The sequence below is a fragment of the Apteryx mantelli genome, chromosome 5 (assembly GCF_036417845.1).
Source record: "Apteryx mantelli isolate bAptMan1 chromosome 5, bAptMan1.hap1, whole genome shotgun sequence".
Lineage (NCBI taxonomy): Eukaryota > Metazoa > Chordata > Aves > Apterygiformes > Apterygidae > Apteryx > Apteryx mantelli.
The window spans coordinates 53,605,830-53,893,386 of record NC_089982.1 but is presented as its reverse complement, the minus strand read 5'-3'; the positions used below and the strand labels follow the sequence as shown (position 1 = coordinate 53,893,386).

At 38.5% G+C, this 287,557-nt stretch overlaps 4 protein-coding genes across 11 annotated transcripts; 2 read left to right on the top strand and 2 right to left on the bottom strand.

Moving 5' to 3' along the window:
• The first annotated feature begins 59,535 nt into the window (after positions 1-59,535).
• On the top strand, positions 59,536-81,711 carry SLC7A2 (solute carrier family 7 member 2). The gene is made up of 12 exons (XM_067297143.1): positions 59,536-59,586; positions 65,221-65,611; positions 66,508-66,663; positions 69,032-69,197; positions 69,756-69,892; positions 70,588-70,810; positions 73,909-74,045; positions 77,249-77,351; positions 78,638-78,843; positions 79,149-79,315; positions 80,348-80,456; positions 81,063-81,711. Exons 2-12 carry the CDS (start codon positions 65,236-65,238, stop codon positions 81,248-81,250), a joined length of 1,968 nt encoding a protein of 655 aa, XP_067153244.1. The 5' UTR covers positions 59,536-59,586; positions 65,221-65,235; the 3' UTR covers positions 81,251-81,711.
• A 6,162-nt stretch (positions 81,712-87,873) lies between these two features.
• PDGFRL (platelet derived growth factor receptor like) lies at positions 87,874-111,216 on the top strand. The gene is made up of 6 exons (XM_067297142.1): positions 87,874-87,981; positions 94,317-94,611; positions 104,185-104,336; positions 105,790-106,083; positions 106,407-106,546; positions 110,516-111,216. Exons 1-6 carry the CDS (start codon positions 87,927-87,929, stop codon positions 110,702-110,704), a joined length of 1,125 nt encoding a protein of 374 aa, XP_067153243.1. The 5' UTR covers positions 87,874-87,926; the 3' UTR covers positions 110,705-111,216.
• A 103-nt stretch (positions 111,217-111,319) lies between these two features.
• On the bottom strand, positions 111,320-200,399 carry MTUS1 (microtubule associated scaffold protein 1). Of its 6 annotated transcripts, XR_010884425.1 has the most exons (16): positions 198,267-200,399; positions 195,856-196,045; positions 183,946-184,128; positions 179,443-179,574; positions 178,097-178,201; positions 176,758-176,805; positions 146,812-147,029; positions 132,793-132,859; positions 123,925-124,139; positions 123,273-123,378; positions 122,162-122,235; positions 121,968-122,063; positions 119,446-119,562; positions 117,945-118,042; positions 116,309-117,090; positions 111,320-115,256 (listed from the first exon to the last, which is right to left on the bottom strand). XR_010884425.1 is itself a non-coding variant. In XM_013949529.2 (15 exons), the coding sequence occupies exons 1-15, from the start codon at positions 200,340-200,342 to the stop codon at positions 116,874-116,876; spliced, it is 3,942 nt and encodes a 1,313-aa protein (XP_013804983.1). In that variant the 5' UTR covers positions 200,343-200,399; the 3' UTR covers positions 111,320-116,873. The 6 variants fall into 6 exon arrangements, 4 of the variants coding, with proteins under 4 accessions (XP_013804983.1, XP_013804984.1, XP_013804985.1 ...); XM_013949529.2 differs by having other exon boundaries at positions 111,320-117,090; XR_001293558.2 differs by lacking the exons at positions 111,320-115,256; positions 116,309-117,090; positions 117,945-118,042 and adding an exon at positions 119,662-119,779 and having other exon boundaries at positions 119,480-119,562.
• Positions 200,400-254,619: 54,220 nt separating this feature from the next.
• Positions 254,620-279,498, bottom strand: FGL1 (fibrinogen like 1). Of its 3 annotated transcripts, none has more exons than XM_013949462.2 (8): positions 279,348-279,498; positions 273,450-273,525; positions 268,165-268,345; positions 263,454-263,613; positions 261,070-261,167; positions 259,676-259,764; positions 258,924-259,111; positions 254,620-255,063 (listed from the first exon to the last, which is right to left on the bottom strand). In XM_013949462.2, exons 2-8 carry the CDS (start codon positions 273,513-273,515, stop codon positions 254,904-254,906), a joined length of 942 nt encoding a protein of 313 aa, XP_013804916.1. In that variant the 5' UTR covers positions 273,516-273,525; positions 279,348-279,498; the 3' UTR covers positions 254,620-254,903. The 3 variants fall into 3 exon arrangements, with proteins under 3 accessions (XP_013804916.1, XP_013804917.1, XP_067154110.1); XM_013949463.2 differs by having other exon boundaries at positions 263,454-263,508; XM_067298009.1 differs by having other exon boundaries at positions 279,361-279,498.
• Positions 279,499-287,557: the final 8,059 nt, after the last annotated feature.

The following is a 287,557-nucleotide window of genomic DNA, read 5'->3' as shown; positions in this document are numbered from 1 at the left end:
TCGGCTTCCAGCTCTGCAATTCCCTCTTCCTGTGCTCTGACTTGCTGCTTATCTTGTTTTGGTGTTTGTAAAACAAGTGAGCTTGTTACACTGTTTGCTCTGTGTTGGTTATCTAGTTTTCAGTCTTTTTAGTATGATGAACTGGCTTCTCACGTGATATGGTGGCAGGGGAGCCAGCTCAAAGAGAGCAGTGACAGTGAAGCAGGTGAGTCAAAGACTAAAAAGGGGAAGTGAAATGTCCCCCTTTTGGCAGAGGCATTAATTCAGCTCAAGTAATCATGTGAAAACAAACCTAGAAGGATCGGGCTGGGGGAAAGTGGGATATTTTAACTCATTGTGCAGACTTAGTAGGCTAAAGGCCTCATACACTGCAGTATCAAAACTCCTCTTGGCCTGTTACCTATTGCCTACTGCCACTAACAAAAACAGCCAAACAGCCCATGGTGCAAATGCACACTAAGAATTTGTAGGTGTGTTTATAGTATTTACACCCTGGATAATCAGTACCCCGGATTCAGAAACAGTGTGTCTGTTTTTATTTGTTACGTAACTTTTGAACTTTTTCAGGGAACAGGCACGACCCAAGTTTCTTGCTGAAAATGCACGTGGACACAAACTTCTCCTCCAGTTAATCTGGCAGAAGCTGCATGTGACAAGGTAAAGGATCCAGGGAGCAGCTTGCACTTTATTGTTTAACTCAGCTGTTACTAGGGTTGACCTTTTAACATTTCCTTCAAGAGTTATTCAAAGAAATCCTTCATTTTGCCTTGTTACAAAACAGGGTTGCATTGTTATAAAAACAAATTTACACAAAAATGCCAGCAGACGTCAGGAAACTGGATATGCTACTGGCTTGAAATGGGTAGGAAAGAAATAAAATAGATAAAATTTAAGAATGACTCAGGATACAAGTCCAGTTACTAATGTGAGGATTCTCCCACTTGAGGAAACAGTTAAGGTTTTGGCAAAGTAATAACTGGCTGTTAAATTAGAGAGTTTCAACAAGATAAGAATAGTTAACCCAGCTACTCTAAACGCAGTGGGCAAACTGCTTTTTGAAAAGATTCTGCCCTTTTCAACGATGTCTGTTATATGCAATATAATAAATATGAAATGCTACATTTTCCATAACACAGCATGTTAGGACAAGCCACTGCAGAGTGTTGGCAGGTCAGCAATGATATACTTGGGCTGGTACGTCATGCCACTAAGGGTACAGCCGTTATTACAACAAAGGGCATGGAGGGGGCAGAAATGGAGAAGACTGCTTCCCAATGCAGCCAGCAGAGAAAAAGACACTTCCACAGGAGGATTCAGAGCTCTTAAATTCTGGAAGTTTTGTAAATATTGCTTAGAGATTTACTTCATTCAGCAGATTCATATATGGAGATGCATCTACCTACATTATCTTGCCAGTTTGGTGAAAAGCAATTGCTTTTTCCTGCTCTTTACTGCTTCTACAGCAGGACACTGCTATAACTGGATGGCTAGAACGTGTAAGAGAGGACCCTCAGTATTTCAGCTATGCTAGGCCATATCTGAGCAGGCCTGCTTCTAAGTTCAGTCTCCAGCTATGTACAGACACTTAGAAGAAAAGCTCATGTATTTATTTTCTTAAATAACACATTTTTCATTAAAATATTCATGAAGAGTATGTTGCTTCTCCATTTAGTAATAGGAATAGGATCTTTTGCAACTGGCTATACTACAGAATCAGATATAAACCATGAGTGACAATGATAACTGATTCTCTTCAAGAAAAAGTGCTAGGAAGCTATCCCAACTCCTGGAGAGCCACATAAGAAGTGGCTTAAGGATTCTCCAAGCTGTAATACACTGATTACCTTTATAATATCCCTTCCAGATGCCTAGTCACAGAATATTCCGTTAACTGATATGAGAAAGTTATTAAAAAATAGAAGAAATACATTTTCATCTTCTCAGGTGTTTTCCCCTGAAACACTCAGTTGTAGGCTCAGCAAACACTTAGCAGAAGAAAATAAAACTCCTAAGGTCAAAGTAGATCACAACAGTCTGTTTTATGAGGCAGTATTGTTGAATGAAAAATAAAACTATGATATTATGGCAGCTTCGAACATTTCACAAAGAAAATGGACAGTCTGCATAAGCCATTTTTCCCAACGTGAGGAAAAAGAAAGGGACATGGTATATTTGGGATTAGGGGGGAAAAAAAGAACAGAGGAAACAGAAAAAGTGAGTAACCGAGGAACTGTATCCCATGGTCTTTGTGTAAGAATTAGCTAAAGCTATGTTTAAAATACTTACAGTTAGTTTATCTTGAAACTTACCATTGACCTATGGTCATTTGTCAGTGAAGCAAATGCAGTCTTTCAAGTTATGAGATTTATATAAGAGCCTGTGATGACAGTAGTTATTTTGTATTAGCCTCCAAACTTTGAAGCTCCAATGATATAGGTAGAGAAACCGAAAAGGGCATTTCCCCCCAAAATACATAGTAAAAACTTCACTGAAATGGTACTTCATATTCAGAATTCACACTGTATGGAAGCATATTTCTCAGATAAATAATTTGTTTCCCTCTGCACATTAAAAGGAAGTTTTAAGACTGGGATGTTTGCTCTTTTTTTTGCCTTTTTTATAAGGTGGTAAAGCAAAATGGAATTCTTTGAACATTTATGCAGAGCAGCCAAAACTGGTATGATTCTTACCATTTTACTGACAAGCAGCAATCGCAGTAAGTGGCCGGAATCAGTTCTGGCTGACTTGTTCCTCTTGACATCCTTTTGATTTAGGAACTGACTGCCTTGGCACTTTATCTACTGTAGTGTTAAGGAGATAAGCTGATATTGTGAAAGTACAGTCAGTAAAGTCTTACTAACGTTCTGGGAAAAGGAGATTCAGATTAAGTGATAATCTTTCAGTTACTTGACAAGCAATTTAGTTTTCTGAGAAATAGGTGATTAAGCAAGGGTCATAGGAACCTCAGTGTTCAGCCTGAAAGGGTGCTATGATTGAATTCACATGTGCTCTTCCAAAGGGCTCAGAAAATGTCTTTTCTCTAACTCCTGAAAGTTTCTTACCCTGTGTAGTATTAGATCCATGTTCTTGATCACTGTCAATTATTTTCATAGGTTATGCATGGAAAGACATTGTTTGACGCAATCTGTTCCCAGAGTGGAGTGTCCAGGGTATTGTTCCAACATACTTCTGCTATGAAGTGATATACCAGCTATGATGGTTGAAAGGTCCACATTTGAGCGGAAAGGATGTAACCTTTAGGGAAAAAAAAAGAGTGAGATGAGATGTTTCATTACCTACAGATAGTTACAGATATGTTTATATATAACTGACTGCTCTAAGGTTAATGTTTAACTAACTTAATGATTATAGTCAACATAGGATATTCAATAAAGTGTATGTCCACACTGTATTTTTGCTGCATGCCACAGCATGAACCACTGAACTGATCGAGTTGTTACTTGCCAGCTTACACCTGTAACACTGATCTATGTCTATACCATTCTCTGGAGAACCATTCACATCACACTGGCTACTCCATGGGCTTAGTGCCCGTATAGGGCAGACCTCTTTGTGGCTATGTTTGCCAGTCATCTGCCTCATGCACATTATATGTCCCTATGTTATCTAAGAAGCCGTTCTCCAGGGTCTCATCCTTTCTACTCCTTCCCCCTAAACAGAGATCATGCTGCTTGCTACTGCTGTTTTGCAGGTCAAGCTATGGCAACTAGCCTGGCCGTGCTGTAGAGGACTCCAACACGTGTTCAGATAGGGTCATCATGCAGAAACTGTTGCTAGGCACAGCTGAAAGAATCTGCTGGGGAACTACTCCAGAAAGACCAAAAGGCTGGGTTCTGGCCTGGGTTTTGGCTGGAGTCTGGTCCAGTCTCTCCAGGGTCAAAAGAGTTTTGGGGTCTATAAAGCCAGTACCAAGTAATGGGACTGCATTCTAGCATCTGAGTTGACTAGCAGGGGGGACTGAACTTGTAGATATGAAAGTTCATCTCTGAAGACCTCTATTGCTATCTATTGCCTGTCCTTCAGCACCAATATACTCCCTCCTCAGCATCTTGCTCTGTGGAAAAGAGGGTGAGCATCAGTTTGCAGTGTCACTGCTGCCCAATCTTGCCTGTTGCTGGCCAGCCAGTTTCTACCTTAGATGATTCTCTGTGGTCATTATGGACAGTTCCTACCACCATTTGGCCAACATTGACAGTTTCCCCAAGGATGTGCTGACTTTCATCCATTGTCAAATTGACAATACAATGTTCACATTCTCACCTGTGTTCTCCCCACCTCATTCATCCGTTTATAGGCTGCCTCTCCTCAGTGATCACAATATGATGCCATGAATAAAATGGTTTCCACCAGTAGCTGGGCTTGTGATAACATGTGTACTGAAACTTTGGATTTTTCAGTGAGAAAGAAGCTGGTGTCCTGTTCCCTTTTGAGTACATCTGCATCCAATGAGCTAGCATTTCCTTGCAGCGTAGGCCTCCCTGCTACAGCAGAGGTATTCAGGCAACAAGTGAGCTTAAGAACAACTTCCTGTAGAGCTGAAAGGGAGCATTTATTCCACCGCTTTACTTCCTGCTGGAGGACTCTGAAGGATAGACTAGGTGCTGGTATTCCACTGTCAGCAAAATTACAGCTGCCTGCTGTACCTTATCTACTGCTGCTTATTGCCATCGGACATCCCTTCCCAAGAGGCTGCCCACAGCTGAATCTTAGTGCAGAAAGAGGTTTAAGCAAAGTATATCTCCTTATACCCTCTATAGTATAAGGAGGACTGCAGAACTTAGTAACAAAATTAAACTTTATTATGCTTGTTCATTGCTTAGCAATACCCTGGCCAATATGGTCAGCAAGCAGTGTCAGGAATGTAATACTGTATTAAATATTAGTGTACCCAGCAGAACTAAAAAGGGGGAGAAACGAAACCAAACTAGCCAAGTAAATTAAACAAAGGCCTCTGTGTCCAATGAACAGCAAAAGGAAAACAGGAACTCTCTTCTCCAAAGGATTTAACTAAGTGTCACATCCCATGTGGCTTCCAAACAGCTGTTCTTCACTCCTTTTGGGCTGTGGAGTGCATGCTCAGGCCTTGCCTGCTCCCCAGCTGGCGAGGGATTAGCAGCATGCAGTGAGGATGTCTCCAGACTCTGAAGGCCTGGAAGAGCTGGTGGCTGCCCCAAGAGGAAGGCTAACACAAGGCCTGCAGGGTAGGAAACTGAAGCTGATGTGCCTTTTCACCTGTAGGGTCAGGAAGCTCTTGTGTTCCCTCTGCAACAGCCTTGATCTGTTGCCTTAATTCCTTCTCTTTGGCTTCTTTGTGGATTTACATCATGAATTTACTCTACACTTCTTTCAAATTTTCATCGCACCAGTGTACACACTGGTACAAATGGACCATTTATTTAAGGAAAAAGATCTACTTCCACACAGCCTGCTCCTCCTTCCATTCTAGGTCCTTCCTTCTGTAAATCTAGCCAGGATGCTCTCTGGGATATGCCCACTCTCTCATGCCAACCAGCAGCCGAACAGCAGTCATGTAGCAGCTAGAAGCTGCATAAAGTGCTCAACCTCTCTTCTTCTGCTGGACTGCTAATTGTACAAGGACTCTAGCAATATTTGAGTGACCCAGCTGTGGACTGGGGAGGTTGCCAGTGTGATTGAATGACTGGCAGATGTTTCCCTTGCTTGTAGGAGTGTGGGGAAATATACCGCTTCCTCAAGCCCCCAGTGTGATCAGAAAATTAATGAAATTAATGAAAACTCTCAGAACTGAAAAGAAGGACAGGTTTTGCAAATACTGCTTCACTGTACTATTACTCAAAAAGTGGAACAGATGGCATTCCTTCCAGTTGTAATTGTTGGGGTTTTTTTTGTTAATACAAAGATGTTTTTTGTAATCTTATGGTGCAGCATCATTTTGATATTTGTATCATGTGACCTACTCTCTGTTGGGATGGTTACAGAGGGAAGAACATGAGCAAGGGGCATATACATGCCCATAAGAACCATCTTTTCTTAGGAACTGCACATGCAGTAGAAATTATCAATGTGACTATGCACTTCATTAATGACTGGCACAGAGCAAAGCTTTAACATGGTTTGCTATTACATGGAAATGCTCTGTGAGGCATGGGAAACTGCTGTGAAAGACTCCTGTTCTCCTGTGTCAACAAGACATATATAGAAGAGGTAGTTCTGGAAGCTGCTTGACATATTCAGGCCTTGCACAGCAAAGGGGGCCTATCTCTTTCCCTTTCTGCTTTTCCTGATGCTGCAAGGACAGTGGCTGGGAAATAGGTTAATGACTCAGCTGCTGTGACAGCCTCTGAAGGTTGAAGACGTTCTGGATGGGCCACAGTTGTCACCACAGAGCTCCCATAAAGACCAGGTCCCATACCTTCTGATGTGGTGTCTTCCTTGCCACAGATATGGTATCACAGCTTGTTGTGCTATGAACATATTTGACATGCTGCCCCAGGATACATGCTAGGGTTCCTGACCTGCCTTTGTCTTCTTAAACGTGAGTCAGCATCCCTTGATGAGCTTGTCATACACAAAAAGTAGAAAGCTGTTTGGCTCTCTCCTGTCCACAAAATGTTCAGCTTTTTCCTAACACAACTGAATGACTATGTTTTTTTCCTAGTTCCCAGGTCACTCTTCTGTGTCCCATAGGCATTTTCCTTCTTACTAAGAATGAACAGCCAAATGATAAGGGCCAAATACTGAACTGGCTGCTTTCTGGCAAGCAGGACTCAGGCTTTTATAGCATACTCCCCGATGGCTCTCATGAGGAATGAGGGCATCTCAGGGGTTTCCTGAGAACCGAATGCTCTGGGAAAATGTTGGGATTGTTTTAGGCAGGGAGAGAATAGCACTTGGCAACATATATTTCCACACTGTCAAGGAGTGCTCCACCACAGAAATTTCCTCCCAGGAGTCCCACAGCAAGTCTAGAGTGGATCTAGTATCCCCCCAGATGCCCCTGACTGAGGCATCTACACTCGACAGGTGGGTCAGGAAGAGAGAGCAAAACAGATACCTTGCCAAATTGATGGGGTAGAAGTACCTTTGGTGGGCTGGTGCTCAGGGAATGGGATGCCTGTATTTTTGTTTCACATAGGCTAAACTTCAGAAATGTCTGTCTGTAGTGTTTATTGCATATTGTTGCAAGGAAAATAAATGTCAGGACAATTTCTCTAAAATTCTCTAAATGTACAAGTATAGCTCCTATATTATAATCTCTATATTATATGAGCTTAGACTCTCTATATTTAAATGAAATATTTGAATTTATAATATTTTTGTTGCATTTTACAAGTGTTCACAGAATCATGTAAGAAAATATTTCTATTCAAGATAACTTTGCCTCTCTTAGACATTCTGGCTTTTGATATTTTATTTTCTTGGTAAGGTATCTAGTTTTTGTTGGACAAGCCCTTTATTGGTATGTTTCCCAAAGGTCTTTGCAGTTCGGCTCATTTACTTCTTTCATATTTCAGTGATTTTTTGAACTATCATCCCTACTTTTGTATTTGTGGAAAAACCTAGTTGTTTTGTTTGTTTGGGTTTTGTTTTTTTTCTTAGTATGATGAAGAAAAGGACAAAAAAAAAAAAGTGAACTAGATGAGAGAAACACAATAAGAAATATTCCTGGTACATGAACTTTATAAATCCCATAAAGTTAAGAAAATATACTTTTAGAACAGAAGCTCTGCATATCCCACAGATGGTTAAATATTTATTTGAAATTAAACTTGAAAGATTCCCAAAGGTGTCTCTTAAGAAGTGAACATTTTTTATCATGTTAATAAAAAATTTGTCAAATTTGAAAAGATAAGGGAGTTCTCCATTTGTTTGCCTGGGTCTTAACTGAGCTGATTAACAGTGCAGATATGCACTTTTGGGAAAGACCTGCTATTTTTGCTAGATTGTCACTTATTAACACTTGGGCATTTTTTTACTGTGCAGGATAATATGTCATTGTGACTTTATTTTAATGTGACCATCAAAGGCTAAGTTTTGGCAAGTGATAGGATAAGTTAAGTGGAAGATATGATTAGCAGATGCATAGCTCAAACACGAAATACAGTCATGTTTTCTACTGTCTGAATCTCTTTCCAGGTTTGTTATTGGCAAATATGTTACAACAGTATGTTTCCCAGTTAAAAAAAACAATCAAACAAAACCCTTGAGGGCTTATTTAAATAGAAATATGTGATGTGGATTTAGTTCAGTAGGAATCCAAGGTCTGTGTAATTTAGAACCTTGTGTAATTTTCCAGTTGTTAAATCACATGTGGTTCTCCCTATAGAGTGACCTTGGTTAGATTTTGATATGGTAATAACCGTAGGTATAAAAGGTATAATAAACTCTATGCCCCATCATTTGTATAAAATAAAATATTAACAATTTATAGTGACTTTTATCATAATCTCATTTGTTCCCTCATTCAGTAAATTAATAATTCTTCAATGGATTATATTCAACATACAATCCAATATATTAGTATTAACATGAGAAAGTAAATTATGGAGTAGAAGGCTGGATCTTTTCAGTGCTTTGAGAAGTCCATTTGCGGGTGCTGAATCCTGCACTGTTTTATGCTCTCTGTTGATATATATTGAAGGATTTAGGAATTCTGTCTATAATCTGAACATCTTAATGGATACTCAGAGGTTGTGTGGTCAGATTCTTCTTCTGCTAGATATTTTTTGGAGCCTGGTACCCAATACAATTTTTTTCCCTGAGAATTTACAGCTGTCATATCACCCAAGAGATGGAGAAGCAGTACTCAGAGATAGCCTGTCAGTATATCAAGAAAACAATAAAAATATATTTTGTTTCCCCACTTCGTAAAATATATTAACTATTATTTGAATGTTATGAGACCTTTTTTCTTTTTCTTTTCTTTTTCTTTTTCCTTTTCCTTTTCATTTTCTTTTCCTTTTTCTTTTTCTCTGCACTTAATGAGGCTGTTTGAGGCACAGAGTTTTGGGGTGTCTGTTCTTACTGGCAGTTATAGGTGAAATAGTTACTTTTTCTGCATTTACTTTTTTGATCTGTACAACTTGAGGCATTACTAGTTTTTAAAAAGAGAAAATTGGTTTAAAAAAAATAGCTGTGCTTCAGACATCTTCTGTAGCTGCCACCCTTTTTCTCTTGAGTATAACCTCTGATATAGAACTAAACAGCAGCAAGTCTAAGACCTCCTTTTAAAAATGTTTTGCTAAAATTAATCTTATTGGGAGGGTTGAAATGAGAACAGAATGAGGGCTCCTATTCAGCAGAGGGAATCATAAAAAAAAGCATCAGAGTATTGTTAGGAGGGATTATAGCAAACTGTATTCCAAGCTGTATTTAAAAAAAGAAAAAAAAAAGATGTTAACTAGTGCTAAGAATAGAAAATATGTTTCTGTTACTGTTGCTAGATGATACATTGTATAAGGCAGCTGCAAGTCTTCATTTCTCTGAACAATCCCACATCCTTCTTCACCCTAAATTACTGCTTCCCTTTTAATGGAGGATACTGTTTCTTGTTTAAGAATCTAATTCTGCAATACACTGAAGTCACTCAGAGTCAAGTGACTTTAAATGGGAGGCTTAAAGTGGGTCAGCACTTTCCAGCAACAGTGCTGCACCTTTTGAGACTGAATCCTGAACAAAAGACACTTTTTGTCCTCTTTGAATAAGTTTGCAACTAGTACATATATTCCATGAATGAAGATTTCTGAGTGGGCTGCTTCACTATTATAAACTTTGACAACTGTATCTTTTTACTAGCAGTTTTTATTTAATACCTTTTATAGCAAATGCTCAGAGCCTGAACCTCATCCTTCAGTCTTTGTATGTTATGAGTCAGAACAATTATAAACTTCCCCTCGTCTCCTTATGACTGAGGAGTGGTTGACAGTCAAAATTCTTCTGCTTTCTGTCATCACTCTACACCAAAAAGGAAAAGAAAGAGAGAGGCATTTTTTTCCCCTTAATCTCTGACTTTCAGCAAATCAATCCATGCCACACTTCACACAACCCAGCTTGAGGCCCGGGACTTCAGTGGCCAAGTTGGGAAGTCCGGTTCCACAAGTACTAAGTGCAATGTGGAGGCATCCATTCAGGGCACCTAAAATAAGCTCTGGCTCACACGCTGGGGGAGTCAAGAGAGGAAGACTAGCCAACTAAATTAGCAGTCTGGAGTTCTGCGGTGTGAATGTCCTGTGTACTGTCCCCTGTAGCTTAGAGGAGGAATAGCATCCATCCATCTCTCCTTATAACACTGCTAAGTCATGCTTGTATTCTCACAGCAAGCTAGGCAAGGCTCGGCATCAAATTCAGTGGGAAGCTACTCTTGCGAGCTGGAGTGACAGTGACAGTCTGAGCCACTTTTGGATGACCTTCACCACTTTCAGATTTCTGAGAGAGCAGCCGGCTCCCACATTACACTGCCAGATCCACCCCCACCCCCATATGTGCGCATCAGTCCCTGCGGACAAGCAAACTGACACAGCTTGTGGAGGCTAACTATTAATGTGCTGTAACACTTCTGGCTTCTACACCAGGCATGGGAAAGTCCACCCTGAATAGGCTGATGTGTTGGAATTGTGCCTAGCAATACAGAATGTCTTAAACTTTTATTAGCTTTTTTATTCTATTCTATTTTTTATCATTCTTGGGTTTTTGGCAAATTTCTATGTACTCCAATGGTAGATTTTTCCCACAAAACTGGAGAGTTAAAAAAAAGTGTAATGGGCAGGAACTATACCTAGTCTAATTTTCAAAGGTGGTTTGTTTTCCTCATCCCACGGCAGTGAATATGACTTAATAATGATCTTTTTCAAGAAAAAGTGCTAACCTCATTCTATTTTAAATAGTCTGATTTCTTATAGTAATAGAATTTATGGGATGTGAGTGTATATACGTGTGTGTATGTGAAATAGAGAGAGAGAGAAAGACATCAGGGTAGAGGTCTAAAAGATAATTTGGTCCCCAGAAGTTCTGGGTGCTGGGGAGAGGAAATGAGAGCCTCACCGTAGCAGCAAGTTGCAAGGTGAGCTCAGCTTCTGTTGGAGACCAAAGAATCTGCACAGAAGACATGCTATAAATGTCCCCAAAGCAGGAAAAGCCACACTCTACAGTCACAGAGCAGAAATTTCTTACCGAAATACAAAGACAGTTCGTCAGCTACTGTGAACTTGAAGGCTTAGAGCAAATTTACACCCAGAGAGTTGGCTGCTACCCAGACGACAAGACAAGAAAGCCCTGATCTAGTGATTTGGGTGAACAGCTGGTGCTCAGCAAGGAAATTTTGCCAAATTCCTGGATGCAAACATTTTCCTGTTCTGACATAATGTCTCCTTTTCATCTATATGGAGTGGTCAAATTCATATTTATACATTTGGTATTAAAAGTTATAAATATTTTGGCATTGGATAGGTTTTTGAGTACCATTGTCTGTTAAAATCATAAATTAAGTGGCTACTGAGAGGAGCAGTGACAAAGTAAGTATTGGAATTTACCCATTCAGTACACTTCTGAACCTGGGATAGTTCAATATCAAGTTTGATGCTATTTGGCAAGAAATAACTTGATGAAGTTTCTCCACTTACTACGAAGCACTTGGATAACAGGGCCACAAAAATGGCCCTTCTAGGAGTGAATCTACTGAAATCCTGGCACTGTTTTCAATGACAGCAGGAATACAAAAGCATCACACTGATACGGGTAAGGTTTTCAGTGTACAGTTTGAACCAAAATTATTCTTTGTGCTTTGAGATGACCATGACAATATCCCTGCTTATGGCTTTTTTTATATGGCTCTCAATGGTACTGTCTTGCACAATAGCACCTCTTGGGGCCATTTGAATAGATTAATGTAGGTTAATAAACTTTTGGGGCATCTTGGCTTGTTTCTTAAACACTACTGAGTGTTACACAACCCTAGGGACATTTGGCTGGGCACTCACCATGCTTCTGCATTTGAGTACCATTGGCAATCACTGATCCCACTGGCTGAGTCAGACACTGTCTTCTTTTCACGTTTTTATTTGTCGTCACTCCCCACCATCACTCCTGGCCTCTTGCACATTTCCTGTGCAGGGGCTCATTTTCTTATAACCCATTTCTAAGAGCACCAATCCCCACAGGACAAGAGACTTTTCAGATTCTCCAATACCTGAGGTGCACCTTTTCCCAGAGCAGTCCTGGAGGATTCAGGAACTACAGTTCAACTCTTTAGTGGTACTTAACAGTTAAAATAGAGAAACACAAACTTAAGGGTTCCAAACCTAATCACTCTACTTCAGTAGCATTGAGAATTGCTAGATATGGAGAACATCATCATATGTATTTGCTGCCTCTCCTTCCTGCCCATGGTGGAGCATCCTTTGGACTCCAAAAACATTCCTGTGTGGGGCACCCAGGAATGCTCTTCCCAGACATGGTCACTCTTCTGAACTAAATCATATCCTTTCTCTTTGTTTGTCTCTCTACTGCAGCTAGTTTCCCTTTCCCTTGAGTGGCGCCAGAGTTAAATCTTAACGTCTCTATTAAGAAATCCTGTTTCTTTATCACTTGCTTTATCACTCAAGTTTTCTGTAATGTTTTTCTGCCAAATTTCTGAAGTTCTGTGGTACTGAAGGTTCAGCATTAACACTTTGAACTCTTCCTTCCTCTATTTTACAATAGACTAATAGTTTCTCCTGCTAAACAATCTTGTCCAAGTCTAATTTCTGTAGAAGTCAATAATCCCCTTGTCTTAAGGTCCTTCTGCTTGAATAAAAGAAATAAAATTTTAATCACACACATTTTTTCATATTTTCATGAGGTGGCAGTTTATAATATGTGAGAAATTTTATGTAAGCCTGAAATTACATGTACAATTATTAAATCAACTTCTGTAAAACTGTAGTTCAGACATAGAAAAAAAAACCCAAACAAAAAAACAGTGCAATCCTGGTTTGATTGTTTGAATTCCCTGTAAAAATAGGTAAGTATTCATTCCTGTAAAATGTCCTGGTGACCTCTCATATGAAATGGTCTACAAATTTCTTCACCCATATTCAAGAAGAATGAACTAACCTTGAAATGGGTGCAAGAAAAAGCAGCTAGCATCATCAGGGATATGAGGAACTTACCACTTTGGAAAAGACTGAAAGCTCTTGGCTTACTGAGTCTGGCAAATGAAAATGGAGAAGGGGCATGATTATTCCCTGCAAACATACTTGAGGAGAAAAGGAAGGGAGAAAGTTATTCATACTACAGGATAGTATTGGCATTCAAAGAAAAGGTATAAACTGGTTGTGGATTTATTTAAGGCTGAAACAGGAATATCTCCAAATATCAGAGCAGTGATGTTTTGACATACACCTCCAGAGGGATAATTCAGCTTTTGTGCTCTTTTTTCCAGCAATCCAAAAGCTGTTCAGATCAATCTCCACCCCCCTGCCCCTGCCGGCTTTTTTTGGAGGGGGGCATTATGTAGCCTGAAGTATCTATATGGAACATAATTCCTCAGTTTTGCAAAAGCCGTATAAATTCAGGATTTCTTAGGAAAAGAGTAAGTCATAAGTTTACAGGGGGAGGGTTGTGCCTTCTCTTATCTGTAAACCCGGAGACATTAACTGGTAGTACTGCAATAATTGTCTGACTACAAAAGGTAACCTAGCCATTGCCATTACCTTCAGCTCTAGAAATCTGCTATTTTTAAGCAGACTGTATACCACAAAGCTTTGGACTGAAAGGCCTTCAACACCAGGATTAATAGGTCATGCTCTGCATAGTTCTGACAATGAACATTGATGAATCAAATGACTCTCCAAAGAGTTGCTTTTAGATCAGATACAGCCAGTGTCCAAGTCACTTGCAAGGGTGCTAAGTACTATGTCTTAAATAGCATTTAGCGCTGAGCTGCTAATCCAAATAGTTATTATGCAGTTAAAATTAGTTCAGTTCAGCTCTATGTTGCATGTCTTGCTTCTTGAAGTAGTACTAACACAATTCCTTTTTTCTGCACTCTTTCTATTGAGAAATGAATGCAATCCATGTGTGCCCATTCTTATGAAAAGCATACATAAAAAATAAAATACTAATTGTCTCTAAATCCTTGTGCTTAGGCCTAATGTTTCCCAGGCAATATTACAAACACAGACAGTGCTTTCCAAAACTACTGTAATAATTAAAAATATATTCAGCCTTTCAGAGAGACAAAGGACTGAAGGGGACCTTCTGGATCATCATGTTTAGTCCTTGTCTATTGTGAACAACCCCATAATATGATCTTCTTCACAAATCTAGCTACCTCCATTTTAAAAACAGTCACTTTATTCACCACCCCACACCCCCCTCCTAATAAGAATTAGAAACTGACTCATAAGTCCCAGCCAAAATATATTCACGGGCTGCTTGTGCCAACATCTCCTTTTGCCAATGTAAATAGTTCCTCTCTCACCCCAAAACTTACCCTTTGATATATATGCTGCAATCACCTCTCCCATTAGCCTTCAAACTACCAGAATAGAGACTCTCTTTTGGGGCTCTTTATACTACAGATTGCAGTACAGTGTACATACCTACACTAGCCAGCTTTTGCTGAGAGCGATTGTCCTCTGACAGCCAGCAGCTCTGGGCAGTCTCTTTGACCGAGCTTTCTCTTTGCAGTTTCCATATTTTTAGTATGCTTACTATACAAGGTACTGTGTATGAGACAGCGCATCAACATTTTAACAAATGTGAAGATCAACCAACGAATAATAAATTATAACACAAACATATATATGCACAAATGTATAATGCAAATATACATATATATTTTTATCTGTGTGTAAGTAAAATCCACTAACGCATTAGAAGGACTAAAATAGTGATTTCATTACTGTGTGAAGGAAGATCCATGTAATGTATTGCAAATTAATTTGTATCCTAAGACAAGCAAAATTAATTTGGAAGATTAAAAAAAATCAATGTTGAGAAAGTTAACAATCTGTCCTCTTTTCACAGTGATGCTATGGAAGCTTTTCCATGTTCTTCTTTAAAGCCAAGTTTCAGTGCTTTCTGCCCTCTACATTGTTTCCTCCTCCGACGTAAATGGCTGTGATCATGAATCAGCTCTAAGGGACACATTCTTCCTCTGGGTTTCTACAGAGGTCCTTATGAATGTGAAAACTCAATATTAAAGAATGTGCATCTGTTTGTACTGCAGATAGGAAATGTTCCAAATTAAGCCTTTTCCTCTGCTATTTGAATTGCTGGAATTTGAATCACCTTTAAACTAGTACAACATGAGTGATAAAACAAATCTTAACATTATCAGAATAACATCCTCTACCTTTTCAATGCTTGTGACTCTGAACTGTACAAAATGAGCTTCATTCACTGCTAATCACAGTTTACATCTACCGAATATTGTACTCAGATAAATAGGCTTATCTGGTTAAAACAAGCACTCCAAGTTCTCCCTAGAGTCTCAGGTCTTATATTTGTTTCACAGGCCAGTAGAAACTTAGGAGTTCAACAGAATAATCACACTTAAGACTAGGAGAAGACACAGTTTCTCTGGTTTCTCAGCAGCCCCTCATATTGATTGGTGAATTTAATCAGTATTGATTAAAGGCAGATGTCCCACAGTTTAAACAGTGACCTTAGGTCCTCTCAGTCTGAAGGATAATAGTTACACAGGTGGATGGTTAAAGGGGAAAAAGTACAAGTATTGCTGCCATGAGAAAAAAAAAATCCTCCATCACTTGTTAGTCAGTTTAGGTTTCCACATTTTAGGTATCAAGAGAAGAAAAGAATAACAGTGTATGAATCATACATGTTATATAAGAAAATAAATAGCAGTGTGAAAAAAGGCAGTGCATACAAATCCATCACATGAATAATACCCTAGATTTATTATCAGCTTTCCTCTGATCTGTTCAAAGGATTTTGCAGCCTGCATTTTCAATGATCATGTCATCTCTTACTGATGAATAGTAACCTCAGGAGTGGAATAATTCAGGCGTTTTGTCGGTGCCTAGTATCACACTGCTCAGAACAGGAAGCGAACAAGGTCAAATGTGAAATCCAGTGGCAACTGTAAAAAGATCTCTAGGCGATATTTTTCAAGTGAAGAAACAACTTCAAAAGAGCAAATGTTATAAAATATGAAGATAAATTATGTGCAATATCCAAACCATATTTTTCTCCCTTACCACTTAAAAATATCTTTGTCTCATCATGAAGTAGCTACAAACCTGTTATTCTTCTCATCAGCATTAGAAAGCTCCAGAGTACATATATGTATAATGTATACTTACATAAAAAGTATACACATGCAAACACAGATGAACAAAGACATACACAAAGCACCTTGTCATAGAAGCTGTGGCATCTCTGTAGCCAATTACAAGTCCCAGTTGTAAACATAATTTTCCTTGGGGAATATTTCAGTAATTAATGAGTGTTGTAGCTGTGCGGAGATGGAGCAGAGTGTGCTGACATTATGGTTTCCCCAGTGGTATAACCGGGACTGAATGATTCAAACAACTTCCTTCCCACCACACGAGGCAGAGCTGAACTTAAAATGTGTCAGTATATATTTATACTCTTTCTTTTCCAAGGGCAGAAGGGCTGTTTAAGTCTTCCACATCTGGCTGCTCTCTCCCACCCTTTTCCTGTGGGAAGCTCTTCTCTCACATCTTCGGCCACAGAGAAGGGGAAGAATAGCTGTATGGGGGACTCTGCAGCAGCCCAAAGGTCAGGGGAATCTTCCTGGGAAAACTGATTAAAAGTAGCCATCTACTCTGAAAAGTGATTTTGTAGAAATGTCAGTCAGTTGTCTGAGTGACAGAGACATGCCAAATCACAGGAACCAATTTAGAGAAGCTGGAGGTTCTGGTAGGTGGGATCTCTAGGATACAGTTCCAAACTGTGCAGAACTGCAACTAATATGTTTGCTGAAAATCAAAATAATAGACTATTAAATAATTAAGACCAAAGGCATTGGTGTGGAATTCCCTTTGATGGTAAAACTAATTAGCTGACTGAAATGTTTGGAGCAGTTCATGTTTCTCACAATGTGTCTACAGTGCACAAACGGGATGTAGTGCAAAAGAGCCTCACCAAACTTTAAATGAACAAGCTTGAATGTAATGAAAAATTTAACAGCAGTAAAACAAAGCTCTACATGAATAGTTACCCTGCATCTAGAATCAAAAACTAGTTTGTTAAAAGATAATCTGAGTATCTTTATACAGAGGCTCATTGTAAAGTGTGAATATATCATCAGACCTGTTTTTTTCAGGCTTCCTGGAAGCTCAGTAAGACAGTGAGTGTATCTAGCTATTTGAGCCTTTCTTTATAAAAACAATGGCAAGGTAACTTTCTCCTCCTCTAAAGTGAAAGTTTGGACTCCTCAAGACAATTCAGTGTCTGAGGCCGTTAAGTCATACAATTTAGGAGCTCTACTGATGCTGGGAAAGAAGAAAGGTTTATGTTTCAGAAGCTATGCAGAGCACACAGAATTGATAATTATAAAGGTGCTCCACAGTGTCACTTTTGCAGTGCCATACTTATCATTCCATTTCTGCTGGAACATGCTATTGTTCTCTTTTCTGGTGGTCCCTGTACCAGTCAAGCCTTCATGGGCAGATGCTATATATGTGCAGAACTCCACTGACTTGGATGAAATAATGCATATAATTTCCAAACTCAACAACTCCCTGCCCCTCCACACAGACCAGACTGCAAGACTTGCTGCTATTGCACATCTCAGAGACACAAAATACAAATCACAACCCCATCCTAATTTAAGAGATTACCTTCTCCACTTCTTTCAGGCAAACTGTCATTTTGATGGACAGCTCATGTGAAAAAGTGAAAGAGATAAAAAGAAGCCAAACCTCATGATCCAATATGATCCCATGATCGCATTTAATTCCTTCAAGGTGCCAAGACTCAGGTTGTCTGGTTCAGCTTCAGCAAGTCACCTAATATAGCTTACTGAGGCAATTGAGGTAATTCATTATGGCTAATCAAACCATAAGTATCTAGATTCTGACCCCCAGAAGAGAAAATGTTAAGTCAGTGAACAACGTCTGCATACACAAGACTGTACAGCAGCGGTTAATATGTAAGCAACCTGCTGATAACTATAACAAAAAGTATGTTTTCTTTGCTGATGAGGCTGGGCAAGTTCCTTGGCATGTGTGCCTTCCACTTTTAGAGCCTTCGTTGACACGGCCTCAGTTGCTCAACAGCTGAAACTTGTCACAGGTTGCTAGAGGTACTTGTTGGTTACCTCGACATTGTCCACGGGAAAACAGAAGGTGATTGCAGCTTTCCTGCCACTCCCCCATACACTCCCCTTGGTACACCCCCTGGATGTCTCAAATGGCAGGCCTGCCTTACACAGCTGAAGATCAAGTACTGCCAGAGTTTTTTCCTCTGTTATGGAAAAGCAATAATTCATTACTGACTCTACATAGCCAAGATCTCTAAAGAAAATAAACCCACAAACAGGGAAAGAACAAAAGTTGTCATCCAGTGTTCAAGTAAATATACTTTCAAATCTTCAAACCTTTTTTTTTTTTTTGCAAATGGATAATTAATTATTTACCGATGTACACTACTCCTCTGTGATTTATTTGAATGTTCCTTTGTTGTTGTTCAATCTAATAAAATATACTATGTTTTTTATTTATTAAGCGAGATTACAAATATTTCTTGGCTGTTTTTTTTCTCCTTTGCAAACTTTTTTTTCTTCTATGTTTGTACTTGAAAAGGTTAAAGGACAGCCTGTCCTGGATAATAAAATCCCTTATTTATCTAGTGGCTAAATGTATTCCAGGCAGCCAAAACGTGAAGCTTCTGTTCTGCCAAGTAATTCTGTTGTGACCAGATGGGCATTATCCTGTTTGCAAGGGGGAATACCTTCATTTTTGTGACATTTGCATTCCTCACAGAATCACTGATGGTGAATAACATTGCCCTGAACTAGCTGGAGAGGGGGGAGGAGGACACAGCCCAGCCTCCTCCCTCCAAATTATCAGCCAGTCCAGCTCACAAGGGCACTAAAAGCACCATTAAGTGCTTTCCTTCAGATAAAATCTCCCTGAAAACATTATTAATAGAATTAATGAACCAACCCTCACAGCTACCTAAGTGAACTTTATATTGTAAGGTGTGATACCTTTGGCAGCATTATTAGGTTGATTAGAGAAATGTATTCTTTACTTCTCTTTTCACTTTCCGCCACCCCTTTGCCACGTTTTGTATGACGTAAAAATAACCCAGATATTTGGGCTGACATCCTACATTCTTCTATGCAAATCACAGTATTGCACAATCAGTATTGTGAACCCCACCTAAAAGCATGTTAGACTCCAAAAATCGGGATAGTTGCTTAAAACTCATCAGGTTTTTCAATGTTAAATTTTATGTTATTTTTATTTATCTTCAGAGCCTTGTTTTCAGAGCCTGTAAGACTCACTTGGATCAAGATGTATGTTTTCCAGTTTTTTTCTTTATAACACAAGAGGAGATTTTCTCCTAATCTCAGACTCAAGTTGTTGAAGAAAGTGTCTTAAGACTTCCAATGAAATTGTAGGATCTGGCATTATTGATGCCTGTTTATATGGCACACCTCTCAAAATCTCACAAAAATCTACAGAACAGTCTGAAATTCAGAGGAAAAGAGGGGGATATTTCCATATGTGCTTTCCCTGCCATATGACCAATTTCTCCTCCAGGTTCATTCCCTACACCACTACAGAACGGGTGACAGATCTCATAGAATGGATGTTATTTTTTCATAGTTCTATCTGGTTATTTGATTTGGTGAAAGCATTTAATAGGAGTGGCCTGATCCACTAACCATGACTGAAAACTGGGAAAATAAGATTACTTTTATGAGGTGTCTAAACAGATAATTACAAGTTTAAACTTCAAGACTGTTAAGTTTTCAAGATACGTTCACTGAGAAATTGATACTTATTTTTGCACCATTTCCTCCTGTCAATAAATCCCCCAGGACAATCAGTACTCAGAACCAAAAGAATAAAAACAAAGAAAACCCATAGTGGGAAATAGAAAGGTGAAAGGAATACAGGAGAAAAAGACTATAATATACAGAACGAGAGTACAGTCCTACATTTCTGTTGCATCCCTTAAGTAAAATCTGAAGAATGAAAAAGAAGAGGATGAGCCATTATTTTTTTTTACCCTCCTTGTTCTGTACATGTGATAAAACTGTCACTGTTATTATCAGCAAAAGAATGGTTTGGAGAATGGTCATTTTGTATTTGTGCAGTAACAGCACATACAGTGCCACAGCAGTAATAAATATAGTAATTGGAAAATCCACAGAAAAGACTCATTTTGTATCAGAGTTTTGGTGAGTCTTTAACTTACTCTGTTGTGCCAAATTATTTCAGCATCTGACTTCTGATATGCAATGTAATATAATCACACAGAGGATTTAATAAAACTTCAATATTTACAAATCTGGTTACTCTACAAGTACCCTTCAATAGTATCTAAAAGATTTCCTGTATGGTTCATATCCTTTATTGACAAGGATTACAACATTTAATCAAAACTGTTGTCCTGAAGACAGGGCAAGAACAAATAACTTTTTGGTTTCAAATGTCTTGGTTGAATAGATTTCGTCCTAGTAATGTAATTTCACTGAATAGTTGGGGTGTGCATTATGAAAAAAACCTTTGCTGTACTGCTTAAGCTAATGATGTAGTTCTTTCTTAGTAGGCTCATAGCATTCCATGCTAAACCTGAAGTGCCCAGAAAAGGGAAGAAGAGAAATTCGACTGAGAATAATAGTAAAAGTAGTCAAAACGTGGAAACACAATGTGACTGTTAAAAGAACAGTTCCCTGATTTATTCTTCCTCAGAAAAACAGAAAATTGTTCATTCCTCTGAGCCATGAATTCACTTCAGTAAGTCCCTAAACAGTCATCCACTCCCCAGATATGTCTCTGTTCTTTTTTATGGTCAGATTGATCCTGTGCATGATCATACATAGTGATAGACTCACAGTGCAAATGCTGAATCACAGTTATAGGTGCTTGGCCGCTTTCAGATTTGAAGTTCTGAAGAAGCCTTCCTGTAGGAGGAGAAATGCAAAACTGAGCCAGGTTTAAGATGGAATTTGATCTGCTTATGAAAGGAGCTGTGCAGGTCCTAGTCTCAACAAGGAAGACAAAGGTACTGATGGGTATTTCCATGCTGCAGTCCAAGCAGCTATATCTAACAGTGTAATGATCGCAGCATGGATCTCATTAGCCTGGAATAACTCTTGTTTATTTACCTTGTAGTCATGGAGGTATGTAGCTCATTGGTGACTCCAAACATGCCCAAAAAACTTGGGCAAATAAACAAACATTTCTTGAGCAGGTTTGTAGTCAATATCGAACACCATGACTATACTAGTTCTGACACAGCCAGTTTAAAACTAGACTGTATGTGAGCCACAGTTGCACATTAGGCTATAGAATACACAATCCCTGTGAGGGTGTGAAATCAGAAAACTGGAAAAAATATTATTTGCTTTAATGACATGATAAATTAGTACTTGCTAAGTCTTTGAACCAGAACTGATACATTTACAAATGGTCAGTGATAAATTGAAGGCTGACAATCTGAATTTGAGCCTAAAGAAATGGGAACTGTTCCAAAAATAGGCAATTTACCTTGGCTGCACAATCAGTGGGAAAGGGCTTTCCACTGAAAAAAGGAAAGCTGTGGCTATGCAAGAGTACCAGATTTTCCAGAAACATGCATGCTGAACTCTGTGGGACTCTGATGCTTTTTATAAAAGCAGTTATGGATTTATCAATAATGCAAAAACATCACAGAGCATGGTAGCCCATGAGAGAGCCCCCTTTATACTAGACATAAATATGTAAATTCACACTTTGAAGGCAGTATTTACACAGAAACATACACACGCGCACACACACACACACACACACCCCTGCACGTGTGCACAGACAACCACTTCAGGTGGAATCTTCACAGAAGAAAAAAGTTCTTTAGACTAATGGTCTAAACATACACTATTAAGTATTAATTACTTAATTGTAACGAATATTGTTATTCATCATGAAAATAATGGTATTTAAGACAGAGAACTCTTTGCCTGAAAAGCCTATGGCATTTGGACCCAAAAATGAAACAGAAGTGAATATATTCAATCTGCAAGTCCTGTATAAAAAGGATAAATATCTAGGTGATGTTGAAACTGGTCTAGGCCTTCATGGCTTTTGCCAGCATCCTTGACAGAATACAGCATTAGTGCCTTCAGAGAATCATACGGATGTGGAGTTGGCAGAAGTATTGTAGGACTGATATAAAATCTTTATGGAAATAAGTTATCTTTATTTTTTGTAAAATGCAATCTAAGTAGCTGGTTTGAACTGAGGATAGTTGACTTGATGATGTGTGATCACTGGTCTTTTACCACTATTTTCTGAGCAAATTTTAAGACCTGATGAAGGAAATTTACAGAAGAGTTTATCCATCAGCAGGTGAAATGTTAGTCATCTGTTACACACTCATGGCACAAGATTAGATTATCATGTAAACGATACAAAAATTGTCTGAAAGTTGTGATCAAAACAAAAGAGGTAGGTCTAAAGGTGTCACATAAAAACACAAAGATAATGAAAACTCTTAAGCCTGTGGAAATGGAAAGGACATTTCTACTCTAAAATGGTAGTAGAGTGTATTCAATGTGTTCTATGTGTTTTGTTTACTATTTATATTATCATGGTCTTCTGCACTATAAGATGTATGCCTCCTTTCCATAAACATGAATATATTCTGCCTTTCATTCAACTACTAATTAATGATCATGGTACATCTTCTTGCTTTGGCTTTTCACTGCATTCTTAATACTTTCATAGTCTTTTGAGGCAACTGTACAGCTCTCACTTTTCTAAAAATCTAAGGATTTTGGACAATCTTGTTTGCATGTTCCCATATGATTGTTTTCTTTCTGGTATATTTGCAGTACTAACCACCTTCTGCATGATTGCTCATATTTTCGTTCTTGGTAACTATAAATTATCAGATTATTATTTCCTTGAAGAAATTTCAACTTTGAAGTATAAAATGCCTTCTCTTTTCAACACTCTTCTTTTTTGAGTAGTCCAAATTCAGCCGTGGTTTAAGAAAGATAAATCTCATTGACCTCCTTTGGAATTGCACCAATTTACACCACATCTCCTTTTGAAAACGTTAACTGGAACTCTTACCTCCAATAGCTTCTCTGAAGAAACAGTGACCTCTCTCATTCTGCTTTCACAACACTTTTTCCAGTTAATTCTTCTGCTGGACTAAAATGCTATTCACTTGCAGATAAATAATTTTGAAACAGCATGGACTGGAAACCCCTGACGGTTTCTATATCCATCTATGTTTGCATTTGGATGTCTTGTTTCTTCTGAGCCAATTTGAATAATTTGTTCTACTCCATTTTGTAGAATGCAATGAGGAGAATAATAGGACAACATTGTGTAATCTAAACTGAAGTGGATAAACAAAAAGGATAGCGTCCCATGCTGTTTTTTCCACTACTGCCTTAAAAAATTCGTGTGTCTATTGTAATTTCTTCACTAGCCAGTTGCATCATTAGTTCTGCTCTTCACTGAGCAACTTCTGTTTTCTTTAAGAATAAAGTAGGGATGCGTGCATACGCATGTGTACATACATATATAAATATATAATAAATATAAATATATGTATGTACATATATATGCACACACATCATATATGGTGACAGAATGTCACAATAAAAAGAGATAAGTAGATGCGCAGACCAAAATTTTTCAGGGTATTCCCAACAATTTGACATATTTTAAACTACAATAGTGAAAGGAAAGGTTTTATGTAAGAAAGACACATGCAGGGAGGAAGAGATGATGATTGTAAGATTTATTCCAGCTATTCTTAATGCTAGTTATTCTTAGTACTAGCTATTCTTAGCCTTACTAAGACTATTCTTAGTCTTGAAATGTGTTTTTTAGACATCTGGTCACGGGGAAAGATCTGAATTATGTGGGCTGAAGGAGAGGGAGGCACAAAACCTCTCCAACCTGCAGACAGGCAGAGCTTCCAAGTGCCATGCACCTCGTGTAAGAATGACGAAGCACGTGGGAAGAAGCAATATATATTATTAGGCTGATTGACAACACTGGGATGAGAAGAGCAAGTGCCGTACGTGTGACAGGCCAGCCCTATATCCTGGGCGGCACTTTTTGCTGCTGACTCTCAGACAAGTTTTGCTTATGGGGTATCTCAAAAGCAACTTCTGAAGTGTTGTCAGTGAAGGCAGCCGCAATGGCTTTCCCCTGGGTTCCCACCGCTCCTTGGATCTGAGCCACAAAATCCCATGCGGAACCGCACGTGGCGTGCTGTTCTTCCCATAAAACATGCTTGAAAGCTGTCTCGTAAAAACATAGAGAACAAGCTGTAAAAGTTCGCAGGCGAGGAAGCAGTGTGAAGGCAGGTAACTCCGGGGTGGCCGTTCCCCCTGTCTCTGAACGCAAGGGCAAGGCGGGCATCCCGTGAGGTGTTCATCGTCCTGCGTGGTGTGGGAAAGGCAGGCATCCCGCGAGGCGCTCACCTAGTCCAAACGCTGTGGAAAATTGCTATAGACGGTGGCTTGCTAACCCGCGCAGCTGCACAGCGTCTCGGCGTGCTCTTAGCACGCAGGATTTAAACGCGCTGGGGGCAAAGCCGGATCAGCGAAAGCCTGATAACCGTTAGTGCTGCCAGAACCACCGAAGGCCACGAGCCGGGGGTAACGGTCGCGCCGCGGCCGTTAGCGAGGCGGGCGGGCGGGGGGCGAACCCCCCGCGAGCCAAGGCCCGGCCCCTCCGCGGCGGAGGGACCCCGCGGCCGGGCCGCGCCGCGCCGGGGGAGGCGGGGAGGGCGGCAGGGGTCGGCGCGGCGGGGTGGGGCGCGGCGGGGCGGGGCGAGGCGAGGCGGCCGCGCACGTGTGGGCAGGCCGGGCATGGGGGCTTGCTGCGAGGAGGAGCGCCCCGACTCTCGCCGCTGAGAGCGCACCGGCGCCGCCGCGCCTCCGCGCAGCCCGCCCGCCGCCGGGAGCCGTGCCGGGCCCCGTAAGTGGCGCCCTGCCGCCGCCTTTGCCCCCTCGGGAGCGGGTGGGCGCGGGGCCGCGCCGGGGGGCGGCGGGCTCCTCGTGGCCGGGTGAAGGGGCGGGGCGGCGCGGGGGGCTGCTCGGGGGCTGCTCGGCGCGGGCGGCTGGCGTGGGCAGGGAGGCCGGAGGCTCCTCCGTGGCCTTCTGCCGCCGCCGGCTGCCGCCCCTCCCGCCGGGGCTCGGCCCTGCCACGGGCGTCTCGGGGGCCGGGGCCGGGGCTCGGGCCGGGCGCAGGGCGCGCCCGAAGGGCGGCGGTGATGGGCGCCCTGCGCCTTGTTGGCTGTTCCCGGGGCAGCGTTTACTGCTGCTGCAGCGCTGTGGAGGCGCGGGTGGGTGCGAGTGCCCTCCCGGGGCTGGCGTCCACCGAGCGCAAGCAGCGCCTGTCTGCAGGCACTGTCCGTATGGATTTTACTGAATTAAAACACGCGGCCACAATGCCGCCTCAGATCTTCAGTACGTCTTAAGAAGCTGGGAAAGTCGCACTGCCGTGGAGAGCACGCAGTGGTGCGGGTCTCTGGGTGCTGCAGAGCAAGTTTAGGGAACATAAGATTCTTGCCTTCTGCCAACTTTGCATGTTTAAATATAGAAATGTGTTTGAGGTATATGTCATCCAGTGTGTAATGCTACTGGCAGCTGGAGAAAGCTAGTCTAATAAAATAATCTTTAAAATTAAAGCTCTCTGATGCAGAAGAACAGAATTCTTTATTTTAAAATACTGGTTATCACTTGAGATTTATGATACTGTTTTTATGGTAGAGTCTTAAAGTCCTGATGCAAGTCTTGCATCAGTGTTAAACTAAGTGTTGGTGTGTGTGGGAGGAATATCGGACCACTTTATTATGACAGTGAATGTCGTTTCTGCTGATTGTTATGCAGGTGCTTAGCACATCATTTCAGCAAAAGTAATAAAACTTACTTGTGAAAGAGATAGAAGTTTCCTAAAGTTTAGTCCAAGACTGTGCAATGAACTCCTTTGAGACCAAAGAGCTTGGGCTCACTGCAACACCCTCTGATCCAAGTCTATTAATGCATAATATGTATTTATTTTAAAAGCTTTCAAACCCAGTTCCCTTTATATGTTTCCTAATTAAAAATCAAACAAATACATTGGGAGACATTCAGACGCTTCAGAGATGTGAAATGTAAGACAAAAGATCGTGGCATGTAGACCTTGTATATATTGAAACAGGCTGATGATAGTTTGTTTATCCTCGAAAGACAAAACAAATTCTATGAAAAGTTCATGTAGACACTGTGCAGATTCAGTACACAGTGGCTCTTGGATTACTTGGATTAGAATTTGGATTACGCAACGTGGAAAATGTTTTGAGCTCTGGTTTGTGTTACCTAATGGCATTAAATAACATTAAGATTGACAGCAAAAACAGGCATAAGGCCTATACAAAAAGCAAACTTGTTTTCATTGACACCTGTGATATATTATATTGTCAAACAGAAAGAGGCATGCTGCCCGCTCTACTTGTAAGCAGAAATCCATTGCTGCAGTTGATTCCATTTGACTCTACCCCCGTCCACACACAATTCTTCTGAGCCCTGCTGGGCTCTAACTTGCAGATTGGGACAGGAATAAAACAAAACAGTAGAGAATTAAGAAGCCATGATGATATGTTTTGAAAGGTGCAATGACTTCTTTAGATGAATGACATATATTTTTAGTCTTTTACTGCATGTTGTGATGAAGATTGCCTGAAGTAATCATCTGTCTAACTGATGTTGAAATACAGCCTGTGATTCTTCAGACTTGAATGGAGACTGGCAGTCTGTGAGGTTTTAATGCGATGAAGTTTTGATCCTGAAGCTCAGTATGTTGGCTAGAATGTGCATAAATGGTCTGACCAAGATTCTTGACCCCAGCAAAAATGTACTTGATAAGATGTGTAAAAATGTAGTTGCTTCTGGCCTTGTACACACTTTTGGCTTAAATCAAAATCAGTTTCAAATTTCTTAATAAATTCATGTAATTTACATATATTTTCAATCTATCTGTATATAATTTTAGCATTTTGCTAAGCCTAAGGTTCTAGTTAACAATATACTTAAGGGTAATAGTGAATGTGAAGTTGATTTTTTTTTTTTAAGTTATTTGTGCCATCTATTAGCTGTTTTATGGGGATGTTTGCTGTATGAGTATATTGGCTTAATAAGTGGTGGTGAGTAGGAGCAAGCAGGTAAGATAAAAGGAGAAGAACAAATAAAAAATCTTTTCGAAAACTTGCTTTTTGTTTCCTGAATGTTTTGGCAACAACAATATATTTTGAAAAAGGAGTCTTCTGTTTGCCATTCACTGGTTGCAGATGGCTGTTACAATGTCTAAAACCAGACAGAACTCCTGGGTAAGTATATTGGCTACAAGGATCCAGTAGCCTAGAACTCCTCTGGGAGGAGACAATTACAAAAACACATGTATCTTAAGTCAAAAGACATGAAACCTAATGATTTTAGAAGTATACTTCTTTTTAGGAGTATACTCCTAATGATTTAGGAGTATCGGAGTAGGGACGAGAAATGGGACAGAGATTAACTTTGTAACTGTGGAAAAAACTGCACATATACTTAGGTCAGTGTGGCCTTTAGCTTACTTGAAAATGCACATTACTTCTACCTTTCAGCTAACATTCACTGAAAAGTAACCAAGAAAAGTTATGGCATGCATTCATTACAAAATTAAATGTATTGAAAGGTACTATGAAAATTTAATTCCTTCTTTTGTGCCTTGGCAGATTTTTGTTCTTTTTGCAGTGAACTTTATGTTTTAGAGAGAGAGATAAGTGAAGAGGAAAGACTGCAGACAAAAAAGAGCCTAAGCCAAATCTCATTCACTCAATTGTCATAGAGACTGTAAGATCATAAAGGTCTCTCAGCTCTGTTCATATAGCTTTTGATCATCTTCACCCATATTGCTTCTGTAGGTGTAATTCCAACATCTGTCTATCATGGTAGAGGTATCATTCTGACAAAAAACAGCATGACATCCTTTCCTAGTTTGCTTGCTGTCCTATTTCTAACCAGAATTCTTCCCTACTTACAGGGTGACATACCTCAGGGTAGAATCCTTTAGAGAATCTTGCTTTTAGATAGGTAATATTAGGGCATTAACTTAAAAAACAGTGCATTGTTTTAGCTACCAGTACTGTCTTGGGTTTACTGTTCCTTTTTGATATTGGAACAATCGATTTGCTGCCATTTCTTCTTTTCCCTTCTTCCTCCATGTTTTTCATGAATGACTTGTTTTGAAAATGTTTTATCAACTTCAAACTAACACAGAGGAAGCCAATGGAAATAAGATACCAGAATGGAGTGGGAGGAGGGGAAGCAAAGTAGTAGCAATAGTAATTGTTGCTGGCATGGCAATTTTGACTTCCATAATAATTAGTAGCCCTTTCTTTTTCCCTCTTTCTGCAAGAGCAGCAGGTGTTGACCAGCAGTCCATGATCAGACTCAAGGAATGGTACATATACATAGATGAGAAAGAGCTCTGGAGCTCACATGCACAAGGGAGGGGGAAGGAGTCGTTCATTATCTCAACCCTTTGTCCTCAATTTTTTCTCCTGTCTTTCCAAATGTTGAACATTATGAGATCTCCTTAATTCTGGCACATTCCAAGCAGGGAGTGATCTATCAGCGCTATATAGCCAAATATGTAGAAGACAGTTTTCAATGCCTTTTTTACACATATTTGTGACTTTAAAGCAGAACTTCATGTATTCACATTAGCTTTTCACATAATAAGACATTAAAATCATTTTATATGGTGCTGGAATTATTAAAAAGTATGTTAAATTACTTGGAGTCATGTATCTAAAAGTTTTCATGTGTCTAAAAGTGCCTGTCTTCATGACACCTTTGCAGTTATCACGTCACCTTTGATCACATGTGTGGCTCCTTTAGTGTCACATAGAATTCTGATCCTTAGTCTTGTCGGTCCTTCAACCTTCTGTGCATCACCCAGCTGTGGTAAGAAATATCTTCATTCCACTGATTGAATTAATTAGTAGCTAAACAATTCGGTATTGGTAAATCAAAGGACAGGGCTGTTGGAAGGAAACGGTTGAAGTTTCAGAAAATGACAAAAGTATTAGTCCTCTCTGCTGGGAAAAGCATTCATGTAAGTGATCTGCCACTACAACTCCAGTGAGAGTTGTAAAGGTTACTAGTAAAAGTGACTTCTGGGATTCTGAAGTTTAGTCACTGCTGACAGTCATCCAAGATCTGCAATATTATCTTGTCTGATCCCAAAATGATAATGCATCTGAGTAGACATATGCCAAGGAGAAGATCATTTCGAAATGCACTGAATGTTCATATTTTCTTGACAAGTTCCTGCTTATGTGCAGCATGAGAGATTTTGGAATGTGTGTAGGACAGTGAAGGGAAAACATACTGTCATGTGCTTCACCACAGCATGAGCAGTTGGATCAAGACATCTTGTTCTACAGAGCTGGAGAAGAAATGCACCATTAAATAAATAAATAAAGCATTCTGCTTGCAATATGACTGTTGCAGATCTCTTAATGTGGAGACATGATCTATAGCAGTTTTGTGCACAGATACCCTGTAGTTTTATCAATATCACTTGACCATGAGCCTCAATAGTAATGAGGATGGGTAGTTTCTGAGAGTCTAAAAAGTTGATAGTCTAATGGCTGGTGATGGGTCTGTGTTTATTGAATATAACTTGAGGAGAGATGCTACTGGAGTACCATATATAAAATACTGTTGTATTTATTTTTCATTTACTGTGGGAATCTGTCCTAGACTGCAAAACTTCCCATACATGCATGTATGTATATACCCATAATAGGTTACAAAGAATTAAGCATCAAACTAGAGTAGAACATTAGTATCGTTAAACTTAATGGCAGAGGCCCTTACAGATAAGTATAACATTTAGATATCATAAAGTTAACAGAAACCTGAAGGAAGATCTAACCTCTCAAAGTGTAGCCCAGACAGCAATAAGCTCACATTTTGTATGGTATGGTATAGCGATGGAAAGGACACCGTAGCTCTGATAACAGCTGGATAGTTTGTTTTGGGTTATGGCTCCCAGAAGCAACATCATATTGTCTAGAACTAGTATACATAAGAATCCAGGGCATAGGATGTGAGATCATTATGAAAAATTCTGAAACATTTTATCTAACTTCTGCAAAACTTTTTTTGGAAAGATAAACTCTCTTGTTAGTGCATGAGCATCTGCACACATCTGACAAATAGAATTGCACAAGTCAAACAGGAAGAAAATGAAGGAAACAGTCATATATAAACCATCACATATTATTGTTCTTATTGTCCACAAACTCCAATTATTCTTCCATCTCATTTTTTCAACCACCCTTTCCTTCCACACCCAGCAGTTTATGTAGCTGACCTGGAAAGACCTCTGTGCAGTTGCTAGAAAAATGTAATGTTTGGTACCTTCAGTTCCCCATGACAACTCATCAGAAATGCAGTAGAGTGCACACATGACAACTGCTGCTTCTGATATGGAATCAAGATGGGCAGAGTCAATGTTTGTGTTTGGATGTAATGCAACAGTCTCCTATATCACTAGTAGCAAGCTGGTCTTGCCTCTTTATTTGTGATGGTAACATCAGTTTTTATAAGTCTTGCCTGGCTGTTCTCACTACATTACCTTATTTCTGAGAAAGATTTTGTCAGTTGTAATACCAGCAAGGGATGATACATAATTAGATTTGCCCTGTTGTACTGGTTACTAGAATTTTGGAGAACAGTGGATTTTCTGCTGTAGAAAGATCTTGCAGTGACGAAATCCAAGTAATTGAGCTTTCCTCCAAGATCTTCTGCAGGGAATTAACTAGGAATAATTTATCAGTTGAGATTGGATTGAGGGAAAAGACAGTAAACTATACCAAGTGATATTTGCGATATTTTACAACTACTGTCTTCTCTGTATAGTATACAACTTCTTGTCTGTACTTTTTGCTCTTGAGAATAAACTGTAAATTTCTGAGAAATGTATGGAATAAAGTTATGTTTGCTTTAAAGAACATTGGGGGTTGGATTCAATGCAATGTAGTATTTGCTTTCTTTACTGTGAAAACAATGAACTATGTGGATAACCTGTTTTATAGCTATGTGAATTCATATAGCTAATCCCTGGTCCTCCCCATTTTGTTTGAGGTTGTTAGTTATTTCTTTGTCTAAAGTGTGATTACAAGCTGTTTGACAAGATGGGAAAGCGATTGTGTTTATTTTATTTTGTTTGTGCAGTACCATGTGCATTGTGGTTATGGAATAAATAATAATTTAAGTGGAATTTGGAAGGGATTATTTATTGTCCTCTTTTCAGTTTCCTTCGATTGTGAAACATCTCCATATTAGTAAAGGAAAATGTAACATTTGGATATCATGAAGATACCTGATTACTCCCATGAGGACTTAAATTAATTCCTCTGAATTCAGTGTTTATGCATGATTTGGTATAATATGGATTTTATTCTGCCCTTGAATATTTTTGGAATATCATGCAGTAGAGAGAAAACGATGGGATATAATTTGCCCTGAAATACTTTCAGCATTGTGAGGTAGGTGAAAAAGCCTGTGGAAATATAGAATTAGCATGAATGTGTGATTCTCTTCTGAGGTATACTGTTTCAGTGTACATTTTAGAAGCAGCATTTTAGATTATTAGGTTGCATTTTTGACCCTTATAATGATAATCTAACTTGTTTTAAGATGGGGATTCAGGATACCTCTGGTGCACTTCATCCTCATTCTTAAAATTCCTCCTTTGGAGAGATGTGCCTATACTAAGCTAACAGAAAGTATTTCAGTGCAGTCAGTAGCATAATTTAATTTCTCTCTTCTGTTGTTGTAAGGATTTGAAGAGAGGGAGAACTTTTAAGGGTGGCATCATGAAATATCAGTTTTGTTGTGTGGAAATTGCAGGCCAGCAAGAATTCTTATAGGTTTTTGCAGCAATAGTTGCATGATAATTTATATGTTGGGTTATTTTTTTCTTTATTTTCCCCAGCACTATGTTCTTTGTTTTTCTGGAAACACAAGACGTTACACCTATGCATGCAGTGCTTACCAAACTGTGTCCACTGTCTTTCTTTACACAGACGCAAGGAGGCGCTCTGTGGGGAGAAGGGAGCAGAGGGGCAGTTCTGCAGGCGAAACCACGTCCCCTCGTGTGTGAAAGGGAAGTCCCTAGCGGGGGGCTTCCTCCAGGCCTCTATGGAGAAAGGCTTTTATGAGCTAAGAACGGGTCTTCTTCAGATGGTAGTCTTGTGTCAAGCATGGAAGGCTACTGTGAAAGTATATAGATAGTTCAATGTGATAAAACTGAAAATGAAGCATTCTTACAGACTTAGTTTTAGTGGTCTAATTCTACAGTAAAGTACAAATACACACTATGTACAAATGCACACTATTTTGCATAGCCTGAGCTTTTAACATTAAGACAGTTTTCTCAATGTGTTGCCTAATACTAGGGGGCAACTGTAGAAACTGATGGTTAAAGCAAATAAAAGAAAGTACTTCTTCATGTAACAGGTAGTGAACTTCTGGAACATGCATCCCCAGAGAGACTGTCTAGAGAAACAGTATTGGCAGGTTTGAAAAGGAATAAGACAAACTCGTGAACTCTGGCTACATAAATGGATACTAAAAGGATGAGTCAGGGATGTGCCCTCTAAAAACAGTTAGGGATGCTGGGAGATCCTGGGAGCATCTGAGAGGAGCAGACTGGGCTGGCTCACCTGCTCTCCCTAGATAGCATCTCCTGGTGCCACTGCTGGAGGCAAGACTACCGGTCTGACCAAGGAGGGCATCTCTTACATCTGTGAATTTATTTTCCAAAATGTCTCTTTTTTTTCGATGAGGCATGAGTAAGCGCTAGTTAAATACCTATACTGACAAATTAAGGAGAGAAGAATGGCAGTTATCTAGAATTAGGTCAATAAAAGATCCATTATGAAATTCAGTGATATAAACAACTAAGAAACATACAGTGCTTGGTTAGAAATACTAAAAAATTGTATACAATTTGCAATTATAAAATTCACTGTTGAGTGGAAAAGTTGAAAATAATACTTCTTAAAATAATATCTAAGAGGAAACTTCACTAATAAATCTAAAAAGCCTAGTTTGGGTTTTCATTGTTTTAAGGTGACCTACCTATCCCTGCGGTCCCTCAAAGCTTACTTTATCTCATCCTTTCTGTCAGTTTTATTCTGTGTTTGAATTGGCCAATATACTTACTGTGAATAAAGATTAAAATATCTTTTCAAGTTCCTTCATAAAGTCTCTACATTTACTCATAAGGAGATCATATGGGAGGAACTACTGTTCTTCATATTCTCACCATTCTCTCTTTCAAATTTTTGGTCTTATTTCCCAGTGCAGTGGAGACCACTACACTTCATGTTTGCATCAATTTGTGTGGTGTAACTTGATTGTCTGTGGAGATTTGTGCAGGTGTAAATAAACAAAATATCCCTGCAGACCTATACCATGAGCATTTGGGAGCTAAAAGCATGTTTGAAAATTGACTTAGAGAAGTAAAATATTTTTCCTAAGGTCCCTAACTGCCTTCTCCCAGTACTTGTATTTTTCTTCCTTCTTGTCCAGAGCCAAATGGATTCTGGTAATGCCCGTCTGTTATGTAGAAGCGCTACATTCTTAGCTGGTTGAAATTAAAGTCAACACCCATATTGTTTTTCACTAACCTTGACAGGATTTCCTAGCTTGAAACCACAATTAGCTGGTCTAGTCAGACTCTTCTTGGGGGATAAACAACTGAATGGAATTTGAGCACATTCATCATATTTAGTTGAGGCTACTGAGTCTATAAACAATGATGATATGCAGAGCTTCCCATACTGCCATGCTCTCTGAACCGTGTTTTCTGCTCAGGGTAATACATGGTAGGACACAATATCTAGGAAGAAACTCAGAAAGATCATTATATATGAAAAACCTGCTTGGAGAGAATTTAACTTACGAGGTCCTCCATGGTGGTTTGTTTTCTGTAACCGAAACACAACTTTGGAACAGATGCCAGTGGTGGCTGAAGAAGAGATGGTAGCATGTCATGTAGAGAGGCAATGGTCATTCACATAGTGATTGTTCCTGAGGATTCGGATAGGGAGCAAGTGAATTTCAGTACTTTGTTTAAGGCATGTGATGATAGACCCAGATTGCCCAAGAGCTTCAGGTTTTCAGTCACATGTTGCATGAGTTTTTGGGCTACACAGAACTTAAGTTATGAGCCATATCAGTTTTGCATCATTCTCTGGATTTGCATGAAAACTAAACATGTGGAATAAATAAAACATTCAGTGCTGGCCTCTTGACATATTCTCAGAACGTTAGGAAGAGGAGCACACTTTGTGGTCTTTGGTTTTACTCTTGCTAACTTGCTAGCAGAAATTTCCTTGACAATAAAACAAATAGGTTAGAAAACAATCCCACAATGGACACCAAAATTATTTAAATGAATACTTCTGCTCAAATGAGTTGTTCATAAATCTATGTTTTCCCCTTGTGAAAAGTGTTGTGACTTCATAGTTAATGTCTTTTCTGCTTCTTTCTTTGTCAAACATATTTTATTATCTTGTTAAACTAAAAACAACATAGTGTTGGAGTGAGATATCACTCGCCTGTTTAGCTATAATAATGCTACTTTCATTACACTGAAGTGCATGACAGTCACCTCAGAGCTTGGAGGACATGGATGTTTTAGGCCAAGACTACTGTGAAAACTAATCTGAAAAATAAATGCTCATATGTCGTTTGGAAAAAGTCTTCCACTCATTTGTCCCCTGAAAGTGCAGCTTTTGTCATGGTGGTAGCACCTGATATTGAAAAATGCCATGTAGCAGCAAGTTATTCTTTGCTAGGAGGTGTTCTGGCAGAGTGACTGTCTTACAGCAGTGAGAGAGTCACTCTCTGATTATTGTGTGGTGGAAATACAAGAAACTGTCTATGAGAGAAAAATTAGCCCTGTAACATACTTTCCCTAAATGAAGGAAATCTGTTCTGATTGTTTCAACATTTATCCCTTAGTGGGACGCTACTTCTGAGTATCCATTCCAGAATTGTTTGCAGTCTCCCATGCAATGTCCAACTATTAGACATATTTTATTAGGCCATGTTAATTTATTACATGCAAGTGCCTTATTCTGAGGCAACTAGTTTCAACATCAGACTTAATAAACCCATTTTGTTTTTCTAATTGTCTTGGATATAAGCTTCTATAAACCTTCCTGAAAGTTTGTAATACTCTGCAAAACCTTCTACGGTGTTCAATTGCTTATATACTCCAAATCATTAGTTACCTAAGCAGATAATTTTGGATTTGTATTAAATAAGATTTATTTTTTCTATTTGACTGTTTTTCTGTCCTGTGTGGTAACAGATGGGTTGCACTTAGTTCAATGAGCCAGATGAAAAAAGAGCAGAATTTGCAGTAAATTACTGTTGATACTGCATTTTTATCCATGCACAGTAAATTAAGTCAACTTTCTGATTATGTAAAGTGAATATTTACACTATTTCATTGTTACTGATAAAAAACTATTGACTATGTTCTGTGAAGAAGGTAGTTTTCCCAGTTCTGTATGTGCTCATGGGTATAGTTTGAGCATTTCTGCCAGCAGTGTCAGCATAAGCAGTTCTTGTGTCCTAGTCCAGGCCTCTCTCTCTTGTTCCTGCTTCAGTAATGATCCCCTCTGTGGCTGCACGTTTGTGGTACTGGGCAATGAACTAGACTAGGAAACTAATTAATTTTTTTTCTTGGGATACATTTGATCAAGGATCAGTTCCCTGCTCCAGTTTGTCACATGGCCACACACATGGCTGGCAGTCACAGCTAAGGGATGGATATAGAGAAGAGAATAAGCGGTATGAGCTGCTTAAATTGTACTGCCATTGGGAGACACTATAGAATATGCTCCAGTGCACAGCTGTAAAATATAGAGTAATTTCTCTTGCCGTCTTTGCTTTTTGTCTCTCCTTTCTTTTAGACCTTCATCTTTTTTCCTGGAGAAAGCATTACTTGCTAAACTTTGGTCATAGGGAGTGCTTGATCCCTCAAACTTATTAAGCAGGTTTGGGCATTTATAATCATATGTTTCTGTCAACACAGGAAATCCTATAGAGTTCAATTCCATAGTTAATTCCTTTGAACAGGAACTAAAAAAGTCATACATTTTTAGTCAACAAAATGTTGTTCACCAAATGCATTTTTACTCATGCTGTCTTTTAGATTTTGGATTGAGTTCTTAGACTGTTAGTTCAAACTTTGCATCTGTTACATCTTTACTATAACTAGGTATTTCCATTATTGCATATTTGACCTGATTTTGATCTCCTTTTGGCATTGTAAATAAGGAATATTTCCATAGGAGCTAACGAAATTACAGAAGTTGCAAAACAACCCTTCCCTCACCCCAAAAAACCTCTCTCAACTCTCATTTGCATTTTTAGTAGGCTGTTACAAGCTACCAGAGTCCTTTAAAATGAGCTCCTTGTGCCTGTTTATGAAAATGTAACATTATAGTGTATTTGTCCAAACAACTGCATGATAGTTACAAATTTCTCCTCCTGTAGAAGGTGGTGAGTGTGATAACTATCTTCCATTAGTCGAAATAAGGGAACGATTAAACACAGAGCTTTTTAGCTTAGCTGAAACCTAGCTAATACAAGTGTGGGTTTCAACGTTCCCTGCAGTTTCTGAGGATCTGATAACAAACACTGCTGATAGCACAAACTCAAACAGTGAGCTGATTTAATTGCAACTGTTTGCAGATGGCAGAAAGACAGCAGAAATACAGAATGATGTGAATGGCATTCATAGTGTTCCCCTGAGAGGGAGCTCAGACTTGAAAGTGCTGGTTGGAAAGAGGCCTGGAGCTGTAAGCAAAGAAACTCACTCGCTCCTTGTACTTTGACTCCCGCTATGTTCAGGGAAACAGGACTCTGGAAATGCACAGCAGGGCATCTGAGATATGGGACACTGAATTTCTTCACCTTGCTGAAGCAGATTGCGAAACCTTGGAAAGAGATCATCTAAGTCAAAAAGGAAAATCAATGTTTGGTGTAGAAGCTACTTTCTAGGGAAAGAATATATAAATGCTACACGTAGAATCCTCATTTGATGGTAAACAAACCTCTTGAAAAAGTCACCAAAAGGTTGAAAGAAAGATCTGAAACAGTAGCATAAAGCAGCTTTATTTGCAATACTATTTATGTGAAGTGGCATTCTCAAAAATAACTAGCATGACTGCTGGCTTGAAAGTGCAGAACTCTTGCATTTCTTTTAGCAAATTTGGCAACCAGGATTTGAAGAACAACAACAAAAGACCCTCCCTAAAACTCAACTTGAGAAATAAATCTGTGAATTGGATAGCCTATAGAAGTCATCTGCCTGGATGTGGAATTGGGTCAGCCAGGGAACTTGCATAAGGCTGAATATTTTACCACAGATTTCTATTCTGGAGGCCCAGGAGGGGAAAGGTTGGATTGCCCCATCAGAAATACTGCAGTCGTTTGTGACTGATGATACAATTCTGCTGCAATGTGTTTGGCTTGGTTCAATATTGAGTCCCTAGTAAATGACTGGGAAGAACAGAAAGATAACCTTCTGAGCACAGAATCTGAGCAGCTGAAATAATAGAAGAGTTAAAGCTCAAACTGAACTTCATTTCTTGTAGCCACAGAGTAATATGTCAAAAAAAGAGATGTCTTTCAAGTCTAGTTATTTGAAAGTCCTTTTAGTCCTTTTAGATCCAGCTCAGACAGTCACTGGTAAGAGCCGTTGCAAGGAACATGTTTTCTTGCCTCCAGAGGCGAAGTTTGATATGATATCAGCCTTCAGGAAATGGAGAATTGGAATATACTTGAGACCATGAAGAACAAAACTCTGTAGCTGTTAAAATCATCCAAGGTCCTTACATATCTGAAGTAGGAACCAATTTAATTTGTTTTGTTATATGCCAATTGTTAGAAACAATTCAACATATGAAAATGTTTCTGATGGTAAACAACTGCGAAGTATGAAGCAGTGTATAGCATGCACTCCAAGAGCAAAGACAACTGATGTTTCAAAACATGTTCTCACACAGGGTTGTGTAGTAGTGAGGGGTAGCCGTTCTATCTAAGATTTTTCTGGCTAGCAGTGAAGAATGGAAATCATAAAGATTTTGCTCTCCAGTCCTGTATGCGCTGTTCTGCTGGGCTTTATTATCAATTTGACCATTTAGACAGGCTCACTGTTTTTTCCATGTATGTATCATTGAAAGGGATTGTATCAGAAAGGCATATCTGAGCCTTCAGTCGCTTCTGGGTTATTGCTCACTAGTCCAGTGAAGATCATATGGCAGCATTGTATTGTGTTACAGACTATAAACATTTAAGCAACGTCATGTTAGAGAATTCTACAAAAAAAAAAAAAAGAAAAGAAAAAAAAAAGATGTCCTGGCCGATACAGAAGGGTTATTTTGGTTTTCTGTAGTGAACCTTAAGTTGGCAAGCAAATCAGAGAGAATCCAATGAACAAACATACAGCTGTTTTTGTAGCAGGATGAGTCTGTGATCGTTTCATGTGATGGCTTTGGGCTTGTACAATATACCAGTTTGCTTTTGGTTGGTAGGAAGAAGATACTGCCTGGATGCCTGCCTCGGCTTGTTTGCTGTACTGAAACAGTAAAATGGCATGTATTAAAACCTTGGAACCAGGTGGACAACTATCAATAGGAAATTTTTATCGAAAGGGAGTAGGAGAAGTCTGCTTAGTATTGATTTAGATAAATGAGCCCTAGGGTTCAGCTGTATCTCTGACACGAATTCCAAGTTTATGTATTAAGACCACCTTAGCATTTGATGGGATGAGCTTTCATAACAATCTCCTTCAGAAACTGAGAACATAGAGAACATTGAGAACATAAATAATAAAAAAACCCTCTATACAAATGCAATCTTTGTAGGTTGCTGTCTTTTTCTGCTGTCTTTCTGTGGGTTCCTTGTCTTTCTCAGCTGCTTTTTCTTACAATATTCGGAAGATATAAAGGCCACTGACATAAAACTTTGGACGTATTTTATTAGAAGTAAAGCAGAACTAATAGTTTCTATATTACTCCTGTAGAAGCCTTATTATAATTTTTGAATTTCAGAACAAGTAACTTGAAGTCAGAAGTTCATTTGATATTCCCATCAGACAATGAACACCATATCACAGTGCATGTGGTGGTGCAGTACTCAGTTCATTAGGCAGAACCTGGAATGGAGTAAGTTTTAAAGTAGCTTTTATAATCAGTGTTTTCTAAACATCTATATTTTCCTAACATATACTAGTAATGTTCCACATTGGCAACTGTGCTCTCTGAGTTTACCCAAAATGAATGTCTTGCAGTTATTCAGATTTGATTCATTATTGTAAATAATCCACCATAGACACTGCTGCTGTATTACATTTTAGACTTTAATCTTGCCATTCAGACTGCTTTGGCATTTACAGGTTTTTAGCTCATCTGACAGCTCTGCATTGCTTTTGAATAGACTTGTCCTTATTCAGAGTTGTAACTGCACCCAAAAGGAGTTATATCGAAGTCCGTCATGTCACAAATGTTGCAGCTAGCACTGCCACCAAAAGAAGCAGTACCATTTGCTGTGGCAGCTTATCCTTGTCCATATGCCACCCTGCAGTAGTGCTGGTACAATTGCTTGTGCAGCGCTGTAGTGAATTGGATCAGGAAAGTAATTGAGTTAAAGCTGTTTCTTTATACCTACAGTCACTATTATTGTGGCTCCATTCCCCAGTTTAATTCACTGTGCAGCCACAGAAATGTTTATGTTGGCCCAAGGGAAAGAAGGTAGGAGTCAGGGAACACAACTTCTTTTGGTGGAAATGCCAGTTTGAGGTGTTAGTTCAAATTGTGCCATAACTTCACAATAGTTTTACACTGCTGTACTCTGATACTAATGCTGGTGAAGCAGCAGTAACACAGAGTTTAGCTGTCCTGTAAGCTCCTTAGCCTTCTGGTGGATTGGCAGATGACCCTCCAGCCTTTGAGGTTGAGGATACACTGTTCCCTGTACCTAGTGGCAGTGTCTACTTCAGCAACTAGTGCAGCTCTATTGGAGTGGATCTGCAGAGGGAAAAGTTGGTGCTGAGGAATCACTGACCTCAAACATTTATGTTTTGATATGTGTGGGAGTACTTCAGATTAGCTTTTGTCTGGTCCTGCGGACCTTCTCATTAGTGGTTAGAGTGTATTAGGTGCTCATCTGGAGCACATATTCCAATTTTCTTTCATCCAAGAGGATGCTCCAAGATTGCTCCATGGTGTGAACCAAAGCTGAGTGAATAGTCTGAATGGCTGGGAGAATAGCCTTGAAAATATGCTTATGATCTGAACAAAAATGCCAGTGTAAACATACTGAGGGTAACTCCGATTCGTCTATACATGCTGCAGTCAGGTCACTGTACTAATTGTGATAAAGGTGTGGTTTCACTTGTTCTACACGGCTCTGTGGTTCTTTCAGATTCCATTTCAAAACTTGTTTTGGTGATGGTTTGCGATTAGTCTCAAACCAAGCTGGTCCTACTGCTGGTCTCCAAGCTGTAGACTGGTGCACTCTATGTTGGTGGCAAAGGTAGCAAGGAGGGAGGATTCTAGCTGTGTTTCATGATCCTTCTCAATCTATCTTGGCAGTAGTCCATGAAAATTTAGCTGAGTTAGTCACTGCATAAGAGCAAGTCTAAGCCAAATAGTAGCTCTTTTACCTGAATGCTCTTGGTGTGCATATATGCTCTCATTAAATTTAGTGTTCCAGAGAGGCCAATTTCTTATTCCATACTGACTGTAGATCTTCAGCTGATGGAGCTTTGCCTAAAAGAAGGAAGTGTAAAGATCAATTTCAAAAGAGTTGCATTTGCTGTGTGATGCAAGACATTGGATCTGCATAAGCTAAAAAACACCAAAGAAACAAAGTTGAATGTAAGTATTTAGGTAGGGAACAATTGTGTTGGATTCCACTTGGTAAAACAGTTGACTACTGAAAAAGTAGCTCCTGCAGGAAACAGACAGCCAAACTTGAATTGCAAGTTGAAAAAACCCAGTTCTTGGCCTGAATAAACTGAAATGTATTCGAAAGATGAACTTTCCAAACTGTTTCCATTCTTGTTTGAACATATTAGTAGAAATGGCTGCCCTGAGCTTCTCTTTGTTTTGACAGAGTCAGGAAAATTGATTGCACATCAGTAGGAAGACAGATGATCCCACCATCCCAAGTGCTTTACTTATATTTGGTTGCTTTATTTCTAGCTTTCTCATACTGTTGATTTTTCTTAGATTAAGCTCTTGGACAGGCTGTGGTTCTGAGTTGGGTGTAACTGCAGTATAAATAATTGCAGTAATATTTTTTTATCTTACAGCTGAAACGTTTTTTGTTTTACTAAATAGGATTCAAAGTGTGTTTATGGAAATAATTCCACCATGTGGCTACAATCTGTAGTAAATTCAAGTGCTTTTATAACAAAGCCCTAAATTTTGAAGGAGTTTCAGTCCTTTTGATTACACAAAGCTGTCTGGATTTCTGGATGAAGGATAAAGAATTAAATATTTTCTTTTTCTAAGAAATAAATGCTGACTCTTCCTTCCCCTCCTGTTCTGGAGCTAAAACAGCTTGGCAGCAGTGTTTAAACATGGTTCCAGTTAAACCAATTTTGGAACGTAATTTGGCAAGCCAGAGTGGAGTAAGGCCAAAGCACATTGGAGCTATGTTTCAAAACCTAATTCTAAGCTAAAATTGTAGCTGTCGTGAGGGAGATCCATGTAAAACAAATAAAATGTTTGTCTGCCTCTCCTCTCCTTTTTCTTCCTTCTCTGGTTAGTCTAACTGTGCTAGGATCCTAAAAACTGTGCTCAAACTTTTCATGAATCTTACAGTGTTTCTGCCTGAGCCTCAGTCAGTGTGGATAGGAAATTACATAGTTAACTAGTTCTTTGAGTAATAACTTTTTAATCATGTTATTTGGTAAAATTTCACTTACCTTAAAAATTAAGTGTATGGAGCCAATAACTGATCTTTTTTTTTTTGCTGTGTCACTTCTTGCAAAATAGTTGAATTAAAAGCTGTTTCCACCTCCCTTGAAACCTTCTAGTGTTGTATAAATACAGTTACTTTCAACTGCTTCAGTTTATCTGCTGTTGGCTTTAGAAATACAATTTGCAAAATAAAAGGATGACTGCAGGATATTATTTTTAAAGTTTGTGTGAAAGTGATTGTGCATCTTTTTTCCCACAGTGAAAATGTCTAGACTTCTCTGAACCTTTGTAAAGCTGTTATCCAGACAAATTAGTTCCATGAATTTGAGCCACATCAGCCTCAAGAATTATCCAAATAGATGGGGTCACCAAGTCATCTTACTTTTAGCTATAATACAAAGTTCTGCTCATAATCTGAAAAGCTGACAGACATGAAAAGAAAATTGCTCATCAGCTACAGCCCAACTATTTTTGTTGGTGGGGTTTTTTTTTACAGGAAGATTTTCAGTTCATCTGAGTGCTCCAAATATTTCCCAGTAGAATGGACGTTCTGTTGCATAATAATCTGGGCTGTCTGTGTGCATCAATTGACATATGTCATGAGGAATAATTAGTGGCTAAAGTCTAAAACCAAGCATACCAGTAACTGCCCATGTAATACTCAGTTATATTGTTAGGGAGATGCACTGTTTATTTTATTTGGGGGGCGGGGGGGTCATATTCCAAACTGTCACTGGCTTTTCTTTGAAGTTTTATACAGTTTCAGAATGCATACCAATGCCAAACTCCTCCGTATCCAGGCTTTCTCATCTGTTTCGCTTTGTGCTTTCCAAATAGCCTTTTATCCAACATGTGCTTGTTACTTGTGGTTTCTTTGTATGCCATATACTCAGTTTGATAACCTTTGAAGAAAGAAATCTTGTGAACATTATTCATATTCATTCAGAATCCGTCTGTACTCTTTTACACAAGTTTCTCAGAATGTGCTTTGTTTGAGTTCCAGGCAGTCATGACTGTGAACATTACTTTGGTTGGCCTTTTGTTCTTTGTGGGGGAAAGAGGAGAAAAAAAAAGGTAGTATGAATAAATTTGAGTTAAGTGAAGTTTTAGGAATCACCAGACTCATATTTGTAACAACTTCCCCATTGAATAATACTTTCATGTTTTATTTATGTGTTTTCTTTGAAGAAAATCTGTTAACAGAATACAACTTTCATTGCATGAAATAGTTTTCTAAGGTGTTTTTCAGAGCCTTCATTATACATATTTAGAAACAGTTAGAATGAAAGGGAATATGAAATTCCTTTAACTCTTGAAGGAGCCATGATATTGTCATCACATCACTGATCCCAATGTATATTTTCTGGTGATAGGCATGCAATGGTAGCATAGCTATCTGTGCTTTCTCAGAAACATTTTTTGCCTGTTTGGATGATTTATATCTCAGTCACAGCAAAATTTCTAATGTCACCCACTCATATAGCTATCACAGCAGAGAGCAAAGTTACATTCCAAAACAAAAAATAAATAAAGGAGTCTGTATTCTGAAGGAGTAAATTCTAGGTCTTTAAAATTTCCTTCATCTGCTTGCTCTCTGGGCAGTTTAGCTCTACTGTATTTTTCTCCTTTTCCCATGTTTTGGTTTAATAACTCATCAGTTCCAGATAGACCATTGCAGTTGAGTGCTGAGCCCACTCATGCTCCTGAAGGTAAACTAAGTTTTTATGCTCTGGACAATCCACCCTGTTCCCTGCTGTTTCTTGCTGTTCCCTGCTCTAAAACATCCTTTTAGAAGCATTATAAATATTCCTGTCTGTCCCATAGTTATCTCCTGTTTGTGGTTGATTTTGTTATTCCTATCAGAGTAACCATCTCTTTAAGGTGAGCTTTGAAGATCTAATGCTTCAGAGATTTTTTTCATTTCTCTTTATGGTTGTAAGGAATTTCAGAGTAAGTGAAACATGTTCATTGTTGCCCTGTGAAGTCTTGGCTATCTACCTAGTTAATATTCAGCCTTACTTGTCATGCAGAATAAGTTGCCTTGAAAATTTCAGAAAGAAAAACATCTATTTCTGATGTATGGCTAGAAAAACACCTCTTTTATTTTTCAGACTTCAACTCTCAGAGTTTTCAAAGATCTCTTTCAACATGTCAACAAGAGGCTGTAGTCTGTCAGCGTCTAGTTAGATCGTCCTTGAGAATTATGAGAGTGAGGATGACTAGGACTGTGTAGTGCTACTGGAGAGTTTCACATAAGGAAGGTAAAGCTGCTACCTTCACTCACAGGGAAAGTGAATACAGGCAGATACGTTTCCATTAGTATCTGCAATGCTATAGCAAAGTATCAGATTTCATTAATGTTATCTTCTACTTTAGAGTTTCATACTTACAGACTTTGGGAAAGGAGGGAAAGTTAGCCTTTAAGGAAACTGCTGCCTAAAACAGACAAAGATGCCATTAATTAAATGTGGATCATATGGCACATCTTGAAGTCTGGTTTTTTACCCTTGTGTTAGCAGGAAATTCTTCTGGGCATATAATGACAGATTATTAAAACTGTGTTTGACCAGCACCAAAAATATGTCTAATTCAGACACCACTGAAACTTTGCTAATTATGTGTAAAGTCATGCTTAAGCCAAAAAGTCCAAAGGAGCTCTTTGCCCTCCCTATCCTTTTATCAAGACACAGACTTCCTGCCTTGGATTTCCCAGCTTCCTTGCTATTTTGTTATTTAATTAGGGTTTGAGTTTTTCCAGTTTTCTAGATTGATGGCTTTTGAGAAGGATATTTTTTTCAAAGCAATTTATCTTCTCAGGCCCACTAACGTGAAAAATTCATGGTGTTACTTATGAGTGAAGCGTGGGGTGGTAATTGCTCATTTTTCTCATTTTTCTCTTTCTACTAAAATATGGATAGATAATGTTTTGAGTTAGTTCAGTGCTAGTCATTGATTTCTGGATCTTTTGTTTGAGAAGGCTATATCAAGTTTGGAAAACCGGAGGTATTTAGATTACTTTGGCCTATCATGTCTAGATTTCAGTGGAGAAACAAAGAAGTATGACAGTGTTTTTTTCCTTCTGTTATCATCAAAGTACTCCTAAATTGTTTTTCATTTTCTGTAGGTGTCTAGAATTTTTTGGAACTGAGCCAAAGGATTCCTAGCTTAAAATCGTAATCAATTAAAAAAACTGTTTTTAAGGACATTTTCATACCATGTCTCAGAAGTAGTTTCTTGTTTGATGAATTGCCCACCTTTCACTCACTCTAATACAATGCTCTAGGTTTAAAAAACACTTTTAAAAGATTCCTTTTTTCTACTTCTTCTGAGGTAAGTTTTATTCTTGAAGTGAATACTTCAAACTGATGGTTTTAATATATTGTGTTATGTGGTGGCCTTTGATATTCCAATCTATTGAGGAAAATATAGACATGTAAAAGTTGTTTTACTTGAGCAAAGTTTCAGATTTATTAAAATGCTCATGGGGTTGCTTTAACCTCTACTGAAATAGATGGAACTCTACTACTTTTTGAAGAACACTCATCACATCAGACCACCTTTGTTTTCTGGATTTATCACAAGATCAGCAGAATTCCAGTTTATTATTGATTCAACAGTAATGCGTTTCCTGGCATCTCTTAGTACCTGTCAAAAATCACTTACTGGAAGATTACAACCAAGTTTTTCCTGGATCTAATTTTACTAATAATGCATCCAGTTCACTTTTCATGTTCCAAGATGGACTTTGGCACCAACTGTTGATGTGTCTGAAACTTATTATTGGCAGGCATGTGATATTGTTTGCACATTACCTTTAAAAAGCAGACTAAATATTTAGATGGATATGCATGATATTTCAATGCTAGAAGAGCCATGTTTTCATGAGAGGCTGTAGTCAAAGGGAAGGATATTTGGATGAAAAAGATGTCTAGGCCACTCTAGTGGGTGCACAAAAGATTTTAAGCTGAAGCTTTGTATCTTTGCATATAATTTAAGAAGGCAGAAAAAAAAATGAAGCTTTGAATTTATTATGGATGTGTAATGTCAAAAAGTCCAAGATCAAAGGAGAGTAAAAGAAAGTAACTGGAAATGGGAATTAGTCTGAGCACAGGGAGAGTTTGGTTCTGCTTTAGCTAGCCTCTTCAGCTGTTGGAAATTGGAGTTCTGCATAAGAAATGTACCTGCATTGCTGACTGTGTTTTAAGGGACCAAAATAGAAGAGCAGCAGTCTGACAGTATGCTAAAGAGGAGTGTTCTGGCGGCAAGAAAAACAATACACAGGTGAGAAAGGCCAAAATAGGCTTGCTGATGAGTTGTCTATCATTTAAACTAGCTAGCAATGCTTTTTGTTTAGGCATGCAGGATTTTGCACCTTTTGTCTTAATTTTGTATAACAGAAATTACAGTGGAAAAATTGTAGTTTCTTAAGTCCATTCTGTTAGTATCCATTGCTAGAGTAGGACAATTAGAGCTTTATGTTTTAATAGGGTTTATAGGAGGAATATGTAATTACTCTTTGTGCCAAAAATTTATTGCATTATGAAAACTTTTATAATTTACAAGTGGTACTAACCTATTAATCAGATTTAGTTAGAAACAATAAGTTGGTGAAATATTCCACCTAGTACTAGTAATGGCAAGTGATGGCATTTCAGAATTAGAAGTCATTTCAGTGACATTTTGCCAAAGTTTTGCCAACATGGGATTGTGAGTATCCTAATCACTTTCTTAAACAAGCAGGTGTTAGATGTGAGGTGCTTTTTTTCAAGCAGTCAATAAAATGAGATATCTTTCCTGGCTGTAATTTCCAGTGAGGTTATCCTAGATAGTTTCATTTCAACTAGCTATTTGACCCATGGGATACTGAATCCGTCCTGGCCACCTCTTTCTTCTTGAGCAAGTAAGAAGTGGTTTGTGCCCAGATCCTGTATCGCACAGGCAGGCACTTTGAACTCAAGTTACTGCCATTGCCTGCAAAGCTTATGAGAAAGTGAGGGAGGAGCACAGATTTATTCCAAAAATATGGCCCAGCCATAGTAACAATGAAGGCCAGAAATAAGCCATCCTTTTGCTTAGTAGATACTGAAAAGCAAATCCAAGAAATACCATGGTTTGCACTCATGCGCGCACACACGCACATGCACACACACAGAATATTTGGAAGGACTGAAGAAACCTCTTTGGTGATATCTAGTCTAGTCATTTGCAGTGTCTGTACTTTTGATGGCCTGGCTTATGGGTTTGGGATTTTTTTTTTTAAGAAAATAGAATTGTCTGTATTAGGATCTAGTGTTTTGTTGAATTTCCCCCACTGATTATTCACAGCATGACTGGAGATAGGGATAATTTTTGTATACATTTTGAAACGGGTCGTTGATTTAGGAACCAATAAGGGGAGAAGCATGTTGTTTCGCTTAACGGAAAATACAAAAGAAGAAAGATGCGAACACTGAGTTAAAGAACAAATATGAGATAATTTGGTAACTAAGTGTGCTTGATGTTCTCTGCTGCTAATGTTCAATAATTATCAGTTAGAGGAGGATGTTTAAAGGGCTTCATACTTACCTGTGTGGCTTCCCTTGACCTTCCTGATCAGAAGTTGGGCATGCTGTTCAGGGTCATTGAGGTGTGGCAAGGGAAGAAAGTGGCTGAGAGGAGGGAGTGGTACAAAATGTTTAACAAGATGTTCTGTGTTCGGTGAAATGGAATTAAAAGTTATAAATTTATGGCTTTTCCATTGGCCCAATAGAGCAAAACTGGAAAATTGGATTACACCAAATCTTCATCTGGGGGAAGAGATGGGCTGTTTCATCACTTTGCAGTTGCTATCTAATCCAAACTGTCCTGAAATCACATTTGTGAGCTTTTTTAATTCCAGACAACTTATATTGGAAATAAAGTTGTAAGTAAAGAACCACCATGGTGTCTGGCTGGAAACACAGATGCAGACATGCGTGCACGCGAGTTGTGCTTTTTCTGGGGTGTTTGTCTTATTCGTGTGTCATTTAATATTTTCAGAATATTCATCCCTGTACGAACCTACATTTGTGCTTTCTTGCACACCTTTTATGCTTTATGCTGAAATGGCTCTGCTGCTATTGCTAAACTTGTTCTGGATTTATACCAAGAGAAGATCTGGTTTCTTCAGGCAGACTTGCCAGTGTTTCGAGCTGAATGCAGTCAATCAGCTCTGCATAGGTCTGGGGAGTGGCAGCCTTCACCGGCATTATGCAACTGTTGTGTGTGGCTGTGATTTGAGTAAGAGGCAAAAGAACGGAGAACCACGCCTGCATCTTTGTCGAGGGAAATTCGTGAAGGGTTTTCTATGTATCTGCAAAAGCTGTTGAACAGACCCTTGCTCTGTGCAGGGCTATACTATGTGACAAAACGGAGCAGTTCAGTCCATGGCAGGGCAGGCTGCGTGGAAGGCTGCAGCACATGGTCGGGCTGCCGCCAGGGCTCTGCCCACAGCCCTTACTCGGCCACCTGGAAATCTGTGATCAAGCCCCAGTGTGTGATTGGTCAGTGTTGGGTTTTGCTGGGTTTTAAAGTCTCAGTCATATTTAACCTGTGAGATGGTATGTGCAGTCAAGCTATTTATTGACTTGCTTCAACAATACTGAGAAATTTGAAAACCTTTTCAGAAAATTACTCAGTTGAAGGTTATAGTGCTCTTCAAGCTCTGTTCCTGATGCATTAGATGTAGTGGTGCTATTTAAAGCCAAGAATGAAAAGGGAACTCTCTGGCATTAGTTGCCTCAGTTATAAATAATGTTGGATGCTAAGATTTATATGATCTTGATGTGGATGGTGTATATTCAGAGTGTCTGGCCTGACTGTCTACATATAATGTCAAAGGGTAACACTGTGTAATGAGGTTGCTATAGAGACTTTACAGGCTTATTATTTTGAGAACTTCATATTTGAAAGAAGTTTGATTCTGCAGAGTGCAAAGCACCCCCAAGAAATATGGAGTGGTTTTAGCACCACTTAACTTCAGAAAAAATGCTACTGTTTAACACTTCCAAGATTAAACCTTGTAGAGAGCTCTTTTATTTTGTGTGAACTAACTATCCCTGCTCATGTTGTTTTGTATTGTTTTCATCTATAAGCCTAACAATGACAGCCAATGCACTTAACACACTAGTTCTGTTTGGCCTCAAAGGTATCCACCCATGGTGTTAGGGATGTCAGAGAATTACATTTTCGCATGGAATGGAAGCAAAACACTTCTCTGATTTAACTTTATGTAAGACTATCTTAAATTAATTTGTCTTTGAGTTAAGTTAAATGAAATACGCGAATTCAGTGAATCCAGTTCTCAGATTTATGTAAGCAAGAAAAAGCAAACTTGCCTTTTAAAAAGTGTTTTAATTAGTAGAACACATACTTTACTTAATGAGATGTTTCATTCTGAGCAAGTTGTGACACCTTGTTTAGCTGACCTAATTCTTATGCTAACTGACATCAGATGTATTTTTCAAATGATATTTTAATGAAAGAATATTACTTGTTCTTGAATCTCTGATTTTTTTCTGCAACAGGAAAGCTAACAAGGAGGTAGACAAGGATGTGACTGTGAAATAATGTCTGCTATGGTCTGAGTCTTTAAAAATGCTTACACTGTATTATCTTGAAAGTCATTTTTTTAAAAAAAAGCCTGATTCTAACAAAGAAAAAAAGATAAAGTTCCTACGCAAGGAGAACAATTACACATGGCAAAATCCTTTCCAAATGAGAGAAGGAGGCACTGTTACTGTTGGAAGCTCTCATTTTCATCAGGAGAATGCACTGTAATAGAAATGGAGCATGAAAGTAAGTGGCCACGGTGGATATGTGTTTCAGGCTTTGAGTGGGGGGAGATGTTCTGGTTCTAAAAATGCTTCAAAATTGTTTGCAAAGGGCTAAATCTAGTATTGAGAGTGTTTTGTAATCCCTTTAAAATGGAATCTTATCCATGTCCCATGGAAAGGCAGATAGCAACAAGTAAGATGTGTAACAGGAATTTCCTCCCTTCCCTTTCTCCGTGATATTTTCTAAGCTAGGCTATTTTCAGTTCATCCATGAATTCTTTTGGTCTTAAATTAGATACATTCATCTTTTCCCTCTCCTCCATACTTTTTTCTTCCTACTCTGGCCCCCATAGAAAAAAAAGGGGGGGGGAGCCCACTTTTATATTTTTGTATAAAATTGAGTTATTTTTAATATTTTTCAATAAATTGATACAGCAAATTAAGTTATGCAGCCTGTCTCTTTAAACAAAAAGGTTCACTGGAGCCTGTAAGTGTATGGTGCCCTGATCAAATTGGCTGCGAGGAAAATGTGCTGTGACCTAGGGATGGGACTAAGCAACCTCCCTAAGCCAGAATCCCTGAGGCTGATACAACTTTCATCAAACCAGGGGCTGAGGACAAGCAGGCAGGAGGGAAATGAGGTGACTTATCAGTTCTTTGCTTAATTTCCATTCTCACATCACTAAATTGTGCTACTTTTTGTGCTGGTGAACTGTTTCCCAAAGGAGCACACAGCTGAAGCCGTTCCAAAAATTATGGAGACTTTTTACAAATTTCAGAATCCACCTCTGGAGTTCAGGCAGCTAAAAGGGTTCTCATAATTTCTACTTTAAAATCAGTAGCTAAGTCAATCTTAGGGAATCACCAGCTTTTTGCAAATCAATACAGTTTTCAGCAGGAAAAGGCTTGAGATTTAATTTTATCCTTAAGTCATTATTCTTATCTTCCTTTTAGTATAGAAAAGAGAATCCAGCATTATATTTGTAATGGTAAATACTATTTTACTAGTTCATCGGGTTTTATTTCTTATTTTCACTGTTTTTGAAGAGGGTAAAATCAATGGAGTTGATCTGATTTAGACTTTAAGAGGCTTTTGCTAATGTCTTACACAAGAGGCTGTTATGGAAACATAGTAACCATGGGGTGAGAGGTAAAGCCCTGTTATTGATTAAAAACAACTTAAGAAACAGTAAATAAAAACAGCAACCTTCATATCATTTTTGCAGGCACTTTCCAGCATGGAAAATGATTGTTGGTAGCATACCTCAGGAATGAAGTAGAAATGGAGGTAATAGAAACTTTCTATTAGGTTGGATTGCATGGAGTTGGGCATGAAAATTGGGTTTTCATTAAAGATGCTAACTGTAAAGTTTTTCTTTTTTGATACAGGAGAAAATAACACTCTTAATCTTGTCTAACTGAAAGACTCAAAATACTGAAAGATCTTTAAAACAAACAGAACTAAAATCCTTCCCCAACAATAAAAAGCCCAAACAACCTCAGAACAGACATAATTTGGCTGGGGGAAAAAAGAGCAAGTGGAAGGATGACAGTTATGTATTATGGAAGGACTGGGAAATTAATTTTCAATCAGTTAATTCAGGTAGTGAAGAAAGTGATAACTAGATCAAGGCAATCTTAAAAACTATAAAGGGAACACATTCAAAATAACTAAAGAAAACACTCACTTTGTAATTAGTGATACAACTTATAATAATAAATAAGTCAGAGCCCCATTATGTGGTTAAAAAGCTTAGTAAGTTTTTTTAAGTTTTGAGATTTAAGTACTATTTAAAAATAGTATTTGCATTTACATAAGCTAGAAAAATTACTATGAAATGCACCTAATTACACGTTTAAGTTGCCTTTAGAAGGGAAAATATATGCTCAGTAGTATGTTACCACATATTTGGCTAAGTGTCCATCTTGGACTGTTGTCAGAAGTGGTATCACCCTGATACCACAGGCAGGCACTTCACGTAATAGTGTTTCTCTGGATAATTCCATATCCTAAAACCAGCGATGTTTTGCTCTTGCTGAAAGACTGTTTTTAGCTTCTTGCATCTGATTAAGAAGCATCCTCGTGCTTCAGCTGGTTGGCGGGCCCTCATTCCTGCTCCTTGACAAGCTGCAGCGTGGCCCCGTGCCTGGTGCTGCTGTCCCCGGGCTCCGGGATGAGAAAGTGTTCCATTTCAGTCTTGGCAAAACATGGCATCACACTTTATTTTCAATTGCACATCAAGCGTTACTTTTAACTTTGACTTTCTTGGCTCTTCATTGTATGCATTACAATCTTTTCCCTCTAAAATTGCTATTTATGTGTGCGCTATATTCAAGACATGGATTTGGGTCAGAAAAGTATGTGTGGATTTTTTTTAGAGTATGGCTTTAAATAGTTACGTTCCTTCTCCACAGCTTCTCCAAAACTCTGATTTTAGACTTGGGGACAGCTCTATGAGTCAGCACTACAAACGGTTTCTCTAGATCCCTTGGGAATATTTATAATTCAACAAATGATAGCTAGTAACTGCTTGGGACATGCTTAATATTAGGTTAAATTACTCATTCCAAGGTCAAAATAACTAGTAGGAATTTGTGCCTAATGTAACCCTTCTTACATATGAAATGAAGGTTAGCAGATTTAGTTTTCATGCTTATATTAGTCTAATAGTATACAATTATTTTTATGAGGATGTATTACATTTCTCTTAAAGAAAGTTAAGATTTGAGGTATTTTTCTTTCTTAATAGATAGTGAAAAGATTATTAAAAGTTGAGAGAATTGGTAAGTGATGACTTTATTTCTATCTGTACTAAATTCTATACGAAGTAGTCTCAGTAATCTGCTTAAACTGTGAGAAGCAGTCTGAAATAAATATTGAATTATCTGACATTTTAGTAAATAGAAAGCCCTTTTTAAGTGTGGAATTGTAATTTCATCAAAAATGATTCTGTCGTAACATTTTAGAGTTAGCTTATATTATTGTAGAGCTTTATAAAGATTCTTTATTCTTACATACTTATGCTCATCTTATTTAGATTAGCACACAAATTGCACTGATTTTTTTTTCTTTGCAAGAACCTATTTCTATTTTTGTATATAAATAACCTACAGATTCATTTTTATTAACACGATGAAGACTAACCCAAGGTACAGAACTTGTGGGAATCTATACATGTGCTCACAGATCTCTGTTAGTTGGACCCTCACCTCTCTAAATTTTATTTTCCTTTGAATCTGATACATTCTTATGGGAGTATTAGACTTCAATGAATGAATTGATATTTTCCAGTCATATAGTCAGAAATTTCCTGGCCATATCTATTTACCCTCATTGTTAGATCTCTTTAGCATGCAGAAATGAGCCCTCTTAGTATGTGGTTTTATTTGCAGTTAGAAATCAAAACCCTGTTTGTTAAAACAATATACAGCTACTCCTGTTACACTCTTCCTCTGGTATTTTAGTTTGCAAACTGTCCCTTTGATTGTATAACTTTACTAATTTTGACTTGTGGTAGTTAAACCAGCCATCTTTGAATACTAATGAATGGATGAATGCTAAGAAATGGATGAATACTAATGCATCTTCAATCCTGTGAGATTCGTACAGCCTGTACAAACCATGTCATACTTTTTTCTTGTGAATGTCAAAAGTCGCAGTTGTTACAGTCGACTGCAAAGTCCTGGCTTCCAAGGCTAGGAGGCTCACTTTATTCAGAGCACTGTCAAAGATTGTAATGGTTGACTTAGGCCCCAATGCTGCAAGCACTTTTGTTCATGTTTAACTTTTTTTTTTATGTAATATGGGTAGCCGAAAGGGCAAGCACATGGATACACTTTTGCAAAGTTAGAGAACCTTTAGTTATTTAAAACTGCAGCTTTTGACCTGTTACTGCCTGAGTTCTGGGATGCTATAGCTATGAGAAAAGTCAGAATCAACAGCAGAAAAACTTTTAATCAGACACAATTTGTCATTTGGGCTCCTACTGTATTTTGCTTGTCTATGAAAGTGTTTCTTTTCACAAATAAATTAGGATTTCAAATTTTTTTTAATTCTAACCATTCCTTAGGCATAAAGTTTTGCATAAATCAATGAAAATATGTTCAGACACTTTTGACACCATAACAGAAATGCTGAAAGGACCCTTCCATAGGGAAACAAAATAAATAAAATAGTTCTCTCTTTCAATTCATTGCTTCTAATGTGGCCAGTGGTTTCATAGCAAGAAGAGAATTTCTAATCAAAATCTTTTGGGAGAGAATGTGCTGCTAAAATCCTTTGGCAGGGTAAACAAATCTGAAGACTGTTGGATGAGCCATGTTGTATTAGTCCAAGTGTGATACAGTTGTTAAGAAGGAGAAAAGAAGTTTCTAAAGCCAGAGCCTAAGCTGTACAATACTTTTGTTGGTCAAAACAGTTGGATTTGTAAGTGAAAATAAACTGGGAGCCCAAGTGGACTAGAGAACATTTGTTTAGTATGTTCCATGCATAAGACACTTAGATATATAAACTGTCTTTAGGAAGTTAGAGAAGAGAATTGTGTCCTAGTAGTATCCATAGGGTTTGTTTACACTGACGGATAACTTAGTTTCTGGGTTGTTGCTAGCCTGGGGTCTCCCAGCGGAAGCAACGTAGAAGCCATGTGGGTGCACCACAGCTCCTTTTTGGAGAACACCAGTAATTTCCTCTGAGATGAAGACTGTGTACGCTATTGCGGATGCGTCGCTCCAGATACCAGTGTGTATGCTCGGTCTTGTCCAAAGTGCCTCAGATTTGGTGTCCTGCATTGGTATGCCACTAGTCCCTATGCCTTCACATAGCCCCATGCTGATGCTGCCACGTGACACTCTGGGGTGTGCAGACATACCTTCAGGCTGAACCTATGGAAATGCCACTCTGCTGGGTGACAACACGGTCCTCTTGTCATTTTGAGTACATGTAAATGAAAACACATGCACAAAACTATTTCTGAGTGTCCTTAGGACACCTGGACCAAACACTATGTAGTGTGGACATACTGATCTACCCCACAGTGCTCTAGAGCTGAACAGGGCAGATGCAAGCCATTTCATTTGGCCAAGGTACTCCACACCTCTTGGCTGGGAGTCAGGGACTGTTTTGGGTTTGAATGCTTTTAGCGTTGTAGATGTAGCTGTATGCTACTATCCTCTGGATTATTTTTTAGACAGTCAAATGAACCACAGCAATGCGGCTTTTACATATCTTTGTAATAATCCATAAATTTATGAGTGTTACCAGAGATGAATTGTTATCAGAGGCAGCTGGTGGTTCTGAAAAATCCAGAAAGTACACTTGAGAGTGAAGCTCTAGCCCCACTGATGTCACTAGGATCTCTGCTATTGATTTAAAGAATGTGGATGAAATTTTGAACTAATTTATACAGCCTCTGAAGCATAACTTTGAAATGACAAATCTGTGCTATAGTAAGGTCAAGAATAAAAATGAAGAGAGGCAAGAGGCAAAGAGGAATCCAGTTAATACTATACCTGACTTACCATAATCTTGTTTCTGGCATTTTCCATAAAAGGAAGATCTTCCTCTAAAGAGGCAGTCCTAGAGGATCTAGTGCCTCACAGTTAGAAATAATGCCAAAGAAAGTTTTGGAGATGCCATGATTACACAGATGAATGAATACCTGTGCCTCATCTTCCAGTTTTCAGTGAGTGAATGTATTTTTTCAAAATCTATTAACCTATTGTGCATATGCACTGGATTGTTTTATATTTTAAAGTAGATAAAATATCTAAATAAAAGCATTGCAATGTATGTTATAGCACTTGCAATTAAATTTAAATTAGAGAAATAATTTGCTTGGTTACATTTCTATTTTGCTTGGGGAGTAAATTTACCTAAGAAGTATACAATTGTGTTCTATTGTGGAATAATAAGAGAGTGGGTAATTTTTTTTCTTCTCAATTGTTCACTGAGTAAATGGAGAGAATGCCAGAGACTGCAGTGGATAGGGGAAAAAAGACACAGGGAATTAAAAAAGAACGTCCCTAAAACATTTATTATGGAAAAGTGTGAACAATCCTCATTTTGTTTTGTGGTTGCATATTGTTGGTAAAGAAAGGGTTAGTACATTCTATCGTTACCGTCTACTTCTTCCTGTTTCCTACTCAAAGTCCTTATTTTGAATCAAGTCCTGACCCCAATGATATAATTTGGAATTTTGCTATTGGCTCACCGGGTTTGTGTATTTAATACCAAGAATTGTTTGTCTTGCTCTGTGAATATGACAACATATGCTGGACGACTCTGTGTTAATTCTGCACAGTGTGAAAGGTTTTCAAATATGTGCATATATGAATGCAAACAGTGCTTGTATATAAGATGTCCATAAAGTATTTTATAGATATTTTGTAGATCCTGTAGGAAGAACTATGATCACAGGGAATTAATATGTCTACAGAAATGCACATTTGAAATTAAACCACTTTCTTAAGCTTGTTCTGTCTTCTTTGAAATACAAAATTCAAATTTCCATCTTTAAATTTGGGCCCATTCTCCTGTTGGTTGCACGTCTATATCACCTGTATATTTTGCAGGCCATATTTAAAAAGTAATTGCTAGTGGTTATAAAAAAAACCCTTCCTACATTAACATACTGGAATTGGATGCAACATTGTCTTTTATAATCTGCAGAATTCTATAATCAGAGCTATGAGAAGTGTGAACTACCCTATTAATTTTACTGAGTTAATTTAAAATTCAAGTTTAAGCATTAAATTTCACAGGTCTTCACTTCAGCAGCAACACCACTCATGCGTGTTCTTCTGTAATCTCAAATGGGTTCCCAGGTCTCTCCAGTTGCTAGAACTAATCCTGCCTGTGTATCTACCAAAACATTCATGGGTGCTTCATGACAACCTCTGTACTGATATATATTTAAATACATATATTATTATCTTTTTACCGATACAAAAATCTGTGACACACCGAAAAGCAGAAATGTGACAACGGCATAATGTTGCTCCAGTCCCAGATGCTGTCCAAGAAATCTTTCTGTGCTGCTACCTGGCCAGAAGATGAGGATATTTGATGACATGCCCTAAAAATCAGTGCACGGTTTGGATGTTGAATATTTAGTGTCATTTGCTTTAAAGGTTCTTTCTGCAAAATGTTTTAGTTTTTTGTTGCTTTTGCCTGCCAAACTGTATTAATAATTAATAAAGCCACTTGGGAATTATTCACGTGAATTATTGTTCTCATGGTGATACCACAGATGGCATTCCAGCTCCAGGTGTGACAGAAAGTACTTTGTGAATAAATTCATGGAGCAGCCCAGTACAGTTACATCATCACAAACCTTGCAGAAGTCTACTAGAAAGCCATCAAAACAAAACACTAACCACAGGCTACCCTCACATCGGGCTTTTCTGTGGGGGTAGCTTGGACTGACACTGTGGGGAAGGTATGCCTTAGGAAGGTAGCTTTTTGAAGTCAAGTAGAAGAGGGTCTGTGTATTCGACAGATTATGAAGCAACTAATTTTTTTCAAAATGGCAGGGATGTTTTTCCAATTTATAAGGTATATTAGGAAGCAAATTAAGCAATAAATTATTTAATTTTGCATTAACGACAATTTGTAAGAGATCTACATGGTTGGAAATGATTCACAATTGACCTTGATGAAGTTAACTAAAATCCACATGAATAATTATCCAGGACCTGGAAAGTTTTCAAATGATTCATGGACTTCCCAGAGGGTGATGTATTAGAGGAAAAAATGCCTAGAAATTTTCATGGGTCAGGGTGATACTCCTTAAGAACAATTTCTGCGTATTTCCACACAAGAAACATTGTCTGTTTAACAGCTTGCACTCCTAACATAATTTCTCCTTGTTGCCATCTTCTGACTGGGTATTTCTTAAGCGAAATAGCAAAGAGGAACATGAGAGGAGGAGGCTGATAATTGGCCTGTGGCAATTAGGCCTGAAATACAGAGAAAATGTCTGAAACGCAGGCGGTAACATGGGATTGCTGGAAAGTGGAGTTATGAGAACAAGGAGATTCCCTTAACTTCAAAAGTGGGAAAGGCTTATTTGGGAAGGAGATAGAGTTCATATTTAATGGACATGAGGTCAGCATGAGGGGAAGCACAAGTGCCAGTATCATTAGAGCTTTAATGAACAAGACCTTCTCTTTCTCTACACCTTTTTGCACTTTAAGAAAGGAATAGCCTTGGATAATGTAAGAAACAGCATCTGGCCTCCTAGTCCTGAAATATGACCCACGCCTGTGGAGCACTCTCTTTTTGGAGGTGTTCACTTTGAGTCTAGGACAGCTAAGGAAGGATTATCCCTGTCCTTTGTGTGTGGTCATAGGAAGTAGGATTTTTCTGGGGAAATGGAGGAGGGGCCTTTTGTGTTTCTTCAACAGTGGCAGACTTTGCACTTAGGGAAAACTGAAAGCTGAGAGCAAGCTGCAGAGGGGCCTGACACAGTCCTTAAGTTTTTCTCCATTTTATTGGCATATTTTCTTAAGAAAGATCTTTTAATGGAGAGAAGCATAAGGCTTCTCCCAGCAAGGCTCATATTTCAGTGTTCTCTGAACAAAAAGAGGAATATTGAAACACAAGTGTTTTAAGAGAAACAATATGCTATGAATAATGTTGACTGGAAATGCTACTGCATGTTTGGGGTGGGGTTATCCGCCATTGGAAGTAATAAAAATACAGCTGTATGTTATTCATTGGAGTTCAGTTTATTCTGGAAGCTAATTTTTGAGAAACTGAGGTTTATTTATTGTCGGTGTCACAGGAATATTTGGACTATTCTAATGTCAGTCTTAAGCATTTTCACTTTTCAAGCCATATAAAGAACAAGCTATATGGTGCGTCTGCCACAGTTCAACAGAACTGGGGAATGGTCTCTGACCAGGCTCTGTAAACATATTCTGTTCTGTGTTGTTTCTAACCACAGCAGTACTTTTCAAATTATTTCTATTCTTTCAAAAATTACTCAGCAAAAACATTTTACATGCTGCGCTATTGGATTCTAGTCTCAAAGATTAGTGTTGCAAGGTATCCTTCAATATACTTCAAAGTCAGATTATTTATTACAAGGGCAACAAATATGAAAGCCGGGAAAACTTTAGCTTTCACAGTGGGAGACACAGATTAACGTCCATTTTTTTTTGTTTTTAATTCGGGTTGTTTAAAAAGAGCCCCCTGTGGATGCATGGGGGGTACCTTCACAACAGTTGTGTTTTGCGTGTAAACACGTATGCTTGTGTAAATGCAGAACATGATATTCTAAGTCGATTTTATGTTGTGAAGATAGCGGACATGATTTATCTGAGCAGCAGTAAGGCTTTCTCGCTCCCTTCCTCCCTGGCTGCCGCCTTGGCCAGGCAAACAGCTAGCCAGCCTGGAGCCCTCCAATCACCTGGCGTGCCGAGCCTCCACCCCTCCGCAGCGGCCGCTCTCGCACCACCTACAGTTTGCTTTTAAAGCAAATATTTTAATAAAATCACTTGACACCATTACTCTTACTTTTAGAATACAGAAGTTCAGGACTTGGTAAGAGAAGCAGAAGTTTGCCTGGCAGAAGTTGCTCTGAATCAGGTTTGTAATAAAGTTTACTGCTAAAAGAAGTAACCTGAAAACAATGTATCTTATTGTATGAAACTTTAATATATGTGCTTTTTGAACAGCGAGACCTGTGGTATGCAATATTAACTTCAGCATACTTTACAGCAGTATTGTGTCTCTGACTAAATGCAAATTTATGTATTACCATAGAAGTTGTAATTTACGTTTTCCTTCTTATGCTAAATGGAAGATATTTGTTCTTTTGGGAGGTGAATCTTTCCTTTTCCATTTTATACATATTAGACTTCTCTAACAGGTGCTACTTTCCAGTTTGGGGGTTTTAAGTATCATTTAGATATATCATTTTAAATATGCCAGAACATTAGAAATTCTGTGAAAGTCTTGGGCACAGCATCAACTTTATGACACCAAGAAGTTGCAGTTCATCTAAAATCATGTATTGTGTGTACACATAGGTACACACATGGAATCACAGACTGTATACAATTTTGCGTAATCCTTGAGGTGAATTTTTAACTTTAATATATTATTGCACCTGCTCTAATCAATGCAATACTGAAACTTTGAATTGGGCTAAATTTATTTAAGATCAAGTACATTTTTTTCCTAAATTCTACAGTTGGAAAATATAAAATGCTGGCACAACTTTTACAGGTTTTTGCAGGAAACTGAGGCTGGAGAAAGAATCTAACTTAATCCATATATAATGTGTATATGTATATATTTCCCCATTTTGAATATGATGTAAACTTATTGGAGGCTTTAAAGTATTTTGTCCATAACTTACATGCTATTTAGAACATATACTACTGCATCTGACAGTTATAATATATTATAATATATAATATGAGATCAATAAAATAGTTTAATAGATAAGAAATAAAATATCTTTAAATTACTTATGCTTCAGGAAACTGTAAGCATATATCTTGAGAATAATTTACAACTTTCAGAAGTTTTATATTGCTTTATAACACTTGTTTTCCATGTTAGATATTTTTATCTTTTTTATTAGAACTTTTAATGGAAAATTTAGTATGAAATGTTGAATTGCAACTGTAGCACAGTGGTAGTTTAATCAAAAGCTTTGTTTTTTCCACCTGCAGCAAGGGTTTGATGAGTACTGATTTCAATCACTAATTTCATATAATTTAATTCAAATATTATTCTAGAATAAAAGAGTGCAGTACAATACAGACTAACTGTATGATAGATTTCTGCTCTGTCACAAACATCTGTTCTGTCAATATCCACCTATTGTTTGTGTTTTGTTTTGCAGTAGGAGGCTGTTAGTTTTGTTTTTTTTTAACAAGGAAAATATTTTGGAAAAATGGTGGACTTTACATGACTCTGAAGTAGTCAAAGCAATTTTAAAGATCAATAAAAACTTGGCACATGGAGGCTTTGTCCCTTGAATTGTGTATGTATTTACAGGCTTTTTGCCCTGAAATTTTTGCTATTAGAAGAGGCCATTAAATGTTCCTGATAGCCCATTCAAATGGAAGCACTGTAAGACAGACTTCGTATGAATTATGAGACTGAACTCATCTTCTTAGATTAGCATTCAGATGAGCAGTGATCAAGCAGTAAATTATCTAGTTTACGAGTGGCTGGGAAAGACTAAAAGAAAGAAGAAGGGTCTATCAGCAGCTACCTTAGAGAAAAAAACCCAAGGCAATAAAGAACAGAAGGGATAGGAGAAGAATCTGTGCTTGTTCAGGTATTCTGACAAATGTTGTAAAATGTTCATGAGAGATGAGGAATTTTTTTGTTTTTGTTTTTCTTATGTTGAATAGATCTGTCCAGTTCTTCTCTAGTCCTCCAGAGCTAAGTCCTCCTGCCCTGTCTGTCTCTATCTATTGCATGCTGCTGAAGGGGTAAGACTATCAGTTATAATATGCGCAGCGTGGGAATTCTGGGTAGGAATATGTTCAAAGAAGGCCTGGGCAGGACTGGATAAACACTGAACATTGATCCTCAAGTCTAAGGCAGCTGAACTGGGGTTTCCCTTTCTCAGAGCTATTGGAAACATAGTCCATGATATAGAGTGAACTTGTAGCTAAAGAAAGACTTAGCCCAAAAGAGACTTCAGAAGCACTGTGACCCAGCATATGCAGAGCCAAAGAGCCACCACGGCTTATTTGTGACAAATGTCTCTGTAAAGTAGAGCACATTGAAATGAAGTAGAGCATGGATTTGCACACATGTGAGAAGCAATAGGTTGGATCTGCACCTCTCCTTACTTGAAAATAACTGCACACTTGGTCAGCGCAAGCGCATTTTCCTTTTTAGTTTTGTATCACTAATTTCTTGTGCTTAAACTTTGTAGTGCACAGGATTGAATCCTTACTCTGTTTAAACTCCATAAACAGCTCACCGCAGCTTGATGGACTGCTACTTGCCTATTGTCCTTTGAGTCCAAAGACATGCAGGCATCTAATTCTGCTCTCAGGAACGTAAGAGAAATGCCTCAGAAATGCCTCAGAAGCACCGTGAGTTCTGTCAGTAGCAAAGTGTTAAGAGAGGTCACTTCCTTCTTGATTAATTGCCCACTCTATTACCAAAACCACCATTTCCCTACCTGACAAGTATGCCTTTCTAAGAGGGCTCAGAGAAGAGCCAGCACAACAAGCTCTGCTGGAGTACTTAACAGCAGTACCTGTGCTGGTAGCACGAACAGCAGCAGAGGCCACAACAGCCTGGTAGGAAAAGGCAGCTATAGACTACAGTGGTTAAAGGAGGCAGTTGTGACAGAGAAGATGTTGATAGTGTGGAGATAGCAGAAAAATACTAGGAACTGCTGGTCAAAAAGTATGAGACACCGTCTCCTGCCGATTCCTGTCCCTTTCCCTTTCTTACCCTATTTCTTGTTCCTCTCTGTGCTAAAGATCAATGGCAAGGAAAAGGTGAGGTTTTCCCTGTCGTGCAGGATTAGGAATAAGACCCTTTTTAGGAGTGTGGTTGCAGTCACTGTAAGCTTATCTAGGACAATGCTGCCACCAAAAGGCACACCCAGCTGTTACCTTGTTTGCTTCTGTAGGTTGCTATTGGAGTTTGAGGCATACTGAGTGAGCCACAGTACTACAATAAGTTATATTTCTGAGTCAGTATTGCATTGCCCCAGTTATTCTTTTGAAGTGAGTAGTATGTTGAAGAATCAGTCTTAGAGGTGACACCTTAGAAAAAGACTAAACTTGTCATAGATTTTTGAAGACACTTTGTCATCACCTAGGTCATTAGGGCCTGCATGGAGGCCAAATATCCTCATAAGCTCCTCAGTTCTTCCTGCTGCACTTTCCTATCAAGTATGAAGTGATCAATACTGGATTCTTTGTTTGTCTCAGCAAAATCTGAGATGGGGCCACATCTGAGGTAGCACACTGCATTTGGTACGCAGCACACAGCAGCAGGAGTTATGAGGCAGTGTTTATACATTGTTTATTATGCATATGTGCATAATAAATTTAGAAAACAGTCTAAAATATTTTGGGTTGCAGTGGTCTTTGCAGATGGATGTGCGTCTTTCAAGTGTGTATTAAGAAGGATATACCTAAAAGGATACGTTTCTTATGTGTATGAGAGATTTTTTTTTCCTCTACAGATACTCAGTTTGTGCCTTGTACCCTGTGTTGTGCCGTGCCCTGATTTTCAAAAGCTAAACAAGAAAGAGTGGTATGAGGGATATGAGTCAGAATGAGTATGCCATCTTACGGGCTTGTGACTATCAAGAACCAGCCTCCTGTTCTCTCCACAGGAACCAGAGAAAATGCAAGCAGGAAAAAAACCCTCCCATTTTGTCCCAAGGATTCCTTCTCTGCAGAAAAAAAAAAAAAAAAAAAACAACCAAAACACCTACCTGGCCATCACAATAGATGACTTTACAACCTTCAGGACTTCCTGTCCTAAATTGCAAAGAAGCAGGGCAATCTGAGCTTCCGTTCACATAACAAAAGTCTTGGAAATGTTTTGGTGTTTGAGAACAACAACAACTGTCAAAGTATTTTTTCCTATTAATGAAACACCACCTGAACTATTATTTGTCAGAAAAATCACCCCTTAAAAATGCCATGAGTCTGCATCATTGAAATTACTAATGGGAAGGGCATGCAGTCGCAAGAGCATTGTTACCTCTAGCCATGGGCTGCGGCCTGATGAGTATATTAATATAGCAGCCTAAGTGATAGATACAGCTACAGAAGTGTTGCTGTGAGAAGAACCCAGTGGTCTTAGGCATCCATGTCAAAGTACTACCCAGGACAGAGAAACCTTTGAAGGAATGGAATACCTGAGCCTGAGGCCAAAAGAAAGGCTGCTCTTACTAAAGAATTCAGGAACTACAGTGGGGAATTTTACCTGAAAAATTCAATGTTGATCCCCCTCAGAAGAGCGTATGGATATCTTCTGTCTTTGCCAACATTCACATCACGTTAGTTTGGAAGCTGTTGTGTGGAATCTCCTCAGTGAATGAAGTCTAGATACCACAGGTGGATACTTATGTCTCAGAGGCTGAAAGGAGTGCCTCATTGCAGCAAAGCTTTGGGAACTTCCCAGTCTTGCCTCATTCCACTGTACTGGGGCAGCTAACACCTTTCTAATGGGCATTAAGCATCACTGCCCAAAGCTATTCAGTTCCATTCATTATCCTTTATCTACTTCCCTTTCCCTGGGAGGAAATGGAGATGGCTTTTATCAAGAATCTTCTTTAAAGACAAAAGCTGCATGACTAGCTGCACTTGCAGAGCTATTTCAGGAATAGGGGGAAAATGTTTCTACTCAGAGGTCAAACGCTTTGAATCCCCAGCTACCACATTCTCCGAGCTGGGAAGCGGGGTGGCCACCGTGTTTCCTGCAGGCACCGCACACCTGCCCGCCTTTGGGACACGGCTGGTCGGGAAAGCCGAGCTCGTGTGCATCAGCTGATTGCACCCCCTGCGAGATGTGCATTCAGAGTATTGAAGAACTGCAGTGGGCGTGGGATGGGCAGTCGTTCTATCAGGTTTTGTTAGATGTTTGTAAGGGAGAGTTGTATGGTCTTCCTTTTACAGGTAATTAGTTTTGGGAAACACAGTTGGTGTGGGAGGGCTTAAGAACACTATTTTAATCTGCTCTCAAGCAGTTTTTACTCAAGTGAATCCTAAAGGCAAAAAACTTGTCATTTGAATCCAAAAGCAAATTATGTTGGCTCTGTGAGAATGCTGTATTTTAAAGTTTTTGCTATTTGTAGCCTTGAATTTTGGGTGTTAAAAATCCTTATTTTATGTTGGTGCTGATCCCTATCTTAAAACTACTTATGATATATAGGATAATAGATGTCTGTTCTCATTCTGTTTTAGAGCTGGTTAAGCAGAAGTCAACAGCAATTAAACAGGAACAATTTGTTATGTTTTTACAGTGGTATAGTAACTTAAAGATGATGGATATCTTTCCCTAGAGAAATATGTGCTAGATAGAAAATTAGGCATTGTGTTTCCCTCATATATTTCCTGGGTAAAAAGTACATGTCAACTTATTTAATGTCATGGAACAATATCAATATATCAATTACTTACTGTAATAAAAGTTCTTTATGCAAATATGCTACTTCAGTTATTTTCACCAGTGTTTATGCTAGCTTTTATATATTGAAATGATTTATTTTATTTTCAGAGTTCTACATCCACCATGTTACCCTGTGGACCAGCTCTGTCATTTGTCCGGTGTCTGGTGCGGAAGAAGAACGTCGGTGGTGAAAGTCTTGAAGACTCCAAGTTGTGCCGATGCTTGTCTACTGTGGACCTTATAGCACTGGGAGTAGGAAGTACTCTTGGTGCTGGTGTTTATGTCCTTGCTGGAGAAGTAGCCAAATCAGATTCTGGACCTAGCATTGTTGTTTCGTTCCTCATTGCTGCCCTGGCATCCGTGATGGCAGGTCTTTGCTATGCTGAGTTTGGTGCTCGTGTCCCCAAGACTGGTTCTGCGTATTTGTATACTTATGTAACTGTTGGTGAACTATGGGCTTTTATCACTGGTTGGAATCTCATTTTATCATATGTTATAGGTAAGCTTAAGAACAAAGGACTCAAGGGGTTCTGAGACAGCAGATAAAAGTGTAGCATCTCACTTCAAGAAAGTCATGATGTTTAAGTATTAACTTATTACTATAATCCCATGCTAATTAAATGGAGTCTTATTGTGTTATCACACCAAATACAAAGTTGACCAGATCTGAATAAAATCAACACTTAAATGGGAGATATTCAAATAACTACTTCAGTGCTTTGGCAGAGATGACATTTTTTGATTTAAACTTGTTTTTTTCCAGAGGTACTGTGACAAGTTGGCCCAACATCTGTTATGCTGTGTATAGGCACATCTTTCTTTATACGTATACAATAATTACAGGACTTTTGCCCAAATCACCACAAAATTAATATGCCGGAGCATTGTATTGAACTGTATTTAGTGACAGGAGAGCTGTAAAAATAAAGTCATATCTTGCTATGGCCACATACACTTTTTTCCAGGGGAGAGTATCTGTCTTAAATACCCACTCTAATAATATAAATTTTCCTAGTGATTTTTTTGCTCTACTTCCAGATGGTCAAACTTCCCTTCTTTTGTAAACTGTTTTGTTACAATACTTCAAACTGTTTATCATATGCCATGTTGTAAACATAGAAATATCAATGATATAAAAATAATTTCTGCAATATTTGGGAGTAAATGAGATATAAATTTATATTTTTTAGTTACAGAATAATATGTTATAATTTAACTAAGCAGATAATTTCTATAATATTAAAATTCATGGTCAAAAGGCTCACTGTTTTAACATAAGTTCTGCTTTTTTTAAATACAGGTAGCAGCATGTTTAAGTTTATTTGTTTTTCAGTAGAAGTAACTCTGCCCTATTGTATATGTGCAGAACCCTAAACTTGCATGTATTTTATGAAGGTACATCAAGTGTAGCAAGAGCCTGGAGTGGCACCTTTGATGAACTTCTTGGAAAACAGATTGGTCATTTCTTCAGAACCTACTTCAAAATGAATTACTCCGGCCTAGCAGAGTATCCTGACTTCTTTGCTGTATTCCTTATATTGCTTTTATCAGGTAAGAGAAAGATGTGTCTTCATTTATAATGGTTGTCATATCAGACTATAGAATGTTTCTTACAGACAAGGAATAGATTTTCTTGAATATGTTAGTGAACAGACAGCAAGAAAAAATGATAGATTATAGTTTTTATCTTACCATAAATAATGTTAGAAAAGTTTGGATGCACATTTTGTATTGATGCAGTGACTCTGGGAATAAAATTTATATAGTCAAATTTTCATGTGTACCATCCTCTTTTATTTAAGCTGAGACGTGAAATAATCACTTTGCAGTGTAGAGATTGCCAGGTTGAGTCAGATACTAGAAGCAATGCAACAAGGGTAACATGGATAAGCAGGATAATTCAAAGGAACTATTTTAGTACCTCTTCAGTGCAATGTGTGACCTTCTTGTAGTTTTTGTGAAAAACACTCATACTTCTAGAAATGTTACCCCAAGTTTTTAAGATGGTTGTCATATGGTCACTAATGTAAACCACAAGAAACTAGCAAAACTGGAATGGAAGCCTGAGGAAATTCATTGGTACCATTTTAAGAGCAGGATATTCTTTAAGTGCATGAATTTTGTAAAAATTTTTTTACAAGTTTTCCTGTGATTCAGAAGAATTTAATGCTTCCAATCAGAACATATTTTGAGAAGTATCAATATTAACAGTCAGTGCTGAGGGTCCTGTTTCAGCACTTAAGAAGATCACGGAGTTTACTTTAGACTTGGCTTAGTCCAGTATCCTGGACCAAAAGTGTCTCCCATGCTTGTGGTTCATGGTTGCCTGCAGGAGTTCAGACCCTTATGTCTTCATGAGGGGTTAGAATGAATTGGTAGGTACCTGGAATGGACCTTTCAGTTTTGTTACCTCCAAAGGAAGGGGAAAAACTTTTGTTTTTTGAAAACTGAAGCTGCACAAACTGAACTATGAAATGTGAATGTAGATGCTGCCATCTTATGTCAGTTTTCCTCATCATCACTGCTGTTTCCTAACATCAGACGTAAAGATTATTGATTGAAAAACAAATGTTTTTTCCCATGTGGTTCTCCACTGCTCTTGAGTTTTCATTTGTCACTTGTCTTTTCATCCCCAGCACCACTCTTTCTTCACTTCTTTTGCACTTCTGCCCCAAATTACCTCTCCAGGTCTATGTGGTAAACCGTCAAACCACCAGTGAACTAACTCTGTGGAATTTACTGCTGTTGAGAGGAAGGGCAGAGTCAGGACTGCTCAGGACTGTGTAGGTTGAGTGCGATACAGTAATCGGTTCTGAGGTGTGTAAAGCTGAATCTCAGCAGTAGCAGACAGTGTTTTACAGAAAATGTTATGTGCCAAGTACAAGGAATAGTCCATAGAAATCTGTCCATTTATGTTTCTGCTTTACAGAAAGGACTTTTTAAAAAATTTACACTCTGTGTTTCATACAACATTAGGCTGATTGAGACATTGCCTTCTAGAGAAAAGCTTAGCTAAAGAGCACGCACCTCTTTCCAATAAAAATACCTTTGGTGAAGAAACTTGAGCAGCTCATATGATAACTCCTGGCTTATGAAAAATAAGCAAAAGTCTCATTAGTGGGGTCAGAAATTTTTTAGACATTATCTTGAGAGGCTTAAAATTTTCAGACTTAATCTCTAAATAATGAGGGAAAGCATGTATGTGACATTAGTGGAAACGCTTAGAGTGCAGAGAACCTGCGTGAGGCTTTCCTATTGTAATTAATTTTTCCTGATCTGCTGCTGTCTGGTGTTCCAGTAAACTATAAATATGCTTACAACTGCCACAAATCTAATGATACAGTAGGATCCTGATGGAAAACCTTTCAGATTGTTTAAATGCATTAGCCTACAACCTAAAGGCATGTGTATTTCGTATGAGATTTTGTTTTAGAATCTCTATGAATGGCAGGCATGCATTTCTTTTAATAGTTTTATTAATAAAGTAGGAAATGTGACTTTTACTATGTAACTGAAACTTACAGTGAACACAGATTATTAATCTAATAATTATGATTATTTTATTACTCTAATAAGTAATTGTTCTGTATGTAGTAGATTCTGCCATTCTGTTTTCATTAAGCACAGAATTTTTGTAGCTATTTTTATTTCATGGCATAAAACAGAAATATGGATTGGAGTCACAGAGAAGTAGTAACAATTGCTCAAAATATGTTTAAATACTTTAAGAATAGGATAAAGAAGTTTTCTGTTTTGTGGTCTCTAATACACTAAATTGTGCTACTACTTCTTAAAAGCTGTAAGAGCTAGTGCTGTTTCTTTAATATTATTCACAGTACTTGCATATATATCTTCTTTAAAAAGTCATTTTATTACTTTAAGGGACTGTTCACAGCTATAAAATGCTTTTATTTTATAGGTCTTTTATCTTTTGGAGTAAAAGAATCTGCGTGGGTGAATAAAATTTTCACTGCTATTAACATCTTGGTCCTCCTCTTCGTTATGATTTCTGGTTTTGTGAAAGGAGATGCTGACAACTGGAAAATAAGTGGAGAATATCTCATCAACCTTACTGCAATAACAGAGTAAATATTTTTTTTCACACTTTTCTTGCTCATATTCCAAGCAGCTTTGTGTTATACTTGCTTCTGTGTTATTGCTTATTGCTGATTGCTCTGTTGCTGGGAATGATAAACCTTTTATAACTGTAAAAATTTTTTTTTCTTGTTTGTATTTTTCTTAAAAAATATTGTCTTATTTATTTTAATAATATTTTCCATAGTCATTTGTGAAATTACTGGCTTCTCATCCTTAAGCCATGCATTAACTGCAGTATGTGAGTATGACAACAAGGTTTTCGTGTACTGTTAGCATTTTAATATGTTTTGATATGAACAGCAAAGTGAGTAGGATGGTAGATGTATGATTCAGGTATTTTTCTATTTACTATTATTTTTGTCTTTCTTACAAGCTTTGCAATAGAAATTTCTTTAAAATTGAAATTTTTGTAAGTTTTGCAAAACAGAACTCTGTCTTGATGAGAGTACATTGCATTTTAACATATTTTTCGAAATACATATTACATTTATCATACCAACAATTAAAAATAAGTTATTTTTTCTGCTGTATTTTCTTTCTTTTAGGAATCGTTCATTCTATGAGAATGTGACAAGTATATATGGGAGTGGTGGTTTTATGCCATATGGCTTTACAGGAACATTGGCTGGTGCTGCAACCTGTTTTTATGCCTTTGTAGGATTTGACTGCATTGCAACAACTGGTAAAACATTTATATATGAGTGTGTGTGCGTGTGTGTGTGTAGCACACGTGTATGTATAATATGCATTTGGGAAGGGGGGGGGGGGGAACAATGTCACTGTATGCTGTTCTTCCTTTGCTGTGTCCTTAAACTTCTTCAGTCCATGTAGAATAAGTCTGAGTTCATTCCTGAATGTGGCGGTCATACTGGGGGAAGGAGGAGATTTTTCTCATTTTATTCCTGTTCTAAATAAAATAATTGTTGCTTTCCAAGTCTGAGTAATGCTTAGAAGATGCTCTTTTCTGCCCAAATCATGTTAATCACCTGTTCACTTTTGCTCTTCTCTGAGAAGTGATATGTCTCCTAAAGGGTGGTTTATACATGAGTGATAAGAAATGAGTATTTAGAAAGCTAAATACATTGGAAAACTAACAATTTATAAATTGTAAGCAAATAATTAGAAATGATGGGCTTTGGCTACTCTAAATATAGAATGTATTTTATGTCCTTTAGTTTACCTCTATTTTTAATGCTATTCCTAGGAACAAAATATTGAGTTATGTTCTGTGTCACTGAGCTTATTTTGTACAGATTTTAAAAAATGATATTACAAGTATGATTCCCAGGGTTTAGATTAACAAATGTACTGATTTGTATTTGATGATATCTTTTAAAAATGTATCAGTAGGAATTTTTGGTGGTTTTTTTTTTTCAGGAGAGGAGGTCAAGAATCCTCAGAAAGCCATACCCATAGGAATTGTGGTGTCCTTGCTTGTCTGCTTCATGGCCTATTTTGGGGTTTCAGCTGCACTGACTCTTATGATGCCATACTATTTACTAGATGAGAAAAGTCCTCTGCCAGTAGCATTTGAATATGTTGGATGGGGTCCTGCAAAATATGTTGTAGCGGTGGGATCCCTCTGTGCTTTGTCCACAAGGTAAAGACATTGAAATACTAATTTTATTGGGGAAAAAAAACTGATGGATAATATAAGACATTTAAATGTATGTTCACATGTTCATTTGGAAGGGTCAGTTTACACAAAGCATTAGCAATAAGTATTAGAAGTGTGTTTAGACTAAAGTAGGACTTGATCACTGTAAGCACCTTAAATTATATTCTTTTTTTAAACTGTAGTCTTATTGGACTCTATCTCTTTCACTTATTACCAAAAATTTCCCTATTAAAATATGTATTTTCAGACATCCGATCTACAAGTTATCTCTATTAACTGATAAAATAAACTTCACCCATTTTCTCCTTTCTTGCTCTCCGCTCCCCATGACACAGTAGCTTTATGGGCTCTGTGTGTTTGCAGGCAATACTGAAGAAAGATTAACCAGAGCCACCTCCTTCTTTATTGCCTGTCTCTCTTTTTCTCCAGTAGCCAGTCTGTCTTTTGACATCATCCCTTCCCCTGATTTCTGTGTGGGTACTTGAGATGCAGATTATATCTATGAAAATATGATAATTTATTCCGCCTTTGTAAACTGAATGTAACCTTAATGTAACATGTGCTTTTGATTAAAAAGGTTGGGGAGGGCATGAGTGTGTTGCATGTTCCCATGTATTATAACCCAGTTGTAATGTGGTATAAAAACTTTCATAGAATACAACATTGCTTGATACTTGAATTTAAGGTAGAAAAATACTGATGCCAATCTCCTACCTGAGCATATGTAGGTAGTAAGTCATTTAAGTGAGCTTTAGCGATAAGAATACTGACGGTCTGTTCTACAAAGGAAAAAGAGATACCTGTTTGAGCAGTAACACCAATACCCTGAGATAACCCTGTAAGCATCAGTCTGTGCAAGGTGGGCACACTGCTTGTGGAGAGTGATCTAAAGGAAGGGAATATTCTCGATGTAGGAGATGTAGGAGGTGATTTAAAAAAGGAAATAGATCCAGAAGGACATTAAAAGAATTGTAGGGCTGACTGTAAATGTCACATTTTTTATACAGTTCATTCTGGGATTATAGTTAATTTCTATCTAGTGTCATGGTCCCCTCAGTTTGGAAGGTTTTACTAAATTTTTCCTCTATATTGATGAATAATAAAAGTGATATTTAAGCAGAAACTAGATCAAAGAAATGAATACTGGAAAACAAAATGAACTGAGATGGTAAAACACACTGTTTCAGAAATCTGAAATTTTGGTCTCTCTTTCCAGTGTATTTTAAATTATTTTATTTCCTCATATGGAGAGATTAATCTTTCAGTCTGTTGACTGTTTTCAGTTTAGAACAAAACAAAGGAAATTTTATTTCAGATTCCTCAGTTTAGAGGTATAATTGACAAAAAAGTTGGAATCGTTGCTTTCGATCCATATAGTTACCTCTTACTAGGTTATGTCATGAACTTGTTTCCTCAGGATAAAAATGTTTATTAATATTTCCATTATGTGAATGCACTTAAAGAGGGGTAGGAGAGTTAAATTTTACAAAGCCACAACAGCAAAATTTTGGCAAAAGATTCAAACAATATCATTATTTGAAGAATAAATTGTAACCATGCTTCAGGAAACATTCTTTTTTGGAAAGAACTTTTATGCATCAAAAATCAGTTCATGTGCAATGAAACTTACTTCATATGTGTCTAACCTTAATGCTTGTGTCCCAAGAGCGTTACTAGAGGTACTTAGCATCTGTGGTATGTAAAAGCTGTGCCTTCTGTACAAGACGTAGTTGATTTCCCAAAGCAAGAAGGGCAACCATTCAACTGGCTAAAAACTAGTATGCTTGCTGCAAAGGTTATACTGGCTATACATTTTGGCTTTTTGTCCTTTCAATATTTTTGGTTTTCTTGATTACAATTATTTTGCTTTGAGGGAAAGAAACCACCTAAATAAAACATGTATTTTAAAAAGAGCTTTGAATCATGAAGAGTTTAAAAGCTTTCTGTGTTCTGCTAATAACAAATCTAAAATAACTAGCTTTACTTTCAATAAAAGAAACAATCTTAATGTAGCTTGGCTAGAGGTGCTTTAATTGAAAAGAATAATGTGCCCAAGTATAACTGTATGGTGCTTATTCTGAGTTATTGTTAATCGGCATTCTCAAATGGAAATGTAGAATTTATGAGATGCTGCTAATGCTTATTGATTTGCTCTTGCTGACTGACAGCCTTTCTTAAGGAATACTAAAGCTCAATTGCATAGTTAGTGTGACCTGGAACGTGTTCCCGGTCCACTAATGCCTAAGAACTACAGTGATGGCAAGAGTTATTTTGCTAATCTGAATTCTCTCAAATTAAACAATTCCATTAGCTAAATCAAGAACAAAAAAGGCAAACAACTTCACAAGAAAAAAGAATATTCTGTTTGTGTCTGATCTGTAGTATCTTAGGCTATGGGGCTTTCTGGTTTTGTCTTACAATCATAAATTTTGTTTCTGTACATGCCATTAATTCACATTGTTTATCTTTTCCATGATACAACCCTGCATGAACTGTGTTTGCCATGTTGCATGTATTTGCTTTTTACTCAGTCTTCTTGGATCCATTTTCCCAATGCCACGTGTAATCTATGCTATGGCGAAGGATGGCTTGCTTTTCAAATGTCTAGCTCAAATCAATTCCAAAACGAAGACCCCACTAGTTGCTACTCTATCGTCTGGTGCAGTAGCAGGTGAGATTAAGAGCTGATCCTTGTACAGAAAGGTGCACTTCTAAACACATTGCATATATGGAAATAAAACACTGTTGTGCAATTTTGATTTGCTTTTGGCTGAAATGATCAAATATGATTGTCGCCAGGTAAAATAGGCTTCTAGTGAAACTTTTCTCTACCACAGATTTTATATTTTTGGATTAATCTCAAGTGCTTTGAAAGCCTAGGTTCCAAATAAGCAACAAACCAAAAATAACAACACCTATCAGACAAACAAAAAACCAACAGCAGCAACACAGAGCCTAAAACCAAAACTAAACCTAAACCAATTAACTTTTCCAAGCTTTCTTTTTGTGTAGTTGGGTTTACCAGTAAAGCGTTGTGCTTTTAATAACCTGTATTTGAACTATACATTTTTCTGTTCTAGTCTTCTCGGCTCTATGTTCCCTTTGCCCCGAATTCTGTTTGCCATGGCACGCGATGGTTTACTCTTTAGTTTTCTTGCCAAAGTGAGTCAGAGGCAGACACCAGTTTCTGCCACCTTGACAGCAGGGGTCATCTCTGGTAAGCTTTAAAAGCCCATGTTTCTTAAAACTGGGATTTAAACCCTCTATGCACGTGCATGGTACTTTTTATTTTTGAAAAGGGCTGCGTGTTAACTTCCCTTGCATGTAAGATGGGAATAAAATTACTGAGTAATCAAAGGGTATACAGACTCCAAATCATACCAATCATGGTGGTGGTGATCTCCTTAGTGTCAAAGAAATCGAAATGACTTTGATTTTTTCGGTTTTTAATATTGGCCTCTCTTCTATTGCAAATAGGCATTTTACTTAATCTGGGTCCCTTGGGATAATGCCCTCCTTACAGGATTTCCTTGTCCAATGTACACCTATATATGTACCACATCTGTAAGGGGGGAAAATAACAGTCAAGTTTTTATTATGAGACATGAGAAAAAAATTCTACATTTGCAGCAGGATCAACTTTTGTGTAAAGTACATGCATAGAATTTTTTTAAATTTTCCTCCAAAGAAAGAAGATTCTGTTTTGGTACAAGCTTACCAAGTCATGGTTGGGGTGTGTGTGTGTTGGGCTGGGGGGTGGGGGGATTATGTTTGTTTGCACATACACATATATGCATGCACATATATGCCTACATATATTTTAGCAAAACAGTATTTTAGGAGCTGTTGCCAACTCCTGTGTTTCACAAAGAGAATGTTTTAATGTGTAACTATTTCACTTTTGTCAATACTTCTTGCAGAGGTATATGTAGTTGTGCCCAAATTTCACTGCGTTAATTCAGTGGGATGTCTATTTACACAGGAAAATTGGAAGTTCCAGAAGTATTTAACTCAAAGGCAAATAAATAAGTCTTAAATTAAAACTAATTCAAATATGGAAAGCATGTCTTTAACATTTAGCAACCCTGGCTAAAGTTGGTATCAAATAAGAGATTCAGAACTGAGCCTAAATCATTATTACTATAGTCACCCTCAGATGCCAGTTCCAAAACTGGAATTGCTCGTGCTGTGTACTTGACACTAATGTGGGAAGGCGCAGTCACCTTTCAAATGGTTCCTACTTGAGACGTTATCATTAGTTCCCTTTTTTTTGGTCAAGTACAAGTTGATTACATAGAATTGTTTTTGTTTTGGCTTTTAGTTTCAATTTATATTTTTGACTTCTTCCTCTGTAATAATTTGGAAATGCAGCTATATGGGATGAAATCAACATCTTTATCTGAAATCACAGTAAGGATGAGGAGAAAGAAAACTGTGTTACTTGGCTGGTAAACTGCTTGATACAGTTACACAGTCCTGACTTTAGCTAGGCAGCAGTAACCAGCTGAACTGCTTTCAGACAGTTTGGGGAATTCAGTGTGTGAACAATTTACCTGCAGACAGCTTTATCTTTTGCTGGAGAAGGGATATTTTTTTCCTCCATTTTTAAAAAGATGCGTAGTTGGTAACATGTGGTCTTAAGTACTTGTGCCAGAAGAGTTACAGAGGTATGCAACAGTTTATAATATATAATCTGACTTTCCTAGCATGGATAGTTTCATAGCTTTCGAGACTGTTAAGGAGATTAGATGTATGGCCTTTTAATTAAAGTTATCAGGTCAAAACTAGAGCTGAGGCAATTATTGTCACATGTTATTATTGTGACTTCCCTTTTTGCATATTGTAATCATGATCGTGAAACTTTGTACATAGGGAAATGCCTTGTTGTCAGTCCAAGGTTTCTTCACCATAAATTGATTTACCATTGTTTCTTACAACTGGAGTAGAATTGAGAGAGGTGAAAAAGCTACACTCTGTTTTTTGCGTACAAAACATTTTTTAATTTAATTTTAATATATATGTTCTGGGCTAGAAAGTAGCCCTTCAAAGCTAGGAGGATTAAAAATTAAATACAGAAACTGTGTATTAGGCTATAATAGCTTCTGTTCTTTTTCAGCTGTGCTTGCCCATGCTCTTCTGAGCCTACAAAGCAGTGAGGTATTCAGAAATTTGCCTCATTATTGACTTCTTGGATTTATGAACATCCGCTATTATTAAAAAAATTAGATGGTCTTCCTTCCTTCATTGGAAAAGGAGAATAGCAGATAACATAAAATTTTAGTAACAGAGCAGTTTGGTTTTCAGAAAATCACACTTTACTTTCTTCCTCAGGATCAAAAAACAGGGGAATGTGTGTCGCTGTGTGTTTGGGTACTTATACACCTGTCTACAAGTATATTAACACATATATAATCCTTCTATATAATATAAAAATATTATATAGTATTTCTGAATATAGAAAAGTTTGTGTGTGCATATATACACAGTGTATAAAGGTTACATTTGATGGTTTCTTTTGATGTTGAAATTAATGGGTGATTCAAAAAATTAAATATTTTCAGATTATTTCTGTATCTCAATAATATTAATAACATACAAATATTTTAAGAGGTTTTTGGCCACATATATTTCAAATCAATTAACATTAGCCTTTCTTTCAGTGACTGCTTGTACTGATGTCTTGATGAGCTATGCGTGTCTGTGTGCAGACAGCATAGACCAAAAGAGACATTACATTTAAGAGTCTCAAAAGAAGGTTTTATAAATAAAAGGACTTCTACAGTTACTCTCAGTATCATGGAAAATTCTGCCTCTGATTTCAGTGATCTTAAGAACATTAATTCTTGTGAGAATTTGTTGGCCTTTCCTGAAGGCCACTTGAACTTAAATCAATTAAAAAACCCACACTATTTTAGAGAGACCTCCTGAAAGTCCTCTTTACACAAAGCTCTTTCTCAGATCAGTGGAAATTTAACAGATGGATGTCTTACTGGGTCAGATCCTTGTTCCACAGTTTTGCAGTGGGAGCCATCCTCTCAATTTTGATGAGATTCTGTTGCAGGATCAGAGCCTTAAGCTATAAAAATGTGTTTTTAATGTGGCTCCAATTCAGCAAGCCATCTCTGCAAATACTTATGTCCAGATAAGTCTAGTACAAATTGCTTCGTTAAGCGGCATGACTGTACAGCTCAGCAGTGCATATGTATATGAATGAGATGCCCAGCTGTAGGAAATTAAGTTTGCGAGTGTTGGCTATGACTTAAAATGTGTTTTTATGGATTACCACAATATCATTCATATTGCTGTCAGTATTGCTGTCCATAAAGCCATGTAAAGTTACACTGCTGAAAGACTGTAAATCTTAACTCTCTAATATATCAGCCTCATACGAATTTTGCATTTTCTTTTTCTTTTTTTTAGCTGTAATGGCATTTCTTTTTGACCTGAAGGCTTTAGTGGACATGATGTCTATTGGTACACTTCTTGCTTACTCACTTGTGGCAGCCTGTGTCCTCATTCTTAGGTGAGTCAAAAACATTGTTTCTATTCTGCTAGGTTTTATTCTGTGTTGTTCAGCATACAAACAGAACTGACATTTATGATGTATTTTTTTTGCTATATAGCTAAATGTTTAAAAATTAGCTGTATGCATATAAAAGATTACTAAGAAGCAGTGACCCTTCAAGAAAACATTGAGCATTATATTGTAATACCAGTATAGCAATTAGTCAAATCCAAACTTCATGTGAAATCTAGACACCTTTTATTTTCCAAAAGAAGAATTGATCCAAGCATCAGCTCCAAAGGTACTAGTTTTAAGCTTTGTTCCAAAATACAGTTAACAATATTTTGCTTCTGAATATGATCTGTGCCGTGCATAAGGCCTGTTATATCGTGGGAGCTCTATGTGAAAGACATACATGTTCCAAGTAGTTCACAGGTTGAAGAAGTTAAAAGAATGGAATATTGAAAACAATTGTTTTGTATTACCTTAGTCAGTAAATTAGTAAGGCCAGACAAATGTTTCAAGATGTGGTAGTCTCAGAAGAGAGTAAAAACATGCGCTCTCAATGAGTGAGGTTATAAATAATTGTCAGTAAAACTGTTGTGTCTGTTGTGTTTGTAATGTGATGGAATAATATTGATATATTGATAGCCACAGGCTATTGTTATGTATTTTGTATATGTTGTTAGAGTAGCTAAGTAACAAAGATTCTGACTTTTTAAGTTATTGTAGGAGGCTAAATTGATAACTTTGAAATGTATAAGTAATTCTAAGATAGCTTAAATTCAGTTCAAATTCAAATGTTGAATTAATTTACACTTCAAAGAAGACTATCCCGTGGTGACTTATTTAAAATATGCATTTGTAAAAATACACTTAATCCTAACAAAGCAGATGTAAAATTTCAGCCTGAGCCAGTTAATAGGCCTCTTATGCTATTGGAAACAAATCGGAATGAACGTGCTTCTGCTGAAAGGAGTGGTTTGGTTTCCCTACCCTTCTCTGTTGTTGACCACCAGACTTTGTCCCCTCTTTTGTACTAGATATCTCATCCATTGGTGCATACACTTAGCTTAATAAACTGCCCCCAAAGCCCCAAACAAACACAGCAAAAAAGTGAGTTGCTATAGTCTGTTTGTTTATGACAATGACTAAGAATATGCTGTTGCAGTGCACTTATAAATTGGAAAATTTAAACCCTCTACTGCAGAGAATTTAGTGTTTAAACACATTCCCAGAGGCATATTCCTTCAAACCTCAAAGTAAACTTAATTTTTATATTTATTCTCCTGTTTTATGCATAGGTACCAACCCAGTTTAACCTATGAGCAACCAAAATATTCTACAGAAAAAGCGGCTTTGGCTGCATCAGAAAGGGAATCTATAGTAAGTGAATCACAGATAACTATGATACAAGAGAATCACTTCGGGCTTCAGACCCTGATTAATCCATCCAGCCTGCCTACGGAGCAGACTGCAACTACTGTGAGCTTTTTAGTGGGTCTATTAGGTAAGTATTCAGCTGTCCAAACTCATATAAGCTAACATAAATAATGTAATTTTATTAAAGAAAAAAATTAAAAACCTAATAATGTACCTTCTTGCAGTCATCATTAACATGTTATTCTGGAGAATATGTTTATAATTCTTGATGGATTTAATCTATAAGCTAGTATACGTCCCTTCAAATAAACATTTTCATTATGACATTTCATACTGCTGAATATCTGCTATCATTCTTTTTAAAAGTCACTTCCTTTTCAGTGAAGAGCTTAAGTGACCTCTCCTATTTCCATCATTTTGTTTTTCACACAGCTTTCTTGGTTTGTGGCTTAAGCGTTCTCGCCACATATGGGACTCATTTCATTGCTAACTTGGAGCCCTGGAGTATTGGCCTTCTTGTTGCGTTGGTGGTGCTCTTCATAGTTACCATTCTCCTCATCCAAAGACAGCCGCAGAACCAGCAGAGAGTGGCCTTTATGGTGAATAACCTAATAGCTCTAATGAGAGTCTGACTGTATTTTAGCAAGTGAGAGAGAAAGACCACCCTTTTTCAGGCAGTTTCTTATTACTGCACTGTTACTGTTGTAGTTTTTGGGGAGAGTGTAAGAGTAGGGGATGCTCACAGTTGAATTGGAGGCTTGTGTAGTCTGGTCTAGATCTGCTCAGGACAAGAGAAAGGATTTCACTGTCTGCTGATTGGATGTGTGGGGCATGCACAGGAGCATGGTTGTGCAAAAGAGGTGTTACACTGATGGTGGTGTGAACAGCTGCTAGTACAACTAGTGGATCTGACAACACAGATCTTCCAGGTATTCCATTAGACCCATCCCCAAAATACACATTCCTGAGACACATCACCAAAGTAATTTTAGTCCCCAGTTTAGACACTTAGAAACTGGAAAAAGATTCATTTTTCCAAGTCCCAGAAAACCTGTTTAGTTTACAAGCAGCTTGTTTGTCTATGTTTTGTGTGATGATTTGGACCGCACACAGTTCATGCCTCCCACAGTGCCAGCCTTTCATTCTTAGCTTTCATTTCTGTTCTAACATCAGTTATCTTGTGGACAGGCAGAAAATGGGAAAGAATGAAGTATATTGATGAAGGTCAATGAATCTGATGGAGAGACAATTTGGAAAGAAGGGATATATATAGTATGTTCTATATATATATACACATATATATTTGATTAAGCTAATATTTTTCAGCTGTAGATGCAGGAATTCAATAGTCTATGTTCAACACAAGCTGGAAAGCTTTTCTTCACTGCCTAGAGAATATAGTTTAAATATATTTTAAAAGTTTAAGATACGTAGAAATCAGTGGTTAAACCCAAGGAAAAAGAAAATTTCACTATTTATTTACTTGTTTCAATAAGAAAATTTCCCACTTCTTTTTTAGTGAGTAGATGTGTCACCTCTAGTTTGTGTTGTATAACTCAAGTGTGACAGTAGTTGAAACATGTAAGAAATAATATCTAATACTACAAATGTATTATTATATTTCCCCTTAGGTTCCACTGTTGCCATTTTTGCCATCATTCAGTATTCTGGTGAACATTTACTTGATGGTACAATTAAGTGGAGACACTTGGATCAGATTTAGCTTCTGGATGGCACTTGGTAGGTATTCGGTTCATTTCAGTCACCTCTTATGTTAAGATTGATGGTTTCTCTCTCAGATCCATCAATTCTCTTCCTTTAAATATCTGAAAATAACTCTTTGTTTTAATAAAAGCCAGCTGATGTTTCTTGTCAAAACAACAGCACGCCTCAGAAGAGGTATAAATCCAGAGCCTATATTGTAAATACAGCTGTAAGAAACTGGGAATAATCAAAGTTATAGAGACTAATTCCAATAGGCCACAATTTTTTCTAGTAAGTATAGCTAAAAGTGAGCAGAGAGCTGTTTGTGAGTTTCCTTCCCATGGCCTCAATCCTTCTCTTTTAAAACATGGAAAGCTACATTAATTTCATCTCGTTGTAAATTAGAGTAGTTTCCATGACCTATTAGAGTAATGAATTAGACAAAAATGATGCACTGGAATTTAGCACCAGCACTTCCAAAGGAACAGGGAAGACCTGAAGCATGAGTTTCAGGTTACCTGATGCAGATAGCTGAAGCAGGGACTTGTTTTGGAAAAGGAGCTCAGCCAGGGAGTAATAAATAACTACTTTTTAATCCATTATTTGCCTGAAAACTCTATTAACTTTTTTTTCTTTTGGAAGGCTTCCTCATTTATTTTGCCTATGGCATCAGGCACAGTCTTGAAGGCCATCCTAGAAATGGAGATGAAGATTCTTGTTCAGAAAATAGTGGAATGCAAGAGAAGAACCCCGTGGAAGAAGAGGATGAACATGAAAATGCAAATGAAAATGATCAATTTCTTGCACATGAGAGGACAAGTGAATGTTAATCTATGCAAACATAAAAGTCTTTTAAACAGTAAACTGACAATATACTTGCTGACTGAACTTTCAAAAGCTTCACCAACCAACACTGTGCCCCTTGAAAGTGTTTACCACAAAGCATGACTGATATTTTGTACAAGCTGCTGATCTGTTTTCATCATTTCAGAACTGGTAGCATGAAGAGTAATATTTAAATTAAAAAACAAACAAGAAAAGTACCCTTCAGCATGCAAAAATTTGAATGCATTGTCTGAACCATCATACAAAATCATTGGCAATCACAAAATATGAAGAATTGTAGAACTGCCTGTCAGAAGTTCTCAATATTCTATACTGCCCTGTGAACACAAGTGCCTTTCATATGTTTTTCTTGTCTCTTAAGTCACAGTCTGATGGTGTCTGAAATAACAAAGCAACTAGCTCACTGAGCATTGAAATACCTAGTGTTTTCTATATAACTAATTCTAATGGGAGATAAATTGCAAATAGGTCTGGAGAGTATTTTGCAAAACAAATGGTAATTGAACAGATCTGATTCTATGCAAAAAGCAGATATTTTAAATATTTTTATATAGAAATGGTAAAGAAATGGTTGCTTACTCTTACTAATCAGTGCTCATGGAGAAGTCAAATAGTGAAGCTACTTTAAAGGCTTTTAGTCTCCCTAAACAGTAATCGAGATTGCTACTTCTGTCTTATGTGAATTGCTTTCCTTGCAGTGTTGCTGTGTATATAAAATAATACTCCCAGGAGGAGTTATATTTTCTCCAAAAGCACCTGGGAAATAACCTGTTGGTCACAATGTTGACAGTGACATGCTTATGGGATTTAGCAAGTGTTCTGCTGCTGCTACAGAAGGGCCCAGATTTCATCCCTGACTACATAATTTGGTACTTACCTACAGCAGTCATCAAGTTTTCCTCTTCACTGCTATTTTACTCCACCCATGCTTTCTTCTCCTTTATCATGTGCTGAGGTTTTTACTTCTGAGACTGGCCATTACACATTGCTTCTCCTCAGAAAAATTAATGCATAAAATCCCAGCCTTCTATTCAGGTAGAAGGGGAGGTGAAACAGAGGCTTAGACTTTGGAAAGAATCTTCTTAAAACAGTATTTCAGTGCTTCACCTTGCCTTAAACATACGTTAGCACAGCAGTTGTTTGTGATCTGACTCTAAATCCACAAACCCATTCATGTGGGTAGGGTGTTCAAAAGCTAACTTATGTAAAGAACTAAATTGTTACAATAGTGTTGTGTGAACAATTATTTTAAACCTAGTGAAAACTGACAGTTCTTTTTTCAACATAAAAATCGTATTACTTATCAAAGACACATAGGTATTTTAACAAGTTTTCTCAGCAAATAGTAGGCTTGATACCCTGCAGGATTCCACAGTATAGAGTTATTTTGCAAGAATGCATTTATAAAAATAACTTCCCTAAAGTAAAAAAACTATCTTGAAATTTGTCATGGAGAGTTGCAGCCTGAAGCATAATACTGCTGGCATTAATCATTGGCATTAATCTTTGTTGTTAGCTATGAAAACTTTATATCCTGTGAGAGCTATGTTGGTCAATAGTAAAATGCACCTTATTTTTTATAATATCTGGAATTTTACCAAAAAAAAAAAAAAGTGGTTAAGCTACTCCTGTTTCTCTTGCTTTCTGTCTTTTTGATAGCAGTAGATTCAGGCAATTTTTTAATCTAAAAATGAGTTCTGTTGTTGTAAGAGAGTAACATGCATAGATTTTGAAGGGCGGCAAGGTAAGTGCTTTTTGATAGAGACCCTAGCGATGTGCTTACGGGGTCACAGAGTGGAACAGGCCTGTCCTTTTCAGCCAGCCCCATGCCTTACGGTTTGAACTGGGATGAGAACATTTTGCGCTGCTGGGAGGCCCGAGAGGGAGATTTACGCTGCTGCACTAGTGGCCTCTACTGGCTACTCAAAAGTAGCAAGCTGGAAAGAATTTCACTGCTGCTTCTCCTGTTGGGCATAATCTCGGGTTTATGGTAATTCAGGAGAATCTCCAGAAGACATTTGCAAAGAGACCAAAGCAGGGCATGTGTGGTTCCCTTGTTTCTCTAAGGAAGTGTATGATAAGCATATGATAAGAAAAATACCGCCTCTTAACGGAGGTTCCAGAATAAGCCCTTTAACTGTTGTTGTCCTAAGGACTGTTGTTCCTAAAAACCTGCAGTCCTTAAAAACAGGTGGGACCCAGAGGATGAGGAAAAACTAGAGGGTAGGTGGCAGTGTGATACTATATATTTTGACATTTCATCATCATCCATCCAGACTTGATTTTAAGTGGTAGCCTCATCTTTCTGCAATTCATCATTGTTTTACATGATGCCATTAAAGAAATACTCAAGTGTCTTAGTAGACAAACAGATGATATTCTAAGTAAAAATTTGGTTAACAGGAATTAATAGGAATTTTCAGGGCAGTTTTTAGAGCTATTGATAAGTTTCAATACCTCCATTTAGTGAACGAAAGAGCTGTCAATGTCAGCTGAAGCTGCTACTTTAATTGTACTTCTCAACAGAGACCCATTTTTATGAAATCATGACAAAAGAACCATACGTTCTTGTTTGAAATGTTAGAATTTAAGACCTTCAAAGCTATTGAAAGGAATTCAGTATAGTAACCCTCAGAGATGTCAAAGCAAAGGTTTTATTTAAAAGTAAACAAAAAATTGAGTAAATGAATCTGCACTGTTGTTTTTAATCCCACAAGTATTTGAAATAGAGAAGTTGATGCTTTTCCTGCTCAGCTACTGCTTTGTCAAGACCACAGCTTCTTCCATGGTTGCACCATTAGAGGACACTCTTACCTGCTTAGCTTACCCAGCACGCTTAAATCCTCAGCTGCAAAAATGCCATGCTGTTGGAGCAAATCAGTAGTGTCCAGTCAAAGCTTTTGCACAATGTCTATACAAGCGTCCAGTGAAATGCAGGTCTTTTTAAATTGCTTACGCATCCCTGTGTGTGGGAAGCAGAGACTTGCTCTTTTCTCCGGACGCAGAGCAGGTGGGCCAGGCTCCCAAGATGCAGACTCTGCTGCTGTTCGGTGGTGTGGGAGGAAGCCTCCATTCCCTCCCAGCACCAAACTTGATCATACAGAATGTATGTGCGTGCACCGGTTATACATTTGCACCTGTCTGTCATTAGCCTATAGTTATTTGGATGTACTGATTAAAATAACTTCTATACTGCACTGGAATTTTCCTTTGAAGGGATACTGTCAACATAATCTTCTGACTAAAGAAAGTGCTGCCTTAGTGCTAGATAAGACTTCTAGGGATGGAGAAAATTAATTTTTCCAGCTTATTTACCTAATGGATTTGTCAGCACTTTGTGTATAGACAGTTTCCCCCTTTATTTATGTGAATATTTTCCCCCTCTTTTTATGGAAATTAATTATATGAAAATGAAAGAATGTGACTGTACAAATGTTGCTAAGGGAGACTGGGAGCAGCTGCAGCAAGGAAATATCCATTTAACTAATGAGATGTAACATGAAATTAGAGGAAAGTCATTGGGTATTCTCAGTTGCTTCAACTGCGCGAAGCTTATTTATATACGTGTATAGTTAATGTCTTTATTAGTCAGTGGCTAAGAAAGATCACTATATGTCAGAAGTAAGATATTTATTGTATATGCAATCATCTTGAAATTCCAATCGCTTTAACGGGACTTTGCAGGAACAGGCCATGTGAAGGATAGCCAGGCTAGTTCTTACACAGGAGGCGTGTGTGAAACAAATCCTGATTTTGTACTCGTGTTGCTGCACAAGTATGGCTATATTTGCCAAGAAAGCAGTTAAAAACACAAGTCCAATGTAATTAGATCACTGTTGATGTTTTAACATAGTTGTTGTTATTTTAAATTGTTCTGTGCAAATAATGATATATATTAATATAAAATATCTATTACTGCAGATAGGTTATTTTATTTTTTTCTTTCATTCTGAAAGAAATCCTCCAAATGTTATATTCATGATGTGCCTTTAGATATAGCAATTCTTTTTATCTAATTGGAGTTAGTAAAGTAAGCCAAAGCATATTTAAGGGAGAACAAATCTCTTTGTTATCCCTCAGGGAGACATTAGTGTTATAAACCATTTCTGTATAATCCTTATAAAGTGTTCCTCTTGCGGTATTCCAAATTCTACCCCTAATTCTGCAATATGAAACTTCATAATGGTATCTTAGATTTTGTTGTCTGTTATCCTGTATATAACTATTTTGTTAAGAACTTTGCTTTTCCCTGTATAACAAATGCCAAGTAGATTTCTCAAATCTGTCATGTTATGCGTTAAGGCTCTTTATTTTACCTGCTATTAGGGAGTTATCAGTAATAAATGTCAATATAGTGATACAGGACTACTTAGGTAGTTATTTATGAATTTAACTATGGAATAGTTTAGCTATGCCATGCATTAACTTCAAATGATACAAAAAATTTAGAGGCAAAATTTGGAGCTTTAGAAGATATTCTGTTTTCTTAGATGATGAATGTACAAGTCTAGCCACTTTTCCCCTAAAATTTATGCAATGATACACTTTTTACCTTTTTAAAATAAATAAAATGCAGATTATTTTCATAGAGCTTTTAAGAAGTGCCAATATCAGATGCACTGTAAGCATCCTGAGATACTGAAAGCTAAGCAAAATGGGTGAAACCTGTGACAGTGCAGGAAATCTGAATGGGAATGTGCAATCATTTTAATCAGGTGTGAGGCCTCTGAAATTGAGATGCATTTTCTACAGTAGGAATTCAATACTTGGGATGGCTCGCATGTGTTATCTGGTTACACAAAAAAAGATAATAAAAAAAGCATCCTTTAATGCTTTAAGGCCCTAATTCTTCCCAGACTTGCCAGGAAGTTTGTACAGATTACCATATGCTCATGGAAAGCACTGGGACTATTCAGCATCAGGCAAATATATAACATTTTACAGAAAGAGCAAGGCGTTGTTCGCATAGTGAAGGATCTTTAGATTTGTTTTTAATTTCCTCTACCTTTAATATTTCTTTCTGGTATATGTTTTGAAAACCTCTACATTTTAAACAGTTAGACCTTTCCAAAGCTAAATATAATGACTTACCATCTCCTGATCTGTTTTTCATTTGATTTTAGGAATTAAACTTCTTAACATTAGCCAAATGGAAGGATTTCTGTGCATAGACATGCGTTAGAAAGAACTCTGTATATGTATATAAATGTTTATTTTTATTGTCAGTTGGACAAATTCTGTTGTTTTTGTATGTTTTCATCAAGTCTTGTCCCAGGCAAACTCCAGCTTCACCAACTGAAGTTTAGCTGGAGTCAGGATAAAGGACAAAAGGATTTGAATCCATAATGTTTAGGAGGGCTTTTTTCTCCTTTGTTAACAGACAGTACAGCATGAAATATATGTTCATCATTTTTTAAAATATTAGTGCTTATATCCATTTTAACCTTTCTCTGTTTATGTGTACATTGTATAATCTGCACATGTACAGATTATTTCTGCATTACATGCTGCTGTGCATTTAAAGTATAGATAGAATGATTATGCTACTTAAACTATGAATTTGTGTTTCTTCAAAGTGCTCTAGCCTGAATGAAATCTTGATTTTTTTTAATGAATGTAAAAATACATGTTTAGCTTATATGTAAGAATATAGTGCTTGTTTTTTTTTCACAATAGAATTATAATCAGCATTATATGTAGTTACCTTAGTTCCAAATTCTGATGGAAATTATATTGCTTGTTATTTACCATAAGATGTGCTTCACAGGATAACAATTGTGCATTTGTTCTGTATTTTTAAAATAAAGCCGACTATCACTTGTATGTACTTTATACAACAGCTCTAACTTTAACCACCACTGTAGTATTAGTAAATACTAGAATAATATAGTGACTTAATATCATTAGTCTGTCAGATACCTAATGCTTTGGCGTGATACAAATCATAACCCACTTACAATAAGTCACATAATAGCATATAAGCGTTTTTAGTGGGAAAATAAGCAGCTGTGTTTTACATTAAAATCTTCCATTTTTCCAGCGGTCCAGGGAGCAGGACAGTAGTGGCGTTTGTTCCATCCTTGCTTCTACGCCCTCAGGAAGCCGCTGAGGATAAAACGCAGGAGAAGACCCTTCCGTGTTGGAGTTTGCCTCACCGTGCCCCAGCGGGGGTGATTTCAGGTGCGATTTCCAGCGGGACGGAGCGCGGCCTCCCGCGCGCATCGCCGCGCCGAGCCACCCCGGAGCCGCCGCTTGTCCGATGACCCCACCGAGGCTCTGGGCCGCCGACCGCACCGGCCTGAGGCAGCAGAAGTACCTGCAGCCCGGACATAACGGGAAAACGAGTGGTCACCGGCGGGGCGCCGGGGCAGGCGCCCCGAGAGGCAGCGGGGACGCGGGGCAGCAGCAGCAGCCGCCCGGCCCGGCCCGGCCCGGCCCGGCCCGGCCCGGCCGCCGCGTTTCGCAGCTCCCCCCGCCTCAGCGAGACGCCGCTGCTGGTAGCGCCCCCGCCCTCACTCCCGCGGGGCCCAACGGGCGGCGCGGCGCGGCCCTCCCGGGGCCCCCGCCCCCGCGGCCGCTCCCCGGCTCCTCCCCGCGCCGCCGCCGCCGCCGCCTCCCGCGCCGCCCGGCCGCAGCCCGGCCGCCGCCGCCGCTCCCGCCATGCGGCTCTGGGTGCTCCTCAGCCTGCTGCTGCTGCACGAGACGCTGCCGCACGGTGAGCCGCGACCCCCTCGCCCCCGGAGGCGCCGCCGCGGGCCCGGAGCCAGGCCGCCCCCCCGCCCCGCCTCGCCAGCCCGCGGCCGCCGGGCGCCTTCCCGCCCGCAGCGCGCAACGCCGCCGCCTCCCCCCTTGGAGCCGGCGGGGCCGCGGCGGCGGCGGCGGGAGCCATTTCGGGGCTGGGGCCGCCGCCGCCCCGCTCGGGTTGCCGGGTCCTGACCAGAAACGTGGTCTTATTCTGCGGGGCAGACTGGCGGGGAGAAGAACTTGCAAAGCCACCTGCTGCCCTCCCTCTCTCTCCTTCTTTCATACTTGCCGTAAGTGGGCGATTAAAACCCCTTTTGCGTGTCCGAAGGAGGATTAGTGCTGAGCACAGCGCTTCGCTGGGGGAAAAAAATCAGTATGTCACTTGGGAGTGGAAAAAAATGAAGAAACTTGGCACTTTGAGATGTTCTTGGAAGTTGTTTGCAGGAGCTGCTCTTCCCTCGTCCCTTGGTTTAGCAACATGGGCGCAGAAAACCCGATGGAGACAAATCAGCACCTCCAGGATGAGATGGTTGTTAGTCTCCCCGCTGGATTTTGCGCTGCGCTGGTGTCCGGCGCTTGAGGCCACAGCCCTGGCAGGTGTCCGGCACCTGAGGTCCCCGGTGGCAAGGGGATCCCTGCTTGCCCGTAGGGTGGATCCTCAATCTTGGTCATGAAAGCAGAAGCGGGTCTTGTTGATGCAGTTTTTGTGCATGGTTGTGCTTTTTGTAGAAAGGAACAAACTCAATTACCCAATTTCAGGTTGTGTTGCATTCTTGAGGGAGGGGGAAAGTTGTTTTTTGTCTGGAAAAGGAAGTTCATACTCAATCCTCAACTGATTTTAGCCTTTGACTAAGAAAAGAGGGACTGTTTCCCTCTTGCAAAATGTAAACAAGCCTATTAAAACTACTTCAGGAGAAGCCAACAAACTCATTATTTTTCCCACTTGTAGTGGTAGTCAGTGGCTTATGCTTATTCTGAAGCTATCAGCTGTTGTATAATCCATGGGATGCTGAGGAAGAAGATAGTTGAAGCAAAGATTGATGCATCGTCCCCTTTTGCCACCATTTCCGATATGTTGTCAAGGAAGGGCTAGGGGCATGGGGTTTGTTCAGCCTTGGGAAGAGATGTCACCCCCAGCTTTGTGATGCTGAGGGTTTGTAGAGAAATTGGAGGCAGACTGCGAGGTGCACAGGGAAAGGAAACACGGTAATGATTGCAAGTTGCCCAGGACATAAGGAAGAAAAATTCTTGTAAGGACATAAAGAAAAAGTCTTCACCCTGAGAGCTGTTAAGCCTAGGGATGCTGTAGGGTCTCCATCCTCTGAGATGGTCAGAGCTCTCCTGAACAAGGCCCTCAGCGACCTCACCTAGCTGCGAAGTTAGCCCCACTTCGAGCATGAGCTTGAACTAGGGCTGGAAGGCACCTCCAAAAGTCCTTTCCAGCCTATTTTTTCTTACGACTGTGTGCAAAGGTATTCTGGAGAAGGAGTTAGTGTGGTGCAGAAGAGGATTTCTGCCTAAAGATCTGTTCTGTGGCTATGTGGTGCCACATCAAAAGAAGTATTTTTTACTCAAGAAGTAGGCAATAAAAACGTAGAAGGAGAAATGAGTTGCAACTTGTAGTAGTCTCAGAGTGCAATAGGTTTCCCAGGCCAACTTCTTAGTTCATCTAGTTTATACTGAGGTTACTTAGTTTATCTGGTTTTATACTGAGGTTTGACTTGATGCTTCTCACAGTGTCATCCAAAGGATTATCTATGTGTGAAAGTAACCAGGTGTATTTAATGATAATTATTCATTTAAAGCTATAGGTATAAGCCCCAATGTAGACATTGTGTTTTCAAAATAGCATTCCTAACTTGCTTTATGTTAGCAGTAAATAAGCTAATAAGCAGTAAAATGTGTCATTCCAGATTGCCTGTATGAGGGTTGATTTGGATGATTGTGATACTTCGAATCAAAAATTAAACCCAACCTGTTTTGTTACATTAGTTGTGATCGCAAAGGCTATTCTCCAGATGGAGATGTGATATTCTTTATGATAACCTAACACTTGGCTGATTATTTTTTTCAAGGAAGAACTAATGTGAGTTGAAAGGTCTTTGATACTAACAAGATGGGGCCTGTACTGAGGAATGAGCACACCTGGAGGACAGGGAACATGATACTTCATCATTCTGGGAGACCTTGTTCACTCTCTGCTCTGAAGGTCTCATAGTGGACATGTGAAGACAATCAAGGGCCTTCTCTAGTTATGACCCATGTAGGTGTAAAATCAGTGGAATGTGCATTTGGATATGGGTGGTGTCACATGACAAAACAGGAGTATCAGACATCATGCTAAAAAGCATCCAGTGGAATCTGTGTGTGTGTGTGTGTGTAACATCTTCAAGATCAAAGGGGAGAGAAACATTGAAGGATAGGATGAGACTAATGCTATGAACCAGGAGCAGAAGTGCTGTGTGATGGGTTTGTGTGACATACGGATGTATTTGCTCCTGTGCAAACATAATGAGTTAGGGATCCTGAATGTACCTTTGCAAAGGAAGTGACTGCAGTGCATCACAGAACTGATATTGGGAGCTGAGCAAAGGTGTCATAAGGAGGAGGTTTCTCAATGTTTTTTCTACTAAATCTTTTTAAAAAAATTTATTAAATACCATTACTTGATTTTGATGGCTGTGCACATAAATCCAGTCAGATGGTAAAGTACCCAGCTTGTGGTGCGTTCTTATGCAGGTGGGATGGTTGACTTTGTTTCCTTCCCTGGGAAAGTCTTGCAGCTGGAGTAAGTGAATGGAGGAATCAGTGTGGTATGTTCTTTGTTCCAGGGGGGATTTCACCATGTGTCCTCTTTATCCGAGGTGACAGGCTATAGTACCAGTTAATTATCAGGCATACAGATATTTCCTTCTGTGATAAGAGAAGGCTGAATTATGGGGTGCAAAAGTGGTGGCATCAGTAGATAACTGGGCAGACTTTTAGGGAGTGTTGAGGGGGATAGTGATCGTGGTTTGCTTGGAAGCTGGCAGCTCGGCGAGCTACTGGAGAGAGGCAAAACTTGGTTTGCTGTGCAGGAAATTTAAAACTCCTGATTTCCTGAAATGTCCCTACTATCATTTGTAGGGGAAGATGGGGTCAGAAAGACAGAGTCTTGCTGTGTAGCTGGGACTGTGGCAAAGGAGGGAAGTGTTTAGACTCGTTAGGTACTGGAGAAGCTTGTGGAACAGAGGGAGCTTGTGCAGAAAGAAAAAACTTCATCTAGAGAAAATTTAAACCAGGCTTCTGGCACATGAAGACTCCCCATATGAAAGCTTTTCAGTTTTAACCATTTCTTAAAGGCAGACTGTCAGGCATGGAAGAGTGCATGGTTTGGGATGATGCGTTCTCTTGGGGTGAAGCTCTAAGAACGGCGTCAGGTTGGCAGAATATAAGGGAAATGGCAAAGAGTAGTCCAAGTAAATAGTCCTATTTAAGTAGGGTGCAAAAAAAGTGGGTGAATGGATCAAGGATTATGTGTGTCTGCAGATCAATCTGAAAAGTACAGTGGGGAACAGGAATGGGTGCCTTGAAATGAGAATGTTGATCCAGGAGGCTTATCAGGCTGGTCAGCGAGACCTTCTGATACCTGGGTACAAATTACATAGGAAAGATCAAATAGTTCACCCCAAGGGAGAAATGGCAGTATATGTTAAAGAAAGCTTTAGTGTCAAATCAGGTGCATTGTGAACTTCTTCGGTAAATGTCATATGATCCATCTGGACTGAAATAGCTGAGCTAAAGACAAAAAATAACTTAATGACTGACCACCCAACATGACAGAGAGATGACTGATACATTAAGGAAAATCAGGGAGGCAGCAAAGATGGGAAAGAACAACAAAACACAGAGAAAGAACAACTTCACTTACCCTCATGTAGGTTGGAGCACATACATGGGGGTGTGATGCTGAATCTAATTGTTTAGGTGCCACAAATGGCTACTCCGTAGAGGAGCTGCTCGGAGAGCCCCCGAGAAAAGCAGCAGCCCTTGACTGGATCCTGAGCAGTGCTCAGGACTGGATTCAGATGTTACTTTAAGAGAACTAGACTGTAGCTTCAGTATTCTTGGAGGAATCGTAAAAGCCAAAGAAACCACTGATGTGTTTAATTTCATAAGGGGGAATTACATAAGATGAGGAGGCTCATTAACTCACATGTGAGTTAAATAAAAAAACAGAATAAAGCAGACAGAGTTTGAGAAACAGCTTGGAAAAGGGATGAAAACAGCCGTAAATCCTTTTCTTCTGATGTGCTGAGGCAGGGTGGGGAGAGATGGCCATGGACTTTGTAGGGCTGGTAGGATCAAAGGGTAAGAAGGAGCACCTACAGAAAGCAAGAGCATACACTTAAAAACCTCATTACTGGTATGTATCCATGTTCACTGCGGAGGTGCTTAGGGGGGGTTTAATGGCACATGTTGACAGAGTAAGTATATCAGGAACTTGGATGAATGTGCAGTATACCAGTCTGGGTAGGAAGAATGGCATGGTAGTGTATCAGCGGCAGAAAGTGTAGAATTGCTGCTGTTAATAGTGGATCCAGTATAACTTTTAATTCATGCAAACTCAGTATAGAATAGGGCTGTTTTTCTTCCATAGTGGGCTTGTTGATTGATCTGTAGACTAAAATACCAGAGAACTTTGATGTGAAAAAAAACTACCGTTAATCTGAATTAGCTGTCGGACACAGTTCATTGAGTTTTGAGGACAGCAGTTTTAGGGTCATCTCAAAATAGATCTGTGCTTCCTGTTGTTAGCTGATGCGTGAATACCTTGATTTTATTTTTCTTTTTTTTAAAGGCCACTATCAATCTACAGGAATGTTAAACAATTGAAATGCTTTATGAAGCAAAATGAATTAACTGTATTCACACAGGATTTGCATCTGCGGTTGGATAGATTTATCTTACTCTTTGCTATGTGACGACAAGAAGGATTTGCCTGGCATACGTAGGCAATATATAGGAGCAATAGCATTCTGTTTTTCTTTATTGTTTTGGTATGCCTGGTAGGGGTCAGACCCAGAGTAGCAAAACTCAAAGAAAGGCTCACCAAAAAAATCTTGGGAAAGTTTGCAGAGGAATTTTGAAACTCAGAAGCACTTTGGCCCTTTCTACCTGACAAGTCATCATTGCGAGTTTCATCCTATGTAGGCCTGAATTTATGAAATTATTTATGTATTTTTAGGATACAATATAGATTAGTGTCCCTTCTCTTCCTGCCCCTCCCACCCACCCCGGCTTACATGCACGTGGCAAGCTGTGAGAACAGGTAACAATCTTAGATGCACCTTTATTTAAAGTTAGGCATAAAGATCTGAAGCCACTGTCTGGCTGTGGAATAAGTAAATGTCTTAAACAACTGTATCATGCATTTTAAAAATGGGTTACATTGGGACATCTGGGATCATTTGGTGAGCTCATGCATTGCCAGAACAGTTATTAAAGTGCTTGTAATCAGAAATGACCATAACATGGAGGCTCAAAGGCTGAAAAGGGGAAAATGAGGTTATATCTGCTTAGGAAGAGTTCAGTCGGTCAAATGCTTGTGTACAGGAATAACTTTATTCTTCAGAATAGTCCTCATTCTCCACATCCCTCCCATTCTCCCCCTTTCTCCCCCCACCCCAAAACTGAGACCCCAAGGCATATAATTCTGTTCCTGCATACTTTGGTTGATTCTTTTCTCGCTTTTCTCCACAGAAGCATTTTGCAGAAGTATCTTTTAGGAGGGATATGTATGTGACAAAAGAAATAATGTATCTTTATTCACTGATAGCCTTACTGCAGCACTTTGCTGATTTCAAGGGTTCAAGGTTTCATCAGTTTGAAAAGGTTGTATTCACTGGCTATAAATCTTCAGCCAGAGATGGCTGTAATCGCCATTAGAATGAGACTTTTAAAAATAAGTGATAATTTGTGTGAGCCAGTTTGGAACACCTCACTTTTCCTTCCCATTTCCTTCGTGCCATGTATGAATATAGTTTTTCCACATGTTATTGAAAGCTTCCCCCCCACACACACTCCACCAGGAAAATAGGTTGTGCCAGAGATTTCACAAATTCATGGAAACTGAAACTCTTACTCATTTTTATGAATATTTATAGGAAGAACAGATCAAGATGAAATTCTAGAAGGGAAAATAATTTTTTTAATAGCAAAACTTTGATTGTTCTTTGTGACAATAAGGACAAATTTGTATGTAAGAAAACTATATATGAACTTTTTCTGATCAGTAACATTGCCTTCTGTTCCTCATTTTACTAGTTATTGGACATTCTGCAAAGAGTAAACGTCCAAAAGAACCAGGAGAAAACAGAATTAAGCCTGTCAGCAAAAAAGTAAAACCCAAAAGCCCCAAAATGAAGGAGAGAGAACCTGCTGGCCCCTCTTCAAAATCCCAGTCCATACTGACACAGGTGATGGATAAAGGTCGTTTCCAGAAACTAGCTGCCACTTTAAGTCTGTCTGCAGGACAAAGCATAGAACTGCGATGTAAGGGCAGTAATGTTAGTTGGAGCTATCCTTCATACTTAGACACCTTTAAAGACTCCAGACTCAGGTAAGATATTTTTCATTTTTTGGAGTGGAAAAAAAAATCCAGAACTACTTTTTTCCTACCAATTTCAACACCACTGTGTTTTACTCTATTTCTTTTTCTTTTTTTTTGAATGATCAAGATGTTCCACCTAGTAGTAACTAATGTCAATAACGAAGGATGCTTATCTTTCATGAACAAAGTGATTCAGATCCTAATCACTCTGTAATGTAACTATGTATAGTGTAAAAGAAGTTTTATATGAGCTGGGAAAGAAATACTTGGTGTCTTGCTTACAAGGAGAGTAAATTATCAGTAAGATTAAAATCTGTTTGCTACTCACTGCAGTCTGTAAGGGATTCCACAGCATGACATCTTTCTCTGTAGAGCAGAGTCTGAGTTCTGTTGCTTTTCATTGCTCCAGGAGATGGAAGCAGGAAGTATTTCGCACCTTTAGATAATGCTATAATGTCTCTGATATGAATTAAAAACTTTAACACATGCATTTTGAGCTGAATGTTTGACTCTACCCATATTAAATGCTACTTTCTGAGTATGGTAAACATATCATTTTTTAAATAATAATTTTAAAATAATAAATATTTAAAAGTTGCTTAATTTTGACTTCCTAAAAGCTTTCCTGCAATAAAAATACATAACTTCTTCATAAAGCTCCCTTCTAATGCATTCTCTCCCCACAACTTTCTTCCCACAGAATGCACAGATGCGTTCTGTGAAATTGTATTTCTGCTTCAGGACAAAAAAAAAAAATAGTGGCAAGGTAGAAGTCCAGTTCTTGGTGGTACTTCAACCCTGCTGAGGAATTAACTTAAGTTCCTGTGGAACTTTCCAATGTGGACTTCAGAAAGATGCTTAAAGGGTGATCTGGAAATCTCGTAACTGGGAGGAGAGTTGCCCCATATTAATCAATAGAAATGCTCAGTACAAGAATTTGTGAGAAACTTAGCTCTTCTTTGAGGCTTAAGCATTTTACTCAGGGTTGTGTGTGGGTGCAATCTGCAGTCTGCTTTGGGTCCAATGGCCTTGAATCGCCTTCTTTCAAATAACTGCGCAGGATCCACTCTCTTCTTTTGGAAAAAGTAATGTTTGCTCCTCTGGCAGCCTAACGTTTAGGGCATCTTGCTAAAACGCTTGTGCAGACATAGCTTTTGATTTTAGAGACAGGCATGTGTTTTTGAAGCAAATCTTCCAGACATCTCCAATACTACCCTTTGATTGCACTTTGGAACAGTCATTTAGCATGTGAACTGAACTCCCTCCAAATGACTCTAAAATAGAAGAAGTGGTCCAGGGGGACGGAAGTGTGCTCTAGCCACAGACAGGGAACCATATTAGAGCTAGTCTGAAGCAAAACTCTCAAAACGTGTAGTGTGGATGTCATGTATTTGCTACCAACTATATTGCTCTACAGAGACCTACTCTTTTGGGGCTGTGCTAGTTGGACATCAGTAGGCTAGTAGACATCACCTGACACACCAAGGTTAATTTCCTGCAGAGGTTCAAAACCATGTCTCTCAACTTGCAAGAGAATACACCAACTCCCATGCTAAGGAGCAACTGAGGGTATTTTTCACCTTTCCTATCAAAATTACCTTTATCTGCAAAGGCATTGCAAGGTTCATGGTGCAGAAGGAAGGACTATGAGAGGAGTGTGACAGAATTTAATGCTGAGGACAGTCACATTGGGTTTAGGAAGGCGTTTTTTTTCATCTAGTGACATCTTAATGGAAACTGCATAAATAGTTGTTAGATCAGGAAGAGGAACTGAGGACTCTCTCCTTCTCTGTCCCACCAGGTGAGTTGCTCTGTCTTTTCCACAAACCATAAATTTTTTTGGTCTTCCCAGTTCTTGAACACGGTATGCATAGCTAAATGTAGATTGAATATACTATTTGTTTTATTTGAAAGGGGAAAGAGATTTAAAGACTCTAAGCGTGTTTTCCACAGGCACATTTTTGCTATTAGAGCTTGTTTTCACTGGCTATTTTACAGAGATTTATGTGTCTATGAAAGAGAAATAGTCAGGAGAGTGAGGAGTTACAAAGCACTGCAAGCAATATCCTAAGAAAGAGCCATAGGGAGCTTTTCTTGGATTATTAGGTGAGAGAGGTATAGAGTTTATGAGCAAAGGTGTCAACCCGTATTGTCCTTTTGTTCCTAAATTAAGCAAAAGTTTGTATGCTGTTTGTAAGTGTAACCAAGATTATCTGCCTCTCTGTGATCCATTTCATTTCATTACAGGCATGATGCTACATTAAAGTCTCTGCCAGTTAGTTAATTTTTCAGGTATATTATTCTCCTTCCTACTTGTATTTTCAAAGAATAGGGTTGAAGATTAATAGTTATGTATGCGGTGATCTCCTTTGGGAGTGAAGCATCCTTTGGAAATGCATGAGCTGATTCTTCTCTAAGTGTATGTTTGCTTGTTCCCTGACAGCTAAAAAGTTCAAGAACTACACTGGCTGAATAAATCTCTTTGTAGCTAATGCAAGACTTCTGTCATAGTAAGTTAGAGCAACAAGTCTATTTCTATTGAGGGCTTATAGCAGCAATATCTCTCGGAAGATCCTGTGGCTGATTTAAACAATTACTCTAGGTTTTTTTGCAATAAATAAAATTTTACCTGGATTTAGTCCAGTAGGTGGCGTATATCAGCTGCAATAGGGACCTGGCCTTCCCAGCGTACCAAAGTTGACTTCAAAATTTTATCAAAAGAAAGTATGTGTAGTGTGCAGTGGGTTTTTTTTGTTTTTGAGGGTTTTTTTTAAGTAGATCTTACACTTTTTGCATTTGCAAATATGTTGCTGGCATGATTTGGTTATATATATGGTTCTGTATACCTCCAAGTAATGTTATCTAAATATTAGCAACTCACACTAAGGAAGGCAAGGCAAGTATCCTCAATTATTAGAGAAAAGCCTGAATGTTTCCTCACTATTTGTTTGACTGTCTATTCCTGTCTTGCAAAATTAAGTACTTTTCCGTTCTAGTGATGCAAATGGGATAAAATATAAGCACTTAAGATAATTTGGGGTAAAAGATGTGCATTTCCTAATTTTTGTGGCATTTTGTAGTTTGGGATTCTGTTGCCTTATCTGCTGCCTTGGGTTTCCAAGCCAGGCTTGCTGCAGTTGGGGCACTGGGGCAAACCAGAAGTGGCAGCAGCAGGGGGAAGTGGTTGTGATCCGAGGAGGTACTCAAAAGCAAAGAGGCAGCAGGGCAGGGGGTGGAAGCAGATTTCCAGGTCACAGGATACATGAGGAGGAGAGGCGGTGCGGCAAGGCTTATTTGTGCTGGGGATGAGTGACTAGCATTCTTTCTTTTATTCATTTGTGTGTTCCTACAATAGTCAATGCCAGGGCATTTAATTGCTGCTTTTCCGTAACTAATAGGAAGGATGTACCCTTTCAATTGGTCTGCTGTGAATAGGAACAGATTTTTAGGAAAATCATAAAACACTTTGCTTTTTGTTTTATTTTTACATCTCTTGAGAGCTAGCAACTTCAAGAGGAGGCTTTAAGGCCCCCAGCATCTACTAGAATTGCAATTATGGGAGGGAGGGGAAACCTTATGGTTCTGGGTGGAGGTGCTGGGTGAAAGGAGGAATTTTGGCTGTCTCTTCTGTTTAGCCAGAGGAGGACTCCTCTCTTTCCACTGTCCAGACTGGAGGAAATACCAGTGCGCACTAAAATGATATACATAGCTTTGGAGACTGTAGCATGCAATGCAACTCTGGGCAGAAAGCTAGAATCCTGTAAACTTGGCTATAGTAAGTTAAGGGCACGCACCAGCTTGCTTCAGGACTAACTCACTGTCTCTAATGCTGTCTTGCACTGTGCAGCATAAATATGCCCTCAAGATACCTTTTTGTTTCTAAATTTTTTGTGCTGGCTGAACAGAATAGCCTGAAATCTTGGTGTCCTTAACTGTCAAGGGTAGCGAGCGCACTTCCAGAGTGGAAGGGCAGGAATGGTGTTTCCTAACTCTGTACATAAACAAATTAATGACTGTAGGCTCACCCAGAAACTGGATCTACAGTGTAGAAGGATCAAAAACTGAGAGGGGTAGAAGAAAAATAAGGGCAGACACTTTTCCCCTTTCTACGCTTTATAGCAATACATGGTCTGGATAAAGACAGTCTAACTTCAGAGTCTCTGCTCTGCCTGACTTGGAACATGGGTCTCTCGTGTCCCCCAAAAGTCTGTATTTGTCACAGAACTTCAGCTGACAAATCAGCTTACATGAAGTGGACCTGTTCCAGTGGAAAAGGCTGAGGGAACGAGGTGGACATATATCATACGCACAGTGTGTGCATGTGACTGGTGTATGGGCAAAAGCAAGTTCAGATCACCACAGAACTGAGTATACTGTGGGTGTTGTATAGGGCAAAATTAGATTGCTTTAAATGGACACAGGCTCCTGTTGGCTTACTGGGATGTTGTTTGTGCTCATGTTTATACCTGAATTTTGTTTCGTTCCCATATGTTCTGAAGTTTGAAAACTAGGAGGGACATTTTTTGTGTTAAACAGTAAAATGTTATATTCCTCTTCCAGTGAGCTTTCATTTAAGCTAAGTTCTCTTCTGTCAGTATGAGTACAGGTGATTGAGGGGTTTGCCTACATACTTTTAGGTGACATTATGCATACTATCTTTTTGTCTTGTTGCATCTTTTTCTACCTTCTAAACTTGGCATGGTTCTTCTGGCAAAGATCTTTTGAACTTAAAATACAGGGTTTAGGGCCCTAGAAGGAAGGGGCGTTCAAGAGAGCTGGTTAATATTCAAACATCACTTCTTCCAGGCTCAAGAGCGGTGCATCCCTATGAGTAGGAAGTCAAGCAAAGGGGGCAGGAGACCTGCATGGATGAGCAAGGAGCTCCTGGCAAAACTCAACCAGAAGAAGGAAGTATACAGAAAGTGGAAGGGGGGACAGGCCACTTGGGAGGAATATAGGAACATTGTCAGAGTATGCAGGGATGCGACGAGGAAGGCTAAGGCCTGTTTGGAATTAAATCTGTCAAGGGATGTCAAGGACAACGAGAAGGGCTTCTTCAAATACATCAGTAGCAAGAGGAAGACTAGGGAAAATGTGGGCCCTTTGCTGAATGGGGTGGGTGCCCTGGTGACGAAGGATGCAGAGAAGGCAGAGTTACTGAATGCCTTCTTTGCTTCAGTCTTTACTGCTCAGGCCAGCCCTCAGGAACCCCAGATCCTGGAGGCAAGAGAGAAAGTCTGGAGAGAGGAAGACTTTCCCTTGGTGGAGGAGGATCAGGTTGGAGATCATTTAAGCAAACTTGACACCCACAAATCCATGGGCCCTGATGGGATGCACCCACAAGTGCTGGGGGAGCTGGCGGATGTCATTGCTAAGCCACTCTCCATCATCTTTGAAAGGTCATGGAGAACAGGAGAGGTGCCTGAAGACTGGAAGAAAGCCAGTGTCACTCCAGTCTTCAAGAAGGGCAAGAAGGAAGACCTGGGAAACTACAGGCCAGTCAGCCTCACCTCCATCCCTGGAAAGGTGATGGAGCAGCTCATCCTGGAGGCCATCTCCAAGCATGTGGAGGACAAGAAGGTGATCAGGAGTAGTCAGCATGGCTTCACCAAGGGGAAATCATGCTTAACCAATCTGATAGCGTTCTATGATGGAATGACTGGCTGGGTAGATGAGGGGAGAGCAGTGGATGTTGTCTCCCTTGACTTCAGCAAGGCTTTTGACACTGTCTCCCATAACATGCTCATAGACAGGCTCAGGAAGTGTGGGTTAGATGAGTGGACAGTGAGGTGGATTGAGAACTGGCTGAATGGCAGAGCTCAGAGGGTTGTGATCAGCGGCGCAGTCTAGTTGGAGGCCTGTAGCTAGCGGTGTCCCCCAGGGGTCAGTCCTGGGTCCAGTCTTGTTCAACTTCTTCATCAATGACCTGGATGAAGGGACAGAGAGCACCCTCAGCAAGTTTGCTGACGATACAAAACTGGGAGGAGTGGCCGATACACCAGAGGGCTGTGCTGCCATTCAGAGAGACCTGGACAGGCTGGAGAGGTGGGCGGAGAGGAACCTCGTGAAGTTCAACAAAGGCAAGTGCAGGGTCCTGCACCTAGGGAGGAATAACCCCAGGCACCAGTACAGGTTGGGGGTTGACCTGCTGGAAAGCAGCTCTGCGGAGAAGGACCTGGGAGTGCTGGTGGACACCAAGTTAACCATGAGGCAGCAATGTGCCCTTGTGGCCAAGAAGGCCAATGGTATCCTGGGGTGCATCAGGAAGAGTGTTGCCAGCAGGTCGAGGGAGGTGATTCTCCCCCTCTACTCAGCCCTGGTGAGGCCACATCTGGAGTACTGCGTCCAGTTCTGGGCTCCCCAGTACAAGAGGGATGTGGCACTACTGGAGCAAGTCCAGCAAAGGGCTACAAAGATGATTAGGGGACTGGAGCATCTCTCTTATGAGGAAAGACTGAGAGAGCTGGGCCTGTTTAGCTTGGAGAAGAGAAGGCTGAGAGGAGATCTTATCAACGTGTACAAGGATCTGAAGGGAGAGTGTCAAGAGGATGGAGCCAGACTCTTTTCAGTGGTGCCCAGCGACAGGACGCAAGGCAACGGGCACAAACTGAAACACAGACAATTCCATCTGAACATGAGGAAAAACTTTTTCACTGTGAGGGTGACAGAGCACTGGAACAGGTTGCCCAGAGAGGTTGTGGAGTCTCCTTCTCTGGAGATATTCAAAACCTGCCTGGATGCGATCCTGTGCAACGTGCTGTAGGTGACCCTTCTTGAGCAGGGGGGTTGGACTAGATGATCTCCAGAGGTCCCTTCCAACCTCAGCAATTCTGTGATTCTGTGGGTTCTTATTAACTAAAGCTTAATAAGAGGAATATATGGGATAGGATTTTGAAGTACCTTATTAGTTTCTTTAAACAATCTTGAAATGCTTTTGTATACAAAATCTTTACTTAGTGATATGTGGAACATAGCAAAGTTTTAGCTTTTGAGTCAGATTTCTCAGCATCTAAAAAACTGATGAAATAGAAGTTATAACATTTATGATTTACTTTATGTAGTCTATTTTGTCTGCTTAATATGGTCATGTTGCAAGTCTCAACATTTCCAGTCTTTCAATTGCCAGGTTTTGTTAGTGCATGTTTGTGGATGACTGCCTCACTGGGCAGTTTCCATTGATTGCTGGGTAGATTGTTCTCAGTTAAGTAGAACACACTGTACAATAATTAATTAACTTTGACCTTATTTTTTCTGTTGAGTTTGGAAGCTATACTTCAGTGTCTGCATTAACTGTTGGAGGCAAAAATGTTCTAGCATAATGGTTTCTCTGTAGTGTTGACATTTAGTACTGGCATCGTATGCCAATGTAGTCAGGTAGCCCATGAAAAGTGAACTCTGAAGCTAAATAATAGTAGTAAGACAGATGAGGACACATTTTGGATTTCTTTCCTCTTCCCTGTTTGGTGTGATACACAACAGGCTCTCTCTTGCACGATTAGGAATTTGTTGAAGTGTATTCAAAAACTGAAATGAATTTATTATGTAAGCTAGTGCATATATTAAAAATGAAAAACATTATTATTCCACGATTACCTGATTACAAGAACTGGAATCAGATGAGGTCATACATGACAAGTCGATTAGCGGATAGGAAACATGATTTGCCTATTTCCTTAGGCAGGTCTATAAACTGCTCAGTGGTGGAAGAGTGTACTTACAGTGCCTGAAGGCTTCAATGGCAGAGACCATTCTCGGGTAGCCCCGTCTGGGCTGTGCACTTGGTGTATTTTTAATTCCTAAGCTACTGGCCTTGGCTGAAGGCTGGCATTGGGTTACACAAACCTTTGCTTGTGCTTGCTGGTGGTAGTGCAAACTACTAGCAGAACACTCAGGAAAAGCCAGAAATTTCAGGATATGCATATAACTGAAAGCAATGGCCTCTCTCTTTTTAAAAAGATGCATGTGAGCAGTTAGGGAGAGACTGCCTGCAGTGGAGACATCAGCAAAACAGAAGAATATTCAGAGCATACAATACAGTCAGGCATGCCTGTCGTAACGCTGCTGAAGAGTAACAAGGTGTTTTAGAGGATTAGAATTTCTTCAAAGTGTTTTAATCCTAGAAATAAATGATTCAGTCCTCTTTGCATCAGCAAGTTAGAGTAACTGCTGCACTAATAAACAGGAGTGTATAATAAATAGAATAAGCAGCATGGTAGCTGTTTAGAATTCATGCAAGCTGCATATTTGTCAAGACCCGGTTTCAAACACGGAAGAAGAATTTCCTGTCAAGTGCTTCACACTGGAAGAATCTTTCCTGACTTGGTTACAACAGAAATGGCCTTAGAACTTGATGGCAGGGATCCTGGCAGATGCTCTTGCACAGGAAAGTAGGAAAGCTTCATGTTCTGGATGTGCTACTGTGTAAAGGCAGATGGTTGAAAATAACATTTTTAAGGGTCAGAGCAGCAGTGGAATATATCAATACCACCACACTGCTATCCTGACAGGATTTGCTGAGAACTGGTACTGCTGCACTGATGCTTTTGCAATCCATCAGAAGGTGACATAGGAGACGTTGCTAACTGTAACACCATCTGTGTACAAGAAAGAGCCAGGAAAGCAAATCCAAAAATACATAAGAAGAAGACGAGATTGTGGCTGTTGGATTTTATGGATAGGACCTTTGACCCTTAGAAACATTGTCAGCATAAACATATAAGTTGGTTTACAAATTTAAATCCACTGAGAGAATACATAGGATATTTCGGATAAGAGAAAACAACAAATCAAAAGTCCCTGAAATAACCACACACAGACTGAATTTTACAGAGTTATCTCACCATGACACAGCCACTACACCTGAAACAGTTTTCAATATCATGTTCTAAAATACCCTTGGATTGAAGGGAAAACTACTGTTATTGGTTTCCAGTGAGATAGCTTAGGGCAAGAGAGGAGCCAGTACCAAAATTGCTTACTTGCCGAACAAAGCCTGGCCTAACCTGAAATAGAAGTTCTGAATGATGGTGTTTGCAAGTGAAAAGTTGGGCCAGTGTGTTAAAGGCAGGAAAGCCGTCATGCTGAAAACAGGCATAAATCATTAAATAAGCACTTTTTAAAGTGCTGCTAATTGTCCTAAAATATCTTTGCTATATATTATTATACTATTGAAACAGTGCTACAGTTGAAGTAAACAGAATCAAAAAGAGCCTGAGATGCATGCAGGTTGACTTGGAGCATGAAAATACAGGGTATATTTGGACAAAATGTAGACAAACATATTGTCCGTGGCAGCTGCAGCCTAGTTACAGAGCAAGGGCTGGAAGGAACCCAAGAACGAAGGGTACAAAAGAAACGCACGTAAGTGCTCGCGCAGATCACTGAAGTCAATAAAACTACTCATGTATGCAAGGCTTTGCTGGATCAAAAGGGAGAGTTAAAACATACCTGTGAAGGAGAAAGATGTCAGTTGCAAAATAGGAGTAAAAAAAATACCTTGAGTAAGTAGAAGTGATCTGAGAAAAATGTATAAGGAAACACACCAATGCTTGCCTGTGCCTTTTGTTTTGTTTCCCTCCCCAGTATAAAGCAGCTTGACAGGTACGGGCAGCTGATCCTTACAAACTCCACTGCAGCAGACACAGGTGAATATAGCTGCTGGCTTCAGCTGTGCAGCGGTAACAAATGCAGAAAGGATGAGTCTAAAATGGCTTCGACATACATCTTTTTCACAGGTAATTAACTCATCTGGGGATTGTTAATGGAAATATATATGCTAGTAAGACAGGAATAAATCTACATCAGATCTTTCACTGTCAAGATGTTTTTTCACAGTTTTCATCCTTTTTTAGCAGATGGTAAGGGGGACAATGCTGGTGAAACGAGCAGATAATTACTTGCTTGGTGTGATTTATGAGTCTGTTTTCCCTATGGATTATGCTAACTGCTTACCCAAAATAATGCATAATGCAATGGAAAGCAAATGCCTTTGAAAGTACTGACACATGTTCTGAGAATCATCTACAAAATGAATCCACAGAATGTTTAATTTTTGAAAATGTGTCTTGATAAAATAAATCTATGTAGAAGATTCATTCTGCCATGGCATTCCAGTGTCCACATGGGCTTCCATGTTTTCATATCTTCCTCCCCTCTCCCCAGTTACCTGCACTGAATTCAAAATCTTGACGTCATACATTGATCTCTGCAGGGCCAAAATTCCTCCTAAGAGTCTATGTGTCATGTTAAGAGGCAAAACACTCTAAATACTTGTATAGTCCTACAGAGTTTGAGGTAAACTGTAGTCCTAACACTACCTGGATAGGTCATAATAGATAACCACACACAGCTTACTGCTACTTGGTAAAACAGAGCTGAATTCAAATAGTTAATTTTTTCTTCTAATGGAAAACATTATAAATGGTAAAACCACCTTTGCTGCCTGATAAGAGCTAAAGCATTCTTGGCTAGCAAATATTTCAGTACAAAATGCTAAGATAGGATTGTTTGCAGTAAGTTTTGGAGATAAATTAGAAGCCATTTATCAGAAGCACTTAATGTTCCAAGGATACATTCCTTCAGAAAGATTGGAATAAACATTTCAATCAAGTTATTATGTAAATGTTCATGCTAGAAAGAGAAATTTAAGCATTGTATTTATAAGCAACATGCCGAATATGAAAATACTCTTTAACAGTCAATCTAAAAGCATTATATATTTCACCTGTTTTCCAGTGCAGTAAATCAAACATTTTTACCTAAAATTATATGTATAAAAAGGCTGTACTTCCAAAGAATTTCTCTCTCTAGCAGTGCTTATTTTCTGTGTGTGTGTGTCTGTCTGTCTGCATGTTACTGTTTAAAAGCGGGTGAATGAACAGAAGTAGATCCAGATGAGTATTTGGATACATAAAAGGGAATTTCTGAGATTTTCTTAACATTAAGAGATTAGACTACAATGAAGATGACCTTGATTTTTTTTTATTTAGTGTTTTTAATCCAACCTATGTAAATATGCATTCTCAAGTCAGAAAAGCATTTTTCTTTCATTTGTGTGTATTTAAAGTAAAAAAGCTTTGTGTTCATTTTAAATGTTGCTTACAGAAAACCCTGTCATAAATATTTTCTCTTCTTTCTGTTAAACCAAGACATAAATATTATTCTAACTATATTAACTCTTTTACATAGATAAAGGGGAACTTTTTGTACCTACGCCCAGTTATTTTGAGATTGTTTACCTGAACCCAGATAAACCTGCAGTCATCCCATGCCGTGTTACTACTCCTTCAGCAAAAGTAACTCTACACAGGGAATTTCCAGCAGAAGAAATTGAAACAGATGGAGCTAATATTACTTATGATGTGAAGAAGGGTTTTGTTTACCAGCACCCTACTTCTGATCATAAAGGTATTGTCTACTGCAAAGCAGAGTCACAGGGAGCACCTCAGATTTCCATCAAGTATCATCTACTGTATGTGGAAGGTAAGATGGAGTTTTCCGTGCACTTACACTGGTTCCTGTTTCTTCTGCTGAGGTTATTTAGAAAACAAATTCTGAAAAGAAAATTTGTGAAGTAAATAATGTAATCAGAGTTTAAAAATTTTGATCAAAAGTACATGTGATAAAACTGTAGATATAAATTCCAGCAAGTTCCTAGTTTGGGGTGGGGGGAGGAGTTTCAGGCATATGTCACTTACCTGTTGCATTAAACACATTGAGGCAAAAATTGCCTCTTGATTATGTTTTATCAGTATATTTTATTTTGAAAACTAATTTCCTGCTTCCCACCACTGTCTTTCAATCAGTTCCCAAGGGCCCACCCTCAACCACAATTGCGGCATCATCCAATAGAGCAGAAGTCAGTGACAGCATTAATGTAATCTGCACAGTCCTTGGGGACCCAGATGTAGATGTGAACTTCAGTTGGCAGTACCCAGGGCAAGAGGTAAGAGATGTCTGCCCTGATTGAAGTGCTTTGCTCTTCATAAATGCAATACTTTGAATGCCATTTAATGTCTAGATTTGGAACAGAATTGCAATGTCTGCCTCCTGCTAGCTCAGGTGTGCTTGGCAGGAGGAGGCAACACATCGCTTTTGAACTTCAGCCTATCTATCCCTGAGAGCAGAGAGGTATCACAGAAATGAAACTTAAAACTGGAGAGCTCTACTCATCTTAGCAAAAACCAAGCTCTGCAGTGCTCACCCTTCCTTCAGGTTTCCATTGCAGAGACACTTGGCCTTTGGCAGCAGTTCCAAAAGGAAAGTCTTGGACAGGACCCGAGGGATCTCATTGTGTTCCTCTTGCTGGCCCTCCTGAGGCTTTGTTGTCAAAGGATGATGCAGAACTCAGCAATAAGGTAGTAAGATCTGCACTGGTGTCCCTGAGCCAGCGCAGAGTTAAAAGTAGTCTAACAGTGGAGGTAACTGTTGAGAGTGAATGAGCAGAGTTCAGTGCCTACCCATCTTGACAAACTTGAAATCTAAAGCCCTGCAAGTTTGCTGTGGCCAGTAAGGTAGAGACTGTAGCACTCTATCTCTCATGGGAAGGTGTGTGACCTTTGAGGAAAGAAAAGGGTGAGAACAAGTGAGCACAAATGGGATTTGAACTGTAGGGCACTAGGCATGTGGAACCAGCTTTCTAGTTCTTGCTGAGATGTTAATTTACTCCTTTATATAGATTCCCCCCCCAACACACACCTCAGGTTTTTTTGCTGCTCAGTGTCAAAGGTTTTCATGGTGAGACTACTGAAGTTTGAGGGTTAGTGAGCAATTACCAACTTGCCCTCCCTGCCCAGTCCTGCTCTTTAAATTAGGTCAGCCCCAACTGCATTTGGTGATGGGCCTGGTACCAACAGCATTAGATGATCTGGAGAGTAACTACAAGATAGAGCTCAGAAAGGGTTTGGCAGAAGGCTTCCTGTTTCTGGAGTCCATTTGAAGATAGGAAGGAGAGAGGCAGAAGTCTAAATAACGTGAGAAACTTGCAGCTGTCTCTGGAGTAAAAAATAAAATGGTAAGGGAAGTCAAAGTGCCTTTAGGTTTGAGGAGCTGCTAAACAGTAGTTTCTTTGACTTAAATGCCCAATGTCTTCCTCTGGATTTAGCCCATAGAATTAGTTTGTGGGGTACATAAACAAATGCCAAATTCTTTGCCCTTCAAGGAAGGGCTTAAACTCTGGCAGTCTTCATAATGAGCCACTCTGTTTGGTGGGGAGGTGGGCCCTAAGAAGAAAGACCCCCCCCTGCTGATCATGTTAGTTTTGTTGTGTTGTTGTTGTTGTTGTTGTTGTTGTTGTTTTAAAAAACATTCCCCTTGATACTTTGCAGTGTAGCAGTTCGCTATACAAACCCCAGTTTAAAGTTTCCTGTAACTCACGGTAACTGCTGAGTACAAACGACTGAAGAAATTGATTTCTAGACTCAGCCTGTCCTTCTAAAACACTTTATCTTATTAGTGTCCACACCACACTGCTTTTGCATCTTTCACTCTTGAGGAGCTTCCCCAAGTGTGGTTGCTGGCTGTTCTTGGCCCAGTTGCTTCCAGTGGTCTGGTACACTAACTACAGTTACTCCTCTCCAGCACTGACTGAATATAAGCTGCTAAACGCATGCACGTTATCTATCTATCATCTCCCTTGTTTGCTATGGATACTGCATCTAGTGCAGGGCAGGGCACGTGCACTATCAGCAGAGGACTACACCCTTACAGCAAACCCAGCTATGGGCATTGGGAGAGACTGGCCTCTGGCCTGTATCTGCCTTTCAGCCTAGGAAGGGCTGATGTGCTCATTCACCAGCATGAACAGTCTCACAGCTCCAGCTGTGCCTGGGGATAGGGAGGGAAGCAGCTTGTTTGGGTTTCTGCACCAACCAAATGCTTAAGTACATGCCAGAGTAGCAGTGCATGCTTGTTGCCAAGCTAATATTTTGTATAACAGTATTCACTTACTGCAAAATAAAAATACTTTGAGAGAATTACTCATTTATTTTCCCCTGTAGAGCCTCTGTTGAGAAACAAGTCCGTACCATAACTGGTCAGGTGGGGTGGAGGGAGGAGAGAGAGGTAAATCAGTGATGCCAATCACACTTACCTTCCTCTGTGCAAAGGGGAAAAAAAAAAAAAAATTGAACTTTTCAGATTCATTGGATACCTCTGTTCTATTGTATTGCTTTCAGGGCAGGGAGATCAAGGCTAGGGTTTTTTCCTTCTCTCCACCCAGGACCTAGACTGATACCTACCACTTAACATCTGAGCAGAAGCAGCATTTTATCTCTGCTTGCTCCTAAATACACTGTATTGGAAAGACCCTCATTTCATCTCATCTTCACCTCTCCCCTTGTTTTTTAACTTAGATTCCCCTGCCCCAACTCCCTGATAATTGCATTTGCTCACTCACCTGCTTAGAATACATACTGATCCACTCATTAATATGCTTCCCTGAAACTGTCTTCAAAATAGAAGGCAATTAGTTAGAAGAAAAACTGTACTACTAGAAACACAGCCAGGCAAATGCCTTTACATGGCATTTACCTTCCCTTTTATTAGTTTCAGGGCAGTTCCACTTGATAACATTTAAAAAACAACTGACTTAGGCTTGAATTTAAGCATGGGGTGGTACTTCATTGCAGTTGATTGTCAGCTGGGAACAGGAGGTAGTGCTCTGCTTAGTGGCCTGATTCCTTCTAAAAGGATGAAGATTTTTAGAAGGAATTACTGTTTTTTTTTTAAAAAAAAAAACTTATTGCTCACAGTAAACATCTGCCACCTACTAGATGTAGCCTGACTGCACTGTGACTCATCTGGAAGCATGAACAGGACTGGCAGCTTTTCCTGTACTGGTCCCTTTTGCAAGTGCAAGATTGTAGTCGTGGCTCTAGATAAATGTTTAACTTATCCTTTTGCAATTACTACCTTAAGCCTTGCAGCATTCATATTGGTAAACAGCTAATACATGTATTTCATGAAGCAGGACAAGGTGGTTTCCAAGCAAAAACCTCTTATCTTACCAGTTTTATCCAGGTCATTAGTGTACCAAAAGCCAGCAGGATTAAAGGTACTGAATGGCAGGATGGATTTTGGAAGGAAAGACTGCCTTAGTCTACCTTAGGACCAGTTTCATCTGGTCCTTTGCAAGCCAGGGAGTGTTACAAGAAAAATCCTGTTATCATTAACATTACAGAGGGGGAAAAAAAAAAACCCTCAAAATAGTGCTCTTAGCATCTTTGTTCATATTTTTGGCTTTGATAGTTTACATACATTTTGGAAAGCACAGTAGGAGGAGTAATTTAATAGTAAGGACTAATTTAGAAGCACATATGAATTGTTACCATTTGCTTGTAAGTAAGTTATCTAATACAGTATTTCTGAAATTAGAGAAGGAGAAATTAGTTTAAGAAATATGATTTAAAGCTACTGTCTGTGCTAAAAGAGAACTAGGTAAAGATTGCTCAGCTAACTTAGCCCACTGCACCCTTCCTTTTGTAGACGTGTTAAGTGTCTGAAAACAAGCTCACATATCTCTCCTGATACCCCCCCCCAGAATACCTTTCCTGTTTGATCAAATACACAAAAGCAAAATAACAAGTGGACTACACTGGGATCATTTGCATACTCAGGCAGAGTCTGGGCAGCCCTTAACCTACTGAGTCACCACATTAGACTAAAGATTCATAGTACCCGCACTTAGAGTGGAAGAGCCATTATATTATCCTTATTTGGCCTAAGTTATTGGTATGTCAACACTTAGTGCAGAAATATTGCTATAACTGCCAGACACCTTCGACTTCCTCACTTAAGCCTTTCAGATGTAGACTCCTACTCTCTGAGCTCTCACTTTGGGGTTTGATAGGGTAGTGTTGCTAAATACTGTTTGCAAAATCATGCACTTTCTTATGTGGGTGTCTTTTTTAAACAGTTGGAGAGGCCTGTGATTATCCAAAACTTCTGGAGACTGATCAACAGAGGAACTGGCCATACCACAAGAATCTCCAAGAGTGTTATTGTTATTGAAGATTTTGAAGCAAAAGATGCTGGGAACTACATTTGTATAGCTCAGAACCTACAAGGAGAAACAACAGTAGCTACCAAAGTTGAACTAAACTGATAGGAAAGACTTCTGGACATAGAATGAACTGTTGTTATTTCACACTTCAGCCATTTAGTTCTTTAGTAATGTTTAAATGAAGTTTTCTATCACTGTTTCTTTTCATACATCAGTGCATTCCATTTTTACTAGCTGGATGGGCCAAAGTGGAGTTGCTTATACTTGGCAGTAGTCAGCTGTGAGATAAAACTGTAAGTATTAAAGTTTAAGCCTGAAGGTGCATATGGCTTATTATATTTAGGAATAGGTGCTCTTGAGCTTTCCTTTGCATAGATGTAGTCTTTTTCCTCAGTCTTTCACAAGGTTAACCTGCTGGGGGATTTGTGCCTTTTTGTGTGTGTTTGTGAAAACTGAGAAGATATTTAATATCTTCAGAAATCCAGGAGTGCAGGTTCTCTCTTCTGGTGCTGTGCAATTTTAAACTTTAAAGTACTGTACATGTTAAAAGTTACTCTATTGGCCAATAGCAATGTTTATTTTGCAAGAATAATTAAATTTCTGAATTCTAAAAATGTGTGTGTGCATATATGTGTGTATATACTTTATATAAGACATATACACAAAGAAAATTCTCAGTCTTAGAGAAGATCAGTAATAAATATATATTAAGGTCCTAGAAAGTATATCTCAAGGGACTTGTAAGGGGTAGGTATGCTGGATTTTTCCTTATATTGGCGCATTCTTACAATTTTCTAATACATCATTTACTCCTCATATATCACAATTCTTGTTTGCTAAAGATAAAACTTGTATTTATTTATATGGTACCATTTACAGAAGAAAAACATAACATGACTAGAATACTGAATGCTTATACAGCAGAAGTTTTCTCAGGTTAATAACAAGTTCAACTTGATTGTATTACTTTTCTTAGGAGAAAAGGAAAGATGTTTCATTTACACAAAACTAGATCTGGATTTAAAAAAAGCAGTTGCTTCCCTCACTATGGATTTAGTTACCAATACAAGGAAAAAGACTTCCTAGAGAATAGGTAAGAACTTGATGACCCCAGCACTGTCTGACATTTCAGTGATGGCTTTCTTTCCTAGGGCTCAAGCACAGAATACGCCATTCCAATACAAAACTACTCAGCAGTGTAAGTCTAAGTGACAAAAATTGTAATGCAAGCCACTTTATTTACAAGGGATATAAAACCCCAGCTTATTCTGAGTGCATGAAGAACCAAACCAGAGACCAATCCCTTGCTTACACCCTTGCGTCTCAGCCCATCTTTGACTGGAACTTAGAAAGCTTTCTTTCAAGCTGGCTTGAATAATCCCTTTGCTCAAGATAAATCAAACTTCTGAGCAGATGCATACAGGACTGATTTGTGGAATGATAACTAGTAAGGTATTGCTAATGTAAAAAAAAAAAAAGGCAGCTCATCATAATATCATTAACCTAATTATCAGTGTAGCCAACAATAGGATTAAACAAGCTTGCTGAAAATTGTTTTAGGTTCCTGCACTCTGAAGTAATGTAATGGATATGATCCATGTCAGTAATAAAGACTGAAATAGCTATGCATATCTCATTAAGTAGGCTTCACAAAGAAAACACCCTAGATGCCAGAAATATTTTTGGCCTCTGGAAATACGGTAGCTTTAACAACAAAAAAAAAACCAAAACAAACAAACAAGACACCTTATGTATAGCAATAGGACCAACTTAGAACACAAACAAGGCAGGCCCTTGATCCCTTGATAAACTTTAATAGTAATCAGAAGGTTAACAAGCAGGCTGTATTGTAATCCAAATGACTGAACAGGTGAAACATCATTTCATGTAATAGCTAAATAAGGACTTCCTACCATTTTTCTCTGGGCAAGACTTTAATCTGACAGAAGTAACTTTTACAATCCCTGGGCTTCTGGATGAGGCTGTACCATGTGTTTATTACTTTTTGGCATTTTCATTTATCAGCACAGTGGTTTTCCCTTTGAAGTGCAGGAGCTGTGCCAACTTCTTAAATTTCAAAGTGTTTTTGAGCCTTTAATTGGACAATTAATTTCCTTTAAAATAGCTAGCAACTGGAAGCTAGCGTCACCTGTTCCAACTTGTTCAGCACCACAGCAATTCATGTGGTAACATCACTTCCTTGATGACAGTTTTGCAGAAGAGGAAAAGATGATGTAAATCCATTGGTGCATCACTCCTCTAGTAGTCTCCCTCAAGTTTAATAGTTACATATAGTGATCACATGCAGTTCTTAAGACTAAATACAACTACATTCTCAAGGGAGAAATTTTGCATGTTTTTTCTGCAAACAGCAAAATAATCCTTATCTTTGCGAACAAAAAGCATGGTTCTTTCTTTAACTATCAAGAGCCTTATGGGCTCAAGAGCCTGATTCCTCTTGCCTCAATGCAAATACATGCAGATACCACAGAAATTGATGGTGACATAGGGTAAGAGAGTGAAGCTTGAGGCAAGAAATCTAAATGCTCTGTCAAAGTCACATGCCTAAATTTACCAGTATTGTTACTTCTACTTCTGTATTTGTCACCTCTCTGCTAAGGCAAGAAACAAATACCTTCAGTGCGTTGCTGCTGCCTTAATCATAAGGGTTTGATCATTATTCCAAATTTCTGATTTCTAATTTTTAACTCCAGCCTAGCCCTAAAGGATTTCCTGGTTGTCAGGCCACTGTAGTTTTAAAATCAGTGGTAACCTATTGTCTAAAAGGAATTTCCTGTTGAATTGCATGATATCTATTTACATGCAAGTGTCTTTGGTATTTATCATATGAAACTTTAAAAAGTCTTCAATTAGCACATGGAAATGATTCATCTCAAATTTTACTGCAAGCATAGTGTAACTGAAAAACAAAGACCTTCAGAGCAAAATATTGAAGTTACACTAACCTTGCAATACCATGTTATGAATTAGTTTGAATGACAACAAACTATTCAATGCAGATGCAAATGTCACTGTAAACTTCCTTTTAAACTTATCATTAGAGATGGGAACTACTAGTTAGAGTATCCAAAGAGAGTATAATTGCTAGGCTAACACTAGACCTTTGGAATACATTTACAGTGGAGCAGGTTTCTAGCTTTTCCTGAAGGAAGCTTCATGCTGAAGGAATTATCAAAAATCTGTGAAATTTACTGGACCAGATAAAGCCTTTGTTAATAATATGGTATCTGTATTAAAGCACCAGCTGAATATAGAAAAACATTGAAACAATGTTAATAGAGTATTCAAGTCTTTCTGACCAAGAGGACAAACACTAAACAGATATTTCTATAGTTTAATTTCTATATACAAGAATTCCCCATTTCGTTTTAAGATCATTACAGATTCTATTTGCAAGAAGTTTAGAAGTGAAAAGTCTCCTGTATTGTTAACTCATATCTAATTTCCCCTCTACAGTCTTTGTATGACTACCACCATATGCACTTTTCTATAGTGGTAGGCTGGAAAAGCTATTCCACTTCCTCATTACTTGAAGGGGCATACTGTACTTGATTTTTGGACATTTGTATGCACTCTTACTGTGCTTTGTTTGAGGCACTAATATCACAGCTAAGCTAATACTGTTCTTAATAGTGTTAGACAACAGTTCATACTACTTAACTTGTTAGGTGGTTAAACTTTGTGGCTTTTCTTACACAAAAAAATCCTGAATAAAGTGAGAATTTTGATTCGATTAAACGTCAGTTTTCAACACTATTTGCAACAGGATGCAGTTTATTATTTGCAGAAAGATTAGAAATAGAATTATCACACATATTCACATTGAGTCCCTATATTAATCCCACTGTAGTCAAGTATTTTATTACTGCATGATTTTGTGATGTTATCTCCATTCTCCATTTTTTGGAACAACCATCTCAAAATGAATAACCAGTACTCATCATAAGCAAGCCCTGTGTAACTTCTGTCTACATTAGACTAGTAAGGCTAAAATTTGCAATGGTTTAGCTGAACATTAATTATTTGTGCATTGAAGCTTTACTGTTGCTGCTCTCCTGTGCTGAATAGGTATTAGTTTTTAGCATTTGGAAAAACGTCCCTCTTCAGATTAAAGATCATTTGACTAATACAAGCAGGAAAAAAAAAAAAAAAAAAACCCTTCAAGCAGTACAAAAAGTTTATTTCTTAAGCATTCAGCTCGAATACATGTGATCAAATCTCTTTGACCATAGAATAAAAAGAATGTTCCAAGATATGCTTTAAGCCAAGTTTCAGCCCACAGAGAATTTTCATAGTTGAATCTGAAACCGCTGGAAAACAGATCAAGTCCTGACACCACTAACAGTGGCATGTACAGTGCCTTAAAGGGGATAGAGAGTAAAATGTTCCATAGAAATGACACCCTTAACTTGTACATTATGTAAAATTAAGTAAATTTAATGATTAAATAGTTGCATTTTTAAGTATTATTACAAGTTTACTTACAGAATGAGTACTGTTAGAGTCTTGTCGGTATGTCTGTGTTCCTCAATGAAGAGCCAAGATTTTTCAAGTTTTGGATAAAATGGTTTGAAGTGCTTCTCCAGTTTAATTCCCTAAACTTTTTCCATCCCCTTGATTCAAGACTCCCAAGCTACTGGAAAACACAGGGAAGCTTAGAAGATACAATGTTCCAAAGTAGTTAACTTTATAGCTAGATAACAGCATTAGCTAAACAGTAGTAGAGCAGTGATCATGAAAATGGTATTTCATGGTACTTTAAAAAATGAGCTAATGTAAGCATTGATAGTGTTTTGTAATACTAATCGGAAGTTGAACCTGTGCTTAGTAGATATGACGTAGAGATCTTAAACAGGTCTGACCAAGGGAGTATCAAGGCTTTGCAGTTACCTTATTTAAGCTTCAAGCACAGCATAAGACATGCCATGAAATGCTGACACCCTTATCCTCCAGCTTAAGCAGTAGGGACAGGGGTTTTTTCTTTTCATACTTTAAAAGATCCTGTACAGGAGATCCTGTGACAGATGAACTGGCAAAACACTGATATTCTGCAGTCTATGGGGGAAGGTATGGCAAAATTGGCAAGTTATCTACATCCAGTTACCACCTTCCCACTCAGAGGGATTTAGCCAACCCTGATGAATGTTAATAAAAATACTAATACTTAAAGTAAAGGGTTGTCACCAAGTAATAAATTGGTATTCACAAATTACTTAAGATCTTTGTTGAGAATTGCATTAAGAATGCACCTAAAGACAATTACTACCTTTTTTTTTTTCCTTTGGCTTTCCAACTTGCATCTTGTTTCCTCAGCAGATGGCCTCTGCAATGGACATGCTGTTCTTGGGAAGTAAGTGATTCTTTTCAGCAGATAAAAGGATAGGCCTGCAACTAGACTAATAATTTCCAAGGTCTGACCTTGAGGGTGACCCTAGGTCTAATTCTGACTATGATTGCTGACTTAAAAGCCAAGATCAACTGTCCTGCAAAAAAAAAGTCTCATCATAACTGACAGTTGTGTATGGATATTAAACAAATAATTCATGCACAATATGGCTGTGATTCAACTTGTTTTTAAAATTCATTCAAAACTGCATACTAAAGTAGGACACTAGTAAGTCAGTTGAAAAGCTTTTCATGCCATTCTTGTACTGAACTGAAACCAGAAGGATGAAGGAAACTAACCTGTAGTACTAATGGCAGTTTCTCCTCCATTCTCGGTAAGGGTACTCTTTGCTAAAAGCATGCATACTGATAACATTATTAAGGAAGTACATGTCAATGTATAGTCTTCAGCTTTTATCCTTTATTACATACACAGCAAAGAAGGCAGCATTAGACACACACACAGTGTGTTACATCCATTCCATTCACAGCACACACACGCGCACACACACAGCCTTAAAAAAGTGTTTGTGATAAGGAACATGTTATAAATGTTGTGATCTTTATCTTTAAGCCCCTGAGTTTTTTCTTATAGTTAGGTGAAAAGGCAATGAACAAGACTTTCCTTGCTCCGTAAGTGCTTTGTGCAATGTCCATAGAGGTCATAATCAAGTCTTTTTGGGAGGAGCAACATGAGCGTCTTACTCCCATAGTCTGTCTCTTATCGCTGTTTTTGCACCAAATAGTTTCCAGTTATGTTTAGTCATCATACTCGGCTAATATAGCTCTCGGTCCTGTGATTAAAGTTAGGATCAGTTCTGCAGATCATAAATGAAATACAATTGCCTCTTTGTCTCAAGAGATGTCATCTTGGTGATACTGTAGGACTAGAGAAGTTACCAGAATTTCGTGGGGACTGGAGAGGCATGGATGGAGAACTGGGTGACAGTTTTCTTGGGCTGCATAGATCACCATTGTGCAACTTCCACAGGAGTTCTTCATTTTCCATTGACAGACGTTTGTTTACTTTTGATTCCTTTTCTAGTGACTCCTGTAAAACAGCCTGCTCAGTAGAAAGTTGCCTGCAAAAATAAGATTTACATCAGTGCACATAATTCAGGTTGGAGGCTACATTATTGAACATAATTTTGAAACAGAACTTTTTGAAATTATATAAAACCCTGCTTTGATTGCAACTAAATTAGTTGCAATGAGGATCTGGTATGTTCTCATGCTTGTTGGATTTAAACTTGCAGCTTGCAGAGAGCAGGAGGAAGAGTCCTAGTAAGAAGCATTCCTAAAGACCAGTGAAGATGGCCAGAAAAAACATCTGAAAAGTGTTCCTTGTCCTACTTAAAATAACAGATGCCATGCTGGAGACTCTGGGCCTTGTTGCAGGCCCAGCTCTACATAGAGGCTGCAATTCTGTAGTTTCCTTCAAACTACAAGAGTTTGCCCATTTAAGCAATAGATGAAGTTGCAAAAACCTCAGACCCATTTAGATATTGCTGTTACTGCTAACCAAAACACACTTGTCTTTTCATCAATCTAAAGCTGGAGACAAATCACTAAATTGAAATGGTTAAAAGTAAAGCCAAGCCTATCTCACAAACCAACAATATTTAAAGACACTGTAACAATCTATTGTAAGACAATATTCCTGAGTTGCTCTCTCTTCATTGAAATACTATTTCAGAGCACTGAAGAACATGATGAGCCTTTAACTCCTTGCAATCTGTTCCCGTTTCTTGTTTCTGTATCAGAATGCAGATTTGTATAGATATGTGTGGGAAAGAAAGGAGTGTATTCTTTCTAAGCACTCAAACAAAAAACTGGTCACTGTAATATTTGCACTGATTTTTTTTTTCTCCCCTAGTCACAGGAACACCTTCTCCTGATTAATAAGAATATCTAGAAGTCCTCAGATATTTTTCACCTCGAAAGTTCCATGTGTTTGTCCATTCGAGCTTTCAATTCTTCATTTTCTTGCTGAAACTTCTTCAATTTATCCATTAAGATTGTATTGTTTTCCACCTTTCAAAAAAATGTCACAGATTAAAATAAAACCCATACGCTAATACGTACGCTCATCAGGCTATTGACTGAATTATAACAGACATTCATAATCTGGAGTTTGCAGACCGTATTACAATAAATGCAAAAAACATACAGAATGACCTTGGAGTAATGTAAGACTGACCTGCTGTAATGGTTTAATATTCTCTAATAGTCAAAAGAGCGTACTGATTTTATTCTTGCATAACACTGGCATTTTGCCACTTGTGCTGATTAAATACCAGCAAAAAACTGGGTAAGGTATCTACTAATTGACTATCTAGTTACTTACAGCATTTTCGTAGTAGCTGTGGACAACAGACTTTCTTGAAATAACATGATAAAGTGACAAATTTGAGAGCTCCCCTATGTAATCAGCTCTCCCTGCTGCTCTCATTTCACTTTGTAACTGCAGGATGTTATCAAAAGTTAGGGAAAAACAGTGATTAAATGGCTGAATATTCCAAGGCCTTTTAAACTGACAATCTTTAGTCAGAATACAGGAAGTTTTTCTAGGATTTTTGCACAGTAATTGTAGACCAGTGGTACAGGACAACACACGATGCTGTGCAATGCTGAACAGCTGACATGAAAGTATTGCTTGGTATCCAAACCCCTTCCTATACATCCTCATTAAAATCTTGCGCAAGTATTACAAGAGCATTCAAAGGCCCCACCCAGGACACAGACCCAGTTCTGCCATTCAAATAAGAATACACAATTACAAATTGTGCCCCCAAAATTGTCTTCTCATGTGGAATTACAGACAGATGAGGAACAAAGCCACACAACTAAACAAGCAGCTGAAAAATAATAGCTAAAATGTTTGATCTAAGCTAATCAACTCTAGATGAAAAGATTAAAATATTTATTCAATATCATATTTGATATTAATTAGTTGCATTTTATCTACCTCAGGTGGGTTTCTCTTTTTGTTTAATTAAGATCAGTTCTGTGTTAACATTTCCCTGACAGTGCAGGCCAGAATTCTGGGTACAAGCTCAAAAGGTTCTTCTGTAATACTTGAGCAAATGGTAGCAGGTAAGGATTTTTCTTTGGGGTAGGAGAGGAGAGAGGACAGGAGATGTGGAAGGGCCCCAAGATGATCCTGTGCTGTCCGCTACAGTCTATGCGAACAAACCAGTAGTTGTCTTAGAGGTTAAAAGGTTATTTGCAGCATCTGGTAATTCCTTTCCCCCTCTGCATTACAACCCAATATTGATATAATTGTACCTGCAATGTGAGCGTATCACATTATAATTTAATGTTTCCTTTTAAGCAAAAGGTTAATCCTTGCACATAAGTCTCACCAGCCTGAATTCATTATCAGAAGATAACTTGGAGACATGGTCCTAAATTGCCAGACCCCAAGGGAAGCTCACCAATTTTTCCATCTTCATTAGCTTTATATCCTGCTGATGTAGTTTCTCATTCTTGATCTCCAGAACTGCTTTCAAACTTTCCAGTTCCTGTTCCAGATACATAATCTGCGGGTTTTTCTGAAAGATTTCCATAGAATTTGCTTATTACCCTGTATTTCAGGAACAAGTTAAGTATGTTTCTGCTATTTAGGAAGAGAAAGAAAATAAATGTGGTACCGAGAGTTACTTGTTCCAAGAAGTGAAATTGAGCTGGACAGTTTTGAATAAAAACGATCTGGTATCACTTTCCCCTCTGATTTTGTTTGTTCTTCAGTTTAGGACAGTTGCAGTTTTTCTTAGAAGAAAGCATTTAGAAAATTTTTTTGTACAAATGTGGAAAAACGCTTGCGAATCAAAAGCAAGGCACTAGTGCTGTCACAGCAAAACTCATTTTGTGGGCATGCCCAAAGGCTCTCTCTAAGGCTACAAGTTCCACAACTTATTTCATTTTACTCATAACTCATCCCCAAAAGTTATTTGAGTAAATATTTTAAAAGTTTTCAGGTGCTGGAGTAGCACCCAAAGTTTAAACCTATAAACTTGACTGTAGCTAATTTTCACTGTTTCGAGTCTGAAGGTAGCTCTTACAAAGTAATCAAAAGTTGTCATTTTTACACTCTTCCTAATGGCTTAGCAATGCAACAGCAAATACCAGTCTTGCGCTGTTGTAGAGTGACTCATCTACTATACAGCAAGTCGGGACTTGAATCTGAATTTTTTTCTTTGGTCAGATACATTTCCATCAAGGATCTCTTCTCCAGAGTAAGGAACCATTTGAACTTTGCAGAGTAAAACATATTCTTAAGATTTCAAAGATGAAGTCACAAGCAAAGTAAGGAGAAATAATTAAGTTTCGATCCATTTACAGGTAGCATGAGTGGAACAGAAACAGAAGACAATCAATGATTAAGCATATTGTGTAATTAAGTTTATCTTTAAAAACAAACAAAACTTGTTTTAGCGTATTTTGGTAAGACTACTGGTGTACTGAGTTGAGTAACAGCTTCATTGCCACATCAGAAAAGTAACAACTTGCAGGGAGATGACCTGCAGTTTTGTGGGATGCAGCCCACAGACAGTGTCAGAGTGCTACGCTGGAGAGTAAGGACACAACCAGTACCGTTCACAGTTAATGCAGAGGCCAAATCAGCAATGCATTTCATTCTCCTGGCACTTTAAGGGTTGTGGCATTTGTGATTCTTATCGAATTTCTACTTTTGAACAGAAGTCTGTATGTGGAAATGCTGCTGTGTCTCAGAGAAAGAGGCAAAAAATTTGCAAATTTGCACTTAATTCTTTCTTTTTATGGCTTTACACAGAATTTAGGAGCTATGGACAAAAATGTCAAATTTTTTTTTTTTAATTTCCTCCTCTGCCCCTGAGTTAAAATTTTCTTTTTTAAAAGTTGCATCTGAGCTACCGTGTTAGTTATTCACACTACAGCACAAAGTCAGATAAAAAGATTGAAATGTCTAGATAAGATTTTTACAAAAAAACAACAACAACAACAACACCTACACAAAATCCTACAGGAATATCAAGTGACACTATTTAGATAAAACTGGAGAATTAAAAATACACCTCTGTCTTCAAAAGGCTAATGGAAATTTCTTACTGTGCAGAATTTGTATTTAGCACAGAAGAGTCTACTGGGTCAGATTAATCTTTTTCCATAGAGAAGCCTCAAGCTTATGAAGCTGTCTTATACTAACTGTCATTCCCCCACTCTCAGGATGGGAAAGGTATTTGCAGTTGTGTAAAAGGCACTGACTATTGCTCCTTTAAATTACATAACATCTGAACATATTTCTGGAATGCAGTTCAAACTCCCAAGTGCAGCCTCCCCGTGATGTCTGCTTTGGGATCATCCCTCCCAACCACAGCAGTGTATTGCAGTTGCAGATTCCCCCTGCTGCAGCTCTGCCCCGCCACTAGAGTAAGCGGTGAGAGAGAAAAATTAAATTCCAGTGTAAACTAGAATAACTTCTATTAGTAAGTCTGCACTTGATGCACACAAAGTAGATGCTTTCTCTGGCTTTCTCTGTACAGCTCACAAGCAAGGTAGTTGCTAGAGTAAGAGACAAGACAGTTGGCTGCAAGAACATTTTAGTAACAAATAATTTATCTGGATGTTCTAATCACATTAACTTAAAACTCCTTCAATACATTCCCAAAGACCAACTACTTGTCATTCTTGGAAAGAATTAGAATGCTACATAGCTGCCAGTTATATTAGGAAGTTAATTCTGATGCAGATAGAGTAGGTGCTACTTTGTGTACCAACTTAGTTCAGGTGTATGCCTTTCAACAATGGCTATTAATGTACTAGTTTGTCCATATCATCTACTGCACGTATTTTCACTACTGGAGCAAACCTTTTACATTATGCAACAACCACCCCTCCCCCCCCAAAAAAAAAACAAAAAAACCCCCAGGCCTACAAGATTTGTTCATCTGCTTTACTTTTGAGGATCAGGACTTACAAGATTGGCTTTTTCTTTGGCTATTTGTTTTTGCTCTTCTAATTTCAGCTTCTCACTTAGAGAGTCGTTTTCACATTTTAATTCATCAATCTTTTTCTGAAACGAGAAGATATGGTATAGTTAGGCCAGTTCAGTGTATATCTCAAGACCTTGCAAGTTTTACTCTGTTGCCATGTCTCAAACCCTTAACAAACCTCTAGCAATTCCTGCTTCTCTTTAAAGGAATCCTGAAGTGACTTCCTTTCAGATTCATGGGCACTCTTGAGCTCTGAAACAAATTTTTTTTTGCAGATTTATAATATTGTATAAGACATGAAAAAAAAAAAGTGAGAAGCAAACATACACAATCAATTACAAAAAACATGGAAAAAACATCTAGAACATCTATCATTACCATTTCAAACAATATGGATATACAAAGTATCAGATTTATTGCTGCTTCAGATTTGTTGATCATCCCCTCACACATAAACTTCATTCTATTTAATTAGCTGACAGCATGTCAACTTTGAAAGCATTCATCTACAGGCAACAAATGGAGGAATTGAGCACGGGAAACCAAGAAATGCATCTGAAAAAAGCTGAACTTCTGAAAGGAAAGATGACGAATTGAAATTATGTTTTCCAGGAGCTTCTATAAAAAGATTTCATCTCTATACTCATTCATACTTTGGAGATGTCAAGCAGAAGACATTGCTCCTTGATTGCAGTGGAAGTGTCACCAGTTTTAATGAGGCAAAAGTCTCATTAGAAACTGGGCTGTCAAGTGGAGTTGGACGGAGGGAGGAAATCCTCTCTTCAGTCAATTAAGATGCAACGCCACTTAGAACTGAGCACACTCACCCCCTGCCCTGAAAAACAACCTTCACCCCAGTACGGTGTAAATAATGTGTAATATTTCTCAACTAGAGAAACATTTCTATCTTTATCTGGGAAGTACACAACCCCACTTTTCCTGGATTTCAATTCTGAGGTGCTCCTTATAAAAACATGGCGGGGGAAGCAATTTATTTGTTACCTTGAAATTTTGAGGGTAGTCTGCAATTTAGACACATCTTTTACTGAAAGAAGAAATGAACTCCAATCTTAAACTGTTTTGAAGGTTTCATTCAACTATAATGGGATTACAATTATTTCTGTAAGTAAAATAAGCCTTGTTCTCTTCCAAAGGAAGGAATTTTGACAATGTTATTAAACACAGCTGATTATCAAGAACAATTAAATGGAAATGTTGATGAAAAGTCAAATATTTATGTTTAGAACTAGCAGAACTATAGAGCATTTACTTGAATACAAAATACTTGCCTGAAAAAGAAGATTCATATTCCTTTTTTAGCTCCTCCACTTTTTCTGAGTGGCTGCTTTCGAGTTCCAGCTTAAAGTTTTCATGTGTGATGTTTAAGTTGTCAACCTGCAATATGACAATATGATTTCCTCCCCTGCAGCATATCAAATTAATTCATGTTTAAAGAAGCATTATTAGCAAGACTTTATGCAGTATGTTGAGTACATGTTTTGGATAGTCTAGGTAGCACTTAAAGGTAGTATAAAATGTGAGAAACTAAGCCACAGACAGCACTTAGTAGATGAGAGTGATGCTGTATAGTTCACAGATACTAACAGGATGATGCAACTATCTGTCACATACATGGAATTGTTGCAAAGCAAGTTCACAGGCCAGATGTGTTTTTATAAATCTTAAAACCGAAGCTGACGCAAATACCCAGTAGAGCTCCAAAAGTCATTGGAGTCTGCAGAACATTAGGAATCTGCACCATGTTTAAACATTAAGATCTGGACAGCTTAGTGTAGTAACATTTTTCTAGTTGCAATAAAGGGGAATTTCGCATTAGATGAAGCAACCAACTCCATTAGCAGCAAAAATCAGGACAGTCTGAAGGCTCACTGTAACAGAAAGCAATTACTAGGGAACACTTCTACTTCAGGTGTCACAAACCTGCTCTTGGAGTTGTGCTTTGTACTTTTCAGCTTCTTCAATGCAGATGCTTTGGAGTTTCTCACATTCTGCAGTGTAAAACTGTTTAAGCCTCTCCTCCAGCTCAGCTAAATCGTTATGATGTTGCTGATTTAACTTCTGCACAAATCCTTCATAAGCAGCTTGCAGCTCATTCCTGTCTCTCTCCAATTTCTCACAAGCTGCAGAAGTGGTTACTGAAGATTTCAAAAGAAAAAATAATCAAGTTCAACGCTAAATTCACATTTAGTCTTTGTTACAGGTATTAAAGATAGCAATGAATACTCTGCACAACAATAGCATTATACAAATATAATTTATCTATAAATTAGTGCCCCTTCCATATAAAAAGATGATCTTTAAGATCTTCGGAAAAATTCTGAATTCACAGTTCAGTGCTTCTTATGCTGAGAATTATTTGAATCTGGAGTTACATCAGGAACCCATATAAAGAACACAAATGTGACAGTTTGTCATGACATAAAAGATACATCAATGAATGTCTCACTAGAGATACTGGAGTGCTCCAATAAAAAAGGTAATTGGATTTCCTACTTCACCTAATTTGATCCCATTTCAGTAGTGGATTTCTCAGAGTACTTCACTTCTTCCTATGTAAACCACTTCGCTAAATTGGAAAGTCCTAATATCCTGAAGGCCATCCATTCAACATGTTAATTACAATAAGATATGCAACAGAGAAGCAATTCTAGCCTCACATGGGCTACCCAATACGGAGTGATAGCAAACACCAAACCTCCAATCTGAAACACACTACCAACATGCATAGGCCTAAGATATTTAAATATGCAAGATGCAGGATAATTTCAGGCAAAGTGCAGAGTAGTAAGAAAACAAAAGAAATATACTGTATTTCTCTTTCCATTTATATTAAACACAGGCCAGCTAAGACAACTGCCTAGGTTTGTCTCCCCATATTTACAGGCGATTAAAAGATAAGGTAGAAGTTAGTAACTTCTACTTCTGAGTTTTAAATTTAGTATTCACAACCCCAGCCAGAAGAATCTTAATAGGGGGAATCATTTTTCTACCACTAATATGGCTGCAACAAACATCTTACACAGTTCCAGCTGCACCCAACAGCTAGAAGCAAGGCGAAATACAAGCATGCGATCCCTGAATACCATAAGCAAATTGCTTATATACAGCCTCTAGTGCTTTTGTTTAAAATAAATAAATAGATTAGCCAACATATGTCTATTTAAGAGAAAAAATAACTGGAATGTTAATGTAATCTTGGATTAAATACAGGAGGAGAAGTCATACATACATGCACTTTATAACTGCTTGGCAGACTGCCCGAACAATATCAATTTAAACTCTATATAAAAGCATTGGAAGATTCATGAATCTGTATAGGCATTACAGGAAATTCTTAGCACAACTTTGTTTGAGCCTTAAGATATATACAGTACAATATCTTAAAGTATAGATTCCCAAATCAGTACTGGTCTCAGCTGCTAGGGAGAGCAGTCTTTCCAAGCAGAGTGCCTGAAATTATGTACTTGTCAGATTCCCACTTTGCTAAAGCTCATCAAGAGCAAGTGAGTAACTGAACGGATGCTACTTGCACTCTGATTTAAGGAAACTGTAATGAAGTCTTGGCTCTATAGCAATCACCTGGAACCTGCACTTGAACTAACAAGCGTAAAAGAGTGAGATGTACTGCATCAAAATCAGTTTGAGGTGTATCTACCTGAACTAGTTCTAACAGGCTTAGCTTTGTGCTAGTTCTGTTTAAAAGGTCTGCTGATGGGACAGGTGTAAACAGAGCTGTTCATCCCATAACAGGCAATAACCCAACAAAAGGCTCAACAAAAACATACCAGAACACTCTCTGCAACCAAAGCTAATTTCACAGCTTTCTATAGTTGGAGGGAAAATGGTCATCAACAAGTAAGGTTTTTATTAAGCTTCCTTTATTCCTTACGCCCACGTCTGTAATAACTGCTTCCTTTCAGGAAAAAAAAAACATTAATATTCACACTTCTATCACAGCACATTGGTGTAAAGTTACTGAATATATATGCTTTGCATTGTCATGTTTTGGGGGGAAAGGAACATTGTGGGATAAGGGGCTTTATTTTATAAGGCAAAGGAACAGGCAGAGAGCCAAACAGAGCCATTACAGTCATATGCAGAACTGATCTGATCATTTATAGCAGAGTAAGAGGTATAGCTGAGAGGCAATCAACTCACATGCCTCATTTGAAATAATTGTAGCAAAATGCTTCAAATGACCCATTTCCTTTAAAAAGGAAGGAGGAAGAAACAGTCATCTAATTCTTTATTTGTAAGGCCAGAGTCATGCATTTGCCTCTGTTTAAAAGAATTTGCCTTCTATCATTCTCTTATCTTTAAATGTCAGATGGCCAAGCATGTACAATTTCAGGTGATGCGTAACATTTTATAGAACAGAGAAGTCAAACAACAAACCACGCCTTTACTAAAGAAAATAGTCATGTTAGTTCTCGTTCAGCCAGTTTGCAAGTCGGATTTATGAGAAGACTAATGGCACAAAGAAACAAAACTAACTTTTAAAACCTGCACTGGAAGTTGAAGGCTGTGTTACCTTGAAGGTAACGCCTGGCCTCTAAAATGCTTCCTTGCAGATTACAACTCTGATCTTGACAGAATCAGAGAGGAGTCCCTGTCCTTCAAACATGGGCCAGAACGACCCTTACGATGGCTTACGTGAGCTCCAAGCGTCACGGCAATGCAGGAGGCTGCACATGAGAAGTTCCTGCCAAAGCTCTGATCAAAGAATTGTTCACTGGCAACTAAGAGAGCTCCTGCAAGCCAAAGCGGTCTGTCCCTGCATTCGAGGCCCGTAAGTGTCTGCAGCAAGTATTTTGCACAGCCCTATCCACCTCCACAATGAATAATACTAATGACTATAGGTTGCTTTATTTTAAGAAAGTGACAAGCCATGAAAAAAGGCAAACAATTCCTTAAACTGGCCGCTCATACACAGCAAGGGGAAGCTGCAAAAGTTGTGACTAACCAAATTGGAGATGCTGACTATTCAACCTAAGAGTTTTCTTATAAAACTGGAGCTTAGTTTTGAAGACAACTTTGGTAACCAAAGGATGTGCTCTTCCAGCAGCAGAGGGATCTGTTGCACAAAATGTCTATTTCAGCTTCTCATCCCCTTCAGAGACACTTGCCATGCACGCTCCCCCGTTTTTGTACGCTACTGTAGTGTTCCCTTGCCTTCCTCTCCCCTCCAAAAGCACTACCCCCTGCAATTCCACATCTTCATTATGCCACACATTAAAAGAGACTACAGGCCCTGAGCGCAAAAACAACAGGAGATAAATGGCCCAACAGCATTTGAGAGGGAAAAAAATAATAATAATAAAAAAAAAAATAAAAAAAAAAATCAAACCATACAGATGAAGAGAGGCACTGACCATTTATCCATTAAGTAGGTTCAATCTGTAACACTAAACAGTTTTAAGCTTTCAGCATGCTTATAGAATAGAGGGAATGCTGTACTTTGCAAGATTTTCTTCATTATTCCAACAGCAAAACCATCAATATTTTATCGCACTTATTTGTCCCAGCCAATCATACAACACTCCCTCTCCCTCTCATGCCCTGTATTATTAAAGCAGGAAGCAGGTTTAATCTGCATTTTTAGGCTGCTTAACACCTGTTTTATTATAAATTAAGAATTTAACTCTTTTGGGCAAAACCTCTGGCAACCACAGGAAGCTTCTGAAATTTGATAACAGGATATCTTCCAATCAGAAATGCTGTTTTTAACATGCAAAATTAACATTCATGTTTAATTATTAAACAATGGCCACTACTGCTGCATGTATTTCACCGCAAAGCTTTTTGTGTGCCAGAACTGTAAAAAAAACAGGAACAGAACCGACACATGGCAACTGCCTGCAGCAGTATGAACTGCAGCGAATCCAAAGCACACAAACGGTAGCACCAGGGGAAGGAGGGCAGTGCGCAAGGGCACATGTGGCCTTGGCCATTTCTCAGTATCCCCAAGAAATCTATTTCACATTTTCAATAAAAGCATCCAAAGGATAAACGCTTACACCTGTGAGATATTGCCTCACAAAATTTAGTTTGTTCTTATTCTAACTATATAACAATTCGTAACTAAACCAGTTCAGCCCTTCTGTCTCAAATGCTTCCATGAAAATATTTTTCAAGTTTTATTTCCCTAAAAGTCACCATAACCATAGCTCTAAGAAGATGAAACAGTATTGATCTTTTTTTTTTGAATCCTAAATTATTTCAAAACAAATTATCTTCATAAAATTGTCTAGGTCACTCACTGATCTAACTGTGACTTAAGAAAAATCCATTAGTATGTCCAATTCATCATTTTGGAAATGCAATACACTAGAACAGTTAACTAGCAGCATTTTAATATGTTTGGGGGATGTGGAAAGGCAATAATTACCCCCCCGCCAAATTAAGTATTTTAACATGGTGTTTTGTCACAGTGTAATATTTTATTGCTCTAACTTTATATTCCACAGTGGAAGATTTATGTATATGTTCCTTCGACCAGTAAGCCTGCTGGAGCCATAAAAGCTCCCTACAGATTTTTTTTTTTTAGTCTAATAATATATTCATGTTTTCGGCAGATTCTCAATATTGGAAATTCTTCTGCCCAAACATCATTTTTATTACCAAGTTCCTCTTGACATTACTTTTATGAGATTAATGGTAGAAAACATTAAGTCACATTTCATATTTCTGTTCTTGGGCAAGCCGAAATGAGATAGGTTAACCAAAAGCATGCTTTAAGCTACAGTTTAGTGTGTATGGTTGAATACATCTGAGGCATTCAAGTATCTGCAAGGAAGTAAGTTCCTGCCCTCTAATACAGGAAATACTACAGTATCAGCAGGCAGGCAAGAGCGTGACCTCTGGAAGTGAGATCTCCTCCCCCACCAATAATTGATAGAAATGTCTATTAACTATTAAGCATTTTTAAAGATCATCATAACCTGAAACCAAATCACATTCACCCCATCCTTCAGTAAAACAAAAGTCTTTTTATCCCAACCTACAAAACACTTTAAAAGTCATTTATTAATAAAGGGTAACAAAATAGCATTTTAAAGAAAATATTCTTGAGCAATTGCCATAAAGTAAAAGGAGAAGAAACAGAGTTTAGACATATGGCTATACAGGATACATGCAAGTCTCTAGCCCACTGAAAAAGGCTCATGAATTGCAACTTTCAGACAGTCAACGTGGAGCCTGAGTCAGCTCTGCACCTGCTGCTCTGTGGCAGTATTGAACTGGATCACGTCCAAGACAGTTGCAAAGAGACTCTAGAACAATTTGGAATGCAATTAAATTTAAAGGGTTAGTTTTGTGTCTCTGAAAAAACATGCAACTCTTGCAATTTCTACTTACCTAATTAAACAGGTAACTAAGAATAATTTGTACATTATCTTATATGTTAATGAGAGGAGAAAGAGGAGACAAACAGAGCCTTCATAGCAGCTCCAGGTTCCCAGAACAAAGGCATTTATATCCAAAGCTTTTAGGTTTAGGCCTTGTGGCCAGAGTTTGTAAGGAAATCTAAGTTAAAAATGTGACTGTTCCTGTATATGAACTCCTTTGAAAAGCCTTTCTTTAAATCCATCATCATTGTTATCTCTCACATGCATTTCCAAATACTGAAATCGGAAAATGAAGTGTCCGGTAACCATCAGCCACATGAAAGTCTTCTAGATGCTCTGCTCAGCAATGCGGTAGTTACAAAAGTGAGGTTATAAGATCATGATGCATATTTAAATCATTCCAAAAGAAAACATTTGCACGCATTTATTAAGCTAACGGGTATCCTGGTAAAAAGGGTAATACAGAATAATCTAGTAAACTGACTATTTGATAGCAAGCCAATTTGGTTTTGCAAGGTAAATAAAGGAGCTTGGGAGTGTACACAATTAAACTTCAAAGGAACAAACTGGGGACTCAGTACTGTGCAAGGTGCAAGCTGCAAGAGATTTCTTGTTTGTCTCAAACTTGACAACACGCAGTGCACAGACTACCCTAAGCTTGACACACCTGGTTCCTCTTCCTAGACTGCCAGTTCCCAAAATGTAATGCATGTTGTTTTAAAAACAGCTGGGGATGCCATGAGACACATACAATATGTACATGCAGCCTAAGTAAGATTCAAACTGTACTTTACTTTCTGAGCTCACCTGTGCCTAACTCGTACTGTTTATTAAGATATACAGCACTTAAGATTTCCATAGGCTGTTTTGAGGTAAGTTCAGCTATATCCATTTAACAGTGACAGTACAAAGCTGCTTAGTGGGTGTATGTATGGACAGATTATTTGCAGCTAAGACTAACGTCACATGAGTTTTGTTCTTACACCTTGTTAGCCAGTGAGGTCTGGCTTTTTTTTTTTTTTTTTTTTTTTGTTAACCTAACCATTTTAAAACTTGTTCAAATTGAAGACTTGCCTAGTTTTTTTTATTTCTGTGATTAAATCCATTCCATTTCACATGCTGGGGAGAGAGACATGCAGACATGTGACATGGTGAAGACAAGGGAACTACATGAAGATGAACACTTCACTGAAATCATGGTTTGGAAACCTTACAAAGGGAAGCAAATCAGAAGTTACTACTCAGATGCTGCTGGAGAGTTGACACACAAAGATCATCTCAAATAAGGGGAACTGCTGACACCGTCCCCTTTCGCTAGCAGCATGTCGGCTAGCATAGCATAGCCCACAGACAATCCTGTGCAATTCTGAGATCAATGTGGATCAAAAGTCAATCAAGCTGAGTTGCATTTGAATTTTTCTAGTTACCACTCCTCTGAACGGCATATTCTTGAAACAGAAATCCCATATATGGGCTCAGCAGGCTGTTAATAGAAGCAGGACTAAACAAGTTCATGGGAAACTCATCTAAGAGTTAGGCATCCTTAGAAGCAATGGGCAGCAAAAGCACTAGCTAGATTTTGGTCTAGCCATCTAAGCTGAATTTTCCTGTTTCTATTAAGTGACCAAGTGTAGTGACCAGGGAGATAAATGAAAAAGAACATTGAGGATGCCAGCAAATGGAGAAATAAAGAAACCTTTTCTTGCTCCGATAGCAATCCTTCTGAAGTCATTTTTCAACAAATTTAAACAAATGGATTTTATGGTTCACCAAGAATGCAAGAAACTCATTTCTCCACTAAGACTCTAGTTTCAAGGATGCCATTTTAAGCCGACACAGAAGTGCAGGCTGTTGCTGGAGAGAGACACAACCACCCTCCTCCACCCTGCTCATAGCTCCTTCCCCTTCCTTTGCTCTGGCCTTGGGGCTCCTTCAACCACGCACTGAGCTAGACCAGGCACCTTCATCGCAGCAGCACTTCAAACTGCTCCTCTCCAGCAGAGGCAGGCCCCCAGGCTGGCTCGCTGCATGGCTGCACGGGTGCCAGGGCCAGCACAGAGCCAGAAGATAGCAAAGCTCTTTCAAAGGCAGCCCTGACTTACAGCTCCCTGAAACAACTGCAAAACTGCAGTCCAGGCATTTCATCAGTACAACAGTTAAAGGCTGCACCTTTGACAGGTGCCACAAAGCACCAAGCTCTAGAAAAATCTCAACTTTTCAGCATCAATCTAACTCTGAAGAAAGGAAATGTAAATTGGGAGAATTCTGGCATTTCTGCAGTGTATTTGTTACCTTCGGTACTCTCAGGTATCTCCTTAGGCTCCAAGGCTTTCTTTGCCAGTGATATTGCTCATTCACACATTTGCAATTTTTATGCAATATCAAACAAAGCTCCCACCAGAAAGTTGCCTTTTAAAATAACACTTTAAGTTGGACTACAGTACTAGTGATGAGCAGAGAAGCAGAAAAGCCATGCTCTGTTGGTTCAGCTGGGAGGGGTCACTCCCCCCCACCAAGCTTTCAATTCTGATTAGTTGCCAGGGAACGTCCATCTTATTAATCAGCACTGCAAAATAAATCTGGAAATTAAATGCAGCAGCTGCACATAATAAGACCTACATTCACATTCAAGTTTGGCTGAGACCATACTCAACTTCTGAAGCATGTGAAAATAAACATTCCAAATTTTCAATAATAAGTGACGTATCTGTAACTGCTCCACACAGATTACATCTGTTCTCAAAACTTTTTTTTTTTTTTTTAAAGGGGCTTCATAAGTGTGCTTTTATAAAAGGCTAGCTTCACTTTCAAGTGCTATCAATTTTAATTCAATGGCTTATTGCACTCTAGAAGATTATGCTGCTTTGAGTTCAAGATATATGGAGTTAACATCAAATGCAGTTAAATCAAGCTTCAAAGTTGGCAAAACCTGCCCTTGAACATTATAGCTCAGTTTCCTATTATAGCTGTCCACTAGGATGAGTTCAAAGATTTAATCTAATTAGTCTGATAGCATTTCCTTCTGTTAATTTTACACTCATTCACCTAAAAGCCACTAAGGCAAAAATGCAGATTTCGCGCAGTATGTTTTATAGCTTTGTGGATTTTTGCCAACAAATGTCTAGAAACAGCGCACAAATAATTTAAGGATCAAACAAATATATACACACTGCCGGACATCCTCCCCTTTTTAGAAAGCGAATGTCTTGGTCATCAGATACATGTTTTGTGCAGAGGCCCTGCTAGGCGCAGCCAGATCAGTGCCAGGAATTCAGTGAACCTGAGGTCAGGCTGTCAAGGCTCCAGAGAAATGCAGCGATTAAGCGTCTGAGCAGAATACAGTCAGGGAATTAGATAACTGCCATTACAATACCATGGCATCTGTCTCTCCAAAGACCTGAGTTCTCCTCTTTTCATTAAAATTTAAAAAATAGATTCTTACCCAGTTCTCCTCGAAGGTTAACTAGTTCTTGAGATAACTCCTTATGCTGTTTTAGTGCTTCCTCCCTCTGTAGAGAGAAAACAAACAAACAAACCCAAAACATTTAGTTACTAGTGTTGTGAATAGAGCACCTTCCACCAATTAACTTGCATGTGTTCTGTAGGAAAACAAGAGGCAGGAGTGAGGAGCCAAGATATGAATCATTTAGGATAACAGTTCTGCTGTTACAAAATACACAGATGTTCATCTGTTGTTAAGGAAGTTATACTTTAAAACAAAGAATACTTTTTTTCCAGGATAACACTGTAATTAAAATCCTACTCTGCAGCAATTAATTACATATTTTCTGATGAGTGTGGCAACCTAAACCTACAGGACATATCAACTGACACCTGTCAAGGGCACCAAAGTATGGTAAATGTGAAACAGGCATGCATTAAATATTTATCTTAAGCTTACTTCACAAAATGTAAACACAAAATGAAAAACTTTGCTAAAAGCTCAATCTTCCATGAAGCAAAGGCACAGCCCAGTTCAAAGTTGAAAGCAACTCACCCCCTGCTCACAATTTTTAAATTTTAAGCTGGATGTTGGTTCCTATACTAGAAAGAATTACAACAAATCGGAGTTAAAGCCAAGCAGAAAGCCCAAGCCCCCCTTCGCCTGGAAGCAGGCAGCGGCGGCCGCAGCCGAGCTGGGGCAGGAGGCTCTCGGGGCACCTTGGCCCGTACCCCACCCCGGGAGAGGCAGGACAGGCCACAGAAACACGCCGCTGCTGCAGGAGAGCGGCTCCACAGCCCCAGGTGCACCTCGGCGACAGGCCCCTCGGTGCCGCAGCCGCTGCCAGGGCCTGCGTAGCGCTGCGGAGATGACAAGGTCCCAGCTTCCCGGGCAGGAGCCGCTTGCTGCCGGGGCGCTTTCACCTTGCTGGCGATCAGCTCCTGCCTGGCTCCCTGGCGCTGGTGTGGAAAAGCGCTACAAAACAAACACTGATTACCCTTGCTGCAGCACACTGAGAATAGAGGCACAGTTTGCTACTAGAGCAGCCCATTTTCCAGCTTCTGGAGCCCCCCGCTCTGCCCCCCGCGCACATACGAAGTGCACAGGTGGCAGCACCACAACCCAAACTGCTCCGGCTACAAATAAGGCACCGGTGGGAAGAGCTCCACTGGACCTTGCCTCAGCCGTGCCTCACGCCCGCAGGTTACCGTACTTCCGCGCTGATCGCTCCCAACAGCGGCAGATACTGCAGCTTCTGCAATTGGCACAAGCAGCCAGCGATTACTTAAAGCCACAGCCCTTCATTTATGAAAACCAAGCCCCAGACGTTAGGCTGATTGATTTCCACCCGCTCAAGTAGCAGCCAGGACAGTAAAGGCAACACTGCCCTGATCTGCAGATAATGGAGTTTATTTTTAGCTGTTTAAAGCTTGCTTTACCCAGCTTTCACACTTAATTTTTTGATGCAAAAATAAGTGACAGGAGGCCTGAGCTGAATGGAAGAGCCCCAGACACACGCCACAGGCAACTTCACTGCTGTGAATACCCAAGCTTGCACTTGTAGCTCGCTACTTGCCTTGTTTCTAATGCGTAAAAGCAAAAGCATACCAAACAAAAACCAAACACTGACCCAAAACCACTCAGATTTTTTCAGTAGCTACTACACAATCCACTATGGTAGCACAGGTTGCACACCAGCAGGGCACCCCTGGAGAAAACCTTCACGGCTGGCTCCCCAGAGGAAAACCCACCTTTATGGCGGGTTCCTTGTCCGCCCCGGTCCCTGCAGACTGACCCGAGGCTGGTGCTGGCACCTGATCACCTGCTTAAGAGCACCCTGTCCTGGAGGTGGGGAGTACTTGCTCCACAAGCACCGAGAAAATAAGCACTAAAACACACCGTTCTGAGGGAAAGGAAGAGGCAGTGAGCACCAAGAGCTTTGGTGACCACCCACCTTTAGCTTTAGGTGTACCACTACACAGCTGAAATACAAAGATCTGATTAACTTGCTTTCAGGCTGTCAACTTGTGGTGGTGGTGGATCAATAGCTCATGCTACATTTAAACAGGGACTTAGCATTTCTTCTTGAACTTGCTGTATGGCTAAAAATCAAGTTTTATAAAAGACTAATCAAAATGCATAATGCTATACATCCTCATTTGATGCAAGCGATAGGAAATTATTCTGTAGTTAAAGAGGCTAGTTAGAAGACAGGACCATTCCTTTACTAGAAATATTTGTATATTTGACCCTGTAGACCTTAAAAGGCCTACTTTTAATCCCTACGGTTTAAACAGTCTTAGCACTCATTTGGACACTGACACCCTTGAAGGGATATTAAGTAGTTGTGTCATAGCTTTATAGTAAGCACTTAGAAATTTTTTTTTTACAATGCTAGCTGGGCTAAGATTGAAAGCTATCCCTTATCTACCACAGTCGAGCCTCAGGAGAGCATAGAGTTCAGTTATTCAGAAGAGTCACCCTTCTTTTCCCCATCTCCCTGGTCGGAAAGGAGAGATGAGTCATCCTGCTCAACATCAGTGCCCACTACAGACACAGCACTGATGACAATGTGAATACTGCAGTGAGTTATTTGAGCTGCATCCTATTGCACTGTGTACACAACCAAGTAGTGAATTTTTAAAGGAAGTTAACTATAATAATACTTCTATTTTCACATCTCAGGTGCCTGATGGGATTTTCCAAGGCTTTTTCAGCAGCTTTGTCCATTACTAAATTAGCATACAAACACACTTAGCAAATTATTTTTAGGATTTTTTTCTTCCCTTATCTTTACTTTTTAGTTTGGATATTCATTCCCTATTCTAATTCTCAAAAAAGTCATCCTTCAACCTGATTTGTTCCAGCCCACCTAATCAGTCAGTAAAACATCTCTGATTTTCCCCCCTCAACCTCTACTGAACATTTTGCTTAGTGTTTCCACAAGGCCTGCAACACAGTCCACAGAACATTTTATATTTATTTTTAAGCAAAACTGTTTGATGAGAAAAGAGCATATTAGATCAGGATATACTGAGGACTGACCAGAGACTAAAAACCCAGCATATATAGGGTATTGCTGCTCTACTGCCCCCCCCTTTTTAAATGCTTTTTGCTTTGTGCTGCTCTTAACCCTTTTTGCTTTTTATTGGTGCTGTTTAATCCCATGCCTCTGCCTCCAATCATGAAAGGACCTATTCAAAAGAAAGCAGCTAGCCATAAAGGCTGTCAGCCTCCAATAGGAAGAATAAATTGGTCAGATAGCTGCTTAAGCAGCCATATTAAATAGCCAGACTGACCAAATCTTGCAGTTAATTTAGCATTATTTTGTCTAGATTCTGAGAGAAGTGAAGTTCTAGATGTGAGGGTCTCCTCAATAAAACTTTCAAGTTTTCAAGACCTGAAATCTAAGTGCAATGAAATACCAGAGACCACTTGAATAATCCAGTAAGCATCACTTTCAATATTTCTTTTAAAAGACTTGTATGCACATGCTCTGGATTGGAATATCAAACTACCTTCTAGTCCATGCTTTAGATCAAAACTGGAAATTGAAAGAGCAGACTCAAGAAGCAGCACACAAGAAAGAGCAATTTTGGCAGTGTTCATTTCTCCAGATATATTTGGCAGTAAAAGAAAGCCTATTTTAGTGGGATGATCCTTGCTTAGTTGTTGAGGGCTCGAGGAAGACATTTATACCAGGTTACAGCTATTTCTGGCACAATTTATGAGTTTATGGCAAACAAGATCATATAGGATGATTAGGTACCCATTTTTCTTATATCAAAAGAATCTATTGTAGTAGCACAAGAAACTGAGTAGAGCTTTAGCCAAAACATTCCTCCAACCATAAATTTGGAAGCTGTAGGCTTACTACTATAAGAACAGAGTTTGGGGATAAAAGCGTCACAACAGACAGTTCTGTTAAGGAGCACCTGTGCTATCAGATGCTACAAAACAGTTTTTAGTGCAAAGCAGGAGACTTGGAGATTTCTTGTTATGTTTATGCTTTTTGAAAATTTGACAAGAAACTCCAGGGTGATGTGTGTCCAATAACAAGGACATTTGGGAAGGTGAATTATGTCCCATTACAACTTGATGGCAACATGAAAGCAGAGGAAAAGAGGTCCAAAGCAAGGAGGGGTGGAGAAGACAGCTTCAGGATCACAAAGACGACAAAGTCAGGAATGGAATAAATTAGAAAATTTTGCATTCATGTTTGTATTACAGTTACATGGGCAAGTTAATAGGCTTAAAAGCATGTTTTTCCTGGCAACAAGCTATTTTTGCTGTAGCTTGAAATTTAAGCAGACCCAGCCTAGTGTCATTTTAGGGTGAAGACACATCAATGGCTGAACAGTTTCCATCACACTGCTTTAGAAGTGGGAAGCTCTACAAAAGTCCAAGTTCCAGAAAGAACAGAAAGGTATTTACACCACACACATAAGCAGCCAACCTTCCCGGACATGTACCTTTAACAAAACTTCACACAAACAAGAGACAAGATACCTCAAAGCACTCAGATTACAAGTAGTTCTCAAGTGGGAATGCACAGGTATTCCTTTAATATCCCACAGCTCCACTACAGACTGCAAATCTGGAGGTAGGCAGTTTAAGGGCAAACTGCCCCAGCAACTTGTGAGCTTATTTCCTTGTGACAAAGTGAGACTAGCCAGATTAATGGTTTCGGGTTTCTCAGCACAGCCAGGCTGCTAGCCAGGTGACATAGCCCTGGTGTGGGAGCTGCACTCCCTGCTCCCAAGCCAATGCTTCAAGAGCCACAGAGGGGCTGTGACTGGCTGAGGAGCCCCATTTGCCTTTTGCAAGTGTTTCCTACATGTTGAGAACTATAAGCCCTTCAGCAGCTATCTAGTGTAACGGCCAAATTCTGGCAGAAACTAGACTTAGAGTATGTGTGCCTAACAAGCTAACACTGGCCATGTGTTAGCAATTATCCACACTCCATAGTTTACATCCCAAACACTTACTCCTTTTGGAAATGAAATATGTACCCTTCTGGAGCTGTGAGAAACAAAGAAAAATCCACAAGAACAAATACTGAAAAACCTTACATTTATGTACCAAAGTATTGGGGTTTTAAAATTAATTTCAAGTAGCTACATGAATATCCATGTGATAAACTATTTGTTACAGTTACCTGGTCTACACTGTGCAGTGTATCACCTCCTCCAGGATTTCTGTAACATTTCAAACCTCTGAGCAAACTTCAAGTAACTGTCATTTATCAAATCCCCTCACTCAAATGATCTGTTTTTCATCCTCAGATTAGTGCTCCCAAATCTTCCTCAGAATTGTGCTCATGTGAAGCCTTTTACTATAAACTGCTACACATTAACAGGTTTAGAACAAGTATTGTGAACTATACTGCTACAGTGAAAACTGCAAAGTATTAGACTATTAGACCCTCCACGTTAAAATGGAACAGACCTAACTGGCTTCTTGCTCCTGAAATATCTCAAGAAATGGGGTTGTGTCATGGGACTTTGCATATACTGGAATGCTCTGCTCTTCAGAGCGGGCTGGGAAGCAGCCCCTGCGAACAGGAGGCAGTGAAAAGCTCCTGTGATGCTATTGCAAAGCACTCCATGGCATGCAGAAACACAGGAAGCCTCGAGTCACAGGCGAAGGATAGCAATTATGCCTGTCACGGGCAGACCTGCAAGGTGGAAACAGCTCTCATCTGGAAGGCTGTAGATCAGCCTTCTAGTTTTATCGCTAATATACTTCATAAACAAATAATTTCAAGAATCAAGACCTATGGGTGAAGAACATTAAGAGTCAAATATAAAACCATTACAGTTTTTGTAAAGAATTATTAGACCACACTGAAATTTCTTCATCAGAATGCTTAAAATAGAAATTCATTAGTGCAGCAAAGGAAGTAAGCACTTCAATGTGTTTTACTGTCATATACAGGGTCAAGTTAACTTTATTCTGGGAAGGGAAAGCCTGATTTTGAAAGCCATTTGCTGTCAATCCACAATCATTTACTCCCAAAAGTCAAACTCAGAGAGAAACACTGAGTATTTTTAAGAAAATAAACAAGGGATATTTGTAAGCAGTTCTATAATGCGAGTGCTCAGACCTTACAAGAGATGGACTCAGTCTGTATGAAAGAACAGATGATCAGTTAACTATTCTTAATATTGGTGCAGTCTCAGTTGTCAACAATTGCCAATACAGGATGCTTTTTTCCTCATTCAAGCAGACATCCTTTTTATGGTTAGTCTTAGAAACTGAAGCCTATTTTATCCCTGCTCTGCACTGCTGATAAAAAGATGAATATGATCATTGGCCACAATGTAGAAACTGAGTCACATCTTTCTACAAACTCCAGAAATTCATGCGTCATCAGCTACACCTTGAAGGTTTTTATGAATAGGTAACAGAAGGGCCACTCATATCTGCTTTGCAGTATTACATTTGCTTTAATTTGATTCTTAAAGTGTTTCTACCAGTTCTTATTTATTCTCTGATGGCAAAGCCCAGTCCTCCAAATTAAATTCAATAATTTAGTTAGAAATCAGCAATTTTAGAAGAAATATTTTTTCTAAACTCATCCCCCTCCCCTTTTAAAACCCTTGAAATATTGTTTCTTTCACATTACTCAGAGGCAAAAGCAAGCTAATGAAATTAGCCAAGGAAGTGGCGCATGTGCGCGCACACACACAAAAAGCTTTATTTCCCCCATGTATATTTTGAGCAGAGGAGAAGACTATTATTGCAATAAGGTGAGAATGCCATTAACCATCTTGAATCAATAAATCCACAGTGAAATGACTGTTCTAAATTACTCCTGATGTTGTTAGTCTAAGTGTTGCCTTTTTATAAGATGAAATAAGTAATCAATTTTCACCTGCCCTTGACATACTACTTTGAAAATAATTCAATCAAGTCTCAGACTACAACAGTTATGCCATTAGCCAAAAGAGACTCACTCCAATTTCTCATGTTTTACTTCTCTCATTTGATAGGTACATTTGTGGAGAATCAAATGTTTATTCCCCGATGGTTACCCTGTGAAGCACTAAAACAGGAATCCTGTTTGGCTGGTTCTCTACGAGTCACCTGATATTCAGCATGGATCTTACCCTTTGGGATCTTTAGGCTTTTACAATCTTTATATGGGATCATATGGAATCTTCACTTTCCCATTCTGAAAAAGTAATGTCCACCTTGAAGCAATAACTTCACAAAGTTAGGAACAGATATAGTAATATGGGCTATTTAACCTCAGTTTTCCATAAGATTCCATCTTCTATTCTATAGATTTTTCTGAACTCTAGTATTAGTTTTCATTTGTCACACAGAATTACTCCCTTCTTCCTTGTACATATTTTGATGTCACAGGCAAGTAAGTTTACCCTATCTGAGCAATCATTTATCTACCTTCTCATTGTTTTCTGAAGATTTTTTTTTTCTTTTTTAATCTCAATTCATCTCAGAGCATAAAACAGCATAAAGTCTCAAACAAGTTACCATGCAGCTTTGGCAAATTACACTGTTATAACTTAGTTCTCATGCCTATGAAATTAGAATTACCTTTATGAAGTTCTTCGAAATGTTAGGATATGAGATCCTATGTTGGAGCAAAACAGTACAGTATTTGTTTTAAGTCATGCTGTTTTAAAGGATGCGCAGAATTTAATCTGAAAAGGCAATACAAATCAGAAGAGGGAAACAAGAAGCAAAGATGTGATTTTAACTAGTCCCTAGCTTTTATTTTGAATTTGTAATAGTTAGATCTAGCTTGCTACTGTCATTAATTCTTCATCTTCTCGGGGTGGGGGCGGGGGAGAAGAACAGGAGAAATAAAGTAGTCATGGGAATCAACGTGTCATGTAAAGCAATACTGATTGTCTGAAATGCCTGTTTCAGAACTGAAGATGTCTTTTCTCCACATACCTTTTACTGAGAGTCCTGTCCTGAAGCCCCTTCTAATTTTCTCTATCCAGAACTTGTTCTGAAGACCCAAGTGCGTGAAGTTTTCAAAAAAGCTAGACAGTTACTTCACCAGAGCCTAGTTCCATAGTAATCAATATCTTAAAGTCTTTTTCTGGATATTACAGCTCACAAAACTCCAATCTGTTGCCAAAAATGAACTATTTTGGTCAATAAGCAGCTATGCGTGACAGAAAACTTGAAAACAATTTGCAGCTTCCTTGCTTTCAAATAGCCACCTGTAAGATGCAAGTTGCCAGAGCCTAGGCTTCCTTCAAAGGGGAAGCTATTGTGTTATTTTTCCTCAGACATTCTCCTTTACTGAACAGAAACACTTAAAATATATATATTTTTTGAATTCCTCAAATTCAAGATGTTCTCTTTTGACTTTTTTTTGGGGGGGGGCGCGGGGGGGGAGGGATCTGAAGAAGCATATAGAAGTGATCGAAACTACACATCTTTATTCTGTCTTGTAAAAAGACATGTCCATAGCACCCAGATTTAAGCTGGAGAAACATTTTTCTGATGAGTATTCTAATGATAACTGCCCAAGTTTGATATTAGATTCTGAAAGATCAAAACTGCAAATTTAACCCAAAGACAGCTCTTCTTAAAAATGGGCTTGCCAATATATTTTGAATTTATATGCAGAAAATATGACTGTTTCAAAACTCTTCCATTCATTAAGAGTTTTTGGTTCTGTGATGCAGTATGTGCTTCTATTCCTTAAGCTGGATACGCTTTCCTCACTTGATAAATATGAAACATTTTCTACTGAATTTAGATGCAGGACAGGGCAAGTTATTCTGACACGTGCTCATGTATTCCAAGATTTAAATAAATAAATAAATATCCTTACTATTCTAGGAAGTTCCCAAGAAAGCTATTATCTTGACTCTTACAGTCATCCACATGTCAGGAAACGCCAGTTACAGTGGCTTATACATTAATGGCTCATTTCTGTTTCCACCTACAAATATTGAAGCCTGTTTCAGCCACACAATTTCTGGTTCATTACTTACATTGCTTCCTGTGCCACATCCAGAATTAATGGTATCCACATATTATCAAGGCTCCATACCCTCTCAAATCACATTCACTCTATGCAGAAAGCTTTTTCAAGATGTCATCATAGTCATTCCCAAATAATACTTGGGCTGTAAATTCCAGTCTTTTTGTAATAACTATACGAAGAGACGGACAACAGTGAAATTCAGTTTCCATTCTTCTCTGTAGCACTGTGTTGGAAGATTTCAGAATGCCGCACAAACTTTTACAGCTCCTTTCTATAGCAGAATCTTTTGAGGGCTCTTGAAAATACTTAATTAAATTTTGTTTATTAAACAAGAAAAACAGAACTGGGTATTAATAATAATTTAACATTTTAATGCCCAAAATATTTTAAAATTGCCTAACTGCTTCTGAACATGGCAATTAAAATTCATGCATTACTTTTAATACGAGGATGAAAAGGTAATATTTGTTAATTCACACTTGCAACAGTCACAAAGCAGTTCAAGTCACTATAGCAATACATTTCTTTTTTGCTTGAAAGCTAAATCTCTCTTAAACAGCTTCAGAAGTTACCAAAGCCATATTTAAACCAAGCTAATATCGTGCCAATAGAACAACAAAAAATCTCTCTACCTCCAAGCATTTAGTAGTTTCAATATCATAATGAATTAGAAGTTCAAATAACACTGTCCAAACGTTCAGCTGGGGAAGAAGGGAACAGCACAGAGGAATTCAGAAGGGGCTGAGCAACTTGCAAATGGAGAAAGGTATAGGCTAGTGCAGTAATTGCAATGGCCTCAATGACACCAGTTGCTCATCTGCTTTTTCAGGATATTATGGAAGCTATCTGAATTTGGAATTTTCCTTAGCATAGGAATATCTAGTTCCTACCCATAGACGCAGCTTGACAGCAACTTAACTTCACATTGCTGTGGACCTCCCAGTCACACAGCGCCCTACCTCACGTCAGCGTTGGTGCTTTTTCACTCCCCTTACTTCTCTGAATTAACCAGCTCATAGGGGTTTACCTGCAAAATCTGGGGTATGGACAGACCTATAAAACAGAGGCATAATCAAATTTTTCTTCCTGATTAGGACCCTGACCTGGCTCTCCAACAAGGCGAGGCAAGTGCTGGCCAATGTTGGTGCAAGGAAGCAGACATGAATGCACGGGAGATGGAAGAGGGCAGTGTTGCATGAGTGACAGCTCAAACTACAGTGAGCCACAGCCTGACTTACAGCAGACCTGTTAAAACATATGTTTAAAGCTTCTGCTAATGTATCTATTAAATCCTCAGGAGACAAGAGAGTACGTTCAAAATTATTGAGCAAAAGTGAAGATCAACACGAATATAGTGCTCTGGTTTTCAGAGTTTAATGTAGCTAAAGGTTAACGGAAGACAGCTTTCCTTTGGACCCAATAGTTTATTGCATATGGCCGATTTCACCATTTCCTCTGTACCGCCACTCTTCCTTTCTTGTTTGAATTTAAAAAACGGGAAAGTAATTATGAAGTCACAGGAATTATCAGGGGATTAGAGGGAGTATAATAGCCTAGAAAAAGCCTGGCTTGTTTGTGTGATTAGACTGCAGTTTGACACAGTCTTTTAACACTGTTAGCACACAGGCAGTTATCTCAGCAATGGAAAATCGTGGGGCAGTTTGACATTCCTGTCAGACATGTTGCTCACTTCCATGAAGTACTCTGGTTGCCAAGAGAGTTTCTAGCTAGTATTAGCTTATTGCAGCAGTATCACTCTGTAGTAAAGATGACCTTAGCTCCTGTTAGGTAAAAATTGGGTTTTAGAATTTTATCATCATGGATCAGCCCACTTTCAAGAGGTTAAAATTCAGAATAGTCTTGGTAAAAGTAGTTAAGCATAGCAATCATCTGGACAAACCCTAACAGCTCGAGTGTTAAGGTATTATCAAAGCCAGCTGTCAATATTGACAGCTCCCAGATAATGCTTTTAACACACATTTGAGCTCATGCAGGCTTCTGTGGCAGACTCCTATTCAGTTAGAAACAGCACAGTGGCATTGCAAGATATTATTAAGCCCCTACACATAGCCTCACTACTTTATTCCAGAAGGGCTAGGCAGACTTTTGACAGAACTCATAGCTGCTAACAAAATCAGAATTTGTTGGCAATCCCATTTCAAGTAAGCTGATAAGAAGTTACTTTAAACTTTTGTGCAGAAACACACCAGGACCTCTTGAAAACAAAAATCCAACAGCTGGATCGCCTCTCCCAGTTACTTCAGCTCTGTGTGTTCCTCATCCTGCAGGCAAAGTGAGAGACAGGGGCAGGTTTTGCCAAGGGGCTCAGCTTCGCCATACAGCCTCAGAGCGAGCAAACCGCTCAGCCAGGCTCCGTTTGACCAGGCAGCCTGTCCTCAGCCCTGTGGTCTGAGCCAGTGCAAGGGGGAGGAGACACAGGAGAACAGTTCACCTTGCTAATCTGGCACAAAAATTCTTTCTCTCTGGCTAGGCTAGTTTTCTGCTGGCTGCAAGCTGAATCAGCCTTCTGCAGGGACAGACAAGCACCAGAGAGGGGTCCAGAGCAGGGCCTTCTCCTGGTGACAGCAAGCTATTGTAACAGCTCCAGCTGTGTCATGTTACTTCGCACTTGCTCTAGTAGCAGGAATGCAAGCACAATCTTGTTGGTCATGTAATCAGCTAAGCATGAGCCTAAGCTCCCCCCCCCTTTTCTTTTTTTCTTTTTCCTTTTGGACAAACAGGAGAGAGAGCAGCAGCTCAGGCTGAAGCTACTTTCAGCTGGTTGCGCAGGAGATGAGTCAGGGGCTCAGAGCTCACGAGCTAAACCTAACTCCAACCGAGAGCCCAAGTGTACAGGAAGTTTGAACTACACTGAAGGGGTCTCCAAGAGGTACTTCAGAAAGCTAAATGTATAGCCACTTGGGATAAAGTTAGCTATACCAGAATCCACACTCCTACCAAGGGGCGGGGGGAAAGGGAAGAAAAAACAATCTATTCAGTGTTCCCAAATACCAAAATCCGCTGTTTCCCCCAGCTAATTAAAAGCTTCTGAGTAGTCCATATACGAACCATAGCAGACCAGTCCTCCTCACTCCTACAATAAACACAAGAGTAAGATAATAGCTCTTCATCTGTAGCATTGTCTTATCCCAAAAAGGGAGAGAATAATCTAAGTCGACAACTGGTGCGAGAACACATACAAAAGTAGTTTTAGCCCTGTTCCAAGAGCTTAGACTAAACTCTCAAAGATTACTCATTTTATATAACCGGACAGGAATCAAATTTCTTTTTTCTTTCCACCTCCAGAATAACAATGAAAAGGAAGAAGCAGCAAAATTAATATTTTTCTCCATGCAGTTCTCCTCTCTTCCTTCCCTCCTACGCTTTTTTTTTTTTTTAAATCACCATTCCAATTATTTTCAGGGAAATCATTTTTAGATCGTAAGCAAGGTGTAAAACAGCCTGGGAGAAGCAAGTATGTATGACAGGCTTCCTCTCATTAAATGCTACATAGATAAAGTATGCCTGAATTTTAAAAAGTAGCAATATAAAAATATTTGAGGGAAGAACCTAGGCCAAGACATTTAATTATAAAAGTTACCAAAATCAAGGTGCTTATTATACAATAATTAGAAGACTGTGTGGAAATTCAGTAGTGAGAATTTCACACATGAATTTCACAATTTCATATTGGATGAGAGGCATCCCAAAATTCTGTATCACATTGCTTTAAGATCTTTAATTAGTTCCTTAGTAGAGAAAGGTGTTCCAATCAACAGTTCAAGAAGATAAATCTAAGCTAGAAGACAAAACTGAGCAAGAGCAGCTGCTCTTGCTGAGTTGAACCAGACTTAAACTCAACAGCAAAGTAGTATTTTTAGAAGAAATGAGAGAAAGCAGATACTATCCACAAGAAAAGAGAATATTATGCTTCTGGCAGCATACTAAGACAACTTAGTGCTTTTTTGTATACCAGACTATGAAATCATTTTATGTTGGAATACCTAAGATCGATATCAACCTTGGAACATTACTTTTTTATTTTTGCATTTATATCTAAAGTCACTCTACTGGAGTATGTATCAGCTATTACAGCAGAAATCCATAATGATATCACTTCCTTCACTAAGTGCAGATTTTTCTTCCCTTGAAAGCTTTCAAAGCAGACCAAAACCTTCTAGTATACTATTAACCTTATCAAGTCATTATGTGTGTCAAACATAGACAAATAAACACTAAAACACAGTTTAATTCCACTCTAAAATCCAGCTGCAAGTCTAAAATTTAATGACAAATTGATAATTTTAAGATAGCACTAATAATGCAAAATTTGTCGCCCTTTCAATAAACACAACCATTACCATCCTGCACTTCACACTTAACAGCTCAAAAGATATCTACCCTTTACATAAATCCAAGTAACACAATGTCAGACAACAAAGCAAAGTCATATAGATTATCTGTTGATACTAGTCTTTTCCACAAGAGCAAAACCTGAAGTATATACTTGGAGAGGTGCTCAGCCCTTAAGGACTCTTTGCCTACAAGCTTTTAAAAATTCCTTTACAGGAAAGGACATGAAGCTGTAAAGAGACATTAAGACTCAGTGTCATTTTTTCCTATCCAGCTAATGCCCAAAGCAAATTTTCTGCTACCTCTAAAGAAAAAGAGATAGAAGTTACAGAAAAAGAAGTACCATTTATTTTATTAAACAAAGGTAATCACATTTCTACCTGATGGTTTTGCAATTTTTTGAAAAGTATTTCTACATTACAAATATGTATATTAAGGTATATTAAAAGAGAGCACTAACATAAGGGCATTCTTTTATAACTGCATTATTAATTGGACACCTGTAGCTAATACAGAAAGTTGCAATTTAGCAGATGTTTAATAGGAATTGTAGGAGGAGGAAGATATAAGACTGTAGAAATTGGAGTGGAAATACAGATGTTATACATCAGCCTATTAATACATTCAGAAGCCCTTATTGAGAATGGCTCAACAAATCAAAGCCAAAATGGATTAACTGAGAGTTTTACCAAAGACTGTAGGTGCTGGATCACAACCGTTAACGCTTCAAACTTCTGGTTACTGCTTGACAGGAATTTCTTCAGCTGAAGGATGATTCCACTTTGGTTCTCACATTTTGTTTTATACTGTGTCAACTCAGCTGTTTTTGTCCCATGTGAATGCACATCTGTGGAGGTCTGTGTTTGTATGTACGAGTTTTTAGGACTCCGCTGCTTACCCTTGTCAACTGGAAAAGAGGGAGGGAAAAAAGATTTTTTTGCATTTTATGTTGAAGTTGTGCAAAAAATTAAAGACATACAAAAGAAAATAGTTACAAACTCTTCCTGAAATACTGAAAGGGTTACTTCAATAGCACTGTAGAGCAGACATCTACTAGCTTGCACCATAGTTTCAGAAATGAAGTGCAAAGCATTATATATAATCTTGCATGTACTCCTTCGTTTACTTTTCAGCACACATTTTGGCATACCCTACACACTGTGCTTTGAATCGATATTTCCATAAAATGCAAGTTTTTTGTCATTCTACCTATCTAATGACTGATGACTAAGTCTAATGACTTATTCTATCCTAAGAGTCAATGACTTTTGTTTGCAACATGGATTTCATATTTTCTGCACTCTACTGTATTATTGAATAGGAAATTGTTCTCCCTACGTTTACTCGATCTTTTTTTCCTTTCAAATTTGCATTGCAACAACTCCACTCTCTTCAGCTCAGGTTTGAGTTCTACTAACCATAGGTCTTGCAACATTTTTCAGTGTCAGCAGTTTGTCACAAAGATGATACTTTAGAAAACTCTCTAAAATATATTTCAAGCTTGCCCTGCATAGTCCAATAATTACATAGTTTATGTAATAGTCTTAGTTATGTTGCAACCTCAATCACTTCACAGTACTCAATCATGTCATGTCAGAAGAAACCACATTACACAACCCAGCACTTGATTCGTAAACACCACAGAGATACCAGGTTTCTCCGCTGCCTTCAGTTTGAAAACTGCTCTGCAGATAGGGCTAGTCTTCCTCTTTTGATCACACAGGGAACAAACACTTTTGCAATGAGGCTGATGCAATACATAAATATCCCTAGGCAGCTTAATGAAAACATCTGAGCAGATTACTTTGTACAGTTTCACTTAACAAGATTTCTTCAAGATAAAGTGAAGAAAACTCAGAAGTAGGACTGGCGGGGGGGGGGGGGAAGGAACATTTGGAAAAAATGGGGGACAAATGAATGAACTAGCACTAGTTGTTTATAAATTCTTTCTAAAGCCCCAAACACCTGGCATGAAGGTTGTCAAATGACTCTGGAATATTCCCAGAAGGTTAAGGTCTAGTCACACAACTGAAGATAGTATTAATAATAATAAATGCTTTGATTCTCAGCTAATGTTAATCTGATACATCAGCCATTGCATTAATACATCAGTGTTGCATAGCTTTGAGTTGTTCTCAAAGCATTTGAAGTAAAGTTTCCTGTTTAAAAAACTGATGTCATCTGCACCTCTCATGCTAAGCCAGGTATGAAGGGCATTCTCAAGCCTACTAATTTTCCAAAGAAATCCTCTCTAGGCAAGATTTTCTGTCCTCCCTCCTAGTCAGAGGAACATCAGCATACTGCTTTATAATGTTTGGATGTGCCTGCATTCTTGGAGATTTCACTACATATCTGTGCAGGAGATGCTGACTGTTAAAGGGTATATTTTCAATTAGAAACATACTGTTTTGCCATGTAGAAGTAAAGCTGCTCAAAGTAAATTAACATGATAACACAAGATAGAAATCAAAGTTCATATCTGCAGAGGAAATGGAGATCAAGTTTGGCTGCCAGTTCTAGTTACCTTGTTTTTACCACTATTTTAATTAATCTGATGACTTCCCTTCTTGCAATGCAGACATTCTGAGGTCCTCTGAGTTAGACCTCTTTAAATGAGCAATACAGTTCATGTTTCAGAGCTATCATGTTATATTCCCAGCAAACTTATGGAAAATACTGTGTTTATTACTCTGGCCTCCTCCTGAAGGTTCTTCAAATCATAAGAGAGACTAATCAAGGGAAGAGAAATAAAAAGACTAGAGAGTGCCTTCCCTGCCCTACTGGCTCATATATTCCTACTCTCTCATATATTTTTCCTCCCTCTCTGAATGCTCCACTTTAAGTGGAGAATTAGAGCACTATTCTTGATTTAAAGGTGCTAGCTAAATTCAGTGATACAGATGCTGATGTCATCACTTCATTAGCTATATGAAATGACTTTGACACCCATTTGTTATGACCCTGACAGATCATGAAAAGCTGCTTTAAACCAGTACAAAGGGTTACAGACAATTTTTGTTCTGAGAAAAATTACATCAGACACTGTTACCTAATGAAATATTTCATTTAAATATACTGATACCACAGCTAACCATAAATGACACAAGACTCCAGATAACCACTGTTTCCAAAGTTCAGCCAGGCTTTTTTTTTTTGTTGATGTTAATCATGGTGTCCAGACTACCAAATCTTTTCCTAGAAGTTAATTCAAACATCCATCTAAGCCAGCCCTGGATCCCATACTAAAAAAAGTTCAACAGAAGATATGCACAAAAAGAATTCAGTGACATTTCTTTGGGCAGTTTTATCACAGATACGTGCTATACACAACCACTTCAAATGTTAAAAAGTATTCCTCTGCTAGCATGAACCCTCTGTAGCATGCACTGCCTCTGCAGATTAACACCAGCAACACTCCTATGCTTATTTATGACCTACGTACCTCTGGGCAACAACAGATTATGTTTCCAGATTTGTACAGGGGGCATGCCATGATGTCAAAACAAAAAACCATGCTTTCATTAAAACAAAGGAATTAAGAGTCTAACTACCAATATAACACTTTGATGGACTCTAAAGATGGTATCAGTTACTAACTCAATCCCATGCTTTGCTTTTTTTTCTTTTTTTTTTAAAAAAAAGAACTTGCCACCTTTATACAGTCAGTCTTGTAAAGCACAGTAATTTTCCCCCTTCAGTTATGTTCTGAACACTCTTCCAAAAGACTAGAAAACACTGTTCTCAGCCCATTTGTAAGACTTAATTTCTGAAGACCGGAAGTCGCAGATTTTCAAGTACTGCAGTGCAGTAACCAAACAGAATCACCATATAAAGGGTTTATCCTTCTTCGTATCAATAGAAAAAATTAGTATTAACTTCGTAATGACTGAGCCTTCTGATCCCAGACTCATTGACAGAAGATTCAATGTTTCGCTGGCAAAAAGAATATCCCATGACCTTGGAAAAGGGCAAGAACTCCTTCCCCTGCCTCCGAGATCACTATGCTGATGGCAGCTGCCATAATACAGAATGTGGTTCCTTGGGGATTATATCATACCCATCCCAAGCTTTTCTGTAAAGGAAATCATTTCCCATACACAGTTTCTCTAGTTATTAGGCATTCAGAAGAAAGTAATACAGAACTGTTCTTATATAGGATGCATACCACTGTTACTTTTAAGCACTTTGATATTACACAGTACTTCACATTGGTACTTCACTGGCTGGCTGTCTCTGAGCTTGCCTGGTACCATTGGTTTCCTGAGCCTCTCTGTGTTGTGCGCCACTGCTGGATTACCAGGGGAAAAGTCCATCGCCCACTTTGTGATTTGCAGAACCAAACCAAAGTCTTTATTTGCTTACCAGGTAATAGCAAGGTCTGCATGGCAACATATGCATTTGCTAGAAATTATTTTCTTTAGCAAGAGATTCAATTTCTAATATATTTCTTAAAAGCACTCCAAACAGCCTAAACAAACCACTTGAGAAGCACAAGTGGGAACAATCTCACCTTTCCCCCCCCAGTTTTGCAGGCACCATTATCTTACCCCTAAGCACCTTCTTTTCATGTTCCTCATCCAAACTGTTTTCAGAGAAAACTTCTTGCTCAACATTTTCTCTTGTAGAAAGCTGTAGACTGGTAAAAACTTTCTGACTCTCTTCCATTTTATGGAAAGCCTTGTCTACACATGTTAAATTGGTGCTCACTTCTTTGATCAATAAGACCAGATCAGCCTGAGTATTTAATCGAGCTTCCATTTCTTCCCTTATTCGTTGGATTTCCTCAAGCACAGTTCTTATATCCAGGTGACTGGATTTCATCTCTGCTTTCAGATCTTCTTTCATCTGTTGCTGGCTCCTCTGCATTGCTAACACTGTTCTGATTTCCTTTTGAGATGTTTCCACATTATGCTTCAATTCCTTCTGTCCAGCTTCCATTGCCAGCTGGCTAGCTTTAACTTCTGCCAACAGCGTAGCAAGGCACTCCATCCTGGCCCCACAGGAGTCACTTCTCCTGGTGTCACAGCTTCCAAGCAGTCAGGGACATTTGTGAGCAAATAGCAGATTTCTAAGATAACAACAGAGCTAGCACATAGCTGTTGGTATAGTATCCTACTTCAATTCACAGCATGCTTCAATTACGGTACTAGGGAAAAGTTTAGTACTAGGTAAGATGAAGGTACTAAATAAAATACCTTAAAATAAATACTGAATAAAATACCTTAAACAGGAGCAGGGCTGTAGAGCCAGAGCTCCGTCTCAGGACTCAGCCAGAGCACTAATCAATTTAATTGCCAGATTGTGCCACACCTGAATTTTTAGAAATCTTTTGCTGACATCACTGTATGTGGGATGTCACCCAGAAGGCCACTCCCAGTCATCTGATCTGTGCATCAAGGAGTGCCTGGGCATCAGTAACTGTGTTTGCTGCAAAACAGCCAAACAGTCTGCAAGAACACAGCAGCCCTTCCTTTTCAACACAAAGGCTCAAAGGGAGTCTGAGCTGCCTGTAGGAGCTGAAAGTCAAACAGTTCAACACTACTTAGTTATTTCAATTGTTATATTCAAAGAGGTGGTTCTGCACCCATCCTTCCGCTGACGTTTGCCATGAGAGTTCATGAGTAAATCCAAGAGCACCTTTGCCATTCTCCCATTCCCCTCCTCATGAATACAACTATTAAAGCCCATTTAGCCATCTTTGGAAGAACACAGATCCTGAGGAAGCTCTCTAGCTCACAAATGATGAACAGTTATCAGAGCAACAGAAGAAAACTGACTAATGAGATGTTTTTGATAAGTTTAGGAGGCTCTTTTAACTATCAGGCCTGACTTAACTTTTCTTTACAGAAGCTAAGGCTTCTTACTTTTAAGTACAGATTTCATTGTAGTTGATATAGACTCCATGTAAAAACATGTGCAGGCAGACATGACACCAGGCTACTACTTGTTTTGTAACACAGCAACTTAATTATGAAGTCATTGAATTCAAATTCAGGGGTGGTGGTGGTAGATCTTAGCCTACAGAATGCATCCCCCCCCGCATTCAAACAGGTAACCTGATATTGAAGCCCAGAGTAACACCCAGCATTCAGAGGAAGACTAAGCATCACATGAGTTGGAGCTCACAAAAGTTTTTACACCACCTTTGCACTGTCATGGTTCCAGGATGCTTTTGGAGTCCACAAGGACCCCACAAACACCCCAGAGAAGTTAAACCATCCATCCAAAGCTGCAATAACCCACTCAGTGGAAGCATTACAGAGAGCACCTGTAGTCCCGTGTGCATAGATGCAGGATTTCCAGCTCACCACAGTGCTGCTGCACAGGGACAAAGGGCCAGTTTGGAGAGTCCCATTTGTGAAACAAGGTTACTATTCACTTTCCAGCCAAGGCGCATTAATGGGACCAGTAAGATGGTCTGAGACACACACTTGCATCTGGACAGTCTGAGACTGTCCAGACCAGCATGGCTCTTTGGCATCACTGAGCTGTCCTGCTATTGCAGTGGTGGCACAGCCCCCTGCTGGACACAACACCCACAGTAGAGTTTTTTTCCCCCTTTTTTCTGTATCTCACCTGCCAGAAGGCTACACATACACTTTCTGGTGGTACACCTGTACTTAAGCAAAAGGTTTTTCCTAGCACAGCTATAGGTTGCAGGTGTAGTTTCCTCCCCTTAATCCCCTGCCCCATTTCTAGATGGATAGATATCCCATAAGCTCTTAAGCATTCATAATCACACACAAATATCAGTAAGGACGAGTACACAAAACAGATTAGAGGTGCAAATTGAAATTTGAATTCAGAAAAGATCTTTGACAAAAGGGATTAAGCAGGTAAAAAGAGCCAATTATGAATGCTAGCAGTACATCAGCACCCCTAGACAAACACAGTAGTTCAACTCAGCAGTATAATACTGTGCTCTATTTCTCTACAGAGGAACAGGCTCCCCCAGACAGTGGCTCGGAGCAGAATCCTAACCATAACATGGTGGGAGCCTTGACGGGGGGCCTTCCTCAAAAACCAGCTGACAAAGCTCAAGTGACTAAACTCGGTGCTTTGCCTTTCCTGTCCAACACCACCAGCTCCAAAGACTGCAAGCTCCTTGCCATGTGTGTTTGCCCCCACTTCAATTGCAAAGTGCTCTCTGATACAATATAATGCATCGTGAAGAACTTTCCTTCTTGGAAACTGGTCTCTTTATTTGAAAACACTAATTTCATCCAGAATGACATCACTGCTGTTCATGCATTCTCTCCTCAAAATAAGAAATCTGATCCCTAAGGATTGCTTGATGATTTGCAAAGATGACCCTCTGTATGCAACTTCTAGACAGGTTTCCTTTACTTTTCTCCACTTCATAAAACACCCTTCAAAATTCCCTGAATTAAATTTGTAGGTACTTTGCATTACACAGCAAATTGGAAGTCTGTAGAGCTTGCTGGTGCTTTGAATTTTACAACCAGTCTCTCAATAGAAATATTCTGTAGCTAATGATACATGAGCAACAGCTTTGAGCAATATGCAAGCTTCTCAACTTAGAATTTATAGCCTCTGGAGTACCAATTTCTGCTGCTGTAAGTCAGCTTCTCTTCCAGCTAAGCTGCCTCTGTCCTTAATACATCTGAAATAACTTGATATTGTCTTCTATTTATGGAGGGAAGGGGGGGGGAAAAGGGGGGGAAGTCCTGATTAACAGGAAATCAAATACTGATGAGGATTTGCTCTCAACCATAAGTTAATGATTAGAACAAAAAGTTTATATTTAAATATAACCTGATCTATTTGGGTGAGGTATGTCTTGATTTTTTTTATTAAGTTTTTTGTTTTGTTTTTTAATAATAAAAACCTCAAAAACCTCTATATAATTAGCCATCAGCAGACACCAATAATTTTATTACAGGAATAAAAATCTATGAGTTAAAACATTTGAAAAATGCATGAAGCACAATTTTGCAGTTAATACAAAAACTCACTAAACCACACTAACAGCTATATTCTACCATGTTAAGTAATGCAGCACATTTTAAATATTTAACAAGAAAAAGTTTACATAAAGCTTAGCGTGAATCATACAAAAATATCTATTACTTTCACCTTCAGTGTGGTTTCATCTTCTGCAAGGCTGACTAGTTTGTACAGCCCTGACTGGGATTAGACTTGAAAACAGCAACTGGATATTTTCATTTCCCAAACATGAAAGAGGAAGCATCCAGTTGTTGCATCTATTTTATTTGGCTTTTCCCTTTTCTAAAAAGTCTGTTTTACTAATTATAATTGGTAACTAAAGAAAACAACCAAAAACAAAACAAAAAACAAAAAAAACACATCTTGATTTTCTGGGGTTGGGTTGGCAAAGAGTTTGAGAGCTAAGAAGAATGACTAAATTAAACATCAAAAAAAGAGAATAAGGACTAAAAAGGACTATATGTGTATAATAGGAGGGAATTTGGCTAGCTCTAAATTGCAATTCTAGTTTCTTTCAGAACTCCTGCTCTGGGCTGTAAATCCAGTAAGTGGTTTCAAACAAATAAACAGGGAAAGCAGCCACCAAGTTCAAAATTAAATTAGCAGTGTCGCTAGTGGGTTTGGAAGGCTAGGTGTTTTGGAGGAAACTCTTCCAACCCCACTAGTAGAGAGCTCCATAGTTTGGTCAACTGTATTTGACACCAAGCGTGAAAAGGAAAAGTAGCTTTGGCTACTACTAAAAGGCAGCAGACTGTTGAAGCTCAAGTTCAGGCATAGGTTCAGTCTCCCCCTTGTCCTCCTGAGTGAAAATTTTTAACTTTTGCCTGCCTACAGCTTGGGAAATAGTGAACACACTTTCCTTTTGTGCCTCTCAGAGTCTAAGGTCTTTAAGATAGCAACTGTATGTACAGACTCCTGAAGAAGCTATGTACTGCTTCTAAGCAGTACCTCAGGCCTTTCTACATAAACCGCTGCGGACAGCCCTAACTCCCTCCATTCATGCTTCGAGGGAGTCAGACGTGAGCCAGTTCTTGTCCACAATAAAACAGCTTTGTATTTCAGTGTTGTGCCTGCCTAACAAGTGCCACAAATTCTGCAGAAGGTGCTGTATCTTAGCAAGTCTTCTAGCTACTTATTTAGCTGGTCTGGGTTCAAGAAGCTGGAGGAAGAGAACCATTTCTCATCTTGCAGCTCCCCCCACATCTATGCAGGGTGAAATTTAAGACAACTAAATGCTTAGAGAGCAGAACTGCAACTCTCCCACTCCTTTACTCTTACTGTAACCTCTTGAATATCTCTTCTCTAAGGTCAGGCCCTAGCCTATGCCTGGGGATATCAGTTTCTGCATTTTAGTTGTCACCAAATCCATTTCAAACTGTCCTGAACAAAAATAAGTAAAATAAAGGAGAGGAGGGAAGCTTTTAAAAAGGTCACAGTAACTGAACAAAATTTGACTGTAGGTAGGTAAAACTTGGCCTGGATGCTTAAACTGATTCAGCAGGATTAAGACCTACACAGCAGAAATCCCTCTGCCTTTCTCTGTAGAGGTAAAAAGGCTTTTCTTTTTTTTCTTTTTTTTTTGGGGGGGGGAATACTGGTACAGTCCTGGACAGGTTGTGCAGAGCCATCACACATTATTTGAGGCAATCAGTTTGGAGTACTGTTTCAAAATTGTATTTGTCCTTACATGTCAACTTATCTTTTGGCTTAGAGCATCAGTATAACATTTTAGATTTATTCCTTTTTGCTCCTCATTTCCAACCACAGGACTGGATTTTCTCCTCATTCACATGATAGTGAAAAGGAAAGAGGTATCTCAGACGTATTTATGCAAAGAGTTCTATGCCTATTCAACGTTTTACTCGCATGCTTAACACACGTGTCTTGCGACACTGCCCACGTGGGGTTTCATGCTGGTATGGAGCAAGTCTCTTTAGAAGCAGAACCCATTAGCATGTCAAAGGCTTCACTGTCCATTACAATGACGACTACTAGGTAGGAAACCAAACATTTTTGCATCAGTCTTGCACCCTAAAGCTGTTACCCAAAATCTGTAATATACAGCATGCAGCTTATTATCGTCCTGTCTGTTGACACAACAACAGGTACGAACCAAAGGTGCTGTTTCGTTATAGTGTCCTTCACGCAGTAATAGGGGTGAAATAGGAAGCCTGGAGAGAAATGAGACAGATGAAACAAAGAGATAAAAACCCCCAAACCAACAAAAAACCCCCAAACCAACAAAAAAACCCCAAACCAACAAAAAAACCCCAAACCAACAAAAAAACCCCAAACCAACAAAAAACCCCCAAACAAAGACCTCATTTCCTTCCCCCCCACCCCCAACTGCACACCTTTCTAACTGAGCTTCTGCACAACCTCTGCCAAAAGTTTAGAAGTCCCAGGCAGTCCTTCTTGATTAATTCTGTGCAAGGGCTCTTTTAAAGACAGATGTCAGCCTACACCTGGCCAGGTAATTTGAAACATACTTAATACTCTAGCAGGTTCTTATGTGATAACCCACAGCATGTAGCAAACCTGGCACCCTGCAGTGTGATGGTCTGGACTTTTTCTGTCTGGTTATGAGCATGTTCCTGCCATCTTCTTGCAAGGCAGAGAAAATTCGCTCTGCAGTCAGGAGGAGCTGAATGGAAGCCAGGAGACCAAAGCAAGCACAGTAACAGCAATGCAAGTGTGACACTGCACTAAGGTTCCTAGATAAGCCTCAGAGCATGTTATCCTTCCAGTTCCTACCGCAATAAAGTAGACTTTCACCCACATGACAGCCTTTGAACGGGGTCACTGCATGTACATCCCTATTAACCAAACATTAATCACCTCAAATTAATCACCTCAGTACTTCCTAACTGAAAAGTTGTCTTCTTCCAAGCAATTTACACTGATGTGTCTTTGTTTCCCTAAGGTGTCACCTGTCCTACAGAAAACAGCTCTTGAGCCTGTACAACTGTTTTAGGGCATTGTCAAGTGCACTACTGACTTCCTCCCAGAACACAGCACTTTCTCCCCCCACAAAGGGAGCATGGCAATGATGCAGAGTTCAGTCTGCCAGCAGTTTGGTATGTTCTGTTGTTAAACTGATTAAGCATACAGAATCTCCATGTTGCATTTAACTGTTACTGTTTATGATTAATCTTCATAATTGCAAGACTATAATTTTTGTTTTACAACCTACATTAACCTTATACTGAAGCTTTACAAGGAGCTAAATTATGACATTTATAAAGATATCTAAACTAAACCTGAGAAAATGCATCATCTTCCAAAGTGCTGATGTCTTCCAAAATAAAAGCACAAGCTCACTTATGTCATTGCTTCAAATTCTGGACCTACCAGCCTGTGCATTTTTTAAAGAACAAGTTTTAGAGTACAGTCCATGATAAAGTAATAGAGTAAAGACACTCCTGAACTATGGCCCTATGCTCTCTACTAGTACTGAGTATTTTAGTCATTGCACCAGCAGACGATTTGTTTCTGTTCTTTATGTCAGCAAAGCCAGTATTTGGTGAAAAGATGTCAAAAGGTCACATGCTTTGTCAACCCTAGTAGTGAAATATTGACAAAGTTCAGTGAAAATGGAAGGAAAGAAAAAAAAAAACCTTCAATATAACAATCTCCAAATTTTCTAGCAGAAAATTTGCACTGCCAAGAAAAACCTCACAGCAATTCCAACAGGATTCTTGTAGCAATTAGAATTAAACCTTTAAGTTTGAAGGCCACCGTCTGCTTACATACCATGGAGTCCCACTCTGTTGCAATAAAGGCAGGCTGGGGAAAGAGTTCAAAATCAGTTTTGTTTTGTTTTTATTGAATCATTTGAACTTAATTACATCATTGTGCCAGCCATTGAGTTAATGTAGCAATTCTTCCTCCACAATAAGCAAATGTTCTGCCAGTTAACTGGTCAGCTCTGTTTAGTGTTAGGTCCAGGAGTTTGATGTTTGTCATCAGTTTTTCTGAATTGCTCAAAATCTTTCAAAATAAGGGTCTACGGAAGGCTCAGTGACTTGCAGGGAATAATAATCTTTCCTTGAGAACAGGTGTACACAGAGACCTACAAAATATCATTTTGATCACGAGACTATAATATTAGTGCATAACATCATTTCTTGCACAATATCTGCAGTTATTTGGAATGGAGAAGACAGAAGGGTTTTTTGTTTGAACTCTGAAGCTATTTATTCAATCACACTCACATGAGCTGATGTTACATGACTGTAACAAATGTCACTACATTTAAGCATGGCACTGAAATGCTGCCTAAAGGATATTATGGAAGAAGAAGGAGGAAAAGCAGTAGGAATTTAAAGAGCCTCCAGAGCCTCAGTTATATTTTATATTATCGTCTTTGTGCCAAAATTGTTTCTGAATGTATCCAGCAACAGCTTTCTATGTTTACAAAACTCTACATACAAACACATCCAGATTACACAGAAATTCACTGATGTTCTTTAAAAAGCTAAGCAATGTCATTTTAAGCATACAGCAGGCATTACAATTAATGCTAAAAAACTGTCTATAGTAGTAATATTTTATATACCAAAAAGTCCAATTCTAACATTTTTCTCATAAAATAGGATGACTGCAGTTTGCAGTTTTAAAGTGCACAATAAATAGCTAACATTCAAATTCTCCTTTTGACACATGCAGCAATTTTTCTTCAACTTTTAGGAAGTCATTACAATTTACAGACCAAGCTAGGACACCAACTTTGCCCATGGATTAAAAAAATTTATCAGTGAGGATATAGGCATGATCAAGTCTGTAGGTGGGAAGTTAACTGGATAAAATGAAGTTTACAGAAACAATTCCATTTCCAAAGTCCCTCAGAGATCTGTCCTAGAGCTTCTAAGAGCTAGGCAGAAAATGCTAATGGTATTTTCAACATTGTTTACCACAGCATCAACCAATAACCTTATTTCAGTTGAACTCTGGATTGATTAGTTGCAGCCAAAGCCTGGCAACTGAGCACATTACTCCTTCCCAGCTAAGTTGACTTCATTTGATGAGCTTAGATTCAGTCCCGGATTGGGCACTTTCCCATAACTCAGAAATAACCAAGCACTTGGATGGATGCATGGAAATCGCAGTACAGATTAACAGAGCAGAAGCAAACATTTACCTTATTTTCTGATCTGGCACACCCAGAGGATCGCATAAAGAAAGTTGCATTATTCTTGTCCTATTCATAATTAGAGCATTATCAATTTCTGTAACGGTTTCATAGTTTGGTTAAGAATTTGGGTTACTGCAGGTTAGCACTGTTCTCCCAAGGCACTAGAAATGGTATTCACACGTATCTACCTCCATTGGCATAGTTGTATTTTAAAAAAATATTTATATAGTGGAAGTTATTTTTCCTTTGACATATTACTATTTCACTTTACAAAATAAGCACCTGCATTATATAAGCATCCTTCTGACTACACAGATTTACACAGTTAACAAGTGAAGTCTCTGCAGAATGAAGAAAAATTTAAGCCTCCAAAATTACAGATAAAGTTACAACACCTTTTAGGAGGCAGCAGTATAGCATATTTTAAGAAATACCAGCATAGTTGAACATATGTCTAAAGTTATTCTTTAAAAAGTACTTTAAACCTACCCAAGGGGCAAAATACAATTTGCTGGTTAACAGAATAAAATTGCATCTTAATAGAACCACTTCAGTTGCTGCTAATTAAAATCACCCATGTGAATTCAGTCTTCAATACTGCAGTGAAACTTCAAGGTAGAAAATATGGCATCTCAAGTGCCAGATCTCCCAGCAGTAAGGGCCACTGGCACGTCCCCTTTTCAAAAAGATACAAAAGCTCCACTTATACAATTACTGGCAGTCACCACGTTGTAGTTAGGGAACTATTTCTGTATTTCCTGTTATGATAAGCAGTTTTCCTGCTATTAAGTAGCAAACATTCCTCCCCAGGGACATCCTAGAACATTGCACACCATTGTCTCAGGAATGGCCTGCTGAATCATGCCCAACAGCAACACAATAGAGCCCACATAAAAGTATCTTGCCAAGTTGAAAAACAAAACAGAGAACACAGCAGTGCCCCAAGCTTTCATTAGCCACAAGATGTACGTCCTCTCAACATCCAAGAGGCACGCAGTCCTTACCATGCTTGCTGACTGGACCTGGAAGTTAAAGTACTAGTCTTTGCTTAGGAGTTATTTGGAAGAAAAGTTCACAAATGCAAACTTTGCAATTGAAGATCACTTCGGCAAAGACTGAAAGAGCACTGCTAGCCTGACAGGGGTACTAGTGCTCCCCTCAAGAAAGCAAACGTTTGTGGTGCCTGCTGTAGAGTCCAAGCAATTCCTGTGGAGGAGGTTTAAAGCATTCATTGCATCATTCTTCACATCTAATGTTCCCCTGAGCCTCCATATACTTCTGCTTAAGTTAACGAACATCACCTGTGAAGCCAGCAGACTTACCCTTTTGCTTAAGTGGCTGGGGAGCCCACCCAGGGAAAGGACAACAGTAACCTTCTCAGGGAGGTGACAGCTCAGGTAAATGCAAAGTTCACTGGGGAAGACCTGCAACTTACTGAGAAGACTAAAATCTGTACATAAGATTAACACCTCTGACTACAAACACGTCTACTCGTGCCACTAACAAATGCAACAAGAAAAATATTCACTGCACATTCCAGATGCATCTTGTCTTCCTTGACCCCCAGCTCATAGCTGAGAGGTCCCTCCTGAGATGCATGAATATAGTTTTAATAGGCTTATGCTACTCAGTTCATATTAGGATTTTAAGTGGCAAAACACCTTAGTTTGAAAAGCAGATTAAGCCTTTTGTAGTTTGTATGGTAATAACTGAAGAAAGAAATGAGCCTTGAAGGCGGCATATGCTTACAGCTAAGAAAGCAACGTTTTTAGGCTTTTGTTTTATTCCGAGTACAATAGTTTAACTGGCACCATAAATAAGTTCACTCATTCTTCAGCTAGAAGCATTTCCTGTATTCCTGTTTTGCTATTTAGCATTTGAAGAGTTTTAGCACAAAAACCTATTTTTGTAATAAATATAAACATTCATTTTTTAATAATCTACATGCTTCTAATATTAACAACATTCACAAGCAGACAAAAATGAAGGCCACTGAAATATCCAAGAGTTTAAAGAACAGTACTAAAGAAGGAAGGCTAATATCTTTAATAATATCTCTTAATGATAGCTTTAATATTATTAGCAATATTTCCCAGGCTTTTCTACCAAAGTACTGCAAGCCCTCTTTAAGAAAAGGATGAGTTTTCATTAAAAAGATTTTCATCAGAGATGTCCCCAGCTGTTCTGTTTCTTCCCTAACTAAAACTATTTCCATAACATCACATTCAAAACATTTACACAAGCATCTGAGACAGAACCTGTACTTACTATAAATGTATAAGTAGCATATTACCATGACTAGAAGTAGCAAAAGCAAATTTAACCAAGACTTAGAAATAGGACACAAGGCTATTAGCTCACTTGCTATGACTATTCAACATCAGTTAAGATGATACCAATGGAAGGTTCATGAACAGCAACTGTAATTAAACACCTCTGTCAGATACAAGCCAGGTTATTTAAGGTGGGTTGTTTCTATATTTGAGTATGTGGACAGTTCAATTGAACAGGATTTTAAAAAAAAGAAATTTAAAGACATGAACTATACTGCTGGCACAGAAGATCAAGTGCTATTTTCTTTGCCCTGTAAGGCTCAGAGACTAGAAACAACAGTTTCATGCTGGAGAAGAGCATTATTTATGGAGACCGTTAGAAAGGTGCTGGTGACTCCACTAAGTATATTACAAGTATAGTCTAAATACAGAGGTGGCTACACCATAAAAAGCAGAACAGATGGATATGACTACAACATGGAAAGGTTTTCCTCAAAACACAGAAATTTGATTGCTCAAGGGTAGAAAAAGGAGGGGAGAGAGAGAGAAAATTTGTGTCTACTTATTTGAGGTTTTCACCAGCATCCTAAGAAAACTTAAAAACTAAGCTTCCTTACTTTTGAATAGATAGTTTTTAATACTAAAAGTCTGGCTTTGATGCATTGGAAATCCCGCAAAATAATTTAAAAGCTATTAAGGTTTGTAGCTGCCTGCCACTTTGAAACTGCAATCCACTTCACAACAATACAAATTACAACCAGACCATTTTTACACATATCAAGTGGAAATAAATGCACATTTAGCATATGCAATGATATTAGCATAGATAATTTGCTAGGGTTTTTATATCTACTATCCAATTAACTATTCTTATAGGAAGTTGAACTTGAAGCAGTAATTCTACTTATTTAATATTGGTAAATACTTGAGGCATCCTTCACAGATGATTAGTCTGCATAAGTGAAGGAATAACAAAACCCAACATCACTGACTGTAGTGGAGAGTCAGAATGCAAAGAGTTGCCATGCATCTGCTTTTCACAGTACTCCAGTTCTGCTTCCTCCAAAGTTTATGTACATATTTACATACATGTTCATGGTTTATTAAAGTATAGGCATGCTGTAAGCATAAATATCACATACAAACAATTTCTTTTAATCGGGGGGGGGGGAATTCCCCCCACTTTCTGCTGTCTAGGCTTCATTTGGAAAGGGATAGCCTTATCTTCATACTATACTTGGCATAAATGCATGAATTGCATTAGACTTGTATAGAATAAGCATTACCAACTCCAAAACAGAGAGCCCTACCACTTGAAAAATCAGAACCTCCCTTTAGCTATCACCTAAAGGCCTAGCTATCACCTACAGACATAGCTAAGGTCTATCAAGATTGAAATAAAGTACACAATAGCAACTCATTTAGTACCCACTCCTGAATGGATGAAGCCAGGAGCTGAGCCTCATCAGCTTCAACAGGAACATGACTAAATCCAAAATCACCCACGACAAATGATTTCCAGCTATTTAACTTCTTTTGCTCAGAACAGATAAGCAGTTTTTATTGCTGAGCTATTTTTTTCCTTGGCAGGTGACCCAGATATTTAACATACTTATCCAGTATCAAATCTCTCTGGTAGGTTTTTAGATTTAGAATACTAAAGGTTGAGTGGTTCGGGTATCTTTCTGCAGTTCTATATTAATTTGCAGTGTTGGGCATTAATCTGTACTTCAGTTATTCTTAGGAAAAACCATGGCATATGAACAGTTAAGCAAGTCATAACACCTGAGGATTTCGGATTCCTCAAGATTTTGTTTGCTTGCTTAAGAGCACTGCTTTGCTACACTTGGAAGAAGCTTTGGGTAGTTCCCAATGTGATTTGAAGCACAACTTAGAGGTCATATTGCAAATGCATGTCATCTACTCAAATAAACACATCCGATGTTTGCTTGTTGCTGGCAAGGGAAAAGGAAAAAAATTTTTTAATTGACACTGCTGTAGTAACATCAGCTATTGTTTGTCTTAGTAGACACCTCTTATTCCCAGGTTAATAAGACAGTCTCAAGGTTTAGTAAGCAATGGAAGTCACCAGAGATAATACTAAATATGTTTGCTTAGGGGAAGAAGAGCAACAGCAGCATGAAGGGTTGGATGAAAACATTTCAAGTCAAAAAACGTTTACCATAAAAGCAACAGTGCAGTTCAGTACACAATCCTTGAAAGACTCTGGGAACAAAAGGCACAAGGGCTTTGATCTGTTTTCAAAACTCTCTGCTTGTGCAGAATTTTATCCGTATGTAAGAGCAAATGCAAGCAACTCAAAAGGAATATTTTGAATCATTCATATAAGAATGTCTTTCTCCTGAAGTTTAGGTAGAATCATCCAGAGATGATGATCTATTCCGTCACACCATTGATGCATGAAGAGCATAAAAGCACTTAAATAAGGTTTTTTTATCAAAAGAGTGATTAAATAGCTTAATAAAGGAAGTACCTTTTATATTTCACCACTGAAAGACACTGGTTCATATTTAACTCATACCTATCATGCAGTTGTGAAGTGTCAAAATTTTTGTCACAGTAACTAGTAAAACTCATTTGTAGTAAGTCACGGGATGGGTAAACACAGTATTTTCTGAAGTATTTCAGTGATTCTGTTTTCCTGAAGATGCTCACTATATACACTTAGCAATGCAGGTGTACTAGCTGAGAAAAGTGACATTTCTGAATGTCTGCCTGCATTTAAAGGTGGAAGAGACTTCTGGATATGACGACCTTGAAGCAGTGACAAGCACAGAGCTATGAAAGTTAGACACAAGATAACAAGCTGAATGACCTTAAAGTACACTTTAAATTTCACAGCAAGTTTCATTGGGATTTATTCCCATTCCTAGAAAAATTTCTTATTGTATTTGTTTTCCCCCTGCACATGCTGTATGCTTACTTGACAATACTTTAACTACCTATTACAGTTACCTTAACATTTCCACATGAACAAGATAAGATGTAAGCAATGCAAATGCACTTCAGCCCAAGACTTGTTTCACTATAAATGCAGCGATTAATCTAGATTAATTCAGTATCAGTTCAAACAACTGTATGTCCAGCCATAGTATATACTGTGGAGAACCAAGGCAAGCTGTTGCAGAACATCCTCAAAACAAGATGAAAACTTAAGAGCAAGTTCCATCCTCTTCCTCTCAAGACTTTGCATCCTAACTTCACAAAGATACCTCACCACAGACTGCCAACCAAGACATAACAGTTGAATCCAACTTGACCTATGCTTCTCTGCTAGGCTATGTTAAAACTCTGCATGTGAATAATCGACAGAAATATCTCAAGAATGCTCTACAATCATGGAAGGTGTTCTGTGCTATCACAGAAGGTAGCAACGGATGGACTTCATGAAAATACTTATTGAAATGCAATGCACACCAGAAACAGAATTGAATGATGCTTTCATAACTCTATTCCTCATACATGATATCACACATTCCTGCATGAACCCTGAAATTCCTTTTTCCAATTACTTTCTCACTTATTTCTTGATATAGTTCCTAGCACATTCTATTTCTCATTGCTTAGGTGACCTTGGAAGGAAGCCACATGTCATTTTAATACAGTTAAACAACTGCATGAAGACATTCATATAGATCTTGCAAAAACAAAAATGGTTCATTTAACAAAAAATCCCCGACCCTATACGCTTCTGGTATACATTGTCATTGCCTGATCTACTGTTGTAAAGCTTTATGAACTGAAATAACCACAAACAAGCTTCAGTGCACTGTTTTGAGAAAGACAACACATCTATACATACTTGCTTTCTCCCCTACAGCATGTGACCTGGTTTTCCAGATGTCCTACTTTTTTGGTATATTCAGCACTAACCAACCACTGGTCAGCTTTTTGCTAACCTGCTGACTTCCCGCAAGACATGAGGACAGCAAAGCAGAAGGGGCATACCAGGCACAAAACTTCTGTACTTTTAGTGCTACTCCATTAGCTGTATATAAAGCACATTAGAGAATACACACAAAGAAGGTCTATTCAGCACTTCTTATTTAGGGAGGGCTGCCTAACTGAAACACATGGCTAACTGTTTTACATGCTGTATTTAACAGAGGGATCAAACAGACAGGTTTTACTTTTATATCCACTAAATGAATGCAAAACACAAGTGGATTCTCATCATTGTAAAATTCTCTTCATACATGTGCTGGAACGTATTTTTATTTTTATTTTTTTTAATTGATACAAATTTCAGTAGCAGTTAGTGAATGCATGGAGGACTGAACATTATTTCCCCCTTGCTCCCTTACGATTTTCTTCCCGAAATATGTGAAAATTTCATAGTTTGGAATATCAAGGATGTAGGCAGATGGAGAAAGGGCCTCTCTCATACAGGAATTTTCAGCATCAAGGTGTTTTGAACCTAGCTTAAAAGACATGTAAGCAAACTGCGAACAGAAGCCAAGATTTTGTTTGGATAGTCAGCCCACATTATGTTCATAATTGATTTTATCACCCAGGAGAAACTCATAAACTGACTTTACTTTGTTGGAGATAGAAACTTCAAACGTTTTCCTTGTTGTTACCTATGTGAAATGCCAGGGACAGAAAGGAAAGCCGACTGTAGAATTGAACTCCAAAAATATCAGCAAAAAAAGGGTGGTGCTCAAGAGAAAGAGGAAATGTCTGAGAGGAAGAGCTTTTGCAAAACTAGTTAATGCAGCTGCTTGCTCCTCCTTAAGCAAAATGTAAAGAAATTAGTGTGGTGGAGGAAAAAAAGGTTTTCATGCAATATGCAGATTGCCATAATTTTGTCTGGATGTCATGTATCCTAGCAAAAAATAACATATGTATATACATATGTATGTATATATGTACATACATGTACGTATTCCCTGCAACAATGCTCGAGGAACATAATCATTTTCCCATTCCAAGTTTTTGCTTTACCTGTCACTTAAGATCAAAATCAGGTCATGTGCAGCTTTTTTTAAAAATATATGTTGTCATGAACATCTCTAAAGCATCAGAATGAAAAATTCATACTTTTTAGGTTTGTATCAACACAAGTGAGCGAAAACTTTGCCTGTCCTACTTACAGATAAGACATGTTTAACATTTGTATGACGACAGACATCTACATGTAAACATTTAAATATTTCTCACAGCCACAAGCAGAAAAACATTGTGTGACAGCCTGTAGTCATTCCTCCCTCCTCACAGTATAGAAAAGGGATAGCTCTCAGCAGAAAATCATTTTAATGATCAGATAAATATTTAATGGAACTGACTTCCTGCTTGTATTTTTGGGTCTGTGGGAGGAAAGAGTAAATTCCAATTTGAATTTCATAAACAGAATACCCATCTTCCAAATTAGCAGTTCAGCATGGGTGCGTGCACACAGAGAATTTAAGCTCAAGCTTTCCAGTTACACAGAATATAAAGCTACCTTGCTCAAAAGTCAGACTTCTACATGAAATTCAAGAACTGTCATTCCCAAGATCATTTTATTTGCTATAAATAAGCTGCTGTTGAAGTAAACAAGATGTCCCCCATGCATATTCTAATCATCATATTAAAAATACAAACCTGTACGAAATATAACAGTGCTTTTCTTGTAACCAAAAGGTAGTCGAATGTTTCGGAGCAACCCCTTTGCGGTCAGTCGTACACGCATGTTGGATAAGGAAAATTTCGGGGACCATAACATGTCTTCAGTGCAATTGGAAGATAAGCAAGCAAGAAACAGCCTCCATATACTGTCACATACTATAATTTTAATTCACCCCTGGCAGAAGTCAAGCAATTCTTGCTTTAAAAAAATAAATAAATAAATAAATAATTCAGAACTCCATTCCTTTGCCCTTATTCCTTATGCACAGACAAACAAAATCAGAAAAAGCAGATATCCATAGTGTAGATGCTGCTGGCAGCCTCTCCCCACCAGATGTTGCAGAAACAAAGCTTGTCCTCAGAATAAAACAGACTTAGTGATTCAGAAAACCAACAGCCTCTGAATTACATCAGAGCGTTCATGCTTAAGCTGCTATGGGACTCAGTGGGGCTGGGAGCTAGAAGAGGAAAAAAGGGAGGAGGAGGAAGTGGGTGGTCTCCCCAGCTGAATATATCATCCAGTAATGTCACAGATCATATAATTATTCTTTGGAGACTGTTAGGGAGAGGATTACTTTAATATTCCTGGAGGCATATTGCAGCTCTCCTCTCTTCTCAGTGTCACTGTAGATCATTTCAGGGCTCATTTTTAGCAGTTTCTTTTGACTGACTTGAGTTTATCCAAACAGAATTATCAGCTAACATTTTCTACCAGAGTTTTTTGGCTTTAAATATTATGTCAACATTTACAGTCTTAAATCCACAAATAAGTCTATTCTGTAACAAGTACTTGAGGACTGCTTAACAGAAGTACTATTTAGTTTGGCAGCTCAACACTGCAGATGCTTCAGTTTATCAGAATAGGAACAAGGAAGCAGGCATCCATTTCACATTAAAACAAAACTCTGCCAGCTGGATCCTGAATGAACCCAAACACTACAGCAAACAAGCAGTGCTACAGAAGTTCCTTCAAAATAGATGCTGTCTCCTTATTTAATTAGCCCTCTTAAAAAAAAAATTTTTTTCACTATTTAATATATGCAAAGGTTTTACAAACACATTGGTCTCTCCCAGCTGCCACTAGCAAAAAGACCAAAACAAAACAAAAAAAACCCTAGAGAACAGAGAAATGGAATCTTAAAGCAGTCACTATCCACTACAGAGATTTCAAAACACCGCATTTTTCCCTATGACTATGATCTAGAAATATATGCTGCTAAGCACTACAGACTTGCACTGACCACTTTTCTGGGTAAAGCACAGACACAGTTCACTACTTTGTCCAGACTCAGTAGCTGCCTTGGTGGCCAGCCATAAGCCTAGGGACAACACAAGTACCACTTAAGAACAGCCATTCTGGGACACAAGACAGTAACAGCTCATATTTTCTTACTCAGGTTGCTTGCAGATTCAGCTGAAGAGCTTCCACAGTCTTTGTACCTTTTAAAGGCAACAAAATTAGGTACTTCCCCTGCATCAGTCCCCTGCTTCTACCATTTCATCAAACCACAGGTAATCTTTTCCAGCATCTATCCCTCCGACAGTTTTTCGAGTTCCAGAATCCATTAAACCAACTTGCTCTGAAGCAAGTATAACCCAAAACAAGTATAATCATACTGACAGGTCACATCCCTATGATGCCTTACCCATCCTCTTCTTACCACTTATCTATTATATTTTAATAGCATGTCTTACTTGCTCAAGAAGCATAAAATTTTAAATTCTCTAGTGTTTATATGCCACATCAACTAGAACTAAAAATAGCATTTTGTTGCTTCATTCTTGTCTCTGCACATCTCTGACATCACACAAGCTGGTGCAATGACAACAAAGCAGCTATATGTAAGCACTGCAAAAGACGTGCAGCCCAGCATCAAGAAAATCAGACCTCTGTAGCATACTGCCAAAGAATATCACTGAACGCCTTGTGATGGTGTTCCAAAATATTTATTTCCCAGCAAAGTGGTGTACCACCAACTTTGAAGTACTTTAACTGCTCTTTAGTCTTTGGTCCTTGCAGTCTCAAAACCATTCAGAATAAGTACAAAAGGCAGTAAATTAACTAGCTTTTTTGTTCAGTTCTCAGGGCAACCTCTGCACACAGACAGGCATGCACGCATGTAGTTCCTGCTACGTCACCATCATGCAGTCCTTCTAGCTTGAGGAATTTTGGCATTAACAACATGTGCTTGCCTACCTTTCCAATGGCCTGCAGTTCTAGACTCCTCCCTAATCCAGCACCAGAATCAATGATAGCACTTCCTTTTTTGTGTTAGAAGATTATGGACTCTACGCTTAGAGATAGTTCTCAGTGGTAAGCCAGAAGGCTTGTTAAAACATGTCAGAGTAGTCTCACATTTTCAGCATAGTTCATTAGTCCATCTCTTCAAATATTAGATCACTATTGTCAAATCTTCCCAGAATAAAGGCATCCTTAGACTTTGACTGGGCCTACAGCCAATCTTCAAATGTTCCTCAAACTCCAGCCCATACCAGGTTCTCTTGCTCACATGGAACCCACAACTCCCGTTTTCCTTCTGCCGTCCGCAGCCCATTTTGTCCATTTCCCAAAGACAGGACTGTTCCGTGAGGTCTGATGGAGCAAGCAAACATATCTCCCAAAATTCCTCTTCCACTGCCCCTCTTCCCCACTCCCAGTCCGAGTTCAAATAGACCATGAAGAAACAGACATAGTATAAGGTGGCTTTTTTTGTTGTTTTGTTTTTGGTTGGTTGTTTTTTTTTAATCTTATGTCTAGGGGGAAAATACTTTTTTAGCCTTTGGGGTTGGAATCCTGCTAAATCCCACAAATCTGGAATAAGTCTGCTTTATGCAGAAGTAGGACCTGACAGCATTAATAAAAAGCAACAGAAGCATGTCAGTCTCATCTAGCATCCAAAATCCAGATAGCTCTGACAAGCAGTCAGCGAGAGGACTGACCGTCTCTATTTGAATATTCCTTATGGGAGATCAAACTCACAGAAAGGTTCCTCCAATCTAGTATTTCTAGAGCTGTATGTTACACCGCTGTGGTGTCTGTGCATCTGCCAGTGTTGTTTCCTGTGCTGAGGAAAACATTGGCCCCAACTCCATACCTGCATTATTAAGACCATTTAGTACCTACTTTTGACTGGGTACAAAACTAGGAATGAATTCCATGAGATCCAAACTCAGCGTGACAGGAACATGCATTCTCTACACTTGATGCATAATGAGGATCACAGAGGGGTCTATTTCCATCTTGACATCAGATAAAGGAGATGGAAAAGAGCATCAGAAAAGAGCAAAATAAAATAGGAAGTGGTACACAACACTGATGGGAGAAAAGGATGGATAGCTTCTCCTTACCAGCCCTGTACTGCTGTCTTCTCCCCAACTCCAAGGGCAAAAGAGGTGATCAACATGGACAGAGAGGCTCTTCCCCATAATGATCACACAAGTCAGTTTGTGTTGCTAAATACATTAATACCTGACGATACTGTCAGATTGATGGTGGGGCTACATCTGTTTTAATCCCAGCACTGCATCTGCCACTCCCTGGTAACACTAGCAATATGACAAGGAGGAAGCAAAGGACACCAGCATCTGTAGGTTCTTCAGTTGAGCCTCCTGAGGCCAAGTCTACAGTTATTTGTATGTGTTCCTGCTGCCTCTGTTCCTCTTTCCGCACACAACAATCACTAAGAGCCATCAGAGCAGGACAAGCATCTCATAGCAAATAAATCTAAATCAAAAGTTAGATCTATAGATCTGAAAACACCAGGCAGAAGACAACTGGCTCCATGTAATAAGACAGCATGGTCAGAGCTGAGCAGATGGGCTTTACTGGCATGCTTTCATGCAGGAAGAATTGAAAGGTGATTGCTTATGCAAAAAGAGAAGTGAGAAGCAGGATCCTATAAGCAGCAAAAGGGTCATTTGTATCTTAGTTTTTATTTCCAGAAAATTATCACCTCCTTCCCCCTTTCCTGTGACGATCTTGCTCTAGCCAGCGTTCCAGTTTGAAAAGCTAGTCTTTCTGCAGGCAACAACATATGCCGGCATGCTGACAGGAGCTTGCAGTTTCAGGACTTACTTTAAGCTCTAATCCTCACTTGAAGAAAAAGATAACCTCTCCCTTGCACCTTCAAGTATGAACTAAAATTCTAAATAATTTAGGTTTCTTCTAGTACACAGAGGCTTTTAACCATTATAAAGTCAGCAGCTTTTCCAAGTGATACTGTAGTGAATTTCCAGGCAAACAGCTACAGAAATCAGGCTAACCAGTGTCTCTTGTTCCCCAGTGATGACATTTACATTGTTTGCACTCTTTCAGAATTGAGAATGGCAATAAAAATCCCACAAGAATCACTTCGCTTTTAACTTCTGACTTAAGGGAGCAGCAAGTTATATTCCACGTAGAGGGTGTCTCTAACAAAAATGTCATTTTGGAAAAGTTACTCACAGTAAAAATCCTACAGTGCTTGGAATAAAAATTGCTACTAGATACAATGGAGTTTTGTTACTCATATTAGCACAACATACCTTAAAATATTAAGCTTCAGTGATCTAGACAGAGGTGTAAGAGAAAAAGCAAAAAACAAAAACAACAACAACAAAAAAACAAACAAACAAAAAACCCCCTTCCTCTGGGATACCACCTTAAAGTTAAGGGTCCCAAAGAACTATACTATACTACAATGACATCTAACTATTCGGTGTTTACCGCAGTCACATAAAACAGTGTGCATAAACTAAGGTATTTCAGAGAATCACAGAGGACAGGAGGGAGGAAAAAAAAAAAAAAGAGAGAGAGAAAAGACTTGTTTGGAAACATCAGAAGAGATTCATATCTATGTTTAACTAGAGAGAGAGAAGAGACGAAGAGACTACAGAAAGCACTGCTCTAGGATGACATTTTCAAGAAGGTAATATAATACCCATTTCAGCTGCTCCCTCTGCTCCTGTAGAGGCTCATGTATTCAATATTTAAACAAGAGGGAGAAAACTGTAGCACTGTGTTCTTCTGTTGCATGGGTTGTTACTGTGAAGCATTAAAATAAGCACCACAGAAGTGAACTACAAGCATTCCTTCCCAACATCAAAACGGATACCACAGAAGCGAAGGGCAAACATTCCCTCAGAAGGAAGTCTGCCTACCTTTGTGTCATCAGCAGTTTGGAATACAGCTGCGTTAGGCTGGGGAACGAGTTTCTCACAGAAGCTTGGAATTAGGTAATAGCAAACAGGTCTGAAATATCTAACTCAAAATCCAGAAAATAGGTCCTTTTTTTTAAAAGTGCTAACTGAAGAAACAGACCTGATAGTGTGGAAACTATTTGTGTTATGTTACAAAAGGCCTAAGGAATGAGCTCTGTCACTATGGGAAAACCAATAGGACCCACCTCAAATCCTTGGTGGTGGGGATTGTAAAGAGATCCCAGCATTTTCAGTCCACTGATTTGGGAATTTCCTAGCAAAATACCACCACTTGAATAGAGCTGGTCCATGTGTTACCCTACTTCATAGCAAGTCTTGGGTTTCGGAAATTATTAAAAAAGAAAGAGTGGTGAAGTGTTGATTTTCAGCATGGAACAAAAGACAACCTTCTCAAAGTGTTTATTTTCAGAAGATTAAGTTTGGAAAGAACACTAGGAAAACACAAATTCATTGATGCAGCCACTTGACCTTTGAAGAAACTGGTCTGGAATATATGAAAACCGAGTTCACATGTGTCTCAGTTCTTGCATCCCAGATTATATTCTGGCAAATATATGATCTCAGGAAAACACTGCATATAAAAAAAAGAGAGAGAGAGAGAGAGAGAGACAGACAGACAGACAGACAGACAGACAGAGAGGTGAATTTAGAGTTTAGGGTGGCATTTTCTGAACATCAGTAGTAGCCATTTCACTTTGATGACTTTTGAAGCATATTAGTGCTTATTCAAGGAATTAAATCCTTAAATTTGCTGTTGTACTATATACTTTTTGTAATGCTGGAAAAATCTAACCAAACAAGTAACAGATTTCAAAGGTTATTTCAGGCTGATAGATATTGCTAATTCTTCAAAAAAAAAAAAAAAAAATCATTTCATCTCCCATTATCTTACCCTAGTGAACACACATAATAAGAGTAAGCTATCCCACAAACAGCATACTCTCACAGATTTAGATTTTTTTTTATTTTTATTTTTTTAATATGACAGGATGAAGATAGTGCTTTTTTATAGCCAGTTCACATGTAATAGCTACACCACTTAAGCAGTTTAGCTGTCTGTTTTTAAGAACATTCTTGACTGGCCTGAAAAGCATTCTAAGGCTCAATCACATGAGACAGTTTGGCTGACCATCAGGCTGACATACCAGTAGCAAAGCTCTAAAGTCACTTTAAAAAAAAAAGTAGGAACAGTAGTCTTAATTATTGGAAAAAAACAGTGAGAATTTTTAGATATTTAAAAGGTAGTTCAGACAACAGTAATAAACATACCAGCTCCAGCTAATCCTTACAATGCTGTCATTCAGATAGTCCTCATAGCTCACAGGGCTAAAAAACATCTAAAAAAAGACTATGGCTGGCTCTTTATTGCAGCTAGAAAGGGAACAGAACAGTCCAATGCACAGTACCAGTGTCTGTAAAAAGAGATTTAAACTCGATCTTTCTGTTTGTTTTCAAGAGACACAAACAGAAAGTTACATTCTGTGACTGCTAGAATTTCCAATCTGTAAAATCTTAACTATGTTCGGTAAACTAACACTGGATTTCACCCAATAGAGCTTACAAAGCTTTCCAAGTTTTTCTGCAAAATTTCCAGGCTCTTTTGGAGAGAGTGGGAAAGAAAGAGAAATAAGCAACTCCAACCTGCTTACAAAAGCTGAAGATCTTCATAACATGAAACTGAGAATTCCATTTCAACAAACCTGTCATGAAATTCCTAGCTAAAACTACTCAGAGACACCATTTCTGAAATGTGGAGGACCTGGACCTAAATCCTCCCTGCTCTGCCCAATTTCAACAGGCACTAAAACACTCTTTTTCTATATCCTGAGCACTTAAGTGCTAGACAAACCATCAGCTGTTAGGAAGCAGGATCTTCCTCCTGATTTTAACCTCACCACAGAAGGTTCCCAGTGTAGAACATTAAAAAACTTGAAAATATTAAAGATATTTGCACACCAGTTTCCTGAATTATTCTTAAGGTAATCTGTTTTAACATGAACAAGGCACGAAGAGCTCAAAAATACTCTCTTCAACTCTACAGACATCCTAACAACGCATTGCATCTTGCTTTATGTCTAACCAGATCTGGCTTTACATCATTGCTGTAAATGACAGCAGCGGATATGGATGAATAAAAGCACAAGCAGTCAGAGAACAAAAATCATATCCTAGAAATACCTGATTTTTTTTCATTCATGAAGTAACACTAAATGCAACATTAATAACTGAGCTAGACATTTAACTAATGCATAAATATGGTAATCAGATTATCAAAGCTCTGTTGCAAGAAGTTATAGTCCTGACTCTCCAAACAGAGCACATGGGCAAGAAAGACAAGTGAGGTTTGGACCTCTTCACTGAATAGGTTTAAAAACTGTGTAGCTAACTATGGCACTGTAATGTAAGAACAAAAGCTTTAATTAGTTAAAATCATTAGAACAAAAGCTTTACTATAAAAAACAAGGCTACTAAAAAAAGAGTGCCTCCTTTCACATGGTACTAGCTGGCATTATTTCAGTTCATTCCTAAGAAGATCCTTTGTCTTTTCTTAAAATGGAAGGCATTGTACTGCAGAACATCCAAACAGCTACACAGTATTTTTACTCTGTTGTAAAAACTATCCTCAATTGTGAAGATGGGGGAAAAAGTTTAACAAAGTGAAAAAAGAAAGAAAGAAAGAAAAAGTTTTGCATGACATACATGGGACAATGTACTAATACTCTGTACAAGCTACAAAATCAAAAGTCTAACATATTGTCCAATTTTGGGAGCTGATTTTCAACACAGGAAACTGCTAAAGCAAACACTTAAATGCAGCTATTCAGCTGGCAAAAATAAGGCTTTACTAAAAAAAAAAAAAACCACCCCACACATTTACTAAAGAATCACTAAGTGCTATGGCCAATTTGCAGTTATAACCATTTTTATAGCATCAAATATAACACTTCAAAGCTACGTAGCCACATTCTTTGTTAGCTTGGAAAAGTTGAATCACAAGAAGAATATTAAACTAGCAAAAGAAAAAAAAAGAGGGGGAAGAAAGGCACTAACTTTTTCTCCATTGAAAATAAAGTGAAAATGCCATAATAGATTTTGAAAAAACAACAGTTACATTTTAGGATCATCATGAAGAAATGGAAGAGGAATTTAATTTTTTATTTCTAGTCCAGAAATACACTTTGTTGCTTACTGATAGTCTCCTCAAACCAACTAATCACGACGATTAAGTTGTTGGCAGTATTACTCTCTACACACTTTCATATACAAGAATTACACATACGAGCTCAAGAAACTCGGACTCGGGGCTCTACCTAAACTAACATTAGTTCAGCCAAGTATCAGTAAGAGTAACAAACACAATAAGCACTTATGCAAAGCCTTATACTTGCTGCTTGACAGAAACCCTGACTGGTAACAGAGGTCTCAAGCAAAGTACTTGATTGATATGCAGACACTTGATGTCCAGAGTAAAGCATTAGACTCATGTTACAACTACAGGAAATTAAAAATACACTGCCACAATACCAGAGTTACAGGTCTGAACTGTTTTATCCAGTCATTCCAGAATCAAATTCACAACATCTGGTTGGCTGAAGCACCTCTTTAGGAAAGACATCTGCTATTTACTTATGGGACGCGGGGCTTTCCAATGATCTTCAGCATCTTTCAAAAAGTGCTTTTAATTACAAGCAGCTTTTAGTTCAGCAAGTACAACCTGATACTGAGGAAAACAATTAGACTCCGAGTCTTTTCAAGAGAGTTGGCAAACTCATTTAACTAGAAATCTCATCTGAAGACTTCTAGCTCCTGGCAGAGAGAAACTAGCACCAGGTGTCCTGACTGGCAGAAACACAGAAAACAAAATCAATATGAAGTCCTTAAAACTCTGCCAGATCCTGGGGTGCCATCTGCCACTTTATCAACTGCCATTTCTCCCCCCTCCCCCCACACCATACAAGTAGACATCAACACATTTAGATAATTGCAACTTTTCAAGCGCAGTCTGCAGTAACATACAGAAACTGCTGCCACTAAAAATCAAAGGGAATCTACCATGAACCATCCAGAAAAAACTTATTCTACATGATTCTTCCATTTTTCAAACCACAACACAAGTTCCAATGATCATTTCAGTGTGGCTGCCATATGTTTTTGTTACTGTTAAAACTTCCTTATGCTTCACTGGAAACTGTCAGTGACAGCTACATGGTACAGACTACATATTCTAGGAGCTGGGTAGACAGAAGACAGTAAGCAGAAAAAAATCCACACCCCCACAAAACTTATTCTCTATACCCATGGAAATGGGAATCAGTGATGGTTTATGGCATTACTTGTTGCAAAATTATTCTTTCAAGAAATCAATATATTATGTATATAACTATTTTAAGTTGAACCACAGGCATATGTAAAAATACATCCAAAAAACTCACCAGAACCAAAAGAAGATAGGCTTTGGGGTCCATTTCTCCCAGGAGTACCTATGATTTTCAGAAAAGAAAGTGAAAAGAAGTAACACTTCAAGCAATTTACCTCTATTAATATTCAAGCCAGTAGTGGGGGCGGTGGGGTGGGGTGTTTCTTTTGAGCATCTTTCCATATAACTTCCTCATAAGCTACATAATCTAAGTTTTGTTCATGTGACAGCTGACAGTATGTTTGACAGCAATACTTGACAACATGAGGTTAAACTATTTGGAAAATGGACAGTGAATTCCTATTAAGCCAAACAATTTCTTGCACTACTATATCATTATCACAAAAGTCAGGTAGCACTGTTTTATTTTACCCAGTTCATATAGGACCACAGACACTAGGAAACAGAACTATCTATAGTGACACCATTGTTACTTTTTTTCCAGCTATACACTCCAGTTACTTAAATCTCCTTTTTACAGATAAAAATAATAGCATTCTCAAATGTGCTGCCAATCAAGTTAAATATAAATGAAAACATCGAGAAGGTTCATTTATCCTTACTGTATTGTTTCAGAGCCATATGAACACTGACATTAAAACCTTATTATTTACAAGGATATGAATTAAATGAAAGCAGTCTTTAGGATTGCTGAGTATAAGTGAAAAAGTTATGTGCAGAAGTTTATAAAAGGTCTGTTTACAACACCTTCTGGATTTGGCTTTTCTTCAAATAGTCTGTGACCTTACAGCAGGTATTTCAATATGAAACACTCTGCATTGCAGAATTACTGCACTTGTTCCCCTTACCTCAGTCATACAAATGGAATTTTGCTCCCAAGGAGAAAATCTGGTGTTTTAGAGCTTGCCTGAGGATTCAGATCTGTTATTTTGATTCACTCTGGTAAAAGTCACTAATTCTAAGTGACAATTAAAAACAAAACAAGCATCTGAGGCAGAAATGGGAAGTCAAGCCCATATTATCCCAAACAGCCAAAGTTGAGCAGCAAATTTGCACAAGAATCTTGCTTAAACACAAACTTCAGAAAGCAAGTCTGGGTTGCATCTTGTAAGCATACAATCTTAAAAGCAGGTAACAGAACATCATTTAGGGGACATTATCCAGTGTTTAGAGTCATGATAGGATGTACGTTTCAATGAGGTAGCGGACATTTTTACCCCTGAATAAAACAAATGTGTAACAAATGCTTCTGCAGAGTCAGTCTCCAATACCATGAACCACAAGTGAAATGAAAAGACTGACCATCTCCGTTACTTCAAAGTCACAAAGCATAGCTACTCTTTCTCAAGACAGAGGGGAGGGACTGAAGAACATAAGTAAAAAATTGACTTTACCCAACAGTTGATTGCTTCTAGCCTCACTGACTTTCCTTGCTGAGTGCAATGGCCCAGATGATTTTGGTAAGCACTGGTTCAGTGAAGCAGACCTGGTCTTGGCTCCTAGAAATACAGGAGCTTAGATCAGCTTTATAAGTACAGTTATGTCAACAATTAAAGACATGTCTAACTTTACACTTTACAGAAAGCAAAAGATGCACAAGTATCCTTAAATTAAAAAAAAAAAAAAAAAAGTCTTCTAAAAAATTGAAGCTATGTTTAAACTTAAGTTTGCTTTACCAGAACTTACATTGGAAGAAATAAAACATAACTTGAGAAAAAGCTTATAAGCAGAAGGAAGCGTTAGTAAAAACTTCATTTTAGCAGCAAATACAGCTTAGCTACGAATTGTTGGTTGAACGGGACCTCTGCATGCCAGCTACCCAGCCTCCCACTCAGCACAGGGCCACCATCAACATGCGATCATGACTTTGTCTAGCCAAGTCTTAGAAGCTCCAATCTTTGAGGTTTCCACAGCCCTACTAAGCAATCTGCTCCTGTGCTACACAACCATCCTAATAATTCCCCACACCACCACCACATCTAGTCTCCCACTCCACAATTTGTGATCATTTCCCATTGCAACATCCTCTGGCACTAATGGAAGTGGGAACCAGAGTAGTGTTTAATACAAAGCCAGCAAATATATTTAAACTAAGTTTCTTTTAGCACCAGATTGTGAAGCACAATTGTCTTATCTCCATGAAAGATTAAAGCAGACTCTACTTCCACTTCAGCCAATAAGAGGAACATCAAGAGGAAGCAGCATGAAGAGCTAAGCTGTTTCTTGGATTCTTCCCTTTGGAAAATGGGGCAGTGACATTCATCTAGGAGAGACTTCATCTAATAATATCCATTCAAAAAAATACCCCATCCCCAAAGTCCTTTCCCTCCTGAAAGGGGTGAAGACAATGCAGAGTCTGCATGAGAAAGGACACACATACACTGAGGATAAATTCAAGGTACATCTAACCCTGCAGACCACCATCAGCTAGAGAGTCATTCTGTGCAACAGCAACAGCATAAAATCCAAGCAATGATGCCTGCCATTTAGCAGAACACATCAGGCTGAGCTCGGTTACAGGCAAACCATAGTCACATTGTTCTTGGATCAGTCCATATCACAGTGCAGAGAAATAGTTACTAAACTCAAAGCACCACTGATGTGATTTTTACTTCCTCATACTATTTTCCTGGACTGGTGTTTAATAACCACTGGTTCACAAAGTAACCAAGTGCAAAAGGTAAGGTACCGTAACAAGACTAACTTCAGTTCCACTCTAGCTACAAACAGACCCAGATACCTTTTGGAGTTGTTTTCAAGGAGTGTATTCTTGGTCTTGGTACTGCTTTTAAAGGGAGAGATCCAGAAGTACCATTCTGACAAGCTGTTTTTGAAGACCATTCTCCATTCTTGATGATTGTGGCACTCGTAGCTACAACACAGAAGGATAGTCAAAGAATTTGCTCTAAGCAGTATCTAGTTTTGGGAAAATTAAATCCTAAAACAAGTGTGTTTTACTTGAGGCTAAAGTTAGAAGAAACAAAAGTTGGAATAAATATTATTAACACCTGTGGTATCTTCTATATAAACAGACTGATGAACCATAACACATTAGTTTGAATGTTGCAAACACCTCAAAACTACACAAAGCTTTGAATTTTGCACAAGAGGGGAATGTATGTAAAAGTATATTGATTAAGATACATAACTAGAAATCTGAACTTGCTGTTCAAAGCAAATGCAGAATATATTTCAGTTTGAATAAGTCAAGGAAGAGAGTATCATCAAGATATAAAGTCATTCCGACCACAGAATTGACTGTTAAGCCACCAATGCACCACAGAGAAAACTCTGCACTCCTTCCACTCTCCTTATGGGGCACCTCAGTGACCTCTCCAATGAAGGCAGAGCTCAGAAGAGGACCACCTTACCTCCACTCCTCTCGCCAGAGAGAAGCTGATGGGACACAACAAAAGAAATCCCCCCTCCCTCAACCCCCCCCCCCCCGAAGAGGCAGATAGGACAATAAGCAATTGCTACCTCATGTCAACATCAAATTTCCAACTAATAGGGTAGCTGCAATGGAAGACATTTCATTCCATTTCAAAGAAACTTCAAGGAGGTTTGGTTTAGTATCACAATGCAAATTTATATTTGGAAAAAAATTGAAGATTTAGAAAAACTAAGAAGTTTGGGGAAAGTCAATGCATTGGTTTAGTTTTCCAGCAGGGGGAACACAGGTGCACATACAGACACTCACACATGCATGCAGACCTCTGAAATAAGTATGGGTGAGTACACTTTGGTTCAAATACCAAAAAGATACATATATTGACACACTAAGAGTTAAGAAATTTACATTGCATTTACCAGAGATAAGCAAGAACTAGTTGCACTGAAAGAGTTTGCACTGTTGCTTTTTAACTAGTAGTTTACAGGAGGAAAAAAAAAGCTGTTCATACATCAGATTTAAAGAAAAAAAAAGTAACCTTAACTACGTATCAAATATTGTATGCTGAAAGACTCAATACACATAGCTCTAAGATTTTAGTGTCTATTTAATTTTACAGGCGTAAAGCCATATAAAGTTAACAGCTTCACAGTGATGCTTCTTGACCATATATCAATACATCATCTGCAACAGCAGGAGGGCCACATTTGCTTTATTTGACACTTTAAGGCAAAAAAGCTAAATATTTGCAAAAAAAAAATCTATACATGAGGAACAATTTGTATAGTACATCAGCAATGCAGTTTTTCTGGTGGAGTTTGACACTGACAATACCAGATAATTCAAACTAATTTGTTCCAGCAAAGCATCAGTCCTTATGCATTTTGTAACTTTTTCCATAGATTACTAAATTAAGGATATTTGCTCAGAGATCACTGTGGGCATCCAACTGTTGCCTACAAAGTGCTACACTATCGTCTTATAAATCAGCAGCATGCCAAGGAAGTAACACTTTGACTAAGCACACTTCTGGCACAGCACTAGTTAGGCACTGCTCTGTTAGCTCTGGAGTCACAACATGCAGAAAAGAAAGGCAGACTTGCAAAGCTTAGTCATTATATGATCCAAAGATGTTTTCTTCTACAATTCAGAGTAGCTATTGCAATCTTCTGATGAAAGACTGACAGGTATGAAATTATCTCACTCCAGCCAGAATCTAAAAGGTTAAAAACCTCCACTCACCACAAGATTTTTTCCTGAAGTATTAAAACTGTACAAAACACAGCTCAAGGTCAATTGCTATGATCAGCTTCTGAAACACTGAAACACTATTCCACTCTGTATGCAATTATTCTAATGCAATTCCTGTTTGGATTCTTACTCTTAACCTCAAAGTTTAAACATTTCAGTATGTTCAATCACAGTATTTTCAGTTTACTGCTGAAATTTTCCTCACAGTTTCTCTACTGTTAAAAATTCATTTTTTTCCCCCCAATGCTCCAACTTAAAGCCTGTATGCAAAAATATGCTTTTATTACTTAACATCAGCACCCCTAACTTCACGATTTCCAAATCTCTCATATTAGTAAGAGTTTCTTTAGAGGAAAGAATCATAGAACTCAAATGCTCATTAGACACACACACACACAAAAAAAAAAATTAATGCTGTCACAGGAAATTACCAATCCTTAAGCACATCTCAAAACAAAGGACTGAGCTGGCACAGCAAGAGGAACATTGTCTTTTATATACCAACAAAAGGCAAACTCCTTAAACAAAACAAGCTAAGCTTGGCCAATTTAATGCTGTCCACAGGACAACAACAGTTTTGGTCATGAATTTCCATGATGTTCACAGTATAAGCCACCCATTTTGAGCTCCGTGTCCCCCACTAATTTAACAGAAGCATTTCAGCATTATTTGCAAATACAGATTTGCCTTTTATTTTCCTAACATTGCCTAGTAGACTAAATGAGACAATAAACAGGAACAGCACTATACATGAAAACATTAGACCAAAAAGGTAAGTTTATTAATTCTTTCCAGTTTGATTCAAAGCCATAAAAACTTCATTATACTAACATGAATCATATGTAACCCAAATTCACGATGCTCACAAAAACTTATGACTAGATTCAAATAATTTTCATTAAGTTTAGCAATTTATCCAAAGAAAATCATCTCAGGGAAAAACAACAAGCCAAAACATCTGACATATTTAGCAATCTCAACAAAACAAAATACATGCTTTAAAAACAAAAAAAACCCAACCTACTTCTTTTCCCAGTAAAGGTGGCTAACAAAGGAATAATACAAAAGCTGTAAGATCCTACTATCAGCACTGTCAGTAAGGTAATACCATAGTGGCTTCCTGATTCAGTTGGTGGTATTAGTGTAGAATTGATGAAAATATCAGGAGAAAAATTAGTTTCTGTGCAGCTGCGGAGTCCTCCTGATATAGTCATTTAAAAAGGATCAGAGCAAGCCCAAAGCCAGAGAGACTGCAGCCATGTTCAGCCTCTCATATTCCTCATGCTTGCTCTTAGTGAATCAGAGTGGAAAAAAATGGTAAGCTTCAAGGCAGTGGACAAAACAGATTAAACCAGCTAGCAAATCACACTAAATAAGGAGCCATCAGTTGGGATGCTTCATCTGAGTAGAGCACATGTCATTGTTATGAAGCGATGACCCTTTCCTTTGTTACGGCGAGGGGGGGGAATGAAGCACGGACAAAGCTGCTGAGGAATTCCTCACACAGTTCTAAACCTGAACAGCAAGAGGCAACATGGCTGTCAGGGAAGCAGAATCAATCTGCTTCCAGAGAAACATGTACTACATATTTTATTACATATCCTCTTATTCCTTTAAGGAATATGGTAGGTTTTCATTTTTAATGAGGACACTACAGGAAGGAAAACAAAGAAATGAGAGAATGCATTATATACTTATGCATGCATATGCATACATAAACTATATATGTATGTTAACACACAGTCCTCTTTCAGTCCAAGACAGATTTCAAAGACATCTGGCATAAAGAAAATGCCTTTATCCAGTCTCCAGGATAAAACGGATGATGTGATAGTAACAGAATATTTGAATGTACTCATTTGAATACGTATAGCTGGGAAGACTGACATGTCTGACTAAGAGTCAGTTGTGTTATTTCCTTCACACTTTTTCCCTTACAACTCCCACAACTGCTGGTACAGGCCCTTGGTAGAACTTTGTATTAAAGCTAGTTGCATTATTTTTGTCATCCCAGTCTTAATCAATTAAGACTGATTTGGTTCAGGTCATACAGCAGTGCTTACAGTTACATTAGAGAGGATAAAAACCTAGCCATTCATAGTTGCACTTTCTACAAATAGTTTCAGATATCTGTTTTTTAATCTCAGCTATGCATTTTGTCTTAGAACTCTAAAAACAAGATACAACCTAGGTCAACAAAAGCATTTAGTATAAAAGACCTGTAATGTGCTGCTCCAAATACTATGACAAGTAATCCATTCACAGCATTCACGCTTATTTCTTATTACACCTCCTCCAAATGCTGCAAGGAAGCTTCTGATCAAGAACACCTGCTGGTTTTGTGATGGTTCATGATGGAAGAGGAGCTGCACAAAAGCTTTTATTCAACAAATCAAAAACCAAGTCTCTGAGCTCCTTTGGATTGTGTATCTTAAGAAGGAAAGTTGCAAGTTAAGCAAAAAGAGTAAGATCCAGAACTAGCAGGAGAAGTAAGATGAGAACTAACAGGTCTGTCAGACAATAACTCCCTACAAAGGGATTGTGCAACAAGGAGTTGATGCTGGATATCAACTAAAACCCAAAACACTGACCAATACTTACAATTACTGCTGAGAAGACTTCGCTCACTCTGAGTGCTACTGACTGACGAGACACTACGGGTTCTCTCCAGCACTGACCTTTTGACAGGCACTTTGGATTTAGATAGCGGTTTACCAGAGCTAGTGCAAGAGACTGCAGAATTTTTCATGGAGGCAGGCTTCTCTCTGGGAGAGGTTCTTACACCTGTCAATTGGGGTGGAGGGTGGGGAGGGAAAAGGAGAAGGGCAGGGAAAAAAGGGGGAGGGATGAAAAAGGACTTAAAAAAAACTTAAGCAATTGCTTCTTCTACATACATGCCTACAGTTAGACTTGCACATATAAAAACATACATATAAAGGCTTAACCTACCTCATATTTGCATGGTAAATATAAGCAATACTTTCAAGGTTTTCAGCTCCTACTATCTGATTTTCCTTGATAAAAACACTAAATACAGCAAAACAGTCCTGAGGGTTTAAAGCATCCAGTTTTACCTGCATACTGACCTCAGGACCAAAGCAAGTCCTAGAAAGATTGGCCTTCAAGACAGACATTTGCATGCACAGTCTTTCTTGCATTCTACAGCTTGTGCATATTAAGGTTACCTGTACTGGCAATCCCCTAAAAATATCACCTCTGGCTCAAAGCCAATCCAAGAAAGTTTCTTTTGTTTGTGTCTTCCCCCTATAGCACAGAGTTATTTTTCTATTCTAAAAGATAATTTCATCCTTTCAAGGACAAAAGGGGCACAAGAAAAACAAACTGTGCTGTGCTCAGATAATATACCTAAAACTGATGAGTTCTGCAGCACTAGTTAGGCAGCACTCCCTGGGTCTGCATTCTTAATGGCCACACTGGTGCTGACGCATTTTTGCATTAATTGCTGGTTTTGGTTGAGCTTGTTGCATACAAGTGCCCAAAAGCTAAGTTAAACATAGCTAGAGAAGCATATCTATATAGGAGACAGAAGTTTACTGTTGTACTACTAACGAAGCACTACGCTTTCAGCAAGAAAATTTCAGTTTAGTTACATCAGACTTCTAGTTTATTCCTGAGAAATATGCGCTCAGATTAATATTACAATGGCCCAAATGAAGTTATGTATACACAGACTTTTTGTGCTGGCACTAAGCTAACTTTTACCAGCTCTGACTTACATTTTAGATGCTGAGATATTTAGATAATGCTCCAAATAACTATGCAAAAGCAGCTACCATTTTTGTACAGAAACAAAAACAGAGATATGGAAGATATATTTAGGTATTTTAAATACATCTTAATACTGTTATTGCCATTTTCAAGTCTGACTGGCATAGTTTATCTTACTTAAAAAAAAAAGAATATAAATATATGCATGCCTAAGGTGTTTTACATTTTACTTGAGACAATCAAATTTCTCTTTAAATAAGAATACCCTTCCCTTTATTCTTGCCACTATAACCACATTTCAGTTACACTTAAGCTGTGCAAGAGACAGTTGAAATACCACACATTTAGCCAGTTATTCCAGTTTGCTCCGCATTAGTTTTGCTGCAGGATCTCCACTCTAATATCAATGGTTAAGAAACCATCAATTTGCAGTAAGACCAAGAAAGCATGATGTTAAAAAGAGGATTACATGAAGATTTAGACAAAGAAAACACTAATGCCCGGTGTCTGCATTTCAACAGTAGGTGGTGCGACAGGATTAGATGCTTGACTCAAGACTTCGTATCAAGTACGGAAAAACAGGAACAGTACTAGTAAAGGAAGACATGTTCATGCTATTCCTCTCAGTTTAGATCAACTCAATTATAATACATCACAATATGTACTAAACATGCAGTAGTATCCTATATAATACTGGTCACTGAATGTGCCGCACAAGCTTCAGCAAATCATTAAACATGCTTTATGTTAGACCTGTTACAAGGGGTGCTTTTACTATTTGTTTGCATTATTATGCAGAACTGATTCTGTGTTGCTGTAAAATCAAAGATTAAAATCTTACTGTAAAAATCTAAGACAAAGTTATCAGCTGTATTTTGGAATTTCTTGTACATAAGTCATTGCAATGAACATTTGAATATGACTTATTGCAATGAAACACTTGCGAACATCACCTCAAACAGAGCAGTCCAGACAACAAATCTGAAGTTATTTGTGTGTGACAAAAGTTTCTGCAACATCTGAACTTTATAGAACAAATCTGAGAGCTTTTTAAAACTTTCCACATTGCTTTCCAAAAGTTTTTTTTTTTTTTTTTTTTTAAAAGATGGATCAACATACCAGAAAACTAATCCATACTAGTCAGACTCCTCTTCTAAATAGTCTCTCAGCAAAACTAGGTACAAAAAAACCCAACAAAATAACAACAAGAGCTACTGTACAAATACTGCAGATTACGCTTGTATGACTTAGCAAGTTAAAGTTCTGCATTTCAAAGGCAGCTAGCAAAACAAATGTAACATCAGCTGCATTTTATTGTTTAAAGGTGAGGGTAGCATGCTTGATTCCTGCTGTGCTGGGGCTCTAAGTTCACCCACTTCAAAAGTGCAGGAAAGAAATCCTGTTTTATTTGCAGTGATTTCCACTCAAGAGGGGCAGAGGCAAGCATGTGAAAATGCTTGCTTATTCTTGTACTGTATGTTCCATAAATGTATTTCCAGACGCCCTGGCTTCTTTGCAAAAATCTATATGTGGCACTGTTGTAAACCAGCTGCATACTCAAAACACATTCAGTGAATACAAGTTCTAGCATGTGCAGTTTCAGAAGCAAATCAAATAGGGTCCTGTTTACAGATGGCCTGTGGTTTTTTTCTTAATTCTTCTACTGCTGAGTGCTTTCCTATAAAGCTTCTGTTGAAAAAAATGCATTTGAGTGCATGAATAATTATTTTAACAGCCCAGTTTGAGGAAGAAACTAAGTTGTGACACAGAATCATTAAGCAGTTACTGAAGTAGTAATAGTGTTTTTTATAAAGTGTTTAAAAAAACCACCATTCCCTAAGCAAGGAACAGCACAGAAATAAATGCAAAGGTTCTGAAGACAGAGGCAGGAAGACATGATGTATGAAGAGTACTGCAAACAAGCACGAGAGTAGGATATTTAGTGAACCATTTATTACAAAAACAACAAGCAACAGTTCCTTGAAAAAAAACAGGCTTTCATCAGTTATTTCATCTAGTCACTGCAGTAGAATACTAGAAATATCACATTCCTCTGCAGTGGAGTAATGTGTTGGCAATTCTTCAGAAAAAGCTCTATGCAACAACTACATTACATCAAGTATGTTAAAGTATCTCTTGTATTGGAATGGAAATAAGCAAGGAACAAAGTACATCTTTCAAGAAGTTCTAAAGTCAGGTTTCCTATCCTAACTCAAGCTGTCCTCCTGTGCAACTCCCACATTGGTGATTATTGTTTAGAACAGACGAAGGCTTCCTTTACATGGCACCAGAGCCTACAGTAGGACATAGATCAGATAAAACATGCTTCAAGTGAAGCAAAGCTGCAAGAACCTGAAGACTGTCTCAGTCTTGTGATGAATACACCTTCATCCTCCTGCTTTGCAAGTTCCAATTTAGTTCCTCTGAGAAACACTGATGTCCTAAACCCCCTCACAAGGGAGCTGTACCAGACAGATGCTGCCAATACTGCCTCAAGATACTTTCCAGAGGAATCAGCACAGTTTGGTTTAATAGTGACATTTACCTAACAGTGCCAGCTTCCCTGCTTCTTCTTAAACGGCAAGAGACACACTCTCAGTAGAAAAGCCTTTTAAGCCACTTAAAAATTCAAATCAAGAGAATAAATATATGCCTGTATTTTGTAAGGCACCAGTAGCAGCTAATTTGGGATGGCATTAACACTAGCTGTATTTTAAAATTAAAGATGTATTTACCAATTTGGAGATTAATTGTCCACTGTTTCAAACCATATTCAGATATTTCACATCTAGGACTGAGCACAGAACAATTGGAAACAATTCATGGAGCTATATGACACTTTGAAACGAATGTCCAAAAGCCTTTCCCAAACAGAAACTTGGGGTAGACTAAGTACACAAGGTGTGTTTTGAAGTGTGGGTTTTTTGTTTTTTTTTTTTTTGGGGGGGGGGCAGGGGAGTAGGTATTTGTGTGAAACACTAACCCTAGCAAAAGTAGCTGCTTTGAACTTTCATTGCTTTATCTACTCAGTATGATAACTTTTTGATTCTTGTCTAACACTTTTCTGAATTTTTCTGCAAGTATTAAAAAAACCCCACACAACTGAGGGCTCTTATTTTAGAAGTATTAAACTTTGCAACTTTTAAAAATAGTTTGAAGCATGACAAAAAAGCCTACTCAGCCTACAGGAGGAGGTCTTTGTAAAGTGAGGGGCATTAAGTCTTCAAGAGAATACATTGCTTTTTGGTACCTATAGAAAGGAGGAAGTAAATCATGGACAGAGGTACTGGCCTTAGCTATTGTTTCCAGCTGACTAATGTTAACATAGTTGTTTATAGTTGCTATTCTGAGCACTGTAAAGCAGTAGCAATACTAAGACACTTCAAATGGCCACAAGCTTCCCAGATTACGTGATTAACCATTCAGCAGCATTTGTTATGCTATATATTATATTATATACATACTGATGTTTCTTTAAGGAGTAAAGAGTGGTTATAGGACATTACCACAATTTTACCAAATGCCCAGTAGTAATATGAAAGTCTCAAATTCTCAAATTCTCCCTTAGAAAGTTTCAAATTACTATTATAGTTACAGAAAAAAAAAAAAAAGTAGTTTGTGCTGTGTTGCTAGCAATACCTCAGCTGCTAAACACAAACATGGACAAAGATAGGGAATGTTAAGCTATTGCTGGGTCTTGAAATATTTACACTAGAGAGATTTAATTGTTTAAGGAACAACAACGAATCAGATAGGGAATTGTCTTGCCTTAACATGTAAACTATCTGATGTAGACTTCCACAGTACTGTTTCATTCATCTTCAATCCATTAGGAAAGTGCTCCTCTTTGGCACAGATATCAAGGAAACAGCAGCAAGCTTGTGCCAAAAATTTAACTGAGCTGCTAGCAGTCATATGGGTTGGTATACATATGTTCCTCCTCTTGCAGTTCAATATTCTCAGAGTAAAACTGGAAAACTGCTCAGTGCTACAAAGCATCTTTTTTTTTTTTCAAAAACAAACAAAAAAATAATACACCAAACCTTATCTCAACCACTCCCACTTTCAGGAGAGCAATTTGGACATTTTCAATTGGGGTCTGCTCAGAGCATTCTCAAACCCTTGGAGCTCCTAAACAACTGAGAAAAAGATGCTCAAGCTTGGAGCTTCTATTGAATGCTGCTTGGCCTAGTCCTGATGTCTGGCCGATTTCCTCACAGTTAAACCCCTCCATGATCAGCAAGACTCCTCCCTTCCCTGTTTTCTCTCAGGCTGAACTCTTTCCCATTTAATCTTTCTTTTCAGCACCTGCAAATGCTACCAAGTTCAGAGCTCTTCTCTCTTCCCCTGCCTGAAGCTTGAACTCATGCCTGCTCTTCTAGCGTAGGTACTATTTGCCATCACATTACCTACTGTATTTACTCAGTTTTGGGTTTTGCTTTGTAGACTAAACTAGAATAGCCCCCTGAAAGATCTCATATATGCAGTTGCCCTGTGATCTGTTAGGCAGATAGTCTCTAACTGCAGTTAATCTTATGTCAGCCTCCAAAGGCAGCAGCACACTGTGGTGGCAAGGCTTGCCCATTCCAGTTTTGCCAGGAGGTTCTCATAAACTGTTTGTAAACTGACTTCAAAAAACAGTAGCTTTAACACAGCCGTTGTAAAGCTCTGTTTAGTAGTAATAGGCATACAGAGAAGCGAAAGGAGTGCAATACAAAGAAAACAGACAAGAAAACCACTGGCTACATGCAATTATGCTTTTCATTATTGTCCAGCCCTCCACACCACACACCTCTTCATATTATGCACTGAGGATTTTGTAGTAGCTTGTAGCTTTTATATCCACATTACCTATAAAATATTTTAAGCTTTCTGTTGCAGAAATTATGTAGTCCACGCCTTGCATGAAGAAGAAACTTCACTGCAGCAAAAAATAAATGCAATTTTGTTCAGGAAGACAGGAATTTGTGTTTTTTCTCCTCCTCTCCTCACATTCTGAGAGAACTCAAGATTAACCAGTGAAAAGTTATTTGAAGACACACCAGCATGTCCTTGCAAGTAAATGAGTACCAAGAAATTCCCTCACTCCTAAGGAGAATATTCTTACAGATATATATGCATTTCTGATAGCATTGATATATGGACTGTTAGTATCAGTCATTGCAAGTACGATCACAACATTTTTTCTTGCTTCAGGTATAACATATTAAAGCCAGGATGTGCCTAGCCACAAGTCACCTGTAAAGAACTTGGAAACACATGTGAAAAATTGCACTCAATTCCTTAAATAGGGCCACACATCACACCAGAAGCAAAGCTAGCCAGACGGAATACTCTTGGAAGTCAAGGAATATGTGTGTTCAACAGAATACTGGAGATAACACAGTACTTTGAATACAGATCATTAAGGTCATCCTAAAACTTTGACATTGTCCCCTCCCCCCCAAAAAAACTCAAAACATCACACATCTAAGGTTACCAAACCAGAGCTTAATCAACCTACTTTTATGTCATTCATTGATAACAGGTCACAAATTACCTCACAGCCAAAGAACATTACACTTTTATTTCTCATGATCCATTTGACTTAAGACTAACAGGAAATTTATTCCAAACAGGAGATTTTATGCTGAACCTTATGTAAGGTTTGCAGAATATTAATAGTTATCTATCCCATGGTAAGTTAGCTCCTTGCTAATGAAATGTAAAAAGAAGGAGGAGATATGGCAAGCTTTTCCCCTAGCACATATAGCCAAAGCTAACAGCAAATTGATTTTGCTGAATTCGGATTCCAAAATCTTACAGCTCCTTTCTAGGTTCAAAATGCGAAGTGACCATTCTGTACACAAATGACAGGGTACCTGCGACAGAGAGGTCTATATTTGGCACAGTGATACACATTGCTTCAGGCAGCTCCCAAGTACAGTCAGGAAGCAAGAGCTGGCTGGAGTGGAAACACTAGCTGGGAAGTCTAACCCATGCAATCAGAGACTTCCAGAGAAAGGAAGATCTGCAAGATTCCTGAGTCCTCACAACTAACACCGTTTACTGAACAAATTGATTAACTGGACAAAAGGCCCTTCAGACGCATTAAACTGTTAGATTCTCTCTCAAATCAGGTAACTTCTTCCCTGGCTGCAACTCCAAGAGAAGCTAACAAACTCAAAGAAAAGGAACAGGCCGAGAAACAGCGTGATGAGCAATGATTTTGTTAGTAAAAATCATGAAGCAGGTTAATGTCCTTTAAGAACCTACTCAAGATGAATCATGGCCCTCCCCACAGTCACCTCGCAGCAACATCCTTCCAGTAGGGAAGGCATTGACCCCCATTCTCCTTTAGTGGCAGGTTCTGGCTGGATAACATTAAGGTCAGACACCTGCAGCCTTCAGGTATCTGGCAAGGTTTGTATCATACTACAGACATACCATGCTTCATGGAAAACCATGTATTGGTTACCGCCTTCCCACACCTCCAAAGAAGGATACCAGAGTTTTAAGTTCACTTTCACACAGACTAGCTACTGTAATGAAACACTACAGATACAGGGGAAAGGAGGTCAGTTAGATTGGACTCATGGGTGGAAGGTAATTAATATCTTGGACAAGTGAGTGCATGAGGAAACTGCTTTTAGGATCCCTAAAAGAGACTGGCTGTTCTGGAAAGAAGAAAAAAGCATAAGAGGGGCTGAAACTAGATTTTAACCTTATTTGCAGACTCTGGTGCATTTCAGATTTGATCAAGAAAATGCACACCTACGGCAGATATCCTTACAGGATAACTCTCCAGACCAGCATTTTGAGAAAGTTTGACAGTTTCAGGCCAGAGAACCCAGAGGTTATGCTCGCTTTTTAAAGTATTTTGTTTCCTCTTGGCAGCAAGTCAATTCAGCTTTAAGAAGTCACATGGTAGATAGCAGGAATGATATAAGCTTAACAGTGATTTGCAGTACCAAGGTTTGGTTTAGCTCCTAGGTTCAGTGTCAGCACAGAAACTCAAGATTGTGAGAATGCTTATCAAAACTAAACTGCTCTGGTTCTGCTTCACTAGTATTGTGAGAGGCTACACAAAAAAGTCCTGAATTACAAAGTTTACCTATCCATTTCCAGCTGTATGGAAACACAATGGAAATCCATTTGATTTTGATTTTTCATCTGAAAAGCCTTTTTTGTGTAATAAATTGCAACAAAACTTAGTGATGAACAGAGTCTTCATCTCTCATGGCCTGTTCTAGTTTTAACTCTTTGGAAGCATCTCTGAATTACCCATTTAACTATAAGATCAAGCCAAAAAGTCAATGGAAAGAATTTAGCAATTTTGAACTAACAAATGAATCAGTATTTCAAGACATCACTAAAGTCTTTTAAGGTATTTCTAATGCAACTCAAACATATTTGCTATAATGTTTGGGGAAAGCTATCTGAATTATTTTCCCCCCTGCTTCAGTTAGTTGCAGAATGCTGAAGTCCTTCAGTATGGTCAACTTTTCCTAAGTTCAAGAAGAACAAAATTCAGTGTGTTGAGCTCCTCTCTCCCCAAGCTTTCATTATTCTAGTTATATGCTATGAAAATATTAGCAAGAGAGGAAAAGGGAGCGCCACTGGATTAGACTCGCACAAAACTTAAGTAAAGCACACGGCAATAACTTCACTAATGGGATCTCAGTGACTTAATCAGAGACAGTGGTGGGTAGAATCTCAGAACAAACTGTCAGAAGAACTACACTTTAGAAATAGAGGCAAAGGATATTTTGGCTATGAAGAAAGTTTAAATAGTTTGCTTTAATTTCTAGAAATTAACAGCTATCAGAGAAGTAATATTTTTGGCACTTTCAGATCCCCAAATAGTTTTCATTGCACATAAGGCTAGACAAAGCCCTCATACCTAAGATAGCACCAATAACAGGAAGTTTTGTTTAATGGGGAATAATTGAAAGCAATGGTATAATTTTAAGGCAAAGTGTAGGTAAAGTATAAGCATATCAGAAATCTTATTTGTAGGAAAGGAGTAAAAACCCTTTTACTTTACAGGCTAATAGGTAGGCTGCATTCAGCACAAGGAAAAAATACAGTGGTAGGCATTTACATTTTAGACCTAAAGTAATCATGTATATTCTTATCTTATACTGTTCAAACAAATCAGATTCCTTGTGGCCCGGACTGTCACAGCCCTTCAGTCCAATTCTGTGGGTGGCAGTATGTAATTTTTGGAAGTGGCTGACAGTAATAGAATTTGGAGCAAGAAACTGGAGTGACATTCCAAGAGACCGCCCCCCCCCTTTGAGTCAAAGACGTGACTTTACCAAAACCATATTACCTCAACTATTAGCAGGCTATTACTTTTCCACAGTGGTTAAGTATATCCAATTAGATGGTTGTGCACATTTGCTGGGACTGAAAAACAGTTGCCCTCATTTCTGAACTGTTTTAAAGACCTGAACTAAGACTCCAAAAATTACACACACCTTCAGGTTACAACCAGGTGACTCAAACACCTCATTTTGCACGTCTTTAATTCTAGTAGATATTTTTACTAATAGAAAACATACAGAAGGCATACTTATTGTCATCCAATACTATACAAATTTTTCTATGTATTCTATTATGGAAAAATCAGCTTTAGAGAATTATGATTTTCATTCCAGAATATGTGATTGAAGGTCATGCCCTCTTAGATCAAAGGGGGAAAATAGTTACAGAAGGGAGAAAAGATTTTGAGGTATCTAGCCAGATTTGGAAGTCATCTTCTCCATTTCACAAACCACTTTGGTATGAGAAATCCAGTTGGCTTCACCTCTTAAAGACAAATTTTTAATTCAGCAAAAATTTCACATTCCAACTAAGATAAACGATGGTAGATGATAAACTGGTAAACGATGCTCAGCAATCATTTTGAAACACACACACAGAGGCCTTTTTTTTCTTTCTAGCTTGAAATGCTTGCCATATAAGCTCACAAAAACCAGAGTGCTTGACATGGTGTTTACAGGAGACAGAAGAAAATAGATCTTTGCCAACTCCTGTTTGGGACAGGACCAGGGAATTTTCTCAGAACACATGCCTCCTATTATTTTAGTGTGTCATCTATGAAGAAAGTTTGTTTGATAATTTCTTTTTCAGTTATAATTATAAAATCTCTACTGCCAAGTTCCTTGAAGATCTTATAACTAAGTTTTTATATATATTTTTTTTTATTTCTTGTTGTAGGGGAGTTTCCTGCTTCCTACCCAAAATTGGCAGTGCATGATACAACCCATTGCTTACAAGTTCTTGTTTATTCTAAAAAAGATACACACAAAAGATTTAGGACAGATGAATTGCTTTCTCTCCTGCAGCATACATACTTGAGACATGACACAGTGCTACACCATCACTTCTCTCATTCAGTGATCTGAGTATTCAGTAGACTCTCTACATTTATTTGTGTCCCTGCCAAGTGATCCAAACACACCCGCAACTGGCTTAGAATTAGCTGAATTTATGCTATTACCTGAGGAAGCAACCAGGTTGTTGGGATCTGGATGTTAAAAGAAAAGGTATTTATTGTGAATGACTTCTTCCCTCCATAAAAATCAGCTGTACTTTCAGAAGCAGAACTTAATCATCCTATTATATATAATAAGCCATGCTTACATATATTCCTAGTGACAGTGTCACAAAACTGCTCTGGATTAAGTGGGGGAGGGGGGGCAGGGGGGGAAGGGAACCACCAAACAACCACAACAACCACCTGTTTCAGTTCTTTTAAGACCATAATTAAGGATAGGAAAGCTCTAAATTGCTATTTTAAGAGAAGTGACAAGTCTTCCAAGAGATTGGTGGTTTACAGGTACCTTGCTCAATGAACAAGTCTTTCACATTAGCAAGGTTCAAGTCAGAACAGCATAAATGCACTTTGAGGGACTCACTCCATAAGGGACTGCAGAGACAGATTTTTAATCTCATTTCACCACCTGTATATAATTAACGTGAGTATTTTGGACTGTTTTATAATCCTAGACTGGGTGGGTGATGAAGAATGACGAACAGGTTTTGCTGGGTATAGCTGGGTGTGCACACTTTTCAAATTACAGTGTATTGTACTGTAGTCATTTATAGTCAAGCTACATTTGCCACTAGCTATATTGCCACACTGTTAAAAAAAAAGCACATAAATCACAGAAGCATTTCTGAATCTCTACAGTATAATTACAAAATGTAGTTTGTAAAATCTGAACAGCAGCCTACAGACTAGTTTTGAGATTTTTCTCCTCAGTATTAATCAGCTAGAGCTGAATTAGACACAGGCTCAAACCGGAGGGTCTCATTTGGTTATGTTCTCCCCTTTCTAGAAAACACAAAGCTACTGAAACTAGGTTGAACAAATCATGTTATGCCCTGAAACAAGGGCTCATTCTCCTTGGAATAGCATAGAGCTGCTTGCCATACACACTCTGTGTCCAAGGTCTATTTTTTTCCTCTTTTTACTTTCACATTCTTTGAGTAATTTTAGTAATACTTCCACAAAGTTCTGTTATATAACCAAACTATACATGATATTTCAATATTATTCCTTCTAATAGTACCACACCCTCCTAAACACATTCCTTACCAGACAAGATTTGATGATGACTGGGTAGAACCTGTCTCCCCCCCCCTCCCTTATTAACGATTTGCAATTTAGATAGAATCACATTTAGCGCTAAAAATATAGCTCTATGCCAGTCTAAGTGTTCTCTTAGAAAGTGATACCTTAATTTTAAGAATTAGATTAGGTGGTAGTAGCCCAGAGACAAGTTCTCTTACCAGAGCTTGATGATAGAACAGTTGCTTTGTGAGAAGGTGCTTTAATTGTGCAGATATTTTCATTTCCTCTCTTCAAGGGAAACACAGATGACACCATTTTAACCTTGGGAGCTGAGGCACTTCGTATTGTGATTGGGCCTTTCTTCGGTGTATTCTTCCCTTTAGCTGCCCCAGCTTTTGCAGAAGACATCTATTAAAAAACAAAACAACACACCACACCACTTTTTGGCATCTGTAATGAAATATTGACCACACAGATAAGGGACATGTTCAGCCGTTTGCTGTCACATGGTCCAAAGGAAGCAGTCAGCAATATTATCTGTAACTGAGAGCTTCAAAAATAATCTCTTAAATGGCCTTAAGCAACATAAAAGTTTTATCAGTGATTAGCTTAATGACAAACATGCTAAAGAGGTTACATGTGTTATCATTTTAGGTCAGGGTTCCCACCCTGCCCCCCCCCCAAGCTTTAATTAAACCATCTGATTACATGAATGCACCTAATCAAGAAGAATTCTTCACCAAGCAACTACAAAGTCAGCATACTGAATAGTTAATTATCCTATACTATCTGAAATATCACAGCTACTGTAATAAGCTTCCTGGTCTAGGTCTTAAATTACGACATGGAAACAGGAAAACCCTTTCACATTCACGTGCATAGACAAAATACAAATTCAGGAACAGGACCAGGACAGATTTAAAAATCACTGGTTTATATGTAGCCCTCATCTATCTTTTGTACAGAATTCTTGCTCCTGTTCAAACAGGCACTAACTCAGAATTATTTCTGCTATAAAGTTAAGCCTATAAAGGCAAGCATACAAGCATCTACAATCTTCCTATTTTTTTTTGTGACTCGAGCAGATACGCAATGATTTGGTCATCTTACATGCACTTTCACACATTTTCAGAAATTAACTTACACTTACCAGAGGATAACATTAAATGGATTCCATCTGATTACTGTGGGGGACATTTTAGAGAATTTACTCTATGGATTTTCCAAGTACCAACAGCACAATTAATACAGCAGAGTTTTCCATCTTGGCAACCTGACAAATCAAAAGCATCTCTTTCAACCCTCACTTCCAAAAGGAAGGGGTGAGACAGCATCCAAGCTTTAAAAGACCTCAGAATTGAAAGAGGCAGTCCTTGCTTTCATGTCCATTTAGGTCTTTGAGTTATGCCTAATATTATTTATCAATTTGTTCTGCAGTACTTCAAAAATGGATAACTGCTTCTACCTCACCTGAAGCAGCTTCCTCCACCTATTAAACTTCAGAGCTTTTCTGACAAATCTAGACAAAGCCTGCCAAAACTTTTGGCAGCACCAGTTTTACTGATAATACATGCTGCCTCCATTTCACTAACTTAAAATAAGATTGTTGAACTCACGAGCAAACAACAGAAGGGACTCTGCACAGCCTCAAGACTCCAACTCTGCGTCCCTGTGATACCTTCTGTGATTTCTTCCACCCAGCCCCAAAGCTATTCCATTCTTTCCCACCATTCCTTTTCTTTTAAGCCTCTTTCAGAGCATTTGAAAGCAACACGTTTCTCCTGACAGGTAGCTGACTAGCCCAAAAACACTTCCCAACCAATCAGTGGATACATACCTTCCGGCCAGGAAGTTTACATCTTCCAGCTGGCTAACTGCCCCAAAAAAGGTATATGCCTTCTGCATGAAAATTATTTCCTGGCTGGTCTAACTATTCTAACAAGCCCTATCTTTACTTCAAATAAATAAATAAAAATCCCAAATTATTCAAAGCACACATTTAAGTGAGAACGCTAAAGTCCTTGACCAACTTGCTGGTCTTGGGATTTTGTGTTACTTAAAATTGTTAATATATGTGCAACATTTCCATAAAAAAGTTTAAAATGTATAATTTACAATTTTTTCAAAACCTGTTTTAGAACTAATTATTGAAAACAGCAATTTATCTCTAAGTTCAAGTTACAGTATTGCTAGTTATCTTGATAAAAGTATTGATACGCATTCTATTTAGAAAAAAATCTTAACAAGTTATGCTATACAATTTTACTAGTTTGACCAAATTAAGACTTGCATACTTTTATTGGAAAGCTTACTGCCAGCCTTGTCTTAACAAGGCTCAACAGAAAGCTTTTTACACCATGAAATAAAATGAAAGCTGAAGACACTAAATGCCACTTGAAGTGCTTGCTGTTTAGTTAAAAGTTCAACCAGTTAGTAAAACTGTACTTCTCTCCCTTTACTGAGGGGAGACTTTACCTCAGAAATCTACAATTTCATTCCGATTGCACTAGTAATCTACAATTACATTAGTAGACACAAACTCCATCCTGCAATTTCCATTCAGCACTGTGCAATGCAGAATTCCCCTCTTCCACACATACAAACATATAATTATGTTAAAAACACTTACCAAAGGAACCGAGTGCAAGTCAAATGTTTCATTTGCTGTATCTTTTAACAATGCTGCTTCCAGAAGCATTCCCATGTTGTCGTACTGCTCTTTTTCAACTCCAGTCTGACAGATATTTTGAGCACAGGGCTGCATTAAAGAGTTTGAACTTTCCATTTTATCATTCAGCACCCCTTTTGAGTTCTCTACACATGTTAGAAGTGCAGCAGAAACCAGAGAGCATGCTGAATTGGAAAAGCTTGCTTTGCCAATGTCTTCCGGGTTCTGCTTTAATGCAGGTGTCTTTGAAGCCTTGTGGGAAGCGTTTCTGGAATGAGTTGTGGCATGTAGAACCTGGCTAGTGAACAGATCTTTGCTAAGATGTAGCTTATGGGGCTTATTCACAGGCAATTCCACTTTATTATCTTTACCTACCTCTATTTTCTTTTTCAGCACTTTTATGGAAGGGGACAATTGCCTCGGGGAAGCAACTGGTGAAGATGAGGAAACAGTAGATAGTTGGGGGGATTGTGGAGATCCTTTTAATGATGCACTCTCTCTTGACTGTAGCACAGGCCTGGACATAACCTTTGGCTTAATATTTTTGAAATTAGGTTTGGGAAAACTAACAATCTCAGATTTCCTTGCTTTGGTTATTGTTGACACAATAGGAGACCTGCCTACTGATTTTCCTGCTATTTGACCTGAACTAGCTTTAAGCAAAGGCCTTCTATCATGCTCTCCTACAAACACTTCCTTGGGGATTATTTTAGAAGACTTGTCTCCAAATTCTGCCATAGCTGAAATGGAGAAAGTTGTATTTTTTGATCGCTCTTTAGGGGTTGAAGTACATAGAGCAGAACTGCTTTCATCAGCCACAGGATTGAAGACCACAAAAGTTGTTTCACATTTCAGTTCAGGTTTAACAGTCCTCTCTGGTTTTGGTATACTGCAAAGTAGCGTCTCAGACATGAAGGACCTGTTGTTGGCATCTCCAAAAGCAGCATTTCCAGGGATACTTTGTTCTTTGGTTAAATGTTCACATGTTTTCTTTGATATTTGTTTTCCTCCCAGATCAATAGTATCTACTGGGAGGTGGTGTTCATTGCTTACAGGTCTACCCCTCTGTGTTTCAGCAGTGGAATGTCCCATTTTGTCATGCTCAGGGGTATGCTGTAAGGCTTTCTTTTGCTCATCTTCACATGTATTAATGTGCCGTGATAAGAAGTCTCTCCTGTGAGGATCTACACATCCAGCAGTTAGTTTTACGAACTGTATTTCCTTTTCCTGTGGTTCTTTTCCAATGCTGTTAGTGGTTTTTAGATAGTGTTTGACATCCGCAGAAGCAGGACAAAGCATCTCAAGCTCTGAATGGGCATTTGGGCCTTGTGAAGCCACTATCAGAGAGAAGAAATTAGGTGGTTTTTCTGGGCCAACTATATCAAATTTCTCTCTTGTACATACTTCATCAGAAGATATTAGTGTTTCCCTCAGATGCATGTCTCTATTGTGATCATTTCCCACCATTCCATCCATAATATTAGCAACATCTAATGTGCCCAGGTGGCAGTGTATCCCATCTTTCACCATGGACTGCATGTTCTGCTCTGAAGCAGGAAGAGGCAATACACAGTTAGAGTCAGTCTGACTATAAGGCACCAGTTGTTCAATACTTGGATTTTGCATTTTTGCTATAGCAAGGTTATCTTTTGAAAAGTTTGTTGCTTCATTCAGGTCATAGCTCAAAGTACATGCACAAGTCTGTTCAGTCACAGATGACTTGCATGTAGCATCTGCATCTCCCAATAAAGCTCCTGTGCAGTTATACTTACCAGGAGTTTTCTGCAGATCAAGTGCTTCAGTACACTGCTGTTTTAAAGGAATACTTTTGAAGTAACTCTTATCTTCAACATTGGTATCATAGTCATGCTCAGTCACTATATTTTGGTCAGTTGAATTACTCCGCATCTTGGTGGCACAGTTCTTTGAGCAAGGTGTAGCTTTGTTGCATGTGTAGTTATTCCCATTTTCATCCCTTACAAGTAATGAAGGCTTTAAGCCATTCTTTGCTTTTTCATCTGACTTTTCAATATCCATTTTGGAGGCTAAATTTTAAACTATTTTCTTTTTATATTTATTTAAAATCCAAGAGAATGCAGATTCTTCCGAGCTTTGCAGAACAAACAGCTTTTCCCTGGAACATATCAATTGTCCTGCAAGACACTCAAGAAACAGTTGTCTTCATCTTGCCAAGAATATTCAAGAGTTCTAAAATTAAAAAGAAATGAAAAATGGTTAGCCAAACCAGGATCACATTTTTCTGTATTAATCATTGACTGCTTTAGGTAATGATTAGTTTGCAATGAGAAAAGTAGTAATTCTTGATTTTTTCCTCTAACATGAGGAGAATTAAATCCTCAAAGTACAGAAATATGAAAACCACAGCAGGGAAGAGAAAAAAATGCTTATCAAGAAATACTTTCGAAAAGGTAAAATAAAGCCAGCACAGTAAATAGCACTGGAAAGTAAGTTACTAAGAGCAAGAATGCATCCTTCAAAGAGTTGACATTTTTGCTTAAACCCTATTTTCCTCAGCTCGGAACTAGACTTAAGTAACTACATTCAAGGCAAGCGCTTTTTCAAACCTATCAAAGGTATAAAGCTTCCCAGACAGGCTGTAGGGCCTATAAACAGTTTGGATATAAAAGTAACACTCAGAAAATAAGACCATTCTAGGAGGACTGCAGGAATTTTTGTGTTCGCTATAGACCAAATAAAGAAAAAGCTGTGGACTGGAGACATCTCTTATGGGGGACTAGATGCATCTATCTCAGATTTAAGCATCAGTAAAGAGTCCATGGACAAAGAACCAGCAACAAGCCACCTAGATCAGACATTCCCCGTACAATCCCCTGCCCCACCTCCAAATTCCAAAGAAAACCAAGGATGAAATGGCTGGACTAGAAAGCCCCTGCTTAAACTCTGCTGGTTCCTTGAGGCTGGGCTAGATCCTTTGCCTACCCACTATTCTTCAGTGCCTATGGAAGCAGGAACAATATTAGTATCCTTATTTAAATCTGCTATTAGAAAAAACAGAAAGCAGATTCCAGAGTTCTTTCAAAACATCTTCCCTGGAGGCAGGACAAGAGCCTGCCCTGAATAATTTTCCATTGATTCAAATCAACCACAGAATCAACTACTGAAAAGTATTTGCAAACTTTGCTTTCAGTGTTGTTTTGACACATTAAGACTAGTTTCTACTCATTTGGAAACTAAGCCATAATACAGTTTGCTCATCAAGTCATACAACATCAGGTTAAAAGGATCCCATTTTGATTTAGCAGTAGCTCAGATCCAAATAGCATTCATATTTCTTTCAAGAGTTTTCTCACTACAGAAAATAAGGAATTCCAATATGCCAAGCAGTAAGAGTGAGATCCCAAGAGTATGAAGAATGACAATACAGTAGCAGCTTACAGTACAGATTGCTAATCATGCCAAAACTTGACATACCACACAGACAGCTGAGTAAACCTCAATTCAATCAATGCTTAAGAAGCTCTGAGAATAAAGTTAGTTTTGTGATCACATATTGGGAGAATAAAAGGAAAAACCCCCACACAAGCAAGGATTAAAGTTGCATATACAAATGTGTACATGTATCTATTGAAGTCTGCTCACTTAAGACTTTCACACAACCAGAAAAAACATACAAAAGAACCCCCATTGATTCAACTATTTTTAAGCAACATTTCACTTTGGTAATAGTTTCATGATCACCTAGTTCAGTTTTAAATACTGTTTTACAGCCACATTTAGAGTCTAAAGATGACTTGCAGAAGAACAGTGAAACAGGTATTTTTAAGGATTAACTATCCTGAGTAAAAGTCTATAGCAGATTAATTAGTATTAGTCCTTAAAATACTGACATTTTTACTTTGCAAGCACTTAATATTTTTCATCAGGCTTATGAAACCACTCCCTGGTGATGCTAGACTCTTTAGATTTAAAACCTGTAATACTAGGTGGAATGAAAGATTAACCTCAACCAGTATCTGCTCTATAGGGCTCACTGGTAGCAGATGCACAGAGAAAATAGAGTTATTCTTCCCGGAATACTCCCCCTGTTCCTGAGAATAAATGGTTTAGGGAATTACCTAAACCAAACACTACTGATAAACTTGCATTGAGTTTGTCTTACATCTACAGGCATTATGCATGCCTGGCCTCCACAATACCCTCCGATGCAGTGCAAAAGAGGCCAGCTGTCTCGTGCTTCCAATAAAGCTCAACTTGCCAGACTTTGGTTGTATATTCCAAATGCTTCAACATCGCAAAAAAAGTCTTAGTTACCGGAATTCTAAGCTTTCCCTTCCTCAATAGCTTAGATACGATGAGAGCTTGAGAGAACAGAAGTATCGCTTTGGGGAAAAAAGGGAAAGGAATTTGGCAAGCAGATTCTCTTAAAAGGTCAAGTGTTTGGTTGCCACCAACCTCAGATCCAAGAGAGGTATACTAAAACATGCACAGAAGAGGGGTCACAGCTGTAAGTTTTTGTAACTTCTACTCATCTACAAAGGGAGAAGGAACAGTTTGATAGTGACTAGTTTAGCATTAAGTAAATAGGAATCAAAACATACAAATTACTATGAATAATTCAAGTTACAAATTTACAGATTACTACAAGAGTGCAAGTCTGTTCATATTAGTACCAGAATGCAGACAGTAATAATTTACACTTTTCCTGGTACTCCATCTGGAACTCAACTCTTTCACCCACACACAGTGTTTATTTAAACCCGTCAGCTATGTTTGTATATTCTGTACTAAGGGCAAGAAAAAAGTCTGAAGGAAGAGGGTGTGCCCAGACATGCAGGAAGGCAGTCTAAAGGTGCTCTCATCACCTGAGCATGCTTTGACACTAGACAAAAAACATATTTCAGTGTCTATATTTCAGCAGAAAATGGTATTATACTGTTACAATTACCGTGGTCGCTGAAGTCAGAAACCATTTAAGTTGCATCTAAAAACATATTTAAGACATTTCATAGGTGAATGCATTACACTACAACCAGTTTACTTGACCATATTTTAGAATACAATACAATCATACAAGTCTGACTTTTTCAGCACATACTTCTGAAAGCAGGGACAGCAGTACACAGGTCAGGCTCTACTGAAACTTGCTATGATGAGGGTTCCCTCCCAGCACGCTTCATGCAAGGTTGCACAAGCATGTTTTATTAGAAGGTACTGAGAAGACAGGTAATTTCAGATATAATACTGCATTTGCACAGTATCATTATTTCACTGCTCCCTGGGCAGCCTTAGTAATTTCAGATTCTGATCAGTCTGTTGCCAAACTAATTTGAACAATTACAGAAAAGGACAACTTAAGTTCCTACAACAACTTTTCCCCAAACATTTATAACATTACCAGTACAATATACTCTTAACAGTGAATTACATGAAGTGCTTGTATGCTAACATAATTGCTTGTTTAAGAACAAACAATATTATCAGTACTGGCGCTGTGAAAGCATTACATTTATAACACAGAAATCACTTTGCTACTCTGTGGGATTTGGCATGTTTTACTTAAAGCCATTTTAAAATAAAAATCACTGTGAGACACCTGCTATGGAAAGAATATGTGTACAAGTTATGGTCACAAGCCATCACACACACACACACACACACACACACACACACACACGTTTGACTGAAAGAGCAGGATCACTTTCAGAGGCACAAACCATCAGGTTTTGCCTCCTAGTAGACCATTTGCTGCCCTGCTTCAACATGCTGAAGTACTAGTGTACATGTATTAGTAATCAAGGAGCATGAATTTTAAGCTGTTAAATCTTGGCACTAAGGTATGGAAGAAATCAAGTGGAAAGACAACTGAGCAGCCAGGTGCAGAAATTGGACATCCTGGAGTTATGTGAAAGGTGCCAACTACTTAAAATGTTGGACCCATATAATGCAAACTATCTTATCAGACTACCCTAAAACATAAGGCTATTCATGCTACAAGGTACATCTACCTTAATATTTTACTCTTAATATTGACTATATTTTCTGTGTTAGACTATCATTAATGTTAACACTTTCCCCAAACTATTCTCACAGCCTTCAGTGATTCTGGGCTCAGTTTCCTGATGAAATACTGTACCTTGAATAATCCTCAGCAGGCTTGGTTCCATGGAATAATTCAATTGCTTGTGGACCCTTCTATCCCCTCCCATAGTCATTGCTTTTCCAAGGTGAAGAGTCCTCATCTATTTAATTGTTCCATGTACAGAAGCTGTTCATAGAGAAGGTCAACAAAGATGGCCAGAAGTTATCTTCCAGGGGATTTATACAGTGTCTTGATAATAGCTATTTTTATTCCTTTAATAATTCCCAACTTTTGATTTTTGTTACAAGGTACATTCAGGGAGAGCTCTGCATTCAAGACTAGAAGATTGTCCCAGTGGCTTTTCTTAAAACATAAAGCAAGTTCCTCTTGTACTTAGATAACAAAGCTGCTTTGAAAAAAAAGTGTCCAGAAATGGAATCTAGTATTTGGGGACTTCAAGTTACAACTAAGTAGAGGAAGAAATTGTTACAGGTCCACTACCACACGCACCAACCCCAACGTATTATTGACTACATAAACCTGAAGGAAAAGACTCAACAGCTGTAAGACTAAGGAGTAGAATCAGCTGCACTGGACATCAGTGAAGCTTTGAGTTGTAATATCCTCACAAAACATGTTTTTATACAAATCTAATCAGTTCATTAATTTTAACCTTAAGCTCACAAAGTTATTTCAAGCTCCCTTGACCAGCAAGTTCTGCAAGTTCATTTGCACTCCCCCCCCAACTTTGTTTTACAGCTACCAGTGAGATCAAACTCATGGAAGTAAAAGAAATAAGTACACACAAGTCAGTGGCAAATACCAGCTCATAAGGTAAAGTAAGTAAGCAAGTTTGTTTTATTATTTGAGATTAAGCACATAACCAAATACAACCAAAATGATCTACCTGAATGTGCCTATCAGAATTCCAGCAGGCATCTTACTTATTCTGGTACTCTCTATTGTTATGCTTTCACCAAGCATTCATTTTTAACTTCATTCAGACAGCATAAGACTGTTCATTGGGTTTTCAAAGTATGGAATGGTGAACTGCACACATGGTCAGTTATATACTTAGCTATCGTTAGTTCAGCAATCACCATCATAAACACAGGTTGTACATATTTTTCCATGAAGCCAGTGTTCACTCTCTTAGCATTTAGGAACTTGTAAGAGTGATATTAAGCTATTACCTCCTGGCTAAATTCATCATCAATTTCTAGATTAAGATTTTCTTGGATTTTATTGCTGTTTTATCAAAACTAAAATTTTTAGTAGGAGCATATGTTCTTGTGCAAGTAAGGATCAACCTTCTCCCTGCTTTTGTTTTGACCTGATAGAACTTGAAAAAGACAATAATCCATTGATTATGGCACTTTCTTGGAAGGTCAAGGTTCAAGGCCCTCTTTTTGAAAGATTTGATTAAATAGCAGAGCACAAACAAGACAGATTGACTGAGACCCATTCCAACAATCCTCTTCAGTGTTCAATTCAAGCGTGCTTATAATATAAAGGAGCTAAAGACTCATTTTCTCCATTCCTTCCATTTAAAGGGGACATTTATAGATTTGAGTATCTTCAAATTACAAAGCAGTCAGCCAAGAATATTCACAGCAATTTTCCCTCTGTTGTAAGTCTGAAATGTTAAAGATATACAAAGAAAAGTAGGAACAGATTATGAAGAATAAAAACTCTTTCTGAATTCATGCTAGGTCTGATCAGCCACTTGTGTACAGCAAATAAGTGGAACCTCAAAGCTGAGCTAATAAGGTTTGTGCTCGTTAAGACTGTCATCAAATTTAAAAAGAGTCTTCAGATATCTAGAAGCTTTCCTGAAATCTCTCATCATACAGCAGATCATACTTACAACATTCTTTACACAGCTGAGCCTAAAGGGTGTTAAGGGTGTGTACTAATCCTCTGCAATAAAGAACTCACTTCACGGTGTTCAAAAGACATAGTAGCATTTTTGCCATATTTTTAGATGGGTCATGTTTAAATCTGAAAACTTACAATATTTCAGTAGTTCTCAGCCTTTAAGGAAACTCCAGCCATTAGCACCCATACTGGCCACCTTCCTTGAAACAAGCTTCAAATATTCAAAGTAGAAGGTGACTTGACCAGTTCTGAATTAACTGGTCAATCCTCTCAACAATCTTTCCATTCTCCATTAAGTTTCTCCTTTTACCAAGGTGTCAGTCCTCTTAACTTGCCCTGTATTCCTCACCTGCTTCTCATCCTAGCTGGAGTACAGAAGCATGCACATATGGAGTCAGTGCAGAACAGCTATTACATCTCAGTTTTACATCACAATTTTATTTTATTTTTTATTTTTTTTAAATAGCCTCTCTGGGTACTAGGCCTACAGATTTTTAATCAAGCAAAGACTTTGCCTGCTGCTAATCTCCTCTTGACTGAGAAGTATAAGGCTTTCAGGAAATAGCAAGTACAAAAATGGCAGAAACACTCTGCAAGAGAAGAAACACCTACCAACACATCATATTGCAGAGGTGGTGGCTAAAATACCAGTCATACCCGGGGGGGGGGGGGGGGGGGGAAGCTCATTTCCTACCAATGAGGCACAATTTAGTCATCTGTTTGGCAAGTCAGAACACAGATGGCTTTAATCATTACAACTGTAAGAACTCTTGTGTTAAATATTTGCTTTTACAATCAAGTTTAATGCCAAGCAAATATACCACAATGTGCTAGGCAGTATACACTGGAACTACTTAAGGTTATAGGCTGACTCAAAACTTTTCATGTTACTGAATTATTTTATGAAGCATCTGTGCCCCCAGCTCTGTGAAGCACTACACAATATACAATGGGCAGTATCAGTTTTCTGGCTAGTGTAACAATAGTGTCAAGAGAATCACAACAGTCAAGGCCACAAGAAGACTCATCTGCTCCCTTGCATTATATATTCTTACACATCTCCAGCTAAAATTGACATCTTGTTCAGCATATGGCTATATTTAACAACACCATAAAATCTGAACTAGTTTGCAGAGCATGTGGAATACTCTCAACACAATCTGTAGGGAAGTAGAACACAGTAAGTGTAGCAGTATTATTTAGCTCTAAAGGATTATTCAGTAGAACCAATTTATAACTTGATTAACTTACCTAAAAAAAGTTGACTAGCACAGCCTCTAATGACTGAAAAAGTAGCATCCTTGCCATGGTATCCTTTTGCAGTACAAAAAGAATTAATCGGCATGCCTAGGATTTCTCAGTTTAACGAGGTCAGAAGTTTAATCAGCTCACAGTTTTTGCAGACTCAACGATGCTTGCTATGCAGAAGTGATCATTCATTCAGAAAAGACTACAACCAGCCAAGAACAATTTCCACTTAGTTAGGACTGCACTTTTGCACAGCAACAGCATTCCAGCAGGATTTATTTCTGAAGATACTATACTTGCTGATTAAAGAAGGGTGATCTAGTACAGTTGTTCCTATGCATTTGTTTTTCCATTCAATTTAGTGATTATGTACAGTGAACAAAACCTAACAGAACTGCAATAAGCCGATTACAGGAAATAAGGTTTTGGTAGCAACATAAGAAATGACTCCAACCTTATGATGGGAAGTGAAAGGTGCAGTGGTTGTTATGAATTTTCAGCAAGGAATTAAGCTAGTATCCAGCAACGCTATCAATCCTAACAATTTCATCAATATTTCACCTGCAGTATTACATAACTGGCATCTGAGCAACTAGGCAATCAACATCCAAAATGCTGTTGTCTCAGGAGAAGAAAAAACAAACCAAAAAAAACAAAAAACAAAACCACACACACACACACAATATGTTTACATCCAAAAAACATTCTGTTCCCTTCAAAGGAAACTGGTTCTTACAGTGAGATCAGTTCTGCTACAGGAGTTTATTTTTATATATTATTTTTCTACATTTTGTTTGTTTGTGTTTTGGTCCCAGAACACACAAGCATCTGAATGCAAGAGAGACTAGTTACTAGCCCTGCAAAGTAAAATACAGCACTGCACCTCTGTAGCAGATGAACTACAAGAACATGAGACTTCAGGACAATTCTGTAGAGCTGTTATGAGAAAATAGCCTGATTTATGCAACACTATGAGGTAGCATGGTGCAAGCAGTGCTCTCTGAAGAGCAGGAGCTCTCCATGCAGCCGGCTAAGGCAGCTGACAGCCTGCCCGCTGCCTTGCGAAAGCTGAAATTCCACTGGCCATGATAGGGGAGAAGGGAAGGATGGGCACAGACTGCTTGAAAGTCTTGCAGGATAAGGTTGTCTCATTTGCATGATCTGGAACAAATCCAGATCTTCTGCCCAGCTCCCTGTGGATCCCTCTCATCTTTAGGGAAAATGCTGCACTTGAGCCCCTGTACTGCAGTGCTTCTGTGGCACATTCCGCATCCACAGGGTAACAGCAGAACTTGAAATTCTAGTCTAGAAATTGTCCCGTTAGTCCCCCAGGTACTGCTCAGGAATGCTATAGTCTAGCAAAGAATTAAAATTTCTTCATTAAGATGCAAGTGGCGCAAATCTATTAATACTTTTCCTTGAATCAAATTGCTTAAAGCTAGGCATCACATTCAGCTGCTGCTTATTATAGGCTATGTTTTATCTTCCATTTTAGCCAGATCTCCACAGAACTTTAATCAGAGCTGACCTCTCAAAACAGTTCTCCCCGTTCAGCTATTTAGCTGATTCAGCAGCTTCCTGCAAGAGCTAAGAATACATATAACAGATCTTCACAGACACCCTGGAATTATAGCTGTATCTGGACAAGAACCCTGGCTTTGCTGTCAACTTAAGATTGACTAAACCAATGCAAAGGGCAATGACAAAAGGGTCACACCCAGCACATTGTCCATACCCGATGTTCCCCAGCAGGCTTTGGCCTCTACCGTAGCCTCCCCTGGAGGGGAGATGCAAACAGCTAGAGGATGTCCCAGGCACTGGGAAAGTACAGTCTCTGTACCACAGCCAGTTAGAAGGCAGCACTAGTTATATCATAAAACTAGATCATAACCCCAGAATAACTGACAATCTGAGAGTACTGACATGATTAACAGGTAAAAACCTGCCTTGCTTTCTCTGGCAGGCTTTTGAGACAAGCAACACAGTCTTTTTGCAATGACCAATTGCACCTTAACTTTTACCACACAGCCACCTCGTGGATTGGTTCTCCGGAGTCTCTAGGACTTGGTGCCTGCATACTATCCAGGATGCAACATAGCCTGCCTCACATTTAACCCTTTAGGCTTACAAAACTGATGAAGTCAAAGCCGGATGGATGACCTGGGTTACATATAAGCAGTAATTGCAAGATTTGAAGGACACTGGTCTGATCCAGAACACTATCAACAGTCATTCTATAACCAGACACAGTTTGTTAGCAGCAATCTATTAAAAAATAAAATAAGGACTAAAGTACATTTAAGACATGCAAATCTGCAGTAGAAAATAATTGGGAGAACTTGCAGATAAAGGTGTGTTCTATCACTACCACAAAGAAAAAAAAAGCAAAAAAAAAAAAGCTAGCTTAGTGGGGAAGATTATCACAGGCTTTCATAGATTCAGCACAGGAACAGGCAACAGAGAGATTAATCACGCCTTTATATATTTAAGGCCAAATCTCAAAGCTCCCCCTGCTCAAAATTGTAGAGAGCACCAGAACATACAGCTTCACTATGTACAAGCTTCTCACAAGCTGTTCTTTGCAGGCTGTTCCTCCAAGAACATAATACACATCCATCATTAAGAGGGCAACAGAGACAGAATATTATTTCTCAGTTTATTTTAGTCACAGGCCTTCATTATTTAATTCTGGTAAGTCAAATGAAGAGAAGTGCCAACATCAAATGGCAGTGGCTGGGCAAAATAGTCACCTAACAGGACAGAAAGTCATAGAACTATCATCCATATCAGAAGCCAGTCAGAAATACCAGTGCATTTTACCACTCTAATGCAGGTGGAAAACCCCCACACAGGGCTGACACAAATTAATGTGCTTAAATAACTTCATAGAGTTGATGTTACTTTGGGACAGGGATAAGTAACTTTACCACCTGCATTTCAGCTTGAGGACACAAGAAAACAACTCTCATTTGGACAGGTATTTTGACTACCTACAGCATGAGTTTTTTTGTAGGAATAAGGAAGGAAGATTCCTGGGGGGGAGGTGGGGGGGAAGTACCTTTAAAGGAAGCCTAAAACACAGCATGAAGGTAAACTTGGGGGGGGGGGAGGGCCCCCAATAAAGGTCTTTCTGGAACAATAGCAGTGATTTGTCTGCTTTTTCTACAAGCATTTAAGAGTTTGCAAAACCTTCCTGATTGAAATCTATTTTGCCTCCCTTCCCCTCCTTGGGGTCTACTCTTCTTGCAACACTAGCAAGTTATCTGGACTACCATCAGTAAACTGCTCTGCCACTGGAATAGCCATGAGTGCCTTCCAAGTAAAACAAACTTTAGTTTTGATTTTATAAAAAGCTATGTAATCTTACATTGCACTCATTTTTCATGAGCAAGAAAAGTTTGCCAGAAAGTATCACTGATAGAAAAAGTCCTTAGCTTACTAATTTTTTTTTCTTAGAAAAACTGATTATGCTAAATTCAGTCCAGGATGGCATTTGCACTTCAAGACATGGGTTTAAAAGTCAGTAATGCAAACAGAAGTTTTCCACTAATGAAACATGTTATTTAGGAAGAAGTTGCTCAGGTATCTAAAACACAAACACACACAAACACACACAAACACACACAAACACACACAAACACACACAAACACACACAAACACACACAAACACACACAAACACACACAAACACACACAAACACACACAAACACACACAAACACACACAAACACACACAAACACACACAAACACACACAAACACACACAAACACACACAAACACACACAAACACACACAAACACACACAAACACACACAAAAAAAAAAAAAAAAAAAAAAAACAGTGAACCAAACCTGAACAACTGAATACTGCCCTGTGAATGGTGACCAGCTTCTTTCACAGCAATCTCAGTACGTTTAAATTTGCATGACAGAATTGGTTCATCCATCAGCAAACTGTTCAAAACACATTAACAATGCTGCAATTTCTAGACTTGATCCAGAAATCTACCAATTCCCAGTAGACAAACATGGATCCTGATGCTCTCCAAATGCATAGTGTCTGGAAGCAAGTACTCTGATAAATGGAATCCCATAATGCTAGAGAATCCTAAATTGAAGAGAGTTGCCTAGGCAGCGAAAAAACAAAATGGAAAACCCCAAACTATACACACATACCCTTGGTCAGAATAGTGCTGAGTAATATGAGCAAATAAACAGGGGGAAAAAAAGTCAGAAAGGTTCTTCTGAGAGAAAGATACATGGTCCTAATTACTGAATTGGGAGAGAAAAGTTGTGCTAACTGCACTCTGAACACAACATACATGGAGAATCCACAAGAGATGTCCACTCCCTGGATCTCTCACTTTTTCCTCTTTCAGACTGCTTTTCTCTTTGTCCCATGATCTTGGGGGTTGTTCCTAGAATAGGTGACTGTTTCTGTCTTGATGTTTTTCCTTCAGATACACCATTGGGATTCTGTTTTCTGCGAGCCAAGTTAAACATACCAGAGGCATTTTCACAAGTAATTTGGGTAGTATATCGCTCACCAATGTCAACTGCAAGCAATTAATCCTGCATTAGGAACATTCTCAAGAGGAAATTGCCTCACAAGAGGCACTTGAAGGGATTTGCATCTGGAATTCAATCACTTCATTTTTTCTAGAATTCAGTCTATGCCTAAGCTTTATGAGTTGCAAAACAATATATACCATTTGCTGGTTAGATTTGCAATTGTTCAGAAGTTTTCTGAAAAAAATACTGAGGAATAGCAATCTGTCAAAATACATACAGGAATACACTGGGTGCAATAGCTCCCTTGGACTGGATTTCTTCTATCTACAAAGAAGTTCCCAGTCAAAACTAGATATGTCATAACTAAGAAGGGCTTACAGCCATGTGATTGAGACAACCCTGTATGTAGAAGAACAAGATTCAGTCTGCCTACAATTACCAAGGGTTCAAACTAGTTCTGTTCATCTTTTATATCATTGATTGGTGGCTATGGTACCTCATTATTGACTACAGATAATGGCCTTTAAACTGGTAAAACTGGAAGCAGTCTCTGATTTCTCTTAAAGCAGAAAGGAGAAAAATCTAAACTCTCAATTAACCACACGATAGATACAGAGCTTCTACCAAGTATAGTGAAAGCATTATTGAGCATATATGTTGGTCTAATAAGTTTAATTCAATGTGTCAGACAATCAAGTCATCCACATCATTAAAAGCTGTTTTGAAGATTCGTAAAATTAATTGTACAGATCTTTTTACAAATTAAGTCTTAGTCCTGTGACCATTTTCTGCAGGAATCACTGTATTACAGAGAACGACAGCTGTGAAAAGTAGCAGAAGTAACCACTTTCAATAGTAGGTCAGGAGGTTTTCCTGATCTAAGTATAGTTTAAGTTTCACAAAATTCACATCTTCCCCCCAAGTCAGAAGCATGAACAACTGCCTGCTTAAGCTCTCTATTCCTAAAGGCTTTAAATTTTATCAGTTTATCACTCACCTCTCTTAATAGTTGCACAGAACCTGGTTTGTAGCTCTCCCCATCAGGGTCTGTACTCACATACGCAGTGTCTGAACTCCAAGTTTGCGTATTAGGGTTGAGGGTTTGGGTTTTTCTGATTATTCCCATCCACACTTCAAATTAAAAGCTGGCAGCTACAAAACAAATGCTATGGATGAAGTAAGCTTATGTTTAGGAATAAGTATAAGTATGCAAACCAATAATTCCACATACTACAGAGAGACTTTGTAATTTCACCTACCAGGTGATAATACAAACCAAATCCAGGCCAAACATAGGCTATAAGCAGACAAGAAGCATTCAGGATCCTATCCTAGAATACTTTTAATCTTTAAGGTATTGAGACTTTCCCAGAGACTCCACTGAAAGAACCTTACACTTGCTGATACGTGACTGTTCACGTTATTCTCAAGTTGGAGATCATGTTTCAGTTTAAACTGAAAAGCCTTTACTAAGACAGGAACCATTGCAACCATCACTGCCTTCTCCTGTTCAGCCCTCATCTCCATTCTGTCACACCAAAGCATGATTCAGTTATTTTGCACAAAATGGACTGGACACAAGATGTAACACTGTCCTAGCATGCTTATTTAGACAAGCCTGCTCAGCAGTGGCTTCTACATGTGGAAGAAAAACTGAACAAACCTCAGCATTCAGGTTTATTTATATTTCAGCTGCTTGTATGTTTCCTTGTAAGACCACATAATGGAAAAAATATATTTAAAAAGCTACTTGAGAAAGCAGTAAGTCTAATCATAGCCACAGATTTAGTAAAATAATATCCTAACAGTGAGCTCCAGTGAGCTCCAGTATGTTAAGTTGGTCAATCAAATGCATCAGATCAAATACATCAAAGAAAAATACACTTGATATAAAGGGTAACACATTCATGTCCTTCAAAGAAAAAACAGGGAGATACGAGTTCTTTAAATAACACCAAGTATATTTGCTAAGATCTTTTAGGTTAAGTATCCACCACACAATGTGTGTGCAAATCAACAGTTAGATGAGTGAATAATTCAAACTCCTTATGCCAAAATCGGCACCTTCAAAGAGCAGGAGTCCACATTTGTATGGACTCTGGCACAGCCTGAGCAGACTCATCTTATATGTACCCAGAAAGTCAATACATTCAAAATATTCAGTACAGGATGGGAAATGAAATACCAGCTTAGAGAACATTCCTCCAGAGGGGTCTCATCACCAGGTCTCTCTCAAACTAAAGCTGCCAAGCTACATGCATCTCACATTACATGAGCCACAAGGATTTGACAGCCCTGTCATGCCATCCCACCTCTGTGCCGAGATGCCCAGAGCCAGCTGAGCTCCAGGAAAGTTGTCAGCTCCTCTGGCACACAAGGAACCACCTCAGTAGCTTGTAACAGCTGAAGAGATGCAACTGCAGGAATCAAAGCTGCTCACTCCAAATAGCAACCATAGCTACAAGGACTGTATCATCATCAGGATAAGCAGGAAAAAAATAAATAAATAAATCACCAACAGACTCTTTACTGCAGGCTATTACACCAGCCTTTCCCACAAGAACAAACCACAGCAATTTCACCAACCCACTCCCTTAGAAAGCTACAGATGCCTGAAAACACAATGTCAGGGAGGGAGGGAGGAGGGAGAACTGCCATTTTCAAATTCTACCCAGTCAAGCCTGCTAATTTATACTGCCCATTTTATTCTTCCACCACTGGATAAACTACACTGTTGTCTACAAATTAGTTCCCCGAGTAGTTTCTTTAGTTGTGTGCTAAGCATTGGCTAAAGTCTTCCTGAAGTTTTAGTCAACATAGGAAGAAAAATTAAGATCCTTTCTGAGAAAAGATGTACAAATAACAGTCATTATCCAGGGTTCACTTAGAATCACTTACTAGTGAAGTGAAGAGATCACTTAGAATACTTACTAGAAGGGAGGAAGAAAAAAAAAAAAAAAAGGAAAAAACAGCTTAAGAGGCAAGAGTCACAAGATTACTTTCTGCTTAATACCTACCACACCCAGAAAGAAACAACATGTCAGTGTTGTCACGGTTATTTAGAAAGAATATATACAGAGAAATACCAGTCATCAGCTCCTTCTCAAAGGAGGAGCTTGTAGACTTTTAGATACTGCTTAAGTGCTTGTGCGGCAGCAGTTTACTACGCAGAACAAAACTTAACAGCTGCAAATCCAAGTCACCTGCTTTGACCAACTAAAACCTGGTAAAGCACAGGCCCAGCTTTTAGATGAAAGCCAGAAAGTCAAGGCTGCAGGACATAACGAGGCACTTTTTTTCAAATACTGAATGTGTTGGCACAGGCAGCCTGCTCAAAGGAAGGAGATCTTGGAAAGGGACATGCTGTGCAAGGATCGTACAGCTGTATTTTTTTATTTTTTAAATGAATGAAAGCCCATTCCTGGACAATCAGTACTGTGTGATCATTTCAGATCCCATGCTCCCTTAGCTCATCACAAGGGAAAGGAAGTCAGTGCTTCTAAATAATCACTGTCCCCATAACCTGCACTTCCTCATTCTGTTTGTTTAGGAAAGAACCAGTTTCAAGAAGTAATGAAAAGCAGCACGCAAGTCAGCTGTGACAATGGTTTCCTCTCTTCACTTTGAAGAAATACATCTCTGCTCACACACTGATGGGTGTAAATCAGAATCCACAGCATTTTTACTGTTCCTGTTTGTCTAAACGCTTAAGCAGATTCAGCTTCACACATTTTTCCAGACCTTCTGGTTGGAGATGTTAGCCCTGTCTGGCTGTGCAGGACCCCTGACACTGCTCAGGTTACACTGCAACTCTTTCAGCATCTTAAACACTTTCACACTTCCTCACACTCACTTTTCACCTTTCAGTCCCAATAAGATAAAGATGTGGGGGGATTGGTGTGTGTGTGTGTGTGGGGGGGGGTGTTAATCTAGGCTTTTTGAAAGAGGAATGTTACCAGTCCTACTCTACAGTAACAGCAAGCCACAGGTAAAGATGTGAGGGCTGGGAATGCAGGCATGAAATTAAAACTAATCCATGCCTTCCTTCCCCCTCCATTTCAGAGTTGTAATGAAGGACACTAAAGATAAACAAACTTATAATACTCTTTCATAGGTTATCTGACAACTTTTTGTTTTTATTAGAAATAAAATCTAAGAGATTACTGCTGCACTGCAATCCTTCTAAAGCTACTTCCAGGATTTCATTAGAAACAATCACTATTCTTATTTAAGAGAGACCCATATGCAGATCCGTGACTGCCACATCCAGCCTTTCCCTCCTGCATCCCTGTTTTGGGAAGAAAGACAAGCACAGCAGAGCTAAAAGCTAAGCTGAAGCCATGGCTACCCATCTGCTTGACCCAAGTGCCCCAAATCACTAGTGGAGAACAGTACCAAACTAGGGGTTTTTCAAACAGTTACCAGTTTGGCCTGTGCCTGTAGGCGACTCTATACTTGAGCACTGGATGCTTCTTTGTAGGTTGGTTAGTTTTGACTACAGTTCAGCTCTATTAAGTTAGAATATTCAGTTTCAATATGCATTTCTTCTGTTATTTCAGATTCCCCCCTTGCCACCTCTGCCCAAACTCTACCACCCCCCAAAATGGCAGTCTCTCCCCTAACCTCTCATCTATCCTGGCATCTCTTGAATTTTATCCAAGTGGATTTTCCATCTACAAGCTATTGCCTATTAAGTTGATCTTCCCTAAACCTAGGCTAGAAATGCCACATGCAAATTAATATGGGGGGGAGGGGAAAAGGTGCAAAAAAACAACCCACAAATGGATCCTGTTGCAACACTCCTTTACAGCAAAGCTCACAGGCTCATGCCTGTCATTTAGATGAAAGTACAGTGCTTAGTGCACACTGCAATTCATTCCATGATTATCTTCCATCTCTGACACTATATCTGCACACAATTAAAATGCATCTCAGTACTGATCACCTAGTTTCCTTCCTGGGAGACCCTTGTATTCTAAGTCCTGTATTAACCCCCCCCCCCCCAACAGACCGAGACGGCTGCGCTCAAGTGGCTTCAATGGCTGCTTGAATGATCATGCTCCAGACTACTGGGAACACAAAAAAGTCACTAAACATAACCCTATTATAATCTCAGATTCCCCATTTTAAGAACTGCAGCTTGATTGTTCTTCCCAAACTTTAATAGAAAATGGCATATTATACTAGTTCTGCCAACACGTCAACCAGGCTTCCAGGAAATAATGTGTCAGCAACATATGGAAATTACTTGCAGGGTTTTTTTGGCATTTCTCTCTCAGCCTGGCATGTTTTTAGCATTAGCTGTGAAAGCCATTAATACTTCTGTTTTAGCTGTTAAATTTAAGACACCAGGGAACATTAAATCAATGACAGTACATGGTTATCGTTCTATATGAGTTACCAAACCTCCCTCACAAAGATGACCAGCCTCTATATAACTGTCTTAACTAAAAGGTTTACTTGGGGCTATGTTTAGGCATGTAACTTCAGAAACTACGAGCAATCTTATTATCCACTAAGCAGCAAGGAATAGAGAGCAAGAGGCACAAAAAGGTATGATTCCGTATTTATGGAATAATGAAATTTTAACTAAGGCATTTGGAAAGTTATTCGGAATAGAGTAGTAGCTCATACTGAAAGAGACATGGGGGAAAGAAACACCACAAGCTACTTAACCATAGTCATCAAAACACAAGCCTTTTAAGAGAGATGAATTGAGACTGAGCTAGATTAGTCATGAAAAGCTCTGCTCAGTGGCATACACCAGAGCACAAGTAGTGAGTAAGATTAAGGAGAAAGAAAAAAACAAAACCCTAAATGCCACACTAAGAGTTCTCTCACGAGATTTCAGCTTTCAAAGATCAGTTCAGCCATGCAGCAATAACAGGCTCAGCTTAGTGACTTTTTTCCAGGCTAAAGAATTTTCCTTAGACAGTCTGCCAACAGTGCATCAAAAGCTCACTGCATGTTAGCTATACGTTGTAGTGGCAAATTTGTCAGGCACTTCACAGATTTGAGAGATGATACAAAGAGGCAAAGAGTGGCAAAGAGGCATTTTCTGTAACACTTCATACCTTATTTACAGTTGGAGACAAGAGATCTGTTCAAAGTGAGGAACTGGTTTGCCCGTCTGGCACAAAAGGCGCCTGGACTTGTTAAACTTCCCATTCTGTTCCTTAGTGACTTCCAGAGAGCCTGATCAGCCAGAAGATAAGGAAACCAGCAAATCCCATGATGGGCAGTTGGAGGAGCAGGAGGGGAAGTGTAACTTTAAACCTGGGAATTCTGAAGGTCAAAAAATTCCCTTTATAAATGTAATATTAAAGTGTGTTATTCTGAGAAAAGTTTAAAGCTGAACAGTTTAATACTTAAAAACACAAGCTAGTATTTTCATAAAGCTGCAAACTGCCATGCTTCAAACACAGAACAGGATACAAACTTACTCCACAGTAGCAGCTGTGCTGGAGAGTTTTTGCAGGCTACCACCCGTGCTCTCTGCACAGGGCTGGAAAGGGAGTTGGGTGTTCGGGGTACACAGTGAGCAGGCATCGGTGGGGGGAACACTGCACCTGTGCTCCAAGTCTCAGAAACACTGACAGACACGCAGGTGTTTTTTTTCCTTTCACCATGCTTCATAAGTTATGACAACAGCTACTCTAGAAGACAATTTTATGTTAAAAAGTCTGCAGAACAGCATGGATCAACTTAACTTTAGCCTACCTTCAGATAGCCCAAGGAAAGAAGAGTTGCTTGCGGGGGGGGGGGGGGGTGTCATATTGCAACCCGTCAAATAATAACTCATTTTTGCCCTAACAGAACTAACAGCTCTCCCTCACCTTTAAGCAACATAAACCACAGTCTGTCTGCTACAGGCAAGGAAAGAACATTATGCTTCCAGAAAGCTGAGCTGGAGACTTTCCTCTACTCAGTTTAATCACATCATAGATTAACCCTAGAAGATCATAATATGCTATTACACCTGTTTACTGTAGCCTTTTCAATTAATTCAGCATTGTAGGAGAACTAAAAGAAAACTAGGATATACAAGCTATGTAAAACAGTATTACAGTTATTTTCAGAAACTGAAAGTATTTCTTTCCTCAGGGTATATAAAAATTGAAATAAATGTAAACAAATATATTTTAACAAAGTCAATTTAAATTTGAAATTATGACAGCTATATTAAGAACTCCACTGTAACATATTCATCATTCAAATTAAGACGTTCAAGCACCATGTGCTCACTGCCAATGTTTTAAACACAGGCATACCATTGGCTTTGAGCACACAGGTTTAGAGTTAAGAGTTAAACATTTCAGAAGAATAGCTCTTTCTGAAGGAGAAGCATCTTCTTTTAGTCTGTTTCATTCATTCAATTCAATGACTTTTTCAAGCTATAGGAAATGGAACTAAGCTGAAGTTTCTCAGAAGTCCACAGCATTAGAGAAAGCAAATTAAAATGCTCTAATACTTGTAAAATCTTCACTGGCATGACAACCAAAACCCATCTAGTCATCTTAAAAAGTCATTTAACAGCTCAAGTATAAGCTAGATAACTTTAATATTAACTTAAATATGCTGGATGGACAACTAACAAAGTCAACAAGTAAGTGCAATTCTCAAATTCCATCTAGATACTGATATTCTATCCATATACTGACAGAATTTGAGTCTGTTGAGAAATGAACTTAAAGCAGCAGAAATACAGTAAGCAGAAGTTGTCATAGATAGCTTCCTTACATAAAAAGTTACAAATCTAAGGTATAATATGCATAAAGCAAATTATCTTGGTGATACATAAGTATTACAAGAGATGATGTAATTACCTTCCATTATAAATGAGAACTGATGTTGAGTCTTCCTTAAAAGGAGGAAAAGAATACCAACTACTCACCTTCTCCTACAGAGCAATACATGAGAATTCTTACACTGCTGAAACAGCCTGTTACAGATGCTAGATAAGTGCTCTCTCAGGGAACATCAACTCTTTAAGCTAGCTCATGTCCCTGGACAACATGATACTACCAGTGAACTCTGTAGTATTAAAGTGCCTCAACGTGTCAAACTTTAGTAACTAATTTGGCAAATTCAAGCCTCTTTCTGTGCTTGAAAAAGCTGTGCAGAAGTTATCTGTATGGCAGTATGCTTCAAACTCAGTTTAACAGCAGCACACTGCAACTCCAGTAAGTTAGCAGTGGAAGGAAGCAGTATGGGAAAAGCTGAAACTTTGACCCATACATAGCTTGTTGTTGAGGTTGTATCTCACTCCTTCAGGCACTGGTTCACAGTTCAATGCATTACCATCAGGAAAAAATGTTCAAGAAACACACAAAAAAAGGTTTTAATTCATTCATTTCTCAAAGCAGAGAAGGAACTAGAGTTTAGAATGAACTAAGAATACATATATATGATAAGGAAGATGTCCAATTTGAAAAAGACCCCACAAGCACCCCAGGCATTCTCCAATCACAGCTTCACAGGGTGGTAAGTCTTGCTGCTACCTAGCATACAAGACAGAGCAGGATATATTAAATACAGCCCCCTGACAACCATGTACCACCAGCACCCCCAAAATAAAAATATCACTGTGTGATATGCTTGCACATCAAGGACATCCCTCCCTTACTGCACTTAGCCTGACATCACCTCACCAGCACCTGATCTTCCTGTGTTGCTATTCAAAGAAGTTGTTACTGCTTGGTCATGACATTAAGGACTTCTTTGAAAAACTAGAGTGTTCAGATACTGCTGCTCTTCAAGGTATACACTTGATTCAACACTGAGCCGTGGACAGATGTTTCTCCTTTATTACTCCCCACTTCATGTAAGAGAATCTCCCTCACCAGGATTAATGTGCTTTCACTCTATTCAAGCATAGCCCAGTCGCCACCATGCAATCACTAACCACTACCTTCCCTCCCTTCCTTCCTCCTCCTGGCCCCTTCAGAATAATGCAGATCCACATTTCTCTTCTGTTTTACCTATCCATACATATTCTGTCAAGTTACATGCTTTCCTCTGACAGATTTCTCATTAAGTGTTTGCCTAGCACTTTCAATACTACGATCTTTTCCTTGACTGAGGAAGACTATCAGGTAACACTACTGCAGCAAGCAACGTGGCAACGATAGACAGAGATTTCTATGAGCTTTAGACAGTTGAACCAACAGTCTGAACATACCGTTCTTCTTCATCCAATTTAACACACAAGGATTAGAAAAAAAAGATTCTTCATCTTAAAAGAAGGTGTAATAAAGTTTATATTAAAAGCTTTTCTAGCTGACCTATTTAGTGTCTTGGTTCTAGGCCAAAACACAGCTAATAGTTTTATTATCCATCTGCAGTAAACTGATTTCTTTCTGTAACTGGATCTTGCCTTTTCCTCTGAAACACCAGCACTGACCAGGCTCTCTCTTCAGGTCATATCAAAAGCATGTCTGCCTCCCCCTCAAAAATATCAATTTATTTATTAAGATTCCCATCATTACCACCTGGCCACCCTTTGACTGTGACAGTGAGCCCTCATTGCCTAGTGATGGTTCCCTAGTTGCTGTATTTTTACAATTCCTTTTGAACGTTTTTAGATTCAAAGCATTTCTTTACAATACAGTTCTATTGAAGAGTTGTTAACAAATAATACATATGAAAACCTTTTAGGCTGATTATTCACAGTTTATATTCAGAAGTTTCATAAGCTACCATTTTTGTTTGGTAACAGTCATTAAGAGAAAAAAAAAAAGTCACTGGATCCATCCAAACAACTCGTGCCAATGGTATCGGCTTTTTACTAGGAGACCGTTTTCTAAAGAGAATAGTATGAATGGATTGATATCACAGTGCACTTACACATTTCATATGATAAAGCTGAATCTCAGTTCTCATGCACCATTTCTGAAAATATCTTTGCAGCTAAACAGAAAAATTATCACAAGAGTATCCACAAAGTTCAAGTAATTACTTCAAGTAATTTTAAATTAATCTGAGCTTTTAAAAACTCTTTTACTGACTTCTACCTCAATAAAAACTTCTCATCTTTCACCCAAAGAACAGTTAAAATAGTGCTGGTAAATTATACTTCTCAGGAGGTGGGACAGGAAGTGAAACAGCTATTTAAGTAGAATTTTATTTCATTTCATTTGTAATGAAATCCCCAAATAAATGCAAGGACAACAAAATTTTCCCCCAACTATTGACATGGATAATAGAGAAGAAAAAGTAGTTCATATTACTTTCAGAATTATAGCAGTCATGCTGCCCACATGAGTATGCTTTTTGGCACTGTGTATACTTCACATCCATTGACATAGACACCACCCTTTTAGGCCACATAAATCACATTATAATATGCAATGTGTTAATTCTGTGCTGACCATTTGCAGTATCTTTCCTTTCTTTAGGATAAGCAAACATAAGCTCAAGTAATTAACTCTAACAGTAGCCCAGAGTGTATTTCACTTCCGTGCTTGAAATACAAATACCATACAATTGAACCAGAGTTAAGCAAACTACCAGTTATCTGGGAAGTGACTGCAAGCTTAAATAATATTTATTTTTAGAGGGCTGGAGTTATGGAATTTACAGATATTTTCACTGTGTTCTTTAAGTGTCAGGTTTCACATCTTCTAGACATATTGAAAAATTCACATACTTGAACATGAAAATTGCAAAGTATAAAGCAAGACGATGAAAGCAAACAGTCTCTCTCTGCCCAGCCAGTCTTATGTCAGCACTCCTTGCGCACTGCATCATTCCCTGAAGCACAGAGAGCATCCAGCTTAACACAACATAGCATGAATGCGACCAGGCCACTAATAGCAAATAATTGGCATGCTTGGCAGAAAACAGGTTTGCATCATCTGGCACAGCAGCCAGGAAAAACTCCCGAGATGGATGCTTTTAGCAGCGTTCTTGGTCAAGGTGAGGTCAGAGTAAGTCTGGATTAAAGATGCAGTCCCAAGATCAAAGCTCCCACTTCTCTTTCAGGGATGGGCAACACAGTCCTCTGGATTTAGGTAAAGAACATTAGAAATCAGAACAATTTCAGCCCCATTGCTTTGGCTTTCTTCTTTATTTTCCATTTCAAGTCCTAAGTACCCAGATTCCCAAAAGTAAGTTTGACCTTTACACTCAAACTGTTACTTAGCACTGGCATTCCACTCCAAACAAAGAGAACCAAAAATAAAGTTATCTGAAATTTGCAAGTTACCCCTTTTTCAACAAGTTTAAAATTCCTGCATATAGATCTGCATCTTTTAGAATTGTTTTCCCTAGAGTCTACACTGGCTGGTCTATGCTGGATTTAGGCCTATGGATGATTGTTCCTATTTCATCTAAAAAGTTCTGACACTATCTGTAAAAGTTCTGTTCCCCTCTTAAAAAAAATAAAAATAAAATAATAATAATAAAAAAAGAAAAAAAACCACAATAGCCCTCCTTTAGGATGCCCTTGCCCAGGATTAGCCTTAAATTCCAGGCTTTGAAGCTACCAGGTCATTGCACTATTGAACTTTTTTTGGGGGGCTACCCAGGAGACTGTTTGATTCTCAGCATTAAGCACATGCTGTTCTACTCAAGTGGCAATATGCCAAATCCGTTTAAATATTTAAACATTAACCTCAAAGTTACTAGCTTGTAGAAAAGCAGCCATTCTTCCAGAGAGATTAAAGTTGTTTCCTGGTCAGTATCTTGAATACAAAGGTCATTTTGCCATTTTCTGAAAGTGATTTCTGGAAGAATTGAAGAGCATGGAAAAGTTGCTGGAGTATTCATAACAATTTCAACGACAGTTCTTTTCTTTGGAAGTAGGGACACAAGCATGTTACATGGCATTTTCCTTTTCCAGCACTTTAGTAATCTATGGCGTTTAAAATGCTAATGTTTCACATCAGTAAAGTGAAAAGGTTTTGAGGCATTTCACAGGCACGTTTTCTTTTGGTTATCCTACATCAAAAACCAGACACCAAACAGTAATAACCAGCGTTTTCCATGAATATCTAGAAGTCAAAATAAAATATGTAATGTTTGCTTTCCTGTGATAATGAAAAAAAGAGTGTATGTAAGAGCTTGGAGGGGTGGGGGAACACTGACCTCACATCTATGTTTAAGAAACAAATACCAGACAGCTAAAAAGGGAATGAACAAGCACAGGGCTGCTACTTCCCCCTCTTAATAGGTTGCATGATTACTCAATCATCCGATGATATTTTAAGGCAAAAAAGTTTGAACTTGCCATTTAAAGTTTGTCCAAAATGGCGATTCTCTAAACAAAAAACAAAACAAGCAACTGCCACATACTACAGTGCGCTGAAAAGCCATTAACATCGAGACATTCAATAATCCGCACCTTTGTGCAGTGTTACAATGGTTCATTCAAAAAAAGATTTTAAGTGCCTACTCAGGTATACATCTGTTTAACTGGGGCCGGGGGGGGGGGGGAGGGGGGGGACAGAGAGAAGAGGAGGGAAGGAGCCAGAAGGTGATTTTTTTAAACAGTTTTGTAAACCACCTTCTGCTGTTTAGAGACCATAATTAGTCCAGCAGATTGAGAAACCTACTCCTTCTACAGTATCTGGCCATATTTAAGTTTGAAAAGCATAAAGCTAGTTTTGTATGAAGCTGCTGGTTGGCTGTCAAGAATATATTGCAACTGATTTTTTTTTTTTTCCTCCTTAAAACCCTTTTCCCCCCACCTTTTTTCAAGAACAAAATTCTATGCTGCCCCTCTACAGGAAGCTGGCATTTACTGTGCTGTTTATAAATAAGCAAGCAGTATGTAATAGTAGCTTTACTCTGACATGAATCTGTTATAAACAAGCTCTAAATATAACTTACATGAATACTATGGAATGACCTCTACAGAACCAGACTCCTTTTATCAATGATAGGCATCCATCATAGACAACAGATTAAAAAGTCTGATCCCAAAGTCCACCACAGCTTACATATTGTCTTCAGTAAGAAAGCTAAACAACTGAAAATATGTGAAGGCCTGTGACTGTGTGCCCTCATAGAGGACAAAGCTTCTTCCCTTATTTAGCACTGAAAATAACCCATTAGAAAAAAAAAAAAAAAAACCCACAGACTTGCTATATTTAGAAGACAACTTACCTACAGTGTGCCCCACATACGAGTGAGTGCTGGAGGCCTGCCTACATGGCAAGCCATACAGAAGTATCAAGCATTCTGCTAGAAGGGCCTGTTCTATCTCCTGCAGTTTGTTAACCTCTCTAACGGGTCTGCAGTATGTTAAAGTTACTCCTCTTTGGATTCCACAGTAATACAGGCTGCATTTTTACAAATGCATGCTTGTGACTACATATTACAATACAGTAAGGACTACACACCAACACAACAGCACAGTGACCTGTAGTACATGATATTTCAGCTTACAAGAGATGCTGAACACAGTGGAAAGATAACCGGACACAGAAGGAAAGAATTAGAGTACTAAGAGCCACTAGGCCAGGACAGGTGGGAAAAGCCACAGGCTGAAAAGAATCTAGGGACCAAGACAGTGGGAAGCCAACTGAGACTGCAGGCATCACTGCCAAGTACAGGAAACATCCAGCTGACAGGCTACAGGGCAAGTAGGGAAGCTACCATTCCAATAACAAAAAATGTACATGCAATATCTTTCTTGCTAAAGCAATGACTAAAGCTGCAATACCTTTTTCAGTAGGGGCAGCTTTTAGCAAGACTTCAGAAGGTCCAATGATCCTAGATAATTCCTTGTCTAGGAAGCTGAAGACAACTGCTATTCAACTCTCACTTTGCAATTAAGCTATTAAACAAACCATCAGTTCAAGCCACCTGAAATTTGGAACCAGATTTAGTAACATCTTAAGTGTTGAGATACGGCTGTACTAGAGTAGAAAGGCATGACTAAATGCTACTTATGCACAATACAACCATTGTTAGGCCTATGAGAAACTTATGACAACAGACTTGCTTTATGGTATTTGACTTTGGAGTAGACTTGCTGAACAGCAGGGCACTATCACATTAAATCCATGGCACACAAAACCAAGTAAGTTCGGGATTAGGAAAGAAAGGCAAGGATGAGTCCTAATCTAACAAAAACATCTCAGATATTTTGATTTGTGTGTTTAAGTCAGAAACGAACTTTTACCACTTGCAGCATACATTGTTAACAAAGTGCAGGACCAAAAGCCTTTACAAATCTACTGAGAAAACAGCCAAGTCCACAGAGTTTGTACCACTTGGTGTCAGAACATGAACGAGCTATAAGGGATGAAGAAACCTTGGGTAAACCAATACTCTGCATGGCTCTAAATGAGTATCCAAAGCTATTACATGAGTTTGTGCTATTCATTACATGAGTTAGTTGCAGAACAGATGCTCTTGCTCTGCACAATAGATTCTACCACACTAAGACAAGCAAGCTCCCTAACTGCTTGGCAAGCCTCTGCCATGCTTCTAGTTAGGTACTGCCAGTGCAAATGCTTAAAGGCAACCAGCTGCCTAGGGCCACCAACCCATGCTGACTGCAGAACCAGCTATTATCTCCCGGCATCAAGACCAGCTGATTACATTATTACAGTAAAAGACAACACTCAGACACAGTTCAATTTCATAATACTCACCTGTAACAATTCCTGAACACATGCACTACACAGGAGATCCATGGCTTTGAGACATTTTTATACTGTGAAGCAAGAACATTAAGGACATACCCAGACCACAAGACCTGAAAGGAATTCCTTCCATTTGGGAAAAGCTTGCAAGGGAAGAATTCCAGCAAGCCACCTGTAAATACAAACGCAACAAAAAGCTGTTCGCCTGTAACTAAGCATCAAATAAGAACACACTCACTGCATTCAAATACTCCTCAGAAAGACAATGCTGGCTACAAATTCATTAAATTGAGCCACATGTTTTGTGATAGGCTGTTCTACGAAATAGGTATCACGTCAGCAGATTTTCTTCTAGCACCTTCATGTTGCTGATGGCAGTTGCTCGATTACTATAGAGACCTGAAGAGATAAGGTTTTATGAACAGTAAAGATGGTCCATGCTCCATACAGAGCTTGAGAGATAAAAGCATCATAAGTTTAACATCTATCACTAGATGAGAAATAAAGCAAGTGTACAAAATAACACTCTTCAGAGAAAACCTGTAATAGCATCTAGCTCCTATGTTGCAAACCTACACACATCTGAAGTATACCTGTGATAATATGGACAGTATATACACTGCCCAACCACAAATATGCGGTAGAGAGCATATCTGAAGCAGTGAGATGTCTAGATTGTACTATGTGACAGAGAGGCACCAGGTTTCTTCAGACATCTTCTCCTAGGTATCTAAAATCCAATAAAAAAACAAGTCAGCATTAAAGATGGCCAAAAGATGATGTGCAGAGGTGAAATTGGCAGACAAGCTGTGCTTAGATAGCATTACAAGAGTGGAATATTATTATAGGCTTTCCCAGATTACATAATAGTCAAGCACAGAGTAATAGTTTTAAGATCAGGCTACTGATGGGAGGAAAGCAATACACAGCACACAAATCAGACGAGAGAATACCACAACAGACAGAGCCTGCTTTAGGTACCAAAAACCACTAAGCCTGTACATCCAGAAGTGGCCTGCATCATACGGCCATAAACAAGCAGTATCAAAGGTAAGGGTTATGCTACTATGCAACACAGACTAGATAGACTCAGCAGGGACAGCATCAGTGGGAAACTCTTCCCATGCATAAGCAGGGCCAACAAAGAATCCACAAAGCATCAGGAGCTTCAGCTGCAAGTCACAAGTAATAACCTATACTATCCAAAAGGTGGAAAGGTGCAGAACATCAAAGACAAGCATCCCTCTTCCTTCTTCCCTAAACAGTAACAAGAAGACACTGCTTTGAACACAAGTGTTTGCAAGACTGAAAGCTGCTAAGCCTCTCAGAGGGAATCATGATGGAGTAAGCACAGCCTGATTTCAACCAGCAAATCTACAAAGATAACAGGGCAGGAACACCTGTAGCAAATGACACAGAACCAACCAAAGAGAAACATACATGGCATTAGGGAAAACAGGGAGTCTTTGCCAAGCATGCCACATGCAGTTGTACAATCCTTACAGAAGCTTTTCTGAACAGTCAGTTTAGATCTCTGTGCTGAATAACAGTATGAAAGGATAATTTCAGTGCTACTTTCTTAAACTAACTGGCCAAGATCACTTTTTAAAATCCGTCAATGTGCTTAACCCATTAACCCACTAATGAAAATAAGAGCTTTATTAAAAGTTTCTAGTTTTACCTTCCATAATATTGTTACCTTCCATACACATTGTTGCAAAAATTAGTTATTAGAACAATTGGTCCTTTCAACCTAGCAGTTTTCAGGTTTTTTGAGTATTTTTGTCTTTAATTACCAGCTTCTCCGACAATACAAGTCAATTTCCAGACAGAGCTGGGGTGACAGATCAAAATAGACCTGCTCATTTTTCATGACTGAAGATTAATGGCCTACTTAATTCCAGTTTCTGGGATAATTATAGACTGATTTAACTGACAAAAGAGCACTTACTACAAACCATATTTTCCAAAAAGCAAGACTTTTCAGATTGTTATCCCCAAACAGCAAAGTGTTCGGATATGAGCCAAAGCAGTGCAAATCAGCAGGAAGTTTACCAAACATTTAAATAAATTCTAGTAATGAAGATGTAAGAGTAGTCCATGCTTTGTGACAAGTCAAACTATGGCAAAGGAAGAGTTTAATCCCCACGTGACATCAAATTGCATATGACATGATACTCCCAACAGCACTGCCTGTGGCAGTAGAGATTGTCAAAGTCTTTTAAACCAAATTTCAACTTATCCTGCAATTCTTCTTGAAAGAAGATCATAGAAAAAAATCAAGAACAGGACAGTGTTCTGACATTGCTTAAGAAGGTTTTATGCTGACTGATGATTTAAATGTCGATTACAAAGAACCCTAATATAAAAATGCATACAAGTATATTACTTTTGTTTATACGTCAGCATCTCACAGAAGCAATATCCTACTTCACTGTGCTTCCAAAAGTTCATGGTTAATGAGTTTGCCGTTAACTGTATTTTTATTAAGCCTCTTAAAGGTAGGGCAGACACTTAAGAGAAAACTACCAGTATGGAATACTGCAGCTACAGAAAAGTGACACACTAAACCACATGGAATTGAAAACTTTGGAAGTAACTGAACAAACAAGACAAAACCCATGATAATTATGTCCAATTTGGCAGATTCCAGTCAAACAATCCTTCATGGTTCTCCAAAACAGGACACTCAGTAACACCCAGTGGTATATGTAACTATTGCTCCACAAACTAGAAGCATTACTGAGCAAAGAGTAACCTGGGTTGCCAAAACTCCAGAAGTTTGAGATAAAGCTAGTACAGAAAGAATTCCAAATTTACAGATTGTATATGCCACTTTTCTGGAGAATAATTATTCATGAAGCTATATGTGCTTCATTGGGGGGGGGGGGGGAGGCCACCTTTCCTGCTAATTTTTCCCAGGAAAAAAAGATGGAAGATCTCTTCCCCAAGCTAAAAGCTATTCTAAGGACATTTGATACATCATTCAGCTGGATGAAAGGAAAGGCAGGTCAAAGGGGAAGCAACTAAACTCACAGTAAGTGTATGAAAAATTCTGATGGCAAGAATTAGCATTCAGAGAACTGCATAGCACCTAGAGACAGAGCTAGAGTCTATATGCAACCCGGAACCACACTGAAGAGCTATGACCCTGTACACAGACAAGATGATTTATCAGTTCAACATAATTTTAGAAGCAAGGGGCTCCAACAGCTTTAAGATCAATTTGCTCAAGTCTCTCATCTTCCATCTCAAAGAATGTACTACCAGAAACTGAAATTTGGTATGAGTGTTGAGTTCTACAATAACCCTTGCCTATAGACCTGTAAACAGCTCACCCATTTCAATTCAAGCTAGTTCTTTCCTAAGAACAAAGTGATCTGTAAGGGTATCCAAAACAGGTTATGGTATCTCCATCCTTGGAGGTTTTCAAGACTCAGCTGGACCACTGACATCAGCTACAGGTAAGTTGATCTAGCAGTGGCAATAGTCATACTTCAACCTAGAGGTTGGACTAGGTGACCTCCAAAAGTCCCTCCCAGGCAACTTCTCATAATTCTGTAAATTAAAGCATTTCTTAAAGCAATATGCACATTCACAGAAAGTATTCTGCAGTCACCTCCTGGCCTCTCTTTTAAAGCCGTGTTGCTGGCAATTCAAGTATCTCTAGTAACCACAGTTTGCATGGGAAATATTTCACTACCACTAAAACATTTGAATCGGGTATTAAGAACAAGCACTCAAACTTCATCCAAGAATTGATCACTATTGTAGACTAAGCATGCTGTGCATAAATCATTGTCAAGGACATCTCCTATTTATATCTCCAGTTTCAAACTGGTCTCACTTCATTATCCTGAAGGGCTACATCTATCTTACCTCTCAGTTTCTCAAAGAGTAGCAGCACCTGGCTCACTAGGAACATAGGGGTAAAATGTCAAGTAAAATAGAAAAGGTACATCACATTTACTGTGAGAACAGGCATGCAAATGAACAAGCTGATAAACAAGTCCCCATTATTGCTTCATGACAGCTCATTCATCTGCCCATTCATCTTTACCACAACTCTGTCAGATTGTATATTGACATACATGTTAGAAAGCAGAGACAGACAGGAACCTTTATTTCAGTGTCACGTAGCTAGAGTTCTCAAACTCCTCTAGAATGATGTTCCAGGAAAATCCTCAGATTTTTCAAGTTATTCAGACAAGATGGATTGCTGCAACTCAATACACTGGGGTTATGACCAATCAGTACCTCTCTCCAGGAACCTCAGCTACAACTCAAATAGGCAATGACCTCAGTTGAAGCAGAAGTCTAATACTCCCACACCAAATGCTCACACTCATTCAAGAGTACTATCATACTCAGTCAAAAGTGATCACTAAAAGAATTTTTTGGCCAGCCATGTTAATTTACTATTGAAGCTGATCTCACAAAGGAAAAAGGGTAACCATTTCTAAGACCACTCCCTGAAAGGCCACAAAATCCATTGGTGCAATCAAACACAACTAACAAATCCAGAACACACAGTATGGACATCCTACATTGCCAAGAGATCAGGGAAAACAGAGCTGCTTAACATAGCTACTAGTAATAGCTTCTGTTTCTTAGCAGAAATCTTTTCACAGTACTCCCATCTTCCTGTAGCCCTACTTTTGCTTCTAAGAGGCCTCACCCCATCTTCCTGATGGGAAACTAGTTGACATGACTGGGTCAAGCACAGCAAGCAAACTACCTTTTGAAGCAAGATCTTCTTGTTTTGTTTTTCCTTTTTTTTTTTTTCCTTCCCATTAGAGAGATAGCATAGAAAGCTACAGTAAAGGGAATTAGAGTTATTAGGAATATCAAGCACTGGAACAAAGTTGTACACCACAGACATTTAGAATGTTTTATCCCATCCCAGTGAGTTTGCTGTATAGCTTGTGGCCACCATCACTCTAAGCACACAAGACAGTAACCGGATGCATGTCCAACATGGTCTGAAGTAGGAACTTGTTCCTGAAAACCCGATGCAGGTTATTATATAAAGTACCAGGAGGCAAGGTGTTGAATGTATTAGTTTTATTCCCCTGCACAAATCTTAAATATTCTGTCCTTGACATATACTGTTGCATGATACCGTGCATCCACATTTATATTATTTGCAAAAATGAAATAAAGCTCATTTAGAATATGGTACTTTAAGTATTTTCATAATTTTCACAATTTTTTTTAATTTAAGTTTCTTGAAAGCATATTGGCAGCTTTGTATCCAGATTTCAGTAACCTGGAAGAGCTAAAATGCCCCCCTTCCCTCCCCCGCAAAAAGCAATCCCCCCACTCCCTCCCCCCCCCCCCAAAAAAAAATAAATAAAAAAATCACAGAACCAGGAGAACCAAACTGAAGAGGAATGACAGAGACCAGAGAACTAACACAACCAGGTAATTAACACATCACAGACATACGCCAACAGCTTTGGTCCTTCCTGACACAGAAACTAAACAAAATACTTATATCTGTTTCAGTTAGTAACTTGGCTTGAAAAGTACCAGAATAAGTAAGGATTAATATTAAAAAAAAAAAATCCCCCCCACCCCCCCTACACACAATGAAATAAAGCTGGAATTAATATATGTGCTAGGAGTGGAAGAAATCCTACAGTTCAGTGGGAAGTTAAATCCTGGCATAGCTTTTTAGTACTCAAAAAAAACCACCCACACCACAAAACTCATGTAGAAAATTAATAATATTAATTGTGAATCTTTCTTATGTAACTTATGAGATTAAAAAAAACACCGATTTTTTTTTATTCAAGTAATAAGTACAACTATGCATAGCCAATGTATTCTGCTGAATAATCTCAACGATAACAGAGAAAATAGGAAAATGGAAAACAAGTCTACCCTTGCCCTTATAAAAGTAACTGATGAGTCCAAAAACATTTTCAGAAATTAATCAGGAAAAGGAAACAACTCCACAGTGCAAGTATTCTCTTAAAAAGAACTTATTGTTCTCACTTTTATGGTTGTTCAAAAGAAACTGTAAAACAAACAACCATTTACACTGTATAAACACTGAAGAAGCACTGACTCTTGTTTCATTTTTTGTAAGAAACCAAGCAAAGCAGAATAAAGAGCACTAACCTTGTACAGTTTTAACTCCAAACTTCTGCCCTAAGCCTGATCATTCCAGAAACTTGCCAGGTAATCCTCTGAATCCATGGGATACAGTAAACTTTCAAAGCTCTTGTTTTTCCTGACTTAACAGTGAATCAGGATATATCATATATTGAGTTAAGGAAACAAAATAACCTAAATAGAAATTGGAACTTCCGGGTCCAACTTACCATGGGGCACACGGCACTTTGCTAACATAGGTGCATCAAAAAAAAAAACCCACCGTAGAGTAGTTCCGATCATAATACAGTTGTGGTACACTTTAACGTGTTATGTATAAAATGTAGTATGTTATACACTTATACATGTATAATTATTACCATCCAGTCCTCCATTACCAGATGGCTAAATTGCATTCCACAGTTTCCATTACAACTCTTAATTTTTTTTAGACTGCTAAGATCAATAGCTATCTGACATGCTAGATCCCAGCAGAATACTAAGTCTTGCAATTTAAAAACAAGCCTCATGATAATTGACTTTTTTTGGTAATAACCCAGCTCTATGGTAGAATCTTTGTTCTTCCTAAAAAAGAAACCCGCTTCTTTCATACGTGACTGCAGACAAAAGTTTAAAACCACAAAACACAGAGGTTAGAAGTGGGACCCCCAGGTGTATTTAAAGTATCATTACTCTGTCAGTTCTTGATTTTTTCCAAGATCTTTACAATGCATTATTGTAGATCTAGTCTTCGAACTGAAATCGATATCTCAGAAGTGCCTAAGTAAAACACGAGGGGGTGGGAAACCAAGCTATGAATCCAACAGTAAGGCTTGCTAGTATCTACGTAATCTAAATTGCTCAAGAAGATACCATGAAGCCAGTTTTAAGATGACACCTGCTACAACTTTAATATTTTTCAAATATTTTCAGACTGTAGAGTCTTCATATACAGAGTTGTCTCTCCACTGGGTGGAAAAATTATGCTAAATAAAATAATTAAAATAATCAGGTAGTTCTGATATAATTCTAGCCACAGTTCTGAGGCAGTCTGATCTCAGCAAGAAATCGGAATTCTGCATTATTTTTAAAAGTGACTATATGAATTTTAAATATAGCTTTGCTAGCAGACAACCAATTAAGCTCCATTAAAAAGAAATTTTAAAAACAAACTATTATTACTTGTCTACAATAATTAGCCTTAAGAGAACTAAGTTAGTCCCAATGGCCTGGTACAGAGTCATGCCAGCCAGCCACTACAGTTCATCACTGTGGTTCCACAGGAGGACACAGTGTACGTCACATGGAATAAACAATTTTTAATACCCATCTTATTAAGTAATCCAGGCAGTGAACTGCATCTGTCTTTATAACACACTTTGAAAGTCTGAGTGATAAGCTAAGCAGGTTGAAGCTCTTCTGCTCACACAAAAAACAACTTTCATAATACAAAAAACTTACCTCTCCTCACATTAGAAGAGGAGTTATTACCACGTATTAAGTTCATTTAGAAAAAGGAGAGAGCAGACAATTATTAACCATAAATACCTAATCAACATAGACCACGCGTTACCTGATTTGTTAGCAAGTACAGTATTAAGGATATCTTAAAATCAGAGCAAGCTTTAGATTATGACCAGCCTTACAATGTGTAGAAAATGACCATTTAACTGCCTCAGTTAAAGTTAACTTCCACAGCACAAGACCTGATCTTCTAGACAACCCCCTCACGTGGGGTTTAACCTAGCTGTACTGTCCATCGCGCCACAGAAGTAAAATAAATAAATAAAACCAAAGCGCAGCCTTAGTCCCAGCTGCAGACTGTCACAGCTGCATCCGAAGCAAGAACCTGCTCAGCCCTGATGTCGAGAGGATGCTTGATCTTTGCTGCGATCATGAACTTGCTAACACTTCCTTTTTTTTTTTTTTTTTAATCGGCACTCTCGCCTTGGCCTTGGAACAATGGTATCAAGTTTAAGCTCAATGCCCTTTCCAAACGCCAGCTCTCCTTTCCTTGCCAACCTCGTGTTGTATAAATAGAAGCAAACGGAGGAGCAAGCATTCAAGATATTCTTTTAGAAGTGCAAGTGCTTGAGCTCTTGCTGCAGGAGTCGATCAGCCCAGGTGCACAACAGCAGTCAGCACCAGCGCTTAAACATTTCCAGTACAACACTTGCGCTCAGCTGGTTAAAAGCTGCACCAGCAATGTGGAATTTCGGTACTTTTTTTAAAACTAAACATCCCCCGAGGCCCGTTCAGAAGGGCTTTAGCAGTGCACTTCACTGCGGCTCGCAGTAACGAGGCTAATACAGCACCTGTGCGCTGTAACGAGGTTAAGGCTCACACGCAGTTGCATCTTTGAGGAGAACTGTGCACGGTTAATCAGAAAAAAATTAAGAAAAGTAAAAAGTAAAAACAAAACAACCCCCCCACACACACACACAAACCCTTGGTCTTAACAGCCCGTTTCCACGAAGTCTGAGGGGAGGCAGCAGCCACCCGCTTCCCCGCGCAGGAGCCGAGCCACAAAACTTCGCGGACGGAGGCCGCGCCCCCCCCGCCCCCGCTAAGCGCCCGCGCCCCGCGCCGGGGGGGAAGGTACTTACGCCGGTGCTCAGACGCCCCCGGCCCTGCGGCCGGGCTGCGCAGCCAGAGGGAGCCTGACCCAAGCGGTGGTGCGGGGCCGAGGCGCGGCCGCCACGCCGGCCCCTCCCCAGCACCGGCGCGGCCACAGGAGCCCGGCCCGGTGCGGTGCGCGGCTCCGCTGCGCTCCCAGCCGCGCCGCGCCGCCCCGCTGCGCTCCGCTGCCCGCCGCGCCTCTCCCGGGAGCCGCCCCGCACGCGGCCCCGCCGCGCCGCTCCCGCCCGCGTCCGGCTCGGACCGGTCGGGCCGCACCTGCGCCAGCCCCGCGCGGAGGAGGGGGGGGGTCCCCTCCCCTCCCCTCCTCAACTCACCCCACCTCACCTCTCCTCTCCTCTCCTCTCCTCTCCTCTCCCGTCCCATCCCATCCCATCCCATCCCATCCCATCCCATCCCATCCCTCACCTGGCGCCAGGCCGCGGCCCGGCTGCCCCCGGGCGGCGCTTTTGTGGGCGGGGGCTGCCGCCCGGGCGGGGGCAGGCGCGGGGCCGGCCGCGGCGCGCAGCGCAGCGCGGCTCGGGGAGCGGCGCAGGTAGCCGGCGGGGAGCTGAACTGGGTCAACAACTAAAAATACCGCGGCGAGCGGAGGAGCGGGGCGGGCGGCCCCTCGGCGGGGCCGGGCAAGGAGGAGCGCGGGCGGCGGCGGCCCCGCGCAGGGCGGCGCGGGCCGGGCCGGGCCGGGCCGCGAGCGATTGGGACGTTGCGCCGCCCGGGCCAAGGTGCGCAGGTTTGCAACTGCACTTAGTGACCGCGAAGCCTCCTGGGCCTCGTGGCTGGCCGTGCGAGGCCCCGCGGCCGGCCCGCGGGGGGGGCCTTCACCCCGCGCAGCGGCGGGTCGGGCCGCGCCGCCTTCCCGCTGATTGAGAGCAAGACTGCAAACACAGCACGTGTACAAAGGGGTGAATTTAATAGTAACTATTACAGCTTTGACTCCGCCTTTTACCACTCTGCCCTCAGTATTACTTTGTGCCACTTTTTGGTGCTTAACTTTCTGGATTTAAGTGGTAGCAGAGCCTCTGCTTCCCTCCAGGACTTGTCCTCTTGTGGGTCTGTATCAAACAACTTAACTGTACTAATGTGCTGTGTCTGAAGTCAGCTCCTGCGCCTGAAAGACCCTGGGGTAAGCAGAGGAAGAGAGTGGCCACAACTGACAGAGCAACTCACAGAGTCTGAGAGAAGAGCGTTGTGCCTAAATGCAAGCATGAGTGAAAAAAGTTGCCTTTTGGTCAGAAATGATCCTGTTTCTGTGAGGGACACTGGATGAACGAATCCTTAGTGCGGCCTTAATAAACATCACCTGTTCCCTTGGGGGCAATGGTCTCCATCTCCAAGGAGAAGTGGATAGAATTTCCCCATAGAAAGTCCTCATCTGGCAGGAAGGAGGCGCAGGGGAAGGGGGCACAATTTCTGGCATTTATCCTACTGTGGAAGAAGAGGAGTTTCACTCCCAGGCAGGCTGCGTAGGATAGTACTGATCTCTAATAGTCAGTGTTTCTTGTGACCTGGGGTTGCCGTACTGTACCTTGAAGTATGTGCGCGGATGTGCAGACACCCCCTGCATGTCTTTGTGAGCTGTGCTACTAAAACTTCCCCTCCTAAAACATGTCCTCAGGGAGTCAGGGGGACAGCAGAGTTGAGACTTTCTCCAAGGGGTCCTGTGGGTTTCGATGGTGAAAGTACCTTTTGTGACAGGCTGCCTGAGCCCACAGCACATCCGCTGGGGATCTGCTGCAGAGGCAGTGCCTTCAGCTGCTTGTTCTGCCCGTAACATGAGCCAGAGGGGGGAAATCTTTTACTCGTCTTTACAAAGCAGAAAGGTAACTTCTCCCAACGTGAAGTACACGGAGGAGAAGCTTTCAAATGTCAGTAAAGCCGGGGAAACTTACCCTACATGTCTGGTACACAAAGACATAGCAGCCTTGAGGCTCGTGATGTATCTATATTGGAATCTGTATCCGATACAGATTTGGTGACTCCATGCAAAATACTTTCTTGACATTATTGACATTGATTCCCTGCCCCCCACCCCCACCCCGCAACTATATACAGTTGCTGGCTATTTATATATGTGATGAATATGATTCAGAATTAAACATGCCAGCACGATACTGCATCTTTCAACCTAATAATTAAAAAAGGAGTATAGCATGATTACTTGGTTTTGTCACCACATGAAAGAGAACTATTTATTTTTATTGTGGTTAACTTAGTAGTAACAAACAAAATATCTTATTCCTATCCATGAAAAGCAATCTTGCCCATCTTTATGGGCTTCATCCAGCATATGCTGGAGTCAGTGGTATTATGCATGGGCTTTCAAGTAGCATCTGACTGCAAATCTAGTGAGCTGGATTAGAGCATGAGTGCTCTCACACTACGAGACTGAACATTTTACAAGACTTTGACACCCTGAGAGGGAATAATGCCAATCTTTAGTGAGGGTCTGTACAGTGCTTCAGATCTTGGAAGACAAATCCTTTGGTATTGCAGCTGAAGGACTCTGGCAGAAGCCCACTGGTGTGGCTGGACGTGTGGAGAGAGGAACATTGTGAGATTTTTGTGGTGTCATTAGATTACTGCTCATGTGAAATTGAGTGATAGATAGTTTACATGGTCAGCCTTATAGCAAAGTTCACAGGCATGGCTCCAACTGTATATATCAAGGCTAATCTCAATTACAACTTAAAAATGCCTCCGTCTTTGCCACTGTAGGGATGGTCTGGAAAATATCGACTGATTGCTACAGCTGAAAGCTTGTCATGTTAATCTTTATCCCAGTAAAGATCACAGTTCATTCAGTGTACCCTGTGGCCATTCCACTTTGATGGCTCTCTCATCTTTCCTAGTTTTGTTGTTTGTCTAGGCCTTTCACACAGCAATAATCAAGGGGGGAAAAATCAATTTTAAAAACAAAGATGACAATTGGATTCTTTTAAAATGAGATATTAATGAGGGAACTTGGGAGCAGTTGTACTGGCATTCCTTTAAAATCTTCCCACCTTCAACTTGGCTGGAATTCAGGTTGACGATGACATTTGAAATCATTACATGGGGGAAAAGTTCATCAAATCCCATCAAGGAGGGTTTCAAAGAAATGGCCAAGGACTCTCAAAGGAGGAAGGAGAAGGAACTAGAGAGACCATTGAGGTCTTTATAATTTACATTTTTTTCATCATTTGCTTTTAGAAGTCCCTTTTCTGGAATTCTAATCAAAAGCTGCTGGCAAAACAGTTGTTCTGATCAAAACCTCGTGACAGCCTTTTCCTCTGCTGCTAAGTAGCCATGAAATGACTTTTGCTTCTCTGCTTTTTTTTCCTCCTTGGTTCTTCTGGTCAGTGCATTGTGATTTTCATAAATGTAGGAGCAAAAGTGAAGTGTCATGTCTCTTAATGTTGAAAAAGGAGAGGAAGAAAGGAGAAAGGGAGAAGAGGATTGAGGAAGAAAGATAAAAGATCTTAGGCCAGGAAGAGAAATGGAAGACAGAAGATAACATGGGAGAAGGAACCCAGGACTGCAAGGAGGAATAAAGCAAGGGAGAGAATTAGAGAGAACCGATCAAGGGGTAAATAAAGGCACAAGTCAAATATTAGAATAGGTGGGAAGGGGAAGGAATGGAGCAACAGTTTTCTATACTCTTTAATCTTATTTCTTGCCAATAAGAGCTAATGGGAGTCAGGATTACACTCCAAGCAGTACCTCTGAAGGGGCCTAGAAAAGCTAGCCTGAGATAAGTATATGGTTGTCTTTAATAATATATGTGATTGCAGCAGGTGTAAATACATTGAATTAGTACCAGGTAACTTGTTTATTAATAGCAGTAAAAATGCAGCAACACAGGATGGCCAAGTCTGTGTTTTGTTGGTATCCAGGGTAATGGGTGGTTTTGAACAGGTTATTAGGAACTCACTTGGCTTCTGCTCCTGACTCTTAATGGCTGCTTGTGCACTTTAATATTACATGGTAATTGGCTAAAAAAGCAGTCTTCTAACAGGGATTGAAATTCAAATTTCCCTGCTCCCAGCTAGATACCTTAATTGTTGCATGCAAAGTGATGCTTTGCTTCCCTAGTCCAATGAATGTGGATTAGTTTGTTCAGAATAACAGCCTTTCAGCAAGCACAATGAAAGGTATTCCTCCCACCTAGCCTCCAGCCTGGTGACAGAGAGGTTTTCCTGGGAAGGGAGACAGAGATTCAGTGCTGTTCTGGTGACTCTCTGGGCGAGAGCCCTAACTGCGGAGCTGCTAAGGGAGTACTTCTCCCTCTTCCTGCGCTGCTTTTGAGAGACACGAAAGTCTACAAATGGACCCTGCTCCAGCATAACTCCAGAATTAAATGCTTTAGATCAGCCGAGAAGGCTGGCAACTCAAGTGCCTTCTCATACTGTCTGTTAGAGATTTTGGTCCGAGGTGCCTAATGGTCCTGCTGCAGTGGGGAGCAGCGGTGCCTGGCACAAAGCTGCAGGCTCCTGGCTGGGAAACTTGTGCCAAAATTTGGGGTTACAGCACTTAACACTGCAACATCTAGAGCTGTTGTGGATTTAGTCTGTGATAATGCTTGTCTTGTAGCTGTAATTGGGAAAACAATGTTGTGGATTTGTTCATGTCCACCAGTTTGGCCTAGTTCTCAGCATCGCAAGGCTAACTTCTGTCAGATAAAATTCCAGCAGGCCATGGATTAAGGTACTCTGTTGTGATTTTTTTTGAGGTGGGAGAGGGCGGGTGGAGACATGTAATGAATGTCAATACATGCGTTTAATTTCTTTGGCAAGCAGTAAGTACTGTTCCCCTTTGTTTGCTTATGCAGACTGCATTTAAAGTAGTGTATAACAAAAAGCAAACCTTTCTGGAGACCAGTGCCAATGGTGGTTTGACTAAAAGCATAGCACCACGGTTGAAAATCTTCATTATCTTCTGAGGCTCAATTACTAATGAATATTCTTTAATTTTTGTAACCACACACTTCACATTCATATGACTTCTTCTCCGCCCAAGGCCTATTGGAATAAAATTGTATACTTCCTGCTTTGACAACATACTGATGACGTGCATTAGAGAAATCATTATGAGTAGTCTTGCTGAAAATGTTGAACATGTTGGATGGTAATTTGGGCTCAGTCCTATGATTTTACCTGTAATGGCTACTTAGTCTTCTCTAAGAATCCTTCGTATTTCTCCTTCACCCTTCAGAAAAGAACCAGAAAGACTGTGGATATACCCACAAAAAGTATTAGTGAACACATCTCTGGGCTAAATTAATCCCTGAGGTAAACATTTTTTCATACAGTTTTCACCAAAACAGGGTAGGTCCTCTACTTATAAACAGCATTGGTGGAGAACTAGAAAATAGTCTTAAAGCATTAACCATTAGACTAATTGTAGTTCACTTGATTCCCTGATGTAATAAAACTCTTCCTTTCCTGGGCCTTTATCTGTTAGACAAACCCCTATATTCTATGTATCATTAAATATTTATTCCTTTGATTACTTTTAAATGCACATTAAAGAATTGAATCATGGTTTCTAGCACAATTCTTAAGAAAGCTTTGTTCAATATTTTTTGCAAACATTTCCTTATAGAAAATAAAGTAATAAAGAAAACAGGAAGTTTCATCTTCTGTGGAGTTAAGATAACAGCTTAATGAATTTATTACTGTTAATATTTTGAGAAATCTAGAGAGTTTTTTTCATTCCTGACATTAATAATTGAGAATTTATATATTATTCTTCTAGACTGCTTTAACTACTTTTCTGTTATTCCTGTGGAATGAAATTAGTGACAAATAAAATGAGATTTACTGCACCTAGTTAGAAAAAAATATATATCTAATTTTTCCCCCTTGTTTCTTTAGTGTCATTTTAATGAACTTACGTAACCACGGGCAGAATGGTAACTTTACTGTTTCATATCTGCAGTTATTATCCTCTGATATTTTCCATATATGCCATTTCTTAAGCAAACATACTTTCACATAAGCAAGTTTATGCAAAAATACCAAATATGGCTATTTGACTATTTTGATAGAAAAAGAGGAGATTATACAGTGAACGTGACAGCCTAGCAGAATGTTCTTTAATGCAGTATTTTCAATGCATGTGAATACAATTGAGAATTCAATTGCATTTGTCGGGGCAATGGAAAATGATATTACAGCTAGGTACATGGCTAACCTTGAAAAGTGTTCTGGCTGTAAGGAGGGCTGCTAGGAATTGTTATATCACAGATTACATGAAGAAGATGTTTGAGAGAGTCAGATGTTGCCAGAATGTGAAGATTTACAGTCAAACATGCCCAATGCCAAAGAGAATAGTGGTGGTCTCTGTAGATCTCAAGAGAGAAATGAATAGAAAGAAATAGAAAATTAAGAATTCTGGGTTTTAGTCATGCTGAACTGAAGCTGATGGTTAAGTAACCATAATGACACTAACTTGATAGAATAAGTTGTCCAGAGACCTTTGAAAGAAGTGGCTAGAGATAATAGTTGGATCTCTTTGCAGGTGGGACTGTTTCATGTGATAAAGAGAAAAGGGCTGACAACAAATTTCTGTGGCATCCCATAGCAAGTTAAATGAGAAATGGAAGAGCTCTCCAAACAACAGGCTGGTGGAGGAATCAGTGAGGTAGGAGAAGGAGTGGGAAGACTGTCTAACTGTAAGAGACAGTGACAAGGAAAAGGGACTTTTGTCTTGAGTGCAAGATGAAAAGCAGTCAGCACCACATATTCTGTTAGTTTTTTCTATTATTCATTGTTTCTTTTTTTCCTCTTTTAAAGAAAAACACTTTTTCATCTAAAAATCCTCCTTAAGATTTTTCTGTTCAAGGAACCCACCTGGGTGAAAGCAAATGAAACAGAAACCAGGGTGAAGGTAAAATTCCAAGAAGACACTTGCACAGACGTACCTCAAAGCATTTATTGCTAGGAAACAAGTGAGCCTCTAGGGGCTGTGCTGCTGCAACAGCTCCAGGATGTCCTTCCCTTCAGCTATATCAAACATGGTTAACAGGGGGCTGCAGAAGAACTACTGGCTCTGAGATTATATAAGAAAAACTAATAGAAGGAAAAAGTTACGCACCAGTTTCTGGGTTTTTTTAACTTTTCAATGGTTCCATCACTAGCTCACTATGGGCTTAATGTTTTGAAGAAATAAAATCTTGCTGAAACCAATTCCAATTGCAAAACCAATTCCATCCTTATCTCTAGCAGGTCAGCCGTTTCAGTGGTGTTGAAGATCATTGATTCTGTAACTTTGCCTATGATTAAGGAACAAATAAATCATACTACTATTGCAGCATCTCCCCAGTGTGATGCTTGGATGTGTAATTAAGTTAGGAGGGTTTTAGCAAGTATCATTTGTACTGTGGTAGCTGTGGACATGGGGATGCGTAGGCTCCTAGCCAGCAGCAAATGCATGGTGATGTGACTTGTTGTGACAGGAGAGAGGGCTAAGCTAACTTGCACACTGATTGCGTATAGCAAATGCAAGATAAAACATGCTGACAATTGCTGCAGTTCAGCTGATGTATAGTAACTTGTTAATCTGTGGTAACTTTATGGTGTTTCTGAGCTCACAAGACAATTGAGTTTACTACACTGCTCTTCACTTAGATCCTGTTCTATCAATAATTGATTTTTTTTTTTGGTCTTTCCATAGGCTTCCATGGGTTTCAGGTCTATATGTATGTGAATGTGTATTGTGTTAGACACACAGAACCTGAACATCACAAGTTATGCCAGGATTCATACTGGCTGGAATGGTCTTATTTAAGAAATAGGTATGTGTGACAGAAGACAGAAACAATAGAGAAATGGGAGTAATCATGATAAAGGTAGCTGGTTCCAAACAGAGACTTCAGCACCGACAAAAGAGAATGGAAAAGTCTGAAGGGGCTCTGTGTAGCAACAAGGCGTCTGTGACGGTGTGCTCCTTTCCCCCCCCACTGATGTGCTCTCTCCCCCTCAACCTGACCTCCCTGTAAACAGCATGTATGTAGGGGCTGTTTGAGCAGTGCCAGCGCCAGCTAAGGCCTGTCTAGTATGCAAATATGACTATGAGTCAATCATCTCCCCCCCCCCCCCATAAATAGGGGGCAGCCCAGAGCCCGTTGAGCTCTCCTGCACAGCAGTGGGCTGCACTGCAGAACCTCCCCTTGAGCAGGGACACCTCTCCAAGTTACTCCTCAAGGTTGAGAGATTCCTTACCCGCGACAGATCCTCGGTAAGTGATTAACAGCATGCTGAACTTTTGCGAACTTCGTGAAACTTTGCTGAGTTATATCTCTGACTAATTGCGCACATAATCCCTTAGACATAAACCATTGACCAAGTCTGGGACTAGGACTGGATCCAGCCGCACCTAGGCTCCTCTCCGAAGGAGTTTAGAAAGCAAGGGGGTCCATTCTGAACCTCATGACTCAACGGGAGGGTTTCCTTTGCACACACTCCTTTAGATATGAACCGTTGACCAAGTCTGGGACTAGGACTGGATCCAGCTGCACCTAGGCTCCTCTCTGAAGGAGTTTAGAAAGCAAGGGGGTCCATTCTGAACCTCATGACTCAACGGGAGGGTTTCCTTTGCACACACTCCTTTAGATATGAACCGTTGACCAAGTCTGGGACTAGGACTGGATCCAGCTGCACCTAGGCTCCTCTCTGAAGGAGTTTAGAAAGCAAGGGGGTCCATTCTGAACCTCATGACTCAACGGGAGGGTCTCTGTTGCACATGCATCTGACCCTGTCCTTCATGCAGTAAATAACTGAGTGAACCTTGCCAATCGAACCTCGTTAAATCGTTCTTATTTACGATTAAACTTTGTTAAGTCGCTGTCTTACTGCAATAAACATAGTGCTGCTTCCCTCTTACGAGTGAAGTGCATCACTCCTTTCGCGACAGCGTCACACACCATCGAAGCCTTACTGCAACAGGATGGGACGAAACAGACTGCAGCAGCCTATGGCAGGATTTAGCACTGATTGCTCAAAAGGGAACTGTTCCAGATGAAAGGCCAGACAACTGGAGAACAAAAACCCTTCCTCTTCTTTTCTTTCTCCATTCTCCCTTATATGGCCAGATGAATTCCAACTTTAATGAAGGGATGGCAATTGCTTCTGATTTGGTGCTTGAAACTGAGTACTGTTCTGTATACATGAAAGGTTACTGAATGGGGGAAAATGAGTAAAGAAAATGCAAAATAAGCCTTTTCAGGATGTCATTTTTAAGAAACAGTGCACCTCTAATGGGAGCAAGAAAATAAATGCAACTTTAGGATTTTTTCCCTCCTGAGTAGTAATGCAAGCCAAAGGAAAGAAGATGAGAAAACTTGTATGGAATTTGGAGTGAAATTCAATCCAATGGGAGAAAAATCACAGATTTTTTTATTAGCATATAATGTGTCTTAGTCCATGTTTTCCATTGCAGCATAGATCCTTTAGGGGCCTTACATGAATTCACATCTGAACCAATCCTTATTTTCCTTAGAATAGATCTGATGAAATATTGATTCTTGCTCCACATTTTGATACTTGTTCTCAATGGCCAAAAAAAGTTCACTAGGGAAAAAAAAATTTAATAGCAACAGCCTGGAAGACTGTTGTTTGTGACATAGTTTTAATGGCTGTACACTTGATTTTATAAACTGAGCAAGACTTACTGTTGAATCAGGTGTATCTGAAATAAAAAGAATATTATCTGGTTGGAAAATTACAGGTAAATGAGAAAGACCATGAAATTAACTTCATGTGTTATGTGTACACAGCACTCTTCACCTGGGATGCAGTAGGATTTGTCTAAGAAATAATGTGTTGGTGATATTGCATATACTAAATACATTGTAAATAAATGAAGTTATTAATAAACTAGAAAAATTTTGAATACATATTTTAGCCATATGTTGTTTTGGCTATTGCTCAGTTTTACGGATTAATTGGAAGTATGATGAGCTAACAAAAATATTAAAACAAACATATGAAGTTATGGAATCATTAACATTAATGTTGTCTCAGCAATCTACGTTTGTTTCTTTGTTTTCCCTCCAGTTCTTTTTTCGGATAGCCCAATAGTCCTGGAGAGTAGGAGGAAAATTTAAGTTGGAGTAGGAACAAGCACGTTAATTTCTTCATTGCTAATTACTTGATTGCTAATTACTTGAGGTAGGTTATCCACCAAGATACAGTCTCAGAGTCTTTTGAAGGCAGAAGTCAGTTTATCTGTACAAGGGATTATAAAAACACGTATGTTTTCTATTGTGACGAGCTTCTGAGTCAGAGCTGGAGCGCGCTTCAGAAGAGTACTCATCTCTGCTCTCCCACATGGCGCCCTTCTTAACCACAATCTCTTGCTCAGCCTCCCATTAGTGGGCATCTGTCAGTTTTTATAATTTTCCACAGCCTGAAATGAAAATTGTAATAACAAATAGCATTTTCTAAGCCTCTAAGTATTACTTGAATTCTCTGAGGAATCCTTGTATGTCTGACTTTTTTTCCTAGTTTATGTATGTCATTGAAGACTGATTCTGAAATACTATGCACATTGGCTTGTATTTCTTGGTTTCATTTGCCAGTTGCCACAAACAGCTTGCAATGTGTTTTAAAGGGCTTTTTAACAGGCATGCTCTTATTAAGAGGTACTGATCCTGTCTCTTTGTGTGAATATTGATATAATGGATGCCAAGTAGAGCCAATTACTTCCTGCGCTCCAGTGCTGCTCGTCTCTGTGGAAGGTGAAGCTCTAGCCTTCCTTAATTAATCATGCTAGGCTAGAAACTGAAGACTATAGGGGACTATAGTGGAGCCTTATGCTATAGTCGCCACTTCTTTCCTTTAGATACACAGCTTGGATGTAAGCTAGCGGAGGCAATCTTTCAGGGCATTTCAAACATACTCTGAAATACTTATGCAGTGTGCCTCTCCCAGAGGCTGAATTCACTGTTGTGGAAAATGAAGCATTCTGATGCCTAAACCAGTATGCAGACAGTGCACAAAAACCTTAATTTCTTTTCCCACACCATAGATAGTCTAGGAGATGCTGCTGATAAGGTTTTGTCCAAATGAAAAACCTGAGGATCCCTGTTTACAGACAGGGATCAGACAGACCTCATAGCCTAGCCTAGTAATGCAATAAAACTCAGTCCTTGAATTATATGTTTTCTCAGGAGGTTTCAAAGTGGTCTGTAAAATGGCTAAACCATATTTCTCTCATACAGGAGGAGAGTACCAGAGGGTTCAGTGCCTTGCTATGTGACACACAAAAAATTGGAGTTGGAAGGGGGAACAGCCATTCACACTTGTATATCTATGTGCTGAATTCTAGGTTCCATTCCTTAAATTGCAAATGTATATGCTTTCTTCTTGTGTTTGTTTCTAATTAGAAAATGAGACCCATGAATCTGAATGCGTCCATTTTTTTTTCCCTGTCTTTCAAAATGTGTATGTCCTGGAGAAAGGATTTTAATTTTCATCACTTGTTTTCTTCCCACTCTAGTTAGACACTTCAATGGTGAAATAAACAGTACTGCAGTATTTTTTCTCTCAGACAATAATAAAGGGTTTGCTTAAAATACTTATTTTTATCAAATGATCTAAGAAGCATATCTGTAGTTGAGGATTTATGTCACAACATTTCCAAGAAGCAGTCTGCTAAAACCTCTATGTTTTAATGATTAAATATAAATACAGCACAATGAAGGCTTCCTCTGGCTTCAGAGTTGCTTGCATTTAAATTAGTGGGTCAGCAAGAAAGGACAGTGGAACCTTTTATTAGCAGCTGACTTCTCTCGTGTCTCATTTTACATTTTTGGTTCCAGCACTGTTCAACTGAAAGGAGATACTGTAGGTAAAATAAAGGAGGTGAATAACAGAGACAAGGCAGCTGCCAGACATCGACTTCCACTGAGTTCTTCAGAAATATCTGTATTCTCACTGATAGGACAAAGAACCATAATGCAGGATGTTTTTTTGTGAAACAGGTAGTCTTTTGTATTCCCCAATAGGAGCTTTTCAGGAGCAAAGCCTATGGAACAGAGTTTAGTATTTTTTTAAAGCTGTCTTAGATGAAGAAGCCCATCAAGTAAGAAACATAGGAAAATATCCACATAAATTATATTTCACCTGCTGGAAACATTATGGTAGTGCTGTTCTGTAAGGAAGCCTATATTTTCCCTACAATCTCTTTGTGATGAATATGCTGGTACCACAAGACCTCAAAAGTGAATTTGATATTATTATTTTTTCCATCTGGCACTCTTCATATGTTGAACAGCCTGATGCTCATTCATCATCTTCAGTGATGTTCTTTGAAAAGCTGCAGGGTATCTTCATTTTTTTGGAATTTTGTTTCTGAGTGTTAATTAATATACAGCAAGAGGGACACTGTGAGCCCTACATAGAGAATTTATAGCCTGTTGTCACATGCATCAACAAGTCAGCCAGCAATGTGATGAACATTCTCCTTATTTCTTTCTAGCTCAGCTGAGCACAAGTAAAGATTTTTTTCTTGTTCTTGTAACATGGAGAAGTTTGTGGATCATTAGTATTTTACAAATTACAGAACACATACAGACTTACAGGGCTATGTTCCCAAGTGTAAAGAAGCTACACTGACTGAAACCAATTCAGGTCTGAGTATCTGAGATATAAATGAGAATGCTATATAATGATTATGGCCGATACCTTTTTAATGAGAAATTAGAATATTAGAAAGGAATTGTTGTTAAAGCTGTGTTTTCTTTGGGATACAACGTAGATGATCTGCTTGAGGAACAGATGACAGGCCAAATTCATCCCCAGTGTTACTGGACTCAGTTGATTTACATTAGAGGTTGATTTTGTTCATTCTTTTGAAAAAAATCAAGTTGAGGACTATGTAACTGGGAAAGCATCCAGTATGTAATGCTTTAATGTATATTTTCTTGTTAGTATCATATATATGAGACTTTTAAGCCAGGTGTAGAGATTCCAGGGCTTCCATTCGAGAGTTAAAGAGAAAAATAAAGTAGAATTTGAAACTTATTGTTTTGGATTGCAAATATTAATAACTTTTTTTTTTCAAGCATAGAAAGGAAGCCCTTCCCTTCCTTCACTACTCTAGAACTTTTTACTTAGAAATTTCAGGTTAAGAATGACTTGTGTTCTTCAAGATTGGTTTGATTTTTCATTGTATTAACTCAGAGGGGTAGTGAAACCATCCCAGAAGCAGTTAAACCCCTTACTAGGAAGAGGCAATAGGAGAAACAGATGAGAACTGTCTGCTGAGGTCTTTAATTAAGCATGCTGAATGACAGCGAGAGGATGACAGAGAGAGAAAGGACTGGAACAATTTCCATGAGCATTATTTCAAAAACTTCTATGGGATATTTAAAATGAGTAATTAAAAGTTATTAGAAACAGGAAAATAAAATCCCCTTTATCACAAGACAGAGTGTTTTTATATCTTGCAAGTGTTAATAATTCAAACTTAGACACTAGCCTATTGAGTGAGACTTGGAAGGCTTTCTAACTATTACATGCAGCAGGAATTTTACGTTTGCTGAGTACCACATGAATGACCCACCAATTTCAGGGAGGGCGCTTTTCCCAGATGGCATTTTGGCAGGAGATGGATTTCCTGTTCTCCCTGCAGTGAATTCAGGCACTATAGAATCCACTATGGCACTGGCACTTACTTTATCCTGCCACAAGTATTCACAAAATCTTAATTTCCTGGCCATGAGGAACATCCAAATGCTTTATTATTTGTATTATGATATAAAGACGTGTCTAACTCCAGTATAGGTCTCTCAAATTTCAGTGTAGTTGAGATATGAAAAATAGAAGGAGACCATGTCGGGGAAGAGCAGTGGAGGGATGACAGCAGGAATATAGTAGTGCAGATATATTAGTTCAGGTACTGTTTGGAAGTTTCATAGTTTAGTTTCTGTTTGCTAATCAACAGAAGATATGAATTACTTTTGTAACACATAAATGCAAGGCTTTTTAAATTAAAGATACCACAACTTCACTACCTCAATGTGACATACCTAAAGATAATTAGATGCTATAAATTTCCATAGGCTTTAGGTATCCTCAGGAACTCATGTTTCATTTCAAAAGTGAATTGAGTCACTGAAGCACTTTTGACATTATTTCCCATAATCTTGTAAATTATGTAACTTGATGGTAAGAAATGTTTGTACTCGTTTACAAATGTGGTATTGCCTAAGAAATTACAACATGTACAGAGCACCATCTAGTGCAGGATATCACTAACATAAAAGCCTTGCTGTTCTCACATGTTGCTGGCATGTGTTTAGCTAATTTAATATGAACTGTCATGTTGCAGAAAGTGTCAGCCCAGTGGCTCCTGTGACAATATAATTTTACAGTTGCTCGGGAGACCATGGATTGAAAACTGAAACCTTGAACTCTGGCCAGCAAAACTGGAAGCACCGACATTCATGTAACCTTCATGGGTGAGGCCCATGTACTTCTAAGGGGAATTGGCTTACCTTCCAGCCCGCAGTGTCAGGTGATACATTCGTTACAATAATTCAGTCCAATCTGGCTATAAGATAGACTGGACACTGATTCCCACAATGGATTTAGAGACCTAATGGCTATTTTAGGTGCCTTCAGTCCAACACTTAGCTTCTTAAAGCCTTTGCTCAGCTTCTGCAGAACCTCAGAGTTACCCAGGTTCCTTAAGCCAGGAGTTCACCAGCAGTGCATGCAAACCACAGCTAAGGGCAGAGATTAAAGATCTGACTGCCCTTGAGAAGGGAAGGAAGGAGGGAAGGAAGGAAGCTCAGATTCGATAGGTGACAGGTAAAAGAAACATAAATATAAGTATTTATGAGTTCCTGAGGAAAAAGTAAGCTACAGTTTGTTTGTTTGTTTGTTTGTTTGCTTGTTTGTTGCTAAGGCTCTAATTTTGTTCTTTTGTAAGCAAACAAATATATGAAGTTGGCCCTGGACTTGTGTAATCAATATTTGGATAACAGCATTCTGGTTTTGATGCAATGTATTTAACATTAGGGTAGGATTAAGAAGGACTGTCTTAGTTAACTGAAGCTGTAGCAATGACAAGCTGGATTTCACTAAACTAAGGTTAAGATGAGCCTCAGGGATATAGAAAAGATGATTTTGGATGAACACTGTTTTCAGCAAAATGCTAATGAAACATCAAAGAGCAACTATTACTGTAAAGTATTAAATTATCTTCTTATGTAGAAAAAAAACATTTTAACTAACAGAAAATGATAACTTCTTTCTCTTTCAGCTTATAAGCAGATGAATTTTGGGTGAATGTTTGAAACCGCTGTTTTCCCAATTCTCAGACATACTCTGAGGAAGCAGCAAACATATGCTGATATTCATTTTCCAAGTACTCCTAGTTTTGAATAGCTCTGTTTTTTGTTTTCTAAGTCAACCTCTTAATAGACAGTTTAAAAAACAAAACAAGAAATTTCTAAGTGCACTCTTTTGAAAATTTAGATATGGGGTACTTTCCTGGATACTTTTTCTACTCTTTCTGCTCTTCCACAACTGCCAAAGAGCACTTAAGACTACTGAAAAAAATAAAAAAGAAGGTATAAAAAGTTGAATTTGCATTCTTTTTGTCTTTGAGCTAATCAGGAGTAAATTAAAGGAACATGATGGGAATGCTCAGAGATCTGGAAAGCCGTGGTTAGATTCCTCTTTCGAGGAGGAACCATTTTGCTAACAGCCAGGATAGCAAGTGGCGTTGACAGAACAGAATGTTATATTTTGAGAAGGCGTTCAAGAACTGGTGTTGGGAATAACAATCTGGGGAATGGTGGGGAGAGGTAGTCTCTAACTGGACAGTAGAGCTGCAGAGAAGAGTCCCTACTAGAAAGGTGTAGACCAGTTTGTGGTACATCATCTTTTTGTCACAACATACTAGACATTCTAGAGAAAACAAATGTTGCTTATAAGGCCCTTTTACCATTCCCTTAATTCACTCAGGCTTGTGGTTTCCATTCTTTTAATCTCCAAAATGTTAAGCAAAATGAAGAAAACAGAAATAGATAATTGAAAAGATAAAGATGTTTCCCTTGAACAAATATTACAAAAAGAGACATTTTTGTTACACATTACTGGTAGCTCTGATTATGTTGTTTATTAATCATGACTGGCAAACCATTTTCCTTGTTATTTCCTTGATTGTTCTTCTTCTGTTGGGTTATATGATTTATATCAAGTGATATATATTAATTTTCAGCTATTTTGGAGCTATCATGTAGTTCTGTCTAATGCTTGAACAAATAAACAGGCCTTTGTTCTGCTATCTTGTTAAAATAAAGATTCCTCTAGAACGTGTTCATACCTGTTGAGGAAATAAATAAATACTAGAGGACCATGCCAGGCAGAGAAAGGAATACTTGTGGTTTCACTTCCAAGCTCTTCTCCAGTAGCTATTTAAACTTGCTCTTTGAAAATAAAGGTTTTGTTTATTTAAGAACAATTATATTACCATTTTGAATTACAAGACTTTTCTTACATTTTTCATGTAGCCAAAAAGAATTATTACATAAGGAAAGGCCATAGAAACACGATGGGAATTAAATATTGTATTTGCATATTGCTAACAGTATGCTAGATGCTCTTCAGACAGGTAGGATGACAAGCCCTTGTTCTGAAGAGCATGCAGTCCAAATAAACAATATATAAATGCATTTTAACATGTACAAAGAAAGATTTGTTCCTCTTTCTTTGTATGATTTCCAAGAGAGAAAGGGAGTCAACTTTTATTCCTTGCAACTTTTGCATTAAAATATGAGAAAAGTTTCCTAATTCAGCTGAAAAGTTTCATTAGCATTCTCACAATAAAGAGGATGGATTTATGCTGCAGCAAACAACATAAATATTGCAGATTTTATCAGCACAATCTGTACATGTTAGTAAGAGTCTTTTCTGTGTACTAGAGATCCAACTTTGCTGTACTTAAATCCTCCATGTCTTATATTTACATTAAGTGCAATATGATCTGGCTTGATACTCTCCAAATATATGAGCTAATCTCCTTTCCATTTTCCTGTGAAAAACTAAGGGTGTTTTTACAGTTTCTGCATAATGTCATCTGTGTTTTTGCAGAGAGATAAATGTTTTGCTTCTCAGAGTAGCAAAAGAATCTGAACATTGCTGTGGGAAATACTGCACTTATAACATCTTTATAAACTGCTCCAAAATTTCCATCTTATTCTTAATGACTCGTACCTATAGAGTGCTCACAGAGTTATTCAGGAACCCATTTGAAGTTCAGTAATAAAATTGGATAGAAATACCTATCAGATGTTCTGTTTTAATGCTGAATGCTGATTATATACCTAGATATATGTGTACATATGTATGTGTGTGTGTGTACATACACACACACACACATATAAATATAAATAAAAATAAATAAATAAATAAATAAATATATTTTTATATATATAGTGCCCGGGTGTCTTCCTGTCAGATACAGAATTTAATTTGTTTTAACTGATTAAAGAAGGCTCCAAATAAGCAGTTCTAGAGCTATCCATTGGTCATCTCATGCAGGGATAGAGTGATGTGCTAAAGGCTAGAAGCCTCTGGAAGAATGTCTGTTGATACCTTGAGAAGGAGGTTGGATTGTCTGGAATATCTGCCATCATCATAAAAAACACAGAACTGAAAACCTCTATATTGTAGATTTTTATCAAAACCTTCTGTGCATGCTAATATTCTTTTTTCCTGCCCAAACTTCATTTTTTTCTCTACTTACAACCCCATTTAATTTAAGTACAATATGATTTATCTTAATGAGTGGGATAAATTGTTTTATATGCACCTCTTTTTTTCAGCTCTTCAGCACATCCTCCCTCTCTTATTCCATAAGATTCTTTCATGGACTCTTTCATACCAAACTTCTGTTCTTGGAGGATGGAAATGGAAGGAATAATAGCCAGGCAGGGAGTTCACTCTCAACTGCCTGTATGCATATCAATATAGATATGAATTGACCCATAGGTTGGCAAGTTATTCTCAATTATGTTAAATATGACTGAAATTGGCTACCAGGTTCAGAAACTGTACTTGGACAGACAGAAAGACAGAGACTGGCAGTATAATCACAAAAGCAAAATTATTTTAGGAAGCAGGGAAATGAAAAATGCCTAAGTTTGGCTCAGATCCAAGTGTTCTGTAAAATCTTCATTTTTACCTGCTCAGCAGAAATGGATTACATTTCAGCAGATAGTTTTTTGTACCTATTCATCTCCACAGCTGCAAGCATTAATCAGAGATTTTTGTTATTTCCTGGCTGACTATTACAGTCTATTGTGATGGTGGGCATGAAAGTAGTGGATAGGCAGAGTCTCCCTCAAGTTTTTTCTTGTATAAGAAAAATATGCATCCGTAGCTTGAGAAAGGGAAAAGCCCAAGGAGTCAAGATGAGGATGCAGGAAAAGGAGAAGATACAGGCGTAGAAGCAGAACCACTTAAAAGTGACTGCAAAGGACATTCAAATTGGGACAGCCTTGGAGACTGACCAATACTTAAAGAAAGTTAAGATTTATGGAGTCAAGCACTAAAAACCTCTAAAATATCAGAATTAAAAGTGCACGTGAAACACAGTACCATCCATGTATGCATTATGATAGTCTGTGTTCAAAGCACAGCTCACATGAAGATCAGTTGCAGTTTTTGGTATTCAGCATTCTGGAAAAATCCAAATGTCAATATCTTAAAATCCAGGATATCTAGCTCATTACCAAAAAGAAGGAAGGCATAATTAGTGACCATCTAAAAATGTTTGATTGAAATGATGTGACCAGGTTTAGGAATGCTTCAGCAAAGACAGAGACAATGAACTTTTATATGCTGGATTCAATTGATTCTAGCCTGGTAGCATCTCTGTTCCTCCAGTTCCCTGCCTCATTCTTTATACATTATATGCACACTATGTACACAGTGTATGCATCAAATAAATCAGAGGAATTTATAGCCAACTCATTTCCTCTAAAGCATTGATTCCTTCTAAAAAAAGTATATTCCATCCACTGAGCAAGGCAACCTTAAGGTTCTTTTCACACAGATTTTGGGTGTAATTCATACAATTAATCATAATTTTTAAGGCAATATAGTGACTTCCATTAGTGTGCAAAGACTTAGGTAAAAATAATATCCTGATGGAAAAAATACAAAGTAGTATGTGCCAAATCATCGTGGTTGCTTCCACTGCAGATACAGGGAGCTGAAAAGTGAATGACGGGAAAGAAAAGGAAAACATAAATAAGACTTCTTTTATTAAAAAGATAAAAGGCCTTGTAGTTACTGCACAAGCCAAAAATTATCCATGTTAACAAAGATGCCTTTACTCCTAGGTGAACTCCTGCCTTTTAAAAAAAATCCCGTACGCATATTAGTACTAGTATTTGTATCTACATATTCCTGGGCCAGATTTTCTTCTCATTTACATCTGAAAAACTATTGGTTGTCGAGGAATTATTCCAGATTTATAGAGGTGTAGATGAGAAGCAAAGGTCTGACCATCTGTTTTAATTTGGATAGACATGCTGAAAGATTAACTAGATAAATTGTCTTAATAAAATATTTAAACAATATTAGGTTCAAAGTCTGCTGGTCTGACCTTCATGACCACAGATTTCAGAGAATACCACCAGCCATGCCAAGAGTACCAAACAACGCCATTATCTGTTATCGCAGTGTAGGGCCCTTTGTAGTACAACCCGTTCAAGTTGGCAGAGTGACACCTGGTGGAAAAAAAAGGAAAACATAAATAAGAACTGGGTGAAAACATGCAAACATTTGCCGTTTCTGTGCGAGTCAGAAGATCACCATGTTGATAAGAGCCCAGTCTGACAGCTGCAGAAATTTGCATTAGTGAGCTTCAATGCCCCTAAACAGTAACAGTTGAATTAGGGCACAATTGCAAGTGAATCAGAAGTTCTTTCTGTTCTTCGCACTCTTTCTCTGACATATCTAGGTCTCTGAGCCTTGCCTGCTAATCTCTTGCAGTAGAGAATGTTTCCAGAGTTGTTCAGGTCACATGCAGCAGCATGGCATGCAAGAAGCAAAACTCTGGGAAAGAAAGTGTACTTCTTTTTGTTGTTTCTGAGTAACTCCTCTAAGTTGTGCAGTTATCCCCACATGGTGTTTCATAGGACAAAATTTGAATACCACCATCAGTTTGCCTGTTAAACTGTTGGCTTCTATTTACAGATAGATTAAATCTCACAGCTCATTAAACATACATATGCCAATTCACTGGATCATCAGAGCTGGCATTTTATTTGACTACACAAAGTACATTCTTCTTTGGTTCTTTAATACACGGAAACAGAAATACTGTTACAGTGTATTAAATACAGCGGTAATTGTAAAAAAACCTCTGCAAAACCCAAAAGCTTGACCTGGTATCAGTACAGCCTTGATACTCGTTTGGTTTTTATGAGAAAGAAGGAAGTTTAGATGATTATGTGACCGTATGGAGAGCAAAACAGCTGTTTCTTTTGCAGCACATTGTAATGAATCAGCTTATCTGCCAACTGAGTACTTTGTTTTTAGTGCTGTTAATACCTAGCTGTCAAGCACCACGATGGATTTCAAAAGCACACTTCAGAAAATATTCAAACAGAAAACAGTCCAAATGAACCTTATGGATATTATTACTGGCAAATCTTAGTCTCTTTGGCTTTGCTTACACTTTATTAACAACTGTTACGGAGAACTGAAATAGAAAAACTGACAAAAGCCTCATAGGAAAATTCTCATATATATATGCTTGATCATTGCTTACAGTTTTTAAGCTGAATTTTGGTTATGTGTTAGTTGAAAGCTTAAAAACTGCAGATATCAAAAGTGACTTTCCTTTTGAGAATGACCAGCTTGTGTCAGAGCTGAATCTTTATAGCAATAAAAACTTTGTGTTGAGCAGGCATACTGTTTACTTTGAATAAAAACAGATTTCCTTAGAAGAATCATAATTGGTAAGAGGTATCTAGATCAACTGAATCCCTTCTTTTCCATTAAAATGGAAACAGGCAAAAGTTGATTTTGTCAGCAGCAAAATGAGCCAGTAGCAACTCTTAAATTAGAAGCACTAATAGCAAAAATACGCAGTATTCTGTCATGGATTGAATGCAGTTCAAAGTAACTGGACATGCAAAAGAAACAATTGGCATGTAATTACTGGCACAAGATTTTGAAGCAGCGTTCATTATTGAGAAGTCAATAAACACCTTAAAGTTAGCCTATGCTTCCCTTTCTTTTTGATAAGCTAATTTGTAAAGATAAACACTGTACTGCAATAGTTTCAATAGTACAGTCCACTCTCAGCTATTGATGGACAGTTTATGCGAGTCCTATGTTAACTGCATGACAGACGCAGAGAGATGAAGTTGGTTCCCTGAAGAACCGTTTGAATTCTGTCTGGGCTTACTGGCTGCAGGACAGCCCCACATGCATCTACCTATGCTGTCTCCAGGTGAGGCAGCAAGCCTGAGCTAGTAAGATCTGTGGCCCCAACTTGATGCATGGCAGATCACTTTGAGCACCCATGCTCTATGTAACTAAAACTGGGCATGCTGGGGAAAGATTAAGGTCATATCCAGTTAGACTTGTTAGCTTGGATCTTACCAGATCTGAACCGACTGACCTTCACAGTGCCCTGGATAGAGGAAGGCTTATGAACTGGGTGTAGTGCCAGAGTGAACCTAGCTCTGTGCATTTGCATCCAAGATGAAAATCTCTTCCAGAGCTTTCCTTACAACTTAATGCAAAGAGAGGACATTTTTCTGCAGAAGTTCAGGCAAACAAGGGCTGAGCCCAGGTCTATTTCCATGTGGCTTCACTTGTATCACTTCCCCTGGTATTCATATTATCTGCATGTTTTTATATTTCATTAGTTCAGATAGCATGGAGCTGCCTATAAAAAAATCGTTCATAGCTGGGAGCTCTTATACAAACCAGCCAAGAGCACTAATTCCCTCTATGTTTGCTAATCTGTGCATGACAAATACATGTTCTAAGTGCTTTCTTTTCACCGTGCCTGCCAGTACTGTTCTTGTAGGATTTCAGGTTACCGAAATTTTCTAGTATTTTGCAGTATTCAGTTTTGTATTAGGCTTAACATTAAAAGAAAGTCAGTAGCAAGCCAGTGGAATAACACTATTAGCAACTTGTTTTCATTATCTAGATGGACTGTCACTTTAAGAGCAATGAATCCACAGCCATAATAGGAACTAGTCTGGTAGGAGCTAGCTATCTTTAGCAGTTATGTAGCAGCAGCTACAAGGTATTAATAACTATCAAGGTCTGCCATAAATCTACTTTTGCAAAGGAGTTGATTCTTTTGTCTTGGCCAATCCCCAAAAGCAAAAATTATTTAAGAGAGAAAAATTTATGCAGTTGATTGAAAGTGATTGGTGATTCCCTGTTCATGAACTCTCTGGCATGGTGTTACAGTTTTATACTATTTGAGGTCTGGATATTCCTCTAAATCCATAAAAGTTGTGATTTCATGGGAAAAGGGTCTCCAGCACAGTTCCCTTTCCCTTTTGTGTTTTAGCTGTCATGAGGACTGCAAAAAACTTAGTCCATCTGTGATTTTTTTCTGTATATCTCAAAGATTCTGCTGACCCACCATTCCTGGAATATATTAAAAATAATAAGCTAATTGTGAAACAAACTGAGATACTAGTTACATCACATCAGCTAAGCTGGTCATAGACTGCTTATGGAAACTGAATTTAGGAAATGGATTGTTAAAAAACAGAAAGAAAGGATGACACAACAGAGAGAAACAATGGAGTTGATGCAGCCTGGCAGCTCTTGCCAAGTGAACTGAGATCACAGTGAGAGAGTAATATGCTTCTCTGAGTTGTATTTTTTATCTCTATTATGCAGCTATATTGCATAGCTTCTCTTCATGGCTGTATTTATCTAATTAATTAAGTAGACCAACCTAGCTGCCTATGGCAATGCTAAGGCTATCAGTTTTATATGCAGGATTTTAAAATCCTTTCATTGCATCCTGTTTAAAAAAATCTTCTCCCCAACGCAGTCATGCTCACTGACAGAAAGTAAGTGGATGCATTCCCATCTTGATATAGAAGGAATAACAGGAATGAAATGCTGTGAACTGAGGTAAAAAAAATGTCCCTAGCACTTCAGGCTCATTAACCCAGCACTAGCTTAACTTGTCAGATATTCTGCAGTACTGTCATATCTGATCTAGTGAAATGTAGGAGAAATGCAAGAATGAGGTACAACAGGGATATATCTGCAAACTCTACATGACCTACTCGTGTAAAGACTGGTTACCTTAAAGAGGCAGAACTATCTCCTCTTCATAGTCTGATAACAGAGGGGCTTTCAAATGAAGACAAAGCCTGTGGCAAATATCATATCACAGATCAACTTGAATGGCATAGTAGGTGCTGTCTGTTCTAAGGTGAGACTCAGTCGTACCAAGCCTTAGATGTCTGGTAGGGGTCAAGGGCAGACTGAAAATACAATACAGACTGCCAATCCTATCTTCTACCATATGTTATTACTGTATGAATAAATATGAAGTGGAATAGTTAACAATACTGCTGTAAACTCAAAATACCTGTTAAACCACCAGCCAGCCTTTTCCTCTTCAGCACAGTTCCCTTCATAGTTGTCATTGTCCCTGTCTCGAGTACTGAATTTCATTCCTCGATGATCAGCCCACCATTTTACTTCAGGGTGAAAACCCCCAGTAAGAGAATCTCCAGCTGTGCCCGAGTATTCACCACAACTCATCTCATAGGAATGCTAATGAAGAATGTGAAGAAAAAAAAAAGTCAACCGATATAAGGCTTCAGCCCTTAAATTGTCAGAGAGTGAAACCACAAGAATGAAACTAAACTCTTCCATTTGCTGCTATTTACATGCTCAGAAATGTCATGCCACTTAAACACTGTATACCAGGTAATGAAAGGGTGCCAAGATGTTTACCAGGGATAAATTTTGTCAATAACTTTATGTATAAGTGACATAATAAAAACAATATTGCAGATTAGTTTGCAGTATTTACACATCAAAATGTCATGTACTATTATCCTTGGTAATATCAACAAAAATTGAAAAACTGCTTTTCGCAGTATTATTCATGACTGCTCAACCAAATTATTCATACATTTTATAAAGTGTGAAATCAGTGTATGAATGTAAACTGCTGTTATTACATATTTGAAAATTCCAAGCATTTGTAAGAACAAAAATATGATAGTCTCGATAAACCACTTTTGTAAAATTAGAGAATCTGCATGTATATGGACTGTCTACAAAATACACATTTTCACTAAAACCTCTAGTCATTATTGAGCACTTTATTACCTCTTCACCTGCAACTCTGAATCTTGTATATTGTGCAAAACGCCGCTCTCCTTCAAAATCAGTTAGATCAATTCTTAAAGTATAGTTCCCTTAAGAAATAACAACAAAAATTATTATTGTTAAACTAGCCTATCTCATTATGTTTCAGAAGAGTATTATAAGATGAAAATGCTAATTATGTCTTTATCATGAATATTATCTATATCGTTACAGCATATTTTACATTTTTTAATCTTCTGTCATTATGCTTATCATCTTGCTTTTCTTTGATTTCATGGATCTAATTCACCTTAGAAAATTTTGGAATTATTCCAATACACATTTTCCAGTGTAGACCAAAAAAATGGCCTTTATAGTCTTTATATATTAGTAATGTATTTGAGGTGGTAATGAAAGGAGAGTGAGAATCAAACAATAACCCTACATCTGAGGAATTTAGAGATTTATATTCCTCTGAAGATAAAAAAGTTACACTAGGGCCACAGCCTCATGTACATATGCAGAGCTCACTGAGTTCAGCAGTTATGTCAATTTACAAGACCTGAAAATCTAGCCCCATCTATATATATTAGTTTCTGCTTCCACTTACTTACACATTTCCCACTTTACTGACCTAATCTTCATCATGGCTAGAGCTGAATGAGCAATGAGGGAAAGGTCCCAATGTGAGCTGTTATGAATCTCAAAGTAGTTATCTATACTGCAACAGGAATAGTGATTGCAGCATATATAAATACACCCGAGTTACTTTTAGTCTGGAGGTAGTAGTGAAGAAAGCATGGCATTGATTTCCATAAAGGTTAGCTGGCTAAGTTGATGGGTAAATTTCAATACACAGTAATTTACAATGAAGCAGAAGTTATCTTAGAATGAGTGGCTACTAGAAAGACGGAAATAGCATTCTAAGACTAGCCTAATCAAGAGGACAGGCCTGGATTTACCTTCACTTTATACCATATGCAGTCCTGTGAAGTCCTGACTAAATGAAATGATGCAGCATACTATCTGAGTTTGGACTGTTAGTGATTCTGACTGCAAAAAGGGTAGAGACAATTCTTTTAAGGTATACTGCTGTCTACTAGTCCCTGTTTTGCAGGGGCTCCCTGCATGCCATCAGCCCAATGAGAGTTTTGATCCTTTTTTGGGAAAAAAATTTATTCTGATGTGTTTTGTTCTCCTGCAACCTTTGGAAAGGCCCATACAGACTAACAACACAACTCAGGATTTATGCTAACGGAAAGGATTAAAAAAAAAAGAGCAAAGAAACAGAAACAGATTATAGCCTCTAGATCATTGGCCTACAGGTCTATAGTCTATATGGTCTATGTGATATAGTCTATAGATCTGTAGGAAAAAGCAGCCAAGGAAGACTTTACTTACGATACAAATCTTACCTTGGCTGGTCAAATAATAAAGATTTTTATTTCCAAGCCAATATTCACCATTTGCCAAAACAAAATTTCCAAAGCCTTCTTCATAGTCAGCCCAGACTCTGAAAGAGAGTGTAAATTACTGATTTATCAAAAGGTAAGTTTGTTGGGATGTTTACCGAACCATAGGTCATAGGATAACTCAGCTTGGAAGGGACCTCAGAAGGTCTCTAGTCCAACCTCCTGCTCAAGCAGGGCCAGCTGTGAGATCAGATCAGGTTGCTCAGGGCTTTATCCAATCAGGTCTTGAAAATCTCCAAAGATGGAGACTGCACAACCTCTCTGGGCAACCTGCCCCCCTGCTTGACTGTTCTTATGGTGAGAAAGTTTTCCCTCGTACCCAGTCTGAACCTCTCTTATTTCAACTTATGTCCTCCCGTCATACACCATTGTGAAGAGCCTGTTTGCTCAATGAGCTCTCAAAGAGCTCTGTTTTCTCAAAGACCTCCTCATAGGTACAGGCAGGCTGCTGTGAGGTCCTGCTGAAGCCAGTTCTTCCCCAGGCTGAACAAATCTCAGTGTCTCCTCATAGAGCAAGTGCTCCAGCCCCTGACCATCTTGGTGGCTCTGTGCTGAACTCTTTGTAGGTTTCCTATTTTACATTATACCAGAACATTAATAAGTGAATGTTTTAGACTTGATTATTTTATTTATTATAAATTTATTATTTATTATTGATCTACACAAAATTATTTCTATTTCTCACATATGAAAGGCCGAATCCCACAATATGCTTGTCACTGAAGCCTGATCCAAAGAGCAGTCCTCAGAAGTACATTCAAAGTGGGTTAAGATTAATAGATTTTAAGATCAGAAGAAATTGCATTAGCTCAGTCTGATCTCTGGTATAACACAACTTACCCAAAGTGAAAACATTTTCCTAGGTAAATCCAGTGGATGTAGATTAAGGTGTGAGGGTATCACAAGTGTTTTTTCTTTATTTTCTGTGATTTGGTGAAGCTATTAAACTCCTGCAGCTGGATATATGATTTTGTAAATTGAGGTATTAGCAAACTTTTTCCAGCTTTGAATTATTGACTGAGTCTAACATTTTTTGAACTCAGACTTGTGCATAGTTTCAAGAATTATGTGCATACTAAAAGCGCCAAATCTTTTCTCTGTCTACAGTGGCTTTGAAAGACTTTCTCAGTGGTTTTGGCTTCATGACATATCTGAATGGGAACAAAAACACCCTCTGTTTCCTTGGGGAGAAGCAACCACGCTTCAACCAATGGGTGAAAGTATTAGGCTGTGGACTGACAGTCATAACAGAAAGCAGCCTCTGTGACTTAAGTAGCTGGTAGTTTCTGACAGGGTAGAGGAATGGGCAGTGTGTGGTGGTAGCAACTGTAAACTGCTAGAGATGCTTCACAAGAGCTTGTCTGACCTTACTACTAACTTTCTCCATTTATAAAGTAAGAATAGCAAAGTCTTCTTTTGGCCAGATTGCAGCTGTTCATTCTCTCTAGGGATCAGTTCTCTCTCTATTTTGTAAGGACATTGTAAATTTAGTTACAGTAATTATAAACACTGCTAAGATACAGATCCACAGAAGGATGCAGATACCTAAGAAGCAAATTGGGCAAAACTGGGGTCCTAAAAAACTCCTTGTCACATCTGTAAATATTTGTGAGTTTTATATTAAAATCTCAGAGGACCAGAAGTTTCACTTCTGGACACTCCCCAAAATGCTTGAGTCTTGGCAAAGGTGAGTGGTCAGTCAAGGCACTTAGGAGGTCCACAAATTGAGTGGTCATCCGTCTTATCTCTCCTGGAGGCATTTTACCATGAGCTACAAAATACTCTGCAATGGGGTTCTCTCAGACTCATTTGCTGATGGTATTTTTTTTCAAGCAGATTGCTTACGTACTTACTTTTTTACATTTTTACTGTTTGCGAAATACAATGTGGTCCTTCACTTGTCATTAAGAATTCTTGCTCCAGTGACTGTTAATGTATTTGACATTAAAATGTCCTCTTGTAAAATGCACCAGCAATCAGACAAAGACTAAGAGTGATGTCTCCCCACTTCAAGGATATTGTGTCGACCTGTTTTTCTGTCTTACACTGTACACACTGGAACAGCTTCAACAAGATGGCTGCTAAAAAGAGTTTAAAATTAGATCTTAATGAAGTACCTTAACTTGACCTGTGAGACTTGATTTGGATCATACAGGCAGTCTTTGACAGAGCCCGAAGTGATACCAGTCTGGATTACTACAGAATAACTTTTTATCTGAGATAATAGTTTACTCATATAATTCTAAAGTTAATATTTAACTTAGCTCCATCTAGTTACAGATTTGTCTACTTTGTTTCCAGTTTTACTGACCAAGCCTAGTACCTACCTATCAAAATTCTGGCTGCCATCCGAACGTCTCTGAAAAACAGTCCAGCCACCCCCTTCAGACATATCACAGAAGGCAAGGAATTCGTTAGGACTCTGGACAGGTTTCATCTTGTAAAATCCACTTTGCTTATGTCCATTATTGTAGATTTCTGCACAATCTGTTCACAAAACATCCATTGGACACAGTTCTTTTAGTCCTATACTTACTAGCAATAACAGAAATCACATCATGTCATATAATAGTCACATATGAACCAGGCTAATAAAATGAAATACTTCTGCGAATGTATTTTTATGACTTTTTGGCATTCTCTTGTATTTCCATTGCTTTAAAACTTTATTGAGCTGTAATTATTTTGATATTTCTTTAAAAGAATCTTTTTGCACCTTTAAATAGTATTGTTTATGTTTTCATTTAGACTAGCAAAATAATTCCCCTGGTTTAGATGGAGTCACTTCTAATTTACAATGGTATAATCCACATTAGAATCCTGTTACGATTACACAGTTTCTCTACATGTGAAACACCCAGAACCTTCAAATATATATGTGGACTTCTATGTCCAGCAGCTCACAGGAGAACTGCCACAAACAGGAGTATGGAATCACCAAAGTTAGAAAAAGGAAACAATTGCTGGACCTGATACTCTGCTGTCCCTTGTACCAAACAGGTGCAAATATAATACAAGGCTACCCCTCCAAAAGTGCAGTTTATGTCTAAAATGTTATCATTTTGGCTTGGTACTCTTTTTCAGTCTGCCTGCGTTGGTGTTAATGACTAATCATCATTTAGAGCAATGAGAAAATGCAGAGCTTGTGAACAGCAATGTAATTGTATAATCTTTTTCCTCTAGGAGTTAACTAAGAAATGAAAGGAGTTCTTTGTTTATATGTAATCTACCATCAAGCAGTCATACAGGAAAGACGTACAATTTTCAACATTTCTGTTTTTCCTGGCAAAGGTAGGACTGAGTAACTGTAAGATTTTCCCTGAAACCTTTATGAACATGTTGGCTGAACTTCCAGGCCAGCTTGGAACTTCCTGAACTATTTTATTTTGCCTCAGTGAAAGCCTCAGCGAAGATTAGACACAGAAAATAAACAGTTTATACTGAAAACAAGTAGCTATGCCAGGATTTGAACCAACTATAGTAGAAAAGTGATTTAAACAACAGCTAAGTTGTCTTTGTAGAGAATGCTTGACTGGCTTATAGAAAATAGCTTTTCTTGTGGCCATAATTTGCTTAGGAGGTTAGTGAAATACTTAAATATATTCTAATTTTAAGCAGGTGTCCATACTGTGGCATTCCTCCCTTACTATCTAAGCCCAAATTATCCAGCTCTGTTGACATTAAAATGCTACAGCAGGGGAAAATGAAATGAAATAGTGCAATAGCAGCAGGGAAAAACATTTTCAATTAAATTGATACAAATAATGAAAAAGCAAAAAAAAATCCCAGCAGAAACAACAACTCAGGTCTGTCATTTAGAACCACATTTGAAAAAACAAATCTAGGCACAGGCAGTTTGCAAAGAAAGGACAAAGACCTTTCAGCTAAATGTGGTTTTAATAATCTTTTTCAGTAACAGATGAATCAGCCATAATAATAAAGAAGAGTTTTCCAGGACATTGAATACATAAATAAACTATAAATATAACTCAAATTTAAAGTCAGACTCACAACTGCTTTTAATTCTATTTTAATGATGCTTTATTATATGTGATGCCTTGTTATATGTTGTGATTTATTCCAGAAGCATAAACACCACAAGTAAATTGAAACAATATGATTCAAAATTATAGAAGATTAGACTCTCTAGCACTGGACAGCTAGAAACCAGCACAAACCTCCAAGAATAAGTCAGACCTCTAAACTGTATTTTCAATCCAGCTATTGGTTTGGATGGTGTTTTATAATATTTTTTAAAAGTTTGGGCCTCACTCCAGCTCCTTTGGGCAAACACACTTAGCCCTCTTTCACTGCAGAGGGACCAGATCACCACCAAAATGCTGGTGAGAATATAAAAACAATTTAAACCCAATATCTTAGAAACTCTTATGTCCTGAGTTGAACCAAAATCAGTCAAAATGGTGCAACATTAAGAGTATTATTAAAATGAGATGCAGATAATATATGCCATATTTATATGTGTAAATATGGGGGCCTCAGGGACTTTACAGTTAGAAACCCATATTTCTATTATATTAAGAAAGAGGATTATCTGTGCCAGGTAAACCCAATTTTGGGTTTAGATGTTGAGTATCTTAACTTCTGCTGAAGTCATTGAAGTGGCAACTGTTTGTTAGATTTGATGTATGTCATTATCTTTCCTATTATGCAGAGACATATTTCACAATGAGCTACTTAATTAGCAGAATATGGAGAACCTAGTATGTGCTGGGATAACACTGTCCCTTGTACAATAAAGAAAAGTCTCTAACGTATTCCTTCTTTACATTTCTAATGCATTCCTTTGTTGTCTTTCAAAGAATTCCTAAAATTCTTTCCTTAAACTATTCTGCAGCAGAATCAAGTTCCAGCTTTCAAGCTAGGTTCAAATTTTCATTTTGAGCTTCCATTATAAAACATTATATTCCAGTATTAAAGAAATAAAAGTAATGTTATGACAGGAGGATATCTTTATTGGTGATAAAATGGATAACCAAAGATATTTTAATATCCCTTGAACTATTAGCCATTTGACATAAGACTGTGTCATACACAGCCAACATTTGGCAGGTAAGCATCTTAAAAGGTTGAACAATTAGTAAGTGTATACTGTGTATATTTTACTCCTACAAATGTTTAACTGTGGCAGTTTTCAAAATGTTTCTGTTGAAAGAGCACAGCAGGTTTATGGTACTTGCACTTAAAATCCTCTACTTCATCTGACACCTTCCTAGTCATTTTGTTCAGCTGCTTTTTCATAATTTTAGTCATATTAGGCTAAATCATTCTGAAGGTAACTCCAAGAGTTATTAGGCCCAATATATCCTCCATTACAACAACAGCTTATGACATCACATTTGGTAGGTTATTAAGAATACATTAGAAATCTCTTAGATGGGAATACTTCGAAGCTTGAGGATTCCAGTAGGTGCTCTATATCTGATAAATCTTTAGCATGATTTGCCTTTTTGTAATAGAAGCCAGTTCTTTCATTGTGCCAAACCATGAAAGCCATGTTTTCCCCACAACCAGTTTAGTCTGCAAAAACTTTCCTCTTATGAGGAAAAGGCCACTAGAACTCTCTATTACTATTCTTTTTCGTATTATTATCTATACTAACATCTAATGGTTAGATATTGTTTTTTTATTTATAGTATTCCTATAAACAGTTCCCTTTTACACTGGGAAAAACATCAGCTTGAACATTACTACTGCTTGCAACTGAGAAGGAGAAGACTGGGAGATAGCTAATTCCACTGCATCCTTTGGGGCCTTATCAGCCAAAACCATGACCTTAAAATCTAGCCAGAAACTAACAGACAAGCAATACAGATCATACAGCTTCTGTGTAATATGTTTATGTTATGATATCTTGTTTAAAAGGAAAAAATTAAAAGCAAAGCATTTTACCACATTCTACTCCACTTGGATTTTCCAGACCACTTTAAAGATATAGCTCTTTGTAGCAAGCATAGTCTAATTCTGAGATATCACGTGTTGAGGTATCTGCACAGTATTTTGACTGAAATAACATCTGTTGATGATAGGAATGTGAGTGTACACAGTGTGTGTGAATACAATATCTGAAACTGTCTTTTCTGAGAGGATGGTTGCCCCTAAACTGACAATGCTAGGTAGGAAATTAACAATGATGACGTTTTCTTAAAATGGTCATCAGCCAGATTAAACAGTAACCAGGGGATTACCAAGAGATTTCTGAGCAATGGAGAAGTCAGCTTGAAAAGAAGTATAAAAGAAACATGAAAATTTGTGATTGCAAGTGAGAGTTCTTGGTAACAGAGCAGCAGTCAAACAGGGTTTGACACCAGCAGAAGTCACCTTGCCAGCATCAAGACCTCTGTCTAGACCTAATGGAGCATCCTTCCTGCCAGACCCCATGAGTAGCCTGCACTTCAGCTAGCGGACTGACAGTATGCAACAGGGAGGGTCCCACACCTTAAGTGTTTATACGTGAACTTGTAGGATGCTTTCTCATCAGCATGGGTACACATTAAGCTAGAGCACCGACATCTCCTCCATCTCTAGCCGGTGCGTGGAAATAGGGGAACCTGCCCTCCCAAAAGAGGGTGTGTGTGCTTGTAGCCCACGCTTCCTCTGAAAGGGTGTGTGTGTGTGTGTGTGTGTGTAACCTGTAAATGTTTGTATGTGGGATTAGAACTTTCTGAGATTAGTTACAGAAGGGTGTTTAAAAATTTGTAACTGTTTATGAACATTTTGTAAATGTCCAGTATTGTGTTTTATCTGTTTTATTGCTGATACTGATTCTGAATTTATTGTTCACTGATTGATATTTAATTATGTGCCATTAATAAATGAATAAACTGCTTTGATCCTGATTTGATCTATACCATGTGAGTTGAGCAGTTTTACCCTGCGACAGGGTAACAGCTGAACACTGTGTTTTAAACAAACAAATTTCTATGAGCTTTTAAAACAATGTCAATAGGCCTAATTGTGTTAAAGCTTCTGAGTATCATTACAATGAATGGAAATTAAAAGAATGGGTTCATTTCTAACCTGAATACTGTCTTTTTCCTCCCAAGTCAATGACCCTGTTTTCATCTCCTCTGTCACTGTACTGAATCTGTTTCTTCTCTAGAAGCTGTATAATTTTCAACTGCTTCTGTTTCACACGATGTTCCAGAAGTCTCACCTGGGCCTGAAGTCGTATCTGCTCTTGAAAACAGTTCTGCAGATCCTACAGAGGAAAATACATCATATTGTAGAATCAACAATTTTTTGTCAAATGTGACAAAAAAAATAACATGAATAAAATTTAACATGACTAAAACATTTCTGTCACAATTCCCTATAGATATTATGATGATTCCCACCTCAATTGCTATCTCTAATTAAAATTATTTTGTAAATTACAGAGCATCCGCAGTACACCTGCTTTGTGAAGGGACCTTCTCTTTAGTGGCTAGGCTACAAGTTCTCACTATAAACATCCAGAAGGGACTCTGGAGAAAAACACTATGGCACGGATCCCATCACATAGATTCTTTATTCTCTATCACCTCATCATGGACAGAGATTTACTATCCAGTGGCAGATAACTAACATTGTGAAGGCTCTAAAATTTCCTGCGCTTTAAAGAAATACAGTCCACACTGATACTTGTTCAACTCCAGTGTTCATTTTTCAAATGCTTTTAGATTACAGACTTCTTATGATAAGAATCTTAACATCCTCAACATAAATACTGTAAAGCTTAAAACTCTTTTTTGGCATGCTAAAATAAATAGTTCCTAAAAGCTGCGAATATTCCTGAGAAATAAACCTTAAAAGTTTAAAGACAGTATTGTGCTGAAACTTGTACACTAATTTGGCCATGCAGAGTGGGTGAGAAATGTGGCTATTCTGATATGGTGATACTTTGCACTCGCTTCACTCTGTTACAAATAATTAATACATGATGCAAGAGAGGTAGAATAACTGTTCTAGATCCTGGCATGCTGCATGTACACAAAGCAACAAATAATTCTTTTTAGATTAATGGCCATGGTAAAATAACCAAAGTGAACACAATCCAATCTAGGGAGCTTAAAGTAAAACAGCCTGTTCAGTTTCAAATATGTATTAAACATTTGAATTCAAGATGGGGGAAAAGCCCTTAGGGTTTTAAGACACATCTTACAAATGTGACGTTAGGTTTTCAATCAGTAACATTTTATCTGCAGTTTCATATGAGCAAACAAAGTTTAGCAGCTACAGTGCTTGCATGAGAGCACAACTAGTGCTGTAAAAGCAAAATCAGATGGTGATCTTTGGAACTTGCAAGACCAAATATGCAGTAATTCTCAGTTAGTTAAACCTCATTCACAGGGCCACATTATTTACATGACCTAAGGATGTAGACTTGTAATATTTATTGTCCATATAGAGAAGAGTTGATATCTTAGAACATTGCCCTATCCCACCAAATGAACTCTAGAGAGATCTAAAGCAGCATATTGCTGAGCAGCTGCAGTGGAACCCGTGTACTTTCACTTGTATGAAGAGGACAATCAGGCTTAGACTTCATTTATTCACCATGCAAACTCCCACCAAAAATCTTCTTACCACTTTCTTGCCACAGTGTTTTTTTTTCTTCTGTCTGGAAAAGCAGATTCCATTCCGTACATTTCTAAGCAGCACAAACATGATTCTTGTTAGACTAACTTCCCTGAAGATGAATCACTGCCATCAATAATGTCAACACAACTCCAAGGACAGACTTGGTGAATTAAAGTAACAGTACTAATAAGAATCGACACTTTCTCAATCTATCACGTGGATTTTTTTTCCATAATTAATTTGTGGTTCTAGTTAAAAAACAGAGGAGTGTCTATTACAGTCAAGAAACACCCATATAAACTGTCACAACTATGTCCTGTTGCTTCTGGTAGAACTAATTGTTGCAGGAGTCCAAGCCCCCTTGCTTTTTCATTACAGAAGACGCAATTAACTTTCAATGAATAGGTAGACATGAACTAGAGAAGTTTCAAGAGAATGTCTGACAATAAAAGAATGTATGTGGATGCATTTATAAGATGTTTTTTATCCATCATGTTCCATTTGCCCTAGATATTGAGTCATGCTGAAAACAAATTTGCTGATCAGGCATGCTGACTTGGCAGAACAATCCTGATTATAAGTCATTGTTCTAAGTATTTCTGTAGTGTATCAGATGCTTGCTTTAATTCATGCAATCTAATACACATGCTGGGATAAAAAAATGGGGAATACATGTGGCTGGATTAGGCAGTTTGTCAGTGAGCTGTTCCTGAGGAGAAAGTTCAGCTGCCTCTATGGGGCTGGGTTGCCCATGTCAAGGAGCTTTGACACCAGACTTATCACACCCAGATTCATCTGCAAACTCTAACTGTCTGCTTGCTGCTGGGTCCTGAGAAGCCATTAAAGATGTTTGACCACAAGGAGGAGCACTAAAATGAGAGGCAGATTGACCAAACCCTCTAATTCTTCTGAAGGATGAAGAAAACTGTCAATGACCTAATACCTCTAGAGACCCATCTTATTTAAGAATACTCCCTTGCAAATATTTTTCAGTTGTTGTTAACTATAGAAGATCCCTAGCATAAGTGCCTTCTTTTCTAGCAGGAAATGAGAAAAGAAAGAACTTAAAGAAACATATGTACAAACAGAGACATACTTGTGACAGTGGCTCAGAGGGGTGTTATCTGACAAAACCATAAGCACTGACTAAGGTGTGACATGTTGCATATTATATAAAAAAAAAGGCTGTACTATTATGCAGTCTTTCCAGGATGGCTATCTCAGCATGTATCTGCAGCTTCATATAAACCCTTCACAAACACTGAGCCAAATTTGGAAATTCAGAAGAGGCTTCTTGCCAGCTCTTTGCAAATTCTCAGGACTAGTCCTGAGTGCATACAGAAAAGGATGGAGAACTGGACAGCTGTACAGTAGGTTGGGAAAGGCTGATTGAAAAAAGTAAAGTTTTCAGGCTCACTCAGATGAGCTAATGCTAACTATAGAAGTAAATTTGTCAAAAAACCCCACCCATGTTAACAGTCAGATCAAATATTAATTCTAATCATAATGAGTTAAGAGTGATAAAGGAGTTACCATGCCACTTTCTTCAGTTTTACAGCAACATCTATTTTACTGAGGAGTTTAGGCTGTATCAGTCTTACCTCAGTACTCACAAACTTGGATATCAGGGTGACATTCAACTACAGGAAAGACTTCCAGTGATCCATGGAAATGCTGGCCCCTACAGCAAGGCCCCTGCAGTTTCACAGGCTGGACTTCAGGTGGGTGGTCTCTTTAACATGTATCAGGGTTTGAGGCATGAAGAGCTACTTAGCCTCTGGAAAGAGCAGGAGTCTGCTTTTGAGGACCAGGAACTACAGGCAACTAAGTGCTTTTTTCTTTTTTCATATCTAGTGAAAACTTAGGCCTAACACTCTACCTATTTATACTGATAAGAGCCATTCTTCTACTGTGATTAAATTATATAGTAAAAAAATAAAGGTCTTCACAAGAAATCTTATAGTATACCTAAGAAAAATTTGATATATATACATTCAGTATGATACTATTTCATATACCACCACAAAAGGTCCCTTTCTTTGAATCAAAACTAAACGCTACCAGTCTGAAATATTATTCTTAACTTTGCATTTAAAGTTTACATTTTCTTTTTGTTTACTTAAAAATTGTGAATTAGTTCATGAAATGAAAGGCACTGAACTTATTCTCTTCTTTACAGTGTACTCATTATAGTCGGAACAGTAATACATTTACATTATACAAAAATTTCCTGTTGAAGAGGATTTAAGCTCACAATGCTGGCAAATACCAGGTGATAATCAAGAAATCCATACTGAATAGCTGTAGCATATGAAAGAAATGACTGAGCAGAAATAGAGTTTTGAAAGTAACCTATACGTGAAGAGTACTAGTATCTCATATTTTGCTCTTTCTCTCCCCAATTCTAGCCTCCTCATTGACATCTCCTTCTGTGAACTCCAGACAAGTCCCATAATGCTTTGCTGCTGAACAGCAACAACACAATTCTCATATCTGGAATTCTGAACCTATTTTTTCCATGGGACAGTCACAAGATAGCTGCTTAACTTTAAGGTGGATCAATGTGGCTTCTAGATCTGCAGGTTACAGGACTGCTCTTTTAAAATATTACTCCACTTTTTCACAGGATAACTCTATTAAAATCACTGGAGTTAAGCAAGTGCATAGGTAGAGTAATATAGTAGCAAAATATATCCTAGGGATATAGTATAAGAATTAGCAGCTATAAGATACTGCTATTCCTTTTCATAGATATGGATCAAAGTAAAACTGTTATGATGCTGTAATAATCAAAAAATGTGATTTTGATTGATTGTGACTGTCTCCAGTGGACAGTAGTGCCCACTGATGGAAACCAGACTAAAAACAATCTGTTACATCTGCTTTATTGAAGGAAGTGTTTGTACATTGAGAAGCAATTATCTAATAGTGGCTGACAGCTCTGCTCCTGGACGTGTGGTCCCATATTTAACCCAGCCACTGCAATTAATGTGCATACACAATCAGATTAGGAAGGAAGGAGAGCCAAGACAGGCAGTACAGGACTGGTGAGATTAGGAGTACTTTAAGTGGTGGAATAAGTGTGTGCATGAGTGTGGGTTTTTTTGGAGAGGTAGGATATGTAGAAGAAGGGTTTGGGAACTGGAAGCTAAGGAACTGTGATCATTGTCTATGAGTGTGGATTATAAGACAGTGGAATGTAAACAAGTGAGAACATGAAGCTGTGGGTCTTATCTGAGAAAAAGTTGTAGGCAAATCAGTGATGAAGCAAAGGCTGGAGAAATTCTTCCTCCTGTGTGTGAATGACCAGAAATACTGCTGTTGCAGCCACCTAGTTAGTTACACTTTAGGAGTTCTTGGGTTTTGCCTTTCTAGAAGTATGGTGCTCAAATCTGAATGATAGCATAATTACCTTACATGCCTTTTGTACAATGTTCCTGTTAATGCATCTCATGATACCTTTTTTGCAAAGGTATCCTATTGCCTGCTATTTGACATCTGATCCAGTGAGCTTAGATTACTTTCTTCAACACTATTGCCCAGTGAGTTCTTCCTTACCAGAAATTCGTCTCCACTGGACATCTTTTGATGCCTAGCAAATCTCCCCAGTTTTTCAGATTTATTCTGAACTCTAATCGTTTCCTTCAAAGAGTCTGCAATCCCGTCAAACTGTAAGCACTGTGGAGGACAGGTATTAATATTTAGAAGAAACTCTATATACAGGCTTAATTAGCAGAACTTACAGAGCTGCCAATGCCATCCATCAAGCTAGCTGCAAGGATAAAATCAATCAATATCAAAATCTTCATTCTTTAGAAACTGCAAAGTAGAGTAACAAATAAAATATTAGTTAAACATTAAAATTAAGTTTTTACATCTGACATCTTTAAAATGTTATTTGAAAAAATCTGCTTAACTTATAGTTATGTCCCTATACATTGTAAATATAGTGTATATTAGGCTTTGTTACTATGTCTGATCAAGCAAAATACCAAAATCCAGTAAAACCAAACTCTATACCTCTAGACCACTTTGGATAGGAGGTCTCCATGCATTTTAGGACAGTCATTTGAGATTACAAAATCTCACAGTCTGTTATGAAACCAAAATACCCTTTCAAAATGCTCTGAAAAGCAGAAAGATTTTCCTTGTTGGTTCTTAAAAGTTGGCAGAAAGCTCTCTGTTACATTCAGGTAATTAAAATCTGAGTTTGGATAGTTGTCCTTGAACTGAAGCAAATATCTTATGACTTCTGTGTGCCAGGAAACCATGGAGATAATCTCTTTTCTGTCATAGAGCAATTTTGGAAAAAGTGCTCAATAGTTATTGTGTGACATTCAGCTTTTATTCTAATGGTGACACGGATGACATCTGCCAATTGCTGGCTGTGCATATTTTGTACTGTATGACCCACAGCATTCTAAATCCCTTTACTTCAATAAGCCAGTTTCTTACTGACTAGTTAAACTGCTGCAAGCTTTCAAGTGAGGAATGTTTCTTTTTTTTTTAACTTAAAATATTTTGATTTAGCATACATATGCTAACTCCTGTTTAAACCCAAATATGTGTCCTCTCTGCTTTTTCTACCGATTGAACTAAATCAGCTAATTACATGTTAAACCCAAATATATTTCTGGTTAGACAAAGCATAAAACACATAGAGATTAATGATTCCATTTCAGAAAAGCACTTCAGCATGTGCTTATTGAATCATCACCTTCATGGAAAATTCCATTCTGTTTCTACAGAAATTAATACAAATCTACCCTGGAACTTTGGCAGACTACAGTTTTTACTGTAAAAAGATAACCAAGGTGGTTGTGTGAAGTATGTTTTTCAAGTTCTTGTAAAATCAAGCAAATCAAGCTTCATTTTCACCCTATCTCTGAAACCCGCTTACAAGAATAGAAGTTACAGTCCTGCCAAATTTCAGTTTTTCATCACCTACCTATAAAACACTTAGGATGATTTTTAAAAGTACAACTATTCTATGTAAGAAAGCAACAACTTCTATTTTTAGTTCTGAGTTTTGCTAGTTTGAAAGCATCATATTTGTTTTTGGTGAATCTTTCATAAATGATCACCGGAGGGATTTTTGCCAAATGCTAAACAAAACATATACCTCTGGGGAGGGCTGTGAGATGAAAATATCCTTTAATTAAATGTTTTTAAGCAGTCTTAAAACTTGTTTTGTTCTACGCTATGCTCTTTAATAGAGATGTCTGAAGTCATCTAAAATATCTGGAAGTGCAATTTGTGCATATTCCAAACAACACCGATCATGCAATTCTCTTGTGGAAGGTTTACAGATCAGTCATGTCACCAAACCAAATACTTGTGAAGTATAACCATCCATGGTGACAAGCAAAGCTAAAGAGGCAACCAAACCCACTTTGCAGAAACAGAAGATTCAGGACAGAAAGTCAGTGGAAGAGGAAATGAGTTGTCAGCAGAGACTGACTTTAGGAAGGCGGCTCTAAGATCCAGCTGCACCGTAAGGCCAGATGCATCCTGCAGTTGCATGAGGACCTGGGAAGCTCTTGTCACTTCCCACCTGCAAACAGCTCCTAGAATTTTTCTTCTTTTGATCCCCTGAAATATGTGCCTTGTGGTTCCCACATACTTGATTATTTTGTTATATGTCGTAAAGGATCAAGAAGATTCAGTAGCTTTGCTTAGAGCTCCCACACACTTGATTTTTTTAAGTAGATCTGACCAACCCTATTCTATGTCCAGAAATCTCATACGTTTCTACAGTGCATATGAAAAATTACTGCACAGTAAATGTGAAATAAAATTGATACTTCCAGGAAGCATCAGACTTTTGTGCACATTGATATTTTGTGTACATTAACATGTAGTACAGCCCAGAAAATTCCAGAACGAGTTATGAGGCCCAGATATATCTGTATGAATCTTTGTTATACCACATCTGGCACTGGACTGATACACATGATGTTGAGAGCGCTGTGTGGCCCCACTGACTCAGCTTACAGCTACCTGAAAAGGATTTTTAAGCATTTTGCATATAGGCAACATCTGCCATTAACCTGCTAAGCACTAGAATAAGCTGAAAGCTATCTCTAAGGATTCCAAAAGAATCCATTATAAATTATTTATAAATGTTTCTTGAGTAGAAAGTGTAACCTGAAAATCTTAGGCTAAGTTATTTCTATGCCATAAATCTTCTGAATCATGCCTGTAAGTTGTTCTTCATGTTAAGCGAATAGATGTTATATTATTTGAATTAGAAACTTTGTTATTAAATGTGACAAGTTCTGTTCTTATTTAAAGCAGTGAAATCCTATAAATTTCAGGCTTGAAAAAAATAGATCTGCAAAAATTGCCTGGCACTGAATTCTGATATTAATCTGGATTTCAGAGGTTTTGAGTCATGATAAAAAATATGCATGTTACCCTTATTGATAGTGGTAATTATGGCTGTTGCAGCCACTACTATTTTGAAAGCAGCTGTTGCCACCTGTGGCAGTGACATTCTCTCTGTCGTGGGAAAGGAGTGACCGCAGAGTACCTTAGTTATCTGGACAGCCTGCAAATGACCTTCTCTCTCTGACAATCTCAGTCCCTACTCCACATGTGGCCTAAGTATGCTTTCTAGGAGAGAAGAGACTGTATCTCTTTCATCAAAAGATCCATATTAAACTGTTCTGCTTAATTTTGTGTAATTTTCATTTTAAAAGAACACTGTCCTCACTCTCATTAATCTTAATATTTGGACTGTTCTATCATGATTTTGCTAATTTTGAATGCTTGAATGCAGCATCAGTCTTAAAGGACTGTACATCTTTATAGCTATAATGATTTTATTTTTTTAAAGAGACTATCAGGTACCTCTTACACAGTGTTCAGAACAGTTTGTGTTAATAAAAAAATAGAAGACTACCAGGCACAATCAAGTCAGACCACGTATCTTACAGCATGTGCGAGCTACTGCAAGAAAGCTGCAGAAAAGGAATGAAGTGCTGAGGAGTGTAGAGTTTGTGCAGCTGGTTTGGTTTGTCATCTTCAAATGGAGTCACCTTTCTATTCAAAGGACACCTCTGTCTAAAGCATATTCCTCTTATGGGGAATTTCATGAGGGCTGCACTTGGAAGACAAGTTTGTCTACATCGGCTTTGGCACTGAACTGAGATATGTTCAGAGGACACGCTGAAATGTAGGAATACTCTCTCATAAATCAAGTTCTGAATGTGATGATTTAAATACATCGCTCAAGTCACCTAAGATATGTTTAAGCTCACTATGATCATAAAAGAATTAAGGGAGTATTAAGAGGGAACAACTGTGAGCTGCATTTGACAGAGCTGTTATTCAGAAAAAGGGGAGACATTAAAACAGAGAGTACACAGGGCAAAACTGCAGGATGGGCCTCAAGCATGAACAAATGTCCGGGAGAGCAAAATCTTTGTGCTGTTGTTCCAAAAAAAGGTGAAAGGTGAAGACTAGGAAGATGCACAAAAACTCAGGCTGTGAAAGGAAATGGCTGACCTAAGCATGTTTCCCTGTGTCTGTTCCTGCCCAGTAGAAAGAACAAGAAGGGTCAGAAGACAGTGAGCAGCGCTGGTGCTGCAAAGGGCAGGACTCCAGAGTGTGCGTTCTCACAAGACAGCAAAAACTTGAGTGTTGCCATATGGGAACATGCTGAGATCAGTGGACTTGGTGACATCTGGTTAATAACATTAAATTGTAATTGTGGCCAAAGTGTGACTTCCCAAACATAATTCTGCTGAAAGGGAACAAATAAAGGATTTGGAAGCCCTTGTCACCAATCTGAGTCCCTTCACAATTTTGCTCTGCAAAATGTATAATTACCTATACCTTTGAGCCAGTTTCTAAGCAGGTGTAAATTCCTGTAGTTTATCTGATCCCAGAGTTCCAGTTACATGAGATTTGGCAACAGTCTGTTCACTCAGTAATCAAAACTAGAAGTGATTTAAAAAGTGGCAAATTGTCATATGATGGGATCAGGCCCCACATATGTTCAAAGTGCTTTACATACACTAACTAAACCAACAGATTCAGTCTTGGAACTAACGCTGATAACCGATTACTTAGGTTTCCACAGTTCTACACAAAGTTTCAGAAAAGTTTGCTTTACTGACAGTTCTTTGAAAGTGTAAATCCATCGTCTCTGGTAATATGTAAAGTTACAGCTGTGTTCAAGCGAAGCTCAAAATCTCAGTCTTGGAAGACTGCTTTGAAAGTCATTTCTCAAACTGATTTCTCCACTTGTTTAAATATTTACCCTGGTTGTTATATAGCTATTTAAAATGCATTATTCAGAAATGTACTTGCAGGGTAAAATAATTAAAAGTGAAGGGAGAGGCTACAACTGCTGATAAACATTCACACATAATGAAGTAAAAACACTCTTCATTTCAAAAATTTCCCCCCTCAAATTACAAATCTTAGTCTATGCCACAGATGAAAACAATCACATAACTTAGCAAATATTTTTGTGTTGCTGATACTAGCAGATCCAAAGAGATAATATGTGCTGAAACACTTCCAAGACTTTTCTCGTAATACCAGTGTTTGCCAGTAAAGAAAGAAAACTTGTGCTGGGGGCACCCCTTCCCAGAGAAATCTTAATCTCAGATAATAGACGTGTAGACTGAATATCACACATCATTTTAGAATGATAAAACCAGTGTAGCATTTTCGAGTTGAAGGTACAAGCCCTTAACAGCTGAAAAAAAGGATCGCCTTTTATTTTAGCAACATAGAGGTTTATGGGCAACTCTCGCGAAACTTGGAAACTTTATCCATATGAGGTTACTCATATACTATTCAAAGTTTATACTTGGAATGTGCACTTGTATTGTTGTGCAGAAAAGATTTCTCCTATAGCTTAATTGAAATTCTAGAAAGGTACCTTTGAACATTTTTCTTTTGTATTCTGTCTGTGCCTGGGCTTTCTTTACAGGCTACTCAGACAATCCAGTGTCCAAATTTCTCCTAAATGTCATGGGTTTTGAGTCATTCAATAACAAGCTACTAAATAGACTTGACGATATTAGAAAAACTCTATGCTATGAAAATATTGAACTCTCAGCCTGTTTTCTTGTTCTTGAATTCTGGAGACAGCAAACCAGATGAAATTCAGATGTTGATTTCTGTTTGTAAAGTGGCAATAAGAATTGCAGTGCTAACACATACAATAATAATAAGAGTCAGAGAATTTGTCTGCCAAAAGGCCAGCTAGTGACTTGAGCAGAATTTTTTTCCTATTTGCTTTCTTAAAATTCAAACAGGTTTTAACGATCACACTCATGCACAAATTTTGCTTTGTTTTAATTAGATGATATTACATAAATCAACACCCAGTTTCCTCTTCTGAGTAACAGACAGTCATTCAAGATTTCATCCACTTTCAGGCCTCAAGAGCAGCCTTGTTCATATAGCCAAACAGTATTATAGATTCAGAAACTACAGATTTGAGTTTGAGGTTTATTAACAGACTAATGTAGTATCATGGCAAAATAGCTAGATCCTGCTGAAGCAACGTTCATAGATCATAACATAACGTTGCACCAGTTCTGTGGGCTTTGAATATACATTACTTTTAATCCAGTACTTTAGAAATTACCCCAAATTCCTTCTTCCTCCCTCACAGGTACCTTCAATGTTTACCTTTACCCTCTGGACAGAATTCAAAGTTGTTAAATCTTCTTAAGCTGATGCAAAGAATTCCAGAGCCCTTCCCAGACTGTGATTGTTTTTGCTATTAAATTCTGTAGTGCTGAGGCTTACATCTGCTATGAGTCAGCGGGCAGGAATGTTACTAAGGAGTTGCAGTTATCCAGACTCTAAATTGCAACGTAAGACGGAGAAGATGGTAATTTCGTGTCTCACACAGCACTTCTGAAATAAAAATAGATCATCCATTCTCTTACATTGCTGTGATCCAGGAAATTGCCTTCAGCATAACATTCAGCTATACACTTCAGTGCTTTCTTGAATCAGAGCCTAAATCTCTTAGGGCTCAGATGTACACAGAGAGCTTAACTGACACAGTTGACTTAGAAATTAAACACATTCACACAATACACTAGAAGTTACATATTAGAGCTGATAGAATAAGAAGAAAAACACAAAATAACAAATATAGTAGCATAGACAAAGCCAAAAGGAATAGGAAAAAAGGTAAAGAATCCTGTTTGATGTAAGCCAGTACATTTTAGCTAAATTGGAAGGCACCCAGAAACACATAATCTCAGTGATTTGGTTAGACAAATTTACTTTATACATAAGCTTTTTAGAGTCAGATGAATATATCAAAGAATTTTTAAAAATCTAATTTGTTTAGATTGCTTGCCTTCTTTCTATGTTGGCTCTTCAAACAGTTCAAAAAATGAGCATGCTTATAGGAATGCTTCTGGAAGAAGTGAACTCTAAGGAAATACTAAGCAAAAGCAATAAAAGAAGTTTTATATACCACAAATATAAATATTCACACTGTCAACCCATTTTAAAGACAAATACTTGATGAACACTTCCTTTGATTAATTTTTGGGGTCTTATTTGGAATCTTTTACATGGGAGTCTTTCTCTATACTAATTACATAAGACCAACTAACTAACTTCAAATTTTGAATTTCAAATTCTTAATAATTGCAATAATTTTCTCATGAGTAGCCTACATCATGAATTATTCAAAGGCATGTTCAACAAGTCATTTTTACAGAGAAAGCTACTGTGGTTGATGTTGTTCACAAGGAGAGAGATACCTGTTCATAGTGTGGCTCTTAACTTAGTTCATGCAGGTATAATGTGACCCAGTGGGTGGACTCTGAATCTAGAAAGTGGAAAAAAGATCCAGTATTTTAAACTCAGATTAATTAACTACTTATACAATTTATTAAAGGTTACGAGTAGATTTTCTATCAATTGAAGTATTTAAAGGGAGACTAGATGGCTAATCTAATAAAGATTACTAAACTCAGAGCAAGAATTACAAAGTTAGAGATGTGTATTATTCAGGATGTCTATAGGTTATACATCATTACAATGATTTTGCACGAATAAACATATTAAATATAAGATCCTCAAAGAGTATACAAATGGAAGCCATCTAAGCACAAAAGGAAGAGAGAAAGGTCTTAAAGCTCTTTCTCATACCTACTGGATGCATCAAACACTGAAAACTGGCAAATGCCATAGACATCAATATGGCCAGCTAAAGACCTGTCTGCTCACATGAATCTTGCTCATATTTGCTACTCTTGAGAGAGTTTGCACAGAAGTGAAGAAAAACATGGCGAGGATCATTAATTACTCTCATCATTTTTGACAAAACTATGTATAAAGAATAAAATGCTGTTCCTCACTTCTACACTAAACCAAATACCTGTTTACAACTTTCCATAAGCAAAGCAAGATCAGTCAATAGCATTAAATCCATCTTATATCTCCTGTGGATGTTTGAAAGAAACAGTTAACAACAGAAAGCAGTGGTCTTTGTTCTCAGTATTGGCACTCTCCGCTGAGTGCCTCCGAGGGTATTTCATCTGACAGACATTTAAGAACTTGTAAAATTAGTAAACACAAGTTAATGTGTTCCTAATATCATCCTTTTATCATTCAGATGCAAAAGAATTTGCAAGCACAAAGAAAGCTTTAATGGTACACTGAACTATCAGGAGTTTTTCCCTGATAAGCTGCAATGCAGGTATCAAGCACTATTTATAAAATGTGAAGCTTTATCTTTTCACGTGTGTATGATTCTTGTCCAGGAAAGTTTTAAATCATCTTCTGCTGCCATGTAGAAATACGGAAGGGTCAAAGACTGCATAACCATGAAATGGTAACTCCGTGCTTTCCAAAATGTACTTTCATTCCATCTGTTATGAATTAATTTGTTTACACTCTTCTCTCCATTGTTTTAGTTTGTGGAATTCTCAGGATAAATAGAAAACATGTAATGGACTCCATTTTTTTAGGATTGGCTGAAATCACATATTTGAAAATATGCATCCAGCACAAGGGAATAATTAATTAGTCTTTCACATATGCTAAACAAGTCGCAACAATAAAGAGACCATGCCTTTAAAAGGAATATGTTGCTTGGTTTCATAACTTAGTCACCAAGCTTTTTTCTGAGTATGAAACCTGACAGAACAGAGCTGTAATCAAAGATAAGCCGACCTCAGATTTATGCTTTCTTCACGTTGACCTAAAATCTCTGTATGTCCACATTTTTAAAGGTAGCTTCCTTTCCAAAATGATGTGTAGAATTTTTTACAGACTGATTTAAAAATTACCTGGTATGTTTACAGGAAAATCTGGTTAAGTAGTTATCATAATCGGCAATGTGCCAGTTACCAGAATAATATTATATCTTCACATTGTAAGTCTTTTCCACAAATAATTGCCTAAGAGGTTCACACACATGTGCTATGGGTGTTTGCACAGCTGACTGACATGTTAAAAGGCTTCCAGCTTTGCAGGGGAGACTACAGATGAAAGCGAGTACAACTCTGTCAGCTTGAGTGGAGATAGTTTAGATTGTTCAACAATTCGCTTTGACTGTATTTGCTTAAGAGATAGCCCACACATTCAAGAGAGTAAAGTGATCGAAAAATGACATGGGATTTAGCTAACAACTTGGACTGCTGTAAAAAATTCTCTCCACTAAGTTTTTGAAAGTTAAATATAATTAATTATTTGGAGTCACACATAAGAAAACAGAGTATGTTGTACTTACTTCAGTGTTAACAGGTTCTCAAAGCTCTCTCTCTCTAAAGCCATTTGCCTTTTCAGGATTTATTTGGAATAATCTATACCAATTTAACAGGAGTCCAAATTAATTAAATGACTGCAACTCAGGTAAGGACCTGGATTGTCTCCTTCATACATGAGGCTTGCACCAAAGTATTGAAATAGCTACAGAACAAGACCAAGCTAAAGTGAAGTGAAACACTTTTGATGGATGATGGACCTCCTTGATGCAATTCTGGTTATTCTGGTTATTCACAGGAAAGCACATGGACACCTGTTTTACCGAGCATAAAGGAAATCAACACAAGGTAGCAGGATTATTGTTCACTGTTGCAATTCTCCACTTACTCAGCGCTCTACCCAAAGCTCTCTCACCGTTTTCTCAGGGTTACTCTACAGATGATTTTCTGCCTCTCTGTAGGACTCTGCTTCTTTCATTCCACTGACATGCATAGTTCCATGAGGTAACATTCAGCGTCATTTCAGACTTCACGAAAGCTACTTTAGCCCACATGACCCAACACAGGCTTCAGGCTACTTCAGTTTACTTCTTTCAAGTAGACAGTGGCCATTATTGTTTCACTTGCCTGTTCCTTTAAGGAATGTAATTGGTGAGCTTTTTACATTTTCCCTTAGATAAAATGAGGGTAATTATATTAATTGCCTTAATAAATGCTTTGAAGTCTACTGATGAAAAAGCTAAGCAATTCTTGCTATCAATTTATTCCTTAAGAAGATTGATAAGTTGAGTCTTGTGGTTTTGGAATAGCAGTTCTGTCTTTTCTTCTTTGGGTTTTTCTTTGATACGATAAAATATTATTCAAATTACATCCCTTTGTATCAGTCTGCTGTAAAAAATATCAGCTTTTTGAGCAATGGCCACTTATGGGAAAAATAATAATGCATAAACACTTCAGGCCTTAAAATTTTATTTTCAATTTAGAGTAGGATTTAGTATGTTCTGTTTGAATTAGGAAAATAGTTGAAAATAGTGGGAAAAATGGATGATAGACAAATGATAAGAAACAATAATGCATTTGTTTGCCACTAAAAAAAAAGACCAACTGCTAACCTCTGCAAATATGTATTTCAACTGCACTGTAATCATCTGTCAGCCAGTTACAATCATTGTGTTGCATCACTCCACTAGCAGTAATCTCTGTGTGCAATGTAATAACAAATTTACCAGATGCACTTATCAATCTTTAGCACATTTTCACCATGAAGTTCCATTTCTCTATTTGCTTTTATGTTGTTGTAACTCACTCTGTGCACTTGTTCATGCATTACAGGTAATAATCTCTCTCATACAAATTGCTAATAATATTTTGCTTTTTCAGTGTTAGACAAGTTAGATTACTACATGTCAACACTTTGCTTACTTTTGGACAAATAAGAAAAACCAGAATATTTTAAAGTTCTTTCTTCTTTTAAGATGCTATCTTCAAAGTTTGTGATAATTACTGCAATTTTGCAAATTTGTGGTAATTACTGCAATCCTATTGAAGGCAGTGGTAAAAAACAAATTGGATCAAGAATACAAAAATACACCTATAAACTTACAAAGATTTCACCTGCTACAAACCCATTGCACAGAATGACTGTGGCCTATGACTGCAGCCTGTAAGCTGAATAATAATTTTTGTGCTCTCTAAAGCCTGCATAATCACACAATGAACTCTAAATGTCAGGACAATAAATGTAATTCCCTGATGGACTTCCTATTTATTCTGAAATGACAGAATGAATGAACTTGGTCTTTTTAACATATTGTTCTAAGATGTATTGCTCTAAGATACAAATATGTAACAATAAAATCCAGGCTTTAAATAATTCACTTTGTTTTTGTGTGGTATTCTAAGACCAGATATATAATTAGGATGTATGATACAGAAATCAGTAACAAACATTAATTAACATGGATGAAAAGATCAGCAAATTCAACATTGTTTTATCACATTCCAAATTTGGCATACCTCTCTCTCCCCCGCCCCAATTCTGATCAAAAATATAAAATGAGTAGTCCCTTCTTTTTCAACACACAGTAGCAAAGACAGTAATACTAACACAGATGTTACACATCATGGATGTTAAAGATATAATAAATGTCTGTATCTGTACATAACTCCTCTGTGGAAGATAGAAAAATGGTAGTTTTGGTGAAGGCCCAGAGTAATTTAAAATAATTTATAATAATATGTACCATTACTGATGTTTGTCTCCTATTCATTAACCCCAAGATCGTAACAAACATGAATTAAGCTCTGTTGTGCAGAAAAGTACAAGGCAAAGGTAACTGATTTGTTCAAGATCTCAAAGCCAGAGTCTAGAAGAGAACATAGTCCATAATCCTCTGCCTTACTCACAAGAGCAGCTTATTTACCCTGTCTTCTCCTGACTGCCTCCTCTACCCATGGAGTTTCCTGCTGAGCCCAGCTTTTCTTTCATTTTTTCCAAAGACATCCTTCTCATATTCTACTTTGCAAAAAGTAAGTCATCTCTCTGTAAAGGTGCACCAACTAGTCTCTCTTCCTTGATATATATAATTTTAGTGATGCTGTCCATCTCTGCCATTCCTAATCAGTGGCACAAATTAAATCACTTTTAGAATCAAATTTCTACTACCATCCTTTTGTCATTAACAAAAACGGAACCACAAAAGTAATTTTATTAGAAATGTGACAGAAAGATTTAGATTACAAAATTATTCAAAACACTCAAAGTTATTCTAATTTAAATCCTTGCATGGTCATTGGACGTATCAGGTCATCACACTTTGACTGAAAGTACATGTACATTTGTAAGACCTACTTCAGAAAAGCAAACATCTACTTTGAAACCAGAAGTTGTATTATCATGCTTTGTCTCTTGCTGGTTACACCTAAAATCTCTCTTCCAAAAAATGTAACTGACTAACTAATTTTGCAAATACCTGATGTTTGAGTTCTTTGACAATTCTGGCAAGTAAGATGTGAATAAAAGATGGGAATGTTAAGTCAAACAACACGCAAAATTTCATCTGATACTTCGTTTTTAAAAAGTGAATTTTAGTGAGCTGTTTGCATAGTGCTATTTAGACTCTGTATTTCATCAGTATAATTGCAATGGACTCAGTACAGCACTCTGTTGCCAGAGGATAAAATATAGTATCACATCATAAAATTAATTGTGTTGCTACAGAACTTGTCATAACAACTTTCGCTACAGAAAGTCAACACGTACTAGGTTGTGACCATAAGGTCATGCAATTGTTAGGAAAGTTCTATTTTTCTGGATCAGATGTTGACTATCGGAGTCTATAGTGCATATAAAATGATCTACAATTTCATCAGATTGCTTCAATTTTAAAAACATGAACACATATGAAAAAATAATTAGGTGGTTTTGAAGAATTCACTGTAGCTTTTATTTGCTAACTTTTCTAATGCTTGCATTTTTGAACAAAATCGAAACCATAAGGTGAAGAGAAAGCATTGTTATGAATGTGCAGAAATGATTTCTATCAGGTACTTTTTTCATTTCCCAATCACAGAAGAAAAAAGTACATAGTACCTGCAACCCCTTCCTCTTAGAATGGAATCTCAAATGGTGGCACCATATCTCTCATTCTCTAGATTCATAACCAAGGAAAACAAAAAATTAAAAATCATTTATTTACTTGTAAAATGGAAAAAAAAAGAATTAAAGGCTAATCCTACTCACTTTTCTGAGGAATCTGCAAATATGCTTGTTTAACTCCGATCTGTCATTTCAGAAGAACCAAAGTATTTTGTTTCTTCTTGGAAACAAAAGGAATAAACTGAAGATGTTGCTGGACTGGAAAGAAAAAAAATTACACAGACGAGACTAGATAGCTAAGAGTACAGTGTATCAAATATAATGTTGAACTAAGCAACGAACAAGCAGAGGCATCCAGATTAAGCACTATTTTTCTAGGTTGTTTGTGAAACTGGATCTGAAATGAAGAATGAAGTAGTATTTGTGACCTCACTAACTTCTTTGCTAAAGAGGCCTCCTTTAAAATGGTTTTTAAAATAGGCTCAAATGGAGCCTGACTTAGAAGGAGACAATGAGAATAGTAGGGGCCTAGGGAGACACAGAGCTTTTAGGCAGAACAACAGTGCGGCTCCCAATGTTTTGATTTTGTGAAATGAGCATGCTTAATAAACCCAAACTGCCGATGCCTCATGGTTGAAAGGGATTTTGTTTCCTGATGAAATTACTCTGAATACTTCACGAAGAATTTCCTTCCTACATTCATCCCATCATTTTTTACCACTAGAGGGTTTGATATGAGCCACTGCTTTTTTACTAGAATGTACAATACTTGGAGCGTGTTTAACAGCAAATATTACAGATAGATGACAACAGCAGGATCAAGAGGATTACTTTCCCCACCCCTACAGACTTAGGAAAGGTTTACAGCTGGGATCCTGGCAATTCCTCAGCAGAGATTGAGACACTTTTCCAGTGTCTGACCAGGTTAGCTAACACCTATCTTCCATTTACTCTTTTTTCCTTCATTGCTAAAGATGGCTATTATGTTTGAGGGGATCATCAAGAATTGCTTTCTTCTTCATTGTGGTGAATTGACTAGGTTAATGCTTGGCTTTGGGATTTTAAATGCCTATGCCTCAGCACTACACAGGTAATTTATTATTAGACCAAACAGAGTTAGGTAGACACTTTATCTTGCTGCACAAATCAACTCAAAGCTCTTTGCTATTGCCTTGAGAGGAAGATGTCTTTTCAATCTAATGTTACGATAAGGAAGAAAAACTAGCTTTAACATTGTAGCCTAATAGGCACTGTGTAGTCATATTTTGGTAGACTAATCATTTTTTGCCAGTTTCGTTTTTGCATCAAAAAACTACTCGGATGTGACAAAATCAGCCAAAAGTGAACAATGATTATTTAAACTGAATGCCCTGTTTATCAGTGCCTTTGTTTCAGGACCTTTAAAATATCCCTCTCCTGAACTCCTCCTTTTGCCTCTTCAGTCTCAGTTAAACTTTTATTCCTTATTTTTTATTGTCTGTAGTCCTCATGCTCCTGTATTTTGTTTGCTTTCTTTCCCTTCCCTTTTATTATTCCTTGGAATAATAAAATA

Coding starts and splice junctions, on each gene's coding strand:
- SLC7A2 (XM_067297143.1), top strand. CDS start 65,236: ATGTTACCCTGTGGACCAGCTCTGTCATTTGTCCGGTGTCTGGTGCGG. Junction 66,664..69,031: donor CCTTATATTGCTTTTATCAG/GTAAGAGAAAGA, acceptor TTTATTTTATAG/GTCTTTTATCTTTTGGAGTA. Junction 74,046..77,248: donor GACAGCAGGGGTCATCTCTG/GTAAGCTTTAAA, acceptor TCTTTTTTTTAG/CTGTAATGGCATTTCTTTTT.
- PDGFRL (XM_067297142.1), top strand. CDS start 87,927: ATGCGGCTCTGGGTGCTCCTCAGCCTGCTGCTGCTGCACGAGACGCTG. Junction 106,084..106,406: donor TCATCTACTGTATGTGGAAG/GTAAGATGGAGT, acceptor TCTTTCAATCAG/TTCCCAAGGGCCCACCCTCA. Junction 106,547..110,515: donor GGCAGTACCCAGGGCAAGAG/GTAAGAGATGTC, acceptor TTTTTTAAACAG/TTGGAGAGGCCTGTGATTAT.
- MTUS1 (XM_013949529.2), bottom strand. CDS start 200,342: ATGGATATTGAAAAGTCAGATGAAAAAGCAAAGAATGGCTTAAAGCCT. Junction 196,046..198,266: donor ACTTGCACTCGGTTCCTTTG/GTAAGTGTTTTT, acceptor GTTTTTTAATAG/ATGTCTTCTGCAAAAGCTGG. Junction 119,563..121,967: donor CCAAAGAAAAAGCCAATCTT/GTAAGTCCTGAT, acceptor GAAATCTTTCAG/AAAAACCCGCAGATTATGTA.
- FGL1 (XM_013949462.2), bottom strand. CDS start 273,515: ATGAAGATTTTGATATTGATTGATTTTATCCTTGCAGCTAGCTTGATG. Junction 263,614..268,164: donor AGGAAAAAGACAGTATTCAG/GTTAGAAATGAA, acceptor TTTTGTGAACAG/ATTGTGCAGAAATCTACAAT. Junction 259,112..259,675: donor TCAGAGTTGCAGGTGAAGAG/GTAATAAAGTGC, acceptor ATTCTTCATTAG/CATTCCTATGAGATGAGTTG.